We start from the raw sequence: 279,243 nt of genomic DNA on the forward strand, positions 1-279,243 counted from the left end.
TTCTTGGCAGTGTGGAGGAACTGAGGGATCTGGGTATACAAGTTGCCACCCAAGTGGACAGGGTTGTTAAGAAAGCATATGGTGTTTTGGCTTTCATTAACAGGGGGATTGAGTTTAAGAGCAGCGAGGTTTTACTATAGCTCTACAAGTCCCTGGTGAGACCATACTTGGAATATTGTGTCCAGTTCTAGTCGCCCTACAATAGGAAAGATACAAAGGCTTTGGAAAGGGTGCAAAGAAGGTTTACCAGGATGCTGCCTGGACTGGAGGGCTTGCCTTATGAAGAAAGGTTGAAAAAGTTCGGACTTTTCTCTGGAGAGAAGGAGGAAGAGAGGAGACCTGATCAAGGTATACAAGATAATGAGAGGAATAGATAGAGTCAATAGCCAGAGACTTCCCCAGGGCAGGATTGACTGGTACGAGGAGTCATAGTTTGAAGATATTAGGAGGAAGGCATCAAGGAGACATCAGAGGTAGGTTCTTTACGCAGAGAGTTGTGAAAGCATGGAATGCGTTGCTACCTGTGGTGGTGGAAGCAGAGTCATTGGGGACATTTAAGTGACTGCTGGACATTCACATGGATAACAGTGAGTTGAGGGGTGTGTAGGTTATGTTATTATATTTTACATTAGGATGAAACCTCGGCAGAACATCATGGGCCAAAGGGCCTGTTCTGTGCCGTACTTTTCTATGTTCTATATTCTATGTTCTGTGTTCTATGTCTCACCTTGCCATTTAGCACAAGCACAAAGGCAGTAAGTTCTCACAGTTGTTAGCAGGCTTTGCTGAAGTCAAAGGGGAAATCCTTTGCTTAAGAGGTCCTGGTACAGTAAGTCAAGGGCAGCCTCCAATACCAGACCACAGGGCTTGGGCACATTCACTCAGCCACTTAGAGTGGTCAGAGTCAGGATTCTCTCCACATAAGGGTTGAGGAATTGAATGTCAGGTAGACCACTATCCATTTTGACTCTTCCTGCTCTACTGGGGCCTGTTTTTCTCCTGTAATGAGAGAATGGTGGGTATTAAAGGAGATGAAAGTGGATGGACAGCTGTTACTTTTGCTGCAGAAATGTCCTGAGCAAATGAGTAGGCAGCGCAGAGAACATGCAGGGTCAGTGATGTAGAGGGGTTGGGGATAGGTAACAGAGTCAGGGAAAATGTTAATGAGGTGACAGCGAGAATGGTAGAATGGAGAATGGTAGCTTTGATGGGAGTTGGAGAGAGCAGCAGAGATAGAATGAGTATGAGATGTCAGAAAGGAGATGTTGACACTGATGCTGGCAGAGTGGAGATGGTCGTAGACCTTTTTTCAAACTTACTGAGCATTCCTCCAGACATTTTAGACTGCCGTAATCTGATAGGAATCTCAGAGCAGGCCAGCATAACAGTCTTCCCACAGGGCCAATTCTACAACAAGCCAAGGAGTAATAATCTTGAATTCAGCAAATGAAGAAGCAATCACTTGCTCCCAGAATTTGCATTTGCTAAATAAACAGTAAATTATTACTAAATTTAAGTTCAAATAATATTCACTTTGACATTCTATACTGAGCAGTTTCTGTTATTTTCTATGAACAATAATGTGGCTTTTATACCAAGCTGAAGCATCCAGTTAATTTTTTTTATATATCCCTGACTTTTAATTATAATTGTCCATTTTAACTCTGCCTGCCAGACAGGAGAGCATGTTAAAATGAAGGATTTATTTACCCACACAGAATAAAATCCTTTCCTTGAAATTTATTATTTTAACCTGCTGGAAGATGATGTGACCACTTGAAGTATGGGACCCCTATTGATAGGATCATAGAGTCATCGAGATGTATAACTCGGAAACAGACCCTTCGGTCCAACTCGCTCATGCCTACCAGATATCCCAACCCAATCTAATCCCACCTGCCAGCACCCGGCCCGAATCCCTCCAAACCCTTCCTATTCATATACCCATCCAGATGTCTGTTAAATGCTGTAATTGTTCCAGTCTCCACCACTTCCTCTTGTAACTCATTCTATACATGCACCACCCTCTGCGTGAAAAAGTTACCTCTCAGGTCCCATTTATATCTTTCCCCTCTCACCCTGAATCTATGGTCTCTAGTTCTGGACTCTCCCACCCCAGGGAAAATACTTTGTCTATTTATCCTAACCATGCCCCTCATGATTTCATAACACTTTATAAAGTCACCCCTCAGCCTCCAGCGCTCCAGGGAAAACAGCCCCAGCCTGTTCAACCTCTCCCTATTTCGAATCCTCCAACCCTGGCAACATCCTTGTAAATCTTTTCTGAACGCTTTCAGGTTTCATAACATCCTTCCGATAGGAAGGAGATCAGAATTGCACACAATATTCCAAAAGTGGCCTAATCAATGTCCTGTACAGCTGCAACATGACCTCCCAACTCTTGTACTCAATACTCTGACCAATAAAGAAAAACATACCAAACGCCTTCTTTACTATCCTATCTACCTGCGACTCTACTTTCAAGGAACTATGAACCTGCACTCCCTAGGAACTTACCATTAAGTGTATAAATCCTGCTAAGGTTTGCTTTCCCAAAAATGCAGCACCTCGCATTTATCTGAATTAAACTCCATCTGCCATTCCTCAGCCCATTGGTCCATCTAATCAAGATCCTGTTGTAATCTGGTGTAACCTTCTTCGCTGTCCACTACACGTCCAATTTTGGTGTCATCTGCAAACTTACTAACCACATCTCTTGTGTTCACATCTAAATAACTTATATAAATGATGAAAAGTAGTGAACCCAGCACCATTCCCTGTGGCACTCCACTGGTCACAGGCCTCCAGTCTGAAAAATAACCCTCCACCACCACCCTCTGTCTTCTACCTTTGAGCCAGTTCTATATCCAAATGGCTAGTTCTCCCTGTATTCCATGAGATCTAATCCTGCTAACTAATCTCCCATGGGGAACCTTGTTGAACACCTTACTGAAGTGCATACAGATCACATCAATGCTCTGCCCTCATCAATCCTCTTTGTTACTTCTTCAAAAAACTCAATCAAGTTTGTGAGACATGATTTCCAAAGCACAAAGCCATGTTGACCATCCCTAATCAGCCCTTGCCTTTCCAAATACATGTACATCCTGTCCCTCAGGATTCCCTCCAACAACTTGCCCACCACCGACGTCAGGCTCACCAGTCTATAGTTCCCTAACTTGTCTTTACCACCTTTCTTAAATAGTGGCACCATATTAGACAACATCAGTCTTCTGGCACCTCACATGTGACTATCAATGATACAAATATCTCAGCAAGAGGCCCAGCTTCCCACAGAGTTCTCAAGTACACCTGATCAGTTCCTGGGGATTTATCCACTTTTTACAATTTAACCACAGCCTGACTGGTGAACCAAAACCAATATTCTATGAAGTGAAAAGATGGTTAATAGCGAGACTGCAAACTATACGGCTCCAGGGCCTGAATTCCTTCCCTTTCCCTCTTCTGAGATTCTCCTCAAATTTACATTGCTTGTTAGCAAGGCTTCCCTTAATGCAGGGTGGTAACCTCCAGCCAACTGAACTTCCTTGCCTACCAGTCAGTCAGTTTCTCTCCACCTACATTGGGTAAGTAGTTAACAATGCAACATGTAGACCTAGCTTTTGAATTAAAATATCACAAAGTTCGTAAGCATCATGTTTATCTTTAGTTGACTTGTTCAGAGATATTATGACACATTTCTGGAGCAGGTGGGACTTAAACCTGGGCCTCAGGTCAGAGGCAAGGACACTACCACTGCACCACAAGCGCTCCATCATAAGCATGAAAAGCCAATGAGGGCATCTTATCCCTTAAATCCCACATAGGTTTAAAATCAACTCTTTGTAGAGTTCGCTACAGAGCATGAAATACTTTTTAAAATATTGGATTTAAAAAATGAAAAATAGAATTGGTTCATTTAACAACTTGCTTCAAATGGATGTCATCTGTGATGTAGGGTGAGAGGTCCAATATATTTTAGTATAATTTATTTTAGAGGTTGGATTGTGTGGGTTTAGTCTATGCCTATAAATGGATTTAAAGATTAACTTCTGCGTTTTCCTGTAGCTACGGTGATTTTTTTTAAAAACACATTATGAGAGAGATATTTCCTGAATTGTAATTGGGCTGTGTTTTCATGGAGTGATTTTTTTTACAAGTGAACAGAAATAACAGTTGTACATTAGCCTTCAGATAGAAGATTCCAGATGTTTTTTTCCTTCGGTTTGGCTCGGAGGAAACAGCCATAACTGTTGATAAAAGTCCTTTTGATTTCAGTTTTGTAGAAATCTTGGTTGAAAATGGATGTATAAAACAGTTGCCCCTAAAAGGGGAAATAATGTAGAACTGTTAAGAATTACATTACTTTAAGTACAAATAATTCAGTGTTAAAGCTCCAGACCAAATCTTGAAGTATAACTTGTAGCTGAGAAAGTCTATACTCAATTGCATAAAGGCTGAAGGATGAGGTAATCAGATTCCCAAGACTGGGGCTAAGTCAATCTCTGTAATAGAGATATGGTTTCTTTCTGATGTGGTCTAAAGAAAGGTTCTTGGGGTGAATGAAATTGTAGTTTACTGTGTGTTTTGAAATCATTAAAATAATTATGATTGATTAAGCCAAATTTCAGTCTGGGATCTGATTTATCCAGTAAAAGCATCGACAAGGATCATAACTTAAACAAACTTTAATTAAACTTGCATGTTATAAAATAGTACAGCAGATTATTATTTGAATGATGATAGATTGGAAACACAGGAGGTACAATAAAAACTGGATATCCTTGTATGCCAGTCAGTGAAAGTAAGTATGTAGGTGCAGCAGGTGGCATATTGGCTTTCATAGCAAGAGGATTCAAAAACACAAACAGGGATGCTTGCTGCAATTGTACAGGGCCTTGCTGAGACATACCTGGAGTATTAAGAGCTGTTTTGGTCTCCATATCTGAAGAAAGATGGACTACTTCACAGAAATAACTATATTCAATCTGTAATGACTGATGACATTTCAAAGATGCTTGTGATTAGAATTTATACCTGAAATAGTTGAATACTACATACAGTTCACATGCAGGGTACTATATTCCTACTTTGTTGGCAATTTATACCTGCACTATACGTTTTTAGCTCCATTCTGTTTTCTGTCCCTTTCTGTCTCGAAGAAGTTCCATAAATGATTCACTTATAGTCCACTTTGAATTACTTGATCTACGATAATACATAACTTTTTATGTAACCCTGAAAAACAAATGTATGTAAAAAAAAACTATCAACTAAGGATATATCTACAAATATACGATGTTGTGAAAGATTTTTGAAACGTGTCATTAAGAGGTGGTGAAAGCCTTTTAAAATTGTATTGCTCTTCCATTCTTCGATCTCACATGAATCTCTTCCTGCACACATTTTTTTGAGATTTGGAGGAAAAGTACAACCCTGTGGTTAAAAAGGTAATGCTATTTTTGATTTGTCAAGATTTGGGTTTGAAAGCAGGGTGAGGGGAGTTGCTTCAAATATAATGCATTAAGCTTTTAAAGCCAGGCATTATAACTAAAAACAAAACAAATTCCTGTCAGTCGTTGCAAGGTGAACAGGTGAACAGGTAAAAGAGGGAACAAACCCAGATAGTGATTTTTTTTTAATTCCATTAAATATATTGTAAAGATCTTACCATGTAAGTTTCCTGAATTTTTGATTGTGAACTGAAATAGAAAAATGATTATTTTAAAACTTAAGTATTGTGGAAGGAATTACTGCACTTCTAAAAAAGTTACTGGAAGTCATTTCGATGTGATGCTTACACTTTGTTAAAGAAGTGGAATAGCTGTTTGTAAACAGCACAACATCCGGGGGTGAATACAGAGTAAGATTTGGCCAGCGACAATATGACCAGTCACAAATGCCAAAGGTTATCAGCCTGATGACAGCTCTTTGATTGGATTCTTGGGTAGCTGAAGAGCTTATGACTGTAAATCAGACAGTGAGAAGTCCCTCTCTGCTGTGAGATACCTGAAGCCTGAAGAAACCCAATTATTTTCTCCTACAAGTTGCTGTGAACTGTTGTCCTTGACTGGTAACTAAGAAATTGTACCAATCAACTTAGGCCTCCTATCAAGAAGTGAAGGAACATTGACAAATGAGATTTAAGAACAAAACATTGTGGAAAGCCAAAAGGATCATCTCAATGAACCCTGTGGGATGGGTGCTATTGAATTAAGATTCCCCATTTTCTCCCTTCCACCCATTAAACCAGTGTTTTTTTTCTATTGGTTTGTATTTGTTTGTGTGTGGGGGGGAGGCAGGGTACCTAAAAGGAGATTAAAGTTTTATCCACTATAGCCATATGTTGATATTCATAGCTGTAATTAAATTGACTTATTTATAATAAACAGTAGTTATTGATAAATACATTGGCCTGGTTGGTGCTTTCTGTTAACTTGATTCCAACAGACGTGTAAATTGGAGATTTTTCAGGCTTGGATTAAATCATTAAAGTTTGATCTCAGGAGTGTAAAACTTAACATACTTTCCCAAGCAGTTAGTAAAATATGACTAGCAAATACTTTTGAAGGTGAGTGTATCGAGTTAGTTGGTAAAAGATGGAAAGATTTCGGATTCTCACAGGGAGAAATAAGATTGGTTATTTTCATCTGATGGTCACTAAAGATTACAAGAAAACAGACAATGGCCACTTCCTCCTTTCTTTCCAGTGTTTTTCTCTTCTGCTGAAGTTATGGCAGTCAAGTAGAGGAGCAAACTCAATCCCTTTAAAGATCCAATTAGCCGATAAAAGAATTGCTTACTGTTAGGCTGCTATTTATTTCTTTTTTTCTGAAGAATTTATCAATAGACTTCAAGTGTAAGCGTATACTTATATCAGTCACAACGTATTCAATGTTCAATAATTTCACTTAATATTTCAGATTTAAAGTGAGTTGTGGTGTGATGCTCTGCTATTTCTCAGCATTGGAGAGAGAAATCCTATGGAGGCAAAGGATTTATCACTTAGAAATAATTAAGAGTCTTCCGTTTCATTTTTTGAGAAATGCTGTACATTTCCCCAGATCACAAGGTTGGGATATTCATGAACTGAGACTCGTTCATCACAATGTTCTGAAATACAAAAGCTAAAACGGATTCGAGTAGGAAGAATTTTTAAAATAACCTGAATATGCAAAACTTGACACAAATTGCAGCACTAGAAAATTGCAGCATTGCGCTTCCACAAGCAGTGTACTGTTGAGAGCAAAATCTGACCCATTTCTTAACTGCCACTTTTAGAATAAGCATAGCCAGTTCCTCTTTACTAAATGAATCAAAGCCTACCTTATTACACCAATCCACAAGGATTAAAGCACAAACAAAATCAATTAGTAGCAGCAAGACATTAGTATATTAAATCAAAAAACTATTTTCCACATTCTCTGTATGAACAATACGTCAGATTTGAAATAAGACTTAATGTACTCTACATGGATCAACTTGTTATAAATCTGCCCTACGTTTACTGTTAAATAAGAGGCTGGTTTGATTTACGCAACTACAGAGAGTCAATGTAGCTCACTGTGATAAAGACCACTGTATCATAGTGATTGACATTGGAAACAATCTAATTGGTTCACTGTGCTCAACTCATATTACATGTTTTGAAGCATGATTTTGCTTGCCAAACAAAATAAGGCAAAGTCATAGCTTTCTTTCCAGCATCTCTCTGACCTTGAGGTATTGTTTCCTATGGTCAAGGATGTCTACAGATGCGGCTGCAATCTCATTTAGTTGACTGAGGCTTGTGAATGCTACCTGACCAATCAAGACAAGGAATGCTCGACCAAAAAGATCCAGCAAGCCTTGAAACGAGGCCTGATGCTAGAAGCAAGAAGCCAAACATTAGTATTGTTTATGTCTGCAAATGAAAGTGCTGTAAAGCAACATTATGTCTGCTTTCTAATACATTGTCAGAATTTGTGCACACCACTGCTGAAACAAATGCACAGAAGAAAGTGAGCATTATTTTGAAGTAATGAATGATGCACATTTGACTGACAAGCTCACCTTGCTCAAAAGGAACATTTTAGTATTCCTCACACTGAAGATGTAAAATTAGGAGCAGGAGAAAGATTTGCTTTACGTCTGTGGAGGAGAGGAAAGACCAAACAATACATGGTCCAGTTCAGATGCTTCACCAGTTAAAGATAATTTGCGCATTTGGTTTAGTGGGAGCATTTCTTCACCAGATACCCCTGATCAGGGTCTCTAGCTCTGAAATTTGCAGCACAGACAGAGGCTATTCAGCTCCTTGCGCATTATTACCAAGTTTGAGGTTTGTATGTCATAGAGTCATAGAGATGTACAGCATGGAAACAGATCTTCTGTCCAACTCATCCATGCCGGCCAGATATCCTAACCTGTTCTAGTCTCATTTGCAAACACTTGGCCCATATCCCTATAAACGCTTCCTATTCATATACCCATCCAGATGCCTTTTAAATGTTGTAATTGTACCAGCCTCCACCACTTCCTCTGGCAGTTCCTTCCACACACACACCACCCTCTGCATGAAAATGTTGCGCTTTAGTTCCCTTTTAAATTTTCCCCTCTCACTCTGTGCCCTCTAGTTCTGGACTCCCCCACCTCAGAGAGAAGACCTTGTCCATTTACACTCTCCATGCCCCTCATGATTTTATAAACCTCTGTAAGGTCACCCTTCAGCCTCCAATGCTCCAGAGAAAACAGCCCCAGCCTGTTCAGCTTCTCCCTGTTGCTCAAATCCTCCAACCCTGGCAACAGCCTTGTAAATCTTTTCTGAACTCTTTCAAGTTTCACAACATCCTTCTAATGGGAGGGAGACCAGAATTGACTGTCTTTGATGGAGAGCCAGAAAACATACTGTTATAAACAAATCAACATTTTTTGACTATTAGTACTAGATACAAGGTAAATTGTTGAAGGGCTTTATCTTTCTCAAGTTCCTATGATGTGCCATGTGTCAAAATCGACCATTAGTGATGATGAAACAATTAACTCAATAGCTATTAACCCTTTTTTGCTTCACCTCAGGGCACCGGTTTTTTGAAAGAGCAATTGTGTTTAGTCCTAAATTCTCATAGTTTGTCTACAACAGTCTCCTCATTCTCAATTGCTAATCCAACGATCTTTTAAAATTAATTATGGAATCCTGATTTCACCGCATTTTCAAGAAGAGTGCTCCAGATCTTAATAACCTGCAGAATCAAATATTCCTCCTCACCTCCCCCAGATCTTTTGCATTTGAATCTACAACACTCGTCATCAATCTATTCAACAGAGAGAGTATTGTTTTCCATATTTACATTGCCAGACTCAGTAAGCGGTCGTTTCTAATATTCTCTGTACAGAGGTAAACATTTCTAAAGTTTGCAGCTTCTCCTGTTTACAGGATCTTGATCAACTGGAGGAATGGCAGATGGACTTTAATGTAGATAAATGTGAGGTGTTGCATTTTAGTAAGACAAACCAGGGCAGGACTTACACAGTTAATGGTGGGACCCTGGGAAGTGTTGAATGGAGAGGTTCAGGGGTGCAGGTATATAGTTTTTGAAAGTGGCATCACAGGTAGACAGGTTGGTGAAGACTGAGTTTGGCACGCTTGCCTTCATCAGTCAGAGTAGTGTGGCCAGGAGTTGGGGTGTCATTTTACAGCTGTACAAGACTTTGGGAAGGCCACATTTGGAGTACTGAATGCAATTCTGGTCACCCTTCTATAGGAAGGAAGTTATTAAACTGGAAAGGGTGCAGAAAATTTATGAGGATGTTACCAAGATTGGAGGGTTTGAGTTATAAGGAAAGGCTGGATAAACCAGTCCTTTTTTCACTGGAGTGCAGGCGGCTGAGGGGTAACCTTAGAGAGATTTATAAAATCATGGGGGGTTTGAATAAGGTGAATAGCCAAGATCTTTTTTCCCCAGAGTACAGGAGTCCAAAACTAGAGAGCATGTTTTTAATCTGAGAGGAGAAAGATTTATAAGGGACCTGAGGGCCAACTTTTCACACAGAGGGTGGTGTGAATACAAAACAAGTTGCCAGAGTAAGTGATAGAGGCAGGAACAATTACAACATTTGAAAGACATTTAGATTGGTACATTGACAGGAAAACTTTAGAGGGATGTAGGCCAAAAGCAGATAACTGGGACTAGTCCAGTTTAGGAAACCTGGTCGGCATGGACAAGTTGGGCCGAAGGGTCTGTTCCTGTGCTGTATGACTTTATGACTCTAAAACATAAAAAGTCATCAAACAACACTGATTTGCTGTTTACTAAAGTCACACTTTTTTTAAAGAAAATTCCATGGAAAGTCTGTTCCTTCCCCCATTCTGATTTTTCAGTATCACCACTATCACTTTCAGGTCTCATTGTCTCTCAATCTCTCACTCAGACTGCTCCTTGAAAAGAACAAATCAACACATCTTTCCACATTTTGATGAATTCCCCCTCTCACCAGGTTCTGCAGGTTTTGTACTCTCTTTAATCTGCACTTTGACCTACTTACTTGCTAGCTTTTTTTATTCTTTTCTTCTATTTAAAAACCTAAGTAACACATTTGTGGTTTGATTATTAATTCATCCTGCCACCCTTAGGAATTTGTACATTTGAACAAGGTCTCTGTGCTTATCTATGCTTTCAAAATAGTTCCATTGTAAAATAATGGCCAATGCCCTCAGCAAATCATTGATCACCATCAGGTTGCCATTCTGCTCTTACTCCATTGGATGCTGATATTCCTAAGCATTTCTGGCTAGGTCTTTCATGCCTGGCTTCTTCAGAATTGTGAAGCACGAGAGAGGTGATGTGTAGTGGAATTGTCACAGAATTAGGTAGTCCCAAGATCCATATAATGTTCTGGGGAAGTAGATGGTCGAAATTGTAAAAGTCTAGTGAGGATCATCACACCAAGGTCAAAAGTAATAAAAAGCCATCTGGTTCCCTCAACTGCTTTTGGGAAGGAAATGTATTGTCCTTACTTTGTCTGAACTACCTGTGCTACCAAATCAAATGCATTGTGGTTGACTCCTAACTTCCCTCTGAAATGGTACAGCAAGTTACTCAATTATGACAATCACTCGGAAGCCTTAAAAAAGGAACTAAACCTATAATGAAACCAATTCAATCTGCAACCATGCGCATGGCATATCTCCTACTCAATCATTAAGCTGGGGCCTAGCCTGGTTCAATGAAAATGCTAGAAGCCAGGAACAAGACAAAACATACCTAAAAATGACCCATCAACCTCATGAAGCTACAAAACAGTCGAGTAAAAAATGAGGTCTGCAGATGCTGGAGATCACAGCTGCAAATGTGTTGCTGGTCAAAGCACAGCAGGCCAGGCAGCATTCCTGAGATGCTGCCTGGCCTGCTGTGCTTTGACCAGCAACACATTTGAAGCTACAAAACAGAACTACTTACATGCCAAACTGCAAACGCAGCAAGTGACAGACAGAACTATGTGATTCCAACCGATAGATCTTCAGCAGTCCTGCTACTTCTAGTCCTGAATGATGGTGGACAATTAAACAACCCTTTGGAAAAGGAGTCTCCATGAACATCAGGAGGTTGATGTCACGTCAAGGAGAAGTCAATGTTTGGGGATGGGGGAATCAATATCACAGACTAACATTCATATTTCACCAACATTTGTATGAATATCACTGGTGAAACGTGGCATAACCTGCTGAGATGTTTGTCCTCATAATGCAAACTCATGAATGGAAATGATCTGGAGATTGCTGTTGGAAATTTCAAATAATGGGTCTATGACTATTTCCTTTTGCAGCTTATTCCATTGTGGGATTTCCCTTAAGAAGAATAAATATTGCTAATCTTCTTGGAAACATATGATTTTTGAGGTTTGTGTGGTTGGCTGCCTCATAGTTAGTCATTGCTAGAGGACACTAGGTAATAGTTTCTGTCAAGTCCTACCAGTCTATTCCATATTTTACAGAACATGGTCAGTCTATTTTTCTTACTCTTTTGCTGTGGTTAATTCCCATAATCATTTCTTTTCTTATCATTAGTACTCTATATTAGTGAACGTTTTGTGACCTTTTCAATGTAGTGGAATCATCTGCACAAATACATACATAGGATTTATGAAATATATATTAAATTGCATGTTATTTGTAAATATTTTTTATTTTCCAATAGTTCTATATAGGATAGTGCTCTACATCTTTCATTTTAAAACATTATTCGCCACGAATAAAAGGAGCCTATAAATGCTATAAGGCTAAATGAATGAGCTTGCTGGAAGTTGTGTCCTGTTTCACTGGAGTGCCTCTTTTAGTACAATACTCCAGTTTTAAAATCGAAGTAATCCAGACACCGACACTCCTCTTTGTTCCCAATTTATAAATAGTGCTATATTCCAGGAAATCTAGATAGCCAAGTTATTTCTAGCATTTTCTTGTGAACCTTCCACGCTGTCGTTTACAGTGAAATACTTAAAGGAAAATTGAGACAATGAAAATTGATTGTGTTGGCCTGAAAAAAAAAATGTTGTTTCTTATGTCTTGATTTCTTTTTTGCATCTTTAAAGAATTATTTTGTTCATTTCCTACTGTGTTAACCCTTATTGCCAGTTTGTTTTGCTACTTTAATCTTCCCTGTTTTCAGGTCATATTTCTTCTTCTTCGGCACAGTTAATTTTATTTGAACCAGTTATCTTGTCTGATTGGCTTCCTGTTGAAAACCAGCTTCAGTGGGTGAGGGTGGGGCAAAGCACAATAGGAGTTGTTACAAAGCAAGGGAGAGCAGAACATGCTGGTACTGAGCAAAGGGCAGTGGTGGTAGTTGGTATCCAGCCAGTAAGAAAAATAGGACTTAGTACTTAGCAGGTTAGAATTGATAATTAGGAAATAAATAAATAATTGGGAAGGAATGTGTATGAACATGGGGAATCAAATAAATAGGAATGAATGTTAGAAAGCATAAAAAGGAAGATTAACACTAAAGATCCAAATTTGAACAAAACAGGTCAGCTAAAACAATGCATATATAAAAATGTGCAGAGAGGCTATAGACTTAGTTTTAAAATGTCTTGGGAAGTCAAATGCAATCATATGTTTATGGACAACTATTTGGCCTTTCAGGGTTTGCCTTGTCTATAAATATACTTCTAATGAAACATTTCAGCATTGATGGGGTAGCTATTCCAAAACTTATTTTATTCATTCTTACGACATGAGCATTGCAGACAGATTATATATTGTCTAGCCCTAATTTCCCTTGAAAGATGATAATGACGTTTTTTCTTCAACCAATTTTTACCCCAGTTTGATGAAAAGCTTAAACACAATGTCAATATGAAGACTTGAAATGGGACTTTTCATGCAAAGATGAAGCATGGCGATGATCAGGAGTAGCACATTCATCAGGTCCATCTAGTATTGGTTGATTTGGACAGCTGAAACCACACTGCAAAATCATTATGTATTTGAACATTTGCTGTACTCATGTTCTAACTGCAGACTAACCCATGTGGAAGCTAATGCAATGCCTTGTTTATAAGCATTTGAACAAGTAAATAATCTGAGTTATAACCTTGCCATTGCCTGGCCCAAAACCAGATCACTTTCAAATCTATTTCACAGCTGAGTGAAGCTTGACAATAATCCAGAAAAATCCAGTTGCCACTAATGTCAGAGGCCAAATCTATGAAAATGACCTCTCATCAGTTTTTTTTGCAAGGGTTACACATAGATCGATCAAAAGTCCCAAAGAAATATAGAGTGCCATAAGTGATCATCACTCACTTGCTCCATAATTTCCCACACTGTCCAAAATGACATATCTTCAGCATGAAAAAGTTGCATGTCTCCTGAAACATTTGGACCAATATTCATTTTTTGATCCATACATAATGTCAACTAAACGATTCTATAAATTGTCAGAAACGATTCAGCCCATATTAATCAGCACCATATTATAATAAAAGCAGAAAATATTGGAGACATTGGTCAGGTCTGGCAGCACATAAGGAGAGAGAAAATCAAGAGTTAATGTTTGAGTCCAAAGACATTTCCTTCTTGCTTAAAAAAAGCAGAAAAAATGTTTTGTGTTTTACTCAAATCTAGAAATCCTGGCTCCTGCAGTATATGATGGATGTTGCACATGGATGGAAGCTATTAATAATTGCTTTTTACCCTTCAACAAAGAGATGCTCTCTTCTATTGTGAATTCAAACTGTAGAATCACTCAACTGAACCCAAGTCACTGACAAATGCTCCAAATTCTGCTGCTAGTTTAAAGTTCTTATTTTGTAATTGAGGCTGCACAAGGTAACCACAAGCACTATCAATATGTAGCTTATCCATGCAAGTGATGACATCCAGGGAATGGAGCAGATTCCCTGTTAATGTTAGCACAATCATGGATTGCCTTAATGTGAATTAAATAAAACAAAATAAAAGGACATTCAGCGAGGAAAGGACAATTTGCTTACCAAACTCATTTCTCCCTTTGATCTCCATTATCTCCCATTTACTGAAGAACAGATTTAATCTACCAAAACAGGTATTTTCAGACTCTAAAAACCTATTGCAAAAAATATTCCAGAATATCGAATCTATATTGTAAGGATATAAGAAACCAGGAGAGAAGAAAGCATTATCTCAGAGAGGTAATTAATTTAGATTATCCATTCATCCCTAAATTTCATTACATAACTTTGGTCAGTTATATTCCCAATTTCATAAGCACAATTCTTATTGCAGAGGACTGATCAAGTATAATGGAGTATTTCATTTCCATTATTCCTAAGTCCTTCAACCCCATTTTCAAAGGGATTACTGAACATGGTTAACAGTATTGTCTAGCATACAGCACCAGGAAAATGCTCACTACAATACCAGTGTGACATTTTCATTTCCCACATCAGTTCTCCTTATGTAATGTCTAGCAAGATTGCCAATTTAATGTAATTAGTGTAGAATTATGTGTAATTAATCCTGTGAACAAGAACACGGAACATGCTTCAATTTAATCAGGAGAGACTTATTGTGCATGCTGTTCATTACAGTTATTTTAATCAACTTGCAGACATGTTTTGACTCACCTTTGGGGCAGGTGGGTCTTTAATGTGGACAGTCTCCTCTCAAAAAAGCAGTCAATGGAAGGGAATGTAGCAACTGACAAGGGGAACAGTAAATGGTGAAAAGGAGGAACTTAAAGTGGAAAAAGGGGATATTAGCTGTTATCCCAATGAGGGCCATGATGCGGCTAACGTCCCACATAGACACCACAATCTAGAGGAAGAATGGCAAGAAAGCTGTCACCAACAAGAAAGGCAGCTAAGTACCAAGGATGTAAAGGAGCCAAAAAGCCTTCATTTGAGAAACATTTGGGGTGGCAAACAGTTCAGTGAATACCTGCTTGGAACAGCAAGGCTATCCACGCATGGCTGGAGCAGTGACACATCCAACACACAGGGGTTTCTGGAAAACAGGAGCAACAATACTCTTGAGGAGAAATAATACCGATTGAGCCCACCTACAGAGCCAATGTTTCACGCAATCTACCCTATTGTTTGAATAAGTCAATATTATAAATACAATTCACAATGAGTTTTTTTTTAGATTAGATTAGACTTACAGTGTGGCCCAACAAGTCCACACCGACCCGCCGAAGCGAAACCCACCCATACCCCTACATTTACCCCTTACCTAACACTACGGGCAATTTAGCATGGCCAATTCACCTGACCCGCACATCTTTGGACTGTGGGAGGAAACCGGAGCACCCGGAGGAAACCCACGCAGACACGGAGAGAACGTGCAAACTCCACACAGTCAGTCACCTGAGTCGGGAATTAAACCCGGGTCTCAGGCGCTGTGAGGCAGCAGTGCTAACCACTGTGCCACCGTGCCGCCCATGAATAGTTCCAGTAATACAATTTTTAAAACTGCGACATCTTCCTCCACAGTGCTTTTGTTTAAGGCAGCATCTTTTCCCATTTTTTTTTAGTCCATTATACAAGAAGACTTTATATCATATTGATATTAATGCTTCAAATGATTGGGTTGTGCCACATCACATGCCACTTGTGGACTATCTTCTACAGAAAAACACCGTTGACCACATCCCTTCAAATAGTGGTTCATAAGTAATGCCATGGAAGTAAAGGAGATGGTGGATCCTGTTTTCTGATTCCCTGAACAGATTGTCAAATTCAATTGGCAGGCCGCATCACCAGTAATGATAAACAAGCACCAAAATTTAGCTTCTCTGGTGGTGAGATGGGCACTGCCTGTCAGATGACTTATGCCTGAAGTCTCTGTGCCACAACTACCTGTGTTGAAAAGATTATCTACAGAGTGGAATCAGGCCTTTTGGCCCAACAAGTGCACACTGACCCTCTGAAGAGTAACCCACCCTGACCCATTCCCCTAGTAAAAAGTGAGGTCTGCAGATGCTGGAGATCAGAGCTGAAAATGTGTTGCTGGTTAAAGCACAGCAGGTTAGGCAGCATCCAAGGAACAAGAAATTCGACGTTTTGGGATGAAGGGCTCTGGCCTGAAACGTCGAATTTCCTGTTCCTTGGATGCTGCCTAACCTGCTGTGCTTTAACCAGCAACATATTTTCAGCTCTGACCCATTCCCCTACCCTATATTTACCCTATATATGACTAATGCACCTAACACTATGGGCAATTTAGCATGGCCAAGTCACCTGACCTGCACATTTTTGGATTGTGGGAGGAACCTACACAGTTTCGGAGAGAATGTACAAACTCCACACAGACAGTTGCCCAAGGCTGAATCGAATCCAGGTCCCTAGCACAGTGAAGCAATTGTGTTGACCACTGAGCCACCATGCCACCCATAAAGTGGCAATGGCAGAAATCAGATAGTTGCTCACTCAAACATGCCTTTTACAATGAAAGTGTGGACAAGGGTGCCGTATTTATTTTGTAAAAATTGGTCCACAAGCAGTTCTTGGACAAAAGACCAAATAGCCTAACCTCAGTCATGGGTAACATCCTGGATTCCATTATGAAGGATGAGATTTCTGAATACTTGGAAGTATATGGTAAAATAGGGCAAAGTCAGCATGGCTTCATCAAGGGACAAATCAGCTAGACTTCTTTGAGGAAATAACAAGCAGGTTAGACCAAGGAGAGCCAATGGATGTTTTCTACCTGGAATCCAAGAATGCTTTTGATAAAGTATCGCACAGGAGGCTGCTGAGTAAAATAAGGACCCAGGGTGTTAGAGGCAAGGTGCTAGCATGGATAGAAGCCTGGCTGTCTGGCAGAGAGCCAACAATGTGTATAAAAGAATCCTTATTAGGATGACAGCTGGTAACAAGTGGTTTTCTGCAGGACTCAGTGTTGGGACCACAACTTTTCACCTAATACATTAGCAATCTAAATGAAAGAACTGAGGGCATTCTAGCTACATTTGCAGATGATACAAAGATAAGTAGAGAGACAGGTAAAATTGAGGAGGCAGGGACTTTGCAGAAAGAGTTAAACAGGTTAGGAGAGTGGACAAAGAAATGGCTGATGGAGTACAACGTGGCAAAGTGAGATCATGCACTTTGGTAGGAAGAACAGAGGCATGGATTATTTTCTAAATGGGGAGAAAATTCAGAAGTCTGAAGTGCAAATAGACTTGGGGGTTATGGTCGAGGATTCTTTCAAGGTAAACTTGCAGGTTGAACGCAAATGCAATGATGGCATTTATTTCGAGAGGACTTGAATATAAAAGCAGGGATGTATTTCTGAGGTTTTATAAGGTTCTGGTCAGACCACATTTGGAGTTTTGTGTGCAGATTTGGGCGTCATATCTCAGGAAGGATGTATTGGCCCTGGAGCATGTTCAAAGGAGGTTCACTAGAATGGTCCCAGGAATGAAAAGCTTAATATATGAGGAACGTTTAAGGACTCTGGGTCTATACTCGATGGAGTTTAGAAGGACACGGGGGAATATAATTGAAACTTACAGAATACTGAATGGCTTGAACAGAGTGGATGTTGGGAAGATGTTTCCATTGGTAGGAGAGACTAGGACCTGAGGGCACAGCCTTAGAATAAAGGGAAGACCTTTTAGAATACAGATAAGGAGGAACTTCTTCATCCAGAGAGTGGTGAATCTATAGACTTAATTGCCACAGAAGCATGTGGAGGCTAGTTCATTGAGTATGTTTGAGATAGGTTCTTGATTATCAAGAGGATTAAGATCACAGGAAGAAAGTGGGAGAATAAAGTTGGGAATCTTATCAGCCATGATTGAATAGCAAAGCAGACTCTATGGGCTGAATAGCCTAATTTCTACTTCTTTATTTTATGGTCTAATGTACAGACTGGTCCCAAGAACACACTCGGTAATAAACAACAACTGCTGCTGGACGATGAATAACTCAGTGGAAAATCTTCTTTGGTCAGCCTGAAATTTGTCGGTATTCCCATGCAAAGTTTGACCTCAACTGAGTGTTATAGACTGGAACATACCAAGGTCCTGAACCACACACTCAAGGACACACCAAAGCTTGGGACAACCACCACAAATACAATACAAAAAGGCAGTTGTCAGAGGCACAAGGGGCTGGTAACTTAGAATAAGTGTTATGAGACACTATAGTGCAGCACACTCTCTGACAAAGTAAGATTAACCCATTTCTGCAATGTCTACTTTAAAATGTTTTCAAATGCACTTTTAGATATTGTCTGAATAAAATGCATTATTGGGGAAAAGATGTGGAACCTTTGTTGTGAATTCAACACATCCCAGACCATTTGATACTGGATGTAGAAAATGACAAAAGTACTTACTCTTTAACACTCCCAGCCTTTACTGTAATTGGGATCAGAAGAAAATGACAAATACTTATACAATAAAAATGCACAGTCAAGTTTTAGTATTACTTAATCAAGACATTGTCTGAATTAGGCCTAAATTAATAATCATTTTTTCACTAGAATATGTGCTAGAAATTTGATAATGTTTAAGCCACGCAACAGAGTAGAAATAATCAATAATTTCCAATTATCGACATTAGATCAGACATCAAATTGAGTGATCTTGGTCAAGCTCATTCTGATAAAAATTTAAATTAATTAACAAGAGCAAATCTAATCAGCAAATCAGATGTGCTTGAAACCTTCATGTAATCAAGGCCATTGACATGGTACACTTTAGAGACAATTGTCGGTATTACAAATGAACATAGTGAATATGCAGCTACAGTCACGGTAGATAAGTAGTGAGTTTAGTCAAAGTGGCTTGTTTGAATAAATTAGACAATCATGTTACAATACTGCCACCTATTGGCAAATAGCTGTATCTATTTAAGCCCCATGCACGACTGGATTTAATGTAGCCAGTCCTAGCAGGAGACATGTCAGCCCAACTCTTTTAATCATGGCAGAGACCTCACTCCAGTCTCCAGGTGCAGGGCAAAATGTCTGCTGTTTAAGTGGGAGAGCAGAAAGGACTGACACATGACTTCCAACTGCATTGGCAAGATGTCAATTTGGCTCATTAATGAGACCTTCCTAACTTGCCCATGTCCTCAAAAGCTGAAAATATGTGCTGGAAAAGCGCAGCAGGTCAGGCAGCATCCAAGGAACAGGAAATTTGACGTTTCGGGCATAAGCCCTTCTTCAGGAATGAGGAAAGTGTGTTCCAAAAGCTTCTTCAAGGAAGGCATCCTTGCAAGAGGATTCGCAGTAGGTTAAAATCTTCGAGGAGAAAGTGAGGTCTGCAGATGCTGGAGATCAGAGCTGAAAATGTGTTGCTGGAAAAACGCAGCAGGTCAGGCAGCATCCAAGGAACAGGAAATTCGAGAAGAAGGGCTTATGCCCGAAACGTCGAATTTCCCGTTCCTTGGATGCTGCCTGACCTGATGCGCTTTTCCAGCAACACATTTTCAGCTCTGATCTCCAGCATCTGCAGTCCTCACTTTCTCCTCGAAAATTTTAACCATGTCCTCAAAAGGCCACCCAAAGCTGGTCCAGTTTTCCATGTTCCTTGTGAAGATTGGGGGAATGGGGACTTCTCACTATTCAACACTCTGTGTTCACTCGAGGAACCCAGCAGTCAGGCATGGGAAGTGATCACTGAAAACCATTTCTTCCCTTGTCCTTGTCTCCAAACCATGCTATTCCCCTCCTTTGACAAGCCAACTTCAGTTACCTGTGGTCTTGGATCCCACTATCATCCTGGACTCTGATAGGTGTATTACCAACTGCTGCCACCATTCCTACTGGCACTAACAACATGAGGCATGATTGACCTATGGCTGGTTGACAGTCCTGTGCAGGCAGGGGTCCACTGCTGAGTCTGCTGAGGTGGAAAAGAGGCCAACAAGAACCATTTAAGTATCTGAAGATCTTTTGATTGCGTTAGCAACCCCTCATCTGAACAGAACTTATTTGGATTTGCCGTTGGTTCCCTGCCCAGTGAGTGAAAGCCACAGTCTGCCTGACAGAATCCAACAAGAGAATGAATGCTTATTATGACTGTTTTGGAGGCAAGGTTAGAGGAGCTCATTAGCAATGCTGTCACCTTCATATTCTAAGTAGTTGTTGCTTTAAAACTCAATTCAATCAAGGAATCTTCAGAGAAAACATTTTTCCATTCAACATAGGTCCAGCATCTTATTCAAATGTGGACACTAGCTGCCAGTCAGTTGCACATTGTCTGTGCAACAAAGTAGCTGCAGCCTCTACTTATCAGCCAGATGTTCCAAGGAGCGATGAGCTCAGCAATTTGCCTCTTTTATTTTCACAAAGGGAGAGAGCTCCACATTTCTGACAGGAGATTCCAATCAAAATTTGGAGTGGGGGAAACAGGGGTTTGGATTCAAAGTGGGTGATGGGGGGTGTCAGATTTATTGCAGAGTGAGGAGGAATGGGTCCAGAGCAGGGTCGGGGTATCAGGTCTGGAGCAGGCTGGAGCTCTTGTATCTTAGAGGGAGAGCAACGTTGTCCGGTCAGTATCTGGAGGCAGGGGTTAATTGGTCTAAGAAAGTGTATTTGGTGGGGTGTGACAAGTAAGTATGGGGTCAGTTGAATAGTTACTCCGAAGTTAGACTATAAACACCATAGCAAATCTTTTCCTGTATAAATATTGACTTAATCTAATTGGAACTCTCTGAATTTTCCAGTTTGGATGGAGACTTTCAAATGGCTCCAGGTGCACTAGAATTGATCAGCAGAGCCTTTTATTTTCTGGGCATTTCATTTGGAATCTACTACAATGGAAATTACCCAGGGTCCCTGTACACAACTCCCATCTATGTGCGAAGAACAACTCTCTTGCCATCAGAAAATCCAATCCTATAACTCTTCCAACTTCCATAATTCTTTCTTCCTCTCCCCCAGATCTGAGAGATGCAACTCCTTGTTGGGCATTGGTTCTTGTCCTAAGCTCTCATTTTTCTTGTGGAAACCTGGATAAGTAAGAAAATAGAAGTTACTGAACTGTGGAGCAACACAAAAGTTGCATAAGAGATGCAGAATCTCAACCTGACTTAGAATTTGATGCCTTAGTCAACTCCCACTTCCCTCACAATCCTGAGACCAATAGGAGTGCAGTTGCCACATCCCTAGCTGAAATTGGCTACAGATTGGACATCAGACCTTACTGCTGTCAATGGCTCAAATTTTTATCTTGAAGCCATCAGGACAACCATTCTATGCATGAGTTTGATATATAATATTGTATCATAATGATGTATCTTATTCATAATATTCTTGTCAATAATATTCGTCATAATTTTCAAATATTTCCACTAAATGTTCTTTTGTTTCCAGTGTTACCAGTCAGTCCCAGAAGCGCACCTTAGCATACCAAGATTCTAAACATACCTTTTATTGCTCAGTACAAAAATAATCAATCACATGACTCAAAGGTCAGAAATGAGCATCATAAAAGCTAAAGTATCAAGCACATCTCTCAATAGTAGCACTCTCGTAAGTTAGTCTGACAGTTCAGTCAAGGCACGCTGCACTTTTCAAAAGTGTCATCTTTCTCACGACACATTAAAGAAATCCTTAGCTGCCTTTGATGCTCATATAAAGGTCCCATGACATTATCAAAGGAGAGACATAGAGATCTCCTGAAGTCCTGGCCAATATGGATCCCTCAGTCAACACTGATAGAATGAATTATCTGGCCGTTATTATATTGCAGCTTGCATGAGCCTACAATGAGTAGATTGTCTGCAAGCTTGCCTGCATTGCAATGGTAAGGTAAAAACAAAGACTGCAGATGCTGGAAACCAGATTCTGGATCAGTGGTGCTAGAAGAGCACAGCAGTTCAGGCAGCATCCAACGAGCAGCGAAATCAACATTTCGGGCAAAAGCCCTTCATCAGGAATAAAGGCAATGAGCCTGAAGCGTGGAGAGATAAGCTAGGGGAGGGTGGGGGTGGGGAGAGAGTAGCAGACCTGGGAGTTGCAGTGGGAGAGGGACTCCCTGAGATTCTTGTAGAGAGAGGAGGAAAACTTCTTCAAGGCAGGCATCCTTGCAAGAGGATTCGCAGTAGGGTTAAAATCAACAAGGTAAAAATAATGACTGCAGATGCTGGAAACCAGATTCTGGATCGGTGGTGCTGGAAGAGCACAGCAGTTCAGACAGCATCCAACAAGCAGCGAAATCGATGTTTCGGGCAAAAGCCCTTCATCAGGAATAAAGGCAGTGAGCCTGAAGCGTGGAGAGATAAGCTAGGGGACAAGAGGATGTCTGCCTTGAAGAAGTTTTCCTCCTCTCTCTACAAGAATCTCAGGGAGTCCCTCTCCCACTGCAACTCCCAGGTCTGCTACTCTCTCCCCACCCCCATCCTCCCCTAGCTTATCTCTCCATGCTTCAGAATTACTGCCTTTATTCCTGATGAAGGGCTTTTGCCCAAACTGTCGATTTCGCTGCTCGTTGGATGCTGCCTGAACTGCTGTGCTCTTCCAGCACCACTGATCCAGAATGCATTGCAATAGTGACAACACTGCTGAAGCATTTCACTGGCATCAATTCATGTCTTGAGGTCATGGAAGGCACTCTCTGAATCTAAGTTTTTATTTCATTTTCTTTTCATGGAAGGTGACTGAAAGATGTCCTCTCAACTTCATAAAGTACATAAACAAGTATTAAAGAGATTTCACAGTGAAAACAGTAAATATCTAATGATCTTTTAGAAAAATAAGAAAGTAATAACATAGTAACTTGGTCATTCTAGGGTCACATTTTTAGCGAAGCTATTCAAAGCTAGTTGAAATTGTAACTTTTAAGATATCGGATGCAACAGCACAAATCATTTATTGGTTCTAACAGAGAATCTTAGTCTCACAAGACTTTGAGATAAAAGATTCAGTCCCCCAACTGCCATTTAAAACCATCTGTAAGGAGGATGACTTAATGAAACCTGGTGATTTTACTTAATGCAATATAAATGCCTTCTGCCTCCATTCAGTTGCTAATGTGTTTTAACAATGCTGCTAGTGTTGCTACAGGGGCCTATATATATACAGATTAGTCATATCAAATTTTTATTTCTAAATAAAAGCCTGGACTGATACAGCTCAAAAAAATTCCATTTCTATATCAGCTGTATGAATTGACTCAATCCCAAATGCCAGCCACAAAATAAATTTCCAGCAAGAAAAGGAAATCATTTTATTTTCACAGTGAACCTGTCTGCAAAGGTTTGTAAATGATGTGTTAAAATAAAATTATCCTCAAAATCTGCTGGAGTGTATTTCATAACAGCTGAACCAAAATAATCCAGTGCTCTACTGTTGGGAAAGGAAGAAAGACACTTGTTAATAAATAAAAAGAGCACTGCCTAGAACAAAAGATGAAGGCTTGCATTTTAATGACGATTTGTAAAGAAGCAGTGTGTTAACTCTGAGAGTACAGGTTAAAAAAGATCAAGTAATTTTTAGATGCATAATGTGATATAAACTTTCTGTTTATTAATCTGACACACAGAATTGAGCAAGAATTATGGTATAATTTTGAAAATACAAGTTCATGATCCAACAATGCTGCTTATCTTGTAGTAATCAGCTATTACCAGTTAAGTCCTATGTTTGGTCACGGAAACTATTTGCTGAAATTTTGCAACAGTAATTTAACCCAAGAGGTATTTCATATTTTATTGTCATTCTGCATATTTTGCTTAGATTTTTCTGTGGTTGGTGAATATTCATTCTTTGTTTTTAGCAAATTGCTGTACTGTAACAGCCCTGCATTTTTCATAGAGGTTATGAACTGGAACCAGAATACCAACTTTACAATCTGGTAAGGGACCAATGCTTAATTGTTTAAATCAATGAAAGGTGAGATCCAGGGCACTACCAATAGAATAAGGTCACAAGATTCTATGGTTGTTATCATACAACAATAAGACTGTAGCTGAAAAATGTGTTGCTGGAAAAGCACAACAGGTCAGGCAGCATCCAAGGAGCAGAAGAGTCGACGTTTCGGGCATAAGCCCTTCTTCAGGCTTATGCCTGAAACGTTGATTCTCCTGCTCCTTGGATGCTGTGTTTTTCAAGCAACACATTTTTCAGCTCTGATCTCCAGCATCTGCAGACCTCACTTTCTCCTAACAATAAGACTGTATAACAGTAAGACTTATAACAATTTACAATACAGGTACAATTGATTTTTAACACCCAGAATAATGTAGTGAATCTGAATAATATGCACACAGTGCATATCAAATAGAAAAAGTGATCAGGAACCAGTTTTGTCAATAATTACACTCCAGCCTGGGCATTAATGACACAATGGATCAACAAATCTTGTCAAACTTAACAAGGGATTACAATGCTTCACTTTTTATGATCTAGCCTTGAAACTCCTTCTAAAAGAGTCATTCTGTTATGGATGATCTCAACACCTATTCCTATTCCTGTTGATCACCATCTTTTCCCAGATTTATGTTCCCCTGCAATCCAAAACAGCATTCCAATACTTGTTTACAAGCATGAGTCCATCTCTTCACTGACAGCTGGCTTTACTGAGCCAGGTATGTGTTTTCAGAGCTCTAGTCTTTTTAACTGTATGCAGCAAGTACAGCTTGTAAGCTTCTCAAACTACATTCTCTCAGATGCTCTGAATACAAATGCCTGTAGGCTTCTTCTTAGCCCTTCATGGCTTCCTCCAACATAAAGATAACAACCTTCCCATTTTCTCAAAAGTCTAGCTCTTGTTTTTTTTTCTGAATGCAGACTCCAATTCTGAGTTGCTTTATCATTTTTTGAACTTTTCCTGAGCTTGTACAAAGCCATCCGAGTGCTCTTGTTGCAGGATAGCCAAACATTAGCTCTCACAAATTAAAAAAAGCACCTCTGTCTCTTTCCCTGTCCCCTGAATTGTCTCCCTGGAACTTCTTGTCTAACAAACTTGATTGAGTTTTCTGAAGAAATAACAAAGAGGATTGATGACGGCAGAGCACTGAACATAATCTATGTGAGCTTCAATAAGGCGTTCGACAAGATTCCCCATGGGAGACTAGTTATCAAGATTTGATTTCATGGAATACGGGGGAAACTAGCTATTTAGATACAGAAATGGCTCAAAGATAGAAGACAGAGTGTGGTGGTGGAGGGTTGTTTATCAGACTGGACGCCTGTGAGCAGTGGAGTGCCACAAGGATTGGTGCTGGGTCCACTACTTTTTGTGATTTATATAAATGATTTGGATGTGGGCATAAGAGGTGGAGTTAGTAAGTTTTTAGATGACACCAAAATTGGAAGTGTAGTAGACAGCGAAGAAGGTTACCTCAGATTACAACTGGATCTTGATCAAATAGGCTAATGGGCTGAGGAGAGGCAGATGCAGTTAAATTTAGATAAATGTGAGGTGCTGCATTTTTGGAAAGCAAATCTGAGCAGGACTTATACACTTAGGTCCTAGGGAGTGTTGATGAACAAAGAAACCTTGGAGTGTAGGTTCATAGTTCCTTGAAAGTAGGGTCACAGGTAGATAGGATAGTGAGAAGGCATTTGGTATGCTTTCTTTTATTGATCAGAGTATTAAGTACAGGAGTTGGGAGGTCATGTTGCAGCTGTAAAGGACATTAGTTGGGCCACTTTTGGAATATTGTACGCAATTCTGGTCTCCTTCCAATCGGAAAGATGTAATAAATGTGAAAGGGTACAGAAAAGATTTACAAGGATGTTGCTAGGGTTGGAGGATTTGAACTATAGGGAGAGGTTGAATAGGCTGGGGCTGTTTTCCCTGGAGCGTTGGAAGCTGATGGATGACCTTATAGATGGTGATCAACTAGAACAGAAATAGATGTTTGAGGCCTTCCATAACAGAATAACTTTTTAGAAGGAGTTTCAAGGCTAGATCAGAAAAAGTGAAGAATCTCCAAAGAGATTCTACAAATACAAGTAAGAGAGCAACTAGAGAGAGAGAGTAGAGCCCTTTCAAGATCAATGAGGTCATCTTTGTGTTGAACCTCAGGAAATGGGAGAGAATTAAATAAATATTTTGCATAGGTTTTTATTGTGGAGAAAGAAATGGGGGTGAGAGAAATTGAGGAAATAAATAGATGTTTTGAAAGCAGTTCATATTACAGAAAACAAAGTGCTGGAAGTTGTAGAAAATATAAAGGTGGATAAATCTCCAGGACCTGAACTAATATTTCCCAGGAATTTGTGGGATGTTTATAAAATCATGAGGGGCATGGATAGGATAAATAGATAAAGTTTCTTCCCTGGGGTCGGGGAGTCCAGAAATAGAGGGCATAGATTAGGGTGAGAAGGGAAAGATATAAAAGAGACCTGAGGAGCAACCTTTTCATGCAGAGAGTGGTACGTGTATGGAATGAGTTGCCAGAGAAAATAGTGGAGGCTGGTACAATTGCAACATTTAAAAGGCATCAGGATGGGTATATGAATAGGAAGGATTTGGAGGGATATGGGCTGGGTGCTGGCAGGTGGGGCTAGATTGGGTTGGGATATCCGGTTGGCATGGATGAGTTGGACCAGAAGATCTGTTTAAGTGCTGTACATTTCTATGATTCTATGACACCTGTACTGTTCTGAGTGACCTATTTAAAGCCTTATGATCAGCCTCTCCTTAAGCATAGAGCAGAATTGAATGAAACCTTCTAACTATTTTGTACCCCTGAATGTTATAGTGTTGCCTTTTCACATAATGCTAGCATTCAGGTCAAAAACCTCTGATAAGAAAAATGGAACATTAGATACAGGATTTCCATATAGATTGGGCCATAATATTTGTTTTCTAGTAAGGTCACGTCACAAACCATTTTCCATTAAGTGGGCCATTGTTTAATGGTATATAAGATTTGATAAGGTCTGAATTCCAATCAGGTTATGGTTCACCTCCCACCGGGACGTTTGATTCTCATCAACTTCAGATCCGTTGCAGTCCCAAGCAGACTTGGGATCATTCCAGGTCCAATCTAGATTGGATCTGAGGTAAATTCCCATCAAAATCAAAACTCTGCTTTGTTCCTGCAGTGTGTTGCTAAGGAAACAGACAGGTTTGTTTTTGGTTTAATTTGGAACCCGTGCTGTGAAACAATTCAAATGATTCCTCAATGTGTGTATGTGTAAAAACATGTAACTTTAACTCGAAGATTCTGTAAAACACTCCAGTCTGCGTCTACAGAACAGACTGCTGAGGCTGACTGTACAATTAGCTCCAAGTGAAATAGATTTCAAAAACAAGACCCTGCAATGATATAATATATTTTCATTTACATGCTATATAATATGATAAATCAAGGATTTGAAATATTTGCATTATATTGAAAGAGTTGTAAGAGTTTTTTATATGTAAGACGTGAATGTTTTGGAGCTTATAGGACATCAGTTACATATTAATCTCCACCATTGAGGTTCTAATCAAAGACAAAAACAGAATCATGTATTAGATATAAAGAACTAGGTTCAAATGAATCTAGAGTATAAAGAGTGTAGCGGCATTAAGAGAGACCTCAGGAAGGCAAAAAGAGGACACCAGATAGCCTTGGCAAATAAGGTTAAGGATAACCCAAAGAGATTCTACAAATACAAGTCAGAGAGCAACTAGAGAGAGAGAGTAGAGCCCTTTCAAGAACAATGAGGCCGTCTTTGTATTGAACCTCAGGAGATGGGAGAGAATTAAATAAATATTTTGCATTGGCTTTTATTGTGGAGAAAGAAATAGGGGTGAAAGCAATCAGGGAAATAAATATTGATGTTTTGAAAACAGTTCACATTACAGAAGAGGAAAGGCTGGAGGTCTTAGAAAATATAATGATGGATAAATCTCCAGGACCTGAACTAGTATGTCCCAGGAGTTTGTAGGACATTAAGGGGGGAATTGTAGGGTGCCATGCAGAAATAGTTATATCACCTATAAATAAGGGTGAGGTGCTGACTGACTGTAGAAGTAAAACTTGCCTTTATCTTTGAAAGGTATTAAGAGAAACCCAGGGACAATCAACATGTGGGTCTGACTTCAATGGTGGGTAATTTATAGAGTCATAGAGATGTACAGCATGGAAACAGACCCTTCGGTCCAACTCCTCCATTCTGACCAGATGTCCCAGCCCAATCTAGTCCCACCTGCCAGCATCCGGCCCATATCCCTCCAAACCCTTCCTATTCATATACCCATCCAAATGCCTTTTAAATGTTGCAATTGTACCAGCCTCCACCACTTCCTCTGTCAGCTCTTTCCACACACGTACCACTCTCTGTTTGAAAAAGTTGCCCCTTAGGTTTCTTTTATATCTTTCCCCTCTCACCTTAATTCTATGCCCTCTAGTTCTGAGCTGAAAGACAGGATTTGCATGCATTTGGAGAGACAATGACTGAGTAGGGATAGTCAGCATGGTTTTGTGTATGAAAAATCATGTCTCACAAACTTGTTTTTGAGAACGTAACCTATGATGAGGGCAGAGAGGTAGCCTTTGTTTACTCGGACTTTAGTAAAGCATTTGACAGGGTTCCCAGCAAGGATGGGAGGTGCTGGATCTTGGTAGACAATCAGTAAAGTTAGACCACTTGCCATTTGGATAAAAAAAATGGCTTAACAGCAGGAGATGGAGAGTGATTGTGAGGGGTTTGTTTTTCAGACTGAAGGCCTGTGACCAACGGCATTCCGCAAGGACCAGAGCTACATCCACTTTCGTTTGTCTTTTATATGAATGATTTAGATGAGAATATAGAAAGCATGGTTAGTAAGTTTACAGATGACACTAAGATCGGTGCTATAATGGGCTGTGAAAAGGGTTATCTAAGATTACAAAGAGATCTTGATCAATTGGGTCAATGGGCTGAAGAGTGGATAATGGAGTTTAATTTGGATAAATGTGAAGATAAGACTTGTACTATTAAAAGCAGAGCCTTGGAGAGTGTTGTAGAACAGGGAGATGTAGAGGTTCAGATACATAATTCATTGAAGTTTGCATCACACAATATATAGGGTGATTAAGAAGGCGTTTAGCATGCTTAATTTCATTGCTCAGACCTTTGAGGTGGGTTGTTATGTTGAGGTTGTACAGGACATTGGTGAGCCTCTTCTGGAGCACTGTGTGCAGTTCTGGCCTCCCTATTAAAGGAAGGATTTTTTTAAGTTGGAAAGATTTCAGAAGAGATTTACCAGGATGTTGCTGGGAATGGAGGTTTTGAGTTATAAGGAGAGGCTAGATAGGCTTGGGTTTTTATTCACTGCAGTGTAGGAGGTTGATAGGTGACCTTATAGAGATTTATAAACTCATGAGGAGTATAGGTAAGGTGAATGACCAGTGTCTTTTCCCTAGGGTGGGGGCTTTCAAGATTAGGGAGCATATTTTTAAGGTGAGAGGAGAAACATTTGAAACAGACATGAGAGACAATTTTTTAACACAGAGAGTGATTCTTGTGTGGAGTGAACTTCCAGAGGAAGTGGTGGATGCAAGTACAGTTACAACATTTAAAAAACATTGAGATCAGTACAGGATTAAGAAATGTTTGGAGAGATATAGGCCAAACGCAGGCAGGTGAGACTAGTTTAGTTTGGGATTATGGTCAGCATGAACTGCTTGGACCAAAGGGTCTGTTTCCATGCTGTGCGACTCTCAGCCTCTCTGAATTTGTGACTCCACCAAGACATGGTCCCAACTTGATTTCTATGCAAACCAAGTTAAAGTATTTCAGGAGGAGCTCTTTATGCTTTTTCTAGCACTGGCAAATGAAAACCCATAGATACCTTACAAAATGTAAGTGAAAATCTTTACTTAATTCTATTGCAGGTTTGCCTATTTCATATCTGGTTCACTGATGTGCTTTGGGGAGGGAAATTGGACACCCTTACCTGGCCTGACCCAGGCGAGAATGTGACTCCAGACTCACATAAATGGCATTGACTCTCCACTGGCCACTGAAATGCACTAGCAGTCACTCATTTAGGCAAATAGTTAGGAGTGGATAACAAATGCTGATCTTGCCAGAGGTCCCCACATCCCATGAAATAGTTTTTTTTAAATCACATTATCTGACCCAAATATCTGGGCTAAAATTATTAAATGACATGGGTAGCACTTATTGGAAGTGGGTCTTGCCTATGAGCCAGGACAGCCAGTGAAAGCCCCACATTGCCTATTTTAGAGAAGGTCTGCCAGATTATGTGATACTCAGACATCCAGCAGTGAACCTTCCACAAGATCAAAGATCTCAGGATGAAAGTCTGCCAGCTGAAGCTAGCAGCTCCATCGATCTGCAGTGTTATTGGGGAGGTGGAAACTACTGCAAAATGACAGCCATCTGGGAAGAGTAATGGCAGGAATGGGATTGTAGGCATCAGTAGCAAGGATGGGAAGTGCGGGCAATCACTGGATCCCCCATTCTGATGCCAGGTATTTTCAGAAAGCATTGAGTGCCCTCTTAAATGAAGGACGCAGCTCCGTTTCACCACCTCCCCCCCAACCCTTCCCTGACAATCCGAAGTCCAAAAACCCACTGCACAAGTTTACTTATCATACTCCTTGCAAGGTAAGGCCCCTGTCTGCCATTGGGTTAATCCCAGCAGCAGCACAATAATGATTAAGTGATCATTAATTGGTGGCAAGTATGTTGGTAATGGAGAGCCTCAGTCACCCACTAATTCCCCTTCCCCTCAAACACACCCACAAGGAGGCCACTAAATTCTGTCCCATATCTAATGATTGCTGTTATTCTGGAGTCTATTGTAAATCAATTTAAACATTTCCAGAAACTATATATTGCTGTTTAACTGATTAAAATGTTCACACATTTTGATCCTAAAATACATAAAGAATAACTCATCATCTTTGTGGATTACACAAGCCACTTTCACACATGGCCAATTCCATAACAACTTTAACACTTTTGCATAAATAAGAGAGATTTGATGAATCCTTGGAAAGAGAAATGGCAACATGAATGAGAAATGTCTTTGTGATACTTTGGCAGACTTAACATAGAGATCTAAAGATAGGTTAAACTAACGCCTGATTCAAAGTGTCACTGAAATTGGATTCGCAGTATGAAATGGTTCACACAGGTTAGTACTGCAAGCTTGGCTTCTACAATCCACATGATTTAAATACTGAAGTTTACAAATCCTTTACAGAGGTCAGATCAGTTTTCCCTCTTGTGAATCCAAGGAAAGCGATGGGACCAGACGGAGTACCAGGCCGTGCACTCAGAGCATGCGCAGATCAACTGGCAGAGGTCTCCTTGGACATCTTCAAACTCTGCCTGCAGCAGGCCACTGTCCCTGCCTGTTTCAAGAGGGCCAACATCATCCTTGTGCCTAAGAAGGCTCACGCAGCATGTCTCAATGACTACCACCCAATGGCCTTAACTTCGGTGGTCATGAAGTGCTTTGAAAGGCTGGTCATGGCGTTAATCAACTCCAGCCTCCCCATGTTCTTGACCCACTCCAATTTGTCTAGCAGACCAACAGATCCACGTCAGATGCCATATTACTTGCCCGTCACTCCTCGCTAGAACATCTTGACACCAAGAACTGCTACATAAGAATCCTACTCATTGACTACAGTTCATCCTTCAACACTATTATTGGGCATAGAGTAAAAATTGGCAAGTCATGCTGCAGCTGTATAAACCTGTATTTTGGCCACATTTGGAATACTGCGTATAGTTCTTGCCACCACACTACCAGAAGAACGTGGAGGCTTTGGGGAGGGCACAGAAACGGTTTAGTAGAAGGTTGCCTGGTTTGGAGTGTATAATATATGAGGACAGATTGAACAAACTTGGTTTGTTTTCACTTTATTATCGAATGGTGACCAGTGACCTGATAGAAATTTATGAAATTATGAGAAGCATGGATGGAATAGATTGTCAGAGTGTTTTTTTCCCATGGTAGAAATGTCAATTATTAGAGGACATGGGTTTAAGGCAAAAAGGGGAAAGTTTAAAGGAGATGCGAGAAATAAGTTTTTACACAGAAGATAGTAAGCACCCGGAATGCATTGGAGTTGGTGGTGGCAATATAACAGTAACTTTTAAGAGGCAGGGAGTTGAAGATTACAGACTACATCGAGGCAAAAGGTTTTAATTTAGAAGGGCATCATGAGTCAGCACAGTCTTGATGGGCCGAAGGATCTATTTCTGTGCCGTACTTGCTTTGTTCTTTGGACATAATCAGGATTTTGTCAAACATTTGACTTCAGTACCTGAAGTGTTGAGTGTAAAAATGATATCTCAAAACAAGACCACAATAATTGTTAAGGGTTAACTGGACATGACTGGATAAAGTAGAAGAATCCGTGAAACAGCAGGCCGAGTGCAAAAGCAGCACATTCTGGCAGGGAGGTAACTGCATGGCCTCGGCTGGGTGCGATATGGAATGTTGTGTAGTTAACACTAGGCTACTTGGAAATGTTTTTCAACCTGTTTTCTGTCCTGTAGAATACCTGGAAAAGTACTGCGCCATGTAGCCATTAGATTCAGAATCATATTAACATTGAGCACTTTGCCCACTTATTGAACTTTCACCATCAGACTGCGGACCTTGGAATCTGAAATAGAACTCTGAGTGCCACCATCATCAATGTTCGCAAGGAGCTGAAAGGTAGCATGAGATCCATTTGTTTAAATATATCTCAGTAGTTTAACCTAACCATTTAGCTTTAATATATATCAATAATATAAACTAGCAATTGTTAATTATTAATTTATATCGTATTAAGTATTTCAAATGAGTTAGTTAGGTAAATGTTGAAGTGCTGAAAATGAGTTGCTGGAAAAGCGCAGCAGGTCAGGCAGCATCCAAGGAGCAGGAGAGTCGACGTTTCGGGCTCATGCCCGAAACGTCGACTCTCCTGCTCCTTGGATGCAGCCTGACCTGCTGCGCTTTTCCAGCAACACATTTTCAGCTCTGATCTCCAGCATCTGCAGTCATCACTTTCTCCTATATGTTGAAGTGCACATGCCTTCTTTAATCGTTTTGATCAGACCTTCAAGAACCTGTTAGGTATTTTCAGCTTAACAATACAAGACCTCATGCAAGAAAAGCTACTGTGCAGATGTTATGCTCATCCACATATAAATCATGTTAGTTTACACAGTTTCATCAGTTATACAATTGAACTGCTTAACCATCAGTGATAAACTGCATGGGGAGAAAGAAACTGACATACTAAGTAGCACTGAGTGTAAGGGCCCTGCATTTAGAGCTCAAATTGCCTTGACAGCTCCAAGCATGATGATTCAGCCCACAGTTCTCATGACATTAAAAGAAAGACAAATCAATGGTGTTTAAACTCTAGCTATGCTTTTCAGAGTTAAGAGGAGTGAAATAATACGATTCAACACATGTTGCATTTATATAAAGTTAAAAATCACACAACATCAGGTTATAGTCCAACAGATTTAATTGGTAGCACTAGCTTTCGGAGCGCCACTCCTTCATCAGATGGTTGTGGAGGACACAATTGTAAGACACAGAATTTATAGCAAACATTTACAGTGTGATGTAACTGAAATTATTCATTGAAAAATACCTTGATGGTTTGTTGAGTCTTTCATCTGTCCGAATACCCTGATACTTTCACTTCTTTCATGTGCAAATCACAAAACTTTTTTTAAAAAGTTAAATTCTCAGGTTAACTATAACAATTGATGTTAGCCAAACAGTATGTTGAAGGTGTTAGCTCCCTGTGTTCTCTTCTGTGCCATAATGTTTAGACTGATTCTAATCTAAAAAGTTGGATAACAGAGTTTTACATGAAGTCATGCAGTTTTTGAGCAAAGTACAATGTAACTCTGCAATTCATGTAAAACTCTGTTATCTAACTTTTTAGATTAGAATCAGTCTAAACATTATTGGCACAGATAAAGAACACAGGGCGCTAACACCTTCAACATATTGTCTGGGGCTTGTCCGGGATTTGAAGTGTTTTAGACAGATTTGAATAGATGTGGGAGTAGAAAAAGTTCCTAGCAGATTTAAACACTTGCAGGTTAATGTCCTAAATCTTTAATTACAATGTAGGTGAGGCAATTTGTTTGCTTCTGGTTACTTGAAGTTGAGTAAATTAGAAGTGAGAGAAAGGGCTCTTAAAATTGCTAAAGACATTCTGGAAGTTGAAGATGATTCTCAAATTTGCCAACAAAGTATAGAAGGAAAGAAAAAGGCCATACTTTTAGAATTAGCAAATAAGTTAGATTTGAGTTTAATTAAGGGCAAAAGTAAAGCTGACATTATCAGGGAGTTACTCAAACACTTAGGTGTGTCAGAGAAACAGACAAGTGCACTGGAGGTAGAAAAACTTAAATTACTATTGAGGAAAATGGAGTTCGAAAATAATTGAAGGGAGAGAGAAGGAGAAAGAGAAAAGGGAGAGAGAGGAAAAATCAAGACAGAGAGAAGGTTCTTAGCTAAGCAAAGAGACAGAGAAGAAAGGTAGAGAGAAAGAGCGAGAGAAGAGAGAGAAAGAGAGAGGAAAAGGAGAGATAGAGACGCTTCTTAGCTGAGCAAAAAGAAAGAGAATTTGAACTTGAGAAGTTGTGCCTCAGTCAGCAAAGTCAAGTTAACAGGATGGAGATTAAAATGTTGAAGCCTTCTTTATTTAATTTGAAAAATTGGCTAGGCAGATGGAGTGGTCCAAGGATTTATAGGTAATTTTAGTGAGGTATTTGCTGCACTGCTAGATGAGAATTCAAGACATTATATAGAGGTTAAACAGGCTATTTTAAGTGTTTATGAATTGGTACCAGAAGCATATAGACAGCAGTTCAGAAACACAAAGAAGGAACCAGGTTCGACTTATGTTGAGTTCAAATGATTTAAACATAGTCATTTTGATTGATGGGTATGTGCTTTGAAAATAGATAAAACCTTTGAGGCTCTAAGAGGGATTAATCTGCTGGAGGAGTTTAAAAAATCACTTCCAGAGATGATAAGAATTCATGTGGAGGAACAGAAAATTCAGGCAGTGAAAAAGGCAGCAAAATTAGCAGATGAGTACATGTTGATACATAAGACAAGCTTCCAGCCAGAATTTCATCCTGTGAGGGATAGAAGTTGGGAAAAGCAGAGATCTTACACTACTAAACCAATTTTGGTAAGAATTTACAATAAGATAAAAAAGAAGCGCAAGACGGTGGAAAGGAGGTGAAAGACCTTAGGTGTTTCCACTGTGGTAAAGTGGGACACAAAGTCACAGTGCTGGTGGTTAATGAAAGACACTGTGGGAAAAGATGTGGTAAAAGAAGCTAAGCCAATGGCATTCATGAAGGTGGTAGAGGACACCCCAAGAAGAGCCGAGGAGCTGCAGGAGAGTGCACAGCCTAAGCAGAGGCTGGGTATGGCGTTAGTACGTGATCTCTACAAAATATTCACCTCTGTGGTTAAAGTTTACTCAGAAAGAACAGGGGGAGAAGGACAAGAAGTTATAATTTTGAGAGATACAGGATCCAGCCAGTCACCGGTAGTGAGAGATGAGCGATTATGCACTCTTTCTGATCTGTTACCCAAGAATGTGGTAATTTGTGGGATGAATGGACAGAAATTTAATGTTCCCACATGTAAAATCAAGTTGGAGTACTAATTCAAGACTGGGAAGTTACAGTGGGAGTGATTGACAGAGTGTCAGTTCCAGGAATTCAGTTTGTTCTTGGGAATGATTTAGCAGGATCCAATGTGAAAGTGACACCTCTTGTTGTGGAGAAGCCCAAGGAAGACCAAGAAACTGAGGAGTAATATCCTGTTATTTTCCTAGACTGTGTGGCGACTAGATCCCACTATCATAGATCACAACACAAAGCAAAAAAGAGAAAGTTGAAGTTTAGTTAGCAGATACCCTGTTTGACGTAATGGTGCAGGAAAATCCTGAACAGGCAGAGGGTCAATTAGACGTGTTTAGCTCCGAAAGGCAAAGGGACTTGCAAAAGAAGGACAAGACAATAAAAGATATATGTGTGGATGCGTACTCTGAAAAGGAGGCAGAGAATATTCCAGAGAATTATTATCTGAAAGATAGAATCCTCAGGCGGAAATGGAAACCATGGCAGGTTAGTGCAGTGGAGAAATGGGTCAAAGTGCACCAAAACGTATTGCTGGGGCCATGCAGACAGCAAGTGTTACGGGTAGTACATGAACTACCTGTAGGAGGTCACCTAGGGGTGCGAAAGTCTCAGGCTAAGGTATAAAACCATTTTTATTGGCCTGGAATGCATAAGATGTGGTTAGCTTCTGCCGTACATGTCATACATGCCAAATGGTAGGAAGCCACAGGCAGTAATAAAACCAGCATCTTTGTTGCCAATTCCCAGATTTGAAGAACCTTTCACGTGGGCTATAAATGATCGTGTCAGTCCCCTCCTGAGAACTAAAAGAGGGAATCAGTACTTGTTAACCATAATAGATGTGTCTAGCAGATTTCGGGATGCAATGCCTTTCCAGAGTATCGAGATGAAAAAGGTGGTAGAGGAGTTAATAGCTTTCTTCACATGGTATGGGCTACCCAGAGAGCTTCAGTCGGACCAAAGGGTCAAATGTTACTGCTAGGCTGTTCAAGGAGGTTATGGATAGCTTAGGTATACAGCATTTTAAATCCAGTGCGTATCACCATGAATCCCAGGGAGCTTTAGAAAGGTGGCATCAGACCTTGAAGACCATGTTGAGAGCATACTGTCGGGATTACCCAGCTGTTTGGGATAAAGGTATCCCATTTATATTGTTTGCTATTAGACATACCCCAAATGAATCTAATCAGCTCACTCCCTTTGAGCTAATATTCGGTCTTGAAGTGAGAGGCCCTTTGAAATTATTTGAAGAAAAATTGACAGGACCATTGCCCGAGATCTTACAGTTAGATTATGCATCGGGGGTGAGGAAGAGGTTAAATCGAGCAGGTGAGTTAGCTAAACAGCATCTAAAGAGGGCACAGTATAGAATGAAGAAATAACAGATGAAAGCTCCGAGACTCGAAAGTTTCCCCAAGAAAATGACATGTTAGGACTGTTACCAGTGATAGGAGATCCCTTCAAAGCCAGGTTTAGTGGTCCCTATTAAATTTAGAAAAAGTTGATCCAGGTGAACTACCCAGTAAATATGCCAGATAGAAAAAAAAGGGTATTGAGTATGTCTTGTGAACATGGTGAAATCATATTGTACTCGAGAGAAAGAACTGGAGAAACAGGTGTTAGTTACTACTCTGCAGAGTGAGGAACCAAATCCAAATGATGTGGATTTTAATGTGCTTCAAAATAGATTTAAAAATGAAGAAGTCCTTGAGGAGTGGGATGGGTTAGTAAGCTATCTGTCTCAGGAGCATAAAATGCAGTTGAAAGATTTGGTACCGCAGTATAATGACTTATGTAAAAATCAGATGGGGAGGACTAATGCTATTGTACATGAAGTAGACGTAGGAAATACTGTTCAAGTAAAACAACACCCCTATCAGCTTCATCCTTTCAAAGCCAGACAAATCCAGAAGGAGGTCAAGGCCATGCTCAATGAGGACATCATTGAACTGAGCCAGAGTGAGTGGTGTTCGCCGATTGTCTTAGTTCCCAAACCAGGAGGGACTCAATGATTCTGCGTTGATTATCCCTACATCAACATTGTTTCAAAATCGGACTCATATCCAATTCCTAGATTGGAGGACTATATCGAGGAAGTCGGACAAGCCAGTTACATCACCAAGTTGGACGTGATGCGTGGTTTCTGGCAGGTATCTTTATCAAGTGCATTTGTAACCCCAAATGTGCTACATCATTTTAAAGTGATGCCCTTTAAAATGAAGAATACACCCACCACATTTCAAAGACTCATGAACTGACTGGTGGCTGGGTTAACAAACTGTACAGTCTATTTGGACGTTGTAGTGATCTTTAGTAAGTTCTGGAAAGATTACATGGTACAGTTGGTAGAGCTGTTTGAACCACTATAAGAAGCAAAACTGGTTATAAACTTAAATAAAACTGAATTCACAAAAGCACAGGTGACGTTCTTGGGACATAACATTGGCCATCTAAGGTTGACCCACAGAATGCAAAGCTGAAGGCCATCAAGGAATTTCCAACTTCGAAGAAAGAGGAGCTTTGATTCTTAGGACTCAGCGGATTCTATTGAAAATTTGTTTCCAACTTCAGCAATGTAGTGGCACCGTTAACCAATTTACTGAAGAAGAATACAAAGTTTCGATGGACAGAACAATGCCAGGAGGCATCCAACCATTTGAAAGCCATATTAACCACTAAACCAGTTTTAGCTACACCAAACTTTTCAAAAACTTTTAAAGTCACTATTGATGCTAGTGACATAGGAGTTGGGCTGAAAAATGTGTTGCTGGAAAAGCGCAGCAGGTCAGGCAGCATCAAAGGAACAGGAGCATCGACCTTTCGGGCATAAGCCCTTCTTCAGGAATGAGGAAGGTGTGCCAAGCAGGCTAAGATAAAAGATGGGAAGAGGGACTTGGGGGACAGGCGTTGGGAATGCTATAGGTGGAAGGAGGTTAACGTGTGGGTGATAGGCCGGAGAAAGGGTGGGGGCGGAGAGGTTGGGAAGAAGATTGCAGGTCAAGAAGGCGGTGCTGAGTCTGAGGGTTGGGACTGAGATAAGGTGGGGGATGGGGAAATGAGGAAGCTGGAGAAATCTGCATTCATCCCTTGTGGTTGGAGGGTTCTTAGGCGAAAGATGAGGTGCTCTTCCTGCAGGCGTCTTGTTGCCATGGTCTGGCGATGGAGGAGGCTATGGACCTGCATGTCCTTGGTGGAGTGGGAGGGGGAGTTAGTGTTCAGCCATGGAGCGGTTGGGTTGGTTGGTGCGGGTGTCCCAGAGGTGTTCTCTGAAACATTCTGCAAGTAGGCTGCCTGTCTCCCCAATGTAGAGGAGGCTACATCGGGTGCAGTGGATGCAGTAAATGGTGTGTGTGGAGGTGCAGGTGAATTTGTGATGGATATGGAAGGATCCCTTGTGGCCTTGGAGGGAAATGAGGGGGGAGGTGTGGGTGCAAGTTTTGCATTTCTTGCGGTTGCAGGGGAAGGTGCCGGGAGTGGAGGTTGGGTTGGTGGGGGGTGTGGACCTGACAAGAGAGTTGCGGAGGGAATGGTCTTTCTGGAACACTGATAGGGGAGGGGAGGGAAATATATCCTTGGTGGTGGGGTCTGTTTGGAGGTGGCAGAAATGATGAAGGATGATATGATGTATCTGGAGATTGGTGGGGTGGTAGGTGAGGACCAGTGGGGTTCTGTCCTGGTGGCAATTGGAGGGACGGGGTTCGAGGGCAGAGGAGCGGGAAGTGGAGGAGATGTGGTGGAGAGCATCGTCAACCACGTCTGAGGGGCAATTGCGGTCTTTGAAATTTCCCCTCAGATGTGGTTGACGTCATTCCTGAAGAAGGACTTATGCCCGAAACGTCGATTCTCCTGTTTCTTTGATGCTGCCTGACCTGCTGCACTTTTCCAGCCACACATTTTTTCAGCTCTGATCTCCAGCATCTGCAGTCCTCACTTTCTCCTTTTTACATAGGAGTTGGAGCTGTACGCCTACAGAAAAATGAGGATGGGATTGAACTGCCAGTTAGTTACTTTTCGAAGATCAACATCCACCAAAGGAACTACTCCACAATCAAAAAGAAATTCTTGAGTTTGGTACTGGCCTTACAACATTTTAATGTGTACGTCACGAACAATGTGTCGGAGACAGTTGTGTACAGGGATCACAATCCCCTTACATTCTTAGAATGCTTTAAGTACAAGAATATGAGACTATTTCCTTGGATTCTTATGTTATAGATTTTTAATTAATAAATCATACATGTTGTGGGTCACAAGAATGTAATCACAGAAGCATTATCGTAGATTTAACTGATAGAGTTTAAATGAGATTTGTATTTATTTAATGCTTGGGAAGAAGTTAAGGTGAACTTATATTCAAATTATCTGTATGTTAGGGTAATGTGTTTAAAGAAAGAAAAAGCTATTCTTTCATTATAATGGTTAATTTTTCACTTAAGTGGAGAGTTGTTATGAAGATGTGGGTGTTCTGTACCTTTAGGTAGCAGTGACAGCAAAAGTGTGCTCAGTAAGCTGCAATGTAGCATGTGCTCCAACTACTAGGGTAGCTCGGGTAGCTGGTTGCCTGGAAATGACAACACAGATTTGAATTAGGCCAATCAGTTTAAATTATAACCCAAAAATACTAAACTCCAATCCAATTTGAACTTAGTAAATTGACAACCTTAAAACCAATGACACAATCCAATGTTTTGGGGGTATAAGACTGGGGAAAGTTGAACCACTGGGAGGAGAACAGCCAAGCTACCAGCATGTAAAGACTGTCTGAAATATAGCTCTCTTAAAGGTACCTTAATCAATCTGCTTCACAGGTTGCTGAATCACCAAGAAGAAGAAAAGAGGACAGGAATGCAGAGAAAGCTGAAAGCTATGTAAGTATTTTTGTTTTGTATATCTTAATTGGAAGTTTAATCAGACTAGTACTATGGAAGGGGAAGGCAAAACGTAAATTAGAGGAAGGAGGTGTGAATAGTTGTTAGTTAATTATTCTCTGTTATACTTTAAGAAATAAAGTTGTTAATTTTTACTTTAAATGGTTCCTGACCTCTCGAATTTTCAGATTACTGCATGGGATAAATCTTTTCTGTGTTGCTGGTTTTAAACAGGCAGGAGATTTTACCCCATGTCATAACACTGTCAGCACGGATGCCACCATTACACGTGGCGACACCACCCACCATGTATGCGGCAAATACTCATCTGACTCTGTCAACATTGTCTATCTCATATGCTGCAGGCAAGGATGGCCTGAGTCATGGTGCATTGGTGAGACCGAGCAGAGGCTACAACAACAGATGAATGGACTTCGGTACAGGCAACAATGATAGTCAAGATCGGTAGTCATGGGGATGGCCTCAACCAGGACCTTGGGTTCATGTCCCACTACACACACACACACACACATCCAGACCCACATGCTCACACAGACCCACTCTCATATGCTTATACACACATCTCCCATACTCACATCCACACATGCACCCTTTCACAGGCATGTACCCCATTGCACCCATCTACAGACATACACTCTCTCACAGACACTCCCAGCCTCCCATATACCCACATCCAACATGCACATACTCATTTGGTCTTCCCTATGCACACATGCATATAAGTTGGTGGGCTGAATTTGTATTTGCAGAATTACATAAATCCATGCAAGATTCCCACTTTAGAAATAGAATCAGTCTGATCTGACATTGAGACACAGACAGATTTTAACCTCATACCTTCAATGCATTATCTGAGCTGAGAAGACAACTATTGTTAAAAGCTATCTTGAGAATATAATTTTAAAAAAGTTTTAGGATTTACAAATGAAGGAACCAAAATTAATGTGGTCATTCTAAAAGATGAAAGACTTAAGTTAAATTTGTTTAATATTACATTCCATGACATTGCAATCCTGTTGCTATAAAGTCTGTGTCTTATGATTCTGCTCCACAACCACCTGATGAAGAAGCAGCACTTCGAAAGCTAGTGATTCCAAATAAATCTGTTGGACTATAACCTGGCGTTGTGTGATTTTTAACTTTGTCCATCCCAGTCCAACACCAGCATCTCCAAACCCTAATTTTAAAACAGTGTTCCTCAGTTCTTGACTCAAGCCAAGGATAAACGTTTTTTTCATGTCCATCTTGTCAACTGCATTCAGGATTTTATATACTTCATCCCCGCACTCTCTTATACTCTTTCATCATAAGACAACCAGTTCATTCCATGGATCAATCTAGTAAACTTCCTTTAAACCACCTCTAATGAATTTTTATTCTTCCTTAAATAAGGAAACCAAATTTCCCAATGTTCTCCATAACTGAAATATAACATCCTTGTTTTTATATTTTTACCAGTGATAACAAAGCATAGCATTCCATTGTCCTTCTTCCTTATTCCCTGTATCTGCATGCGAACCTTTTGTAACTCATGCACTAGAACACCCAAATTCCTCTGCACCTCAAAATTCTCTGTTCTCTATGTAAATAATAATCTGCTTCTTGTTTATTCTTCTTGCCAAACCAAATATTTTCCCACTTTATACTCCATCTGTCATATTTTATCAACTTACCTAGCCTATCTAAAACAATCTGCATCCTTATTATGTCACTTCAAAACATATTTTTTTATCTATCTTTGCGTCATCTGCAAACTTAGCCACCATGCCTTGATCCCCTCATCTAAATCATTGATAAAAATTGTGAATATTTGTGGGCCAGGCACAGGGTTCTGTGGAATTGCACACATCACAACCAGACAATCTGAAAAAAAATCTACTTATATAGATTGCCTGTTTTTTGCCAACCACTTTATTTTCTATTCATACTAATACATTACCTCCACACTATGATCTCCTGTATTTGGTAATAATCTTTTCTATGGAGCCTTATCCAACATCTTCTGGAAATCCAAGTAGAATATATCAACTGCGCCCTATTTGGGGCAGCACGGTGGCTCAGTGGTTAGCATTGCTGCCTCACAGCATCAGCGTCCCAGGTTTGAGATTAGATTACTTAGATTACTTACAGTGTGGAAACAGGCCCTTTGGCCCAAGAAGTCCACACCGACCCGCCGAAGCGCAACCCACCCATACCCCTACATTTACTCCTTACCTAACACTACGGGCAATTTAGCATGGCCAATTCATCTGACCCGCACATCTTTGGACTGTAGGAGGAAACCGGAGCACACGGAGGAAACCCATGCAGACACAGGGAGAACGTGCAAACTCCACACAGTTAGTCGCCTGAATCGGGAATTGAACCCGGGTCTCGGGCGTTTGATTCCAGCCTTGGGCAACTGTCTGTGTGGAGTTTGCACATTCTCCCCCGTGTCTGCGTGGGTTTGCTCTGGTTTCCTCCCACAGTCCAAAGATGTGCAGGTGAGGTGAATTGGCCGTGATAAATTGCCCATAGTGTTAGGTGCATTAGTCTGAGGGGAAATGGGTCTTGGTGGGTTACTCTTCGGAAGGTCGATGTGGACTGGTTGGGCCAAAGGGCCTGTTACTACACTGCAGGGATTCTAAGCTAATCTATTTTCTGCCATTATTTCTCCAAAGAAATGCAATAATTGGTTAAATAAAATTTTTTAGCCACAAAGCCATGCTGAATTTTCTGGATTACATTGCATTTTTCCAGGTTCCCCTGTGATAACCTCATTAATGATTGATTCAAACATCTTCCCCACAACAGACATCAAACTGACTAGCCTGTGGTTTAATCCAACGAAGAACTGTGGATGTTAAAAACCTGAAACAAAAACAGAAAGTGCTGCAGAAACACAACATCATCTGTGGAGTGAAAGCAGAGTTAACATTTCGAGTCCAGTGACCCACTTCAGGGAGGACTGTGAAGACAAAGAAGAAGAATATAGGGATTATATTTGCTAGTTTTCAGTCCTATACATTCATAAATGTTGACCTCATAGAAGAAGGCCATTCAGACCAATATGATCATGCCATTCAACAAAGATCTGACTAAATTAAACCCATTTGCCAGCTCTTGGCCCATATCCCTGGAGACTTCGGCAATGCAACTGAATATCTAAATACTGCTTAAATGTTACAAGATCTTTTGGCCCAACCACTCTTTCAGGATGTGAGTTTCAGATTCTCACATCCTCTGCGTTAAAACATTCTCCACAACTCTATTCTTAGCTTTCTAGATATTCCTTAAATGTACATGCCCCGTATCTGTTAGTGGAAAAGATGCTTCCTATCCACCCTATCCAAGCTCATTGTAATCTTATGCACCTCTATTAGATCGCCTTCTACTGATTATTGCTATCCTCCTTGTTATTTACCATTTTGCCAATGTTTGTGTCATCCACAAACATCTTGATCATACCTTTTAAATTTAAGTCTGAATCATTAATTTACACCACAAACAGCAAGGTCCCCAGCACCAAGCCCTCCAGAACCCTACCAGAAACAGACTTCCAGTCACAAAAACCCTCTGCTGCCTACCTCTCAGTAAATTTCAGATCCAGTGTGTCACTTTGTCTTCAATCCAATGGACTGTTACTTCCTTGACCAGTCTGCCATGAGGGACTGTATCAAAAGTTTTCCCAAAGTCCATGTAGATCATATCAAAATGCATTACCCTTGTTAACACATCTGCTTACCTCCTCAAAATATTTGCTCAAATTTGTCAAACACGACCTTGTCTTATAGCTGTGCTGATTATACTGTGTCTCTCCATGTCCAGATATATTATATATAGAATCCCTACAGTGTAGAAACTGGCCATTCTGCCCATTGAATCCACATCAATCCTTCTAAGCGCATCCTACTTAGACCCATTCCCCTGTCCTATCCCTGTAACCCTGCATTTCCCCTGGCTAATGCACCTAACCTTTAAGCAATGGGTCATTTAGAATGGCCAATCCATTTAACCTGCACATTTTTGGACTGTGGAAGGAAACTGCAGCACCCTGAGGAAACACACACAGACATGGGGAGAATGTGCAAACTCCATACAGACAGTCACCTAAGGCTGGAATTAAACCTGGGTCCCTGTGAGGCAGCAGTACTCACCACTGAGCCACTGTGTCATCAGAATTCTTTCTAATACCTTTCCCACCAAGGAGGTTAGACTGAGTGGTCTGTAATTTCCTGGTCCATCCATTCCTCCATTTGTTCCTATTGTTCTAATTGGTAATGTTTGCCATCCACTCTCTTTGCTTTCTTAACTTTTTAAGACTTTACCTGCATTTTTTATACTCCTCTAACAGCTCATTTCTAGTTTGGAGTTTTTATTCCAAGTCAACCTTTTTCTTTTCCATAACTATCCTAAATCTAATCCTGAATCACTATCTCCAAAGTTCTCTCCTACTGATACACTTTTGACATGTCTGAGCTCATTTCTGAATGTTAGGTCCAGAACTGCCTCCTCCTTTGTTGGGCTTTCTACATACTGGCTAAAAAACGTTCTTCTGATCACAATTTGTTCCTTCTCTACCTTGCACACTAAAACTATCCCAATAAACCTTTGAGTAGATAAAATCCCATATCATTACCACATTATTATTCTGACATTTCTCTATAATTTGATTACATTTTGATCCTTTATCTCTCCCTGACATTTGGGAGTTTATTGTACACACTTAACAATGTGGTTGCCTACTTTGCTTCTTCTACTTCAGCTCATATGAGTGCATGAGCACATTTTATGAACCTTCCTGGATATTACCCATCTTCACTACTATAATTGATGCCTCAGTCAATATTACAGCTATCTTTTATCTCCCTCTCAGTCTTGACTGAATAATCTATAACCAGGAATACTGAGCTAATCCTGTCCATCTTTTAACTGAGTTTGGTCATGGCTGTGAAATCATACTCCCACATGTCTATCTGTGCTCTCAGCTCATTTATCTTATTGCTCAGGCTCCTTGTACTAAAATATTCCAGTTAGCTTTGCTACATTCACTTCTTTCTTATTTAGCCTACGCTTCCTTTACCTTATAGACTCACTTACATGCATTTGAACTTTAAATTCCATCTCAGCTTCTCTCTTCTCTGAAGTGGTAATCAATCACCCATCCTCTGCCAACCTAGTTTAAATCCTTCCAACAGCATGAGCAAACCTCCCCATGAGGATCTTGATCCTGTTGTTGTTCAGATATGACATGTCCAATTTGTAGAGTTCCTGCCTTCCCCACAAACAGTCCCATGCCTCAGGAATTTAAAGTTCTCCCTCCTCGACCATCTCCCCAGCCTTGAATTCATCTGCTCTATCTTTCTTTTCCTATTCTCACTACTGCATGGTACTGGGAGAAATCTAAACATTACGAATTTTGTAGGCTTCCTTTTCAATTTCCTACCTACTTCCTTAAGCTCTGCTTCTCTTCCTCTATTTCTTTCTCTTCTCTTCCTTTCTCATTCTTCTGACGTCATTGATCCCAACATGGACAAAGTTTTCCGGTTGTTCACCACACCACCACCACTAGCACCACCACCACCAGTCCCCCCGCTACCAGTCCCCAACAAACACAATGCCCTGCAGCCATTCTATGTCACTCTTGACCCTGGCACGTAGGAGGCTACCATCTTGGAGTGTTGTCTATGCCACTGAGACACTTTCCTATTTCCCTCATAAACAAGTTCCTCAGCAGTATTAGTTTTTCAGTTTATTATCCCCCACAAACAGCTGGACCAGCCATTGTGTCATGGCCTTGACTCTGGCTAGCCTTCACACATGTATCATCCAAGGCTGAAAAACAGTTTGCAAGTGAAATGCACTCAAAGGAGATTCCTTCACTTACCAGCCTGGTCCCTATATCTGTCTGATGGTCACCAATTCCCTTTCTGCCTGCACTTCTGTAAGCTGTGGGTTGACACCATCCTAACATGTGTTTTTTCACAAACCTCTCAGCTTCCTGAAAATAATTTAGTGGCCCCAGCTGCTACATTATCTCCAAACCCTGAAAATCAAAATACTTCACCTGAGGCACCTCTAATAGACATGGTCATCAGACTGCCAGGAGTATCTGAGATTTTCCACATAGTGTAAGGTGTGAAAGTTAGAGACCTGATGTTCCCAGATATACCTAAATTCAATAGAATGTGGATTTTCTTTTTTTTTTCTTAATCGTAGAAAATCATTCTTGTTTCTGTCCCGAGTCCCACTCAGGTCCTCCACCAGTCTGTCTGCTTCTCTGTAAAGAACATCAGTTTTCTAACTCTACTGCATTTATCTGTTTCTGTGGTAAAACGGTAAAACTCAAACTCAATTGGATTTTGGTCTCTGGGACCTAATTTAAACTGATTGGCTGAATTTGAATTTGTTTTTGTTCCTGGGCAACACCACTCCAGCTATTTGTTTTGACAAAGTGTTACATTTTTACCTTGGTCCGGACACTATCTGTCTTTGCTAGCTTCCTCTCTCTCTTAAAAGGTACAGTACACACCTACATATTCATCACAAAGGTTTAGTTGCCCTACAACAACAGACAAATTGCACAGGGGCTGCTAATCTTGCTTTGGCTTTCAGACTTGCTAGCTTCCTTTGTGTCTTAAAAGCACAGTACACACCTACACCTTCATAACACCTTCCCACTTCAGAAAAAAATGAAAAGATGGCTTCATTTTTTCCTCTTTTCCTTAACCACATTATCATGACATAAATATAACTTTAGTCTAAGTTCATATAAACTTCTTCCCATAGGTATAACATTGAATAGATAGCAATCTCACCTATACTTTATCAGTTAAATCCACGATAATGCATCTGCAATAACATTCTTACGGCCCGCAATATGTACAATTTGTAAATTAAAAGTTTTTAACATAAGAGTCTAACAAAATGGTTTCATATTCTTGTCTTTAAAGCATTCTAAGAATGTAAGAGGATTGTGACCCGTGTACACAACTGTATCTGACACATTATTTGTGCCATACATATTAAAATGTTGTACGGCAAGTACTAAACTCAATAGCTCTTTTTTGATTGTGGAGTATTTCCTCTGGCGGATGTTTATTTTTCTTCGAAAAGTAACCAATTGACAGTTCAATCCCATCATCATCTTCCTGTAGCAGAACAGCTGCAACTTCTATGTGACTACATCGATGGCAACTTCAAAGGGTTTTGAAAACTTTGGTGTAACTAAAATTGGTTTGGTGGTTAACATTGATTTCAAATGGTCGAATGCCTCCTGGCATTGTTCTGTCCACCGAAACTTTGTGTCCTTCTTCAGCAAATTAATTAACAATTCCACTGCACTGCCAAAGTTTGGCACAAACTTCCAAAAGAAACCGCTTAGTCCCAAAAATCAAAGCACCTCTTTCTTCGAAGTTGTTTGTGGAAATTCCTCGATGGCCTTCGTCTTTCCATTCTGTGGGGTCAACATTTCATGACAGATGTTACGTCCCAAGAACATCACCTCTGCTTTCGTGAATTCAGTTTTGTTTAAGTTTACTACCAGTTTTACTTCTTGTAGTCCTTCAAAGAGCTCTGCCAACTGTACCATGTGATCTTTCCAGGACTTACTAAAGATAACAACATTGTCCAAATAGACTGCACAGTTTGTGAACCCAGCCACAACTCTGTTCATGAGCCTTTGGAATATGGCGGGTGCATTCTTCATTCCAAAGGGCATCACTTTAAACTCATATAGCCCATTTTGGGTCACAAACACAGAAATTTCTTTCACCATCTCTGATAAAGGTACTTGCTAGTAACCACGCAGTAAGTCAAACTTGGTAATGTAACTTGCTTGTCCAACTTTCTCGATACAGTCCTCCAATCTCAGTATTGGATATGAGTCCAATTTTGTAACTGTGCTGACCTTCCAATAATCCATGCAGAATTGTTGAGTCCCTTCTGTTTGGGAACTAAGACGATCAGCGAACTTCACTCACTCTGGCTCGGTTCAATGATATCCTCATTGAGCATGGCTTCCACCTCCTTTTGGACCTGTCTGGCTTTGAAAAGATTAAGCAGATGGGGGATAGGGGTGTTGTTTTATAGGAACAGCATTCCCTCCGTCTACTTCTTGTACAATACCATTAGTCCTCCCCAGCTGATTCCTACATATGTCCACATACTGCAGTAACCAATCTTTCAACTACGTTCTATACTCCTGAGACAAATTGTTTACTAACCTATCCCACTCCTCAAGGACTTCTTAACTTTTTAACATTTTTTGAGGTACATCAAAATTCACATCATCTGGATTTGATTCCTCACTGTGGGGCAGTAACTAACACCTGTTTCTCCAGTTCTCTCTCTTGTATAATGCAGTTTCAATATGTTCACGTGACATACCCGATACCATTTTTCTATCTGACATCTTTACCAGATAGTTCACCTGATTCAATTTTTTTCTCAATTTGATAGGGACAACTAAACCTGGCTTTGAAGGGATCTCCTATCACTGGTGACAGTACTAACACATCATCCCCTCAGAAAAACATCCAAGTCTCAGAGTTTTTATCTGCCACCTGCTTCATTCTATGCTGTGCCCTCTTTAGGTGTTGTTTATCACTTCTGATACACAATCTAAGTGTGACATCTCTGACTTTGGTCCTGTCAATTTCTCTTTAATTAATTTATAAGAACCTCTCAATTCATGGCTGAATATTAACCCGAAGGAAGTAAACTGAGTAGATTCTTATGGGGCATCTCTAATGGCAAACAATGTGAATGGGATACCTTTATCCCAATCATTCGGGTAATCCTGACAGTACGCTCTCAACATGGTCTTCGAGGTCTGATGCCACCTTTCTAAATCTCCCTGGGATTCAGGATGATATGCACTTGATTTAATATTCTCTATATCTAAGCTATCCATAACCTTCTTAAACAGCCTAGCAGTAAAATTAGACCCTTGGTCTGACTGAATCTCTCTGGGTTGCCCATACCACATGAAGAAAGCTACTAACTCCTCGACCACCCTTTTTGCCTTGATATTCCAGAATGGAATTGCCTCTGGAAATCTGGTGGACATATCCATTGTGGATAACACTTACTGGTTCCCACTTTTATTTCTCAGGAAGGGACCTACACAATCAATTATAATTTACGTAAAAGGTTCGGGAATTGGCAACAAAGATGTATGTTTTATTATTGCCTGTGGCTTACTTACCATTTGGTATATCTGACATGTATGGCAAAAGTTAACCACATCCTTGTGCATTCCAGGCCAACAAAAATGTTTTTGTACTTTAGCTTGAATCTTCCGTACCCCCTAGGTGACTTCTTACATGTAGTTCATGTGCTACCCGTAACACCTCCTGTCTGTATGCTACCGGCAACACAATCTGGTGCACTTCGGCCCATTTCTCCTCTGCACCTACCCGCTGTGGTCTCTATTTCTGTCTTGGAATTCTATCTTTCAGATAATAACCCTCTGGAATATTCTCTGCCTCCTTTTCGGAGTACACATCCACATATATATATTTTTAATCACCTTGAAGTTCTGTTGCAATTCCCTTTGCCTTTCAGGACTAAGCACCTCTGCCTGTTCAGCGCCATTACATCAAACAGGGTGTCCGCTAATTGAACCTTAAACTCTTCATCTTTCTCTTTAGTTTTTGCTTCGTGTTGTATCTTATGATAGTGGGATCTTGTGACTACATAGTCTGGAAAAATACCAGAATATGTCTGTTATAACTCCTCAGTTTCTTGGGCTTCCTTGGGCTTCTCCACAATAAGGGGTGTCACTCCCACATTGGACTCTGCTGAACCATTGCCAAGAACAAACTGAATTCTGGGAACTGACTCTCTGTCAATCACTGTCAAGATTTGAGTTGGCACTCCAACCTGATCTTATATAAGGGAACACTAAATATCTGTCCATCTATCCCACATATTACCATCCTCTCAGGTACCAAATCAAAAAACTCCATATTCACTCATCTCTTAATATCAGTGACTGGTTAGATCTTGGATTACTCAAAATTATAACTTCTTGCCCTTCTCCTCCTGTTCTCTGAGTAAACTATATCTACAGAGTGAATTCTTTACAGAGATAAGGTACTAACTCCATACCCATCCCTGCCTAGGCTGTGCACTGTCCTGCAGCTCCTCGGCTCTTCTTGGGGTTTCCTTTACTACTTTCACTAATGCCACTGGCTTAGCTTCTTTTATCACATCTTTTCCCACAGTGTCTTTCTTTAATGACCAGCACTGTGACTTTATGTGTCCCACTTTACCACAGTGGAAACACCTGAGGCCTTTCACCTCTTGTCTACCCTCTTGGGCTTCTTTTTTAACCTGTGGTAAACACTTACCAGTGTTCTCTACTCTTTCTTTTGTAGTGTAGGATCTCCCCTTCTCCCAGTTTCTATCCATCACAGGATGAAATTCTGGCTGGAAGCTTGTCTTGTACACAACATGTACTCATCTGCTATTTCTGCTGCCATTCTCACTTCCTGAACTTTCAGTTCATCCACGTGAATTCTCTGGAAGTGAGTTTTTAAACCCCACCAGCAGAATAATCTGTCTTAGAGCCTCATAGGTCCTCTGTATCTTTAAAGCCCACACCCATCCATCAAAATGACTATGTTTATTTCTTTCGAACTCAACATAAGTCTGATCTGGTTCCTTCTTTATGTTTCTGAACCGGTGTCTATACTTTTCTGGTACCAATTCATAAGCACTTAAAATAGCCTTTTTGACCTCTTCATAATCTCTTGACCCCTCATTTGACAATACAGCAAATACCTCACTAGCTCTACCTCCTAGTTTGGTCTGAACTAACATTACCCATAAATCCTCAGACCACTCCACCTGCCTAGCCAATTTTTCAAATGAAATGAAGAAGTCTTTGATATCTTTTTCATCAAAATGTGACAGAGTTTTGACATTATTCTGTCTCACTACCTTCTCTTTAAATCTCCATCCTGTTAAGTTGACTTTGCTGACCAAGTCGCAACTTCTCAAATTCAAATTCTCTCTGTTTTTGCTCAGCTAAGAACCTTCGCTCTCTTTCTCTCTCCGTTTCCCTTTCTTCTCTCTCTCTTTGTTCAGCTGAGAACCTTCTCTCTCTTTTTCCTCTCTCTCTCTCTTTCCTTCTCCCTTTGTTTATCTTCTAACTCCATTTTCCACAATTGTAATTTAAGTTTTTCTGACTTAGGTTTCTGTGACACAACTAAGTATTTGAGTAATTCCATTACAATTTCAGCTTTACTGTTGTCCTTGGTTAAACCCAATCCTCAAAGTGATGTTGTCCTAATCTCACAGGGTCCTCATTTCTCCCGCTCCTCTGTGGTGTTGTCCTAATCTCACAGAGTCCTGATTTCACCTGCTCCTCTCAGTGATGTTGTCCTAATCTTACAGGGTCCTCATTTCTCCTGCTCCCCTCAATGATGCTGCCTCCCTCTCACAGGGTCCTCATTTCTCCCATTCCTCTCGGTAATGTTATTGGCCTCTCATAGTGTCCTCATGTTGCCCACTCCTCTCAGTGATGTTGTCTGCCTCTCACAGGGTCCCCATGTTGCCTGCTCCTCTGAGTGATGCTGCCCTCCTCTCACAGGGTCCTCACTTCTCCCACTCCTCTCGGAGATTTTGTCTGCCCCCACAGCAATGTTACCTTGCCCACTTTTCCTGGTAATACTGTTTGTCTCTCACAGGGTCCTCACCTTACCTGCTCCTCTCAGTGATGCTGTCTGCCTCTCACAGGGTCCTTACTTCTCCTGCACCTCTCAATGATGTTGTCGGCCCCCCACAGCAACCTCACCTTGCCCACTTTGCCAGGTAATGGTGTTTGTCTCTCACAGAGTCATCACATCTCCTGTAATTGGTTTTGAATGGTCCCAGGAAGAAGCAAATAAATAAATGATCATGATTGCATGTGGTTTGTTGCAGCAACCCAGAGATATAAAACTCGTTAACACACAAGTTGTAATATTTTCATCCCTTTAAGAAATCTCAAAACACACATACCCACCAAACAAAGGAAAACAAATAAATGGATTTTTCTCAGCAGGGATTCATATTTACAAAAACACACTATCAGCCTACAAGTCATAGATCTTCGAGAGGAAAAGAGATAAGGATTGATGACTGTTGGTCTGATGATCTGGTGCAGTAAGTCAGATGTCAATGAACTGATGAAGTTGTAGCTGAGGACCTTTGTAGTTGCAGTCATTCAGGAATTTTTTTTTTTAAAGTTTCATATAGATGTTTTCCATGCCAGAATAGCTAGAGCAGGACTTCAGCTAGAACAGCCAGCCCTCACAAGATCCTTTCTCATTTATCAGGAAAAAGGAGAGCTGAGCTGAGAATCTTCTTCCTTCTAGCAGGCTTCTCCCTAGCTGAAATAGGACTAACTCTCATCCAATATAAAAATTGTTAGAAATTTCTCTGAAGTGAGTTCAAGAAAACAAGACCAACAATTATCTGGAACCCACATGGCTTTTAAGAAGTGCCTTATTAATTAAACGTTGTCATGTTTCTTTCATTGATCTTTTAAAAAGATACAACCCTTCAAGCACAAGTCCACAATAATTATTAAATATGATGACTTCATAACTATAGTTCCAAGAATTTTTGATCCATATTTTTACAATGGCTGTTTAACTTTCAATTTTAATTTCCTTTCCTGCATCACACTCTTCCTCAGGGAAAGAAACATTAATTCTTCTCTCAAATTTAGCCTGTGCCTCACTTTCATCTCTGTAATGGCAAAGACAGCAGGCAAAATAAATTGTTCACTTTACAGATCAGATGCTGTAGAAATGCAATTCCTTACAGTCTGTACTTCACTCCTGGCTATCTATTATTGAAAATAACAAGATATAACTGATCAATAATTTAAGCTAACCAACATCTATTAATTCAAAGATTGCCAATTAGCTGTTGATTCACAAGTCTCTTTGTAATTTAATTAAATATTAATAAATATTTTAATATCATGGGTTCATGAATTTGACAAAACACTAGAAAGGAATATTTTCGTCAAATACTTTCCATTCATTCACTTTCTTGCTGCTCATAATGTAACATTTTCTTTTCCAACTGAGCCATTGTGAACCTTGCTTTACACAGACAATATTCCTCCACAGTTGGACTCCAGCAGTTCAGTCTTGATCAACCTCTTAATACAAACGATTCATGCCTTGTAGCAAAAACACAACCAATACCAACAATAAACAGTCATTGTCACAAAATATCTATTAATTTGACCAGAAAATTATGCAAATAGACCCAAATTTGTGTTTTTAATCAAGTCTCTATAATGAATATTTCATTTATCTTCTGAAGTCTGACCTTTCTCAAAGCTCGTGCACAACTGTCAGAAGATTGATTTGCAGTAAACACATAATTCTCACCACTACAAATGTAAATCCATTAGTGATTCATCTACCTAAGCCAGATGGTTTACGTAATGTGATATCATCAAACAATCTTAAACTGTTCTGTTGTTGCAACAGGACGTTTTTGAAATCATTTGTTACTATACCATAGCATGCATTATATGAGGTCTTTTTATTTTAAAAAATCATGTCTTTACATTTTCTTATAATGCAACTTTATTATTGACCCCTGAATTACAAAAGGCAGTCAGTTAGCCAGTTGGCTGAATAGCTGGTGAGTGATGCCAACACGTGTTCAATTCCTGCATTGGCTGAGGTTACCATGAATGTCCCACCATCTCAACCTTACCCCTTGTTGGAGGCGAGGTAAAAGTGAGGATCTAAAATCTGGAATTAAATTGTTGTCAGGAGTAACCATTTTATGCATGCTTTTATTAGCCACAAAATGGTTTCCCAATGCAAAGTAATATAACAAAATGGCTTCAGGCTGCAAAGTAATATTTTGTTTAAAATGGCTTCTCCCCCTGCTAAAAGCTGCATTTCTGACTTGCTGAGCTAACTGAACCAAAAGATAAAGCAGACAATGGAGCCTTCAGAGTATGGAATTAACTAAGCAAGACAGGACATTGCTAACCATCCCAGTTAACCTTGAAATGCAGGTGCAGAGATATCATGTGTAGAAAAGCAATTTTGTATCCCAGGGAATATCATTGGGTTAACCTGCTGCCCGTTATGTCATTTTATTATACTTTATTGGTTATATTCTACTATTAAGGCTGTACTATTTCTTAAGAAACATATAAAAATTACCTTGCTCTAAATGAATTGCACAGTTTTTCCAAGGAACACAGAAGCTTTTAACCTGTGCCCGGCTGTTACTAATTAAAGTGTGAAATCTTGCTGAAGTAGACCATACTCCTGTTGTTTATTTGGCCAATCACGGAATCGAGAGATCCCGGCCAGGGGATGAGATCTTCAAAACCACCACCAGTTGTTTCTTTCTAATGAGAGATGGTCCACTAGGACACTGGCAATTTTACCTCTATGACAGTGTCCACACTGCAAAAGTATCTCATTGGATGTAAAGCACTTTCTCTTGAGATCATGAAAGCCTCTTTATGAATGTAAATCCTTTCTTTCGTGCGTGCAATTAAACCAAATTTATGGTGTCATGGTGTTTTTGGGTTTATGACTTCATTTGTCTACTGACTGATCTAGCACTCACTGCCTCAAAGTGAAACATTCCCAGCTTTAGAGCATCACAGCTCTTTGATATTTGCCTTCACAACCTGTTTCTGAGGGCTTGGTTTGGAGAAGAATAGGAGGAGAGAAGTAAAATCAAGAATGTTACTCTCACAAACATATGTATAAAATATGTATGTAATTACGGTAACCACCTCCCTTATTCCTGTCACTGGGTCAGCTGTACCAGCACACATCAGAATGAATCTATTGACTGGAATTCTATTCCAAATGGACCCCAGGGATCTCGTATCAGTCTCTGGTATTGTTGAATATGTGTAGATAGGAATGTGGAACTGAAGGGTTACTTAGCAACATGTATTTAAGGATATAATTGCAAAACAAGATACCCATGATCTGAAGCAATACTTTGCGATTGAGGATGTCTTGCTTCCATTCTGTTGGATGAGTCTTGAAATGGCTGTCAAGTCCAATGTGTGACCTGACACTTGTGGACAGATGGAGCTTGAAGGTTTGGATACATGATTTGTTGAAGGTTAGTGCCCACCCTCTGACACCTCAACTTCACCTCTGCACATTCCTGATGAAGCCTCATGATGTGTTAAGTGCTTTCCTGAATGGCCTACAATTTGGTCAGTCACAAGTTAGGAGCTCCTATAGGTCAGCAGGTATGACTGACCTTGACAAGGATACTTTAATGGCACCTCTATAACCTTCTCCTGGCCTCTGTGGAGTCTCCTGAGTTCTGAGTTAAGCAGATTCTTCAGCAATCTGGTATCAAGCATATGAACCATTTATCCAGTCTGGTTGAGCTGACTTTGAGTCATTAGTGCCTTGATACTGTGCAAGCTGATTTGGGAGAAGACATTGCAGTTGGTCTACCCTTCTGGTCATTAGAATTGGAGGACATTGTGAAGGCACAACTGTTGGTAGTTCTCTGGTGTTAAAAGGTACACACTGTAGGCAGTCCAAACTTCTGAAGGATACAGTGGCATGGGATTAATTACTACTGAGTAAATCATGACCTGAGTTTCCAATTTGAGATCCTTGTCCTCAAATACTCATTCCTTCAGTTGGCTGAAGTTTAAGCTACCACATTAGGGATAATGATGTATTTGATCATGTATGCTACTTGAATTACAACAGGTTGTAAGTGAAGTGCATTTGGGAAGCCTCTTGGTCTTACATACCTTTTGTTTCATATATTTGTAGAGGAAATAGTAACTGAACCATATAGTATAAGTGAGATTTTGACTTAAATCACATTTTTCTGTCCCCACCATCCAAACTGCACTGTCACTATCCAATCCAAGAACTGTCACAATTATGCATCCTTAGCTGTTTGCATGCTTGGGTGCCCTCCCGTTATATCCTCAACCCATTGAATGGACAAATAAATTAAACACAACCATGGACCAGATATTCTGCAAAGTGGAAATCACCAACACATTGTCACTATGTTCAAATGTTTCCCAATCCAATGTTGCTGGTCCATCAAAGGATGTCATTGTAACACATCAACATCAAGTGGAATATAAGACATGCCCTCTTTTCTGCATCACTAACTGCTGTATGCTAAGTTTAAATGTCAGTGTCAATGTTAATGAACAGACGAGTAGATAAATATTATTGAATTGCCATGTGGATAAATGTTGAAAGAGTAGGGTGGATGAGGCAGGTGGTATGTGGCAGTTGGTGAGATAGCAGCTGGACAATGTGGGAAGGAGGTAGTCAGACCAAGAGAGGTAGCCAGGTTGGCATGAGCAGACAGATCAGGAAGAAGGGAGACAAGTCATGTTGAAGGATAGTTAAGTTGGCTCAGGAGGGGTAGTCAGGTCAAACTGGGTAGAGTGTCTGGTGGAGGAATTGGTGACGAGGGTGGGAGAATCAGGGAAGAGTCGGTGTGATAATTAAGGAGGCAGTAGTGTAGTTATCCAGGAGTTAGACTAAGTGTTAATCTGGTGCATCCTGAGTAGCTATGCAGCAAAGTGCTGCAGAACAGTCCAAACTCTCCACTCTCAATCATTCAGAGGATCCGAGGGAGCAGGTGAATTAACCATCAGAACTTCAAAATTCCCAGGCAGGTTCCATGCAAGTCCGTATATCAAAAGTTCCATGGGCTTTCCCAATGCACATTTCAGAATGGTATATCTGGTCTTCAGCAAGTCAGATACCAGAAAATCTGGGTTGAAAGGTCTGCATTTGCATGGCCGGTCTTAGAAGGCCAGAAGTCAGTGTGCTTAAGGAAGATCTCAAGTAGATTTCAGCATCCCGTGGGGAATGTTTTCAATAGAATTACCTTAAACTAGCTCCTTTAGTATATTTCTCTAGACTATGTTGATCAGATACTAAAATCAGCACAGGCTGCTTCAGAATCATTTTGCTGTGATCCTCTGAATGAACTTACAGAGATGTGTGTCCCATCAGACTTGACTGGATTGATTACAGAGGAAGAAAGGAGATACTGTGATCACACGTGGCTTTTAGATCTCTCTTAATGAAGCACTTCATAATAAAATTAATTCAACAGCATTTTGTATTTTGGTGGATATTCAATGTTTTAGTGGGGTCACAGATTACAGTAACAAAGCAGCATAACATAATCAGTATGGCTTTTTGATCACAGCAGACAGAAATGTGTTTGAGACATTAATTTTACATAAGACTCCCCAAAACGTAGACATTTAATGGCTCCCTGTAAAAGAAATATGCTTTTGAACAAGAAAATGACAATTAAAGTCAGGCCTGTGACGAAAACTCGATTGAAAGATTTAAAAATATTTACATTGGTTATGATTTTATTTGTAGTCATTAAGATTATTTAAATGTTAAGTCTACAATAATTACACACAGTTACCACACAACCATTAAAATGTCATTTTCCACTTTTGCTTATGTTAATTTACTGCTGATGATAAACTAAGCTATCAAATAAAAGCACATTTTCAATTAATTATTCTAAGCAGCTTAAATACTGAGGAAAGAAAGGCCCTTGGCCCTTGTGTACTCCATGTTTCAGGAATGCAGAAGAAGGAGGAAAGAGATTAGCCAATGTGTTTACAGACTCAAAGTGCCCCTGTGAAGCACCTCAGACATTTTATCTCATTAAAACTGCTATATAAATATAATTTGTTGTTGTTGCTGAGACTTTAAAGCAATAACCAAACCTCCAAACTGGACAGCAAAATCATGAATATGCATAAGCACTTGACATACCTAAACCAATTGCAGGGACAGAAATCACAGAGATAAGTGTTTGTTTCTACTCCAGGCACCCATCCCCATCACTGTAACTGAGCACAGTGGCCATCCTAGACCACAACAACCTGATGAAGGAGCAGCGCTTAGAAAGCTAGTGCTTTTTATTAAACCTGTTGGACTATAACCCGGTGTTGTGTGATTTTTAACTTTGTACACCCCAGTCCAACACCAGCATCTCCAAATCATCCTAGATCACTGAGTCTCCATAATTGGACCCTCCTACGGACATGCATCCTCAAAGGACAAGAAGGCTGACTAAAACAAAATTGAAGGAAAAGCAATGAAAAAAACTAATTCATAAAAGCTAGCAAACTGTGCAGAAGCTGGGAACCATTAGCCATTTATTCAGCTAAAGATCTAAAAAAAAGGAGGAACTACAAGTTTGATGGATGTTAAGCCACACTCTGCAAGCAAAAGAATCAGGAAAAGCTCAGTATGTGCAATCAGCTTCTTTTCTGCATAAGATTATATCCTTCAAAACTCTCTTCATAAAATACTGCTTCAGTGGGCCATGATTGCAGAATCGATCATTTAAAGGTATTGAAGAGATACTGCCTCCTTGAATGAACTGTTTCAGAAACGTCTTCCTCACTTTGGGCATTTCACATTCAAATCCAACAGTGAAAACAGTTTCTAACTGAGCTTAATTTCCTTGGGTTAGGTAGAGTTGTCTACTTTTGTTTATCTTTTAACATTTCTGTTTGAATTATTTTATGTGCTTGTTTAAACAAACCCACTGGTTGATAACGAATAGATACTGCTACTTTGATTCAATTGCCAACATTCCCACCTCGCTACCAATAACAGATTAATTGGTTAGATAGTCACTTTGTACAATTTTGTGATTGTCATTCATAAGATAGCTGTTCATTTGCCTACTAATATTCACTACATTTAAAGCTACATTTTCTTTTGTTTCCTAATATATAATTCTGGTGCTTCAAACTTAGCCTCTTCCATTTTGCACAACTTTATACCTGAGGTAGCCTTTCATTGAGTGCTTGGGTAAAACAACTACCTTCCACTAATGTATAGCCATATGTATTTGACAGTGGTTCACTAAAACTCTTTCTAAAGATTGGTGAGCATCTGTCAACACGTAACTGTTCAGCTTTCCTCCACATCATCTCCTGACACTTTAAAACTTCTGAATAACTCCACGTATAATGAAAACTCCAGTTTTGTCATATTTTTGGAAATGATGCAAACCACTGGCATAGTCATCGAAAGATATGGTGTAAATGCATGAGGACGCCTGGGCAATATCATAATCTTCTTACAGCATAGAGAGTAATTTGAAACTTGATGCTGACTCAGAGCTGTATTATTTAAAGAGGAACTGTCAATTTTCAGGTTGTTCCCTATGTTATAAAAGGAACACATTTCTAAGCTTGAAGCAGCAGTCTTAGTGATTATCCCCTTCCATGTTCTTCCCTGCAGATCCCTCACCACCATTTCTATGTAAAGAAAGGCTGGAATTGTATTTGAATGTAGTGTGATTGCAGCATAGTTAAAGTTCATTCCAATTATACAATGAAAGAGAGAGCACTTCAGGCTTTCAACTACTGACCAGGGATGACATTACTGGGTCACAACTTTATTATCTATGCAGACCTCATTTTCAATTATTCAACATTTATTTAATTGAGCAGAACACAATTCTCCTTTAATTGATTACCACAATTGCTAAAGAGTCAAAAATAGGAATTTCATGATTGCAATTGCTAAATCTTGATTTGCATGTGTAGGTGTTTCAGTTTTCTGCTTTGCAAATTTGCAATTTATCATTAAAATGGTTAGACACTTGTCACAAGTGTTGAAAATCTAAGCATCTTTGATTGACATTTTGTTTTGCACAAAATAAAGTTAAAAGAAGCACATACTGACAAACATTCAATGTCAATTAAGAAGGCATTTGAAGAACATAGGTTTTGGGGAAAATGCTAGAGTCCATTATAAAACATTTAGTAACAAAGCACTTGGAAAACAGTGGCAGGATCTATCAGAGTCAGCATGGATTTACAAAAGGGAAATTATGCTTGACAAATCTATAAGACCAATGAGCCTGACCTCAGTGGTGGGCAATTGTTGGAGGGCATCCTGAGAGAACAGGGTGTACATGTATTTGGAAAGGCAAGGACTGATTAAGGACAGTCAACATGGCTTTGTGTGTGGGAAATCATGTCACACAAACTTGATTGAGAGTTTTGAGGAAGTAACAAAGAGAATTGATGAGGGCAGAGCAGTAGATGTGATCTATATGGACTTCAGTAAGGCGTTCAACAGGTTCCCCATGGGAGACTGGTGAGCAAGGTTAGATCTGACAGAATAGAGGGAGAACTAGCCATTTGGATACAGAACTGGCTCAAAGGTAGAAGACAGAGGGTGGTGGTGGAGGGTTGTTTTTCAGACTGGACGCCTGTGACCAGTGGAGTACCACAAGGATCGGTGCTGGGCCCTCTACTTTTTGTCATTTACATAAATGATTTTAATGCGAGCATAAGAGGTACAATTAGAAAGTTTGCAGATGACACCAAAATTGGAGGTGTAGTGGACAGCGAAGCGGGTTACCTCAGATTACAACAGGATCTGGACCAGATGGGCCAATGGGCTGAGAAGTGGCAGATGGAGTTTAATTCAGATAAATGTGAAGTGCTGCATTTTGGAAAAGCAAATCTTAGCAGGACTTATACACTTAATGGTAAGATCCTCGGGAGTGTTGCTGAACAAAGAGATCTTGGAGTGCAGGTTCATAGCCCCTTGAAAGTGGAGTTGCAGGTAGATAAGATAGTGAAGAAGGCATTTGGTATGCTTTACTTTATTGGTCAGAGTATTGAATACAAGAGTTGGGAGGTCATGTTGCAGCTGTACAGGACATTGGTTAGGCCACTGTTGGAATATTGTGTGCAATTCTGGTCTCCTTCCTATTGGAAAGATGTTGTGAAACGTTCAGAAAAGATTTACAAGGACGGTGCCAGGGTTGGAGGATTTGAGCTATAGGGAGAAGTTGAGCAGGCTGGGGCTGTTTTCCCTGGAAATTTGGAGGCTGAGGGGTGACCTTATAGAAGTTTGCAAAATTATGAGGGGCATGGATAGGGTAAATAGGCAAAGTCTTTTCCCTAGAGTCGGGGAGTCTAGAACTAGAGGGCATAGGTTTAGGATGAGATGGGAAAAATATAAAAGAGACTTAATGAGCAACCTTTTCACACAGAGGGTGGTACATGTATGGAATGAGCTGCCAGAGGAAGTAGTGAAGACTGGTACAATTGGGGTGGGTATATGAATGGGAAGGGTTTGGAGGGGTATGGGCCAGGTGCTGGTAGGTGGGACTAGATTGGGGTGGGATATCTGGTCAGCATGGACGGGTTGGACCGAAGGGTCTGTTTCCATGCTGTACATCTCTATGACTCTATGACTCTAAGAACTATTTGAGGATATAACTAGAAAAGTTGATGATGGGGACCCAGTGGATGTGGTTTATTTGGACTTTCAGAAGGCTTTCAACAAAGTCTCACCTAAGAAATTAACATGTAAAATGTAAAGCACATGGAATCAGGATTAGTGTTTTGATTGCCAGACGGGAAACAAAGAGTAGAAATAAATTTATTTTCTTCTGAATAAATGAACCTTTGTCTGAACTAGTGAGACTCTGCAGAGATCAATGCTAGGATTCACAATTCACAATATATATCAATGATTTAGCTGAGGGAATGAAATGTAATTTTTCCATACTTGCAAATGACACAAAGTTGCGTGTGAGAACGAATTGTGAGGAGGATGCAGAAGTGCTTCAGTGTGACTTGTGATTTGGACAGGCTGACTCTATGACTCTAAATCTACGACAGATATTGTTTAATGAGGATAAATGTAAGGTTTTACACTTGGTTCGCAAAAATAGAAAGGCAGATTATTAGCTGAACAGATATAAACTGAGAAAGGGGAAAGTGCAATGAGACCTGTTTAATTCTACACAAGTTGCTGAAGGTAAGAATACAGGTGTGGCAGGCACTAAGGAAAGCAAGCGATATGTTAATCTTCATATAGAAGTGATTCGAGAGCAGGAGCAGGGATGTCTTGCTGCAATTATATAGGACTTGGTGAGACCACAGCTGGAACATGGTGTGCAGATCAGGTCTCCTTATCTGAGAAAGGATGTTCTTGCAATAGAAAGAGTGCAGCAAAGGTTTACCAGGCTAATTCCTGGGATGGCAGGACTGACGTCTGAGGAGATGTTGAATTGGTTAGGGTTATATGCACTGGAGTTCAGAAGAATGATGGGGGATCTCATAGAAAGTTATAAAAGTCTAGACTGGTTAGATGCTGGAAGGATATTCCTGTTGACAGTGGACGCCCAAAACCAGGGGTCACAGGCTAAGGGTATAGGGTAAACACCTTTTAAGACTGAGATGAGAAGAAATTTCTTAACCCAGAGAGTGGTGAGCCTGTGTAATTTGCAATGACAGAAAGCAGTCAAGGTGAAAACACTGTATGATTTCAAGAACGTGTTGGATATAACACTTGAAGCTGAAGGAATCAAAGATATGGGGTAAAGCAGGAATAGGCAATTGAGTTGGATGAGCAGCCATGATCATGATGAATTGCAAATTAGGCTAGAAGGGCTGAATGATTTGCCCCGCTTCTATTTTCTTTGTTTCTATGTTATAACTCTGTAATTCAGGATTTTATGCAATTGATCCAGCCTTTTAATAAACTGTATCTTGAAAATTTAGATTTTTCTTGAAACTACTTGGTTTTGATTTGAATTCTCTTGACCAAGAGAGAACGTATACACCATGTTTTACAGCCAACCATCAAATATTTTCAAACATAATTGCATTGAATATATTGAAAGAGTTACATACGAGTATATGGTAGGGAGTTTCAGGAAATACTGGAGCAAATGTAGACACATACCTTAATGATGGCAGAACTCAACACTTAAATGCAGAAGAAAGGCAAAACCCTTTCAGCCAGAAATAGCTAGAGATCCCAAGTGGATGTAAGACATAACAAGGTGAAGAAGGCTCTGGTGAGAATAGTCTATAAGCCTCCTGGCTAACTATACTGTAGAAGATAGTAAATCAGAAGATATTGGGAGTATGTGAAAAAAGCAATACATTAATCATGGTTAATGTCAATCTTCATGTAGACTGGGAAAATCAAATTGGTAGATATAGCCACAAGAAAGCAGTCATAGGGCAGAATCTTATAGGGATCTGAACAAAAGCTATGGAAGGATTTGTAACAGAATCAAATGAGAAGTCTGGAGAGGCCTATTTGCCTCATATTAGGACAGACAATGATAAAAGAAGAGACAGCAATATCCAGGGTAAGACTGATTGTTTTGTACCCGTGCTGGGTGATGGAGACCTTAACACATTAAACTATAACATAGAGGGACATTGGCTTTATTTGCTCTGTCTGAAAAGAGATTGGAATGCGGATTAGATGATACTAATAGTATAAAGCCAATCAACTCTTTGTATGTTTTCGAGTCTTACTTCAGTTACTCCAGCTCTATCTCTGTTACTCCAGTAAATGAGATAGATCTCTCTCTACATTACTCAAACAAAACAATTATAAAAACTAAACTCGGTGTCCAGCAGTTAATCATGTAAAAATCAAGGCAGCAGCCTTATGGTGCAAATCCTTCCAAAAAACTAAACCAAAACTTTGGTAATCATCCAAAGAAATGTAAGATTCATTCCATAAAGTGTATCCAGGACACTTTCCCAGAACAATATGTTGTGGATGCAACCAGACTACTTTAGATCTGATAATGTGAAATGAGTGAGGTTTAATAAATGATCTCAGAGTAAAACACCCCCAAGGACAAAGTGACAATAATATGGTAGAATTTAGTGTTCAGTTGAGGGTAAGAAACATGGATTGATAACAACTGTGCTAAATTTAAATCAAGGTACTTGCAAAGGAATGAGAACAGAGTTACACAGAGTGGACTGAGTAAAGAGCACAGCAGAAAAAACGGTTAATGAATAATGGCAGATGTTTAAGCAAATAGTTCACGAATCACAGCAAATAATTGAACCAGTGAGAAAGGATTCAATGAAAGGGGTCACCCAATCATGGTTAGTGAGGGAAGGTTAAGGATAATATCAAATTGAAAAAAAAGGAGACAAAGAGGCAAAGGAAAGTAAACCCAAGGATTAGGAAGGTTTTAAAAAGCTGGCCAAAATTAAAAATAAAGAGGGAGTCAACTCGCAAGTAATATAAAAAAAGGATAATAAGGACTTCCTTAAATGTACAGAAAGGAAGAGAGAGGCCAAAGTGAACATAGGCCTCTGGGAGAATGAGGTTGGAGAAAAGGTAACGAGAAACCAGAAAATGATAGAGGAATTGAATAAATAATTTTCATCAGACTTCACTAATAGCATTCCCAAAATATTAAATAATCAAAAGACAAAAATGCAGGGGTGGAATAATTGCAATAACTATCATACAATAAAAACCACTAGGAAAGGCCCATTAGTCACCTTGACCTGATTATTAAATATCCTAGAATATTAAATGAAATAGCTACAGAGATTAGATGCACTGGTAGTCATCTTTCAAGAATCTTTGATGTTGGAAAGGTCAGAGTGCACGGAAAACTGCCAGTGTAACATCCTTGTTCAAAAAGGAACACAAAAAAAAGCCTAACAATATAACAACAAAAAACATAGCTTAACATCGGTCACTGGGAAAATGTTAGAGTTTACCATAAAAGATATAATGGCAGAGCATTTAGAAGCAGAGTTAGCATGGTTTAATGAAGGAAAAATCATGCCTGACAAATTTATTAGAATTTCTGGAGGACGTAATTAAGCACTATAAATGTAGGGGAAACAGTAGATGCAGTAAACATATAAAACAAAGAACTGGGATGCTGGGAATCTGAAATTGTTGGCAAACTTTAACACATCTGGCTGCATCTGTGGGGAGAAAGCAGAGTTAACACTTTGAGTACAGAGACGCTTCATCGGAACTCGAAATGTTAACTCTGCTTTCTTCCCACAGATGCCACAAGACCAGCTAGGGAGATGTAATACACTTGAATTTCCACAAGGTTCCCAGTCCACTTGAGCTAAATTATATTTTATTTTAGTGAGATTAGCCTTTCCTTAGTTTTAAACATTTATTCCTGGTCCATCCTTATCTTCTGCCATAATAATCCTAAATCTAACTGAGTTATGGTCACTATCTCTGAAACATTCCCGTATTAATGTGCCTTCCACCTGCCTGGGCTCATATCTAAGTTTAAGTCCAGAGCTGCCCCCTCCCTTGTTGACCTTCCAACACACTGGCTAAAAATGTTGTCCTGGTTACATTTTAAGAGATTTGTGCCTTCCCTGCCTTGTATACTAAAATGATGGATGGAAGAGGATCCTACGGAAAATATTCTGCCTGGAAGTCTGTGGTGAGTGGTGTTCCACAGGGCTCTGTTCTTGGGCCTCTACTGTTTGTAATTTTTATTAATGACTTGGATGAGGGGATTGAAGGATGGGTCAGCAAGTTTGCAGATGACACAAAGGTTGGAGGTGTCATTGACAGTATAGAGGGTTATTGTAGGCTGCAGCGGGACATTGACAGGATGTAGAGATGGGCTGAGAGGTGGCAGATGGAGTTCAACCTGGATAAATGCGATGTGATGCATTTTGGAAGGTCGAATTTGAAAGCTGAGTACAGGATTAAGGATAGGATTCTTGGCAGTGTGGAGGAACAGCGGGATTTTGGTGTGCAGGTACATAGATCCCTTAAAATGGCCACCCAAGTGGACAGGGCTGTTAAGAAAGCATATGGTGTTTTGGCTTTCATTAACAGGGGGATTGAGTTTAAGAGTCGTGAGATCTTGTTGCAGCTCTATAAAACTTTGGTTAGACCGCACTTGGAATACTGTGTCCAGTTCTGGTCACCCTATTGTAAGAAAGATGTGGATGCTTTGGAGAGGGTTCAGAGGAGGTTTACCAGGATGCTGCCTGGACTGGAGAGCTTATCTTATGAGGAGAGGTTGACTGAGCTCGGACTTTTTTCATTGGAGAAAAGGAGGAGGAGAGGGGACCTAATCGAGATATACAAGATAATGAGAGGCATAGATAGAGTCGATAGCCAGAGACTATTTCCTAGGGCAGAAATGACTAACGAGGGGTCATAGTTTTAAGCTGGTTGGAGGAAAGTATAGAGGAGATGTCAGAGGCGGGTTCTTTACACAGAGAGTTGTGAGAACATGGAATGCATTGCCAGCAGCAGTTGTGGAGGCAGGGTCATTGGGGATATTTAACAGACTCCTGGACATGCATATGGTCACAGAAATTTGAGGGTGTATACATGAGGATCAGTGGTCGGCACAACATTGTGGGGCTGAAGGGCCTGTTCTGTGCTGTATTGTTCTATGTCTCTTTCCTGTTCTATGTTTATACTGTTCTATGTCTATGTCTGACTGTAAGTACTGCTGCTTCTGTGAGGTTTACTCAGTGCTCGAACTGATTTCCTCACTCTTTTGGAGAGTAATTACTGTTCTATAAGTTTTGCATTGTTTTGGAACTTAAAAAAAATAAAAAACAACAATACTTTTAATGGGAGGAAAGAGAGAGCAGGAGATGAAGTTTCAGGAGAATGACCATGTGGAAAGGTCAGAGAACATCTCTAGAGATCAACAGCAATGCATTAAAAGAATTAAGCAGGGAGATTCAAGATGCCGGCGACCTAGGAGGATCACGTTTGCTGGGCTCCGTGCCACAACATCAGCAGGACAGAGCTAGAACCCATCCCATTCATGTTACAGTGAATAAAAAAAACAGTAAAAGAGCTACAGAACCTGATAATTTTACTTACCTTTGTTTTTGCTGTGGGAGAATGCCAAAGAGAAGAGGAAGTTCGCCTGTGACTGGCCACAGCTCAACCCACTAAGGCAGCAGGCTTGCTCACTCACTAGGCCTTGGTTGAGGAGCTCACCAAATCTCGCGAGGTCCTGGGGAGGCAGATTGAAGAAAACATCAAGGAAAAGCTGGCCCCAGTCTCTGCCATGCTGTAAGACTTGGGGAAAAGGACTGATGAGCTCGAGTGCCAGGCCACAGGGTGGATGCAAAGGCTGATTCATCCAAGAGTCCGATTGAATGCCTGGAAACAAAGGCTCGCGGTTTGCTGGATCTGGTGGATGATTTTGAGAATGGGGCAGAAGAAAGAGCCTTTATGTTGTTGGCATACCAAAGGGGACAGAAAGTGAATAGCCAGTGGAACTCATTGAGAAGTGGTTCTTGGAATTCCTTAGTTTGGAGGCTGAAAGGGAGGGATAAAGATCAAGAGAACTCCCCAGGATGAGGCACAAAGGCCAGGAATGGACCGGCGTCCTTGCCCTGTCCTGGTATGATTCCATTATTATAAAGACAAACAGAGACTCATGGAAACTTCCAGAGCCAAAAGGAAGGATCCGAGGGCATTGGTGTGGAAGGGATCCAGGTCATGGTTTTTCCAAGACGTTTCAGTGGTGGTGACCTGGAAAAGGAAATCCTATAACGGTATCAAGAAGAGGTTGAGAGAGCTTGGGATCCAGGACTCTCTAAAATATCCAGTGGTGCTTAGGATTAATCATAATGGATCTGAACATTTAATTGATTTGCCAGAGAAAGCGAGGAACTTTCTGGATACACTGACTTAAGCATAGGCACAGATTGAATAGGCAGAGATAACAGAGCTGTTTGGATTTGTCCTTCTTTCGAGAGGACATGGTAGAGTCTCCTTTTGTTTGTAATAAGTTGCATTAAATTACACTCAAGATGGATAGAGGATTTACCTTTAATTTCTAAGTTGCACCAAGCGATGGATGATGTATTTACTTTGAACTTACTTGTTTATATTACTAATCTTGTTTTGCCTGAGTTTGTGGTGCAACCCTAGCTGGTAGGAGTTAAGAGAGTGGTTGGGATGGTCAGTAGGGTTTTGGGATGTGTAGGTACCCCCCTTTGAATGGGGTGTAGTTCCTCTAATCAGCGCCTTTGGCACTTTTTCACTTTTCTGTTTTTGGTGTACATAGTTTTTGCAAGTTTTGTAGGTTTGTTGTTGTAGCTGTTTTAGTTTATGTAGTTTTTGTGTTTGTGGACTTGCTTGTTGCGAAACTCAGCAAGTCGTAGTTTGAGTTCTCCCTCTCTGAACTCTAAATGATGCTATAGAAGGTTATGGCTGAGGATGTGTTCAAGTGGTGTACCTGGAACATTAAGGGGAATCACTTGCTGGTTAAGAGGAAGAAGGTACGTTCCCAGTCTTAAAAGAGAGAGGGTGGATTTTGCCTAATTACAAGAAATACATCTGGATGATGCAGAGTATTTGAAGCTGCAACAGAATGGGTATGACCAGGTTTATTTCTTATCTTTCAATACTAAGAGTAGAGGGTTATGGCCATTCTTGTTATAAAGAATCTCCCATTTAAGTTGTTAGAGTGCATTAAAGACATATACGGGAGATTTGTAATCTTTAAAGTTTTGATAAATGGGGAAGAATACAGGATCTTGGATGTTTATTGTCCCAGGCCCACCCCACAAATTCTTGATACACACTTTCTAGACTGGTTAACCTCACATCTCAGCATATTATCGTTGGGGGGGTGGATTTTAATTGTCCAATAGATCCTACAGTGGACAGATTACCGAAAGGGCCCCCAAAATCTTCTTCACGATCCAAGCAATTAAGGGATTTGTGTGTTGAACTTGGATTGGTAGATGTCTGGAGGTACCTTCACCCTACTGGCTGGGATGTTATGTTTTCTCAAATCCGCACAAAAACCATACCAGGATTGATCTCTTTTTGACTCCCGTAGTGCAAATGGGCTCGGTGGTGTCATGGTAGATCAGCAATATCACTATTTCTGATCACACTCCAGTGTATTTAATGGTCAACAGTAAGGATACTATGGTAGGTTTGAGACATTGATGACTGGATCCCTTCGTTGTTAAGTTTACAGAATTCTTTTAGACTGAATTGAGGGCTTTTTTTGACATTAATTCAGGCTCGGCCAGTAATTCATCCATTCTCTGGGAAACTGCAAAAGGGGTTTGGTTATTTTCTATTTGCCAATAAGAAACAGCAGAAGGGTGAGCAGCAACGCTTGCTTGAGACATGTCTGAAGGCAGTTGAAGGCATATTTTGATAGCCCCTCTTTGGCTAAACTGCAGAGGATCACAGCATTTTGGTCTACACTGAACTCCATGCTCACAGGAATAGCCAAGAGGGAGCTTACATTTGCAAGGCAAAGGCTATTTGAGCATGGGGATAAGCCAGGCAAGTACCCACTGTGCTTTGCCAGGAAAAGGATTGCTCCCCAAAACCATTACCTCAATCAGGGAAGAAACTGGAAATTTAACCTGCAATTCTAAAAGGATTAACGCATTTCAGATATTTCACTCTGAACCATACCAGTCCGAAAGTTGTGAGGATGGGACGGTTAGGATAGAGTCTTTTTTTTTAAGAATTTTGACCTTCTGGGAGTGACCCCTGAGCAAGAATCTCTCCTTAATGCCCCATTGTCAGTGCAAGAGGTTCAGAAGGCTGTGAGGCAGTTTCAGAATGGGAAGGTGCCTGGACCTGCCGGACTTCCCAGTGAGTTTTATAAGGAATTTATAAGTATACTAGAAAAATGCAAAAGTTGCAGGGTTGTCATTATGGGTGATTTCCACTTTCCCAATATCAACTGGAACCTCTTAAGTGTAGATAGTTTGGATGGAGCCAATTTTGTCAGGTGTGTTCAGGAGGGTTTCCTTACTCAGTATGTCGACAGACCGATGAGGGGAGAGGCCATTTTGGATTTGGTGCTCCGCAACGAGCCAGGACAGGTGTCAGATCTCACGGTGGGAGAGCACTTTGGTGACAGTGAACATAACTGCCTCACTTTTAGCATAGCCTTGGAAAATGAAAGGAGTAATTACTGAGGGAAGATATTCAATTGGGGAAAAGGAAATTATGATGCTATCAGCCTGGAATTGGAAGTATAGACTGGAAGCAATTGTTCCACAGAAAGGACACAGCAGACATGTGGAGACTATTTAAGGAGCAGTTGTTGCGAGTGATGCACAAATTTGTTCCTCTGAGACAGGTAAGAAGAGGTAAGATTAAGGAACCTTGGATGACGAGAACAGAGGAACTTCTCATCAAAAGGAAGAAGGCAGCTTATGTAAGGTGGAGGAAGCAAGGATCTAGCACAGCTTTAGAGGATTACAGGCTTGCTAGAAAGGAGCTCAAAAATGGACTGAGGAGAGCCAGAAGGGGCACGAAAAAGGCTTGGCAAGATGGATTAGGGAGAACCCAAAGGCATTTTACTCATAAGTGAGGAATAAGAGAATGATCAGGGAGAAGGTATGGCCGGTCAGGGTAAGCATAGAGAACTTGTGCGTGGAGTCTGAGCAGATAGGGGAAGTCCTAAATGAGTTTTTTGTTTCGGTTTTCACCAAGGAAAGGGAACTTGTTATAAATGAAAACTTAGAGGAGTTTGGATACAGTCTTGACTAGATCAAGATTGATGAAGTTGATGTGCTAGAAATTTTGGAAAACATTAAGGTTGATAAGTCCTCAGGGCCAGACCAGATTTATCCTAGGCTGCTCCGGGAAGTGAGAAAGGAGGATGCTAAGCCGCTGGCGAGGATATTTGCCTCCTCACTCTCCACGGGAGAGTACCGGAGGATTGGAAGGAGGTGAATGTTGTTCCTCTTTTCAAGAAAGGTAATAGGGAAATCGCTGGCAATTACAGACCAGTCAGTCTCTCGTCTGCGGTCAGCAAAGTTTTGGAAAGAAATCTGAGGGATAGGATTTATGAGTATTTGGCACAGCATAGTGTGAATAAAGGCAGTCAGCATGGCTTTGTGAGGGGCAGGTCATGCCTCACAAATCTTATTGAGTTCTTTGAGGAGGTGTCAAGACAGGTTGACAATGGCCGAGCAGTGGATGTGGTGTATATGGATTTCAGCAAGGCATTTGATAGGGTTCCCCATGGTAGGCTCATTATAAAGTCAGGAAGTATGGAGATTTGGCTATCTGGATTCAGAATTGGCTGGCTGACAGAAGGCAAAGAGTGGTTGTAGATGGAGAGTATTCTGCCTGCAGGTCGGTGTTGAGTGGTCCCGCAGGGCTCTGTACTTGGGCCTCTGCTCTTTGTAGTTTTAATAAATGACTTGGATGAGGAGGTTGAGGGGTGGGTTAGTAAATTTGCAGATGACACAAAGGTTGGAGGTGCTGTTGATAGTATAGAGGGCTACTGCAGGCTGCAGCATGACATAGAACAGGATGCAGAACTAGGCTGAGAAATGGCAGATGGAGTTCAACCTGGATAAATGCTAAGTGATGCATTTTGGAACGTTGAAATTGAATGCTGAAAATAGGATTAAAGACAGGATTCTTGGCAGTGTGGAGCAACAGAGGAATCTGGGTGTGCAAGTACATAGATCCCTCGAAGTTGCCACCCAAGTGGATAGGGTTGTTAAGAAAGCATATGGTGCTTTGGCTTTCATCAGCGTTTAAGAGCCATGAGGTTTTGATGCAGCTCTACAAGTCCCTGGTGAGGCAACATTTGGAATATTGTGTCCAGTTCTGGTCGATCTACTATAGGAAAGATACAGAGGCTTTGGAGAAGATGCAAAGAAGATTTACCAGGATGCTGCCTGGACTGGAGGGCTTGCCTGATGAAGAAAGGTTGAATAGGCTCTGACCTTTCTCTCTGGAGAGGAGGAAAAGAGGAGACCTGATAGAGGTGTACAAAATAATGAGAGGAATAGATAGAGTCAATAGCCAGAAACTTTTCACCAGGGCAGGATTGACTGGTACGAGAAGTCTTAGTTTGAAGATATTAGGAGAAAGGTACAAAGGAGACGTCAGAGGTAGATTTTTTACACAGAGAGTTGTGAATGCATGGAATGCATTGCCAACGGTGGTGGTGAAAGCAGAATCATTAGGGACATTTAAGCGATTGCTGGACATGCACATGGATAGCAGTAAGTTGAGGGGTGCGTAGGTTGTTACTATATTTTACATTAGGATTAAATCTCAGCAAAACATCGTGGGCCAAAGGGCCTGTTCTATGCTGTACTTTTCTATGTTCTATGTTCTATGTTCCATACTGTCAGGACCAATGCTGAATATGTTTAATGATTCACATAGTCGTGGCCTCCTCCTGCCATCTTTCAGAGAGGCAAACACCTCTCTTATCCTTAAGAAAAGGGGAGGCCCCGGAAGACTGTGCTTCCTATCGGCCCATTCACTCTTGAATGTCGATTTAAAAATTCTATCAAAGACTCTTGCACTAAGTCTAGAAACGGTGCTGCCCTCCATCATTAAGGAGGATCAGATGAGTTTTATAAAAGTCACAGATCATCAAATAATGTCAGGAAGTTACTTAATATTATCCAAGAATGTCAACAATGATTGGTACAGAGATTGGTGATCTCTTTAGATGTGAAGATCGGGTCGAGTGGCCATATCTCTTTTATAATTTAAAGTGGTTTGGCTTGGGTAAGGTCTTTATCAGATGGGTCAAGGTTTCGTAAAGTGTCCCGCTTGCTGCAGTCCTCACCAATGGTGCACAGTCAAGCAATTTTAATATCCATCGGAGCAGTCAACAGGCCAGTCCGTTATCACCATTGCTTTTCACACTGGTGATTGAACCGCTGGTGGAGGCAATACGGAGGGATCTCAATAAAGTTACATAAGATTGCATCGTCTGCAGATGATGTTCTTGTCTTTTTATCAAACTCAACAGTTTTGGTGCCTCATCTGATACAATGCCTTAATTCGTTTGGTGGCTTTTTGGGTTACAAGATCAATTTTGTGAACTCAGAGGCAATGCATATGGGTAGTTTCCCCCGGAAATGCCTCGTACTGAAGGCGAACTTCAATTTCCCTTTAGCTGGTCACAGGACGGTTTTCTCTACTTCGGTATATTCATTACTCCCGTCTTTGATCGGCTATTTAAAATCAATTTTGCCCATTTATTCAACAGAATCAAACAAAACCTTTGCAGATGGAAGGCGCTTCCGATCTTTTGGTTAGGTTGGATAACCCTCATTAAAATGAACGTTCGCCTCAATCTGCTGTATCCTATGCAAGTGCTTCCTCTACTTTTTACTAAGCAAATATTTAGAAGACTTGAACGGTTGGTTCAGTTCCTTTAGTAGGTATCACACATGACCCCTTATTAAACTGACTAAATCGTAGATATCCTACAGACTGGGAGGAGCGGACCTCCCAGATATCAAAAACTATCATTAAGCTCATTACTACTTTATGTGAATGACTGGGCCCGGGGGGACCCTCACTCATTTTGGTTGGAAATCAAAGCACCTCAGGCCCCCTTACTAGCTTGAGACAGTTAAGGAATATTGCCATAGCTCAATAGTAATTAATAATGTTAAGATGTGGAGGATAATGTGTGAGAGTGAGGGCAATATTGCCAAAACATGATTTTTTTAATACCCATAATTGGTATGCCTGGTTTTCAGCCAGGGTTAGATTAGATTAGATTAGACTTACAGTGTGGAAACAGGCCCTTCGGCCCAACAAGTCCACACCGACCCGCCGAAGCGAAACCCACCCATACCCCTACATTACCCCTTACCTAACACTACGGGCAATTTAGCATGGCCAATTCACCTGACCCGCACATCTTTGGACTGTGGGAGGAAACCGGAGCACCCGGAGGAAACCCACGCAGACACTGGGAGAACGTGCAAACTCCACACAGTCAGTCGCCTGAGTCGGGAATTGAACCCGGGTCTTCAGGCGCTGTGAGGCAGCAGTGCTAACCACCGTGCCACCGTGCCACCCACCAATTGATGGACTCAGGGTTTAAACATTAGGCAGCTAGGGATGTATCTTGCCAAGGTGATTTATTTGAAGGGGACATATTGATGTCCTTTGACCAGCTGGCTCTGAAATATGAATTGCCCAGTAGGGTCCTCTTCCATCTTTTCCTAAATTACAAATTTCATACAAAAAGAGACCACACTTCTCAATGATTCTTATAGGTCCGACACGGAGGAGAGGGTGCTAAGTGCTGAGAATACACTTTCTGTCAGCAATGCCTATCACCTGTTGGGAGAGGGTCCCTCAGACAAGACCGAACCGTTCTGTAAGGTATAGGAGAGGGAGCTGAAGTATGGGAGTTTATCTGGGAAAATGAAAGGAGAATCTTGATTTGCAACAAGACCCATGCCTTGCAATTGAAAATTCTCCACATGGTCCACTTGGCTCCTGACTGCTTCTCAAAATTTAAAGTGGGTCCTAAATGCAAAACGAGCATGGGTATGCTCACTCATTGTCTCTAGCCCTGCTACAGGCTGTGGGGCATACTGGAGCAATGTGGTAGGCGAAATACAGAGGGTCTTGGGGATAGAGGTGAAGATGGACCTGGTATCTCTTGGTCTTGGCTTTGTTCATTTCCATTAGATGTGCACAAAAAAAAGCTTTTCAGTGTCCTCATTTTTCGTGCAAGAAAGAACATTGTTAGGGTAGGTGTCGGAAAATCCCCTGGGGCTGTCAGGCTAGCATAAGCTAGACATGGAACACATCGCTTTGGACTTTCTCACAAGTATGGTGCACCATAAAACTGAAAACTTTTAGATGTGGCCGCCCTGTTTGGACTACTTGGGTGCAGATTTATCTGCCATACTAATAAGGGCCCTTATATAGTCATGGGGTAAAAATGAGGTCTGCAGATGCTGGAGATCACAGTTGAAAATGTGTTGCTGGTTAAAGCACAGCAGGTCAGGCAGCATCCAAGGAACAGGAAATTCGACGTTTCGGGCATAAGCCCTTCATCAGGAATGAGGAGAGGGTGCCAGGCAGGCTAAGATAAAAGGTAGGGAGGAGGGACTTGGGGGAGGGGCGATGGAGATGTGATAGGTGGAAGGAGGTCAAGGTGAGGATGATAGGCCGGAGTGGGGTGGGGGCGGAGAGGTTAGGAAGAAGATTGCAGGTTAGGTGGGCGGTGCTGAGTTGAGGGAACCGACTGAGACAAGGTAGGGGGAGGGGAAATGAGGAAACTGGAGAAATCTGAGTTCATCCCTTGTGGTTGGAGGGTTCCCAGGTGGAAGATGAGGCGCTCTTCCTCCAACCGTTGTGTTGTTATGTTTTGCCGGTGGAGGAGTCCAAGGACCTGCATGTCCTTGGTGGAGTGGGAGGGAGAGTTAAAGTGTTGAGCCACGGGGTGGTTAGGTTGGTTGGTCCGGGCGTCCCTGAGGTGTTCTCTGAAGCGTTCCGCAAGTAAGCGGCCCGTCTCCCCAATGTAGAGGAGGCCACATCGGGTGCAGCGGATGCAATAGATGATGTGTGTGGAGGTACAGGTGAACTTGTGGCGGATATGGAAGGATCCCTTGGGGCCTTGGAGGGAAGTGAGGGAGGAGGTGTGGGCGCAAGTTTTACATTTCCTGCGGTTGCAGGGGAAGGTGCCGGGAATGGAGGTTGGGTTGGTGGGGGGTGTGGACCTGACGAGGGAGTCACGAAGGGAGTGGTCTTTGCGGAACGCTGATAGGGGAGGGGAGGGAAATATATCCCTGGTGGTGGGGTCCGTTTGGAGGTGGCGGAAATGACGGCGGATGATACGTTGTATACGGAGGTTGGTGGGGTGGTAGGTGAGAACCAGTGGGGTTCTGTCTTGGTGGCGGTTGGAGGAGCGGGGCTCAAGGGCGGAGGAGCGGGAAGTGGAGGAGATGCGGTGGAGGGCATCGTCGATCACGTTTGGGGGGGAATCTGCGGTCCTTGAAGAAGGAGGCCATCTGGGCTGTGCGGTGTTGGAACTGGTCCTCCTGGGAGCAGATGCGGCGGAGACGAAGGAATTGGGAATATGGGTGGAGTTTTTACAGGGGGCAGGGTGGGAGGAGGTGTAGTCCAGATAGCTGTGGGAGTCAGTCGGTTTATAGTAGATATCTGTGTTGAATCAGTCGCCCGAGATAGAAATGGAAAGGTCTAGGAAGGGGAGGGAGGAGTCTGAGACAGTCCAGGTGAATTTCAGGTCGGGATGGAAGGTGTTAGTAAAGTTGATGAACTGTTCAACCTCTTCGTGGGAGCACGAGGCAGCGCCGATACAGTCATTGATGTAGCGGAGGAAAAGGTGGGGGGTGGTGCCAGTGTAGTTGCGGAAGATGGACTGTTCCACATATCCTACGAAGAGACAGGCATAGCTGGGGCCCATGCGGGTGCCCATGGCAACTCCTTTAGTTTGGAGGAAGTGGGAGGATTGAAAAGAGAAGTTATTCAGGGTGAGGACCAGTTCAGTCAGTTGAAGGAGGGTGTCAGTGGAAGGGTACTGGTTGGTGCGGCGGGAAAGGAAGAAGCGGAGGGCTTTGAGTCCTTCGTGATGGGGGATGGAGGTGTACAGGGACTGGATGTCCATCGTGAAGATAAGGCGTTGGGGACCGGGGAAGTGAAAATCCTGGAGGAGGTGGAGGGCGTGGGTGGTGTCCCGAACGTAGGTGGGGAATTCTTGGACTAAAGGGGACAGAACTGTGTCAAGGTATGCGGAGATGAGTTCGGTGGGGCAGGAGCAGGCTGAGACAATGGGTCGGCCGGGGCATTCAGGTTTGTGGATTTTGGGCAGGAGGTAGAAACGAGCGGTGCGGGGTTGTGGGACTATGAGGTTGGAGGCGGTGGATGGGAGATCCCCTGAGGTGATGAGGTTATGGATGGTCTGGGAGATGATGGTTTGGTGGTGGGAGGTGGGGTCATGGTCGAGGGGGCGATAAGAGGAAGTGTCCGCGAGTTGGTGTTTGGCCTCAGCGGTATAAAGGTCGGTGCGCCAAACTACTACCGCGCCTCCCTTGTCTGCCGGTTTGATGGTGAGGTTGGGATTGGAGCGGAGGGAGTGGAGGGCTGCACGTTCTGAGGGTGAGAGGTTGGAGTGGGTAAGAGGGGTGGACAAGTTGAGTCGGTAAATGTCGCGGCGGCAGTTGGCTATAAATAGATCGAGAGCGGGTAGGAGGCCAGCACGGGGTGTCCAGGTGGATGGGGTGTGTTGGAGGCGAGAGAAGGGGTCGTCAGAGGGTGGGCGGGAGTCTTGGTTGTGAAAGTAGGCACGGAGGCGAAGGCGGCGGAAGAATTGTTCAATATCTCGCCGCGTGTTGAACTCATTGACTCGAGGGCATAGGGGAATGAAGGTGAGGCCTCTGCTGAGGACTGATCTTTCATCCTCAGAGAGGGGGAGGTCTGGAGGGATGGTGAAGATCTGGCAAGGCTGGGAGCTAGGACCTGGTGTGGGACTGGAGCTGTGGGTGGGGGCGGGATTAGGGGCGGGGACAGAGATCGATGTAGGGGCGGAGTTAGACATGGTGACGTTGCTCGGTGTGGGGGCGGGGTCAAGCGTGGGGGCGGGGTCATGCGTCGTGACGGATATAAGCGTAGGGCGGGGTTATGTGTGGCGGCGAAAGTCGGCATGGGGGCGGGATTATGCATGGTGACGGAGGTTTGCGTGAGGGCGGGGTTACGTGTAGTGACGTAAGACGGCGTGGGGGCGGAGAAACCTGAGGCGTTGTGGTCCTGCAGGTTAGTGATGTCAGTGGGGGCGGAAGTGGCTGCGGCGACGGCAACCGAAGGGTCGGAAATGGTTGTGGCGACAGAAGAACTGTAGTCATTCCTGGTAGCCGCGGGGGTCGCGAGTCCGTCGGCGATCGTGGAAGCGGTTGTCTGTGCTGTGATCGCCGGGGCGGTTGTTTGGGCGGCGATCGCGGAGGCTCCGAGGTCGGTGGGGGCGGAAGTGACGTCACGGTCAGCAGTGGCCGTTGGTGCCGCGGGCCCTGTAGCGGACACAAGTGTAATGGCGTCCGACAGGCCGATAGAAGATTCTGGAACAGTTGAGGAACCTTATATAGTCATAACAATTCTATTTAATGAATCTGGTATCCAGAGAGGAGGAACTACAAATACATGAATATGTATGAATTTATGCTCTCAATGGTCAAGGACCATCATTTTGTTTCATTGAGCTGTATTATAATAATTCTTATTACTGTATTAGTATTACTGTCATGATTTTTCAGTTAGTTATTAGTTATTCATTTATGTTATTAGTGGGTTTCTTTGTATTGTTTTGTTTTGTATTTGTTGCAATATCCCAAAAAAGTTTTTTTTTATATAAAAAAGAATCAAGCAGTGGACTTTCAGAGCTGGCTGACTGTGAAATTAGAACCACCTGGAGAGTGGTCATAGAAAAACAAACCGTGCAGTGCAGTTTCACAACTGACTTTGAGACACCTCAGTAAGAGACTTTTACCTGGAACTGGGAGCGATCAGTGATTTCAGAGGCTGATCAGCTCAGTGTTTGATTTTAGGACGTAAAGTTTATAAACATTTTTTAGAAATCTATAATAGGGAGTAGGGTGAGATTTATTTAAAACATTATGCTAAGATCTGTCTCTTGATTAAACTTTTAATATAACAGATCAGTTATAAATTATGTTAGAACAGTATGACAGCTCTAACACTGGATTTTTGAGGAAGTGTGTTATGATTGTTTTTTAAATATATTCTGGGTCTATAGATTGTTTCAAGATGGCTCCTAGTAGAGTGATGTGGTCTTCCTGATGAATGTGTGGAACTAGAGAAAATTTGAATGCTCCTGGAGATTATGTCTGCAGAAAGTGTGGATTCATATCCTGCTGATCACATGGATCAGTTGGAGCAGCAGTTAGAGGCATTGAGGAATTTACAGGAGCCGAGGATGTGATGGATGGCAGTTTCAGGAAGGAAGAAAAACTTCAGAAATGGTCAGGTAGATGGGCTACCACTAGGAAAAGTAGGAGAGGTAGGCAGGTAGTGCAGGAGGTAAAAACAATGACTGCAGATGCTGGAAACCAGATTCTGGATTAGTGGTGCTGGAAGAGCACAACAGTTCAGGCAGCATCCAACGAGCAGTGAAATCGATGTTTCGGGCAAAAGCCCTTCATCAGGAGTAAAGGCAGTGAGCTGGAAGCATGGAGAGATAAACTAGAGGAAGGTGGGGGTGGGGAGAGAGTAGCATAGAGTACAATGGGTGAGTGGGGGAGGGGATGAAGGTGATAGGTCAGGGAGGAGAGGATGGAGTGGATAGGTGGAAAAGGAGCTAGGCAGGTCGGACAAGTCCGGACAAGTCATGGGGACAGTGCTGAACTGGAAGTTTGAAGCTAGGATGAGGTGGGGGAAGGGGAAATGAGGAAGCTGTTGAAGTCCACATTGATGCCCTGGGGTTGAAGTGTTCCGAGGCAGAAGATGAGACGTTCTTCCTCCAGGCGTCTGGTGGTGAGGGAGCGGCGGTGAAGGAGGCCCAGGACCTCCATGTCCTCGGCAGAGTGGGAGGGGGAGTTGAAATGTTGGGCCACGGGGTGGTGTGGTTGATTGGTGTGGGTGTCTCGGAGATGTTCCCTAAAGCGCTCTGCTAGGAGGTGCCCAGTCTCCCCAATGTAGAGGAGACCACATCGGGAGCAACGGATACAATACCATTTGTGGCTATCCCCATCTCAAACAAGCATGCTATTTTTGGATAATGTTGGGGTGATGGCATTTCAGGGAAATATAGTTTTGATGGCCAGGTTTCTGGTATTGCAACTGGTTCTACTGTAACGGGATTATGTCAGGTTCCAAGCAATCGATTGTGATCGGGTCTCTCTAATCAGTGGCACTGACAGACTTTTCTGCAGCCAACAGCAAGACATCAGAATGGTGTATTGCCTTCCTCAGGGACGCTGCAGAATATTCTGAAAAAGGAGAGTGACCAACAGAAGGCCATTGTACATATTGGCACCAATGACATAAACAAAGAAGGGGGCAAAGTTGTGCAGAGTGAATATAGGAAATTAGGCAGGATGTTAAAAAGTAGATCCTCGAGGGTCATAATATCTGGATTACTCCTAGTGCCTTTAGTTCCTAAGAGTAGAAATAGGAGGATAGGGCAGATAAATGCATGGCTGGTGCAGGGGGCAGGGACTCACATTTTTGAATCATTGGGATCTCTTCTAGGGTAGAAGTGATCTAGAAAGGAAGGATGGGTTGCATCTGAATTTGAAGGGGGCCAATAACCTGAGATTTGCTAATGCTACTTGAGAGGCTTTAAACTAGTTGGGGCAGAAGGGGGGGGGGGGGAATCTCTAAGAAGTGAGGGAACACTTTGGGGCCAGTGATCATATTAGTTTTAAAATAGTTATGGAAAAGGAAAGACCTGATGGAAAAGTTAAGGTTCTAAACTGGAGTAACACCAATTTTAATGGTATTAGGCAAGAACTTTCAAAAAATTATTGGGACAGACTATTTACAGGTAAAGGAACAGTTGGAAAATGTGAGGCCTTTAAAAATGAGAATACGGGAGTTCAGAGAAGGTATGTTTCTGGTAAGTGCAGGTACTGTTGGATGACTAGAAAAATTGAGGATCTGGTTGAGAAAAGGAGGCAGATGTCAGGTATAGACAGCTGGAATCAAGTGAATCCTTAAGAGTAGTGTAAGGGCAGTAGGAATACACTTGACCTTATAGAGGTTCATAAGATTGTGAAAGACATGGATTGAGTGAACAGCCAAGGCCTTTTTCTCAGGATAGATGAGACCAAAGCTAGAGGTTTAAGGTGAGAGGAGAAAGATATAAGAGGGACCCAAAGGCCAACTTTTACAAGCAGAGGGTGATGCATATTTGGCATGAGTTGCCAGGTGAAGTGGTGGAGCCAGGTACAATTACTATCTCTAAAAGGCATCTGAATGGGTACATGAATAGGGAGGGCTGAGAAGAATATGGACCAATGCTGGCAAATAGGAGTAGATTAATTTAGGATATCTGGTTGTATGGATGAGTTGTACCAAAGGGTCTGTTTCCATGCTGTACATCTCTATGAATATGAAAAGAGGACATGAGATATCTTTGGCAAACCGAATTAAGGAGAATACAAAGAGACTCTATAAGTACAATAACGGAAACAGAGTAACTAAGGAGGGATTAGAGCCCCTTAAAAATAATTAGGCTATTTATGTGTGGAATCATAGGAGATGGTTGAGATATTAAATGAGTATTTTGCATCAGTATTTACTGTGGAGAAGAATATAGAAGCTTGAACACCTGGGGAAATAAATAGTGATATCTTTAAAAGTGTTCATATTACAGAAGAGGTGCTAGATGTCTTAAAATGCAAAAAAGTGAATAAATCCACAGGACCTGATCGGTAGTATCCCAGAACACTGTGGGAAGATACGGAAGAGATTGCTGGACTCCTTGCTGAGATACTTGTATCATTGATAGCCACAGGTGGGGTGCTGGAATACTGGAGTTTGGCTATTGTGGTGTCATTATTTGAGAAAGATGGTAAAGAAAAGCCAGTGAACTATAAACCAGACAGGCTGATGTCAGTAATGGGCACAAAAACAGAAGTTGCTGGGAAAGATCTGTGAAGAGAAATTAGAGTTAACGTTTTGGGTCCGGTGACCCTTCCTCAGACCAGCATCCATTAGTCTTTTGGTTTTTAATCAATGGTGGGTATGTTGTTGGAGGGGATGTTGTTGGAGGGGATTCTGGGAGACAGAATTTACATGTTTCGAATGCCAGGGCTGATTATGGAATGTCAACGTGGCTTTGTGTGTGGGAAATCATGTCTCGCTAACTTGATTGAATTATTTGAAGGTTGATAAAGACAGAACGGTAGCCATTGTCTGTATGGACTTCAGCTAGGCGTTCGGCAAGGTTCCACACAGTGAACTAACAAGGTTAGATCAAATGGGATCCCGTGGGGAGCTAGCCAATTGGATACAAAATTTGCTTTTCTGGACTGGAAGGGTCCATTGCTTTCCACCATTTATATACATGATTCGGATGTGAATACAGGAGTTGCGGTAAGTCTGTAGATGACACCAAAATTGTTGGTGTAGTGGACAGTGATACAACAGGACCTTGACCAAACTGCCCTATGAGTCAAGGAGTGGCAGCTGGAGTTTAATTTAGATAAGTGTGAGGTGTTGCATTTTGATAGCTTTCTGATATTTATAAATGGATAAATGGATTGTCGGTTGTTTGAGCAGCATTAGAAAGGTTATTATGCAGCTGTGTTGCAATTGGCAAAAGGTAAGCACTGACATGAAGCTGGGGTGTTAAGCTGAATTTTTGCTGTAATCTTGTTCACAGTTCATCAGCAACCGCAAAAGAAAGACAGATTCTGCCAGATTTTAAGAAATATTATTTTCTATAAAGGAAAAGTCTTGCTCGAATTGTTGCTGAGGTATATCTCATTTTGGATCTTAAATCTCATATAAGTTCCAATTTAATGTAATTGATGTCCATTGCAATCAATTGACAAAGAGGGTTCCGTCCCATCAGTCGGAGTTGATTTAAACAAACCCTGGTAGATGCTTTTCATTGTCAAGCTTTAAGGCATTTAAATAAATGTACAGAGTGTTGCGCAGTTTTAATTTTCCCAACCACATATTGTGACTCATTTTAATGTACTTTTCTCACATAAATCTGTGGGGGATGGGCCGTGATTTTCAAACAAAGACTGCCATCTAGTGTTCCAGGCTAACATTTCAGCAAATAGCATTTCTGTGTCCATATGAATTAAAGTAATTCCTATTTGGGTTTCAAACATTATTTTGCCAATAAGGATGTAGTGTAGTTGAACTATCAAATGGGGACTCCAGAAATTTACATGGCTATTTGTAAGGGGTGTATATCCTAATATTCAGTATTGCAAGTTAGTCTGCTGACTGGAGATAGCCCACTTATCTTCTGATATCTTTCTGGGAGAAAATATTTTTGGTATACTTTAAGTTAAATTCCAGCATCTGTGATCCAGTATTTATTTATGCTTCTATATGCAGTCTCTGTAGACTTTGGCCGATATGATAATTTGGTCTCAGAACAAAATCCTTGTTAACATAGTCCTAAATTCTAACATTTCACATGTTGAAGAAATCCCCATATTTTCTTTAATATTTATTTCTTAAATAATTCTTGTAATTTTTTATGCTAAAACTGAGTTCCACAAGTGTTTTGTTGGAATGCAGTTCACCATTTTTCATTGGATTCTTCTTCAATATGGGAGGCCTGGGAGAAAAAAAATAACTCAGCTAATTCCTTTCTCTAATTGCACAAATGTACTGGATCAGGAATAAAGGGTAAATTGCCCCAGACTAAATATAGCTGTTTACTCAATTATTCCTGCTCTTTTAGTGAAGCCAGTAGAATCGCAGGAAAGACCTACTAAACACTACGAGAACAAGGACCTAAATTTGCCTCCGCTGTACCATTCTTGTCTTGAAGTCAAAAGCTCATGAGTTCAAATCTCTACCAGAGACCTCCATGTATAAACTAGTTCATGCTGTAGAGGAGTGCTGCATTGTCAGAGGTCTTGCCTTGTGCTGAAATGTAAAATGGTTGGCCTGTCTTGTTCACTCCAATGTAAAAGATCCCGTGGCTCAATTTGGAAGAAAAGTGACAGTTGCTTCCCCATCTGCCTTGGCTAATGATAATTCTCTCAACCAGCCAATCACACTCTCATTGTTATCTGAGAGACTTTGCTGTGTGCAAATTAGTTTCCACTTCTCATATTGAAAGTTACCACTTTAAACATGCTTAGTTGGCTTTTAAACATTTGAGACACCATGAGCTTGTGAAATATGCTATTTGATGCAAATCTTTTATTTATCCACTCTTAAAACCAATGCAAAAATAGCATACTCAGGAATCAAATTTATGTTCATCAGTTCACCATGGCTTGAATTTATTTCATGCATCAATTCAACCAAACGCAAAAATAAATCTTCAGAACACAAGCCAATAACTGTACATAGTTTTGGAAGGAAATCATTCTCCAAAGTTGAAAGGGCATTAAATAGCTGGAAGCATTTCTTAAAACATAAGGTATGCTGTCTTTGTTCAGCTGCAATTACATATACAAGTAACTTAGACAAAGACCATAAGCAACCATCGTTTCCTAAAGCAGGTCAGCAAGAGTAATACAAGGTTTCTTCTGTACTGACTGAGGGTCTACACATGAAATGTTAACTTGGTTGTTCCACTACAGGTGTTGACTGACCTGAGAAGTGTTATTGCATGTTTACCTGTCTAATTCTGTGACAGATGATCCAAGTTCACTCTGAACTTGGCCTTATGGATGAATTTTGCTTGAACATATATTGGAATGGCACATAATTTCCAGTATGTAAATCTAATGGTAAAATGAGTCTCCATAAAATTTCATGTGTAGCCAGCCCTACTTAATCTAGAACACTTTCATTTAGATTTGGTGATTATCCAACTGCTCCTCTGGGAATAGTTAAGAACAGTACATTTCATACTAGTTAATTGAGTAAACACAAGGCTGACCTGTGAATGAATTTGTTTCATTAAGTGTTTATTACCCTAATAATCTAGCTGTGCTTGGTTTGTCAAGGTAATAAGTGCTAGATACCACGGATAAAAATTGTGGTGTGATGATAGAGGTGTTGAAATGGAAGACAGGTAAACAGAGCTTACTTGCTATCACTCAATGACTTGCCACAAGTGTTGATCACCAATCATACCACTGCTGCAAAATATCAGATGTGTGCACCAAGACCAGTGAACCATGAATTATGCTGACCAGAGATCAGAATCCAATGTATTCACTTAGAGCACAGTTGAGAGACCAGGTGCTACTTATCTGGATTGAGGGTAAGATTAAAATTTCCAGTCAAACTCATTCGCTTTCCACCAACATGTGGAATTACATGTGAACCAGCATAACAGAGGATGCTGAGTACCGGGAACAGCGGAAGTGCCTATTAAAAAGTTGGTGTGAAAATTTTACAATTAGTTTGGTATTTAAGATGTAAAGGTAGGGGAGTAAGCCTCTTATGCCTCTCAAATCTCAAGGTGGTTTGAGTTGCCCAATTGATTTAACTCCATGATCGGCAGCACTGAACAAGTTAAATCTGAATATTGTTCAAATTGATTTGGGAAACTGCAATGATCTAATGAACTTTCACTTTGAGTCAAGTATTAAGCTAAAAAGGCAATGATGATCATTTTAAATCAACAAAACTGATTTAAAAATGGAATTCATCCAACTGATTGCTTTAAAGCATACATTGTTGAAATGAATATTTAAGGGCAATGATGACTGTTTTCAGTCAGAAGAACTTTTCTCTCCCTGAAGATGTTTGATTCAAAAATGTTGAAGGATGTCTGCAAGCTAGCCTTCCAAACCCACCTGTGGACTTTCCAGGCCTCTGTGATGGGTTGGGGCAGAATGAAGAAACCTGCGAGAGCGTTTGGGTTCCAATCCTCATGGGCAGTGAGTTAGTCTGCCTGCAGGGAGGTGGGAGAGGCACTGAATTGGTCCATATTGATCACCAGGATAGCACACTGATCCCATCAATCACTCAGACTGACCCCACTGCAGACGCCCAACTATCCTTCAACCAACTATCCCTTACCCCCTGAAACAAGCAATTCTCTGACACCTGTGCCACACTAACCCTTATCCACTTTCCTGCCACCCTAAACCATTACCTGACTAACACCCTACATCCTTTCCAACTTAGCTACAATCCTGTTCAAACACTCACCTTTCTTTTTTGTCCTGGTCAAAAAGGCTTTTAGACATTTAAATTAGGGAATAGGACAGTAAATGCAGTTAAAAAAAAGGTGTGCTTCGGCCTGCAGTGCTGATTATGTGCTATGCTAGAAAACTCCCACCGCTGGAAGGCTCTGCAAGTGGTCTGAATTGAGCACCCAGGCTAAAAAGGTGGATCTTCAGGTCAGGCTAAGTCAAATGAAGCAGAATGGCAATCTGAATGCGATTGTTGTGACAATACTATACCTTAAGAGGTGTATGTTGTCTTTTTTTTAAAACGACGAAAAGTTGTAAACTTTGGAACAATTGAAGCAGCCTGAATGGGTGCGGTGAAGCTCCCGAAGAAGCAGGATTTTCAGTTTAGCTTTCAATAGCTGTATTTTGGAGATTAGATTAGATTACTTAGTGTGCAAACAGGCCCTTCGGCCCAGCAAGCCCACACCGACCTGCTGAAGCGCAACCCACCCAGACCCATTCCCCTACATTTACCCCGCACCTAACACTACGGGCAATTTCACGTGGCCAATTCACCTAACCTGCACGTTTTTGGACTGTGGGAGGAAACCAGAGCACCCGGAGGAAACCCACGCAGATACGGGGAGAATGTGCAAACTCCACACAGTCGCCTGAGGCGAGAAGCCAGTGTTGGACTGGGACGTACAAAGTTAAAAATCACAACACCAGGTTATAGTCCAACAGGTTTAATTGGAAGCACGCTAGCTTTCGGAGCGTTGCTCCTTCATCAGGTGATAGTGGAGGGCTCAATCCTAAAACACAATTTATAGCAAAAATTTAGTGTGATGTAACTGAAATTATACATTGAAAAATACCTTGTTTGTCTGTTGAGTCTTTCATCCGTTTGAATACCATGTGCTAGTTTCACTTCTTTCATGTGAAAATCACAAAACTTTGTTTTGTAAAAGTTGCATTCTTCAGTTAGCTGTAACAATGGGTGATAGCTAGACAATATGTTGAAGATGTTAGCCCCCTGTGTTCTCTGTCTATGCCATGATGTTTAGATTGATTCTAACCTAAAAAGTGAGATAATAGAGTTTTATATGAATTCATGCAGTTTTGCAGCAAAGTACAATGTAACTCTGCAAGTACAAATTCACCCCCACGAAATATGTGTGCACATGTCTGTCTGTATGTCTGTCTGGGTTTGGGATTGGGAGTGTGAGTGAGAGTGTATGTGTGTGTGTTTGTAGTGAGTGTAGAGTGTCTTAAGTCCGTGAGGGGGTGCATGTGTAAGTATGAGAGTGTATCTAGGGTGGGGGTTGAGAGTGTCTGTGAGAGAGAGTGTGTATATGTGTGTGCATGAGTATGGAGTGGTCTAAGTCTTTGAGAGGATGCCTGTGTGGATGTGGGAGTGTGTGTGTCTGTAAGGGTGTGTGGGTGTCTGTGTATGTGTGTGTCCGTGTATATGTGTGTATAGGAGTGTGTGTGTGTGTGTGTGTGTGTGTGTGTGTGTGTGTGTGTGTGTGTGTGTGTGTGTATATATAGTGCAATGGTGGTCACCCATAATGTGACAATAACCCAAGGTCCCGGTTGAGGCCCTCCCTATGGGAACCGAACTTAGCTATCAGCCTCTGCTCAGCCTCTTTTTGCTGTTGCCTATCCCAAAGTCCGCCTTGGAAGATGGTCACCCAAAGGTCAGAGGTCGAATGTCCTAGACCATTGAAGTGTTCCCCAACTGGGAGGGAACATTGCCGTCTGTTCATTGTTGTGCGGTGCCCATTCATCCGTTGTCGTAGCCTTTGCTCGGTTTCCCCAATGTATCATGCTTCAGGGCATCCTTGCCTGCAACGTATAAGATAGACAACGTTGGCTGAGTCACATGGGTACCTGGCATGTACAAGGTGGGAGGTATCCCCACGTGTAATGGTGGTATCTACGTCCACATTCTGACACATCTTGCAACGCCTACCGTGACAGGGTTGTGTGGAGTCGTCCTGAGAGCCAGGCAGCTTGCTACGAATAATGATCTGTTTGAGATTTGGCGGTTGTTTAAAGCAAGTAGCGTGGGTGTGGGGAAGGTCTTGGTGAGGTGCTCATCCTCATTGATAATGAGTTGCAGGTCACGAAGAACATGGCATAGTTTTTCAGCTCCTGGGAAATTCTGAATAACGAAGGGTAGCCTGTTGGTTGCAGCACGTCTCTGTCTCCTGAGGAGGTCATTACGGTCCTTGCTGTGGCACGTCGGAACTGGCGGTTGATGAGTTGGGCATCGTACCCCGTTCTTGTGAGGGCATCCTTGAGTACATCCAGGTGTCCGTCACGTTCCTCCTCATCTGAGCAGATCCGGTGTATGCGTAGGGCTTGTCCATAGGGAATGGCTGTTTTAATATTTTTTGGGTGGAAGCTGGACAAGTGTAGCATTGTGAGGCTGTCTGTGGGTTTGCGGTAGAGCGTGGTGCTGAGGTGTCCATCCTTGATGGAGATGCATGTGTCCAAGAATGAGACTTTCAGTTGAGAGTAGTCCATAATGAATTTGATGGTGGGATGAAACTTGTTGATGTCACTGTGTAGTTTTATCAGTGACTCCTCAGCATGGGTCCAGAGGAAGAAATGTCGTCAATGTACCTGGTGTATAATGTTGGTTGGAGACCCTGCATAGAGAGGAAGTCTTGTTCGAACTTGTGCATAAAAATGTTGGCATATTGGGGTGCACATTTGGTCCCCACGGCTGTTCCGTGTGTCTGGATGAAGAACTGGTTGTCAAAGGTGTGTGGTTGTGAATGCTGCTACATCTCTCTCCGTCACAGCTAAAACCTGGCATTCTGTTCCTGCTGCTAGAATTGCATGAGACAATCTATTTTACTGACTTTGCTTTTGCCAAGGGTGTGCTTATGAGCTGTTATGATATTGGAACAGTAAATGAGAAGCTTTTTTTCCTCAGTATTTCAGTAGAGTTACATTTCAGCCAATTCTTTTATTTGTATTTTTGTCTGCATTTTAACTATAGTGTATGAATAAAATGTGTTTTGCTTCAAGACTGTTAGCTGATCAACTGAACAGCATCCAGAAAAAGATTTAGGGTCTTGGCTGTCTCCTTGACATGTTTTGACAGGGTTTGGTCTGGTCCATAACATTGCCACTTCTTGGAGGGATCAGGTCAAAATGGACAAATGACAATGCAAAGTAATAGATCTATTTTCAATTGAAAGGGAAACATTTTTATTATTCTTCAAAAGGTAAATTGACAAAATGAATTCAGCAACTGGCTTTGAATGGATACCTTAAATCAGTGTGACTTACAGATTTGTTTGCAAATTCGTCAACTTTCCAGATTTGTTCACAACAAAAAACTGACAAACCTAACTCTGCAACAAGAATGCCCGACTATTAGTCTGCTCAAAATACTTAAATGATATAACATAATCCCTTCAATGTATGTCAAACCCTAGGAACAAAAATTAAATGCCTGCAAAATAGCAGAGTGAACGAGAAAAGGTTCTCCATTTCATTTCATGTGGATACTTTTTGTTTAAGTATTAGGATGAGCAGACACAGGAAACACTCTGCAAGTAAGCACCAAAATAAATTCAGAAGAGGGAAGTCCTAAAAGGCAATTTAAATGCCATTATTTCACATTAAAAACTTGTGAATATCCCTGTATATGGAACAATATCCGGAGAAGAAGAAGAAATATAGTATCTTCAATGCTATAAGATGGATATGTGTCAGAAACAGCAACCAAAAATGACAAAAGTAGCATATTAGGGTTTTCAAACATCCAGAGTAGCCAGATGGACTACAGTGGTATTTTACAGTCCTATACATTAAGCTCACCATTTACAACTCATCAGAAGATATTTTAAAAGCTTGGGTAAACTCAGGTGCATGCAATAACTTTGAATAGAAAGGGGAAAGCTACTGCAATAATATGCAGAGGAAGGTTACAAATACAGTAAATTGAATATTCTATAATGAAATAGAAAAAGTCTAATCAGGTCAACATAAGATTGTATTTAGCACAACAAAATGACTTCTGTTCAAACTTTGAAATTAAAACAAACCATTGCCACAGTTTTATCCTTGTTAAGTGGTTTCTCAAATATAAATCAGTATTTTTTCCAAACTTCCAATTACCCTTTTTCTTAAAAGCAATATTTCAACCTATACTGAATGGATAGCAGCCAGATCTGAACTGGAAGTTACATGTTTTCACAATGTAAAAAACATTTCAGAAGTATAAATTTTTTTTGAGTAATCCAGGAATAATATTTTCACTCTCACTGTCTTTGATGACATCCTTACGCCCAAAGCAGCAGGGTATAGATGAACTGGGCTCATTTCTCAGTTCACTAGATGACATAAAATTATCTCCCTTTCTGCCCACTCCACAAAGACAACAAAATGATTCATTTGGTAATACAAGTATAAGGGGAGGAAAACATTCATAACTGGTTGGGCTAGGTTTCCTTCAGATACTCTTGCAGAAGAAAAGGTTCATGTGGGAAATCCTGTTGCTCAAATGGTCCTCATTCAATTCAATGGGTACTTGTCAACTTCCCTCCACCGGTTTATTTCATACTGTACAATGGATCTACAAGTTTATTGTGAATGTGCAACAAACCTGGGAGAGGAATAAAAGTAAAACAAGAGAGATATATATAGGAGCAATTTTTTAAAAAAAATCAGACAATGCTGTGTTTATACTATATATATATATATAGCACTTTAGTCTTAAGAGAAAATTCCAAGGCATTTCACAGAAGCATTTGCAATGAAATTAGTGAACCTCAATGCTAGGAGAACCATTAGGCATACTAAAAATTGGGTGTCAAACTCATGGACCTACACCACACAATGACTTGTGTGTCAACCAGCATATACAGCATGCGACAGACCGAGCTAAACAATATCCCAGTCAATGGATCAATCTGAGCGCTGCAATTCTGTGACATCCAGTTGTGAATGGTGATGAACAATTAAACTACTTACTGGAGGAGCAGACTCTCCAGTTATTGCCATCCTCAATGAAGGTGGAGGGAGCCCAACACATCAGTGCAAAAGACAAGGCTAAAGCAGTTTAAAACATCTTCAACTATTAAGTACCATGTGGATGATCCTTCTTGGCTTCCTCCTCAGGACTGTCTTCACCAGACTTCAGCCAATTGGATTCACTCTACATGATATGAAGAAATAGTTGAAGACATTACATACTCTAAAGAATATCAGTCCCAACTACATTCCAGCAATAGTCCTGAAGACATGCTCCAGAACGAGCTGTATTCCTAGCCAAGCTGTTCCAGCATTGTTACAACACTGCCACCTACCTGGCAATATTGAATATTGCCCAGGAATCTCCTTTCCACACACCAAAATAAATCCAACCCAGGCAAGTTTTGCTGCAATACTTCACTGTCAAACATCAGCAACTTGATGGAAGGTGTCTGCTTATGGCTACATACCTAATATCACATCAGTACTGAAACAAGATGTCCCAAAGACTGATGGATTTTGTGAAAGTCAGAAGTAAACTAGTGACCTCTGTCTATTTTATCTGTCATCAGCAATATAAACATTCCATCAATTAACTGAATCACATGCTTTCTTAGAAACGTGTTTATGATGCTTCTAACTGACCTTGACCTTTTTTTAAACAAGTCATCTTCACAATACTGAAACCAAAATCCATCATCATCTACATTAAAATTCAAATACTAAACATTATCACATTTTAAACATTTTTACCACACCCCATATAACTTATATGCTCATTCCCTTTACCACATACATACAATGACACCACAATTTATTATCTGAAAGATGTACTACGAAAGCTCACCAAGGGTCCTTAGACTGCACATTTCACTTAAAACGACAGGATGCATATACATGAGAACAGAATCATCTGCAAGTTCTTCTCAAAGCTACACACTAGCCTGAGATGGAACTTTACTGCCACTAATTCACTGCTATTGGGTCAAAAAAATCCTGGAACTCCCTCTCTAACAGCACTGTGAGTGTATGTATACCACATAGGCTGCATGGTTCAAGATGGCAGCTCAGTACCAAACTTTTAAGAGCAATTAGAGATAGGCAATAAATACTGGCTTAGCCAGTGAAAATATTTTGTTTTAAAAATGAGGATAGGTGAATGAAAGCTTGGTCACCCTAAATGGAAGCAGAAGTAGCAAAGGTGAAAACTTTGAGGTACAGAATTTGAGAGTTTTTTTTTTAGAATTGTACAGCCAGCAAAAGAGGCTTTACCTGGCAGAGTGTCCATATCTCAGTGGAATACAGAACTGGTGATGATTGTTATGGGGTGGATACAGAAGGGGTTGAAGCCTCTTAATAAGAGGTTAAGTAGTAGAGGTTAGTTGCTTCATAAGTTATTATAGTTTAACATCTTCCCCCGAATTTTATCAATGGCTGGAAATTCTCTCAAGAACCAATTACCTTTAAAATACTGCACTGTTTTTACACGAAGTTCCGTGGTGGCATCTTCATCACACACAAACAGTGTTTTGGGGTGCTGCTGGAAAGCTGATACAGTCCACATATGGTTTACACCATCTTCTATAGCTTTACACAGAGCCAAAGCTTTATGCGCTCCTGTGATAAGAATCATCACCTATAGAAAAGTAATAAAATAAAAGTCACTAAGCACCTTCCATAAGGAACAATGAACATTTTGTTAATTATAGACAACAGAATGAGGACATGCCACAACCCAAAGGACTAGCTACGTTACCATACATTAAGAACATTTCTGAACTGACAGCCAGACTACTACGACCACCAGGACTCAACAGCACACAAACCAACAGCCACTCTCAGACAACAACTCACCAGGACAAAGGACCCGATACCCAGCATGAGCAAAACTAATGTAGTGTACAAAATCCCATGCAAGGACTGCACAAAATACTACATAGAACAAACAGGAAGACAGCTAACAATCTGTATCCATGAACACCAACTAGCCACGAAACGACACGACCAGCTATCCTTAGTAGCCACACACGCAGATGACAAGCAACATGAGTTCGACTGGGACAACACTACTATTATAGGACAAGCCAAACAGAGAACAGCCAGGGAATTCCTAGAGGCATGGCACTCATCCACAGATTCTATCAACAAACACATCGACCTGGACCCAATATACCGGCCACTGCAGCAGACAGCGACCGGAAGTGGCAGAGACAAACCACTATAAATGCCGGAGGAAACATCACAGAAGCACTTCACAGGAGGCTTCCAAGCACTGAGGATTTCATCTAGACAGGGGACGAAATGTCTGCAACACAAATTCCCAGCTCAGCGAAGAGAACCACAACAACGAGCATCCGAGCTACAAATTTTCTCACAAACTTTAATTATAGAAAGCTAGCAATGAACTTTCAAAAATTGTTAGTGATTTGAACAGGAGCAAACAAAGAAGGGGGTCTGTGGTTGGAGGAAAGCCATAGAAATTGAGCAGGACAATTCTGCACCAATATTCAATACAATGCAGATTAACAGGACTTTTTTTTCTACCACTTGCACACATGTCACTGTGCGATCTTCTAGACCAATGGCTATCAAGTTTTTAAAAAGTCATATGTTAACCTCAAATAAACATTTCTTTTGTGTAAAATCTATGCAGGCAGCAAACAAATCAGAGGTAAGATGAAGACTTTTTAAAATAATAAATGCAGCAAGTTGCTATGCATCAAATGGTGATGAAGGCAGAGTCAATAACATTTCCAAATGGAAATAAAATATATGCTTAAATTATTAAAAATGATTCAACAAATCATATGCAGTTCTGCATTTACAGATCTTCAAAACTGCAACACTAGTTGATTAATGTTATTCAGAAGGGAAACAAGGCTAGAAAATGAGAAACAGGAAATTCTCAAAAAAGTACAAATCCTACAGGCAATTTTGCATACATCAATACATTATTCCAATAGGCTGCTTTCAGGACCTAAATCAGGAACCATGCAGTTGCCTGCCATTTCTTTACCTCTCTAGCATCCATTACTGTCCCCACCCCAACAGTCAGAGCCATCGTCGGAACTTTAGACAGATCTCCATCAAAGAATCGAGCATTGGCCAATATTGTGTCCATAGCCAACGTCTTCACTCTTGTTCGTGACACCAAGCTAGAGCCCGGTTCATTGAAAGCAATGTGACCATCTGGACCAATGCCTATTCAAAGCCAAAGAAAAAAAAGTGTGAACGAAAATGTAATAACTAAGTTTTGACAGAGCTCACTGGAAACGTCACCCAAGGTCACTCTGGAAACCAGGGCTTTAGGATAACATTAAATTAGTTAAAACCGCTTCTCTGCAAAGAGTAGTCACAAGATGAAAGGTGTAGCAATATCACACAGCTCCAGTCAAAACAGTTCTATGCTGGCATTAAAACATATTACAGATCGTTCTGCTATAATGCAACAGTTGTGTTCCTCTGCAAACTTTCACTGTAGAAAATCACACCATGGAAAACCACGATAGAAAATCGTGCTATAGAAGAACGCTACTGGAAAACTGCTGTAAACCTTTCCTGAAAGGGTATATTACCCAAATAATGTTCACAATTCGTCGATTGTGCTGTAGCCAACTTGTGCTGACAAAACACACGTTATAGCAGAACAACCTGTATTGAACCAACATGAAGATGCAATTCAGTGCATCCAACTAATGCTGATGGAACCCCTAAGGGGAAAAAAAAACACTTTATTTCCTAAATTAGGCACAGTCTCTTTGACAATGATAAGAACACCTCCACAGCAACTATAAAACATAATATAACAACAGATTACAGTTACAGCTATTATTAATGAAGCACCAGCTTCAGGAAGAGGATATTATTTGTCCAAATCACTGAACAGTAGTACCACCAACAAAAAGCTCAATTCCTCCTGCTGCTTTAATTTTCTCCTCAAAAGCATCGCATTCTGCTTCCAAGTCGGGAGCATTCCCATCTAGAATGTGCGTATTTTCAGCCAAGATGTCAACATGCTTAAAGAAATTGTTCCACATGAACGAATGATAGCTCTGAGGATGGTCCCGTGCAAGACCTGCAAAGGAAATGCAATAAACTGTATTAAGTATAAGCAACTTAAGTAAGTAAGTATAAGCAATAATCAAATGCACTAGCATCAAATTCTAACACTTATGACCTGTCACCTATATTTCAAAAGAAAGTAAGTAAACATTACAGTAAGTCTTGGAGCTTCATAACATCTCAAAACTAACTTCAGGACCAAGGCCAACCAAATTCTTGACCAAGAGAATGTATCTGTCCAACAATGAAGTCGTTTGAAGCTATTCGTTACAGTGATGCTGCTAGTCAGCCTTAATAAGTTGTTTAAACGTAATTTGGGGACACATTTTAATGTTCATTGTATGGCCCCTGCTTAGTATTTTGTTAAAGTGAAGCATGTAGCAAAGATAGGACTGAGCCATACTCCAGTACAGTTAGTTCTTCTATAACAGGATGGTTGTGTTCCTGTGCACCCCTGTGGTATAGAAAAATCGCACTTTAGAAACAGCACTTAAAAGTGTTGGCACTGTAGTTGTGTTACAGCAACACATGTTTTAAAAGCTTGTACTTTAGAAGCAGCGTTTCCAATTCATCAATCCTGTTACAGTGAATGCGGGTTAACAAAACGTACATTATACCAGCACAAGCTATATTCTGTGCACTACGTATGGACAACTCAGCTCATATCTGGCATCACACAAAAAAAAACTTCACACTCTCCATCCATCTCATGTCAGTCTCGAATGAGGTTTGGCGCATAGTTTAGATTTGGATGATAACATTATTTCATGTTTGAAATACATCCAGGGGTAAGTATGCACAAATGCAGGCAGGCAAATTGGAATCAGAAAATTGTTACAGCACAGATGAAAGTCATTCAGCCCATTGTATCTATGCTGGCTCTCCAAGGGAGCATTTTACTTGAAACCAATTTTCCATGTAAATATCTCCACCTCACATTAAGGCAGTATATTCCAGATCCTAACAACTCATTGCATGGAAGAAAGTTTCTCCTCATGTCTCCGTTTTTCTTTAGATAATTGCCTTAGATCAGAGCCCTTTCATTCTGGATTCTTCTAGCAGTAGGATTAGTTTTTTCTCTATTCACTCTGTCCAGACCCCTCAATTTTGAATAGCTTTATCAAATCTCCTATTAACATTCTCCAAGGAAAACAGTGTCAATTTCTCCAAATCTATCCAGGTAACTGAAGATCCCCCATGCATGCAACTATTCTAGTCTATTTTTTCTCCACACTCTCTAATACCTTGACATCATTCATAAAGTGCAGCATAGAACTGCTTGCAATATTCCTATTAAAACTGAACCAGTTTAAGTTTAACATACTTCCTAACTCTTGTACAATATGCCCCTATTGGTAAAACTAATGACACTTTATAAGCAACACTCTTGACGTCTCAATGACCTCCATAATTATACAACCAGATTCCTGTACACTCTTCAAAGTTGTGCTCTTTATGTTATATCTCCATGTTGTTCCTATAAAAATGAAACACTTCATACTTCTCTATCACATCCAATTTCATCTGCTACTTGCCCACCCATTCCACCAACTCATCTACATTATTTTGAAGCCTTATACTATACTCCTTACAGTTCAGAATGCTTCCAAGTTTTGTATAATCTATAAATATTGAAATTGTGCCCTGTACACCAATGTTTAGGTCAATGATTAACATGCATTTCTTCAACACAAATTGGATTGTAATGTGATTGAAGAATTTAGACCATTTTTGTAGAACATGAACTTTGCTTACCTGTATTGGGTATAACACAATTTCGGCCACATTAATTTAAATGGCGCTGCTATTACACTATTTTCTTATAACGTGGGGTCACATGGGAACGGAACTATCACGTCATATCAGAACTGACTGCATAATAGAAACAGTAAGGGTTCCAACTCCATGGAGAACACAAAAATAAACCTGCCTTCGGTACAAAACATAGCCAAAAAACAAAACACAACTGGCTTCTGTCACACAGCTACTTTTACATCAACCTTGCTACTGTCTCTTTTATTCCATGAACTATATTTTGGTCAGGTGTGTGTTGAGTAAAATGTATCAAAGGTCTCTTAGTAGTTGAACACACTACATCAACAGCATTACCCTCACTATCCTACTCTGTTAATACTTCAAAAAACAACTCAACAAGCTGGTTAAACACAATCTTTTCTCAACAAATCCCCATGTTGTCTTGCTTTAATTAACCCATATTTTCCTCAGTAACTATTAATTTTGTCCTGAGTTACTATTTCCTTGAGCTTCCCCACAGTTAAATTAAAACTGACTGATCTGTAGTTGCTGGGCTTCTATTTACATTCTTTATTTGATCAAAATTTTGAAATTCTCCAGTCCTATGGTACCACCCATGTCCACAAAGGCTGGAAAATTATGGCCAGCACTCTCCAATTTCCATCTCATTTCCTTCAGTATTCTTTAAAGTATCTCATCCAGCCCCAGTGCCTTACCAACATATGACAGAAACTCTTCCTTGAGATCTCTACCCAGAGATAGATGCACCACACATTACCATGAACTTCTCTGAAGGTATGGCAAGTCACCATTAATGAAAACTCCACTGCAGCCAGAATGGGGATTGAACTCTAATCTGATCCACATGCCTCACCCAACAACTGAGCAGCAGGCAACTAAGGAGGAGTCAGAACTGCTGTGGCAATATGCACTTTTACATTCATGTTTAAGCCTGCACTATGTATGCAATGGATCCAATTCCTTTCACCACAAGGTGGAACAGAATCTCTCCTGCTATTATTCTTTGGCATTGGTGTATGTTGGAAAGATTTACAAGATGATTGGCAACATTATGAGTATATCTCTCTTGGCCATCAAATTTTGGAGTAAAACTTGAACTCAGAGCCGCTGGCTCAAAAACAGCATGTGGTCCCCCGCATTACAGAAAATAACAGGGAATAACTTTTAGATTCACGACTCAAGTCACTTGGTCAGGATTTTCTTTGAACATATAAAAGTTGTACTACACCACACTCACCCACATATTCATCCATGTTAAATGTCTTCACATATCTGAATGATAGATCCCCATTCTTATAATATTCTATTAGTTTTCTATAGCTTCCCAAAGGTGTGTCTCCTGCAGAAAGATATTTTTCAAAAAATTACTGCACAAAAATTCTGCAAGCAGTTAACTGACCAAATTCAATGACCCATGTTTACAGTCTCTCCAACCCTTAGATTACTAACACAGATCAGCCATTTAATCAGTTTTGTTTTGAAAGAAAATCTCTGTGATAGCAATGAATATTGATGCAAACTGTACATTTGACTACATATACAATCGTCTTTATCATTAAGTTTATTTACAGAACACCAGTTCACCAACTTGGGAGTTTAGTTAAAGGTAAGTGACAGATGAGGTGGAAAGTCAACATGGAGTCAGGAACCCAACAACGGAATAAATTCAATGTCCTAAACCCGCACCCAAGCTGCATTGCTCTTGAAGTGCAATTTTTAGATGTAAATTACCTAGTTAGTCAGGAGGTAACGTCAGTGCCTCTGACGTCTCCAAGACAAGGGGTTCCCCATGTTGCAGTGGCTGCTGCTACCTCGCCAATCAGTGCTGGCTATTGGAAAAGCCATGGAGGTGAGGTGACAATGTAACGACCAGTGCTAATTGCTCCATGGTTCAGTCTCAAAGAAATGTTTTTGGGCCCAATGAGGAAACTGAGAGTTGTATTATGATGTGCACAAGACTGTTCTGGTTTTCAGAAAAAAATGTGAAAATTACCTTCAGGAACATGAGCTACAGGGACCATTAATTGGTGGCAAATGTATTCCCAACCTCAGTCTTAGTTTTTAATCATCTTAATCTGCAGCACTAACTCTCTTACATAAATGACTACCAACATTATTCAGTTGCTCCACATGTCAACATCTGAAAAATGAATCACCAGTCCAAATAAATGTGTTGTCTGAATGGGTATTTGGTCCTGACGGGCAGTATCCTACTCCCAGCTTTGTGTAAACAAGTCACCTACACTTGTATTAGAATCCCACTAACCATTTCCAGGAGATACAGCAGTTTCAGTTGTTGGAGTGATAGGGAAGAGTAGAAAAAACTGAAAAATGCAATAATCAAATAGTAGGGCTATTACATTCATTAAGATGACCATGCAGTGGACCATTTATCATCTTCAGCCGAAATACTATTTGTGATTTTATTTTCATAGAGGGGGAGAAGATTACTGCACATGTCTGAATTTTCTGGAGTGACTGGCTGTTACAGAACATCAGAATGCAGATATTTGAAGTCCGAAATCAATCAAAGCCAAACAAGATTGATGAGACCTGTATAATTTGTGTTTCATACAATCAGTACAATGTGGAAGCAAGCCATTAAGTCCACATTGACTCATGGAAGAGCATCCCTGTAACCCCATGTTTCGCATGGCCAATCCACCTAATCTGCACATCTTTTGATCATGAGAGGAAATTAGAGCACCCAGATGAAACCCGGGTAGACATGGGGAAAATGTGCAAATTCCACATAAACAGTCGCCGAAGGGTGGAATCGAACCCTGGTCCCTTGATGCTAAGAGGCAAAGGAGCTGACCACTCAGCTACCATGTCATTTCTGTTTTAAGAAACATTTACCACATAAAACCACCCATAATGCAATAGTAAACTGGCAGTACTGCAAATAAAAGACATTTCTGACCTGCAAATAGGTTAATGCGTATTGCTGAACTTCTACTTGGATGGTAAATTCTACCCGAAATATTCAACCAGTCTAAAAAACCAACAGTACAAACTCAGTTCATATCAAACATCTTTTACTAGTGTTGTTGTTACGTACCAGTTGGTAAACCCAGGGTGAAGTATCTGTCAGGACCAGGGTTGAACTTAACAATCCGATTCCTGATGTATTTTGCAGCCCACTCACTGACTTGCATGCGATCTTCCAATATAATCAACTTCATGGTTGTTTCTTATATACTCAAGGAAACTGTACAAAAAAAAAACAAAGCACTTTGTACTAAATCATTAAAAATGCAATACAGCCTCAATGAGGTCACAGGGCGAGGCTAGGTCCAAATGTCCCATTGACTTATTGATTAGTGCAAACTTCCTTTGAAATATATAAATAACAGAAATATCATTTGTCACGAATTTGTTACAGAAAATATCTCCTTTAAAAAATGGACATCATAAACTAGAAGTTATTCTCCACTGGATGGTTCTTTCCTGTGAGAGCACTGAAAGTAAAAATTAAACACAAAGATACAAGTAGTTTTAATGCTGATAGGAAAAGAACATTAATTTTGGGTTGAAAAAAAGTGATTAAAAATTGTTTAGAGCTGCTGTTAAACAAGCAAAAAAACAACCGCCGATAAATAAACAAAGCTGTTCCCGCTATCGAAGTAAGCGAAAAGTTATCGGTAATAATACATTTGAAATGGCATTCAAGAGAACAGGATTCACCATGCCAGAGGCATGTGTAATGGGTGTGAGGTAAATCCAGAGGAGCAGTAAACAACAAAAACAAAATGAAGGGAAATTGCCCCATTAAAGTTCTTCTCTGTAGATCAGATGTTGTATTTTCCTTTTTTTTGTCTCTGCGATAGGATCATCTGTACCTGTGCATTCACAAGGCCACATCCTCTAAAAATAGTCTTACTTGTGCTTGGGAACATTTCCCCAGTTCCAGCTAATCGCTGAAATGGGGAGTCTTAGCAGGTGGCTACACAGCTACCCCCCTCCTCTGCTTCCCGCCTTTCGTGCAGTAAAGATACAATGTAAGATGCAGGCTACAAACACCAGCTCTTCTCTTGATGCTATGGATGAAATGACCTGCTCCTGCACATTTGCCCAGGCTTTGTAACTCCACTAGAGTAGCCTCATCACATTGCGGTTTTAGTCAAGGGTGTGAATGCAGGAGGTAGTTTGAACATCACGAAAAGAAAAAAAGCCAGTTTGGCTGAAGTCTCTCAACAAGTTGCCCGCAGCATAACAAGTAGGTTATTTTGCAGAGTCGACAGTTTCGGTGTCCAATTAAAGGAAGCCTGAGATAACAATTCTGTTTTGCATGTAGAATGCAAGAAATGCCTCATTTGGAAAAGTAGAAGTTGCATAATTTGTCGGAGTTCAAAACATGGTCAACTACCCTGAAGGCAAAGGAAATAAAGTGGGGAACAGAAAAGTTAATCCTTTTTACATCTCACCCCATATAACATTTTCAACTTATTGTTAAAATCAAATTACAGCCGGTTGGTAACACAAATTTGCATTTCTGACTATTTAAATGACAGGCGCAAGGAAATATTAAAGCAGTCGCCACAGAGAAATCCCATTTTACAATACAAACTGTACGTAATTTATTACTTCTTCCAAAAAATGAACGCTGCTCTATGATAAATAAGCTTGTTGCCACAACGAGCCGAAGTAACGCAAGACAAATCAATCTAGCAATGAAGGCTGGTCTAATCGTGGGTCTTAAGGGGGTTGTAACAATTTTCTGCATTACAGGAGACACTGTGACAGATTAAAGGACACGGACCAGGCACCCGCTATTTCCTTACGCCTTCCAGTAACTGTTATTCAGCCAGACACTACCTCCTAGCCTAGACTCACATTTACATTGATTGCATTTTATAATAACATCGCCAGCATCTTACCCTTTTGTTTCATTAAGCAGGAATCCCGTTTCCCGTGTTTGCTTTTCTTTATCCCAGCGCAAGGAGAACACTGTCATATGATTTTGTTGCCGGTCAGATGATCGGAAGAGAAAAAAAAGAGGGAAATCAAATCTTTTGTTGGTACTTTTTGAAGTTTGACACAAGCCTCCACGCACTGAATTAACTAAGAATATTGCAATTGAACGCTTATCAACGTTTGTATCTTGCGTAAACATCTAATAGTTATAAGCTTTAATTATCTCATTGTGGAATACATTGAACTTTGAATTTGCAATACGTCTTATTGACTCCCAAATATGCCTGGAATTTACACTATAATCCAAAGTACTTCAACTAGTAGTACAGATTCAAAAACCGAAATTGCTGGAAAGGTTTGGCAACATCTGTGGAGTGTAATCAGTGTTAACGACCAATTTTGTCCTTCCTTCATCTTTGGAAGCCTGTAGCATCCCAGTCAGAAGCAGATGAGGGAAGGCGATAACCTACTGTTAATCCAGAGACCCAGATAATGTTCTGAGATTCCAGGTTCAAATCACACCACAGCAGATGTTGGAATTCAAATTCAATGAAGGGAAAATCTGGGATTAAGAATCTAATGAGGACCACAAATCCATTGTTGATCGTAGGGAAAAACCCATCTGGTTCAATGCCCTTTCGAGAAGGAAACAGTGATCATTACCTGGTCTCGCCTACATGTGACTCCATACTCACAGCAAAGTGGTTGACTTTTCACTGCCCTTTAGATAATTAGGGATGGGCAATAGATGCTGGCATAGCCAGTAATGCCATCAACCCATTAATGAATTAAACAAAAGATAACTCAGCACTTGAGTCGAGTTTGAACCCAGGACATTAAAAAAAATGAAAGCTTAGTAAAGATGCATTAAAACATTGACCTAATTTACTTTTCTTGAAAATGAAACATGTTGAACAAGGAGCTGGCAATATTGGATGCATAGCCCTTTTTAGAAATAAGGTTATTTTCTCTTTAAAGAAGTGCAAAATTTTAATCCAACTTCCAGATCTACCAGCACTTCATCTGTGGCAATCAATGATACAAATATCTCAGCAAGGGGCCCAGTAAGGAGTTCCCTAGCTTCCCACAGAGCTCTTGGGTACACTTAATCAGGTCCCAGGGATCTATCACCTTCATGCATTTTAGGAAGTCCAGTTCCCCCTCCTCTGTAATATGGACATTTTTCAAGATGTTGCTATTTATTTCACCATATTCTCTATCTTCCATAACCTCCTCCACAGTGAATACTGATGCAAAATAGTATCTCCCCATCTCCTGCAGTTCCACACATAGGCAGCCTTGCTGATCTTTAAGGGGCCCTATCCTCTCACTAGCTACTCTTTTGTCCTTGATGTATTTGTAGAATCCTTTTGGATTTTCCTTAACCCTAATTGTCAAAGCTACCTCATGTCCCCTTTATGCCCTCCAGATTTCTCCGTTAAGTATACTCCTACTGCCTTTATATTCTTCGCAGGATTCACTCAATCTCTGCTGTCTATACCTGATCTATGCTTCCTTCTTATTCTTGACCAAAACCTAGTCTGTCTAGTCATCCAGCATTCCTTACATCTATCTGCCTAGCCCTTCAACCTGTAAGTAAAAAATGAGGTCTGCAGATGCTGGAGATCACAGCTGCAAATGTGTTGCTGGTCAAAGCACAGCAGGTTAGGCAGCATCTCAGGAATAGAGAATTCGACGTTTCGAGCATAAGCCCTTCATCAGGAATAAGAGCCCTTCAACCTTACAGGAACACATTGTCTCTAGACTCTTGTTATTTCATTTCCAGTCATCCCTTTACCTGCGAACATCTGCCCCTAATCGACTTTTGAAAGTTCTTACCTAATAATGTAAAAATTGGCCTTTTTCCAATTTAGAACTTTTAGATCTAGTCTTTCCTTTTCTATGACTATTTTAAAACTGATAGAATTATAGGCCAACAGGCCGAGGACTAGCAGATGGAGAAAGTGAGGATTACAGATGCTGAAAAAGCACAGCCGGTTAGGCAGCATCCGAGGAGCAGAATCGACATTTCGAGCATAAGCTTCTAACGAAGAGTTTATGCTTGAATCGTTGATTCTACTGCTCCTCGATGCCGCCTGACTGGCTGTGCTTTTCCAACACCATACTCTTTGACTAGCAGATGGAGTTTAATTTAGACAAATGTAAGGTGCTGCATTTTGGAAAGGCAAATCAGGGCAGGACTTACACACTTAACAGTAATGTTCTGGGGAGTGTTGCTGAACAAAGAGTGCTTGGAGTGTAGGTTTGCAGTTCTTTGAAAGTGAAGTCACAGGGAAGCAGGATAGTGAAGGTGGCATCTGGTGTCCTTGCCTTTATTGGTCAGTGCATTGAGTATAGGAGGTGTGCAAGGACATGTTGCAGCTGCACAGGTCATTGCTTAGGCTACTTTTGGAATACTGCATGCAATTCCAATTGCCTTGCTACAGAAAGGATGTTGTCAAACTTGAAAAGGTTCAGAAAAGATTTACAAGGCTGTTGCCAGGGTTGGAAGATTTGAGCTACAGGAAGAGACTGAATAGTTTGGGACTATTTCCATGGAGCGTTGGAGGTTGAAGAGTGACCTGATAGAGGTTTATAAAATCAATAGGGGCATGGATAAGGTGAATAGCCAATGTCTTTTCTCCGGGTTGGGGGGGAAAGAGTCCAAAACTAAGGGGCAAAGGTTTGGGTGAGAGGGAAAAGATTTAAAAGGTCCCTCAGGGGCAACTTTTTTCACACAGAGGGTGGTGTGTGTATGGAATGAGCTGCCAGAGGAAGTGGTGGAGACAGGTACAATTACAATGTTAAAAAGTCATCTGGATGAGTATATGAGCAGGAAGGGTTTAGACGGATATGGGCCACATACTGGCAAATGGGACTACACTAATTTAGGATCTGGTCACCATTCTCAAGTTAGACTGGAGAGTCTGTTTCTGTGTTGTACAACTCTGCGACTCTATAACCCGTATGTGTCTCATTACACATTGTAGATGAACAAATCCATTCTGTAGAGTATCAGTGTGATGTTCCAGTTAACTGACAGAAAGGATTAAATTCAAGACTTGGCTGATATGGTGGCAAGGGATTGAGTTGGGAATGCCACACTATATACTTCAAATGCTAAGCTGGAGACTGCATTGTTGCAAAGCCGAGACAAGTGGACAGATGATCCCAAGACGAACACAGAGGCAGCCCTCCAAAGCCATTTTAACCAATAACACCACATTGGTGGGGAGCACAATACCATTTGGAACCCTCCATTATCTCCATCGTTGCTGCTAATAGTATTCTACTGCTCAATTATATTGACCTTTCATATTATATTTCCCTTTAAAAAGGAGAGCATAACCCACAATTTACTGATACTGTAGTAGATTAGATGGCCTAGTGGTTCATAGCAATAATGGCACATCAAGGTACATTTAATCATAGAATTGTAAAGTAACAGCTTAATCCTACATATCCTCACATGGTCAGCAGCCAATACCAGCACTTGCTTAAGAGGGAGAAAGCACAGGCAAGGAAAGCAAGGTCACATCACACCAAGCAATTTTTCTGCATGTTCTAGAAGACAAAATTCACAATGGATAAAAGAGCAACTGGCTTTATTGTCATTTAAAAATTTATGGTAGCTTGAAGAATAAGGAGCAAAATGTCATGTTATATTTAAGAGTTTTATATCTATTGCTGTTCTTTGAATATATACATCACAGATTAATGAATATAATACTCAAATATTTGTAAAATAACAGATCTGACAGACTACCAAAACTAAGAAGGAGCAAATAACCCAAATAAAACTCAACCCAATAACTACATTTACTTTTAAGCTAAGGTAGATGACTTAACAAAAGAAAAAAAAAATCCAAAAAACAAAAAACTTGGCACATATCCTGGGAACTGGGAGAAATTCATAGAGCAACAAAACCCTGACAGAACAGACAGTAATTGTTTGGTAAAGAGTGAAATGAAAAAAAAACTTGAAGGCAAATCAAAATCAACAAAGTAATTTTATACAATTATATTAAGGGAAGAAAAGGTGGTTAGCAGCAACATAGGCCTTTTGAAAAGAAGTAACTTCCTTATTTTCATTTATAATACGACTGAATGCACATGTAGAATAATTATTTTGTAGCCATAAAACTAACATTGAACCCAGGTGTGGACCCACCAAAATTAATGCAAACCACAAAAGTAATGGGCAGAGATGAGGCAATGGGTTTGCGACCAGAGGGTGGCATGACTTTGGAAGTCCATGCCTCAGAAGTCAGTAGAGGCAGAGTCATTTAATATTTTTAAGGCAGGTAGATAAATTCTTGTTAGGCAGGAGAATTGAAGGATCAGGGTAGATGGGTCTTTGGAATTCAAAATAGATAGCACACACCACAGGCCAGGCTGCAAAAATAAAGTTATTGGCTAGAGTAAGTGGAAATGTGTTGATTTTCTGGACAAAGTTTCTTTTAATCCATAATCTGCCCTTTTGCAAGCTGGGTGATACAGAATTTTAATTTTTTTTAGATTAAAATTCACTATCTCTTCTGTATTCCAAAATGTAACAGAGATTGGGTTCGAAATTGAGAACTGCGGAGTGATAAGAAAGGTAATATTCTATTCTTCAGGGAAAGCTGACATCTCTGATCCATTCTGCAGACTCCTGTTGATGTTAGGGACAGACAAGGTGATAGTTTTAGTCTTTCCCAGGTGGTATTTTGATCATGTGACTGAGTATTGGAACACAACATAGACAACCCACAGTGGTGACGCAGCTTCAATCTCCATTGTATGAACTATAAGGATACCATCAAAATAGAAAGGGCTCCACCATAAGAAATAGAAGCAGAATTTGGCCATTCAGCCCATCAAGTCTGTTCCTCCATTCAATCATGGTTGGTATATTCCTCAACCCCATTCTCCTGCCTTCTCCCCATAATTGATCTCCTTACCAATCAAAACCCTATCTAGCTCTGCTTTAAAAACACTCAATGACCTGTCCTCCACAGCTTCCCGTAGCAATGGGTTCCACAGATTTACCACCCTCTGCTGAAAATTTCCTCTTTATCTTAGTACCACATCTCAGTCCACAGAACCTTCTTTGCACCCTGAATTTCGGCAGATGTCCTTTGTTCTCAATAATTTCTGCAGCTGAAGTATCTAGTTCCTAGAGTTTTAAGCAACTTTAAACAGTAGTAGGTGTAAAGTTCTGCTGAAAACCTGCCCAGAGAAGCACCTTGGTAATTAGATTTCAGACACTTCAAGAAACTTGTGCAATTTGTGGATTAATTGTTTTCTGTGACCTTTTAAAAACAGTGTCTTTGCAGCTCAATATTTTTGCTCTGTCTTTTTATAAACAAGACATTACACAAGACAAGTAAAATATAGATTAATATTCCATAGCACACATCATGCTGTCAATGTCCTGCAAGATTCTTTGTGGGGTCTCAATTCTTCCACCATATTGTTTAAAATCAATTCAGAAAACTGATTAAAGAGCTATATATCCAAATTTGCCATTGATGCAAAGACAAGCTGCACTTTAAAGTGTACATTGAAGTCTAAAATTGCAAAAAGATATCAACGGACTAAGTGCATAGACAAAATTGTGGCAAATGGATTTTAGTGATGGTAATTATGAGATCATTCATGTGAATCCAAAAAAGGATAGAGCAAAGTAATTTCTAAATGATAAAGAGCTAGAAATAGTGCTGGTCAAAAGTGATTAAGGGATTCATGGACAGAGATTAAAATGTTGTGAACAAGTACAGAAATTAATCAAAGTGGCTGCGAATTATTTCTAGAGGACCAGAATACAAGGGGCTAGAATTATACTTGAGTAATACCATGTTCTGGTTAGACCATAACTGGAGTATTATGAGCAGCAACACATCTTTAAAAAATGTTATAGTGGCTTTGAAAGCGATTCCACATGATTTCCCTGGAGTCCAAGATTGAAATTACAAGATAAAATTGAAAAAAACTAAGATTGCTCTCTGGAATTTAGTAGTTTCGGTGTAATTTGATCAAAGTTTCAAGATATTAAGAGAAACAGATAAACTAGATTGAAATAAACTATTTCTTGGGTTGAGGAACTCTAGTTTTGATGCATTTTTTTAGACCAAAGCCTTTCAGAAGTGATATTAGGAATGACCTTTAGACATAAAAATGGGGGTAAGACTCCTCTTCTGCATATTACTACGATTGTTCCAAAACGATACAACTTTGACTCATGTTAAGAAACCACAGGAGATTCATTAGCTCAGTAATAATAAAAATGCTATCATCAGATAGCCTCATGAAAACTGGATACCTCCAAAACCTAAATGCTTAATATGTGGAATAACATTTAGCTCTGCATTGTAGCTAACCTTGATACAAATATCCACATATAATCATAAAATATCTTATGCTTACTTTAATTAAATATTTTATGAAATCAGAAAGAAACAATGACTTCGTATTGTCTGTAACATTAACATTTAAAAGAAATTTGCAGTTCATATTATCACTCCCTCTTTCAACTAATGAATTAATTATAATGCCCCCTCTTTAGATAACAAACTAATTAAGGTAAACCACATTAGAAACATCCTAGGCCTGAATTCTCTATAGCATAAATATTATATTCAATGTTTGGTTTATATTTCTGTGTTTTAAGATGGTGCCAGAGAATGGCAACATTATACCCCTGTATACACTTGTGGCAAGACACACATGACAATAAAATAAATCAATATCGTTTCTTTAACATTTACAAGGAGCTGCACCTAAAAGAGAAAATACAGTTTTTTTTCCAGAAAAGTATTTAGTATAATTGAGCTATAAAATATAAATTGTACCTACATCCCACAAGATGCAGCCAAACAAAAACACACCTCACCACCGTCTTCTCATAATCAGTTAGAAATGAATACTGCGCCTAGCAAGTAATGACCACAGCTTGTGAAAGAATTTAAAAATAAGAGGGTTCAAAAGATAGCTTTCAACTTTTCAGAAGATTAAAAAGTAAACAAGTTCCAAAGGTTCCTAGAAATGCTGCAAAAGGAGGTGAAGGCAGACTATTCTCACATTATTCAGGTACTTAAATGACATGGTGTAAAGAGTTTAAAACAAAATCTCAGCAGGTATTTCAAGTCTGCAATCCTCCACGAAGTAAGTTCAGTGTTTCAGCTGTTTCATTAAAGATAGATACACAAAAAGTGACTTTATAAGAATATAGGCTTGCAGCACAGATTATGCCAAAAAAAGGTGCGTTTTAAATATTTGGACTTCTGACCTTTGGCTTGGCACTGTTTCTATAATTAACAGGAAGTCAAGATAAGGAAGCAAAGGTTAATGTGGTAAGTGCTTAGCAGCAGATTAAACAATTAATCTTTTTTGCCAGGTTGATTTTGATTTTCTTTTCCTGCAAAGACAATTGGAAATAATTAATTTGTTTGAATTTTTAGATTTATTTTCCTCTTCACCTATATGACGTTGTGGTTCATCTCTGGTCTTAGTGTTTTCTGTAAGAACAAATATGCTTTTAGCAAAGACTTTAAAAATCTGCAGAAAACTCTTCAGGAAAATTTAGTTTCTGGCCCTTTTCTCGTGACCTGTTTGGCCGCTGATAATTAATTATATGTTCTTTTCCTCCAGTTGATGGCAACCATACCAAGTCTGACAAAGTGTGGATGTGGGTGTAGAAAGACACTCTACACCCACATACACATACATATACACTCTCTCTCACACTCACAATCCCCCAACCTAGACACACACACACACACACACACACACACACAAACATATACGTTTGTGGGGTGAATTTGTACTTGCAGAGTTACATTGTACTTTGCTCAAAAACTGCATGAATTCATGTAAAACTCTCTCATCTCACTTTTTAGATTAGAATCAATCTAAACATCATGGCACAGACAGAGGGGGCTAACACCAATTGTTACAGTTAACCTGAGAATACAACTTAAAAAAAAAGTTTTGTGATTTACACATGAAAGAAGTGAAACTAACACGGTATTTGAGCAGATGAAAGACTCAACAATCAAGGTATTTTTCAATGTATAATTTCAGTTACATCACACTGTAAACTTTTGCTATAAATTCTGTGCCTTACAATTGTGTCCTCCACAACCACCTGATGAAGGAGCGGTGCTCTGAAAGCGAGTGAGCTTCCAATTAAACCTGTTGGACTATAACCTGGTGTTGTGTGATTTTTAACTTTGTACACCCCAGTCCAACATTGGAATCTCCAAATCAAGTCTGACAAAAGTTAGCAGCCATTACAAATTGAAAGCGTATTTGGCATGGACTGCTTCTTTTGTTCAAAGACTGCAAATATTGTACTGATAATGTTAATGTTTACTTATAAATTACACTGAAGCTTTCTTATTGGCATCTCTTATTTATTAATCAAAAATGCAGTTAGCCTCATCTGGATTCCCTATTAGCCAAAATGTGGCTAGTGCCTAACAATGCTGGCCTAAACAAGTTCACATTGTGCTTCTTTCTTTATCTTTTGCAAGATTTTGTCCAATCAAATACTAAGCTTAAATTAATCACACATGGGGAACAAAGTAATTAAGAGGATCTGGCATTTTGAAGAATGTATATCTGAACCATTTGAGCATTCTCAAAAGAAATCCCTCAAGCTATTTAAAGTCCGACAGAACAGGATTGGAGGTTGACTTGATGAAGTGATGAGGGTGAGCAGGTAATCAAATTGCAGCAGTGGTGATAGACATAATCAGCAACTGTTCCTGCTGTTGTTCATAGAAACAAGTAGAAATAGGTTTGTTCTGAAAATGTACTTTATAAATATTTCTAAATTTATATTCCATAACTGTTCAAATTTGATTAATAAAATTGCAAATCAGTTCACATTCTTTAAATGCAGCATGTGACACCAGTGCCTCAATTTAATTACAAAAGATATTTACAATATACATTGAGACAAAAAAAATATTGGCTGCGCAATTTTATCCAATTTCCAGCCCCTTGGTATTGTGACGGTTCTGCCCCTTTAACAAGGTTATGTTGCCCTTGGTTTTTTTTTCAAGAATAGTTGTAAAGGCTGTGGCAGTGAAATGGCTAACAGACACTGCCGAGTCAACAATCTGAAGAGTTTTTAAGGTTTTTTTTTTAAAGCAATTGTACAGCGAAGGGCAAGTGGCCAGTTCTCCCAATTCAGGACTTTTTTCCTACTTTGGTCTGTTTTTAGCAAGCAGTTAAAAACTGCCACAGTAAACAGAGGTTCCATGTTTCAACAGAGGTCTTGCCGAAACTTTCTCTCTGTAACCTCTCCTCCCTGTAAAAGGATCAGTGTTTGATTTTACCATTTGCTAAGGGGTGTGTTCATGGAATGTTGCAGGGATTGGAATAGCTCCTTCGTTAAGTTGTAATAGAGTCGGTTAGGTTATCAAATAAGTTATTCTAAATTCTGTTTTCTTTTGTTTGCGCTTCATCCATAGTATTTAAATAAATTGTTTCGTTTAAAGCTGAGTGGTTTGACCAGCTGCATCACTCCTGGAATATCCTCTTCACATCTGCCTAAAACAAAATTAGGATCTGGGCTACTTTAAAAATATTTTAAAGGGGATGGTCCATAACAGTATACTCGTCTCATGTCCTTCTACCTTTGAGTCTTTTTAGTGTTTCCACAAGCTTTAGTACACTTCAGTGTGTTCACTTGGATTTTTCTGGTCTGCATTGTTGGTTATAGACAACTTCTACTGGAAGAGCAGCAGATTTCAGGCAGACCAAGGGGCATCTTTCACCAAGTAATCTAATCGTTTTTTTTGCTCTCCTAGAATACACCATTTTGCAGTATGGAGCTTCTCAGGATGACCCTCAAGAAAATCCACTGCATTTCTTTCCAAACCTTTACATAGGCATAATCCTGAAGGAAGTGGACAACGACCTCTTCCTCATTGCAAATATCTTGAAGGTAGTGTGTTAATCCATCTAACCTACACATCCATGGACAGTACAGGGCAACCTAGCATGGCCAGTCCACCTAACCTGCACATCTTTGGGCAGCACAAGGAAATTGAGGCATCCAGCCAAAACCTAAGCAGACATGAGAAGAACATGCAAACTCCACACAGTCGTCCAAGGCTGGAATCAAAGCTAGGTGTCTGGCAATGTGAGACAGTCATACTAACCACTGTGCCACCCTTAATCTTGGATCTATGCTCCTCTCTAACATAAGAAATAGGAGTAGGAGTAGGCCATCCGGCCAATTGAGCCTGTTCTTCCATTCAATAAAATCATGGCTGATCTTTTTGCAGACTCAGCTCCACTTACCCACCTGCTCACCATAAGCCTTACTTCCTCTATTGTACAAAAATCTATCTTTGCCTTGAAAACATTCAACGAGATAGCCTCAAGTGCTTCACTAGGCAGTGAATTCTTTTCACCTTTTGGGTGAAGTAATTTCTCAACTCAGTCCTAAATCTGCTCCCCTTTATTTTGAGGCTATGCCCTCTAGTTCTCGTTTCATCCACCCATGGAAGCAACCTCCCTGCTTCTTATTTATTCCCTTCATAATTTTACGTTTCTATAAGAATCCCCCACATTCTTGTACGTTCCAATGAGTATTGTCCCAGCCTACTCAATCTCTCCTCCTAAGCCAACCCTCAATTCCAGAATCATCCTAGTGAACCTCCTCTGCACCCCTCTAGTGCCAGTATATCCTTTCTCAAGGAGACCAAAACTGTACATAGGACTGCAGGTGTGGACTCACCAGCACCCTATACAACTCCAGCATAATCTCCCTATTTTTAAACTCCATCCCTCTAGCAATGAAGGACAATATTTCAGTTCCCTTCTTAATTACCTGTTGCAGCTGCAAACCAACATCTTATGATTCACACACAAGGACTCAGTGTCTCTGCTTTGCAATCCAGCAATTCCTCAGAGGCACAATTCCACCTCCTCATGGATAGCTAGCTGTACCAAGCCAGCAATTCCCTCGTCACGTAGCTCATCTTGCCATTTACCATGATATCTTGGAAATACTGTTTTGACCTAATGCTATTTTAAAAATGCATTTAAGACATTTTAACACAAATCTCCTTGCACAGAACTAAAAATCATGGATCCATTTACCTCTCCTTGTGAAGCTAAGTTTATAAATAATATTATAAACCTTCATCACAAATTTCCAACAAAACATCAGTATTGGATTTTAATTATGAATGGAGTCACTGTTTTTACAGATCAACTCATTCTCCTGTTGAAAACATGTTTCACAATAGTTAATACATGGAATTCCAACAGTATGGAAGTAGACCATTTGACCTATTGAGTGCACACTGAACTTCCAAAGAGCATCCTACCCAGACGTACCCTAACCCAATAACACTGCATTTCCAATGGCTAATCCATCTAGTCTGCACATCCCTGGATACTATGGACAATTTAGCATGGCCAATCCACCTAACCTGCACATTTTTGAACTGTGGGAGGAAACTAGAGCACCAAGAGGAAACCCCATGCAGACACTGGGAGAATGTGCAAACTCCCGACAGTTGCTCAAGGGTGAAATCGAACTCCAGTCCCTGGCACTGAAAGGCTGTATTGCTAACCACTGAGCCATCATGTCACCCTTGAAGTTCATTAGGTTTTAATTGAATCTCTATCCTGGTTGAAGTTACTTCCGCTAACCTACCATTTAGATGTTTCAAGTCCTATTCAAATGTTTTACTTCTATGAATGATGCTCAAATGTTGTCACCAGTGTGACATTATGTCATCAAAACCTCTGGGAGCTGTGACAGTGTAGATGAAGGCTATGAGCAATTGATAGTTTCAAAATATTAAGAGTGGACATTGAATTACTTGCTTGGTGCAGCTGAGCAAGATTAGAGCTCAGGACAACCTAGGGACAGTACAGAATTGGTGAGGCCAAGAATTTGGGTAAAGCTGGCATTGTGCCTGGATGTAAGTGCACAAAGATCCTTTTCATGCAAAAAAGTTAATTCTCCTCACTGATCAGTCTTTTTTGTTTTTCCAGGTGAGTTTAGTTACTGAAAACAAAAAAATGCTGGAGATTACAGTGGGTCATGCAGCATCATGGAAAGAGCAAGCTAGTGTCTTGAGTCCAGATGACTGTTCAGAGCTCTGAAGAAAGGTCATCTAGACTCAAAATGTTAGCTTGTTCTCTCCATGGATGCTGCCTGACCCCACTGTGATCTCTAGCATTTTTTATTTTCAGTACTGATTCCAGCATCTGCAGTAATTTACTCCTACAGAGTCTAGTTCCTGAAAATCTTGTGTTTCGGTAGAACTTCCCTTTGTACTGGACAATTCCCACCCCCCACCTTACCCAGTCTAGCCTCATGTCATTGGACTCTACTAAAAGTATACTTAGGGAAAGTCCAGGATACCCCTCCTACAAAATCTTTTTTCATCTTAACAAGCTATCTTGGACCTTGCAGAGATGCTGAAGAATTTCAACTTCACCATAATCATTTTCTTATATGTACTGTCTTTTCTGAGGAGACAGTAAGCATTCTGATTATTCTCACCCATTTACTGTTCCAATGGTTGGCTTCCAAAGATTGCCTCTCTCTTACGGCAATGAAAACACAATGGGTTTTGAACTACACTTATTTTATTCTTCATTTGTATTGACTGTAATAACTTCCCTTAAACAAGTTAACTGTAGCTCCTTTTTAGTTAGTTTATATTTTACCTTTACATTTCTCCTTCCTGCACCTTTACTCTCGTCCCAACTTCTCATTCACAGAGTTCAAGTTCAAGCATTTATATTTCTCTTTCAAGTACAAGTTTTTTTTTATTTCTTTGCAAACTACTTCAGCAGCAACTGAATTCTAGCCAACTCAAACTGTATTCCACCAGAGTTAGATTCTCCATCTTCCAATCCCTGGTGCAGCTCTGTTATCTCAATAATCTTCATTTTCCTAGAGGAAGTGTGGAGGCTGGTACAAGTGCAACATTTAAAAAGCATTTGGGTGGATATATGAATAGGAAGGTTTTGGATGGATATGGGCTGGGTGCTGGCAGGTGGGACTAGATTGGGTTGGGATATCTGGTTGGCATGGACGGGTTGGACCGAAGGGTCTGTTTACATGCTGTGCATCTCTATGACTCTAGAGGGTAAATAGACAAGGTATTTTCTATGGTATGGGGGAGTCCAGAACTAGAGGGCACAGGTTTAAGGTGAAATAGGAAAATTTAAAAGGGACCTAAGGGGCAACTTTTTTTACGCAGAGGGTGGTGCGTGTATGGAATGAGCTGCCAGAAGTGGTTGAAGCTGGTACAATTACAGCATTTAAAAGGCATCTGAACATGTGTATGAATAGGAAAGGCTTAGAGGGATATGCGCCAAGTGCTGGCAAATAAGACTAGAATCGGTTGAGATACCTGGTCGGCACGGATCGACAGGTCTGTTTTCATGCAGGACAGCTATGACTCGATGAATTCTCTTGACTCATGACGGGTCATGCACCACCCTCTTCGTGAAAAAGTTGCCCCTTAGGTCCCTTTTAAATTTTTCCCCTCTCACCCTAAACCTGTGCCCTCTATTTCTGGACTCCCCCACCCCATGGAAAAGCAGTACCTTTTCAGGTTCTTCTCCTAGTTCCGAAATACATTACTGACTAAGGCAGCAACTTCTCTGACTGCCTAAAACTGATGATTTAAGAACCCTTGAATTATTCTGAATGACCTACTGAAAGCCTTGCACAAACCCTCTCTCATTCCTAGGCAGGACTGGATATAGCAACTATTAGAAGACTCTGTTCCCAGAATGTAATAATATTCAGATTCCTGCCTTACATGAAGCAATAGATAAAAGGAAAAAAAGGATGGTGTGGATAGCATGTCCAATTAATACAAACATGGATATAATTATTTATAATGCACAAAGTTGACAGGAAATGCATTTAAATGCAATCCTTAAAATTATGTCATGAATCTGGATTGGAAACACAAATGTTGCATTTTGGCATTTAGTGTAGAGTCTCAATCCACATCATTTCACAATAAAATACAAAGGAATCCATGATATTTAACAAAGAACAAAGGCCATTGTATAAATCAATCATTTATTTGACAGCTGTCAACTTTCAATCCTTTCAGATAAGTTAAACATCTGATATATAGATTTTTAGTTGCACCTGAATACACTTCACAGTAGCCTCTCGACATTAAACAACATTTTAAAACAATCTTTCCTTGAAGGTCGTATTTGAAAAAGCTAATCCTGAAAGCATGCCCATCTGAATGAACATAAAAGCTAATTAAACTGTAAGAAAGCAAAATTTCTCACTAGCAATTTTCTGATGAGCTGATCCAAATGTGACCTCAGTCTTGTACTGTTTAAAAGAATGAGCCATGACAATTTCAGCAACAAAATGCAAAACCAGCTGTTTTAAAATGGAAGATCTGAGTATATTCAGAGTACAATAGACAAGTTCGTAGTTAATGGTTAGGTTAGAAGTTTTAAAACACAGGGAGTCATAATATATATTTAATAGCACAGCAATCTTTTGGATTAAATGATATCCTAAATTGGGCATGCTTCCACATTTCAATTTTGTAACTTCCCCCAACAACAATACATATGGCATATATTGTTCTTCCTCCTTCCAGTGATTTAATACAACTCCACAATTGTAGAGGTTTATATTTTAGAAAGTTATACCTCCATTGATTAACACTAAGATTTTTATAATTTTAGCATGACAAGTACCTGTGCAAATATCTAATTACTGGGGTAACTGAATTGAGGGATGGGAACTGTGGAAGAAAAAAGTTGAAAGTGCTCAAAGAGTCAAACTCTATTCTATTACTTATCATTAAATCAAAACTGTTTAATGCATAAGGAGACAAACTCAGTCTCTATGTAGTCAGAGAGCAGGCAGATCCTGAAAAATGCATATGAGGACACCTTGGAAGTCACAGCAATTACCTGGGAAGTTCAAAGTTATGATTACGTGGTGCCTACAACTCTCTGATAAAGTTCCTAGCTTTAAGAATTGGAGATTTCGAAGGGTTTCCACTTATTTATCTATAGTAATTAGCCAAGAAATACTAAGAGTGGTTAAAACGGCATTTTAACATACAAGCATAAACCAGCTGCCTCAATCAGTCAAATCACCACCACATTCAGGCTCGAGAGTTCAGATGTATTATTATGAACTCCTATAGCAATCAGATACAGAAAAGAAAACAGTTTCTATTGGCAGGTTTTACTATCTTCAGGAATCCGGAGGGGCCATTAAATGAAAATAAAGGTGCCACAAGGAAAGTGAGTCTCAAAGAGAGACTGTACCATTAATCATAGTTCATAATAATTTGAATGTTGTATATTTTATGATTAGATTAGATTACTTACAGTATGGAAACAGGCCCTTCGGCCCAACAAGTCCACACAGAGCCATTCCCCTACATTTACCCCTTACCTAACATTATGGGCAATTTAGCATGGCCAACTCACCTGACCCGCACATCTTTGGATTGTGGGAGGAAACCGGAGCACCCAGAGGAAATCCACGCACACACGGGGAGAACGTGCAAACTCCACACAGTCTGTCGCCTGAGTCGGGAATTGAACCCGGGTCTCAAAGCGCTGTGAGGCAGCAGTGCTAACCACTGTGCCACCGTGCCGCCCACAGAAGCATAGCAATTTTCAGAATATCTTCCAGAAGCATAGCAATTTACCAAATGGTGGGGAGATATATTTTTCATTGGCAACTTCTATTAAAGAAATTCCAAACAAAAAGCTACAAAAATAATTCATTAACTGAAAAAAGCAACTTTAAGCTCTGTGGGTATTTACTTCATAATAGAAAAACTCAAATGAGATCTTACACTTCATTGCTGAATGGTAGTTTCTGAAATTCTCAGCTTCTACAGTATAATTTCCATTCTTTGCCACCATCTTTTGCATGTTACATCGCTTATGGGACAGTCTGTCGCACACATGACATCATATTAAGAATAATAAAGTTAATAGATTTAAACCACTTAATGAATATGAAGTGGAAGAAAACCATTTCAAAAATTATGTTCAGTATGTGGTTAACTATACAGATAACTGCAAACATTGTAATGTTATTCAGAACATAGATTACTAGAAATCATTTAAATCATCTTTTTATTAAATTCTCTTGAATTCCAATTCATGATAGTTTGTTTCCTTAGTGAATGCACTATGATTTTTCTACAGATTAATTAAAAGAAGAAATACCCTTTTTGGAAGAACAGTTTACAGATTAGCTTTATGCAAAAATACCAAGGAATTATAACAAAAATGCAGCCCCAGCAGTCATCTGTGCACCAAAATGCAGTCCAAAAAAGTTTTCATAATATAATTAGCTGGTTCATAATTCAAAACATGTACTTTATTTCTGTAATAAAATTTTTACTTTAATAATAAAGTACTCTTTCTCCCCCTATGACCCAATTTTCCAGGAGAGAACCAGCAGACCTGTTCCTAGACCCGTCATTATGTTCCTTGAGCCAGCAAGATCAACAGATTTATAATGAATATTTTTTAGGCTGATAGAACCTGACAGACATCTTCTCTCCCTTCACAGGCAAAAACTCCAGCCTGCTCAGTATCTATTGCTGGAGTTTCATCTTGGATCAAATTTCTTGAATTAGCACAGTATTGCTTCTGTGTTATCAGAAAACAAAGAAAACCAAAGAACTGGCTTATATGCTCAGTATTTGCATCATTTACTGATTTCATGCAAAATCCCTGCAGTTCCAGTGTCAAAACTGAAAACATGTCTATAAAAGTGCCAGAGTTCAAATTGTTGCATCAAGGAGGAAACTCCATTCAGAAATAGTGCGTAGCTTGGTTTGCAAAGCTCCATGATTAAGTGGCCTATCAAGATAAAAAGTTTGAATATCAAATTCTTGACACCAAGTCAGGAGGGCACAACAACAGGATTACAAGCAATTGTCACTGACTATTAACCAAAAGCTCAAAATTTTTGGAAGGTGAAAAAGAAACTAAACTCGTGAAACAAAGACAGAGAACCATGGAGAAATGGCACTGCTATCATTTTTGAAAACGTTTGTCAAATGTTACTTGAATACACAAAATACCTTCCACTGAATGTTGTCCAGATTAAATGAAAAACATGATCGTCCCCTCAAATGTATCAGCTAAATTTCTTCAAATATATTGTGCATGTATAAATGTTTGAAGGCTGAAAACAGAAGTTTCTAGAATATTACACATCCTGAGCTCCAAGTTTCATAATCGACAACAGTAAGTGCCAAATTCAATAACCATTGCTCAAGATTGGTTTAAATGCGATTGATGGCACTGAAGTAACAGTTGTTTGTCTGTTTAAATGGTTAATGCATAATCTTTACTTAATAATAGTCCAAATAGCTTTATAAATGAGGTTAAACAATTCCATCATCATCTTCATCCCTCAAGATATCATCTTGTGCTTCAAAGTCAATACCTTGGAAAAGCCTACAAAACAAAAAAAAAAGAATTACTACAAAAAAACTTGAATCTCTCGTGAAGATTGATGTACCTGTAACATTGCTTTCAAACTAATTTTTTTGAACCAGCCATAACAGCAGAACATATCATAGCAACTTTCAGGATAGGATTTCAATCCAGGCCCAAGACAGATTGTTGAAAAAAACCATTATGAAATTAGTTCTGACAGATTGAACTTGCGGACAATAACTTGTAAAAAGTTTTTCAAGGAATAAGATCAACTAACAAACCAAATACATTTAACATCTGGAGTCCTTTGTCCAGAGGGAAAATAAATATTCAGACTTGTCTATTGGGAAACAAGCAACGACTGCTTACTAGGAAATCATCTCTAATAAAATCATACAAATGCCATCTTCAAACATGCTTTCAGAAAATGTTTTCAAAATTCTTTTCAGCAATTGTTGGTTCATCATCCACCCAATTATACAAGTATGAAACAATTTCTGACCAATGCATTCCAGGGATAAAAGTAAATGAAAAGAAAATAACTCACCCATTTTATCTTTCAGCATAAAATATATTATCCCCTCTTGCATAGCTTAGCTCTGTCAACTACTTATTTTTAAATCTAGCAAAGACTCCTGACATTTCTTGGGCCTCCATGTCAACATGAAAGTACAAGACATGGATTCATGAGCAATCTCCTCATTTTCATTCACACAGATGCAATCTGATAATCCCTCCTCTCCATTACTCCAAATCCAACACTCCACACATGCGGTAAAATTCAATATCGCTATTTTCAATGGTCACACCACAGGATACTGATACACAAACACTTTCATTTATGGTAACATCATCACTGCTTTCACAAATATTAGATGTTGAATATTTAGGGACCTTGAGACGGCCTTCATTGTTTTATTCCCATTTAAGAAATTAGAGTTTCGCTCCTCCATTCAGCCACTTTTCCTATCTCTCTCCCAAAGTGTCATTGACACACTCTTCTCCTATATAAAATGCCATTCTTTTACATCTACAGGTTATGGATAAACGTAGCTTTACCTGATAGCTTACCCATTTTCCTGATTACTCAACTTTCATCTGATCAGCCACTACTAAATCTCTCTCCTCCTGTTTGGCTGCACTCTGTATAAGTAAATTCTAATCCACCAATGCTATGAGAGACAGCTCCAACCATTGTTCTCAAATTGCAGGCTCCAAGTAATTCTAAACCAAACCATTATCCACACTTGGACATCTAAGCACCTGAAATCCTCCTTTCTTCAAGCCACACCACCTTAAAATAAGTATACTTGTCACCCAAGTTCTTCTAAACATTTTTGTTTTCTACCGAATCCCTGAATTTACTATAAACAATGCCACAGGAATTCCACAAATCAATATATTGTATGCCACATGACTAAATGGACATCATGTAATCAATAAGATTTATAATTTTCTTTTCAAAAAGCTTGTTGCAATTTAAGTTGAATTTACATTAAACTATCATCCACCTACATCAATGTTTATTACAGAAGTAATTGTGACAAATATAACAATTAAATAGTATGTTAATGTAGGTTCAAACAACTTTACAGTTGAATATTAATTCAAAGTCACATCAGTATATCTTCTGTAGATTTAAAAGACTTGCTGCAGTTTGTATGTGGTCAAGAAAAATGTGCATTGGCTGAACAGTTTTTCACCCCCGCACTTTCCCCTGTCATCGCAAGCGGTGTAAAACCTGCACTGACACTTCACCCCCCCTCCCCCCCTCCCCCCAACCTCTGTCCAAGGCCCCAAAGGATCTTTCCACATTCGACAGAGATTTTCCTGCACATCCATTCACCTCATCTATTGCATCTGTTGCTCTCCATGTGGTCTGGTCTATAACGAGACGACAGAATGCCGAGTTGCAGCATGTTTCAAGGAACATCTCTAGGACACACTAACCCAACAATTCCACCACCCTGTGGCCCACTTCAACTTACCCAAGTCCTGGGCTTCCTCCACCACCAAATCCAAGCCACCCGATGACTGGAGGAAGAACGTCTCATCTTCCACCTTGGGACCCTTCAACCACATGGCATCAACGTTGACTTCACTAGTTTCCAAATACCTTCCCAGCTACAACCCCCCAGCCCCGCCTACCCTTCTACTTATCTCTCAACCCACTTAAGCCCACCCGCCCCCCCAATCCAGATGAAGGGCTTATGCCCAAAAGGTCAATTCTCTTCAGATGCTGCCTGACCTGCTGTGCTTTTCCAACACCATGCTGACAATAAACAAGCTGTAAGTCACCAGGTGACAAACATGAAAACAACACGAACAATCTAGTATCACTAAGAATCTATCACATATAACAAAAACTTACTCATTAAAGCAAGGTGATGAAGAATCACTGAAGTGACTATATGGATTTACTTTTGAGAGCGGGCATATGCAAAGCCAACAGAAGTGCTGCTTACATCCAGTGCATGTCATTTTATTGCATCCATCCACCTTCTGGAAAGGAAAAGAAATGACATGTAGCAGATCAATGACAAGCCTTTTCTTATAAAGGTATTACATTCTATATTCTTAACAATAATACCTCAAGTGAGGTTTCAATTTCAGGCAAACATTTTGTAGCTTGTAGGGACAGCAGGAGCAGAACTGATTGTTGCAATCTCCAAGAATGCTGCAGTTTATGGAAATAGGAATGCTATAAAACATTCCATGACATCCTTAAAGTAAAGTACTTAAAATACTTTAAGGGTTCACTGTTGCAAAGAGGTTTCATCATCCACTGGTTTCCTTATCTCAACTTTTTCACTTCACAACAATCATGGGGAGAGTTCAGCCATTTCCTTATAGAACTGAAAGGATTAAAAAAAATACACTAGTCTATTCTCACATGATTTCATAGCTGTTTAAACGCTGTTTTCATAACCAAATTGTATATGCATTCTGACAAGTAGCTTTATCTGAGCCTTGAAATTCCTAAAAATGGATTCCTAACAATCATCAAATTTGTTTAGTTTAAATAGTAAAAGCAGAAAAATAATTTTTGCCAATTTTTTTTAATGTATTAGTTCATCTCAAGGAATGTCAAAGGAAAACATATAACTGTATTGTAAATAAAAAAAACTAGATCAGGCTATGCAAACCACAACTACAGAAATTCATTTGTGTTGAGGCAAATTAAAGTTAAAACAGTGAATTCCTATGAACTAGAGACATAGAAATAAAAAAAAACAAAATTGGACACGAAAAAACATTCCAAACCAATGCAAAAATTACCAATAGCAAAAATAACAAAGTTTCCAATCAGTTTAAATTTCTGATAAAAGGTTTATCCTAAGTTTAAAATAAAACAGCTTTTCATAAAGATATAAAGTCCAGTGAAATTATCTTGGTACTTTATGAACTGAACATTATTGTATGTCTTCAACCTGTATGTTTGTACCACAACGGGGACATGGCTTTGAGTTCTTATCAAGCCATTCCTGGCTGCATAACTCCTCCACTGCTCTCTGAAGCACTTTGCGCCCATAAGATTTTTCCAAACGCAACTTTTCAGATTCATCTGCATTCAAATACTCATCACGCAGTGCAGAAAGTTTCTCTGCAAAAAAAACCCAAAAAAGACTGAAAAACAAAATAACCAGCTAATTAAAAATTTCTTATCCTCTTGCCAGTCTAATAAATGTTTAGGTGCGAATGACAATGGGATTCAAATTGCAGACTACACAAATCAATATCTGTTGCATACAATTTCAGGTACTAAAAGGATTATGTAGAAATCCAGAAATATGACCATTTGAAATGACACAAATCATGCAGTTATCACCACCAAACCAAATAAAACAAGCTAATAATTTGTGCCATTTCCCTCCAATGTGTGCAGGTCAGGTGAATTGGCCATGCTAAATTGCCTATAGTGTTAGGTACATTAGTCAGAGGTAAAAGTAGGGGAATGGGCCTGGGTGAGTTACTCTTTGGAGGGTCAGTGTGGAGTTGTTGAGCTGAAGGGTCTGTTTCCACATTATAGGGAATCGAATAGAATTGAATCTCTTCATGATGCTTTTTGACTAGATTCACCCACTGTACTGCTGATCAGAGAATCAGCTTAATGTTCCATGGCCTAAACATATTTTACTTTTGTATGCGAATCATATAGTAAAACCAAGGCTTTTTAAACTATTTAAATAAAATTTCAATCAACGTGGCTAAAAATCAATTTCAGTTGGAATACTGAACAGTTTAAGTAATAGATAACAAACAACATTTTGTACCTATTTCCACAATACTACAGTTCTACAAGTGAAGATAATGATGACTGAAGTTGATATAAGTTTCTACTTTCCATTTAATCCTAACAGCCACTGGGAACAGTATTTCATCCTTTCACCCCTAACAATGGCAGAATTTGTACTGTTTTTTTAAAAAAAGTGTGCTGGAAACCAGGTTACTTCTTAAATATATAATGCAACAAAATAAATTATTTTTAAAAGCATTGGCTGAGTACACTGTGTCATGGAAAATTTCACATTTGTGAGCAACCCAGTTAGTTTAAGCAGTAACTTGAACGGTAATTCCAGATCAAAACCTGTCGTAGCATGCATATGGATTGTGAACATGCCTGAAGCAGAACATCTCACTCTGTCTATATTGTGTTAAGAATCATGAACATTCCTTCATAGTGTGTTGCATAAGATGATGGTTCTGGAAGAATTAATGTTGAAGCTACATTAACTCCACTCAATCTGATGATGCCACACAGTCGTTGGTAGAAACAGGGAGTTCTACATTAACCTTCAAATAAAGGCAAAACACGAAGAATGCTAGAAATCTGAAACAAACATTGAAATTATTGGAGAAATGCAGCAGGTTTGACAATATCTGAGGATAACCAGAGTTAACATGGAGTCCAGTTGGACTCTTTGGAACTTCCAGCATTTTCTGTGCTTGCTACATTAGCCTGTTCAGAGAACGGATGTTCTGCAATAGCTCTCAATCATCCTATTAATGCAAGCTGATCCCTTTGATGCAACAAAACATCTTGTTCAAAAAGACAAGTGTTTCTTCTGTTAAACTCACCATTCAGAATTAGACAGGGTCTAGGTACTGTATAGACAAAGGAGGATTGATGTCAGCGAACATGGCAAATCTTCCTTACCCTGTACCACATATTGGCCAAGGTGCCTGCAGTGACTAGCAGGGCAATGCTGCATTGTGATCCAGTTAGAACACAATTTCAGATTAGATTACAAATGCTAGTTTTTGCGCAGTGTGGCAGCATGACCAGCTGTGCACATTCTAATCATTTTTTAAACAGTGAAACAATTCCACCATTTATAAAATAAATAACCTTTGCAAAATTGGTCTCCTTTTTGTGCCAAAAGTAAAGACATGGCACGAAGGGGAAGTCAACTAGATCCCATAGATGGCCAGAAACAACTGAATCATAAAGGTTGCTACCTTCAGAATACTGGTCAGACAAGTGCTTGGAAGGAAGAGCCTCCAGGCAGCAGAGATGCTGTTATTACCAGTATCCAGGTTGTCAGGACTTGAGAAGTTCTGAGTAGCTCAGGCTAGAATGGAAGGTCGCTGGCTCTGTTTAGGGAAAATGCTCTTTATAATAGAAACAGTATAGACATTGGTTGTGGAGCTAGGGTTCACTGAAGTTCCAGAGGCTATTTTGTGGCTGAGAATTGGAGCGAAGGAGGCCCACAAGCAATATATGCCTAGTGCACCAGAGACAAATTGAGGTTCACAAAAATCGAGGAGCCAGCTAAGTGAAGATAGCTGATTACAAAATAGCTGCATTCATGCAGTGAGTAGGTGCACTGCTTCAGGAAAAGGATCAGTGGGAGGTAAGCAGTTGTTCAGATAGTCTGTGACAGCAGCATTAAGGAAGTATTAAGGTTAGGTCTTCAAAAATGAAGAATTAAAACTTCTTATCTCTTTTATAAGGAATTCTAATGAGATTTGTTAGCCTGTCGTGTCACTGACATGTGGGGTGGGATGCTTAGAACCTGCTATTTGACCTGGTCTGGGATATCTGAACACAGCTTATCTGTTACTCTTATTTATCTCAGTAATTCGGGATAGTGGAGTTCAAGTTGAATGGTACAGAAATCCATACTAACTTTCTAAAATCAACTCACCTTTCACTATGTAACTCCTAATTTTGTTCCATTTCTTCCCCCCTCCATCAATCTCCTAATCAAAATTCTGGGATACATCTTAATTATAATCACTATCATGATGACTTTAAAAATAATCATTAACTTATTTAGTTGACAAGTTCATTTTGTCATGTAATAAGTTTAAATCATGTGGATTTTGTAGACACTAATTTTTAGTGAATGCATTCAGTACATTTTTGTATGTGAAAGGAGAGTTGTACAATTTAGAGTCAGAACTGTACAGCACATAAACAGACCATTTGATCCAACTCATCCACGCTGACCAGATACTGCGCATTAATCTAATCCCACTTGCTAACATTTGACCCATATTCCTCTAAACCACCTTCCTATTCATGCATCTGTTAAATGTTCCAATTGTACCCACCCCCACCACTTCCTCTGAGGCTCATTCCATACATGTACCACCTTTTTAAATCTTTCCCCTCTCACCTTACAAATATACCCTCTAATTTTGGACACCCCCACTCTGGAAAAATGACTGAATATTCACCCTATCTATACCCCTCATGATTTTATAAACCTCTTAGGAGGTTACCCCCTCAGCCTGACTGTTCAGCCTCTCCCCATCTCTCAAACCCTGCGACACTGGCAATATTCTTGTAAATCTTTTCTGAACCCTTTCAAGTTTCACAACATCCTTCTGAGAAGTTAAAGGGCTAATTTGTTCTGCTGACATTTAAGAAATTTGATGTCCCAGGGGGTGTGTTTTTCTATCTTGCAGACAGGATGTGACAATCTAATCATACTTGAAATGCTACAGTTTAAGGAATAACCTAATCACGCACTGTTTCTGGAAATAATCTAATCACTTTATTTGTTTTTAGGTGACATGTGACTGTAGCAGAGTGGCAGGGGGTTGTATTTTGCATGCATAGCTGACTGATGTAAAACCCTGTATAAATGGAGGGCAGTTCCCTTGTTCAGAGAGCCTTGCTTGACATGCTCATAAATATCGCCAAGTGTTAAGTGATCCTCCAAAAGTTTGTACTTTGCTTGAACAAATTGTGGCTGGTCACAGAAGTTGCTGTATTGCAGTTGCATCAAGCGTGCAAGAATCTCAATAAGGGAACCTAACATTTGGCAATGAGAGTCAGATTCCAACATATATGAAGCTTCTATGCAGACTGAGTAAGTGATTGCCTGTGTGACAGCAACGTGAGATGGATGAGCCAACTAGGTAGGATTTACATTGATCTCTCTCACTAACCTATCTCACTCAGTTGACCCCTCGTTCTCTAGGGTTCTGTAGTGACAGCACCTCTGAGATAATGTATGTACTTGTATGCCAATGAGTTTCTTCCAGGGAGGTTAAAGTCCCCCTGGAATTTGGAGGTTAGAGTCTTGTAATAGTGGGGTTTGAGGCCTCGGAACATAATACATAATATAAAGGATAACTACTGTGTCTGTCTCAATCACCCTGCCTTCGACCAGTTTTTAAAGAGGGGAAATCCCCTACCCTGAAGTGCATGTGGAGACTGAGGACACTGAACTAGTACATAGAGAGAAGTTTGGAAGTTGAGACTAAAAAATATGGGACAGACATTGGATAAGTCAGGTGTCAGAGCCCCTTTGCAACAGATATGCCAGGATGACTCCCAAAATGAGGAACAGTTCAGGTGTCTGTCAGGATGTTTAAATAAAAAAAATTGGGAAATGAAATTTGGCTGATAGGAGGAACTTGAGACATAGATAAATGTTTAAAAGCAGAGGAGGCAATTTGGAAACGTAATACAGGGACTAAATGGAAAACTTTAGCAAGACTGCTGAGGAAATAACAAATAAATCTAAACAGACCAGCTGGGAGAATAATACTCGTTAAAGAGGGATTGGAGTGTATGATCATGAGGGAAACCCTGTGTCCTGGGGGGAGGTGCTGAAGAGTCAGTGTAAGGATTATGATATAAGTAGAGAAAAACAGGAAAAACTGAACAAGGAAAAGCAAAATAAGGAATCAGGGTTGAAATGTCAAACTGGACTATCAGGTGGGAATAAAGTGGAGGTACCTCTTGACATGTCTGGTCTGCCAACAACGTTTCAAAATAACACCTCCAATGATCGGCTACGGTTACAATGTGGATTTCTGATCTCCTCTGAGGCACCTAGTCAGAACTCACTGTGTCTAAAATATCCTCAAAGTCTCCTCCTCCCCGAGCAATTGGCCAGAATCAAATGTGCTGCCTATGTAATGGACAATACAGAATCAGCAATGGCAATGCCAGAGCCGATCGAGTTTCCTAAGACGCAGCAACAGCTTGCAATTCTATTGTGTCCTCTGTGAACTAGCAGACACTAAATAGATCACCTGCCTTGCAAACAACTGGCACACCATACACTGTCACTGTGCAGCGTTTACAGGGGATGCCCTGATCCAGAAATACAAATATGGAAGACACATGGGTGGTCGCACTCTATCAAAAGGACTCTGGATCACTCCAGTTTGCCTCTGAATGTACTTGATGCTTTGTTACTAATGCTTATTGACTGCCTTCATCCTGATACCAACTTTGGCAAGGAGGGAAAGAGAGAGGAAATGCAAAGGTACTTTCAGCAGCTAACATGATCTCAGATTTCTGTATTCACAGGTAAAGCACATTTTTGGACCACCATCCGCCCCTCCACACCTGATCCAAGTCCCACTCCACTCACCCAGACCCCTGGAAATGTTACCTATTGTGCACTCAGCACCAAGTCACATTCTGGGAACCTTGCTCAGTGCTTCTGATAGACAATTGATCCTGGAACATATCGCACCCATTCTAGCAACCCTTCCTGCTCTCCCAGCACCAGCACAGCTTGTCCAGAGCAGGGGGACACAATGGATTCAATCAGCTCCCCAGTCACGAGCATGAAAAGTGACGAAGCTATCAGCAATGAAGAGGAAGTCTGCATGCTTTTTGTCAGTGGCATTCCTGTGAATATTAAACCACGTGAGCTTTACCTTTTCTTTCGACTATTTAAGGGATATGATGATTCACTGATCAAGCTAACATCCAAACAGGCAGTTGGTTTTGTTACATTTGACAGCAGAGTGAAAGCAGAAGCAGCAAAGAATGCATTAAAATGGCATTCGATTTGATCCCAAAAATTCTCAAGACTCTCTGGTTGGAATTTGCAAAGGTAAACACGAAGATGGCCAAATGAAAACTGATGGCTATATGTAGCCCCATAAATATGCACTCTATCTTGGGAGCACATTTCATTGCACTGGACCCCTACGACCTTGCAGCAATCAGTGCTGTTCCTGCATCTCCTGAGGCTTGGGCTCCCTCTCCACTGTAGACAACAGAACTGACCCCTGCCAGACTGGATTTTGTTTTCAGGTTGGACTTCACTGAAGGAGATTTTGGATAATTGGCACATTCTCACTCAACTTGGAGGGGTTGGATGGTCACTATGGACTACCGGCTTAAGAACTTTACTGGTAAACACTTCTTTTTTCCACGTGGGAGGATCCTAGGGATTATATCTACAAGGATTAGTAATTCTTGTATTATGTACCAATAACTTGCTTAAATGCTGGTTGTCAGATTCTTATGAATAACCTGGCAACACCTTTTTCAGCCCCTTTTAGTCAGTTATCATGGAATTAAAAAAAGCAGGGAACGAGATGTTAAAGGGTTAATTTGTTCTGCTGACATGTAAGAATTGGATGTCTGGAGGCATGGGTTTCTGTCTTGCAGGCAGGATATGACAATTTAATCATGTTTTGTAAATGCTGCAGTTTTAAAGGAATACAACCAAATCGCACACACTGTCTCAAGGAATAATTTAATCACACACTGTTTCTGGAAATAATCTAATCACGTTACATTGGTGGCATGTGACTATGGGGGAAGTGGCAGGGGGTTGTCTTGCATGCATGAGTGACTGTGATGTAAAACCCTGTATAAAGGGAGGACAGTTCCCTTGTTTGGAGAGCCTCACTTGACATGCTCCGCAAGCATCACGAAGAATGTTAAGAGATCCTCCAAAAATTTGTACTTGCTTAAATAAATGGTGGCTGTTCACAGTGGTTGACGTATTGCAGTTGCATCAAGTGTGTCAGACCGTCAAGAGAATCTAATACTTCCTATAGCAGGGAGACCAGAACTGAACGCAATATTCCAAAAGTGGCCTAACAATGTCCTGCACAGCCACAACATGACATCCCGACTCCTACACCTCAATGCACTACCAATAAAGGCAAGCATACCAAATTTAGATGGTGATACTCATAAAATCAAAGCTCATCTGCTCTTTCACACTTACTGTTTGTATCACTGATCTCATCATTGGAACAGGAATAGGCCATTCGGTAAATCAGGACATTAACACCAATCGATACAATTACAGCTGATCAAACACTTGCCTTTTACACAACCCATCCCCACAACCCATAGAACCATTCCAGAGATCAGTTCAGAGTCAACAATATCACTGTCAGTCTGGACACACATGTAGGACAGATTTCTTTCCTGAATGCATATTAGTTAATCAGATGGATTTTTACAACAATTGTTAAATGATCACCATTAGGCTAGCTTCAATGGCCACAGTTTCATTGAAATTTCATCATTCACCATGCTGGCATTCAAATCCATATTCCAGGAGCATTAGTCTGGATCTCTGGATTACTAGATTAGTGACAAAATACACCTCAACTGTCCTTTGAGCACATAAATCACCATCCATCACTTAAAACATTTTCAAATCAGTGAGTGTTCACATTTTAATCCAAATGAATTGGGATTCCAAAAGTGTAACATAACAATTACTTAAAAGATAAAATCAAGTGAAAATACTGCTTACCTGCTTTTAATCTACATGGAGAAATTCCATGATAAGCCATTTCACATAAAGCACAAAAAGCATAACGACATCCTGGACAAACGCCCATGGTGTTTCCAGGCTCAAGCATCACCACTGACTTGCAAACAGTACGAGGGCAATATACTACATCTGTCATTAGATCCAATGTAGACTGAAGGAGAAGGCGGTCATACCGTGCAAATATCTCCTCACTGACGAGATCTTTTACCTGTAATGATGCAGTACTTTCAAATGCTAAAATTTAAACTCCAGAAATTCAACTAAATCTAAATGGACAAATTTCATATTTTATTTTCTCAATTTAGAGAACTTCTGAAGTAGCTGTTAATTTCCCATCATTTTCTAGACCAGATTATTTGTCTAGTTATTTAAAAATTCTGCTAAAATGAAATTTTGAATGTGTTAATCAGTAATTCAAAATACACGCATTGTCGATCTACTGCTAATATTCCAATACAAGTGTAACAATCAGGCAGATTTGTGGCAGAGTGGCAGTGTTTCATCGTGGTAGAATAAAACACATTCTTCTTTGTAGCCTGATGTACTGAATGAAAGAGTACTTGACAAATGGTGATAAATGCAGAAAATTGGATAACTAAGAGCTGCACGGTGGCTCAGTGGTTAGCACTGCTGCCTCACAGCACCAGGGCCCCAGGTTTGATTCCAACCTCAGGCAACTGTCTGTGTGGAGTTTGCACATTCTCCCCGTGTCTGCATGGGTTTCGTCCAGGTGCTCTGGTTTCCTCCCACAGTCCAAAGATGTGGAGGGATATGGGCTGGGTACTGGCAGATGGGACTAGATGGGTTGGGATATCTGGTCAGCATGGACGGGTTTGACCGAAGGGTCTGTTTCCATGCTGCATATCTCTATGATTATGTGCAGGTCAAATGAATTGGCCATGCTAAGTTGCCCATACTGCTAGATGCATGAGTCAGAGGGAAATGGGTCGAGATGGATTACTCTTTGGAGGGTCGGTGTGGACTGGTTGGGCCGAAGGGCTTGTTTCCACACTGTAGGTAATCTAATCTGGACAAATATATTCACATTAATATAATGAAGTTAAAATTTTGTCAGTAAGCAGAGCCAACGATCAGGTGATTGTGCGCTCAGTCTAAGTATTGCCCAGCCTATTTGCTTGCTAACTTGCCCAAAGGTCTTGTTACCTGCCCAGAATACACAATAATCTGTCTGGTTGATCAAACTCTGTTAGAAATCATATTTAATTGAAATTTCCTAAGATTTGTCAGTCAGTACAACTATGCTTGCAGGTTCACAAATACCGTTCAGAAATAGAGCTGGGAGTCAGATAAGGAAGTTGATCCAATAGCAAAGAATAAAATACTTAGGGCAGCATAAGAATTAAGCAAGGAGTTGAAGAGAAGGGAACCAAAGATTGTATAAGGACCTGCAACATGAAGTCATATAAGAGTAGTGGTACAAAGCTGGACAAAAAGAAAAAAAAGCTTGGAAAATTGGACTTCAGCACAGGATTAGGCCATGCTGCTCCACCATTCGATGAGATCATGGCTGTGGTTTCAACACCAACTTCTTGTTTATTTCCCATAACACAGAGGATGTGGTGACTGTGTCAAATTCCGTGAAGAGAAAGTGCCAATATGACACCCCTATTCAAAAAAGGAGGCAGCAAAATGTGGGAACTACAGGCCAATTTGCCCAACATCTTTGTTGGAAAAATGTTAGAATCCATTAGATAGTAGCAGCACATTTGGAAAGTTATAATCTAATCGAATTGGCATGGCTTCATGAAAGGAAAATTGTACCTAACTTATTACTGTTTTTCAAGGAAGTCTCAATCAGAGTGGACAGAAGGGAACCAGTGGATGTGTTGCATTTGCTCTTCCAGAATATGTTTGACAATGTACCTCACAAAAAAGGTTAAACAGCCCATGGTGTTGAAGCTAGCATGGAGAGAGAAAATTGGCTAATAGAAGGGACAACTGGGTGGTGATGAGAGATTATTTTTCAAGTTGGCAACCTGCAACTAATACGGTTCCACAGGGATCAGTGTTGAGACCACAATAGTTTTTAATAGATATGTAAGACTTGGAAAAAGGAAGCAAATGTACTGTAGACAAATTTGTAGACAACAAATTGGGGAATAGAAATAATTTATAGAGAGATATTAATAGGTTAAGTGAGCAAAACGTTGGCAAATGGCATATAAATGTAGGAAAGTGTGAAGTTGCTTGTTTTGGAAGGGGGAACAAAAGAACAGGGTATTATCTAAATGAAGTAAAACTGCAGAAAGTTGCAACATAAAGGAAGTTGGAATAAAAAAACTAACACATAAGTACCTCAGATAATCAGGAAGGAAGACGGAATGTTGACCCTTATTTCAAGGCAATTGGAGTATCAAAATAAACAAGTCCTACTGCAACTGTATAAGGGCCTGGTAAGACCACATTTGGAGTAATGTGAACAGTTTTGGCCCCCTGATTCAATAAAGATCCTGCTTTATTGGAGGCAGTTCAGAACAGATTCATGAGGATGATTCCCAGTATGGAGGGTATGTCTAATGAGGTAAAGCTAAACAGGTTTGAACTCAATTCACTGGAGTTCAGAAGAATGAGGAGATCCTGTTGAAATACACAGGATTCTTAGGATGCATTCCCTAATGGGAGATCTTACGACCAGAGGGCATAGTTACAGAATAAAGGTGCACCAATAAAAGACATAGATAAGGTGGAATTTCTTTTCTCAGAGATTGAGTGTCTTCAGAGCTTTTGACAGAGAACTATATATTGAAGGCTGAGAAGGATTCTTGATCAGTAGGGAAAGAAGGGTTACTGAGAGAAGGGCACAAAATTGTCCAAAGTAGCATTGGATCAGCCACGATCCTATTAAATGATGGAACAGGCTCATGGTGCCAAATGCACCACTCCTATTGCTACTTCTTATTGTCTCAGGTCAAGAAGACAATACTGAGAATGTATGGCAAGAGTCACAATGGATGTGATAAAATGATTTCTAACTTTTGCCCAAGTTGATTTTGGTGCTAGGAACAGGTAAAAGTTGAACTGAAGACATGTAAACAAGGTTAAGAAATGTGTTGGGAAGTAAAAATATGCTTAAGTAACTTGGAAAGTATAGTGAAGATTCAGGTGAAGATGATATATAGGAATCTAAGTGAAACCATTTTCTAAACAACATCATATTCATAATTCACTTTACTTGCATATTTCTATATTAGTAAAAACAAATTACAAGCAATTTCAGTACTCTGAAAAATGCTGTCTCTGTTGTGTCTATGTATCTTTAACACATCGGGCTTGCAGGAAAGTGAGATAAATGTGGTATCATATAATCTCTAAACTGCCATTCTTACATTAATATGTTTAATTCGAGAAAACCTATTGGGAACTTACAGCTTGCTGACTTGTTTACTTGTTAATTGATAATACCTTTGGAAGCCCATTAACTCATTTTAAACACCAGAAGTGCTGCTTATGTAAATGCTTTTGGTTTTAAATGTTTTTGGATTTTTAAATCCCCTGACTTTAGTACAAAACAGCATCTCTATTTCTACCCGATCAAGCTTCATAATCTTGAATGCAATGCAGTTTATACTTTAGTGAAAACAGTCAACACAATTTGCCTTCTCCATCACTTTGTTTCTGACTAACTTGGAGTGCTGGACCTGACTGATTAAAGAGAGATAGGTTGTGGATGTTCAATCTATTCACGGTAAGAGAGAGGCACTCATGTGAGCTCTGGAGTAGATCACAATGCCAGAGCAGCAATTGGTCATATTTCACATCAGAGAGGAATAGGGGTTTCTGGATTATACTCTCCAGAATGTGTTGGCCAAGTTGAGCATTAAACATTCAGAATATAGCTCAATGACATCCAAAAAAATAACAGGAAAGAGACAGGACTCAAAAATAAGGGAACTCCCAACTTTAGAAAGTACATAGCACTGGACAAGTATGAGGTGGATAGCAACAGTAATCAAGAGAACAGCAACCAATAATAGTCAGATAAATTTTGATATCTATGTTCAGAGTGTCACATCTTATGTTTGGTTCCTTAGTGCGATAGCGCAACATGTTATGGAACAGGTTGAAAACTCTGGAAAGGGTTACAGCAACCAAAACTAATGAAGTAAATTTACGATAGTGCACAGATGGTTAAGAACTTGAGCCAGGACTTGAGTAAAAAGAACTCAAGCACAATTGAAATGTGGAGCTTATTTAACGAACAGCTACTGTGCGTCCTTGATAAGAATGTACCTGTCAGGCAAGGAGGAAGTGGTCGAGTGAGGGAGCCGTGGTTTATGAAGGAAGTTTAATCTCTTGTCAAGAGGAGGATGATGACTTATGTTAGGATGAGGTGTGAAGGCTCAGTTAGGACGCTTGAGAGCTACAAGCTAGCCAGGAAAGACCTAAAGACAGAACTAAGAAGAGCCGGGGGGGGGGGAATGAAAAGTTGCTGGCAGATAGAATCAAGGAAAGCTCTGAAGCTTTCAATAGGTATATCAGGAATAGAAGAATGACTAGAATAAGATTAGGGATAATCAAGGACAGTAGTGGGAAGTTGTGCGTGGAATCCAAGGAGATACGAGAAGCACTGAATGAGTATTTTTCGTCAGTAATCACACTGGAAAAAAATTAATGTTGTTGAGGAGAATACTGAGATACAGGCTAGTAGACAAAATGAGATTGAGGTTCACAAGGAAGTGGTGTAAGCAATTCTGGAAAGTGTGAAAATAGATAAGCCCCCTGGGCTGGATGGGATTTATCCTAGAATTCTCTGGGAAGCCAGAGAGGAGACTGCAGAGACTTTGGCTATGATCTTTATGTCATCATTGTTTACAGGAATTGTACCAGAAGACTGGAGGACAGCAAATGTTGTCCCCTTGTTCAAGAAAGGGAGCAGAAACAACCTTAGTAATCATAGACTAATCAGCCTTACATCAGTTGTGGGTAAAGTGTTGGAAAAGGTTAGAAAAGAGATAGGATTTACAACTTATTCCTTTCTGGATAATTAATTAGGGATAGTCAATACAGTTTTGTGAAGGGTAGATCGTGCCTCACCTTTGAGAAGTTGACCAATCAGACGGATGAGTAAAGCAGTTGGTGTGGTGTACACAGATTTCAGTAAGGCGTTTGGCAAGGTTCCCCATGGGAAGCTTTTGCACAAAATATGGACTCATAGGATTGAGGGTGATTTGGAACAGAAATAGAGGGCAGTTTGGAACAGGAATTGGGTAGTGACAGAGGGTGGCGGTTGAGGGGAAATGTTCAGCTTGGAGTTCAGTTATTAGTGGTGTTCCATAAGGTCTACTTTGGGACCACTGCTGTTTGTCATTTTTATAATTGACCGGGATGAGGGTGTAGAAGGGTGGGTTAGTAAATGTGCTGATGACATTAAGGTCAATGGAATTGTGGACAGCAATGAAGGATGTTGCATGTTTCAGAGGGACATAGATAAGCTGCAGAGCTGGACTGCGAGGTGGCAAATGGAGTTCAATGTGGAAAAGTGAGAGGTAATTCACTTTGGAAGGAGCAATGGGAATAAGGAGTATTGGGCTAATTCTAAAATTCTTGGTCGTGTAGATGAGCAGAGAGATCTTGGTGTTCATGTACATAGATTCTTGAAAGTCGTCACCCAGATTGACAGGGTTGTTACAAGGCATATGGTGTGTTAGCTTTTATTGGTAGAGGGATTGAATTTCAGAGCCACGAGGTCATGTCACAGCTGTACAAAACTCTGGCATGGCTACACTTGGGAGTGTTGCGTACAGTTCTGGTCACCACATTATAGGGAGAATGTGGAAGCTTTGGAAAGGGTTCAGTGATTGTTTACTAGGATGTTGCCTGGTGTGGAGGGAAGGTCTTAAGAGGAAAGGCTGAAGGACGTGAGGCTGTTTTCATTAGAGAGAAGGTGGAGAAGTGACTTAATTGAGACACAAGATAATCAGAGGGTTAGATGACAGCCTGTTTCCTCGGACAATGACAGCTAGCATAAGGGGACATAGCTTTTAATTGAGGGGTGAAAGATGTCAGAGCTGGTTTCTTTATTCATAGTAGTAGCATGTGGAACATTATGGCTGCAATCGTAGTATAATCACCAAATTTAAGGACATTTAAATGATGACTGGATAAACCTATGGATGAAAATGGAGTAGTGAAGGATAGATAGACTTAAGATTGGTTTCACAGGTCGGCGTAATATTGAGGGCCGAAGGGACTGTACTGTGCTGAAATGTTCTATCACTCAACGGTGATAATCTCTTGACTGTTCCTTAGGCCATGGACAAGTTAAGGAAAAGAAGTTTAGAAAAGTCAACACTGGCTCCAGAGCTGGTCAAACATAGGAAAGATTGATGTTCACACAGACATTTTTTGACACACAGTATGCCCATTCAAGAAAAGATGATTGTCACCTGAAATTAAATGACACCTTTCTATTATCCTTACAGAGAAGGTAAATAGGTGTGAAGGGGTAAATTTAAACTAATAATTGCAGAAAAATGAAGAATTAAGCTTGAAAATGAGGGAGAAAAAAAAAGTGTAGTTAATGGGAAGTGGTATCAAAAAAAGTTAAAGCAGCAAACCAGGAAGAACTGAATCTGGACTGAGCTATGAATGGACAGGACTACTACTAGAATCTTGTTCACAAACCAAGAAAAGAACTTCAATAGAATCTGGAAAATGCAATGCTCAGGAAACTCCCCAAGCCACCCACTCAATGCTGGAGATTCCAGAACTCTCCATACACTGTACATTTTCAAATTTTTCCACCATTACTTTCTGTATGGCATGAAACCATTTGTCCTATCACCTAGTAACTAAGGATTATTTTCATAATCTCTTTGTAGTTCTGTACTGGATTACTTAATAGCACAAAATTCTCATACCAACAAATCTGTAGCCAACTTCTTATTCCATCAAGTGCAAATTCATGACATAGTTTAAAAGATGTTGTGTGCAATAATGGACGTTGTAGATAAAGCATAATGGCTGGAATACAATAGTTAGAAACGTGTGTAAGAAGTATAAACACACAATGAGTTTTAGAGCAGCTGTGGATTAGTCCGGTTTGGTCAATTTTTAGGGTAACTTATTAACATCCTGACAAACAGTAGTTTCATGCTGGTATGATAGTGTGTTTATCCTGTAGAAATAAATTAAACAGCAAGTAATTATAAAGCTTAAAATTCAAAAAATCTTACTTGAGCAGGTGTGGCAACGGAAGTACACTTTGGCTCAGGACAGTTAAGGCACTGAACATTCCCATCACGGATTTGAATCTCAAAGTATTCTTTCAAACAGGCCTTGCAATATACATGGCTACACTCCTTAAAGTGCATGCAGTGAATACCCAGCTTTTCACAAAAGCATACGCTGCAGGTGAAAATCTTGCCATCAAAGACTTTTTGTTTCTGACTCTGATCAAAGTCCAAAATTTCACGTAAAACACAAGCACATGACTCCACATCCTGAACAGCTCTCGGGTCTAGCGGAAAGTCTTGCAAGTTCTTCAGTTTGTCCTCTGATCCAAATTCGTTATGCTTATTGTTAGAAAAAGTATTTTCAGAATTCTCTTCAATGTTCCTTTTGATTTCTAATGGAGACTCAATTTGCAAAAAGGAGAGCGTCTCTTCTTTTAAGAACTGCATCCATGAAAATAATACTACACAATTATCATTTTCTTTCCAAATTCTATCCAGGCAAGAACAAAGTGCAGAGAGCTGTTGGGAGACAATTAAGCAGGTTAAGCAACACAGGGAAAAAAAACAAGGACCAAAATTTGAGGTAGCAGAGAAGGAAGGCACTCACTGCTTGCCTCAAACATGAACTGCTAACAAAGTCTATGCCTTTCCTGAGGGCAATTTAAATCTGGCACCATGACAAAAGGAAATCTCTTGGCGTGTAGTAAAAGTAACGCCTACAAGTAGGTAGGCAAGCAATCACTGAAGCATTCACAAACAGCAATCCAGGCAGTTAAAAGCATTTTAAGTCCTTGACACTTAATTTACATTTCTAGATAAATAGAAAAAAGTCAAGGTGACAATTAGATTTTGAAACTAAAATAAGAACGCAAGAAATTGGAGTTCAAACAAACTAATGGTCCTTACAGGCTGCTCCAACTTTCAAGATTAGAATCTGGAATTGAGCTGGCTAAAACCATTCATATTTCCTTACCCCCTTAGCAGCCAAAAATCTATGCACTTCTATTTTGAATAGTTCCATAGCTTTCTAAGCAAGGAGAAAATTTTCTTCATCTCAGCTTTAAAGTATTAACTCCTTGTCCTAACATGTTCTAATACGGTACAGGTTACCACTCAAGAGGGGGCAGTAAGGAGGAATGTATCTGTTGGCTGATTTACATTGACATTCACAATTCTCCCTTTCACAGTCAGTTTATCATATCCCACATTAATCGTTATGGCCTGAACTCTGCTCTTTGGTCCACTATATCTCCAAAAATTTGATCTCTTTGATTAGATTAGATTACTTACAGTGTGGAAACAGGCCCTTCGGCCCAACAAGTCCACACCGACCCGCCGAAGCGCAACCCACCCATACATTTACCCCTTACCTAACACTACGGGCAATTTAGCATGGTCAATTCACCTGATCCGCACATCTTTGGACTGTGGGAGGAAACCGGAGCGCCCGGAGGAAACCCACGCAGACACGGGGAGAACGTGCAAACTCCACACCATCAGTCGCCCGAGTCAGTTTAAAATCCACAAGTCAGTTTAAAATCTCTCCAATACGTATCCTGGCCGGTTAGCTCAGTTGGTTAGAGCATGATGCCAATAATGCCAAGGTCGCGGGTTCGGTCCCCGTACAGGCCATTCCACTGTGGGCGGCACAGTGGTTAGCACTGCTGCCTCACAGCGCCAGAGACCTGGGTTCAATTTCCGCCTTGGGCAACTGTCTATGTGGAGTTTGCACATTCTCCCAGTGTCTGCGTGGGTTTCCACCGGGTGTTCTGGTTTCCTCCCACAGTCCAAAGATGTGCATGTTAGGTGAATTGGCCATGCTAAATTGCCCCATAGTGTTAGATGAAGAGGTAAATGTAGGGGAATGGCTCTGTGTGGGTTGCTCTTCGGAGGGTCGGTGTGGACTTGTCAGGCCGCAGGGCCTGTTTCCTCACTGTAAATTATGTAAACTAATCCTAGTTGTGCAATTTGCAAGAACATTGGCCCTTGCATGTTCAGGTACAGACCCATTTACAAAGGTCCCACTTTCCCCAGGCCTAGTGCCAGTGCACCACAAACCAGAATCTATTTCTTCCATGTCAATTCTTAAACCACTTATTAAATTTTTTAATCTCTTATCCCAGATCCAATTTGCACATGGCTCACGTAATAATCCAGAGATTATGATCTTTGAAGTTCTGCTTAAGGGCTTTTGCCCGAAAAGTCGATCTTCCTGCTCCTAGGATGCTGCCTGACCTGCTGCGCTTTTCCAGGACCACACTAATCTTGACTACCCCTTCTTAAATATAATGTTTAGCTGTTCATTCTGATGATGCATAGCCATCTGGATCTCACCTGCATCATTGATAACTAGATGGATCACAATGACTTGATCTTTCCCCTCCCATTGCAAGTTCTTCTCGATTCCTGAGCAAATGCCCTAAATCCTGGCACTTGGAAGGCAGCACAGCCATTTGGGCTCATGCTCTTTGCAGAGAATGGTATCAATCCCCTTCACTACAATGGACAATTACCACGACAGTCTTTCTTACTGCCCCTCTTCATTGGCTTCCTGTACCACTGAGCCACGGTTAGTTAGCTCATCCATCCTGCAGTCCTCAGACTCATCCAAACAAGGTGAAAGAACCTCAAATTCACTGGCCAATTGTGAAGGCTAGGCTCCTCTGATCTGCTTAGTTGCAGTCACATGCTTTAGTCCCTGAACATTGACCAAAGCAAACAATCCAACCCTAAAAGGTGTGACTGTATCATGGTACAAAGAATTCAGGTAATTTCCTGCCTCCATGATATGTCGCAGTGATGGTGATTGAGCCTACAGTTATATCAAGTGGAGTTTGTCAAAATTCAAAACAGTAATTCTTGTAGGAGCACAGACAGGAGATTCTGCAGCTGTGAGCAAGAATTTAGGATGGTACGATGCCTACCAGATGCCAGAATCATCGATGTTTCAAAACGGTTGCAGCATGAAAAGCCACAAGTTGTTGTGCACATTGATAATTAGGGAAAAGGTTGAGGCTTTGCAGAGTGAATATAGGAAGTTAGATAGAAAGTTAAAAAACAGAACCTCAACAGTATTATCTCTGGATTATTCCAGGTGCCATGGTGAGAGTAGGATTAAGAAGATAGGGCAAATAAATCAATGGCTGAAGAGACAGGGCAGTGGGCAAGGATTTAGATTTTTGGATCATTGGGATCTCTTCTCGGACATAAAAGACCTGTTCAAAAGGGATGGGTTTCACCTGAACTGGAAGGGGACAAATATCCTGGGGATAAGATTTGGTAGTGATGTTCCGGAGCATTTAAACTAGTCTGGGGAAGGGGAGAGATCCTAAGCAGTAGTGAGGGTACAAAAACAGGCAAGGATGGCTCTGAATTTAAAAAAAAGAGCAAGTTAATTAGAAAATAGCAAGGCAGATGAACTCAGGATATGTATGGCAACATGGGATTGGGACATCATAGCTATTACAGAAACAGGCTGAAAAAGAGGGACAGAACTGGCAGCCCAGTGTCCCAGGGTTTAGATGCTATGGGAAGGATAGAAAGGGGAGGAGGAGGAGTGTTGTTTTTGACTAAAGAAAACCATTACTTCTGTACTGAGAATGGATTTTTCTGAGGGATTGTCCAGTTAAGCTGTAAGAGTGCAAATCAGAATGAAGAAGGGGATGATCACATTGACAGGATTGTACTATGGGCACCCCACAATATTCAGAGAAAATTTGAGGAACAAATATGTAAGAATAATAGGTAGGGGATTTTAACTTTCCAAACAGACTGGGTCTGCAGTGTTAAGGGCTTGGTTGGTGAGGAATGTTAACAGTGTTCAAAAAAATTTCTTTATCAATATGTAGATGTAGCTACCAGGGCAGCAGCAAAATTTGACCTTGTTAGGAAATATGAAAGGGCAAATGTTTTGCAGGTGAGCACTTTGGGACCAGTGATCATAATTCTACTCATTTTAAAATCATTATGGAAAAGGATAGACCTTCCATGAAAGTTAAAGTTCCTAATTGGAGTAAAGCAAATTTTGATATTATGAGACAGAAACTTTCAAGAGGAGACAGTGAGGACTCCAGATGCTAGAGATCAGTGTCGAAAGTGTGGTATTAGAAAAACACAGCAAGTCAGACAGCATCTAAGGAACAGGAAAATCAGCCCGAAACATCAATTCTCCTGTTCCTCAGATGGTGCCTTACCCACTGTGGTTTTCCAGCAGAAACTTTCAAGAGTTGATTGGAGTAGACTGTTTGCAGGTAAAGGAATGACAGACAAGTGGGAGACTTTCAAAAAAGTGAGATAACAAGAGTTCAGAGGCGTTATGCTCTTGTTAAGAGTGAAGAATTAGGCTGGTAAGAGTAGGAAAATGTGGATGAATAAAGGTATTTAGGCTGTGGTCAAGAGTATAACAGGTTTAGAGGCATTCTTAAGAGGGAAATCAGAAGGTCAAAAAAGGGAAATGAGATAGCCTTGGCAGATTAAGGATAATCCAAAGAGATTCTATAAGTATATTAAGAACAACTATGGAAAGAATAGGGGCCTTTACAGATCAACGAGGATATCTATGTATGGAACCACAGAAGATAGGAGAGATACTAAACAACTATTTTGCATCTTTTTTACTGTGGAGAAAGAAATGGAGGCTAGGGAACTTGGGGAAATAAATACTGATGGCTTGAAAACAGTCCACATCACAGAAGAGGAAGAGCTGGAGGTCTTAAAAAAAGAAAGATGGATATAACTCCAGGACCTGATCAAGTGTATCCCAGGATATTTAGGAATTTGGAGAAGAAATGTCAGGGCCCCGAACAGAGATATTTGTATCATCTACAGCCACAGGTGTACTGGAGGATGGCTAATATTCTGCCTTGATTTAAGAAAGACTGTAAGGAGAAGCCTGGGAACCAAAGACCTGTGGTGGGTAGGTTGTTGGGGGGGCTTCCGAGAGATAGGATTTATATGGATTAGAACATAGAACAATACAGCACAGAACAGGCCCTTCGGCCCGCGATGTCGTGCCGAACATTTGTCCTAGATTAAGCACCTTTCCACGTACCTATCCAATTGCCGCTTAAAGGCCACTGATGATTCTGACTCTGCCACTCCCACAGGCAACGCATTCCATGCCCCCACCACTCTCTGGGTAAAGAGCGTACCCCTGACATCCCTCCTATACCTTCCAACCTTCACCTTAAATTTATGTCCCCTTGTAACATTCTGTTGTACCCAGGGAAAAAGTCTCTGACTGTCTACTCTATCTATTCCCCTGATCATCTTATAAACCTCTATTAAGTCACCCCTCATCCTTCGCCGTTCCAATGAGAAAAGGCCTAGCACTCTCAACCTATCCTCGTACGACCTATTCTCCATTCCAGGCAACAGCCTGGTAAATCTCTTCTGCACCCTCTCCAAAGCTTCCACATCTTTCCTAAAGTGAGGTGACCAGAACTGCACACAGTACTCCAAATGTGGCCTTACCAAGGTCCTGTACAGCTACAACATCACCTCACGATTCTTGAATTCAATCCCTCTGCTAATGAACGTTAATACACCATAGGCCTTCTTACAAGCTCTATCCACCTGAGTGGCAACTTTCAAAGAGCTATGAACATAGACCCCAAGATCCCTCTGCTCCTCCACCTTATTAAGAATCCTACCGTTAACCCTGTATTCCGCATTCTTGTTTGTCCTTCCAAAATGGACAACCTCACACTTGACAGAGTTGAACTCCATCTGCCATTCCTCAGCCCAGCTCTGCATCATATCGAAGTCCCTTTGCAGCCGACAACAGCCCTGCTCACTATCCACAACACCACCAATCTTGGTATCATCTGCAAATTTACTGACCCACCCTTCGACTCCCTCTTCCAAGTCATTAATAAACATTACAAACAGCAGAGGACCCAGAACTGATCCCTGCGGAACTCCACTTGTAACTGAGCTCCAGGCTGAATATTTACTATCTACCACCACTCTCTGACTTCGACCGGTTAGCCAGTTCTCTATCCAACTGGCCAAATTTCCCACTATCCCATGCCTCCTGACTTTCCGCATAAGCCTACCATGGGGGACCTTATCAAATGCTAAAATCTATGTACACTACATCCACTGCTCCAACCTCATCCACATGCTTGGTCACCTCCTCAAAGAATTCAACAAGACTTGTAAGGCAAGACCTACTCCTCACAAATCCGTGCTGGCTGTCCCTAATCAAGCCGTGTCTTTCCAGATACTCAAATCCTATCCCTCAGTACCCTTTCCATTACTTTGCCTATCACCGAAGTAAGACTAACTGGCCTGTAATTCCTGGGGTTATCCCTGTTCCTTTTTTGAACGGGGGCACAACATTCGCCACTCTCCAGTCCCCTGGTACCACCCCCATTGATAGTGAAGACGAAAAGATCATTGCCAACGGTTCTGCAATTTCCTCTCTTGCTTCCCACATAATCCTAGGATATATCCCGTCAGGCCCAGGGGAATTGTCTATCCTCAGGCAAGGAATGATTAGGGATAGTCAGCATGGCTTTGTGCTGGGAAATCATATCTCACAAACTTGATTAAGTTTTTTTGAGGATTGATGATAGTACAGCGGTAGGTGTTGCCTACAAGGACTTTAGCAAAGCTTTTGACATGGTTCCTCATGTAGACAAATCAGTCAAGTTAGATCACAATGGATTCAGGGACAGCTTACCAATTGGACACAAAATTGGCTTGACAGTAGGAGACAGAGGGTGGTGGTAGTGGGTTGTTTTTTGGACCAGAGGCCTGTGACCAGTGGGGTTCCACAGGGATTTGTACTGGGTTTTGTTTTGTTCGCCGTTTATATAAATGAATTGGATGAGAATTTAGGAGGCATGGCCAGTAAGTTTGCAGAAAATTTACCAAAATTGATAGTATAGTGCAAAGTAAAGAATGTCATCCAAGATTACACAGAAATCTTGACCAAAAAGGTCAATGGGCTGAGAAGTGGCAGATGGGAGTTTAATTTGGATAAGTACAAGGTATCGCATTTTGTTAAACCAACAAGGACAGGACTTAAAGAGTTAATTGTACAGCCCAGAGTAGTGTTGTTAAATGGAAACACCTAGGGGTTCAGGTACATAGCTCTTTGAAGGTTGCATCACAGGTAGCTAGGGTGGTTAAGATGACATTTAGCAAACTTCCCTTCATTGCTCAGAGTTTAGAGTTGGGACATCATGTTGAGGCTGTTCAGGATATTGGCGATGCCTCTTCTGGAGTACTGTGCACAGTTCTAGTCACCCTGTTTTAGGAAGGATATAATTAAATTGGAGAGGGTTCAGACAAGATTTACTCGAGGATGTTGCTGGTACTGAAGGATTTGAGCTATAAGGCAAGACTGGATAGGTTGGGATTTTTTTCACTTGAGTGTAGGAGGTTGAGGGGTGACCTTATAGAGGTGACCTTATAGAGGTTTATAAAATCACGAGGGGCATAGACAAGGTGAATAGTAAATGTCTTTTTCGGAGGGTCGGTGAGTTCAAAACTAAGCGGCATATTTTTAAGGTGAGAGGAGAAAGTTTAAAAAAGGTATCTGATGGGCAAATTTTTCACACAGAGGGTGGTTCGTGTGTAGAATAAGCTGCCTAAGGAAGTGGTAGATGCTGGTAGATTTACAACATCTAAAAGATATTTTGACAACTACATGAACAGAAATGGTTTAGAGGGATATGGGCTAAATGGAGACAAATGGGACTAGTTTAGTTTGGGAAGCTTGGTCAGCATCTGAATTGGACTGAAGGGTCTGCTTCCTTTATGACTCAATGACTCTATAATTGAGCCAAACTTGCTGGAAATTCAAACATCTGCCAGAGACAGCTTTGCTCTGGACCAAACTAGTATCCAAGAACTTCCAAATGCTGCGGATGTGATACATCATCTATCTCACTATGATATGTTTTGTTTTTCTTTTAAAAAAAGACCATTCATGCAGTGGGTGTCTTTGCCCACAAGGCAGCTAAGAATCGACCACATTGTCTTGAGACTGGAGTTATTTATAGGCCAGACTAGGTAAGGATTGCAATTTTCTTCCCTAATGGATATTAGTGAACCAGAAGGGTTTTTCAAAAATTGGTTTTGTGGTCATCATTGGACTCTTAATTCTAAATTTTTACCGAATTCAAATTTCATCATTTGCCATGGTAGAATTTGAACGTGGATCCCCAAAACATTAGCCTGGGTCTCTGGATTAATAGATTAGCAGTAATACCACTTGACCATCTGTTTGGTGCTAAGGAACAATATATTTACTTTATTCAGCACAATTATATACACCCTTTTTTATTCATTCATTTACCTTACTGTTCTAATATATGAAGCCTGAGAGATAAAATATACTTTAATCATTGACCAACCACTCACCAATTAACCAGCTTCTCCAGTAAGAGTCAACCAGCAAGAGTCAATTCCTCAAGGTTAATAAATTTTAGCTAAAACAAACAGACACCTCTTTCCCTTACTCCATTTAATTCTTGAAGTGCTTAACTCCTGCACTCTACTATTAAGTTACACTCAAGTATAGATTTTGGTGAATTCACAAGAGCTTACTTTCAGGGAGAAATTACTGCAGAAGCTAGAATCATACTGAATAAAAAAAAATGCCTAAAATCACAAATGGGTTAGGCAGCATCCGTGAAGAGGGGGCAAATTAACGTTTCAAGAGTAATCTAAATTCGAAACATTAGCTTGCTCACTCTCCACAGATGCTGCCTGACCTGCTGTGATTTCCAACAATTTTTATTCAGAATGCTTTCACTCATCATTAGATCTGTTTGGGGATTACACAAACTTCAACATGGAAATGGGCTGTTTATCTTTCAATGGGTAGCACTTCAGGTCTCAAAAGACATCCCACTATCATACAAGTTACAAACCCTCAAACTGCATTCACTAACTTTAAAAATACTGTGGGTGAAAGTCTCTCCTGCTTGGTCATAAATCATGTTTAAAAAGGTGAAGTTGATCCTGCTGATCATACCTGTAAGGGTGGAGAGTCGGATTCAAGAGGAACCAACAAAAGACAATCAGACATTACCTGTGGAAAGCTGATCAGAAGCTTTGTGGGACTGCTATTCTGGACAACTTTTTCAAATATTGAGAACATGCTAGATGTGGTCAATAACTTCCTTCTGTACTGGAACATTCTATTCTATGACTCTCATTCTAACCTCCTGGAAATACTTTTCCTCATCTGCTCTGTTCTATTCAGGCATAACTTTAAACATTACGATCAAATCATCCCTCTTCAACTGAAAACATGCTAAGTGGTATTCTGACAGAAATACTGCCTTCTACTCTTCCTCAGAACTTTAAAAATGCATATTTTAGAATTTAAGAATCTCTACATTTCACCTTCGTGCAAGAAATTTATGATTTACAGCACTAGCTATTATTTTAAAACCTCTGATATAAAGGTTTTGCTTGCCTTCTGTTTCTGAAATTTTCTCCTTTCACCCCCTCCCAAAGCTAATGACTCCTATTTAGCCACAATTCCATTGTTTATGACTCTCTCATGTCCAATCTTAACATAGAAGGCTAAAACTAGTTTTTCTGCAGTCTACTTCGTACTCACAGAGGTAGGAGAGTAAAAATAATTACTCGTGTCTTTTTCTACTCAAACTAATGTTCAAAGATTAAAGAAAAATAGGAGCAGAGAATGATGCAGCTGTACGGACATTAGTTAGGCCACTTTTGGGAATATGGTGTGCAATTCTGGTCTCCTTCCTATCGGAAGAATGTTATGGAACTTGAAAGGGTTCAGAAAAGATTTTTTTTTAGATTAGACTACTTACAGTGTGGAAACAGGCCCTTCAGGCCAAGTCCACACCGACCCGCTGAAGTGCAACCCACCCAGACCCATTCCCCTACATTTACCCCTTCACCTAACACTATGGGCAATTTAGCATGGCCAATCCACCTAACCTGCACATTTTTGAATTGTGGGAGGAAACCCACGCAGTCATGGAGAGAATGTGCAAACTCCACACAGGTCGCTTGAGACAGGAATTGAACCCAGGTCTCTGGCACTGTGAGGCAACAGTGCTAATCACTGTGCCACCCATACAAGGATGTTGCCAGGGTTGGAGGAATTGAGCTATAGGGAGAGGGTGAACAGGCTATGACTGTTTTCCCTGGAGTATCAGAGGCTGAGGGGTGACCTTATAGAGAGGTTTATAAAATCATGAGGGGCATGGATAGGATAAATAGACAAACTCTTTTCCCTGAGGTCAGGGAATCCAGAACTAGAGGGCATTGGTTTAGGGTCAGAAGAGAAAAATATAAGAGAGACCTAAGGGGCAACATTTTTCACGAAGAGGGTGGTGCGTGTGTGGAATGAGCTGCCAGAGGAAGTGGTGGAGGCTGGTACAATTGCAACCCTTAAAAGGCATCTGGATAGGTATATGAATAGCAAGGGTTGGGAAGAGATATGGGCCAGGTGCTGGCAAGTGGGACTAGACTGGGTTAGGATATCTGGTTGGCATGGACCAAAGGGTCTGTTTCCGTGCTGTACATCTCTATGACTATTTCTCTCTATATAAACCAGAGAAGATTTAGTCAATTTTAGAAAGCTACCACCACCCTAACGCTGACCATTAATTCAATAGGAATTTGGAATTGCTCCAGTGGCTATCTTGGTTTACATGGCAAAGCAAACTGGGGGATCTGGGGAGCAAGGATGGAAGTAAACACTTTCTTCTGCCAGCAAAAAAGAGCAGAGCCTCAGAACAAAAAAATGAAAATACTAAAGAGGGTTAAATGTAAACTGTTAAACTTATTAACTTTAAGAGATTTATTTGCAGATCTTTACAAGCTGTGCTTCAGACAATTCTTTACTCAGTTCTAAATGGAATGTTTCAATGAGTCAATGATCAATTCTCAGGCACACAGATGACATCATCTATTGATTTTACAATCCCACGTGGTCCAAACATTCATACCAAAGCAGCACGATCATCATAATGGTGGCAATATATTCAGAAAGGAAACACCAATATTTCTCCAGAACATAAAAAAGTTCACAGAATTTTATAACAAAAATATTGGGGGAATCTTTTGACAATTAAAATGAACATTTCTCAGCATGCTTAACAAATTAATGCGCACACAAACAGAAATTTGGAATAGGAGTAGGCCGTTCGGCCTCTGGAGTTTACTGTGCCATTTGACAGGATCTGATTATGTTCTTTACTTTCTCTTTACCTCCATATCCTTCAAAACCCTTGAAAGTCAAGATTTATTTCACTCAGCCTCCACTACACTCTGGGAAGAAATGTCAGAGATTAACAACCCTCAAACGAAAAATCTCCCTATCTGCCTTAAATGGGAGGCACCTTACTCAAGTTGTTTTCCCTGGTTTTAGTGTCTCTCATAAGGACAAAAATCCTATCAGCACCCGCTCAGTCAATCCTCTCAGAATTGTACAAGTTTCAATAACATCACCTCTCATTCTTCTAAATATTCAAGTACACAGGCCCAACTGCCTAACCTTTCCTCATAAGGCAACCTCTTCATTGAAGGAATCAACCTAGTCAGCCAGTGTTACAATCAGATTAGGGATTAGTAATTTTTTAATCTAAAATATAAATATCTGGGATTTCAAAATTTAAGAGAAAAAAGCCACAAGAACCCATCAGTTTAAAACAAACTTTCTATGCAAGACAAGTAAAATAAGAAACCATATATGTACATAAAACTTTCATATAACATCCAGAATAAACACAGGCTAACAAACTATGCTCACTTACCCTAAGAGTATGTCAAATAATACATGTGGTCAAATCAGATCCCTTGGATTTTCAACAACCCTCCCAGACAGTAATAATGTGGTCACTGAATCTCATTAAAATTTTGTCTCTTTTACAAACGTACCCAACACTTCCTCAAAGCTGCTTCAATGATTATTCATATCCTGGTGGTTAACTTGCTTCTCCCAAGACTGCATTCCCACGATTCCACTGCTCACAAGTGCCTAATTATCAGCCCAATTTTAGCCTTTTCACCTAATCAAACTGGCACCGGCACTGAGTTTTCAAGCTCAGATGTCCTAACTTACTGGGTCTCTACTCCAGTTGAATCAACCTGCTCCCAAAATTGCAAGTGCCTAGTCCTCACAAAGCTGCACTCCAGCATCTGAATAATGGCACAATTCTAGCACTTTCGTTGCTCTGGTCAGAGCTCTACTGTCAACAGCCCACCCTTTGCTTTGACTGTATGGAAGCAACCCATGGCAGCATTGTGGAAAACTGATTCACCTTCTTGGACTTGTTCTTACTGACAAACTAAGCAAAATGCACAGCAATGACCATTAAACTCTTTAATGACCGATTGAAATACTTCAGCAGTCACTTCAAAAGGGTGGAACATTTGTTCTTATATCACAACTTTAACCATGCTGGCTTGCACAACAAATTGAAAAAACGAAATGGATTCCGTAGATCTCACCAGTACATTATAAAACCATAGCAAAACCTCCCTACTTTTAGATTTCAATATGTGGCTCGTCATAGGTTGGTTAGTTATCAAGTAACTATACTCAGAAAATGGAGGGAGAAACTGAAAAATAAGAAATTTCTACTTAAAAAGCACTGCTGTTTTATATCACACATTCCAAACAGTAAAGAGAGCACTTGAGCATTGGTAAAGGGATCTACTAACATGGGCGACTATCAAGCTGAATTGTGCCACAATAGAAAATTAGTGATTTGACTACTAGCCATACACTTTTTTTGTAACATTCATGGTTCTGTTCGCCGAGCTGGGAATGTGTGTTGCAAACGTTTCATCCCCTGTCTAGGTGACATCCTCAGTGCTAGTAACATTCATATTAAACATCAGTGATACTTTGTAATTACACTATGGTATTCTAGAAAATCAAAGTTCATTGTAAATAAAATGACAAAACAAGAGTGAAATCAAATTTCTTTGCACTTTTATCATCCCATTGCACTGTTGGAATTTACTCTGAGTTGCTATTTTAACTGTACCCTTCCAAAAACCCTTGCCCTTTATGTTTTGTTCAATAAAATGAAAAATCAACTGCAAACCTGAGTTCTGAAAAGCCACCTGCAGCTCAAGGTATATTTAGGAGCTGAAAACGATGGATAATCTGGGGGCAGCTCGAACTTCAGCACAAGAGATGGCAGAAAAGAAACTGCATATTCAGTCAGGTCCTTTTTATTCTGCGTTTCATCACCTGAATCAAAAAAAGTAATTCTCATTATAAGAAAGAACTTGTGTTAAAATTTGCTAACCAGCATGCATTTCAAACCTTACAATTACAACATAAGTCATCAGGTCTAGTTACCTTGGACATGTATTTTGAAGTTTGGTGGCAACTCCAAACATATGCTTATTTCTCCACCTGGCGTAGATTCTGCCCTTTTAAATTCATCTTCCTCATAAATACTAGCAAGAGCTAGCAGTTCGTCCTCTTGCTCTTCTCTATCTCTGGCAGACATTTAGATTCCTGAGAATTGAGCAAGTTTTTTTGTTTAAAAACAAAGTGAGAGTTGGTGCCAAATAAATTCTTAAAAGTTGCAAGTAGCTACCTTAGAATCAGATTTTCAACACATCTTCACTTTTAGTTCATGTGGAATTGTTAACTGAAAGGATAGAAACATTTTTGGTAGAAGAGTTGAGAGAAAACTTTCCAGAAAACAAGTCAAGCAATTTAAGTGTGGGAAAACAGTCTGAGTGAAAACCCCTTGTAGTGGAATGACATCACAATCAAGTATGTTGCCCCTCCCCCCAAAAAGGTTTTTAATAGACAAGCTAAATGAGTGGTAAGAAGGTGATAAATGGAATATAAAGTGGATAAATGGGAGGTCATTCCAGAAAACTAGAAAGCCTGGATTTTCTTTGAAAACTGGCAAAAAGCTACCAAATACTAATATTCAGAAGATTTGTCTTGCCATGTGTTACAAGGGAAATGAAATACAGAGTACAGAAGCCTTTTTGAAATTCTACTGAGTTGGAATCTCCATATCGAAAGAATGATATAATATCTTGTAGGTGCTGCAAAGATACTTTAGATGATTCCTACGATGAGGAAATTATCCTGTGAGGAGAGGCTTGAGAAAAATAAATGTTAAATTTTCTAGAGAAGTATTGAAAAAAATTGAAAATGATCTTATTGAAGTAGATTAAATTGAGAGGGTTTGACAGTCTGGATACTGAGCGATTGGACAACCTGGCTAGAGCATCAAGAATTACAGATACATAACCTTAAAAGAAGGGATCAACCATTTAGGATTAGGATGAGGAATAATTTCTTAATCTAGAGATTGTGAATCTTTGGAAGTCTCTATCCCTATTATCAAGAATGTTTATGGCTGAGAATGATAGACTTTTACATTCCACAGGAATTGAGGGACGTAAAAATTAGTAGAGTTGAATTTTAACATAAAAGGTGACCTTATGAGATGGTGAGAGAAACAGAGTTAACATTTTAATCTGGCAACTCCTTTTCAGAACTGTTCTCAGATCTCCATCATTCATAATTCTTTGTTTCATGATGAATAGTGAAGTAGATTCCAAATGTTGCATGACTTACACCTATTTCTTGGTTTCTTCCACCTTACACAAAAACAAAAACGACAATTTCCAAACATTTCTAGCATAACATTCATGCAGCAAAGGTAAAAGTTGACACATTCGTTGACTTTGCCCATTATCGATTGAATTGATTTGTAATCCCATCTGACCAAAGTGATTAGAATGAGTTTCATCTATTGACAATTTGTACGATGGGAAGGGAAATGCACATTGCTATGCAGCAGTTTCAACATAAATACTTATTACCATAGCATAAGTTTGAATCTAGTTTCTTTGTAGGGTTGAAGGATGCTATTAGGAAATAAATTGAACAATCTTAAATTTGGCTCGAGCAGATGTGTGTAGACAGCAAAATAACAATCTGCACTCAGCTTCAATCACTTACTTTACCTAGAAAGTCTGACAGGTTAGAAGCTCAGCAAAATAAAATCTCATTGGCTTGATGGGTGATGCTTTATGTTGTTTTCTGATATGAATTATCTGTAACAGCTATTTGATAGATTGATTGAACTATGCAAATCTCACAAACACACAGTACTTTAACTGCAGTGGCCATTCTGTGAGCTAGTATCAATCATGATTAGCGAAGAGTAGTACATTTCCTTGAGAATCATGCAATAGCAAGTGAATGGAAAAAAACTACCTGGATTTTAACTTTTGATCTTTATCACCAGCAAAGCCAACAGAATGAGTGTGGACTGTCAACAATTTTGATGTCTCATCCCTGCACCCCTTCCCTTGTGTTTGCAGTCAAGCCTCAAGTTAATAAATAACAGCAATTTGGATAACAGTCTGTGGATAGTTTGGGACACTCAGATTACTGATTAGGCATTGATGCCTAATTCTGACACTGATGACAGAAAATGTTCCATTCTTTAGTAATGTTACCCTTTTCCCTTAAATATTGTGTGTGTGTGTGTGTGTGTGTGTGTGTGTGTGTGTGTGTAGTTAAAGCCAATTCATTGGGGAGGGGTGGGGGGGGTCTAATTTAGTTGTGTAATTAGAAATAAGTTTAACCTGTGTCATTTTATGTAGCAACCAAATGTACATTTATTTAGGAATATGGCCTGTACAAACCATAAAAGCATTAAATGGACAGAAGAGTATCAGAAAAATTTCAGATAACATATTTTTCTGGTTGCTGGGCAACAATGTAGTTTCATTCAGAATGGCAACATGTTGCTCATTGATTGAGTGTTGAGTGATGAAACGGTAATTGCCCTGTTTTGCGGATATTTCTAGTCACCTGTTCATATTGGTTTGTTATGTCCAGGGCAGGTAGGTTACACCTGAACTTTTTGACTGGCATACTACCAGTTAACATCAATTATACAGAGAAAGGTTACATTTGATTTTTACTGAGGAAAATGGTTGGTATATCAAATTTGGAACTGATGTAGGTTTGATGCTCTTCAACCATGTCGTGAAACAAACTCGATCACCTTCATCTCCTCCCCCACTCACCCATTGTACTCTATGCTACTCTCTCCCCACCCCACCTTCCTCTAGCTTATCTCTCCATGCTTCCAGCTCACTGCCTTTATTCCTGATGAAGGGCTTTTGCCCGAAACGTCGATTTCGCTGCTCGTTGGATGCTGCCTGAACTGCTGTGCTCTTCCAGCACCACTGATCCAGAATCTGGTTTCCAACATCAGCAGTCATTGTTTTTACCTATTTCCAGAACCATTAAGAATTAGATCAACCTGATTGGAAAACTTAAAAATGTATGAAAAGTAAGTAAACATTGATGTGCGATGTATTGTTTTTGAGTAACGGTCACTTCCAATGAAAACCTTGACATACGTAGCAGCAGAATTGGAAAGTAACAAAAAACATAAGATAATTTTGCTGTATTTTATACACATAGCCCAAATAAACAAGTTCTTGTTTTAATTTGTTCGGGCCATCTGGGCGTCACAGACTGGGCCAGTATTTATTACCAATCTCCGATTGCCCTCGAGACAGTGATGTTGAACTGCCTTCTTGAATTGCTGCAGTCCATTCGCTGTAGAGATACCCATGATTCTATTGGGGAAAGAGTTCCAGCAAGAGAAAAGGAATGGTGCTATATTTGCAAATCAAGAAGTTGTGGGGTTTGGAGTGAACTTGTATGTCACGTTTCTATATGTGCCTAACAGCCTTATCATTCTAGATGGTGTCGAGTATAGATTTGGAAGACGCGATCCAGGGAGCAATTTCTGCAGTGCATCCTGTAGATCAAATGTCAGTGATTGTGGACGTGGTGCCAATCCAACAAGCTGTTTTGGCCTTGATTGTATCAAGCTTCACAAGTGTGGTTGGAGCAGCATTTATCAAAGCAAGTGGAGTTGAGTATTCCACCACACATCTGACTTGCACCTTGTTGGAGTTTAGAGGGGATGGGCCAAATATTGGTAAATGGGATGAGGTCATATTGGGATATCTGGTTGACATGGATAAGTTGGACCAAAGGGTCTCTTTCCATGCTACATGACTGTATGATGGACAGGCTTTGGGGAGTCTAGACATTAGTTCAGTTCATGTTTAAACCAATGCTGTAAAGGTCAGGCACGATGTATCCCTAACGGATTCCAACTGAGTGTTCGTGAATAGTTTATTGATAAAGAAGTACAGCCTGAGAGTATCGTTGATGATTCCTTCCAAACTTTGCTGATGAGTGCAGAATAATGGAGCGCTAAACGGCAGGTTTCATTTGCTCTAGTTTGTAGGTATTTCTAATCAACTGTTCATACATGTTTTGACATTCTGGAAACAAATAGAATAGTAATTTTTTGTCTTTTTTTAAAGTCGCCACACATCTGTGCCTATATTAATAGCAGAAATCATACATAAAAAGAATTAAGATATCATATCATCGCCCTACTTATGGGCCTCAATCAGCAGATCAAAAAGGTCAACCATGGGCTGGGCTGTTATCACAACTCCTTCCACCCAAGGATCAATCTCAAGAATCTTCTCTGCAGCAGTTTTCTGGACTGCTTCCAATGTAAATACATCCTTTCTCAAATCTCGAGGATGAAATAATATACCTTACTCTGGACACTGTTCATCAAATCCTTGGACTACCTGTCTCAAGGCTCCCCCACTTTTAAATTTCATTTACCTTCCAGTGAACACCAATTTACCATTTGCCTTCCTGATTACTTGCTGCACCTGCATACTTTTGTTCAGTGTACAGACACTCAGTTCCCACTGTACTGCAGTATTTTGTTGCAGCTCTCCATTCCCCTTTTGTGTTATTTCCAAAGTGAATGAGCATACATTTTCTCTATTATTTTCCATCTGCAAAATTTTGCCAACTCACTTACCTGTCCATTTATCTTTTCACACCACATCCTCTTTACAACTTGCTTTCCTATCTATCTTCATCAAACTACAATACATTTGGCTCCTGCATCTAAGTCATTATAGATTTGGAGACCAACTCAATGGTGACTGACAATTTCTAATCAGGAATTCAAACTTATTGGAAACAATGATGAGTCATTCTTTCCAAATTTAAAAAAAACTTTAACTGTATCAAATGACTGAAAGCTATGACTAAAAATATTACCTTGAGTAAACAACTTATACAAAACTATAGAAACAAACAATTTTTTCTTCCTTCTCGGTCTCCCTGGGATCAAAAGTCTCAAACAGCTCCCAGCTGCTCTCAGTTTCTAATGGGTTGCTTATCTGTTACATTCCTAGCTGGTTAATTTAGAATCAAGAATTGTCTCAAATTGAAGGTACACAATATATAGTAGTGGTTCCTTCATCTAGCCTCAAGCTCAGCAAATCTTCCATCCTCTCTCAATGCATGAACTCAGGTCTGCATGATGAATGATATAAAAATGTTGGTTCTCTCTTTATTGTGCAGTCTAGGCTAATTCCAACAGGGAAAGGAGGCAATAGCCTAACGGTATTGTTCGACTGATAAGCACTCAAAATGCCAGGGCTTAACAGGCTATGGACCAAGTGCAGGTAAATGGGATTAATGTGGTTGTTTGGCATAGACATGCTGGGCGGAAGGCCTGTTGCGTATTGTGAGTCTCTAATGCTATCAATCCAGAGGCCTAGGTAACGCTCTGAGGATCCAGGTTGTATCAGATAATGGAATTTGAAGAAAATTCTGGAATTAATAGTCCAAAGAAAACCTCGTAGTTGATTGTTGAGAAGACCCACCTTGGTGAACTAATGTCCTTAAAAAGAACTAAAACGGCCATGCTTGCCTGGTTTGGCCAAGATTTAAATCCAAGCTCAAAGCAACATGACTGACTCTTAATTGCCCTGGGGCAATTAGGACTGGGCAAGAAATACTGGCCACTGGATCAGTGGTGCTGGAAGAGCACAGCAGTTCAGGCAGCATCCAACGAGCAGCGAAATCAACGTTTTGGGCAAAAGTCCTTCATCAGGAACAAAGGCAGTGAGCCTGAAGCGTAGAAAGATAAGCTAGGGGAGAGATGCCCATATCCTGTGAATGAATGTTAAAAAAAATCAACTTGGCTTCCTCTCCATCCCTTAGTAACCTGTAGACCACAAGGAGACCAGATGACAAACACATCTGATCATATTTCTGGATTTATAGTGAAATCTGTATATCAATTGGCTTCCTCACTCTCTCTCCCATATCAAATTGGGAAGACATTACCTTTTAAAGCAAGTAGAGATATCAATTGCTCAGATCCTAACGTGGTAAATAGTTGGATGTCCCAGAAGCAATTATTATGAAGTCTCATTAGTTACAATCTGACCAGCTGAAAATTATCCATTTATCCCAATGCCAATTTTCATTAACTAACTTATTCTCTATCCTTATGAATCTAGAACAACACTATGGACTCCACTCTAGTGTCGTAACCAGTTGTGTCACTTTATTTAGGTAAAAAATGAGGTCTGCAGATGCTGGAGATCACAGTTGAAAACGTGTTGCTGGTTAAAGCAATTCAGGAATTCCACATTCATTCCTGATGAAGAGCTTATGCCCGAAACGTCGAATTTCCTATTCCTTGGATGCTGCCTGACCTGCTGTGCTTTAACCAGCAACACATTTTCAACTGTGTCACTTTATTGACTGCTTTTTGGAATCTGAAAATTTGAACATTCTCAAGTAAGAGAAAACAATTGCCTTATGTTATAATAGCTAGATTATTAATCTAGAGATCCAAGTAATGTTCTAGGATCCTGGGTTAAAATACTGCCATGGCAGATGATGCAGATTGAATTCAATAAAAATCTGGAATTGCTCAAGGTCAGCAATCACTACCAAGTATGATTGTCCACCCAGAAATTCCAACAACACAACAGATGTAATTTTTATAAATGTATAAAAATTTACACTGACAGATGTAAGATTAGCTGACCTGTAATTTTTTGCTTTCTGTCTTCCTCCTTTCTGCAAGAAAGTTAGAGTTTTGAAGAGTAAGAGATGATTTAAGAGACATACAAGAGGCTTTTTAAAGGGTGTAAATGGAAAAGATGTTTCCTTTTTTGGTAAGAGTCCAGATATACAAGTCACAACTGAAAACTAAAGGCTCACTTATTAAATATTTGAGATTTTCTTATCCCCCTCAAGAGATTCCAAACTGTTTGGAATTCTCTCCCTTAAAAGGCAGTGAAAGTAGAGTCCCTGAATTTTTTTTTTAAGTAGAGGTCTTGATGAATAAGGGAGCAAAAAGATTATCAACGTTGGTAGGAATCGGTAGTAATTATATCAGCCATCACCCTTGTGTAACAAAGATAGGCTCCAAGTACTGGCCTACTGTTGTACCTAATTCATTGGTTCTTGTGGAATTCCATTCTGACGGGACTATTCCAAAATCAAGGGATTTTTAAAAGAATAAAATCATTGTCTCTACTATCTCTACAACCACTTATGTTGGTCTCCATTATATGGTCCTATCAAGTCCAAGAGACTTGACAGACTTGAAAATTGCTGAAAAACAAAGTCTTTGCAAAGTTTTTCATCTTGCACTCATCAGGACAATTCATAAGAATACCATTCAAGGTGAAATTAACACTTATGCTACATAAGGGACAGTGTTGTTTGTTTGGCAAGTTGTTTGTTAAGAGATAGAGGTGTTGCTGTGGAGAATACACACATTAATGCTGAATGACAGTTGACTGTTACATTTTATTGAAATTAGGCTGATTGAACACAGCGTGTTTGTTTAACACAACAAGATAGGTGAAACCTACTTGCTGATTCACTTTTAGGGCAGAGCCAAACTACCCAGTTTAACATTTAAACAAGCTTGGCAGTTAACTGTCAATCAGCAATAGGTGCATTCTCAATGGAACACATCTACCATAGGCTACTTACCAACCTCGCACATCCCTCTTGTACACTATTAATGTTGGCTTTCCCTCAAATTGTTATTCTTGAAAGTTGTCTGTGAATACAAGATGAAAAGGTTCAACAAAACGTGCCTTCTTCAACAACACTAAATTTAATTTGAAAATACATTGAAAGTTGCTTCTGAACATTATGACAAACATTTTGATGAATATTAAAGTAAAACCAAGAACTGTGGACGCTGGAAATCTGAAACTATTTCTGACGAATGCTCCCTGGACTCAAACCCTGGCACTGCTTTCTCTCCACTGGTACTGCAAGACTTCAGTGCCTCAGCAATTTCTGTTTTGTGGTTGACAAATATTAAGGATCAGCAGTTGAACAACTTACTAATTCACATACACCTTGACTCAGCCCAACATTGCCACTCCATCACTGTCACAGGGTCAACTTCTGGAATCTCCTTCCTCACAACACCGTACAGATATACCTACACCACATGCACAACAACAGGCCAATTCAGGATGGGGAATAGATGATGGCCTGGCCAGTGATGCTTACATCCCAGGATGAATAAAAAGTGTTTCCTCTTCCTGACCTCTCCGCCCCCACCCCACTCCAGCCTATCACCCTCACCTTGACCTCCTTCCACCTATCCCACCTCCATCGTATTGGGGGGGGGGGGGGGAAGAGAGAGAGAATCCAGGTTCCTTAAACTTAATTCGGCAACGCCAGAGCGGTAACCGTATTGCCGCGCATATGTGATTGATAAGTCGGCGACCTCACACTCGCCGGTGCCTCCACAGCAGCACCCCCACCATGATCAATAAACAGAACACCCCGGGACTCACCATAGCAACTTCCGTGCGCCATGACCCAATACTTACCGGTCCACCTGGGGTACTTATTTCCTTAAAAAGGTGTACACGAGGGCGGGCAGAGCCCAGCCTTGCCCTCCCGTCACGTCAGACCGGCAGGGGGAAACTCACCAGAGACCAGCGACTGACCCAAAACTCGCACCACCAGCATCCCCCGGCGGCCCTCTCAGACACACCACAGCCCCTTCGGTGCTCGACCACTTAGCTTTACATACAACTAATTTAATACACCCTGGAGCGGGGAGGAGGTGGTCGCGCCTAATATCAGAACGGTTGCCGGTGTCAATATGGAAGAGCGAAGGCTTCCTCCCCAGATCTCCACTTGACGTAGACCACACAACCCCTAACCCATGACGTCCAAGAGAACGCCCAACTACGTCAGCACGCCACAATGACCGACGTCACTGCCATCAGCGTGTGACGCCGGGTGGGAGGGAGGGGGAAGGTAGGGCCAATTCTCGCGATATCGGAGCCGGCCGGTGCTGCACGAGAATCCATCGCAGTGAGTTGAGGAGTAGGTAGCGGCGGCTGTTCATTCACCAGAACGGTTGCAGTAATACGGACGGTGAAAAGAAGCATCCTTGTCGGCTCCCCTTTCACAGTTTAGGACAGAAGAGAAAGTAACCGGAGGTGGGGTGGGGGCCGAGTGTATCTGAAGCGTTCGGAGTGTTGATCGAGTTTATCCGCAGTCTGCGCTTTGGCCTGGAGATGTCTGTGGTCGGCTTCGACGTGGGTTACCAGAGCTGTTATGTGGCCGTGGCGAGGGGCGGCGGCATCGAAACGGTCGCCAACGAATATAGCGACAGGAGCACCCCGTAAGTAACGGCCGAGCGAGGCGGGCGGCCCAGGGGCGAGTGAATGCGCCGGTTGGTTTGAGGCCTATTTTCTCTCTGCCCAACCCCCTCCCGCCCAGCTCAGACAAGCGCGTGGCCGGCCGGGGAGGAGGTGCTGACTGACATCTTACTCACTGCCCCATGCACTTCGTCTTCTAGAATTTTCTTTCCAATTTCTCTTGCTGGGCACTGGCACCAATATTTTTCCTTTTCCCCCCTCCTCAAAACATTTTGAGGTATTCGGGCTTCTTTTGCCACACATGTGCGGGTTGTATTTTAATTCAGCAGACATTGATCTCCGAAGAGCTCTTGTTGGACTGGGCAATGAGTTAACTTGTTTTCCTTTCCACAGATGCTTCTATACCTGCTGAGTTTCTCTAATAATTTTTGGGTTTTTTATTTCAACGGGTATTTTGTTGCTTTAGAACCATTGCAAATTTGTGTCTACTGTTTTTGGATTGTCAGTGCCTATCACCTGCATTGAAAATATGCGAAATATTTTTTAAGGGGGAAAAGAGAAGTATTTGCTCCAAATCTATTTTAGTTTTCCCGTGTTTACAGAAATAGCTACTTCTCAAACATCTTTACTTTAATAAGTAATATTTACACTATATTTGCTGTCAATTCCCTATTGACAGTAGATTGTCACATATAACTACAAAGTGTGTGTCTGCTGAGAAGGTAATGTAACATTACATTGATCACTACTTACAATAGCGAGCAAATCCTACATTGGAATAATTTATTTCAGTCATTGATGTGATCCCTCTTCGGAACTAAATGTGAATTTGTCCGTCAATACTATGGAGGTACTGGTGTTGGACAACCTGACAAAGGAGCAGCGCTTTGAAAACTTGTGATTTCAAATAAACCTGTTAGATTAAACCTGATTGCATGTGACTTCTGACCTTATCCATAAATATTGATTGATTTTTAATTTTTGGAATTTAAAAAAAATCAAACTTCCAGCATCCACAGTATTTAGCTTCCAAAGTGTCATCTTTCTCTCCCTAGTTTGTTTTCCTTTTTCTTTGCTGCCGGCTAAACAGCCCACAATTATCTAAGTAAGTTGTGACGTGCATTTCTTTTAAAAATTAAAACTGTGTTATTTCCAGTATACCGTTTAATATTTTTCAAGCTGCTTCAGAGAAAATTGAACTGACCAGCTTCTGACCAGCAAACTGGATGGCAGTAAGCTGCAGTTTGTTAATTGGCATTTGAAATCAATATTCAACTTTATTTGATCTTTGTCGCTGAAATGGTTTTATTGTATGAATATTGCTCAGTCAATTTTAAATTACATAATTTACTTGCATTTACCTGAAACACATTGCTTATGTTTAAAGATCTAGATTTTCTTCAGTCAAATTAATTTTTAATTTAATTTGCTTCTTTGGTCATTTCAAGAACTTGAATTTTCTTGAATTGCACTAACTGCTAATTGCTGGTTTTTCTCTGTTCTAAGACAGCATCTTGTCAACTATTTCAGAGCCAATTCAGTTGACATCTCCCTTTCACCATAACCTATAAATTAGTCCTTTCAAAGAATCTGAAGTATTTAGAGAAATCTGATTTTACTTTTATGTGCGTTTCAGCTCTTAATTTTGTGTGGGGAAGAACAGGACAGTTAGTAGAAGGCAAGAAGGGTGTCTTTATAATTCTGAGACCTCTGGTAACTGACACAATTGCTGCTGAAAATATATATTTTTCTCCCAACGTATTCTTTTGAAAACTGCATTAGTATTCTATCCAATAGTGTTAATAACATGCATTTATAAATGCTTTCACTTCAAACAAATGATCATGTATCATAGCAAGTTAAGTGGATGGAGATCAATGACACAAAATCGTGAATCAGTTTACTCCATGCAACTGGAAAACCATCCAAAATCAGCTTATCAATATTTTTGGGGAAAAAGGATGCTTGGTGGATGGCCATGAAACCTTGATCTATAGTTATTTTGAAATGGATTTGGTTTGCAGTCAAAATGAGTGCAGATTTGTTTGGATTTCCCATTCCTCTTTTGAAGAGGATAATAGAACAGATTCTATTGAGTTAAATTGCATCAGTTGATGACGGATTGCACCTGCTGTTAACCCATATGGTTATGTCAACAAATCGAGGAAGTTCCAGCTAGTTGACTGCTTCATCTGTAAAATATTGATGGATTGTCATCTGGAACTTTGATTCACAGTTAACCATCTCCATAATAGGTAAAGCAATGAAGGACAGCATAATGCTACAAATCCACATCTCCAACTTTACCAATGTTATCACAGGGGACATAATTGTTTCCAGTTTAGATATACAAGTGGGTTTATCTGACAGCATCAAAGAAAATTGACAAGAGGGCTTGAATCTCCTGACTTCCCAAAGACCCAAGCCATTATTGGTGATACTACAGTTGCTTTCCAGACACTTAATGGTTTTTGTGAACAGCACCAACTATATTCCATCAGGTAATGTAGATATTGTGTGTGCAGAAACATTGGGTCATGCAGGTGATTGTCTAGTTCCCATAATTTTCTTTTCAGGGAATCACCTGTGCGCTGTTTGAAAGAGAAATCGTGGAGATTTTGATTCCTAAAAGAATAAGGCTTTTAAATTGCAATTTGTGACAGTTGCAGAAGTCACAAATGTGTGTGTGGATGACAGGAGAACTGAACTGTTTTTCATAAAGCAGCTCATCAGAAGCTGTATAATATGGATTCATATTAAAATGCAACTCTGAAGGATTTCTGTTACTATCTACTGCGTTCTACATAAACTGATCAACAGTGAGTTTGAGAATATCCATCAGCAGTGAAAGGAAGATTGATTAGGGTGGTCAATTGATAATATACATGAATTTTATAAGGCATTTTAAAGTTCTCTTGGGGCAGACTGGCTAATAAAGTAAAAGCCATTGGCATATGGGGGAGTTTAGTGAGTTGAATCCAAAATTAGCAATGATCGACGCATTTTTTTTTGCACGTAGAAAGTAGTTTCTTATGATGTTCCACAGGGGTTAGTGTTGCACACCTGTTTTAAGTTAGTGATTTGAACTTAACTGTGCAAAGCGTGATTGGGAAATTTGGTGACACAAAATGAGATCTTCGGACTGATGACCAAGAGAATTTCTGTCGATCCCAGAATAATATGTGGTCTGCTTGAGTGGTCAGAAAAGTGACAAAGAATTCAATCAGGAAAAAAAGGAGGTAATGCATTGAGATGCATATCAGAAGGTCATTTGAAGATCGCAGGATAGGAAGATTAGATGGTAAAGAAGGCCTACAGAATGCTTTCTTTTGTTGGATGAGGCATTGAATTCAAAGGAAGGGGTGAAATATTGGAACCCAAGAAATTGGTTAGGCTACCGCTAGAATCTACAGTTCTGCAATTGAGGAAAGACTGAATTGCCCTGGAGAGAGTTCAGTGGAGATCTAAAAGCATCTTGCCAGAGCTCGAAAGTTACAACAATGAAGAAAGATTAGATAGTTATCCTCCTTTTTAAAATGGAGGGTGAGGGTGCCTTTATTGAAGGGTCTGAATTGAGAAGTCAGGAAAGACCTTTTCCTGATGGAGAGCTCAGTTGTCGTGGACCAGGTATTTCAGGTGGAAGGAACAAAAGGATCTAAAAACTTTATCACTGTTAGACTGGAGGATATCTGGAATTCCCTTTTTTTGGTAGGGGCAGGAACTCTGACATCGCTGAAAGAAGCTACATCTGTACCTGGAGTACTTTAACCTGCGAGATTGTGGAACAGATGTTGGAAGATGGAATTAAAACGAGTGGCTTGCTTTTTAACTTTCAACCCATGGTGACGCAACAATTTGGCTTCTTTCTGTGCCATGAATTTCCCATGGAGATTAGATTAGATTCTCTGCAGTGTGGAAACAGGCCCTACGGCCCAACACGTCCACACCGACCCTCCGAAGAGCAACCCACCCAGACCCATCTCCCTCCGACCAGTGCACCTTTGGTTTGTGGGAGGAAACCTGAGCACCCAGAAGAAACCCATGCAGACACTGGGGGAATGTACAAACTCCACACAGACAGTCATCTGAGGCTAGAATCGAACCTGGGACTCTAGTACTGTGAGGTAGCAGTGCTAACCACTGACCCACCTGCTGCCTTATAGACAGTCTAGGTCAAAATAGGACCTTGACAGAGTGTATCTGCCAAAACAATTTTACAGTTGCCCACGTTATTTGACAACTTGTGTGACATTCATTACTGATTTGCTCCTCCTTGTCATGAATTGATCATGTGAAATTTTGAAGAGTTTTCTGGGTGACAGTCAAGTGGCGTTTTTGTGACCAGGTCTGTCAAGCGAATACCATCGGGTTTGATTCTTGATCTCTTGTTTGTGTACGTTAATGATCAAGAGGGAAAGTGTTAAGCTAGTTGGTGGAAAAAGGAATTTCATGCTGAAAAGTGAGATGATGCAGTTTGGTGGGGACTAACAAGGCAAATGAGTATGAATAGGATCCGAAGAAGTATAGAACGTCAAGGGTCTTGATGTGCATGTCTTAATGGCAACAGAACAGATAGAAAAGGTGGTTAAGAAGGTTTATGGGATACTTATTAGTTAAGATATTGAAGATAAGAGCTGTTATAATGAAAAACTGTGTGCAATTCCGATTGCCACACAATAGGAAGGATGTGATTGCACTGAAGGGTGCAGCAAGAAGGCATAAGTTTAAAATGAGAGGGAAAAGTTTAAAAGGGACTTAAGTGGCAATTTTTCACGCAGAGGCTGGTGCATGTATGGAATGAGCTGCCAGACAAAGTGGTGGAGGCCGCTATGATTGCAACATGGGAGTATGAGTAAGAAGGGTTTAGTGGGATTTGAGTGAAATGATGTCAGGTGAGACTAGATTCATTTATTATATTGGGTCGGCGTGGACGAGTTGAACCGAAGGGGTCTGTTTCCATGTTCTAAGGCTCTGACTGTAAAACTGATTCGCCAGGATATTGCCTGGACTGAAGTGAATCAGCTGTGGAGACACACCACGGGCAAGGATTGTTTTCCATCAAGCAAAAAAAGTTGAGCAGATGTTCTAACTGAGGTGTAAAAATCGTTTTGAAGATAGATAGGGAGAAATATTTCCCCTTGCTAAAGGGCTCAGTAATCACGTGACGCAGTTTTAAGGAGGTGAACTGGAGGTTTTGAGGGGATTGAGGGCAAATGTTTTCACCCAGATGGTTTTGGGTGGTAAAGAGGGGAACTGTGAAGACATTTTAGGAACTATTTAGATGAATGCTTAATGCCATGATGCACAGTCCCAAGGGCCAAGTGCTGGGAAATCATGATTAGAGCGTGTGGACCTTCGACTGGTGTGGGCAGTATGGGCCCTAAAGCCTTTTCTGTACTTCAAAAACTACTGATTTCCAGGTAGCTGAGTAAATGAGTACGCATCACTTTGTTATTTTTATTGGAACTTTTCTTTGTGCTTGCTTTTAGAGATTGAAAACAATAATTTGTTTATTTTCATGTCAAAACAAGGCAAATTTCTTTAAATCACAGCAAAGATGTCCAGTTAAATGTGCCATTTGGATGATCCTAAAAGATGTGGTTTCACCTGTTCCAGTCTGCCATTGCAACGCTTGTAACAAAATACTGCACTCAAATGTCACAAGGGCATCTACAACAGTTTTCCAAGGGTATCCTTATTAGTGGTTTGTGTGTGACTCATCTTTGTGATAGCTCCTAGTTCTTTTTTAATCTTGTGACTAATGGTGTTAATGACAAAATTCAGTCAACAAACTAATTGCACGATTGTTCCAAACTTTCACAGTATTAATTGAATTTATTAGGCAAACATTATTTCCTTCAAAGCATTATGAATTGTATTTATTCGTGGCAAAAATCTAATTGATAAAGTTTGTTTTTGTTATGTTACTGGACATACTGTCCTGTGATACCAACTTGAGCTTGTACATTTCCAATGTGTTTTATTTTTCTTATTTCAGAATCTTTAACATTCTGCTGTACCAATTAAGTTGAGGTGAATGTACCATGTGAACACATTTGGATTTGTGCTTTATAGCTTCACCTGATGAAGAAAATTCTGAGAAAAGACCATTTTAAGTTGGGTTATGGTATAAAGAAATTTGAGTGAGAATTTTCAATGTTTTCTGATGGTTGGGATTGTCCAAGTTTGGTCAAAAGCTGCAGTACAATTATATCTGCTTTATATATATTTACAGAAAATAGTATATAAATAAATGCTTAGTAGTGAAGAATTTAAACATTGCTAAAAGGAGACCAAAAGTTGAAGCTTTTCATCTTGAGCTCATTAGAGATGCACCATTTTATGTAGCCCAAGAAGAGGGTGCTGATTGGCTGGATCATCTTTCATAGAGATGCAAAAAGAAGGGCTCCTATGATTAATGGTAGGCCCTTGGGTAGTCCTGGAGAACAGAGGGACCCAGGGATTCTGGTACATAATTCTTTGCAGTTTGTGTCACACGTAGACAGGGTGGTACAAAAGGAGTTTGGCACACTTGCCTTCATTGCTCAGCCCGTTGAGTATAGGAGTTGGGAAGTCATGTTGAGGTTGTATAGGACATTAATGAGACCTCTTTAGGAAAACTATTCAGTTCTAGTTGCCCAGTTATAGGAAGAATATTATTGGAGAGGGTTCAGTAGTGGGTGTCACTCTGTTTATGTGATGTACCCATACCATCCTTTTCCTTAGCCTGTAAATTGCTTCACATCATAAGCTCAACAATTTCCCTTTGAAACTATAATTGAATCTGCCTCCACAACACACTCTCATGCAATGTTTTACAGAACTTCATCACTTGATGATACATATTTGCTCTCTTGCCATTCACCTTAGATCAGAATCTTTTGTTTTCAACCACAAATGGGGGTAGCAGATGACGAGAAATAGTATCTGGGGCACCTCATGATTTTGCATGTCTCGGACGTATCTTTCATGAACTTTTTCTTTCCAAGCAGAAGAACAGTCTGATCTAAAATAAAACTAAGAAATGGAGGTGCTGGACCTCCTGAAACAAAAACAGAAATTGTTGGAAAAACTCAGCAGGTTTGGCAGCATCTATGGAGACAGAACCAAGTTAATGTTTCTAGTCCTGTGACCTTTCAGTTCATCCCTCTTCAGATGCTTTCAGACCTGCTGAATTTGTCCTGTTTCTGTTTTCTCTAAATTGTCCACATAATTGAAATCCCTCATTCGTGTACTCATCTAAATCTTCACATTTTTCCTAAAGTGTAGTTCCCAGAATTGAGCGCAATACTCCATTTGAGACCAGTTTTTTCAACACAGGTTCATTGCTATGACTTTGCTTTTATTATTGTATGCCTCTATTTATAAAGCTTAAGACCGCATATGACTGTTTAATCATTTTTAACAATTTGCTCTGCAACCTTCAACAATTTGTGAACATTTGTGAACCTAAGTATCTCTGCTGTGGCATTTCTTTCAAATAATATCCCTTGTTACCTTCCCCTCACTCCTAAAGTTTATCATGTATTAGATTGATATTTTACCTGGCTTAGTGGTTAGCATTGCTGCCTCATAGCACCAGGGACCCAGGTTCAATTCCAGCCTCTGTGCAAACTCCACACAGTTGCCATTCTCCCTGTCTGTCTGGGTTTCCTCTGGGTGCTCCGGTTTCCTCCCATAGTCCAAAAATGTGCAGGTCAGGTGAATTGGCCATGCTAAATTGCCCGTGGTATTAGGTGCATTAGTCAGAGGAAAATGGGTTTGCGTGGGTTACTCTTCGGAGGGTCGGTGTGGATTTGTTGGGCAGAATGGCCTGTTTCCACACTGTAGGGAATCTAATCTAATCTTTAAAAAATCTAGCTATTCCCTCTATCTACTTAAGTTTCTATTATATAATTTGCAGTGTTGAATAGATATTCAACTTTTCATGTGCGAGATTCCACCCTTGAAAAATATTGTAACTTGCCTCTTTTGTGCGCTCAATCTGTTTTCGGACAGTGCCTGAAATTTCAGCATGATCTGAGCACAAATGGAGTACCCTGTTGAAAACACCTGCTTGCAACTAAACATTCCACCACGTGTCCATGCCTCGTTGCTGTCACTCTACCTGCTGGGTGGATGTGCTGTGCTGTTGGCTGTTTGGGACTGCAGGATTCCACTGAATGCTTTGCTTTGATTTTGCCACTTAATTAAAATAGAACCAAATTTAAGAATGGTTTGTGAAACAGAGTCCTTTGCTTTGTTTCACAAGTGCATGGTCCATCAAGGTCACTTTCTATTGGTCATATCATAAAGATGTACAGCATGGAAACCCTTTGGTGTAGAACTCGCACTCTATTCTATGCGCTTGCTGCATTGAGTGTTGAGGTCACTTTTGGTGGTTTTGATCATGACGTACGGTAAACAGAGGGAAAATTGATATAAAGAACCTCGGTTACCCAGCAAGATCGCAAGGTCCCGATGCTTGGCTAAACTATTATCCGGCATTCGATTAACCAAACTAAATACTCCCCACCCATGTCCTTCGGATAATCGAGGTTCCCATTTTTCTACTCGAAGCTGATTAATTCCTATCTTAGCTTGCTTGGCACAACTTCCTTATTCCTGAAGAAGGGCTCATGCCCAAAATGTCGATTCTCCTACTCCTTGGTTGCTGCCTGACCTGCTGTGCTTTTCCAGCAACACATTTTTCAGCTCTGATCTCCAGCATCTGCAGTCTTCACTTTCTCCTAGCAGGTTAATTCCAACCATTTAAGTTGCCTAGAAGCCTTCATTTCATCTCCGATCAGAGAAAGTGCTATAATTACATCATTGTCACAGGTTTCACTTTTTTTTTGTTCAGCCATTTTTATCTTGCAAATCCATTCTCACCTCATTAAAATTGGCTACTAACCTGTTTTACTCTGGGTTTATCCTGTCTTCGTAGCTAAACCTGTGCTTGCTGTTTCCTAAATGTTTGCTAACTGACATGATCTGATGGACCCATGTCATTCCCTAAAACAGATCCAGCAATGCCTCTTTCCTTGAAGAGCTAAAATAACAATATGAAGTCTCTGAGCGCACTTCAAAAAATAACCTTGTTTCCACTGCCATTTATGCCATTTGTATCCCAGTTTATATCAGAAAATTTGCTTCTCCTATTAAGAGCTGCACCTTCACTTAGTGTATGGTGCTGCCATGTATCTAAATTCTGTAAGACTTGAAGGTGCAGACCAGGTTTGTTTGAAGTTGATTGAAAAAAAACTGAATCTGAGATGAGGGAAGGCCTTTGGTTGTAGTATGGCTTGTTAATCAAACTACTTTGGCAGTGGTAAGGAGCAGATCTTTTCAATGGAATTGTGCGTAATCTTTGAAGGGTGTATGTCTAATTTTAGCCCTTATTACGCTGTGTTGATTAGGCCCTATTGAACTCTTAAGTTGATATATTTTAATTGTGAATTTCTGTTCCCTTGAGGAGAAATGCTTGTAATGCTACAGTTTTATTGGGGGATCTCAATTTTAAAAAAATCTGAAATGGTATAATAGACAATGGCATCAATAGTACAAAAGGAACATATTGTGGATGATGGAAATCTGAAACAAAGAGAAAATTATGGAAATAGTCAACAGGGAAGGCAATGAATAGCCTTCTGGTATTACCTTAAAACTATTAATCGTGAAACCCTGTTAATGTTCTGGGGAACCTGGGTGCAAATGGTAGAATTTGAGTCAGTCAAACCCGTCTGTCCAACAAGTCCATGCTAACCATGTTCCCAAACTAAACTAGACCCACCTGCCTGTATTTTGCCCATATCCCTCCCAACCTTCTCTCTTCATATAATTATCCAAATGTCTCTTATGTTGCAATTATGCCTGCATCCACTACTTCCCCTCATGTCATTCCACAGACCAACCATTCACTGCTTTTTGAAATAAATTGTCCCTAATTTTTTTTTTTAATCTTTCTCCTTTCGCATTAAAAATACGCCCCATGGTTTTGAGCGCTCTCACCCAAGGCAAAAGACCTTGTTCTCAACTTATCTATGACCTCGGATTTTATAAACCTCTACAAAGTCATCTCTGAACCTGCTACGCTAAGTCCCAGCCCATTTCTGTAACCTGAGCCCTCTATTCCTGGCAATATCTGGTAAATCTTTTCTGAATCCTCTCCAGCTTAATATCCTTTTGTGATAGGGCAACCTGAACTGCATGCATTAATCCAGAAGAGGACTCACCAATTTGACTACCTCAACATGACATCCCAACTCCTATACTAGAAGGTTTGAACAATAACGGCAAGAGTGGTAAACAGCTTCTTAACCATTCTGTCTACCTGTGACACAAATATAAAAGAACTATTTACCCGAACCTCTGTTCTACAACAATACCAGGGCCCTGTTATTCTATAATTCCTGTCCTTTTTCTTGTATTACCAAAATGCAATACCTCTCATTAATCCAAATTTAAACTCCAACCAATTGATCAAGGTCTCTCTTTATAATCTTAGATAACCTTCTTCACTGTCCATGATACCACTAATTTTGGTGTTATCTGCAAATTTACTAATCTTGCTTCTGACATTCTCGTCCAAATCATTTATGTAAATGACAGACAAACGTGGATCCAGTACTGACCCCTGGGGAACACCGCTGGTCACAGGCCTCCAGTCTGAAAAACAACTCTCCTCCTCCACCCTCAGTTTCTTGCCATCAAGCCAATTTTCTATTCGTTTGGCAAGCTCACCCTGAATCCTATATGATATAATGTGACTAATTAGTCTGCTATGCGGAACCTTGCCAAAGGCTTTTAATAAAGTCAGTAAACAATGTCTACCGCTTTGCCTTCCTCTATCGTTTTGGTTAATTCCTCAACAAACTCAAATCAGGTTTGAGATACAACATTTTTCTCTCGCAAAACAATGCTGACTATACCTAATCATTCCTTGCTCCTCTAAAAGCCTGTAAATCGTATCTTTCGGAATCGCTTCCAACAATCTACCCACCAATGATTTCAGATTCGTCGGTTTATTGTTCCCAGGCTTACCGCCTATCTAAATAAAGGTACAACATTAGTCACCCTCAGGTCATCTGGCATCTTCACCTGTGGCTATCTGTGGTACAGATATTTGTGCTAGGGGCTTTGCAATTTCTTCCATTAATCTCCTGGGATACACTAGATCAGGTCCTAGAGACTACTTATGGTTTTACAAATCAAGCATACAGTTTTTACTTTGAATCATTTGTTTGGAACTTCTATAGTGCACATGTTTGTCGAGTTTTGATCTGGAGAAGGTTTTTATGTTTGAAATTTTATATTTCTGAAAAAGTCTACATGAAAAAACATGTCGGCAAAGAAGGAGAGATTGTGGAGGGCTGTAAAGGAATCTTTTTAATCCAGCGATTGAAAGCTAACGATTGGAGGATTTGGAGGCTTTTTTCAGCTAAGTGATTTTTTAAAACATGTTTAATTTTTAATCTTTTGCATGATTGAGATTAAAATCTCTGGGCAAGGAAGTTGTTTATTTTTATATGTAAAGTGCTATTGAGAGCTTTTTTTAGGCTTAGTGTCACAGAGCATACAAGAGACACTCACTAGTAAATTTTAGAGAAGTGATTACACAACAGGATCAGACATGACTGTCAGAAAAGGTAAGATGGTTCAGAAGTCTCCTGTGGTTATTGTCTCAAACAGATATTCCATTTGAGTCCTGTTAAAGGAGAGAGTTTCCTCTGAAAAACTAGAAGTGGCAGTCAGATCTTGAGCACTAAGAATGAATTTTGTGTTAAGCAGGGTTTGTCAAGATTTAAAAGAATCATGATAGAGGATTGTCCTGTTAGAGGCATAGTCAGGAGAATTCTGTGGCTGTGAGCGTGAACCTAGGATAGTGTGTTGCTTTCCTGGTGCCAGAGTACATATCAAAATGATTGTGGCATGTTGTGAAAGGGGAGAGCGAGAAGCTGGAGGCTGTTTGGCAAAGGTTTGAGGCTTTGTGGAGTGAATATAAGAGGTTAGGTTAAAAACAGAACCTGAAAAGTAGTAATCAGTTTACTCCTGGTGCTAAGTTCTAATGAGGAAAGCAATAATAGATAGCACAGATAATTCGGTAGAGAAGTGGTAGTACAATGCAGGTTCATTGAGTCACCAAGATACAGCATGGAAACAGACCCTTCGGGTTCTTGGATAATTGGGATTTCATCTATGGCAGAAAAGACTTGCAAAAAAGGGATGAGTTTCACTTGAACTGGAAGGGGACCAGTATCCTGAGAGATTTGCTAGTTGTGTTCTGAAACTTAGGTATGTGGTATGGTGTTGCTAAGTAGCCATAAAGATAGACAGAGATGGATGGTTTGGAATCAGAAAAGAGCGAGTTAATTTGAAAAGACCAACGAGCAAGCCAGAGAACAAGTAACCGAAGAATTTAACTGCATTTATTTCAATACAAGAGGTCTTACAGATAAGGCTGATAAACTCAAGACATGTATGGGAGCATGCGACTTATTAGATTAGATTAGAATCCCTACAGTATAGAAACATGCCCTTTGGCCCAACAAGTCCACACCGACTCTCTGAAGAGTAACCCACCCAGACCTATTCCCCTATCCTGTATTTACCCCTGACTAATGCACCTGAACACTATGGGCAATTTAGCCTGGCCAACTCAATGAACCTGCACATCTTTGACTGTGGGAGGAAACCGGAGCACCCGGAGGAAACCTGCGCAAATGCCACAGTCTCCCAAAGGTGGAATTGAACCCAGGTGCCTGGCGCTGAGGCAGCAGTGCTAACCACTGAGCCACCATGCCACTCCATATCATAACCATTATAGAAACTTGGCTGAAGGAAGGGAAGGACAGTACTGGCAGCTGAATGTTCTGAATTTTAGATGCTATAGGAAGGATAGAAAGGGGGAAAGGTGTACTTAATTTAAGGAAAATATACTATAATTAGAGAGAGAGTATTTCTAATGGATTATCCAATGGGTTGAAATTAGAAATAAAGGGATAATCACCCTGATGGGATTATACTATAGGCCCCCCAATTGTCAGAAATTGAGAACCAATATGTACAGAGGTAGGATTGTAATAGGACATTTTAATTTTCCAAACATTGACTGGGGCTGCCACACTGTTTTAAAGTTTGGATGATGAGGGATTTATTAAATGCATTCAAAAAGTTATCTTTATCAATATGTAAATCTTCCTAATAGAGAAGGAGCAAAAATTGACTTTGAATTCAACATCTGAAATTAAAAATCTAAAGATGACCAAGGAATCATTATTGATTGTCAAAAATAAATGGCTCCCCAATGCCCTTGAGGGAAACAAATCTGTCCGCTTAATCTGTTCTGTTCTTCATGTAATTCTAGACCCACAGCAATGTGATTTATTGTCACCTGCTCTCTCAAATGGCTTAGCAAGCCACTCGGTTGTACGCATCATTATGAAATCTCAACAAAGTAATGAAACTGGAAGGACAACCTGGTATCAACCTAGGCACCAGAAAAGACAACGGCAGAAGCAGCCCTGTCAACTCTGCAGAATTCTCTTCACTAATATCTGGGGGCTTGTGTCAAAATAAGAGAACTGTCTCTGTAACAGCCTGACATATTGGCACTCATGGTATCATACCTTACTGACAATGCCCCAGCCTCCACCATCACCATCCCCACAAATGTCCTCTTTCTCCAGAAGGACATAAGTGGAGGCATAGTGTTATACTGTCAAGTGAGAGTTGCCATGGGGATCCTCAATATTGACTCCATATCCCATGCAGTCTCATGACTCCTGGTAAAGCATGGGGGCATGGAAACCACTTGCTGAGTTGCATATACCATCCTCCCATGGCTGATGAATCGTACTCCTGTGTTGAACAAAACTTGGAGAAAGCACTGAGGGTGGCAAGGGTACAAAATGAACTCTGGAGGATTTCAACATTCACCACGAGTGGCTCAGCAGCAGCACTACTGATCAAGCTGGTCATATCCTGAAGGACACAACTACTAGACTGGATCTCTGGCACGTGATGAGGGCAAAACATACCTTGACCACCACCTTGCCAATTTGGTGGTTGCAGATGCATCCCTCTGTGACAGTATCTGTAAGAGTGACCACCACACTGTTCTTTTGGAGTTGAAGTCCTTTCTTCACATTAAGAATAGCCTCCATGTTGTGTGGCACTGTCAACATGCTAAATGGGACAGACTTTAAACAGATCTGGGCACTCAGAACTGGACAACTGAGGTGTTGTGGGCCATCAACAGTAGCAAGATTAGAGTAAAAAATGAGGTCTGCAGATGCTGGAGATCACAGCTGCAAATGTGTTGCTGGTCAAAGCACAGCAGGCCAGGCAGCATCTCAGGAATAGAGAATTCGACGTTTCGAGCATAAGCCCTTCATCAGAAATAAGAGAGAGCGAGCCAAGCAGGCTAAGATAAAAGGTAGGGAGGAGGGACTAGGGGGAGGGGCGATGGAGGTGGGATAGGTGGAAGGAGGTCAAGGTGAGGGTGATAGGCTGGAGTGGGGTGGGGGCGGAGAGGTCAGGAAGAGGATTCCTCTTCCTGACCTCTACGCCCCCACCCCACTCCAGCCTATCACCCTCACCTTGACCTCCTTCCACCTATCCCACCTCCATCGCCCCTCCCCCTAGTCCCTCCTCCCTACCTTTTATCTTAGCCTGCTTGGCTCGCTCTCTCTTATTCCTGATGAAGGGCTTATGCTCGAAACGTCGAATTCTCTATTCCTGAGATGCTGCCTGGCCTGCTGTGCTTTGACCAGCAACACATTTGCAGTAGCAAGATTAGTACAAGCTGCAACCTCCTGGCCCAATGTGTTGTCATCCTGTTTCTCTATCCCTGTATCAGTCAAAGCAAACAATCAGCCACAGTATGGCTTTACCACCACCATCTTCATTACGTGCCCTGTAGGGAGAGAGAGTGATCAGCCATGTGTACAGAGGCCTGAGTTCTCGGTCTTCTCTCAAACAGCAGATTCTTAAGTAATTATGTAATCATTTAAAGGGGAGCAGCATCCAAAAAAGGAACATCTATTGATTGGGTGACCATTACAATCAGTGAGCTCAATAGTAAAGATTAAGTCATCTGGCATTATACAATGAATGTTCTTCACATAATGAATGCTTTTTCATCTTGTTGAATGGCTTTACATAAGTTATGCTTTTTCACCTCGTCAATCCACTCCTTGTCTCCAGCACCTCATTGTTTACTGCAAGTTTTTGTCTGGTCAAAGTCATGCTAGCTGAGCCTTTTGTAAAGCAACCCTAAATTTAACTCCTGCCCTACCTGCTCATACCTTATACACTTCCTCACCATCACCCACTCAACTATTGCTGTTGAGCCTGGGGATCAACACTGCTTCAGTAGAGAGTGCAGGAGTGCAAGGCAGGAGCAGCACCAGGCATATCTAAAAATAAGGTATCAACCTGATAAAAATATTAAACAGGACTACTTGCATGTCAAACCACATAAGCAGCAAGCAAAATGACTGAGCTAAGTGATCTAGGTAAAACCAATGACTGCAGATGCTGGAAACCAGATTCTGGATTAGAGGTGCTGGAAAAGCACAGCAAATCAGGCAGTATCTGAAGAGCAGTAAAGTCGACGTTTCGGGCAAAAGCCCTTCATCTGTATTCCTGATGAAGGGCTTTTGCCTGAAACGTCGATTTTACTGCTCCTCGGATGCTGCCTGAACTGCTGAGCTTTTCCAGCACCTCTAATCCAGAATGAGCTGTGATCTCACAACTAGAAAATCAGATATAAGCTCTGTCGTCCTGCCACAGCAAGTCACATATGGTGGTGCCAATTAAACAATTTGCTGAAGAAAGAGGGTCTGAAAAGATGTAGTAGGATGTTGCCTGGTATAGAAGGTTTGAGTTACAAATTGTTTTCCTTTAACTACATAGTTGCGATCTCTTGTGATGCTGTGCAATAGAGAATCGTGCATTAGAAATAATGCGGCCTATTGGAGAAACCACAAAAAATCGAAATAATAAAAATCATAATTAGCCTAACAAACAATAGCACAGTTTAAATTTTGACTTGTTGTAACTGACCTGTATAGTACTGTATAGTGTAATTCATCAGGATATTCAACTGATTACTCACGATTGGCATTTATACCTGTTGGCTGCACAACATTCCACCTAGTCTTCTAATCCCATCCAATGGTAACTCTGCATAAGTCCAATCCCAAAATGAAACCTGCCTTGTGTGAAATTAAGGCCAATATTGCAATTGGCTACCTATCTATTTGCTGACTGTAACTCATTAGCGTGGACCTCAAGGATTGACAGTAGCTTGCTAACCATCATTTAGAACAGCAACAACTGTCCATGAATCTATTTTGTACAGCATTCAATGTCAAAATAAAAAGTCAATGTGGTAGGAAGGATGTGATTGCTCTTTGAGTGCAGTGGAGATTTACTAGAAAGTTTCCAATGCTGCAGAATTGCAGCTATGAGAAGAGATTGGAGAGTTTAGTGTTGCTTAACTTGAACAGAGAAGGCTGAGGGGCAGCATGATTGAGGTATACAAAATTGTGAGCAGTAGAGTGATTAAACTGGATCAGCCAGTTTCTGTTGGCACTGTTCAAAAACCAGAGATCTTCGATTCAATCTAAGTGGCAGAAGAATTAGAAGGAATGTGAGGAAAAACCTTTTTGTGCAGAGGATGGTGAGTGTTTCAAACTCACTGCCTGAGTTGGTGCTGGAAGAAGAGACCCTAAACTCTTTCAAAAGTACCTGGATCTGCACCTTAAATGCTATAAGATGCAGGTTAATGGGCTGTATGCAGGGAGATGGGAATAGAAAGAGCATCTTGGGTGTTTTTGGATTGGTGTGGACAGAATGGGCCAAATGGCCCCCTTTTGTGCTGTAGTGCTATATCTATAGTTCCAAGAATGAAAGAGAGTGCAAGAGCCAATTGGCCTATTTCTTATATTCTTGCTACTGATGGGATGCAGCCAGGATTCATTGCCTTTTATCAGTGCCTTCCTTTTATTTGATATCTAATGGGGTGAATTGAATTAATTGAAGCCTGACATTGCCCCCCCCCCCCAGACATCTTGAAAGAAGGCTGAGATAAGTTGAGGCTGAAAATTGTTGCAAGCATTTAAGGCATGTTTTTTTGCACTAACTCCTCCCATTATTGAGAATGTGAATTATTGTGGTTCCTGCTCCTCTAGCTAGTTGTACTTCTGTACAAATAAGGTGCAAATTGGCATCCAAGTATAGTTACATTATGCACTTTTTTTTTTAAAAAACTACAGGTCTTGTGTTTCCTTGGGACCTAGAAATCGTTCATTTGGAGCTGCTGCCAAAACTCAGGTAGGAAAAGCTCAGTGCATCCTTTACGAAGAGCTGGAAAATTCCAGATGGCACAATAATCCTATTATTGTAATTTAATTGTCATCAAGCTGCGATCATTGATATTCTCAACTAGAATGAGAATTGTATTCAAGGGTAACAAAGTTTTTTTTTGAATCCATTTTATTTCACAAATAGTCTTTCATGAGTCATGTAAGAGCCACATCTAGTGACGTAAGAGGTAATGTGGTCTTGCGTTCAGGTAGAATGTGTTGTTTGCATGAGCCACACAGTTTTGTTTTTGAACTTGCTGGTTCTGATTTATGCGTGTTCACAATGAGCGGGTTGGTTACTTAGTGCCAGATCAAACAAACAGACTGGCCCCATCTGAATCTGCTGCATCTGGTAAGTATGAGCAGAAAAGTACTGTAAAATGTTACATCGTATATTTGAATTTCATTTTCCCAGTTTACCAATAAGCTAAACAGCTACAGCAATAACTACATCGCCATTCTATGTTCCTACCTTCTGTGAATGGTTGAAAGAAACTGACGCTCAAATTCAAAATTTGACAATATTTAAGATTATTAACCCCTTACCCGGCAAAGCCAAGTTAACTTGTCCTCACCCAATGTGTCTTTTTCAGAGTGCGACGAGTAAACTCGTCCAAAACACACAATTTCAAAAACAGCCACAGACGAGTTTATACGTCAATTCTTGGCATTTCTGGGCCCTTCTCAGCTAGAAACGAGTATACTCGGTGACTCATACGTCTGGTAGCTGTATCTCTTCTGCCTCAGGCGTTGCAAGAAGCGTCAACGCACCGCTTTTGGGCACACACTGTCATTCGGCTTTTTTCTTTTTTTTTACAAATTACACCCAGATGTCGAGCTCAGAAGATGACAATGAGTATGAGCCTTCTATTAGAAGCTTGGATAGATGAGATGAGTGTGCAAGCATTAAAAATACTATAAAATAAAGCAATCCAAAAATTCGTCTGAAAATGAAACATTTTCTCCAAAAATAGTTGCCAGGGAAGACGTTAAAAAATAAGAACAGGCATAGGCCATTGGGTCTATTGAACCAGATCTCCCTCAATAATATCACAATTGATCTAATCATGGCCTCCATTCCCTTATGGATAGAATGCCTATCTTGTTCAGCCTTAAATATATTCAATGACTAGACCTCCAACTAGGACTGCAATGAAACAAAATTCCTAAAAATAATAACCCTATTGAAAGAAGGATTTGTTCTTCTTTTCAAACTTAACTGGGAGGTCAATTTTTTTTTAAATCTATGCCCTCGTTTTAGAACCTCCCCTGAAAGGAAATGTCCCCTTGAAAATATCCCCTTTGCACCTGCTCTGTCATGCACCCTTAAAATCTTTTCATTTTTGAGTAAGATCACCTATCCTTAATGTGCTCTATACTTGTGGAAAGACCTCCCTCTTTTTATATTCCATTCTCCTTACATTAGGTGGTAACATTCCATTGGCCTTCCACTTGATTGATGTACCTGTGTGCTAACTTTGATTCATGGACGAGGGCAGCCAGCTCTCTCTCGGCTGCACAAATGGTGTTAACTTTTTCAGGCTTCCGATCTGAAATTTTGGAAAATAATTTGTTCCGTCTATACATATGACACGCACTTTCTTTGATACCCTGTGAGGTAGACCATTAAATCTAGAGGACTTGGTTAGCCCTTGTTTCTTTAGTTTTCTCCAGTGCTTTTTCTCTGATCTTGATTATTTTCACGTTCTTCCTTTTGCTTGCTGATTTCCTACTATTACTTGGGATGCTTTGCATCTTCTGAAGACAAATATAAAATACCTATTAGTTTGTCATTTGTTTTCCATTAATTCTTCAGTCTCTCTCTAATAAATCTAATCTTTGTTACTCTCTCCATTTTTTATTAAAGTTATAGAATCTATATTTACTGTTAGTATTTAGTTGTTTTTTGCTAGCACATAAACTCCTAACTTATAATTTAGACATACTTCGGTCTTCTGGACCGCCGCAAATTTCTTGCAGTTTTTTCCCTTTTCAATTCGATCCCATCTTCTACTTTTATTAGTTAAGTGGATGGTGTGTTTCTTGTTCTCACACTGAATGTGGAATTCTGTCATATGTCGAATTTTGCCTTCAGGATCTTTTACTATAAGGCTGTCAATTAATTGCCTCAGTATACATTACCAGATCTTAAATACTTTGTGGCTGGTTCCAGAAGGTATTGTTCCAAGAAACTGTCCTGAATGAGTTCCTTGTACTCAGCCTCTAGTGTACCTTTGCCAATTTGATTCATTCAATCTTTTATGAAGATTCAAATCTCATATTACCAATGCAGCACCTTTCATGCAAGCCATCGAGATCTGCAAAATATCCCGGTTGCTCTCAATGGAGTAGAAGACTTTGGCCTTGCCTAAATTCAGAAGAGTCAATATGCAAAGATCATCTACATCTAACTTCAAATTTTCTCTTTGCGAATTCTAACGTAACTAATCAAGTCCCAAACTATTAGTCAATAAATATCCATCTTTGTGTGTTCCAAATTGATAATTAATTGTCAAACATTTTAAATGCAGATTCTTTTTAAAATAAGACTTTTATTAAATTGCATTTTGTTAATTGAATTAGTTTTATTGTTGTTACTTTTGACTTTTGAAAGGGAGGAAGTCAAAGCTCATTCACAAAATTGCTCTAACTAGTGATAAATTAGGCAAACTTTGAGCCTGATTCCACCATTTTTATCAAAACCTGCTTAAAATACAGAATTACTATTTGTGCAAGATTCCATGATAACCATGTATTTATGAAAATGCATTTAACTTAAAGCTATAAGTGTATTCTTTATGCTGGTGAGTCGTATGGAGGAAGAAATTTGTGGTATGCTGCATCGGGGATTGGAATTTATAATTGGAGATAAATTAGTCAAAGAATCCCACTTTTGTAGCTATCTACCTCCATGTCTTTGTGTTGATAGACACTGGCTTTTAGCACTGTTGGTGCCTTGAAGTTGAATCTACAGTTATTTCTTCTGGATATTTTATCCTTTAAGTATATTACATTTTTATCTTGCAATGTCCACATTCCATTTTATTCTATTGTCCATTCCCAATTGCTCTGGAGAATATGGCGTGAGCTGCCTCCTTGAACTGGTGAAGGGACACCTCCAGTGCTGTTAGGAGGTTCAAGATTTTGATCCTGGTGAAGAAATAACATTATAGTTCAAAATCAGGGTGGTGTGTACCTTGCAGTAGACATTTCAGGTGTTGCCTGAAATTCTGTACCTGCTACCCTTGTCCTATGTGGTAGAGGTTGAGAGTTTGGAAGATACTGCTGCTGCTGTGTATCAGTATTGAAAGTGGTGGAATTCATGCTATTCAAGTAGACTGTTTTGTCCTGGATAATGCTAAACTTTGTATCTTTGCTGCATGGATCCAGATAGGTAGAATATTCCATTGCAGTCTTGACATGTGCCTTGTAGGTGGAGTACAGACACTGGGGAGAAACAAAGCTGCAGAATTTCTAGTCTCTATTCTGCTATTAGAACCAAAGAGAAGTTACAGCACAAAAGTCATTTAGTCCATCGTGTCTTTGTCTCCCAAATGAACTGCCACCGGCTCTAATCCCACTTATTGGACCTGGTCTGTAGCTTCACTGGTTACAGTAGAGGTGCACAACCTTCAAACTGCTGAGTGAATTTCAAATACTTGCAACCACCTAGGTTTTCTTTTTTTGAAAAAAAGCTTTCCTCATGTTCCTCTAATCCCTCTCCCTTAAATTTTTGGCCCCTGGTAATTGACCCGCCCACTAGGGAAAACAGGTCATCCCTGTCCAAACTATCCATACCCCTCGTTATTTTGTACACGTGAATCACCCCTCAGCCTCTCCTCACTAATCTGTCTTCAGCTGCAATTTTCAAGTCCCAATAACACAGCTAAATCTCCACAATACCGTGGAATTCCTTGTCATAGAGCGCAGTGGATGGAATTCATTGCCACGGAGAGCAGTGGAGGCTGGGACGTTAAATGTCTTCAGGGCAGAGATTGATTAATTCCGTGCGAGATTAAGAATTTAGGGCTACGGGGAGAGTGGCGGTAAGTGGAGTTGAAATGCCCATCAGCCGTGATTGAATGGCAGAGTGGACTCGATGGGCCGAATGGCCTTATTTTCACTCCTCTATCTTATGGACTTATCTCTAGAGCAATTATATTCGTACAATGTGACCAAAAGTGTGTACACAAATTCAGCTATGGCTTAAATAATGTATTATATATTTCCAGCAGTACACCCCTGTATTTGTACTCAGTACCTTACCAAATGAGAAAAGCATCACATATGCCTCCTTTGCGACATTACCTAACCATTTTGTTACTGCCAAGGGCCTGTGGCCATCCACTCAAACGTGTCTCGTTCTTTCGAGATTTCAAGATCTTGTTTATTGTGTTTCCTTGCTTTGTTTGCCTTTCCCAAATGCATTATCTCCTATATGAATTGAATTCCATTTACTGTTTTTTCCAGCCATCCTATTCAACCGAGCTATTGATATCATCTGTGGTCAGTAGCCACTTTTGTCACTCGCAACTGTCTGGCAAATCTCTGCACATTTCTCAATCATGCCTCTGGCATTTAAGTCCGAATTATTGTTATGCAGCAAACCACATATACAACACGCAACACAGTGGATTTGCAAAAATATGTATTGACCATTACTGTTTATCTTCTATCACTGAGCCAATTTTAGATCCAAATTATCATATTCTGTGCCTTCTAAGAGCTTTACTTTACTGACCAGTCTTCCAGTTAGGATCTTGTCAAATGCTTTACTACAATCCTTGTTAACAACATCCGTTACACTATCCTCAATTCTCCCTGCTACTTCCTCAAAAAAACTAAACTATTAAGACTGACTTTCCCTAAACAAAACAGTTCTGATAAGGTATCCATAATTCATTTGTGACTTTCTAAGTAACAGGTAATCCTTTTTCTGGATGCAAGGTTCAATACCTACAGTATTTATATGGCTGGTCCATTTGTGTTTTGGACAGTTTCAGGATGTTGATGGCACTGAAGAGGTGTATGTTTCTTGTCATTTATAAGCACAAACGTGGATGGTGTCCGAGTATTGCATCTGGAAACTGCTTCAGGATTGAACTGCACTCAAATAGGACTGATCATCAATGAACATCTCCACTTCTGACCTTTGTTTGAGGGATGATCATTAATGAAGCAGCTGAAGATAATTTAGGACATTCCCCTTCGGAACCCCTGCAGAGACATCCTGGAGCTGAGATAGCTGAAATCTTGTTTTTAAAAACAACAACCTGCTTCTTTTGAGATATGACGTCAACTAGTGGAGAATTTTCCCTCCTGATTCCCATTAATTTGAGTTCTGGGAAGTCTCCTTGGTGCTTTAGTTGGTTGAGTGCTTTCTTCATATCAAGGAAAGACTCTTGCTCTCATTTTGCTTTTGGAATCCTGTTCTTTGGTCCATGTTTGAACCAAGGCTGCAGTGAGGTCAGGAGCTGCATGATCCTGGTAGAACCCAAACTGAGCCTCATTGAGCGAATTATTGCTGATGCACATGCATTGATTGCATTGCTGATGAAGTGTATGTTGATTGGACAGTAATCAGAAAGCCATTTCAACACACCTTGTTCAACATCTCTATCTCGGGCCATGGTAATGCTCCAGAAAAGTTTCGTGCAATCTGGAAAAATAGCACCTAATTTTCCACTTTGGAACTATACAGCCTTTTGGACTCCATACAGAGTTCAACAATTGAAGGACTTGAGACATTTTCTCTGATGTCTTACCCCAACTCTGAGCACCAGACCTTGTTATCACATGATGTGCTATTACAAGCAACCCATCATTAACCATTAGAAGTCCTAATAGCAGTTATTCCTTCTAGGCAGACAGTTATCCCCTCCTTTATGTCCAACGGTTCCTTTCTCTTTAGGCTCCATCTCCATTTAATGTTCACTTTTTCTCATTTTCAGCCAACCACCCTAAAAAAAATCTAATGTGTTTTTAAAAAAGCATTTTCCTAGCTACCATCTAGTCTGAAGGGTCACTGGACCTGAAACGTTAACTCTGCATAGCTGCTGCAAGACATGCTGAATTTTTCTAGTAAATTCTGTTTTTGTTGGTGTTAACCTACTTTGTGTGTGCGTAGGCATGCCTGCTGAATCTTGCACTTTGTTGGATAAATGTTGGTGTTTTAACTGTGCGATAAGTCAACTAGGATCAGAAAGGTGATGTTTTACTCAATATTTAATATAATTTATGGTTTAATTAGACTGTATGTAAATAAAGTTGCATCTTGGTTTTTGAATTATAAAGTTACTGCAAATTAATTTGAGAACTTTTAAAAATAGAAATGAACTGCAAATTAAATTTAAATTTCTCTCTCTGTAGATAGTGTCCAATGTGAAAAATACTTTACAAGGATTTAAAAGGCTCCACGGCAGAGCTTTCTCAGATCCATTTGTAAGAGCTGAGCAATCCAAGCTTGGATATGAACTCGTCCAGATGCCGAGTGGTACCACAGGTGTTAAGGTTTGTACTATAAAGTTCAGTTAGATTTGCCATTAGGATGGAAATAAAGTTGGTGTCCAGATTCTTTCGAGTCTGTCAATTTTGACCAATATGGGATAGGCATGACCATGCCCAAAATAGAATATTAGCAAGCTCTTTTAAATTACTTGGTTACCTAGTCTATTTAGGTCGGATCTTTTCTATTCTTCAAAAAAGAAGTTAAATACCTGCAATAAGATTAGCTAAGAGACATCTGTCCATGGTTTAATACAATATCATTGTTTTTCCAGTGAAAGTGAAGCACAAATGCTTAAGAACAGTTTGTAAAAGATTATTCAAAATGTCTCCTACATATGAACGCAGTGCGTTGAACACATTAGAAAGCATTCACTCGGCCATTGCTAAATGCCTCAATTTAATTGTGCACTTTTATCCAGTAATATCTCTCATGCAATGAGGTGTGAAATTATTTTAATTTGCTGCCCATCCCTACATAACCTGAACGAAGTGGCTTGTTAGGCCATTTCAAACAGTAATTGAGAGTCAGCCACGTTGTTTTAAGTCTGGAGTCACATGTAGATCAGACCAGGTAAGATCAGATTTCTTTTTGTTATTTTGCAATGGCACTTCATAGCCACTAATGTATAAAACAACATTTAGGTGCTAGCATTCTCCTGTCAACTACAAACAACAAACTTTCTGTCAGGATATTGTTAGTCAAGGACAGTATTGCGGTGGCAGACATGACATTTGATGAGGACTTGTCCACAGAGGTAGTATGGGCTGAGGTTAGAAACCGGAAAGGAACGGTCACCCTATTGGGAGTTCTCTTTCGACCTCCAAACAGTCCCAGAGATAGAGGAAAGGTAGCAAAGATTATTCTGGATAGGAGCAAGAGTGACAGGGTAATTGTTATGGGTGACATTAACTTTCCAAATGTTGACTGGACATACTGTATTCAAGTACTTTAAATGGGTCAGTTTTTGTCCAATGTGTACAGGATGGTTTCCTGACATTGTATATAGACAAGCCACATTGCATTTGGTACTGGGTAATGAAGCTGACCAGGTGTTAGATTTGGAGATAGGTGAGCACTTTGGTATAGTGACCACAATTTGGATATGTTTACTTTAGTGATGGAAAGGGGTAGGTATAAACTGCAGGGCAAAAGTTATTGCTGGAGGAAAGGCAATTATGATGTGATTAGGCAAGATTTCGGATGCATTGGATGGGGAAGGAAACTGCAGGGGTTGAACGCAATTGAATGTGAAGTTTATTTAAGGAACAGCTACTGCGTGTCCTTGTTAAGTATATATCTATCAGGCAGGGAGGAAGAGGTCAAATCAGGGAGCCGTGGTTTAGGAAGGAAGTTGAATCTGTTGTCAAGAGGAAGAAGGCTTATGTTAGGATGAGACATGAAGGCTCAGTTAGGACACTTGAGAGTTACAAGCTAGCCAGGTAAGACCTAAGTGAACTAAGAGGAGCCAGAAAGGGGCATGAGAAGTTGTTGGCAGATAGAATAAAGGAAAACCCTAAATAAAAGTATGACTGGCGTAAGGTTAGGGACAATCAAGCAAAGTAGTGGGAAGTTGTGCGTGGAGTTCAAGGAGGTAGAAGAAGCGCTAAATGAATATTTTTCATCTGTAGTCACACTGGAAAATGACTTGCTGAGGAGAATACTGAGACACAGGGTACTAGACTAGATGGAATTGAGGTTCACAAGGAGGAGGTGTTAGCAATCCTGGAATGTGGAAAAATAAGTTCAGCGGGCTGGATGGATCCTAGGATTCTCTGGGAAGCTGAGGAGGAGATTGCAGGCTTTGATCTTTGTTGTCATTGTCTATTGGAATAGTGACTAGAGGAAAGCAAATGTCTCCTTGTTCAAGAAGGGGAGTAAAGGCAACCCTGGTAATTAAAGACCAATGAGCCTTCCTTCAGTTGTAAAATGTTGGAAAAGATTACAAGAAATAGGATTCACAATTATCTAGAGAGGAGTAAGTTGATTAGTGATAGTCAGCATGTTTTTGTGAAGGATAGTCTCTCTCAAACGTTATTGAGTTCTTTGAGAAGGTGACCAAACAGGTGGATGAGGATAGAGCGGTTGATGTGGTGTGTACAGATTTTAAGGTGATTGCACAAAATAGGGAGGCATGGGATAGAGTAATTTAGCAGTTTGGATCAGAAATTGGCTAGCTGAAAGAAGAGAGGATGGTGGTTGGGAAATGTTCATCCTGGAGTTCAGTTATTAGTGGTGTTCCACAAGGATCTGTTTTGGGGCCACTGCTGTTTCAGTTTTATAAATAACCTGGATGAGGGCACAGTAGGATAGTTTAGTAAATTTGCGGATGACACTAAGGTAGGTACAGTTGTGAATGTTGCAAGTTACAGAAAGACGTAAGCTGCAGAACTGGGCTGAGAAGTGGCAAATTAAGTTTAATGTGGGAAAGTGTGAAGTGATTCACTTTAAAAGGAGCAACAGGAATGCAGAATACTGGGCTGATGGTAAGATTCTTAATAGTGTAAATGAGCAGAGAGATTTCTGTGTCTACGTACATAGACCCCTGAAAGTCGCTACCCAGGTTGATAGGGTTGTTAAGAAGGCATACTCTGTTAGCTTTTATTGGTAGAGGGATTAAGGTTTGGAGCCATGAGGTCATGCTGCAGCTATACAAAACTCTGTGGTTGCACTTGGGGTATTGCTTACAGTTCCGGTCACCACGTGACAGGAAGGATGTGGAAGCTTTAGAAAGGTGCAGAGGAGATTTACCAGGATGTTGTCTGGTATGGAGGGAAGGTCTTTGACGGAAAGGGTGAGCGAGCTTGAGGCTGTTCTCGTTAGAGAAGGTTGAGAGGTGACTGTATTCAGACACATCAGCTGATCAAAGTTAGATAGGTTGGACAGTGAGTTTTTTTCCTCAGATGATGGCTAGCATGTGGGGAGTTGGCTTTAACTTGAGGGGTGATAGGTATAGGACAGATGTCAGAGGTAGTTTCTTTGCTCTGTAGTATGGGCATGGAATGCACTGTCTGCAGCAGTAGTAGACTTGCTAATTTTAAGGGCATTTAAGTGGTCATTGGATAAACACAAAGATGAAAATGGAATAGTATAGGATAGATAGACTTCAGATTGGTTCCACAGGTTGGTGCAACATAGAGGGCTGGAGGGCCTGTACTGTTCTATGTTCTATATTGTTAAAACAACTCAAATTAGCAAAATTATTTTTTTTTCTCAAATCTGGCTTGTGTTTTTATTTTAAAAGGTTTCATACATGGATGAGGAAAGATGTTTCAGTGTGGAGCAAGTGACAGGAATGTTACTGACAAAACTGAAGGAAACAGCTGAAACTGCACTGAAGAAACCAGTCTTGGATTGTGTGATATCAGTAAGTCATAAAGTTATTAATTGTACAATATCGAATGTTTTGTTTTGGAAGTTGTCTGCAGAAAGATACTTTTTTCATCTTCTGTATCCCGTTTATAGGTTCCATGTTTCTACACAGATGCTGAGAGAAGGTCTGTAATGGATTCTGCACAGATTGCAGGGCTCAACTGTTTACGGCTAATTAATGAAACCACTTCAGGTAATAGTTAAATGGTTTTTTTTTAATGACCAGTATTCTTCTTGGAGAGTGAATTAGATTAATCACATTGTAGCTGCTGATTTTCACAAAAACTAATATTGATGCAGTTTGAAGACATGTATAAATCAGATTGTTTTATTGGTGAGGATGGGATTTGAACCATTGGCCTGCACCATGTATTGAATGACTACCCTATTGCGATCTGTGCTAGTAATAACATGCTAGTGATTCACACAGTATTAATCTAGTGTGAGATATTGTTATAGGCTATCTTCATTAATCTTAGCTATATTCATTAGTACTGGGTTCCCATTCATTCATTCATAACCCTTTACTGACCATTATTTACTATAAGTTGGTTTCTTTCATTCATTCATAAAATTGCGATTCTGCAGTTCCCAAATTTTAAAAACAACCCTTTCAAACCTATTACTGCATTTCCACAACTTATCAACCCTTGGTACAAGCAGTGTTTACCTCTGAATAAGTGCAGCATACAGAACAATACTGTCTCCAAATCTCCACGAATCAGCCCTTGCCAACCATCTCCTGGACCTGCATAGATTAAGTACCTGTTAAATACCTTTTAACTGGGCCACTACTCCTTTTTAAGAAACCAACTGCCATGAAATTGCATGCCTGAAAGAAACTCATTTCAGCAAATAGTAAATAAATCTCAACCCAGTTGCAGTAATCAGTTTAGTATCCTTTTAACCTTTTTATTACAATTTCTAACTTAGAGCAAATAGTCCTCATTTTTACTAACATTGTCTTATTTAAAAGACAAAAGAACAAACACTTCTTGATTATGCAAGCAAACTGAACAGACATTCTTAATCCCATTGGAAGTAACAGCCAACACTTAGCACTTGTTTTAATCCATTTCCATCTCCATCTCCCAGGACAGAAGCCCTTCAAACCTTTGTGTACTATAGATGAAAAATGTAACACCATATATTAATAGTAATTTTAATGTGTAAGGATTCTATTGCTGCCTCAAACTTGTGCTGTGGTTGCTGAATAAAATAAGCTATTTTCATCACTGTGATTTCAGTTGTTAGTTGAACACTATTCTGCAGTCTAATTTTCGTGAATATTGCTTATGTCATTTTGAATAAATTTTATTAAGCAATTTAGCATGCTTCATGTAGAATTAATAGCTACTTTAAATGTTGCCATGAAGGTTAAGAATAATTTCAACGTAATAGCATTGAAACAAGCACAATCTTCGAGAAACTGGGGATGTCTGGCAGCACCTTTTGGGGAGAGAAACAGTTAATGTTTTAAATCTGGTATGATTCTTCATTCTGAAGTCATACCATTCAGTGTTAATTTTGTTTCTCCTGCCACATATTGCCAACCTGCTGAGTTTCTCCAGCATTCGGTTTGTTTTCTAGCATGCATACTATCTTGCTTGTGGTGGATTATTTAATGTTATTTTCTTTATAAAAAGGTGGTTGGTCAGGATACTAGAAGGCTGTCTGTTTCAGCAGTTGTGTTGAGTCTTTAATGTTTCATGTTTGAGTGATAAAACTGTTTAGTAAAGTTCTTTTCACTCAGCATAGCATTAGAAGGTTGGTTAAAATTGTGCGACCGAGATTGGAACTTGCATCCATGGCGCTACATAATGTCAGAAATAATGTATAATATTTATTATAGTTGAATCCAAATTATCAGTACTTTTGAATTAATTTTAAGTTCTTGCTTTGTTTTAGTAACAGTGAAGTGAATTGACACAGATGTCAGTGGGTTTTAAATGTGCCAATTTTCCATGAGTAATTCAACTTTTAAATAGTGAAAATAGTTTTTTTTAAAAACCCAACCTGCTTATTAATTACTTTAGTGTCCCAGGTTTGTTTCACTTAATTTTTGGAGCATGCCCACTCCAGAAAATAATGTATTCACCTTGGTGGGAATGATCAATTATGTTTCACCATGATCTTCAAACCAATGGAAGATCTAGTTGTGCTGAATACACTTTGCACTTTAAAATTGCTATGAATCAGTTGCCACAGCGGAAGGAATGTGGTTCGGCTGAAGTTCTAGGCTATGCTACCTTTTCTCTCAAGACTAAATTTGTCCTTAGTTGCAATCTGTGTCCATCAGTCTTTTGGTAGTGTACTGAACACTTATGAATATGATAGGAAACGGCAGTATATTTGTCAGCCATGAGGAAACCAGGTCCTTATACAGTTTCCATTCACAGCTGTTTTGTAATTTCATGATTGGGGTAGAAGTTTTTCCTTACAAGAGATATTCTGTCCAATGGTAATGTTGATCTGAATTGTCTTTACCAGCATTTTTCAATTCCATTAAGGAGAAATACGATCATTTCAAAAACAATGTTCTTTATTCAACTTCACTACATTCTGATTTTTTCTGTATATCTTCCATGTTCAAATTAAAATTACTTCTCTTTGGAATGTTGTGTAGTTACAGTTTTTGTTTTATATACAGTTGCACTCGCTTATGGGATATATAAACAAGATCTGCCGGCCCCAGAGGAGAAGCCGAGGAATGTTGTCTTTATTGATTTGGGACACTCCGCATATCAGGTTTCAGCCTGTGCATTCAATAAGGGAAAACTAAAGGTAAAACCTAGAAAATGTTTAATGCACGTCTGTCTTGTTTGATGTTTTGCCGAATCAGTATTGCATAATCTAATGCTTATCCTTGCTAATAAAGAAACTGCTTCACTTTGATTTTAATTCTGCTGCATACACTTTCCTTTATTTCTTAGCATAAGGTATGAAGTAAGTCTCTCTAAATCGACAGGTTGTGACTTTTAAATTATTGCTCTTTGTTAGAACAAATAAAGATACACATAAAATGTAACTTGATTTCTTGGTGCCATCTTTCTCTTTACCATTTCACAGTAAGTTTGTTGTTCTAGGTCCTCGCTACTGCTTTTGATCCCTATTTGGGTGGAAAGAACTTCGATGAGATTCTAGTCAACCATTTCTGTGAAGAATTCAGTAAAAAGTACAAACTAGATGTTAAGTCAAAGATTCGAGCCGTAATGCGGCTATTCCAGGAATGTGAAAAGCTGAAGAAACTTATGAGTGCAAATGCATCTGACATACCAATGAACATTGAGTGTTTCATGAATGACATTGATGTTTCTGGATCATTGAACAGGTACAAAATAAAACCATTTCAGAATCCTAGCCCCTTAGAAGTTATTTTTCTAAAAATACAGTATTGTACTTAGGATTGCTTGCAAGAGAAAAAACATAATAAGATACATCTAGACTTCACAAGTCATAGGTATACACCACAGAAACAACTCTTTGGTCCAACTTATCCATGCCTTCCGTGTATCCCAAATTGAATGATTCCCAGTTTCCTGTGTTTGGTCCATATACTTCTAAACCTTTCCCATTCATGTACCTGTTGAAATGTTGTAAATGACCCATTACTACTAACTCTGCTAGCTCAATCACTAAGCACACCACCCTCTGTGAAAGTTGCGCAATGATTTAATATTTTTCATTACCTCTAAGTACATTATCTCACTATATTTTTCTAAAAATTCTAGTTTGATAACACCCAAATGGAAAAATTAAAAATATTAATTGTCTTCAGCTATTTGCTTGATATGTACAGTATAGCCATTTTAAAGCTAGGAGTGATTGATGTTGAGCTTAAGGTACACATATGAAATAGACCAAAGGGCAGCATGGATTTTCTTTTGATTATATTTTAAGTATGTATGTAAAGTATGTTGTTTCCCTCAGTTTAATTTTGTTTTGGACATTTTCCATGTATTTTGTTTATCAGAGCCTAGGGAGAATATCTTTTCTCGCCTAGCCTAGGTCCATACCAAAGGCAAAACGCAACTATTTGGCCTAATGCTACCCTGCCTTGCACGTAATCCAAAGTGTTTTATCACTTTGAGAGCAGCAATATTCCTGGTATCTGTGACAGGGTGGTTATTATCGAATTAAAAACACTCTCTTCTTTTGAGATGTGAATTTAAAAAAAAGACTAAATAGTTTAAAGTTTGATTACTGCATACTGATTTTATCTTTGTCTCCTGACTTGCTTTCTCAATACTGTAGAAGTACATACAACTGATTCAAAAGTCATTTCAACGGTCACTTGTCACTGCTGTTGAGACTATTTGCCAGGTTTTAGAATAAAAGTGCTTCGGGGGCGGGGGGGGGGGGGAATAGATTTGACCAGATGCTAGAGATGGAATCAACCTGTCAAGCTTGAACTTTAGGATGTCCGTAAGTTTGTGAACAGGGGCTGTATGCACTGTGTTCGTGCATTCAGGAGATCCTGGCACACGAGTTTCAACATTGTCAGCTGTGCAAAGCTCAAAATAACAAGTGATTCAAAGCTTTGAACATCTGCCCCATTTTCCTTGCTGCCTAAAAGGTATCACTTCAAAATGTCATGTTTTCGACACAGTCTAATTGACGTCCTCATGTGAGTCTCTCTGGAGTACCAGAAGTCTTGGCTTGAAGTCTGAACCTTGTCTGCTGGAGACAAAACCTCCATTGAGTTTTAAGTGGAACCAGTGACCTATCATCATAAATTTAATGAAACAATGCCAGTGGAGTTATGATGCCATATAATGTATGGACTGACTATGTCTTCAGGGTTTTAGTAAGTGTTAAAAAGCTTAATGTGCAAAACAAATTTAAATTTGTGAAGTCAGATATATTTAAGGACGGTCCAAGCTTTCTACTAGTAAGTTGCTTATTTCATTTTGACAAAACAATGCTGTATTAATGTTTTATGGTATTCTTCAAGATGTTGGCATTATTAGAAATGTCAGCATGTGTTGCCCATCCTACATATTTTTGTGTGACGGTGAGCCTTTTTCAATTATAGTAGTCTACGTAATGAAACATTTGTAAAGGAAATTAAAATTTTAAGCATATTTTGCATTGAAGATAGGAACACCAATTTCTAAGAGAAAGTGAGGACTGCAGATGACAATTTCTGACCTGACCAAAGATTGTACAACCTTGAATCACTGCTTAGTGAGATTTTGATCATGCATACTAGTTTAATATTGGTGGTTTAGTAATGAGCATAATTACAAATAGTTTGAGAATGTTTTCAAGATGTTTAGGAGATAAATAATTTTTAGGTAATTGTATTTTGTGTTCTTGTTTTTTTTTTCCCCCAGACCTGGTCAAACTTTCTCAATCTTTTTCTCTGTTGTGCTGTTAAAGGGCCCAGTTTGAAGAAATGTGCAGCTCGCTTTTGTCCAAAGTGGAGGGTCCTCTTCGCAGTATTATGGAACAAACCAGTGAGTAAACAAATTAAGATTTGTTAGCCTTTGGATTTTCTATACTTGTTTCACACCTGTGATTTTGTTTTTGAAAAAAATTCAGTAATTGCAGTTTAAAAAATAGACAATTCAGTTTGTGCAAAAGCTAAATCTGCAAATGCAGGAAATCTGAAATGCAAACAGAACATTGTGGAAATGCTTAGGAAGCAGATAATCTAGTACGTTAGGGCAAAAGTAAGGCTGGACCATTTGCAAGAAGTTTCAGCTATCAGTGCCAAGTAGATGATCTGTCTTTGCCCCCCTCCAGAAATCCCCAATCATGGATGCTATTCTTCAACAATTTGATTCATTCCACGTGACATCTAGAAGGAAGTGACAGCAAGCGAGTATTTGACTGACTGTCACAGTGGAGTCCTGTGAAGGCTCAAGTTAATGGAAGTCTGGTGAAAATTCTCCACTGGTTGGAGTCACACTGAGCATGAAGGACGATGATTATGGTTATTGGAGGCTATTCATGTCAACTGGAGAATTTGTTTCTGCAGGAGCTCCTCAGGTTGGCCCAACCATCTTTAGCTGCTTAGCCATGATCTTACCACATACATAAAGTAAAAAGTGGGAATGTTTGCACAATGTTCATCACTTCGTGAAGCTCAGAAATTTGAAGCAGTCTGTGTCCAAATGTGGGAAGACCTGGACAATATCCACAGTTGGGCTGACAAAAGGAAAAAATGTTGGTACCACAGAAGTGAACATCTCAAACGAAGAATCTAATTGTTGGCATATTACTTGTCCCATTACCAGGATTGAATCTCCTGCAAACAACATCCTGGGACTTACCATAGTCAAGAAGCTAAACAGGACTAGCCTTATAAACACTGGGTTGTAACAGCAGGTTAGAAGCTTGGAATCTTTCAGTGCCTAACTCTCCTTCAGAATCCTCAGGGCCTATCTGCCATCTAGAAGGCTTATGTCCGAGTTGTAATAGAACACTCCCCACTAGCTTGAGTGAATGCAGCTTCGACACTGAAGAAGCTTGACACTGTCCAGAGCAAAGCAGTTTACAGAAACGAGACCACATCCAAAAAACGTTACTCACTCTATCACTGATACTCAAGGAGTCTGTGCCATCTACATGATGCACGATAGTGATTAACTAAGGCTTCTTGGACAGTATCTTCAAAGTCATGACTAAGACCATCTAAAAGCACTAGAGCAGTATACACATGGAAACACTACTATCTGTAAGTTCCCCTTCAATCATTCATAATTCTGACTTGCAAATATATCAATGCTGTCAGTGGTGTTGCATCAAACATCTGGAAAATTCTCTTCCTGTTAGCACTTTGGCTGTACCTATGCCAAACGGACTGCAGCTGTTCAAGATGGCAGCTTACCACCACCACTTCAAGTGCAGATGCATTTATATGATAAATGCTACCCTAACCAGTGATGATGCTCACATCCCATGAATACATTTTGAAGCTATTTTTAAAACAAAAAGGACATAGCCTAATTTAAAGCTGATGACTATTAGGGGGCAAAAACATGGAGAGATTTTCCTTTCTGTAATAGAAGTCTGAACCAGTTTCCCTAAAGGCAGTGGTCCGAAGGCAATTTGGAATTATTAGGACTGCAGTAACTTCAGGTGGGCAGGGATAGTGAGGGATATGAAGCCAAGCAGTGCTTATATGCACAGAAGAATCAATCACGATCAACTAATTGGAGAAAGCTTGACCTGCATGGAAACCAAGATGAGCTGCTCCTTCAATCGTGGGTTTTATGCCTCCTACTCATCCAATCAGGGTGACCTCCTAGAGGCATGTGCAGGAGAGACCTGTGCTGTTTGAGTGATTATTTTCATCCTTGAAGCAAAAGTAAACAAATACAGTTGGGGTGCAGATCAACTAGGATCTACTTGAACTGGAGAGCCAACTTGGAGTTGTGGCCTCACTGCGCCCAACATTCCCAATTTCGTTATACCTTATCTGTCTCAACTATCTGTATTTGAATATTCCATTTTCTGAAAAAAAAAGTGAACGTTTCTTTTAATTTAACTTTATTTATAACAATCTCGTATAGCTATTGATATGACTTCTCACAGGCTCATTTTTATTATAGTAAAATCCTGGATTTGATCCACATGAATGAGTATTTTAAAGTAAAAAAAATCTTGTGTTAAAGAACGTTATTTTTCCCCATTTCTGTCATTGCCATTATAGTCTATATGTTGTAAATGTCTTATCCTTTTTTAGAACTGAAGCGAGAAGATATACATGCTGTTGAGATTGTGGGTGGAGCAACTCGTATCCCTTCTGTAAAAGAAAGAATTGCCAAGTTCTTTGGTAAAACACTGAGTACAACTTTAAATGCAGATGAGGCTGTCACTCGTGGATGTGCTTTGCAGGTGAAAAGTTTGTCATTTTATGATCCAAAGCACAGTGATCAACTCTTGATCAATCTGTCACTGAAAATTAATTGTATCACAAAAGTTACTGAGTTATCATTAATGTAGACTGAGGTACAAAAAATATCATCCCTGATTGATATATAAATTTCTTTGAGTAGGAAGTAAGATGGCAGGAGGTTCATATGTCAAGCAAAGCACTTGTATAGACCTGTGTCTGGCTTGTTTTTGCTGTAATATTTACTCAGTTTTATGTACAAAAAACTTTAATGCTGATGCTGAATTCTTCAGTAAGTCATTGAACAGTGGTGTGTTTGAGATTGAATATTGCCAATTTTTTTTACTCATTAAAATGATAGTTGTCGTCATGAGTGATATTGATGGATTGAGTATACCACGAATTACTTTGAGATCTAAGTGCGTAAATATAAAGCCGCTATAATTTTCAAGACGGAAACAATACGCTGTCCTCATATAATGGCAAGATACAACCTCATGTCTGTGATTCCTCCCATAACGTGTGGCTGTTCTCAACCTGATGGAATTAGGTACTTTTTTCACCAGCAGAAAAGGAAAGTCCCCTATGTTTTTGATTAATGCAAACATATGAGACATGACAAAAGCTTAAGTTGGGCCTCCATTCCATTGCCTTTTAAGGATAGAGGACAAGGTGTCTAAAAGCAGTCTTTTAAAGTATATCTTGCCTTAAATGAAGTTTTATCATTTTGTTTCTAGCTTTATGTTCTGGATGAGATTGGCCATTTAACAAATAAATTGATTTTGATCCAGATTTTAATGGTGAATTGCAGTCCTTTGAGCTTAGAGGTGATCAAGTATTTTAAAATTGAATTTGGTCTTTAGGAAAACCCAACAAGCTGAAAAGATTTTTCCATGAGTATTGCAGAAGGGGGATTTCATAAATTGAGGCTTTGCGCCTTCTGAAGTAAAAAAGGTTCCTGCAAAAATTGCCTTTTTCTGAAAGAAACTTTTTTTCTCTCAAGTACGTTTTTATTGAAAGTTTATTTACATATTTTTGGCAGTGCTCAGAACTGTTGGAATTTACCCAAACTAACTACTTGTTGTAGTTTGGGCCAAATTTGAAGCCACCTGATATATTCTGCATCCACAGTCACCAATTTGGAGTATTGGAGCGTTCATGTTCTCAAATCATATTGATTCAAATCCAGATACAATTCTTTATTTTCTGCGATCTGAATTTATACCAATTGCTGCATTCATCAGAATACTTCTGGCTATGGACTGTTGTTTCCCAAAGCACCATCCTTCTTGTCATGTCTTTTTTTTTCTATCCTGCAAATTATGTTGAAATTTGAACTTGAATATGTTCAGCCTTTCTTTGCTTATTGAATATTCATCAAAATTGCTCAGTAATAGATATTGAGAACTGAATTCATTTGAGCTCTTAAATCAAGACTTTAAGATAATTTGACTCATGAATTTAGTTTAAAACATATTCATTAAATACTCTGACTTAGTAAATGTGAGGTTATCCACTTTAGAAGTAAATAGGTCAAAATACTATTTAAATGGTAAAAGATTGCAACACATTCTTGTGCAGAAGGACTGAGGAGTACTCGCATATTAATTGATAAAACTTGATTTGCTGGTGCAACAGGTAACCAGGAAGCTGAACTGAATATTGGCTTTCATTGGTAGAGGGATTGAATTTAAGAGCAGGAGGGTTCTGCTGCAGTTGTACAAGGTGTTGGTGAAGCTGCACCTGGAGTATTGTACCCAGTTATGGCTGCACTTGAGGAAGGAATATACTGGCTTTGGAGACAGTGCAGAGGAAGTTCACCAGATTGATTCTGGAGATAATGGGGATTACCTTATTAGGAGAGGTTGAGTTGCTTGGGATTGTATTTGCTAGAATTTAGAAGAATGAGAAGGGATCTTATAGAAACATAAAATTATGAAAGGGCTAGATAAGATAGCGACAGGCAAACTTGTTTCTGCTGGTGGGTGAGACTAGGACTAGGGGACATGGCCTCAAGGATAGGGGGTGTAGATTTAGGACAAATGAGGAACTGCTTTTCCCACCGTGGTGGGAATTCTCTGTCCAAGAAAGCAGTTATGGGCAGCTTTGAATAGGTTCAAGGCACAGTTGAATGGGTTTTGCGAGGTAGCAGAATTGAGGTTTATGGGGATAATGCAGGTAGGAGGAGCTGAGATGCTGGATAGATCAGCCATGATCTTAAATAATGGTGGAGCAGTTTCGATGGGCCAAATGGCCTTTTCCCATTTCTATAACTATGAAACAAAATCCAAGTTTGAACGTAAATCTTAAATTTACTTTAGGGGAAAAAAAAATCCAGGTGTCATAGATGGTCTATTTCTAAGAGCATTGTCTGCACAGCATTTCCTAATTTTTGTTTAAAATAATCTGTAACTTGGCTAGTTCTGAAGCTAACCTGTCGTAAGATGTTTTTGTGATGGAAAGAAAATGTTTGCTCCGCCATTTACCTCTTTATTTTAGTAGTTCATTTTCAGATGTATTAATCAACTTGTATCATGTTACTATTAAGTATTTTGAAGACTGTTTTAAAAGCATTTTTTAAAATAGATTGTGAAGTGCTCCCTGGCTGTCCTAGTTCATGGTAGATTTTGCAGCCTGTGATATGTCACAGTTTGTACAGAAACAGGAGAAGAAAAAGCACTTGTCAAAACCAGTGCTTCTTGCACAAACAATACTCCTCTATTGAATCCTATAATCCCAGATGAATGCCATAGTCTTTCATAGACTGTATCTAGTTCCTCCAGTCATTTCTGACCTCCCATAAAGTAAATTCAGATGGCTCAAAGCTGGCCTCTGACAGTGCAACTTGTCTTTGGCATTTCAGATCTCCTGTGTTGATATTATCTTTATTTTCTTTTTAAGAGGCTTCAATATGTGAATAAGATGGTAATCAATGTTGAAAATTAAACAATCCACTATTGAAAAACATCACAAAATATATCAATACTGTGTGTCAGCAGAGTGATGGAGTTTAAAAAGTACTGCTGCCTTAATACCAGCATTAACATTTAAGTTTGTTTTCAGTTTGAGAAAATAGCTGGTCCTACCTGTACAGTATCTAAGTTCCTGGGAACATTTAGGAACCAGTTGCAATTTGATGGGTTGTCACTAATGTCTTGTCAATGTAGTTTTGTTTGATTAGAAATTGTGCATGCATGTAGTTTTAATCTCCAAAAGTGAAAGTTGTTTTTGAGCTTTTGTGAACTCTAAAATTCTGTTCAGAAGCTTAAGCTGACTGAAAGTGGTGGATAGGAAATTTGACATTTTTGTGCTGCAAATGTGGGTTATTTTTCAGTTGCCTTTTTTTTGTACAGTGAAGAGATCCATGTAGATTACTTCAGCAGTGTTAGTATTTATGCTGCAATTTTCCCAAGTTTCTTTTATAATTCATAATATTGGCATTGCTGGAGAAGCCAACATTTGCATATTTCTAATTGCCCTTGAGAAAGTAATGAGTCCATGCATGGTTACAGCCACAGTTCTGTTCAAAAGGCAGCTTTGAGATTTTTATCTAGCAATGGCGAAGGAATAGCATTATACATCCAAGAGAAGATGGTATGCAGCTTGGAGGAGAACTTAGAGGTAGTGGTTTTCCTGTGTATGTTGCCCTTATCTCTCCAAAGTGGTAGAGGTTATGTGCTTGGAGGATACTGTTAAAGGGTTCTTATTGAAGGAGTGCGGCTTGTAGATCAGAGTTTCATCAACATATGTTGATGAAAGAGGGAATTGTTGTGCAAGATGTGTGGGGTGCTAGTCAGAGAGTGCATTAAAAATTAATGCAAAACTGTGCTACTTTTTTTTCTAGTGTGCTATTCTTTCTCCTGCATTCAAAGTAAGGGAATTTTCTATCACAGACTTAGTTCCATTCCCAATTTCCATGAGGTGGAATTCCCCTGCAGATGAAGGACTTGGGTGAGCATTCTTTTTCCATCTTATCTTATCTTTTGCATTTCAGAAGTTGGGAGTCTGTTCAAATTCCCATTTGCAATTTTCACATGTTTGTTAACCTTTTGAGAAAAAAAGTACAGTAATAATCATGAATACATCACCATTTACATTATTTAACTGCTTGGTATACACTCGTCGTGACAGCATGGCAAAGTACTATTATGGCCTTGGTTCTCCATCTATTAATGACTTGTAGGATTCTTCCAGCTATGGCAGAATTGGCTTGTCTCTGGTGCCTGAGATGGAGTATCTAATTCTTGCTTTCGTAATTTGATGTTACCAGACAGTTATCATCAATCCTAGAACCATATCTTAGTACTCAAATACCAGGGGACAACAGTGAAGAAAATTGGCAGACAAACTTGACTTATTATCTGTAGTATACACTAAAACCTGAATTACCCAAATGAGATGGGCTGCGAGTATTTTATTTGGATAATTGATCGTTCAGATAATTGATCTGATCGTAAACAAGCAGTAGTTTTGAGTGTTGGTTATCTGGCAAAGCATGCCATAATGTTGCTTATCCAATAACTGATCTATCATAATTGAGCGGTAATTTGAGAGCAAGTTATCGAACATTTCTCGGTTATCCGGCAATACATGATGCCGTTTAACTGATAACTGAATGCTAAGTTTCCTAATGCCGTTTTTACGGGACCTTGAGATCATGTTTGGATAATCCGAATTTCCAATATTGATGTTCGGATAATCAAAGTTGTGCTGTGTAAGACATAAGCTTATGGTTAATTGATTTTAAATTAAAAATTGTTTGATTTTTGAAGTCCTGAATTTCTGTGCAAGTGCAATTTCCTCCTGCTCTTCTGCAAAATCATGAGCTCTTTGAAAATTTCTGGGAAAAATGATTCTCCTGTCTCTGCTGTCAACACAGTTTTAGATGTTCTATATTGATCCTTTTTAGCCACAGGAACCAAGTACAGGGCGTTAATAGTGCCAAAATTGTGATTGCTATCTATTTGCCTGTCTCTGCCATGCTCCTGCTCCTTTTTCCCTTCCCTCTGTAATGCTAAATTTGCCAAAACAAACTGCTGGAAATAGTCAGCTCTTGCAGAATCTGTGAAAAGTGAAATAAATTTCATTAACTATTATTTCACTCTCTTCGCCCTCCCCTGGATACTGCCAAATCTTCTGAGTTTTTCCAGAATTATTATTCAAATTTCTGACATCTTGGGGAATTTTATTTTGACAATCTCAAAAAAGTTAGCTTTTTCCAGTCCAAAATCTAAATCTGTACCTTGTTTCTGTCCAGCTATTCCTCATTCTGTTTAACTTGTCAATAATAGATTTGATTCCAATAAATCAGTTAATCCAAACCCTTTCTAGGTCTTATTTTCTTCCAAGCTGAGTTCTGCATTCTTTCCGTTGCAAATTTCATCTACATCTGTCATTGTACTGTTATCTCTGCTGCAGCCTGTCTGCCAGTGACGGAGGCATGGATTATGTCACAAGGTTATTCCGGTGCTCAACGGCTGTTCCCTTCATTTCATGCAAATCACTGCAGCTTATGTCCTGTTGTACACACCCATCATCCTTGTAATTTTTAACTGATATTAATTCATTGCTTCCCTTCAAGTTTATCATCTAAAAATTACCAGTTTTCTGTTTTCCCTTCATGACCTTTTTGTCCATCCACCTACCCCTTCTCTGTATTCTTCTCCAGACCTTCTCAACTCTGTGCCTCCATGTTTGGCCTCTTCTTCACACTTGTGCCCTTCATCCTGTCGTTGGTTTTGTCTTCAATTATGTTAAGCTGTAGGCTTTGAAATTCTGTCTATCTCCTACCACTCCTCATATCTTACTACTCTTATTAAGATTTAATTTTTAGTTGAATGTTAATTTTGCTTTTGTCTGAACATACCTCGTTGCTTTTCAACGTTAAAGACTCTAGTAAAAATGGGCTATCATTTGACAGAATTTTCATGGCATTTCCTTTCATAAGTTTAATCCAGTGAGTGAAAATATATTTTCTCAATCAAGAGTACATTAATGTGGACATAATTTGCTGTTAGACTTTGTAATGAAATATTTATAGCATCATGTATGTAAATTCAGACTAATGGTTTATGTGTATAGTTAGTGTATTTAACTCAAGTATTCTATAATTTTATTTGTAGTGATTGTGAGGTGTTTCCCAAGAACCATGCAGCACCGTTTTCCAAAGTTCTCACTTTCTACAGAAAAGAACCCTTTAACCTTGAAGCAATCTACAGTTGTCTCAAGGAATTGCCTTATCCTGACCCCAAAATTGGTGAGATAAAGTAAATGCTTATGTTCTTTCTAATTGCTGTTTTTAGTGAAGAAGAAGTAAACATTGCTAAAAAGAGACTCTGAGAACATTTTTTTTTTGTCTTGCACTCATTCCTATAAAATCAACCTTATTGAAAAGTCATGAATAGAGCCTCAGCAATGTTTATCATGTAAATGTTGATGCTGAGATTGGACTATCCTACATGATCCAGTTTTCGCTCCTGTGTCATGCAGACTCCTGAAAGGGCCTATGGCCAGCATGCTTGTCACTGAAAAGTATCAGTCTATTTCAGCTTAATCCTAAAAGTGAAGTTGTCTCTTAAATGTTTACAGGTTACATTAGATGTGTTATGCTGCTCCTTCAGTGAACACACGATTGCTATACTCTGTGCAAAATTCTGCTGTCAAACCAAAAAAAAAGTTTTATCTGCAACATGAATTTGTGATCTGGTCTATATTCTTTTCAATACTGATGTGATGCCAGGTGTTTGGAATGTGCATCTTAATGACAATGTGTTCACAGCAAGCTGAATTGATCTTTGCTTGTAAAACTTCCAATATAGCATCTATCATGAGATGTAATTCTGCTATTCGACATCTTTTTATTAAATAATCCAAAATGCACTAAGAATTATCCTGATACGGAAAGGATTTTGTCCACATGTTGCACTTCTACCATTGAGAGTATTTTGGAGACTGTGTATTTTCCTATGACTCCCATAACCCGTTTGAGTTGTTGTGCCTCATCCGAAATAAATTTGATAACTAAGGCAGTTAACAGATTTAGCTGTATCTCCATTCCAGCTATCATTCTGCTTACAAAGCTATTGGATGTACATTATTTTTAGGGTTCACTTATTGCCTAAACTTTATTTTATGAACATTAGTCCATTTCTGGAATGTACTTATGAGGAAACTTTTATTCATTTATGGGATATAGGTGTTGCTGGCAAGCCCACCATTTATTATCCTAATTGCCCAGAGGGCAATTAAGGGTCAACCACATTGATATGGCTCTGGAGTCATGAGGCCAGACCAAATAAGGACAGTAGTTTTCTTCTTTATAGGACATTGTGAACCAGGAGTGTTTTTCTGATAATTCAGTGGTTTCATGGTCGTCATTAGACCCTAAATTCCAGATTCACTGCTGCAGCCTTCATTTGCTGTCAGTCATTGGTATTTTCTGCATAGATCACTGTTTGATGACTGGCATTCTTGACCTGACCAACACTTTTGACTCAGTCAATTGGGAAGATCCTGCCGAAGGTCAGCTGTCCAGTGAAATTCCTCAACATCCCCCGTCTCCTTCAAGACAAGATATCGGTGACAGTAATGTAACAGAACACTTTGAAGACAGGGTTCAAGCAGGGGTATGTCATCACCCCACCCTTTTCTCCATCTTCATTGCCATCATTTTTCTTATCGAGAACAAGCTTCCAGTGCTTTGGGAGTTGTCTACAAAGTGCGTGAGAAACTTCTACCTCAAATGGTTGAAATCCAAGGAAATGATACCGGCCTTGCTTGCGGAACTTCAGTATGTGGATAACAGTATCATCTCTGCTTTTGTGTCTTTACAGAAGCAATTGGTCTCAACCTTGACTTCCTAGAAGATTTGAATCCTTTACTAATTTGTCCCAGATCAAGCTCTGGGGTTATCGTTCATTAAGTTCAATGGAGAAATCGTCCAAACACAAAACATTTCCCCTAACTGAGAAGCGACTTCTCATCTAAGACTGATATTGATGTGGAGATTCAATACTGCATCCGATTTAAGAGTACCACCTTTGGACACCTAAAGATGAGCTGCTTTGACAGTGACATTCATGCTAATGCCAAAATTCTTGTGTATAAGGTGGTCCTCTTCTAATTTGCTCCAAAACTACCTCTGTGCATAGAAGCCACCTCAAGACCCTTGAAATACTGTCACATTTGAGATGGCGTCTCCATATCAACTGAGAGGGCAGGCATACTAACATCAGCATTCATGAAGTAGCTAACAGCACTAAATCAAGGCAGTGATCATCTGAAATCATCTCCGCTGGACCAGCCCCATGCTTAAATGGCTGAGTTCAGACTACCATAGCAAATCATGTTCGCCTAACTCAAGGAAGGCATCCTAACAAGAGGACAAAGGAACCATGTCAAAGACTTCTGCAGGATATGCAACATGCTTGTCAACATATCGGCAACCCTTGTTCAAAAGAAATCAACTGGGAGGAAACTCCCATAAGGAACACTATTCTTTGAACACCTGGCAGAAAGGGCAAGTGTGGAAGTGGAACTGGAGAAAGGAATACCAACAATCTCGAAGGCAAGGACTAATTCCACTCTCTGAAAGCACCTGCCAAATGTGTGGTCAGCAGTGCAGCTTTAGTATTAGACATATCAGCCATGCAAGGACCCACAGAACCCTAATCAGTAACGTGGAAGTTTCCAGATGGACAGTCATACTCATTAGTGAGTGATTGCCATTGACAAATTCCAGATTCTTATTCCATTTATGTTCCATCAGCCATGGCAGGGTTTGAACCCAGGTCTCCAGATCTTTAACTGGTTTATTAGTCTCGCAATAACACCATGAGACAATTGCCTCTCCCTACCTGAGAATCATTATATCCAGTTAGTATACACAAAGAAATTTTTGAAATTGTGTTTTCTCCAATGTCTGTGTCTTTTTGGTAGTGTGGCTACCAGAACTGAGCACACTATTCCAAATGTGGTTTATCGAAATCAGCTGCAGCATGATCTGCCAGTTTTCATACTCTTCCCAGCAGATGAAGATAAACATATCATGTTTTCTTCATCACTTTATTGATTTATATTGCCACTTTCAGGGAAGTAAAGACCTATTTGCCTAGATCCCTGAATGTTGATGCTATTAAGGATTCTGCCATTTTCTGTATACTTCCCTCCTGCACTAGATTTTCCAAAATGCATCAACTCCCGTTTATCTGGATTAAATGCCATCTGCCTTTTTTCTGCCCAAGTATCCAGTCTATTTATATCCTGCTGTATCCTCTGGCAGTTCGCCTCACTATCCATAACTCCCCCAATCTGTGGTGTCTGCAAAGTTACTAATCAGGCCTCCGATATTGTCCTCCAGATCACTTCTATACAAACAAAAGGAGTCCTCGCATTTAATCCCTGCGGAACATAACATACAGATCTCCAATCAGAAAAACACCCTTCCACTCTTTTTTTCTTTTGTGAGTCAATCCTGTCCCTAAAATTCTTCTCCAGTACTTTCCCAACCACGACTTTAGACTCACCAGTCTGTAATTTCCCAGGCTAACCATGTTGCCCTTTAAACAAAGGAGCACTGGCTATTCGCCAGTCTTTGGAATCTCTCCAGTCACTAAAACAGATACAAAGAATTCATCCAAGGCCCTGGGACATTCTTCACCAGCATCCTTCAGCATTCTGGGATAGATTGCATCAGGCATTGGTGACTTGTCTACCTCCAATGTTTTTCAGAACACCAAAACACCACCATCACCTTTACATTTTCCTAGAATATCAACATAGTCCTCCCAAGATAATCATCCACCATGTACTACCGTTTTATGAATATCAATGTAAAGTATTTTTTTAAGGACCTCACCAACTTACTCCTAGTTCCATGTATAAATTCCTCCTTTTGAATGTACACAATGTTGAATTTGGCATATGGAGAAATTTTCTTGAGAGAAATTCACTAGATTAAGCTTGTGCTGGTAAGATTTTAGAAGAATGAGAGGCAACCTTATTGAAACCTCACTGTTACCTCATCCCTGGTTATGCCTGTGCACATCTAGACATTGAATAGCAAAAGTGAGTACCTGATTAAGAGATTTGAGTGCTTTAGGTAGAGACAAATGATTCTAACCAGATAAACTTCATGTCTGCATTGATTAGTCTATTTCCTTAAGACCAGAAACACTCAAGTGATTTGCATTTAGCATTTGTTTTTCAAAAGGAGCATTTTGATGCATTAGTTCTTAGTATTTTACTACTTTTTTTTGGTTTAGGTTACTTTACAATTCAGAAGGTGGTCCCTCAAACTGATGGGTCCAGTTCTAAAGTGAAAGTGAAAGTGCGGGTTAATATTCATGGTGTCTTCAGCGTATCCAGTGCCTCATTGGTGGAAGTGCAGAAATGTGAAGAGACTGATGATATTCCTATGGAAACCGATCAATCCCAGACTAATCTGAAAGAAGAGGAGGTATGTTTGTATTTCTTTGCTCTTAATGAATGGTTTGATAAACAATGTTTATTGGTGCCCTTGAATTATGGACTGACTGTGCAATTTGATAGTTGAAAGTATTCATCATAAGTGTCTCAATGGTACCATTGCTGCTGAATTGGTATTTTGAACATTAAAGCACAAGGTTGCTTGCTTAAATTAAATCCTAACTTATTTATCACACCTTCTATTGCATCCCCACAATTTCTGTCCCACATTGCAACTGTGGATCTTCCCTACTGCAAAGAGTACACTAATCAACTTCCTGGCTTGTATCCATTGGTCCAGAACGGTTTGATTTTCCTTCCTCCCAGAGAGCAAAACTATTTTTGCTTAATTCTATGTGAATTGATATGGATACACTGCACTAAAACAAGGATTAGGTTTTACCTAGTGATGTGCTAATTATTGAGGCTTCATTATTACTGATCCTTTTATGCAGTGAAGTTAATAGACATAAAAGATTCTGGATTGCTACACCTTGTGAATATTTGATGTCTACTTTCACAGAAGAGCTGAGAGTTGATGATAACAAGAGAAGAAAAATCAAAATGACAACTAAGTTGGGTCATTTAGCTGAAAACAATTCATAACTAAAGTATTATAGTATGTTATGAACAAGGATTGGTGTTTTGATCACAATGCTCCTTAGTTCCCTATCTTTCTTAAAAAGAATAATTTATTGTCTATGTATTTGTGTTTGAATTGATGGGTTGTGGAGCTGCAAATGTTTGTTCTTTTCAGAGCAAGATGCAAATTGACCAGCAGGAGGAACCAGCTCATGGTGATGGTAATCTCCCTCCAGGGTCAGCAGAGGGTCAGAAAAATGAAATTGATGAAATGGAGGTAATTTTTTTTTATTTAGCTTTTTGCTGTGATTTTTTTTCCATTTACTGTCCTTTAAGGATTATCACTAATTATTGAAGGATCATTAGGCTCTTCACACCTTACATTATGATGAGAAATCTCCAGTACTTGAATTTTCTTAAATTGCAATGTAAGCAATTACTTATAACAAGTGAATGGCCACTTTTATCACATTGAACATGATGGTAAGCCTTCTTGAGCCACTATAGTCTGATATAAATAAGTCCACAACACTTGGGTAGGGAGAAGGCATATATTTTCTAAATCGAGAAGTGTCAGTTAGGGATTTAATCTGCAAGTTCCCTATGCACCTCCTGCCAAAGCTACCCTGTATTATCTCAGTGCATCTTGTTCTAGATGTTGCACAGTGCAGCCGTGGGATGCTAATACTGGTGGAATGGAGACAAAGAAATGCTAATATAGTGGGCTGCTTTGTCCGGAATGGTGTTGAACAATTGCTACAGGGTAGTTGCAAGGTGAGACTGTTTCAGCATTTCCCTAAATTGTGATTTGAAAAAGGTAGATCATACAGATACTTATGGAGCCTCCTTAACTTGTTTGTGGATGGTGGTAGACTGTTAATAATTGATAGTGTGTTATGTCTACTGTTTTGGTGTGGCTTTGATGTGTACTTTAATTGCACTCAATTGGCTTCTCACTCTTAGAAATACCTGGTGTTGCTCCCAGTATGCCAAAGTTGATCCAATGACTTGATGGTAATAATGTAATATCCCTGGCCATGAAATTGCAAACTGAAATGTAATGCTGCCGTCTATAGCCACAGACCTTTCTGGATGTCCAGTTACGCGCTGTTGAATCTTTTGAATTGATCCTATTTTGCATGATGGTGGTGCTATGCAACTTGGTTCTCAATGTGAAGTCAGGCTTTCTCATTACAATAACTATGCTGTAGTTACTCCCACAAGTGGTATCTGGGATTAAGAAGTGGCCTTACATGTGCAGGTTGGTGATTGGTGGATTGGTGAAGGTGAGATTGAATAGTGTTTTTCCTCTTTGGTTCTTTGACAATCTGCTGTACAGACACTGTTAACAGTATCCTTCAGGATTTTGCTAACTTGGTCGCAACAGTGCTACTGAGCCACTCTTGGTGATGGAATGTTGAAGAACTCCATCCAGGATGCACGCTCTGTTCTTAACATTTTTTCCATGCTGCTCAACATGGAGTACTGATTCACTTACTGAAGGAAGTTGATAGCAGAATGTTACCTTGCTCACTTTTTATCAAAATTTCACGCCATGTCACAATATTTAGGAACAGGTAAACAAAATCTGGCGAAATAAGTTGTTGCTAAGGAGACATGGTAAAGCATTAGGATAGTCGAAAGAGACAATTTCTAGAAAATAGGGTTGAGGCAGCAGAATGCATGAATGCCAGCAGTACGGCAAAGAAAATTCGGAATGTGCATAACGACAAATGAGAAAAAAACAGTAAAATTTTCCTTGGGCTGTAGGCATTGTTTCTTCTAAACTGTTTGTTGTCATGCAGCAAATGAAAGGCAGTGCACCAGTTATTCTCTCATATTTCTGTAAGATGCTAGTCAATATAGTGCATTGCAATGAACAAGTCATGCATAGCAAAGGAAATTGAGGCTTTAAACTAAAGGAGACGAGCGATAGGTGGGATAACATTAAAGACAAAATTACTTTAAAATTTTGTGGTGATATTGGTGCATAATTTGTCCCTGTACATTACCAACTTCTCTCAACGTTCTTTTCCTTCCATATTTCCCATCTATAAATCCATATTTTTCTTTGTCCACACCTTTCTTTGACAGCTTGAATGAAGAAGTGGTAGACCAAGGTGTCCAATGACATCCTCCGATTTTCCTGTTTGCTGATCATTTCACTAGCTGCAATGCATCGTTCGTTCAACAATGCATGCAACAAATCTGGCCTTACCATCAGCACTAACAAAACTGAAGTATTGTACCAACCTGTACTTGGAAGGCCACTTCTTGATTGCAATGTTTCAGGCCATGATCAGAATCTGTCAGCAATAGATAAGTTCATTTATCAAACAATTTCTCTTATGTTGACAATCAGATCCATGCAAGAATTCAGTGCAATTCTTGAACAGACTTTGAACATCAAAAGTCTTTTACATAATTAGTTCTGCCCAATCGGCTCTACTCCCACAATACTTGGACTGTGTAGCAAGATCACCACTTTCACTTGAGCTGCCTTCTGAAGTTTCTGAAGATACTGAAGAAGATAGTAGAAAAAAATAACAGACATTCAAATGCTCACCTAAACTGGCATGCTAAGCACCCATACATATTGAGACACTCGTGCCTGAGTTGGAATTTTATGTTGCCAAAATGCCTGACATTTGCTAAGCAAAAAAAAACTCCGTACTATGCTTGAGTCTGGGGTTCATGTTCATGTTGTTCAGATGTGCTACAAAAACACTTCTAAGGTTTCACTTAGGTTTGATAGACACAATCAAATAAAATATGCAACTTCCTTCAAAATCAAGTGCTTATCCAAGGCAGAGAAAAATAAGGTATGAAAATTATAAGCTAGCAACTCACTCAGAACTTGCCTGCACTGCTCGATCCTATTTGAGGAGGAACCCATTAAGAATGCATTGCCTTTAGCAGTCATTTGCATACCCACCAGAAACCTACCACGGTGAGCATCTTCACCATGAACGATGAACAAGACCACCAAGTCCATTTTGCCCTGGTCACTACCTTTTCCTCCTGCATCAATCACTTTTTTCCTCTTCCCTATCCACTGTGCTCTCATCATTGAGGGTGTAATTACAGTAGAAAATGTTAGAAATGTAGAAGTAAGAATTTAAAGTGGACAGAAAAAGTTGACTCTTTATATGGATTCTGGATGATCATATCAAAACATGATCAGAAATGGGGAATGGATTATGCTCACAAAGCTAAGTTTACTAAATACTTCCTCCAGAGGCACATTTAAGAACTAAGAGCATATGAAATAGGAGTAAGGAGTAGACTATACAGTTCCTCAGGTCTTTACCATTTGATCCTCCATTCACAATTCACTTTTCTGTTCCCTTCTCATATTTTTGGACAATCTGAATTAAGAGATATGTGTCCATTTCAACCTTGAGCATCAACACCCTCTGAGAATTCTAAAGACTCTCAACCCTTTGAGTGAAGAAATTCCACTGGATCCTAAATGATCAACCCTATCTCAACTCTTCCTATTTCCCTCCCTCCCTCCTCCTATCTTCCTCCTCTTCGTTGTTTGTCAAGCTCTTTAAATATAATGTTATGAAAGATTGCTTCATCCAGTCAACATAAAATTGATTTCTTGTTCTTTTTCTTTTAGACTGGCGAAACTGCTTCCAAGGAAGATAAAAATAGAGACCAGCCTCCTCAGGCAAAAAAAGCGAAGGTCAAAACGAAGACTGTGGACCTACCCATAGAGAGTAATCTGCAATGGCAGTTGGATCAGCAGCTGCTGAACCTATTCATTGAAACTGAGGTAGGAAACACTCTTGAGCAAAGGTTGTTATAATATAGCTGCTAAGAGCTAAACATATAACTTGTCGAACAGTTGCTTAATAGTGCAAGATTTGATTATTGCTAACAGACATGCTGCCGAAGTTCTTAGCTGGGACAAGTATGGGGCCTATTAGAGACACAAGAGTGTGTGTGTGTGTGGGTGTAGGTGTAGGCAAAGGCAGTGGGTGAGATCTTAACTGAATATTTCCCATCTGTATTCACAAAGGAGAAAGACATTGTAGCTGAAGATTCCAGTTGGGATGGTGAGTTTCCAGAGCATGTTAAAATTTAAGAGGATGAAGTATTAGATGTTTTCACAGCATAATGGTACATAAATCCCCAGGGCCTGATGAGATACATCATAGGTTGCTATGGGAGGCAAAGGAAGACGTGGCTGCATCCCTGGTAGGGATGTTTAATAATTCACTGGCTACAGATGAAGTGCCAAAGAACTGGAGGATAGCTAACGTTTCCTTGTTCAAGAAAACAGCAAGGGTAGGTCAGATAATTGCCAGTTAGTCTTAAATCAGCAGTAAGAAAATTATTGGAAAAATCGAAGGACTGAACCAATCGACGCTTGGAAAGGCAGGAATTGATCTGGGGTTGTCACAATGGATTGTCGGATGGAGAGGCTGAGAGATTTTTAACTGAGTCTTTTGAAAAGGTGATTGCTGTTGAAAATCTGTCATGAGAGAGTGGATAGGTCAGGTTTGTTTTCCTTGGAGCAGAGGCGGCTAAGGAGAGATCTGACTGAAGTACTCAAAATTGAGACACATCGATAGGATAGATCGTGAGAGTCTTTTTCCCCATGGCAGACATGCCTAAGACCGGAGGGTGCAAGTTTAAGTTGAGAAGTAAGTAATTTGCAGGGGAACTAATGAAAACATCTTTCATCCAGAGGCTGGTGGTAAGATGGAATGTACTGCCTGTGAGGTTGGAGGCGGGGTACTCTTGCAACATTCAAACATATGGACAAGCATTTCAAATGCCAGGACATGGCATGTTATTGGGGTTGTGAGCACTTCGAATGCTCCATTTAATGGCCTTGGAATCAGCACAATTTCAAAATTTTCAGACTGCACCAAGTTGGAAGGTGTAGTTAATACAAAAGAAAGTGGCATAATACAAGAGATTAATTAAGTTACAGACCTAGTATGTAAGTAGCCAATGCAAGTGGTATTGATAATGAAAATGTGGGAGCTGCGAACTAAAATTTCAGTGCACAGAAAGCTAAGGGAAAAGATCCAAATTATGAATAGTAATGGGCTGTAATAGCAATTTGTTGAATGCAAATAACTCTTTTCTCAACCGAGTTTGAGAGATGCACAAAAGTAGTAGGAAGTTGATTCTCGTCTGTCTTTGGTAAGCATATGTGGAAATGTTTAAAGGTAGGTGGTTCTTTTTTGTAGAAAAGAGAAGACTGAGGTATGACTTCACAGATCTTTTAATGAAAGGGCTGTGATAGAGTAGTGACAATAAATGTACATGGAAAAGCAAAATTTGGCTGATGGAAAACAGAAATCACTAGAAATGCTCAGCAGATCTGGCAGCATGTGGTAGGACAAAGAGTTCACATTTAGACTCCTTGAGCCGCCTTCAAAGACAAAGTACAAGTTCCATTTGCAGTATTGTACCTCTGTAAATATAAAAACAAGCTTAAAAAAATCAGCAACTATTACAGTGTAATCGCCAAGCACTCAGTTAAGAATATTTTGTTCGCATTGTTTGGGCTCTAAAGCTTTACCTAATTAGATTGGAAGCTAAAAGGCAGGACAAGCAAAGTAGTACTCAGGATTGCTACCGGTGCCACGGGCAAGTGAGGTTTGGAACAAAGAGTAAGTGTAGCTGAGCACGTGGCTGCAGTGCTGGTGTAGGAGGGAGGGCTTCAGATAGAAGACCATAACACATAGAAGTGGAAGTAAGGCCATTCAGCCCATCGAGTCCACTCCGCCATTCATTCATGGCTGATGGGCATTTCAACTCCACTTACCCGCATTCTCCCTGTAGCCCTTAATTCCTCATGACATCAAGAATCTAAAACTCCAAATATATGGATCATTGGGACACCTTCTGTGGAAGATGGGACCTGTACAAGGAAGATGGGTTGCACTCGAACTGGAGGGATACCAGTATCCTCTGTGGGAGGTTTGCTAGAGTTTTTCGGGCAGGTTTAAACTAATTAGGATGGGGATGGGAACCGGAGCTATGGATCAGAGGATGGGGTAGCTGGTGAATAGGTAAATACAGCATGCAAAACATCTGTGAGGAAGGATGGACAGTTGATAAGGCAAACTTGCAGTCAGTGAGATGGGTTGAAGTGTGAGCATGGATCAGTACTTGGAGCTACAATGTTGTGGCCATTATGGAGACTTGGATATCACGGGTGGGAATGGTTGTTGGATGTTCTGTGGTTTAGGTGTTTCAAAAGCAATAGCAGGGTAGGTAAATGAGGTGGGGGAGTGGCATTGCTAATCAGGGATAGTATCACAGCTACAGAAAGGGAGGTCGTTGAGGAGGGCTTGTCTACTGGGTCATTATGGGTCGAGGTGAGAAACTGGAAAGGAGTAGTTACTTGGGTTTTTTAATAGAGCCCCCAATAGCAACAGAGACATGCTGGGACAGATTTTGGAAAGGTGCAGAAGTAATAAGATTGTTGTCATGGGTGACTTCAACTTTCCTAATATTGATTGGAACCTCCTCAGTGCAAATAGTTTGGATGGAGCAGACCATTGTCAGCTGTGTCCATGAAGGATTCCTGACTCAGTATGTGGATAGGCTGAGTAGAGGAGAGGCCATATTAGATTTGGTGCTTAGCAATGAACCAGGTTGATGTCAGATCTCTGTGGGAGAACATTTTGGTGATAGTGACCTTTACTGAAGTCATAGAGGGGGATAGGAGCAGATGGTATGGGAAAGTATTTAAATGGGAGAGGGGGGATTACAATGCTATTAGGCAGGAACTGTGGACTATAAATTGAGAACAGATATTCTCAGGAAAATGCGCAACAGAAATGTGGAGGTTATTTAGGGAGCACTTGCTTAGAGTACTGAATAAGTTTGTTCCACTGAGGCAAGGAATGAAAGGAACCTTAAATGATGTGGTGTGGAACATCTAGTCAAGAGGAAGAAAAAAGCTTAAGTTTGAGGCAACAAGGATAAGACCAGGTTCTAGAGGGTTACAAGGTAGCCAGGAAGGGACTGAAGAATGGATTTAGCTAGAAGAGGGCATGAAAAAGCCTTAGCAGATAGGATTAAGGAAAACCCCAAGGTGTTCTACACTTGCGTGAGGCACAAGAGGATGGCCAGAGTGAGGGTAGGGCCAATCTGTGATAGTGGAGGGAACTTGTGCCTAGAATCGGAGGTGGTAGGAGAGGTCCTTAATGAATACTTTGCTTCAGTATACACTAGTGAGAGGGACCTTGTCATTTTGTGACGAGTGCATGAAACAGGCTGATATACTCAAATGGGTTGATGTTAAGGAGGGTGTGCTGGAAAACTTTGAAAAATATGAGGATAGACCAGTCTCCTGGAGCAGGTAGGATATACCCAAGGTTACTATGGGAAGCAAGGGAAAAATATTATGCCTTTGGCAATGATCTTTGCGTCGTCACTGTCCAGTAGAGTTGTACCAGTTGATTGGAGGGTGGCAACTGTTATTTCCGTCAAGAAAGGGAATAGTGATAACCCTGGGAATTACAGGGCTGTCAGTCTTATGTTGGCAAATTATTGGAGGGAATTCTGAGAGGCAGGATTTACAATTAATTGGAAAAGTGTAGCTTGATTAGAGATGGTCAGCATGCATTTGAGAGGGGCAGGTCCTGCCTCACAGGCTTTATTGAATCCTTTGAGATGTGGCAAAACACATTGACAAAGGTAGAGTAGTGGATGTGGTGTATATGGATTTAAGCAAGGCATTTGATAAAATTCTTCATGGTAGGCTCATTCAGACAATAAGGAGACATGCCATGCATGGGAAATTGGCTGTCTGGATACAGAATTGGCTGGTCAATAGAAACCAGGGTGGTAGTTGATGGAACTACCTGGAGCTTGGTGACCAGTGGTGTTCCACAGGGATCTATTCTGGAATGTCCGCTCTGTGATTTTTTTTTTTTATTTAGGTTGGTTTGACAATGACACAAAGGATAGTGGAGTTGTGGATAATTGTAGGTTGTTGTAGGTTAATAGGGGACATTGACAGAATGCAGAGCTGGTCTGAGAAGTGTCAAATGGAGTTCAACCTGGAAAAGTGTGAAGTGATTCATTTTGGAAGTCTAGTTTGAATGCAGATTACAGGGTTAAAGACAGGATTCTTGGCAGTGTGAAGAAGCAGTGGGATCTTGGGATCCATGCCCATAGATCCCTCAAAACTGCTCCCCCTCCCCCCAGGCGAAAAGTAAAATCTGATTTTATCTAGATTGTTTTCTTCTTTACAATTTAAGTTGCATTTTTTCTATCTTTGGTTTGAATTGTTCACTTAAGAATAACTTCTCCGAGAATTCAACGTTTTATAAATAGAGATTTAAGTGTAGCAGTTAGGAAAGGTAATTTAGCCCATTTTTCACAATCAGCCTTTCATCTTTGTTACAAGAGTAAACTTGGTGTTCTATTCATAGAATGGGACAGAAGTAGGTAGAACAGTTGCTGTGGAATTCCACCAGTTGAACCATAAATAACTTTTCTGATTCTTGGAGAATGGTCATTTATACTGACAAGTAAAATATGTCTCTTGCTGCATTACTTGTAAGCTTAAAGTTTTATTTAGTAACTTTACAGATCATCTCATCAGAATGAATGTTAAATATTAAAGCAAACTTTTTTTTTCTCTTGACCCACATCAAGTGTATGGATTTGATGTTTCTACCAATTTCCCATAAATATATTTTTAAACTCAGACCATACAGAGGACTCAATACTTTGCCACTGTAAATGCACACATTTCTAGCCTTCAGTATTGATTCGCACCTTTGCAGTTTGGCACGAACTCAAATCCCAAAGTTAACCTTTTTGGAATTCAGCATAATTTCCATTTGGTTGTTTTAATCCTTCATCAATGGATAAGAAATTAGCTGAACAGAGTTTGCCATCTTTCCTCTGTCCCTTCTCTCACTCCCCCTTTTTCTATGTCTCCTTCCTCCTGAAGTGTCTTAGGAATGTAATTTTTGTCTTTAACTTTGTAAACGTGTCATGCAATTATGAAATGTTGAAGTATTTTAATCAGTAATGCTTCCTTTTAGGGTAAAATGATTATGCAAGATAAGCTTGAAAAAGAAAGAAATGATGCAAAGAATGCCTTGGAGGAATATGTGTATGAAAGTAGAGACAAACTCTGTGGAATCTATGAAAAGTTTGTCAGTGAAGAGGTAAGTATTTGATTCTGTGCCAGTTTTATTTGCATAATGAGGAATACAATTGCAGGGTTCTGAAACAATGTTGATACAATTAGCTATCCTTGGGTTCCAGGAAGGAGCTGAGACAAAGCTGATTGAAGGCATTAATGAGAATAATTTATAATAAGCAACATAATAGAAATGATTAGCAAGTATTTTTAGAGGTTTTTTCATTTGTTTTGCTACGTGCCGTATAGGCCTTCAATGCTGTAAACTTTTTCAGCAAAAATCATTTGTACTGTTTTACATTACAATCTTGTTTTCCTATTTTGGAAGCAATTAACGTTAAGGGGAAAGATTTCCTAATAACCTGGAGAAAATATCCATAATTTGTCTGCATTATTTGGGTATCTTACAAGTTTGTCTCACTGTTGCTTAACTTGATTGTGCTGTGTTTTGCCCTTTGGTTAAGAAATTTGCTATGTTTAAAGATTTAATTACATAGCCATTTGGGTGTGAGCAGTAAGGGATTCACTGCACTGGCAGAATCCTGCTAACACGTTATATGGTTCCATTATAATAAATCCTACTCAACAGGGAGCTGTTTTTCCTTTTTTAAAAAAGTAAGAATTTAGGCAGCACTGTTTTACACTTAATTACAAATCTTCTCTTGACTAGAGATTCATGAAGTTTGATACAATGTGAAGTGGACTAGATTGGGTTGGGATATTTGGTCGGCATGGACAGGTTAGACTGGAGGGTCTGTTTCCATGCTGTACATCTCTGACTCTGATTCTATCTATAAGCTTGCCAAACATAGAAAAGCATGGAGAGAGGAATCATGTTCTAAATCACTTAAAGACTCACCTAATGGGTCATTTTGATGGGTGACATCAGCTGAATGCAGAAGGTATATGAAACATGTTAAGGACATCAGATAGGGCATGATCAACATCACAGGAAGTTATGTATGGTTGGGCTCACGTGCAAGAGTCTTTGGTTTATTTGCATGCTTTTCTGGATTGTAGGTAAATGTTTTCAATTGAAAAGGCACCTTTTTTAAAAAAAAATTATGATTTCTAAATATGTGGCAACAAACATACCCTTAATTTGTATTTCTTAATTTGGTTACTTGAACCTGCTCTACTGTTCAGTAAAATCGTGGCTGATTTGATTCTGGCCATAACTTCACAGTCTGATTTACCCACAATAGCCTTCAACTCTCGTCATTCAAGAATCTAACTACGTTTTGTCTTGAAAATATATGGTGACTTTGGCTTAACTGCTCTGGCAAAGAGTTCCAAAGTTCTATAATCCTCAGAACAGAATTTCTGTGTCCACCTTTTAAATAGAGTCAGTCATTGAGTCATAGAGATGTACAGCATGGAAACAGACCATTCGGTCCAACCCAATCTAGTCCCACCTGCCAGCACCCGGCCCATATCCCTCCAAACGCTTTCTATTCATATACCCATCCAGTTGCCTCTTAAATGTTGCACTTGCACAAGCCTCCACCACTTCCTCTGGCAGCTCATTCCATACATGTACCACCCTCTGCACGAAAAAGTTGCTAATGGGGTCTCTTTTATATCTTTCCCCTCTCACCCTAAACCTATGCCCTCTAGTTCTGGACTCCCCGACCTCAGGGAAAAGACTTTGCCTATTTACCCTATCCGTGCCCCTCATAATTTTGTAAACCTCTATAAGGTCACCCTCATCCTCCAACACTCCAGGGAAAACAGCCCTGGCCTATTCAGCCTCTCCTTGTCGCTCAAATCCTCCTGGCAACATCCTTTGTAAATCTTTTCTGAATCCTTTAAAGCTTCACAACACCTTTCCGATAGGAAGGAGACCAGAATTGTATGCAGTATTCCAACAGCGGCCTAACCAGTGTCCTGTACAGCCGCAACATGACCTCCCAACTCCTGTACTCAATACTCTGACCAATAAAGGAAAGCATACCAAACGCTGCCTTCACTATCCTATCTACCTGCAACTCCACTTTCAAGGAGCTATAAACCTGCACTCCAAGGTCTCTTTGTTCAGCAACACTCCATAGGACCTTGCCATTAAGTGTATAAGTCCTGCTAAGATTTGCTTTCCCAAAATGCAGCACCTCACATTTATCTGAATTAAACTCCATCTGCCACTTCTCAGCCCATTGGTCCATCTGGTCCAGATCCTGTTGTAATCTGAGGCAACCCTCTTCGCTGTCCACTGCACCTCCAATTTTGGTGTCTTCTGCAAACTCACTAACTGTACCTCTTATGCTCGCATCCAAATTATTTATGTAAATGACAAAAGGTAGAGGACCCAGGACTGATCCTTGTGGCACTCCACTGGTCACAGGCCTCCAGTCTGAAAAACAACCCTCCACCACCACCCTCTGTCTTCTACCTTTTGAGCCAGTTCTGTATCCAAATGGCTAGTTTTCCCTGTATTCCGTAAGATCTAACCTTGCTAATCAGTCTCTCATGGAGAACCTTGGTGAACGCTTTACTCAAGTCCATATAGATCACATCTACCGCTCTGCCCTCATTAGTCCTCTTTGTTACTTCTTCAAAAAACTCAATCAAGTTTGTGAGACGTGATTTCCCATGCACAAAGCCATGTTGACTATCCCTAATCGGTCCTTGCCTTTCCAAATACATGTACATCATGTCCCTCAGGATTTCCTCCAACAACTTGCCCACCACCGAGGTCGGGCTCACTAGTCTATAGTTCCCTGGCTTGTCCTTCCTGCCCTTCTTAAACAGTGGCACCACGTTTGCCAACCTCCAGTCTTCCGGCATCTCACCTGTGACTATTGATGATACAAATATCTAAGCAATAGGCCCAGCAATCACTTTCTCTAGCTTCCCACAGAGTTCTCGGGTACACCTGATCAGGTCCTTCATATGTTGAAATACTGTCCCAGCTCTAATTGCTTCAATGAGAGGAAACATCCTTTCAGATCCTCAACATCTCAGACTGAAGAGTCTTTGAACTCAATGTTAATTTTTTTCTCTCTACAGATGCTGCCAGTCATAGTTTCACCAGCCTTTTCTGTTTCTGTTTTTTTGAGGTCAAGTCTGGTTCAGTTAGATGGCTTTTATTCTTAAGCCATATACTGCTCAACCTATCCAACCACTTCCTCTAAGATAACCTTCCCATTCCAGAAAGTTTCTCTGAGCTGCTAGTACAATCATGTATTTTCTTAAATAAATGGGTCATAATGGACACTACCCCACATGTGATCTCACCAATGGTAGCAAAAGATCACTACTTCCATTTTCCATCTCCCTTGCAATAAATGACTGCTTTCCTTTTGTTAATAATTGCTGTACCTCAGTACTAATTTGTGACTTCATGTTTGAGAACTCATTGGTGGCCCAGTGGTTAGCACTGCTGCCTCACAACACCAGGGTCCCCGGTTCAAGTCCAGCCTCGGGGCGGCTGGCTGTGTGGAGTTTGCACATTCTCCCCATGTGTGCATGGGTTTCCTCCCACAATCCAAAGATGTGCAGGTTTGGTGAATTGGCCATGCTAAACTGCCCATAATGTTAGGTGCATTAGTTAGAGGGAGATGGGTCTGGGTGGGCTACTCTTCAGAGGGTCGGTGTGGACTACTTGGGCCGAAGGGCCTGTTTTTCCACACTGTTGGGAATCTAATCTTAGAGTGCCAAGGTGGCTCAGTGGTAAGCACTGCTGCCTCACAGTGCCGGGGACCTGGGTTCAATTCCAGCGACTGTCTGTGTGGTGTTTGCATATTTTTCCCTGTGTCTGTGTCTGTGTGGGTTTCCTCCATCAATCACAAAAGATGTGCAGGTTAGGTGAATTGGCCATACTAAATTGTTCAGAGTGTTCTGCGATGTGTAGGTTGGTAGGGGAATGGGTCTGGTTGGGGTTATTCTTCAGAGGGTCGGTGGAGAGTTGTTGGGCCAAATGGCCTGTTTCCACACTGTAGGGATTCTATGATGATTTAGGGCGGCATGGTGGCACAGTGGTTAGCACTGCTGCCTCACAGCGCCTGAGACCTGGGTTCAATTCCCGACTCAGGCGACTGTTTGTGTGGAGTTTGCACGTTCTCCCCGTGCCTGCATGGGTTTCCTCCGGGTGCTCCAGTTTCCTCCCACAGTCCAAAGATGTGCGGGTCAGGTGAAAATTGGCCATGCTAAATTGCCCGTAGTGTTAGGAAAGGGGTAAATGTAAGGGTATGGGTGGGTTGCGCTTTGGCAGGTCGGTGTGGACTTGTTGGGCCGAAGGGCCTGTTTCCACACTGTAAGTAATCTAATCTAATCTAAACTCTCGTTTCTCTCTGCTTCCAAGATCTACAATCCTGCTCTATTTAAATAATATGGTGTTTTTCTATTCATCCTGTCAAGATGGACAAGTTCAGATTTTCCCAAGTTACGCTGTATCTCTCAAGTCCTTGCATGCTCACATAATCTATTTATATTCGTTTGCATCTTGTATCCTGTTCACAACTTTAGTATGCAATCTTTGCATCATGATCACATGTCGCAACTGCATTTTGTGTTCCTTCATTCTAGTCATTGGGATAAATTATAAATATTTGAGGACCCTGCATTGATTCCTGTGGTACTGTGAAAATGAAGTTTTTTTTATTTTAATCTTAATGCTTTTTATCTCTTAAATTTGAATGGAGAAATGACAATGACAGTGTTATACTGGATCATTTATAAATTTATATAAACCTTAGGTTTAATAAAAATTAATTGTTTTTGGAGCTGCAACTTTTTTCTGAAAAATGACCTTCTGTGGCAATTTCGTTTTTGCTTCCATGAATTTGCTTCCGCACTCTGATCATGATTAAATGCAATTACTTCTGCAGGCATAGTTTCTTCATAGCTGTGCTGTGTGTTTTGACAATGCCTTAGTCTGTGAACAGGGGCATCACTCTTAATTGGGAGAAAGTGAGGACTGCAGATGCTGGAGATGAGTCAAAAAGTGTGGTATTGGAAAAGCACGGCCAGTCGAGCAGCATCTGAGGAGCAGGAGAGTCGATGTTTCAATTGTAAGCTTTTCATCAGGAATGAAGAGCCAAACACTTTATTCATCCACTAGAGTTAAAATACAACAAAAGGAGGAGTTGGAATAACTTTATTGGAAAACTTAACAGAATAATAGATACAGTAACCATTACTAACTAACTCTTTAAATATGGTAGCATCTCATAAATATACCCTTGGCAAAAGACAAATTCAGAAAACAGACTGTGTCTCTCATGCAGCTCCCGTAGCAGGCAGAGAATCCCCAGCTTTAACTAGCTGTAACTGAGAAAGGTGGGAAAGAATACCTTCCACTTCTTCAAAACCCCAACAGCAACTGCTGAAAGCTGAAGTAAAGATCCTGGTTCTGTGGGCGTTTAACAACACTCATTCATGCTGCTTCTATTCCTCAACATTTTTTCAAAAAAACCCTAAAGCCTCTCGAGCTGTTTATTCTAGTGTTTGGCATCTCTTCCTTGAGACCTTTCTTCAAAAACAGAAGACAAAATAGCTTCTTAAAGCCATAGTTTAAAACAAATATTGACTTAACCAAACTGGCAATACACTTTGACTCCTATCCATTAAAAATTCGTCATATCATATGACAGCTCAATTTTGGCACATTGCTACATTTCCCAAAGTACAGTTGTTACTGGCAGGCATTTGATCCTGCTCCTAGCCACTGTGGCCAATGAACTGCATCTTTGCGGGTGTTTATCAATGCTGTTGCTTCTTCAGATCAATGAGAGAAATGGAGATCAAATGAGTTGGTAATTCAAAGTGGCCTTTAAAAGAATCGTAACTCCAAAAGGTACCTTTTAAAACTAATCTTGCACTGCAGCATTGCATATTTTATATTCATTCATGGTATTTAGGCAAGTCATGGTGTCAGGATGAATAAACTTAAAATGGACAATAGTAAAATTCTAAACCACGTGGATCTGCTACCACATGCAGGCCATGTGAACTTAATGTTTGTAACTGCTTATTTCCAAAATTAAAACTTGAAATAAAAAAGTTGTTTCAACTGCAGGTTACCAAAATTCATTTGTTTTATGCGTAAAATATGCGAGCATTAAATGAAATACGCACAATTGGTATCCGACATGTCGATCTTTGAATTAAGAGGTCCACTCAGCTGAATATAAAGCTTTCTTTTTGCTCTTAGGAACAAAGTAAATTAAGCATCCTGCTAGAAGACACTGAAAACTGGTTGTACGAAGATGGTGAAGATCAAGGGAAACAAGTATATATAGATAAATTGACTGAGTTAAAGGTAAATGTACACAGCTTAGTCAATCATTTCCGGTTATATGCAATGCATATACATTTATTGAACATGGAGGGAAATGGTTTAGTATTCCTGAAGCTAAAGCTATTACTCCATGCTGTACATTTTTAGAGTAGGATTTCTGTGCTGCTGGTAAAGCATTGTTTTTCATTGTTGTCACTAATCACTGTTTATGCCATGCATTAATTTCTGATTAACTTAGTGTACCATCACATGCAAGGGTGTAAGGTATTACAAAACAATGACAACAGTAACCAGACAGTTGCAAAAGGTAGTGAGTAGAAAAAGGGCTTCAAGAATTCAGTTTCTCCATTCATCTCAAATAATGAGGTATTTAACTGCAAGGTGCAGGAACCTGTGAACATTAATTTTAGATTATCAGTGTTACATCCCTCACTATTTTATGAAGTGTCACAGGTGCCATGTGTGTATTTTTGAGATTGACTGTTGGAAATCCAACTGCCCAAAATCTATAATTTTGCAGGCAGTGAGTTGCTATAGCTATATTGCTTTCTTCAGAGATACTTGTCGCTAATCTTGTGAACATGAGCAGGATGGTACTCTTGATTCAAGTTCCCATTGCACTTGTCTTTGCCGAGTATTGTTTTTGGTTAGAGAAAAAAAATGACAAAGGCTGGATGAACACAGCAAGCCAGGCAGCATCAGGAGGTGGAGAAGTCAACATTTCAGGTGTAATCCTTCAGGACTAGGGAATTGGTGTATGGGGAGGTGCAGATAAAGTAAGTTGGAGTGCAGGGTGATGAAGTGGGGATAGGTGAACACAGGTGGAGGGTACGATCTGGTTGGTTGGTGGGAGGAATGAATCTGGTTGGTGGCTGAAAGGAAGGGTCAATAAGAGGAGTGGAAAGGAGGGAGAAGGGCTGGGAAGGGAGTCAGAAGTTGGGAATGGAAGTAATTTGAAATTGGAGAATTAAACGTTGAGTCCTCTAGGCTGTGGGCTGCCCAGGTGGCAAATGAAATGTTCCTCCAACTTGTGGTCTTGATTCGTTGTGGCAATGGAGGCCAAGGATGGTCATCTTGGAAAGGGAGTGGGAAGGGGAATTAAAATTGGTGGTGACTAGGTGGTTAGGTCAACCCCTTCGGGCCTGGATGAGATGCTCAGCGAAATGTTCCCTTAGTTTACGTTTGGTCTCCTTGATATAGAGGAGACCACACTGGGAGCACTGGATACAGTAAACTAGGTTGGAGGAGAGGCAGGTGAACTTCTGTCTTATCTGGAAGGACGGTTTGGGGCCCTGGATGGAGGTGGTGTGGTGCGCCAGCAAGTTTTGCACCTTTTCCAGTTGCAGGGGAAGGTACCTGGGGGAGTAGAGGGGTTGGTTTAGAAAGTGGCACCAACCAAGGATTGGCAAAGGGAAAGGTCCTTGCAGAAGGTGGGGTCCAGTTGGACTTGATAAAAGTATTTAAGGACGATGCATTGGACACATACTGGTGGGGTGGTAGGTACGGATAAGCATTGTATACAATGGCTGATGTTAGGCTATTCAAAGGAACGAGAAGTCAACATATGCAGGATCTATTTTAACATAGGCAATAGATATGTTAAAATAGATTCTGCATGCATTGACCTCTTGTTCCTTTGAATAGCCTCATATTGTGATATTACTGTTCAAATTTGTCACATTATTGTATTTCCCAAAATACAGGTATCTGCTAACAGGCATGTGGCTAAGTAGACATGAGGCTTGTGCTGCCTACCTACCTCTGACTGTAGCTAACTAACCACGTATCTCGGGTGTCAGTGGGAGAAAGTGAGGACTGCAGATGCTGAAGGTCAGAGTCGAGAGTGTGGTGCTGGAAAAAGCACAGCTGGTCAGGCAACATCCGAGGAGCAGGCGAATCAATGTTTTGTGCATAAAACCTTCATCAGGAATGAGGTGCTCATGCCCGAAACATTGATTCTCCTGCTTCTCGGATGCTTCCTGATCGGCTGTGCTCTTCCAGCACCATTCTCTCAACCTGCATCCCTCCGCTGTGTTGATCTAATCTGATGCTTCTCATGATGAACGTGCGAGATGGGGATTACTTTGAGCTGCCAACTGATCTGGCCATTAATAGAATGGTAGCTCTAAAAATAACAAAGCAGATCTTACATTGCAGGATGATATATTTTACATGCATTCCCAGGATGTGCATGTCATTTGTCAACCATTCCTTACTGCCCTTGAGCGGGTGAGATGGTGCGCATGGTTTGGGGATGGGTGACATTGAATAATACTCATCTGGAATTTGGAGAGGTTTGCAATTTTCCCCTTTTTTAATTGAACTCATGCTCTTGCATCCTCAAGGTAAGTCTAGGTTTGTCATTTCTTAACTCTCTTGTTGGAATGTGTTATGAGATGTCCTGTCCTGTAAGCAAAGAAACAACCTCAATGCACTTTAAAGAAACATGCTCTGCATGCGCCTTCTTTCTCTCTGAACTAGTTCTGTTTGGGAGACTTGTTCCCTGGACATTCAACCTTATTTCTTACACTGGTAACTACACGACCTATGGACATAGTGGATGATTTCCCCCTCAAACTTTTAGTTGTCTTGTTTGTGAAAGTATTATAATCAGCTGGCTGTTTTTAAAAACACATTTTCTGCAGCCTGATCACCCTTTTATATAGCGTTGTGAAACATGTGAATGCCTTTCAATGTCCAGCTTCCTTTCCAACAGGTCCAGGTTTAAATCTTCAGTCAGCTTTCTATTCCTGTCAGAGCACTGAAATTGACCTAATTAGTGTCTCGGACTAACACATTATCTATCTTTGTCTTTCCCTGTCCCTCTGTAGTGCTGCAGTGGTTGATTTCTACCTCCTAATTCATCTATGATGGTCAGCTGAGTGGATCCGCTTTGGGCTTGATGTTACTTTTGACTATCCAATTGTGATTGCTTCTGTGCAATGGCTTCTCTTGCCTTTGCTTGTACCTCCTTGATATTATCAGTCTATTGTGCTATAAGCTGACGCCACACAGCCTCTAGCTCTCTAGCACTGTTCTCAACTCCTTCCCTTCCTCTTATTGCAACAGTACTGAAGGATCTACACCTTCCTCGGTTATTGGATTGGGAAGACCAGAGCCATTGCCTAACAGCTGCAGTAATGTTGAAATTTCTAGTTCTACACTTCATTGTGAGCAACCAGTATAGGTACAGAGTACTTTTAGGTGGTGGCTGTGCCAGATTTAGGAATCGTGACACATTAGTTGCAGCACAATGCTATGTGACTTGAGCAAGAGTTTTCCATCAGAAAAGTTGAGTTTGCAAATGTTTGAGTCGTCCAGATTAGCCCAAATTTTTGTTAAAATGCATATCTTCTAGCCCATCAGGCCATCAAAGCCACAGGGCAAATTTGCCAGTTTCTGCGACCCTGACCCCATCTATTTGTTCGCACAGGCTAATGTTTTAAGGTAGCATAAACTGTAATATGCAAACAAGTAATTACGTCAATTATCTCTCTTCAGAAATTTGGTCAACCAATTCGGGATCGTTATCAAGAGTTTGAGGATCGTCCACGAGCCTTTGATGAGCTGGGGAGACAGATGCAACAGTACATGAAGATATTAAATTCCTATAGAAATAAAGTATGTAGGCAAGAACATTTAATCAAGTGTAATATGTAATGGAATGTAATGTAAGATGGATGCGTAAAATATACTTTCCAGTGTGTTCAAAGTATTTATAATAATGTTTAATCTGTTGAATTCTGCTTTATTGTTAATACATGTCATTTTAAAATCTTTTCAAGGATACCAAAGTGGGGTAGAATGTCATACTTGGAATGCATAATTTATAATTTACTTAATGACAAGTCATTAAAGCTGGCAGGACAGGTAGAGAGAGCTATTAATGGAGCACACTATTCTAGGCTTCATAAATGTGAGTACCAGAACCAAGGTTGTGTTGAACTAGTATAAAAGAATGGTTAGACCTTAGCTAAACTATTGTATACAGTTTCAGACAGCACATTATGGGAGGATGAGCGTACATTGGAGAGAGTGCCAAAAAAAAAGATTCCTGAGGTGAGAAGCTTCAAATCCCGAGGAAGGTATGAAGACGTTGAGACTGTCCTCCTTGGAAAGGAGGCGACAAAGAGGAGATTTGGTCGAAGTTCTCAAAATCATGAGGTTTTGAACAGGGTAGATCGGGTGAAACTGTTACCATTCGTAAATGGATCCAAAAGCAGACGGCACAGTTTTAAAATGTTGTGTAAAATAAGTAATTGCAAGATGCAAAAAAAGTCTTCACACACTAATTAATATATGGAATCTACTGCTCTAGAAATGAGAGGAAAGGTTCAATTGAGACATTCAAGAGGATCTGGAATGTTTGTTTCTGTTTAATTAATGCACAGGTTCATTGTGAAAAACAGGAGGCGAGCACAATGTTAAAATGCTCAGCAAATCGGTGTAGATACAATAGACTAAATGGCCTGCTTCTGTAATGTAATAATTATTTGTAAGTCCAATTGCAACTTTGTATTTGCACTAATAGTAATGCATCTTCCCTGTTGTGGAAATGTAGTTAATCTTATTTTCTGTAAATTCTTTTTGCACTATTGTTGGTGGTGATTACACAGAAATTAACAACGTGATAAATTCACAGAATAAGTTAGATTTTGTCCTGTATAGATTGTCACAATAACTGAAAATGTTTGCAGTATCAAACTTTTTTGAGTTAGACAAATATTTAGCACATGGAGCTATAATGAAAAAGGCTTCAAATCTACCTCTGTGATCAACTATTCTGAAGAATCATAATTCTTTGAGGTTATGCTCTCTGGTCTGAGACTCTCCCACAGGGGGAAACAATCTTTCAGCATCTTTGGGCTCCCTCCAATACCTTTATCTTTCTACGGATAAAGAAACGAGAACTGTTAATACCATGAGAGGTGTGGCCTGGATACTGCATTATGTAATTGTAAAAGTACCTCCCCACTTTTAAAACCCATCCCTATAGAAATAAAGACCAACTGTCCATTTGTCTTCACTGTTCCCTGCTGAACTTGGATGCCAACCTTTTGTGATTCATACACTAAGTCCTCTATATCCCTTTGTGTTGCAACTTTCTGCAGTTTTTCCCCATTTTAAAAAAAAAAGCAGCTCTTTATTCTTCCTGCCAAAGTGTATAACATCACATTTTCCCACATTGTTCCATCCGCAAATTTTGCCATTAGCTTAACCTGCCTTTATCTCTCTGTAGATTGTCATTCTCGCTACTTGCCTTCTCACTTAGTTTTATATCATTTGCAAACTTAGTGACAATATCTTCACTTCTGCTATCCCAGTCTTTCAAATCTGTTGTAAATAATTGTGGCCTGAACTCCAATCCCAGTTACAGGCAGTCTTGCTGGAAATCCCCCTTCACCCAAGTCTGTCTCCTACTAGTGAGCCAATCCTGTGTCCATGCTAAGGTACCAGCCCCCCAGCACCATTCACTCATCTTATTAAGTAACCTTATGGGTGTGGTTCTTTTATTAAATGCCTTTTGAAAATCCCAAACGCATTGTATCAGTTGGTTCCCCTGTACCTATTCTGCTTAGTCTGTTACATTAGAAGTTTTCCAATTCTCTAAAACTTTTACAGAATGTAAGGATACTTGGAAAATTATTACTAGTACATCCACTATCACTGTAGCTACTTCGTTTAAAATCCTGAGGTTACAATTGTCAGATTTAGGACAATTATGGGCCTTTAGTCTATTAGTTTCTCCACTACTTTTTATCCTATAGTGATAGTTGTTTGTTTACCCCTCCCCAGCCCAGCTGACTGCTAATATTTTTGGAATGCTATTAGTCTTTATTGAGCTTTGCCATTTCTTGGTTCCCCATTGTTTTTCCCTAGCCTCTGTCCAAAAAGATTGTGTTCACTTTGGCCCCTCTCTTCCTTTCTATATTTTTAAAGAAGTTCTTACTGTTTGTTTTGTCTTTTATATGGTAGTCTGCCTTCTGAGTTTTTCTTCTCCTTTATTCTTCAGATTTTTTTAGTTCTTAAAATTTTCCTAATCTTCTGGTTTACCACTTCATTTTGTTTGTTTCTTTCAGTTTGATACTATGTTTAACTCTGGTTTATCTCCTTCTTACAATTCTTCCTCGTTGGGATATTTCTTTGAGTCATGAACTGTTTTATTCATCCTCAGCCTACCTTCCTGCATTATTTCTCTCCCACTTCTGCAGCCTTGAATTGCAACAACAACAGGCGTGTTTAACTAACTTTTGAGTATTACTTTTTTGTTCATTCCAATATTTTTGCCAATGTAGATTTAACTGCTAAATTAATGAACAAAACTGATCTTGTTAATTGCTTGTGTTTCCAGTTCAGCATCTACGACTTAAAGTTGCTGACCTGCAGTAATCATGCTGACACCAGCTGCATGTATTGTTTTGCTTTCTCTCACCGTGGCAGTTCAGGAGGAGTTCTTGACAGGAACACAAATGCATTTTTTTTAATTCTCCAAAAATAAATGGGAATGGATTATTTGATGAAAATTGTATTTCTTATTGTTCTTTGTATGCAACTTGTAATGGCTCCAGTTGCAATGTTACAAAACGTGTTTCAAAGCCTATGATTTTTCCTCAAAATTCCCAATAAAACTTCTGGGGCAATCTTGAACTTTCAGCAGCTACGACATTAACCTTTTTAGGTTTTCATCGAGTGAAGCTGCGTATAATCATCTTGATTCCAAATGATATATCTGATTATGGAAGGTTTAGAATTCTAATCTCCTCACTAACTGTAGTAATGCAATGCCTGCTTTATGCATGTGTACAGTACTCATTGTGCTGTTGACAATTAACTAATCTGCCAACCCAGTGCTTCATGGCAATCTGGAAGTATAAACTTGATCATAGTTGACTCTGTTTCGATTAACATTACAGGCAGGTGATCAAATTTTAGGAAGAATACCATGGGAAAAGGAACATGGGGCAGCAAGCTCAGATCTGGAAAATTTTATATTCACTTTCATGAGAGAAAAGATGTTGGGGAGAGAGTAGGTGAAGCTGAAATAAACCAAAGAAAGGCTGGACTGTAACATCTGACATTCCAGTCAGTCAGAACAAACTAATTGGCAATGCAAGAGTTAAGAATGACTAAGAAATAGATGTGTTTAAATTACTAGGAGAAAAAAAAATGAATGGTGTAGCTAACAAAAAGCAGCAATGGATCTTCAGTGTGATGACCGTTTTTAAGGATAGCTGTTTCAACAAAATTTGTTCATATCAGTCAACTTTTTTGTTTTCCATTTCCACTCATAGGAAGAACAATATGATCATCTGGACCCAGTTGACATGGAGAAAGTGGGCAAGCATGTGCAAGAAGCGATGGAATGGATGAACAGTAAGATGAACTTGCAGAGCAAACAATCTCTGACACAAGCCCCACTAATAAAATGTGCAGAAATTCGAGCCAAAGTTAAGGTAAGAAAATCCTTCCAAGCTCACTCAATAAAATAATTATGGATTTGAGTTTTACCTGTGTAATTTAAGCCTCCACACCTGCTTGTTGACCTGTCTGTATTGTTTGGGTCATTCTGAATCCTTTGAGGCTACTAGAAATATGTGGAGTTTGGTTAATTGGGAGAGAAATGCCAAGAGAAAAGACATGATTATTATAGAACATTAGTTTATTCCAGTAAGTTTTCAATTATTTTCATTCCCAGGAATCTTATTACTTTTTTCATCTTTGGAAACTGTATAAATAATTCAGGATACTGTTTTGTGATTTTTACTTTTGCAGTTATTCATCAAATTCTCTTTAAATTTATGTATTATGTGCAAGGGTTTTTCAGGAAATCATTGAAAGTCTGTGGTGTTAAATATTTGAAGGGAGGGTGGATAATTTTCTCATTTAAGATTTGAGCTATGAAGTAGTAAACAGCAATTTAGCAAAGCATCTCCCAGGTATTTCATAGCATTATAAAGCAATGATATTGAGCTCTAGGAGGAGACTATTGGTGCAGAAGATGAAAAGCTTAGAGGGTTTAAGTGTAAGTTTTTAAAGTTTGAATGCTCTCCTAGCAGAATTGGATGGGGCTCCAATTTAGTGTTTCAAAGGCACTTAGGAAAATCATATGGGAAAGCTATTTAAATGTGTTTAGTCATATACATTTGAGTAAACATAGCTTCCAGATTTTTGATAATCTTATGGAATTCAGCTAAAAATCTCAAGTTATTCCTGACTGTTTTTGTTTTTGTTTTTGTTTTTGCATTTAGCCCTTCCCAGGAGCTGGTGTTACATTTCTTTATTCATCTTGCATTTTGGATTTATGCAAATAATCGTTTTCATTTTCTCTCTCAGGAATTGGTGAACCTTTGTAACCCCATTGTTAGCAAGCCAAAGCCTAAAGCAGAACCTCCAAAAGAAGAGAAAGAAGCAGAAAAGAATGGACCAGTGAATGGGCAAGCAAGTGCTGACACTGATATCTCCACACCTAACACTGAGGGTGCCCAGAAAAATGTAGAACAGCACCAACAACCTCTACCAGAGATGGACATTGAGTAATGGTACAACGGTGATGTAAAATTTAAAGTCATAGACTTCGCAGGGCAGCTTTTTTTCACCTTTTCTGTGGTGAATGGAGTAACCTGAACCTGGTATTCTTGAATCTGTGTGGCAAATTTGGTAGTTTTTTTAAACCCCTCCTCTAACTTTGCAATGGGACAGAAATTAACTAATACAGCTGGGGCTTGAATTAAATGTTTTGTTACAAAATGTTTTGATTTTTGTTTGTGACTGTTTCACCATTAAAGCTGATTCTTTTGTTTGGTTAGCCCCACCTCCTGTCTCTCCACCCCAAAAGGTGGTGATTGCTGATTCTGCTGGAGTCGTTTGTGTACTTTTCTGGCAAGCTTTCTGCTGATACTTAAAATGCTGGATAGCAACATGCCTACCAACAATTCACTAACTCACGTTCAGCTCGAGTGTTGTTTAGTTTTTTTTTTGTCTTGTTGGCTTGCTTTGATTGTTGTTGACAACTGTTGGAATCAAAGCTACATTTCCTATCTTCAAGAATCCCAATCTTCAAAGACGCACGTACCAATTTTTCCCTTTAGAATGCTACAATCAGTTTCTACCCATGCACATATTACTTATCATACAGCAGTTGTGTTGAAGTCAGAATTATAGTTTAGATCATCTGTTGAAGGAAGACTGTTTTTGGTTCAGTATTCTTAAAAAGAATTGAATAAAATGCTACATTTGGATGACAAAAGTGCTGTCTGTCCAAATATTTGATAAATATTGGTTTAGTTCTCAGGCAGTGTGTATATACTATACTCTGTAGTGTGTATATATACAATGTTACTGTACAACTTTTCTGTTTTCATTTACACTTCTCTGATCCATGACACTGGTTACTTCTCTAATTCCTATATTAAATTTAAATTGTTTGAATTTACTTGTCTAAGGCAATTTTTTATTTTGTATAAATAAAGGTTTAGGAGGGGTGGAGAGAGAAACCAATAAAATGCTCAGTTGCATTCAGTATTGCAATGCAATGTTGACTTCTCAAAGAACAGCAACTTCAGAACTGACAGCATGGTCAGGCTTATTGCAATGAGTTATTCACAAATAACCACAACTGACTTTAAAATTCATTCAAGAGGCATGTCAATGAGATATCTATTAACTACCAAGTATTCTAGATTGTGATTCAAGAAAATCAGATTGTAATCTAATTTGTGTTTTTTTTGCATAGATAGTAATGAGCCTGTTTTGACCCAAGTGGACCAGAAACTATGTTGAAAAGAACATGCACAGCACATTGGCAAGAGTAGTGATGTTGTAAAGTGGGAAATACTACTGATTATTGCAGTTAATTTTGGAAAGAATAGTTTGGTGACCAATTTGGTGGTTGGGATCCATTTTGAGATCCATTTACTTATATAAGAAAAGTTTAAATCAAGGAATAGAGTACACAAATTGAGCTAAGATTCCTCAGTGCACTGCATGGTGAAGAAATGCTTCCTCCTGCCTGCACCCAAAGCAGTGTATAATTACAACTCGGGAAGTTGCAAATAACTGAAACATCACCAAAATCACTAAGCCAATTATTTCTTTCTCCCTCCCCCATGATTCTACTGTATTGTTGTTCTGCTTGGAATGAAGGTTGGCATTTGTTTTAGTGTCATTATGCTTTCAGTTTTTATAATGAAAACTGATTTGATCAGTTTTTCATAGAAAAGGATAAGTCCTCATGATAGAGGAAGGAATGTAAGAAGAGTCGTGCTGTGCATTGTGAACTAATGTACGGAAATGCTAGTCATGTTAAAAGTGCTCCTTCATATGCACTTACATTTCAACTCTCAACATCCTTGTATACCGTACACAAGTTATCTTACTCATTGAATTCTTAGAAACAAAGTACCATTATGATACAAGACCCAGTTCAGATATCCCTTTTTATTTTTGCTCAGAAATTAGTAAGTCTGTCCAGTTTCCAGTTCTTGTTGCTTAAGTATTGCATACTGATTTATGAAGCTGCACCTCAATATAGCAGGTGGTGGTAATTTGTTATAGTATGAAACTGTATAATTTTAAGAACTCTGGTCTTGCAAACACTGTCCATTGACATACCATGTCAAGGCTTATGGGTTGCTATTTCCATTGTATATTTGTACTCTTGCTATTTCACTAAACTGTGTGAAATATAATAAAAGAAATTGAATGAAATGTGTGCTTTATTTTGAGGTGGCTCAGTTATGTAAGATCTCTGCTTTCAAGTAGGCTGGGAGGGAGAATTGGCTCAACTAATACTACAGCTGAAAATGTGTTGATGAAGGGCTTATGCCCGAAACGTCGAATTTCCTGTTCCTTGGATGCTGCCTGACCTGCGCTTTTCCAGCAACACATTTTCAACTCTGATCTCCAGCATCTGCAGACCTCACTTTTTCCTCAACTAATACTACATACAGTTAACTATCCAGTTCTCCAAGTGGCCTAGTATCCTCAGGAAAGAGGAAATATTGCAACAAATTAAAATATCCCATTTTGGCTCTTTGTATTTTGCTTTCATCATTGCTATAAATTGCATGTCAGTGACAAACAGGATTTGGGTTCTTTCTTTTCTCCCCATATTTAGTCATTATTCTCCTCGGATTTTCTTTCCCTTTGAGTGGTTTTCATCAATAATATTAAGGGAAGACCTGCACCTGCTTTGAAGATGCTGTGGTGGTCCTGGCCAATATCTTAATCGTCCTTTATTTAATCTCAGTTGTGTAAGTTGTCTAGTATGTCATGAAATCTAATCTCATAAAACTTGGTAAATTTGTAACAGACAGTGATAGCATTGGACAAATAGAGTAAGACCTTGGATTTGTGAAAATAACTTTGCATGCCAAATTGCAATTTCTACAGTACCTCCATGATGGATATGGCCTTGGCAACAGAGACCAGTTTTAATCCAGAGGGTATTTTAAGGATGAACTGAAAGTGAAAGTGCAATGCTTTAGTCAGCTTGGGATGATTATTTTTAATATAGAAAGAGAAGTTTAAAAGGAAATATTCTCCATTTGGTGTTTCCTACATTATAACATGACTACAAGTGCATTAAATGGCTGTCTAGAGACACCCACTGGATTTGAAAAAAATATATAAATGCAAAGTTTGTCGTCATCTTGATGGGATGAGACACATGGTTCTTGTGAATCTAGATTCCGGCTTCAGCTTTGAAATTTGGTTGATGTGAGAGCTTCAGGCTGAGACAGTCTGTGGCCCAATTCAGGCTCTTACATGGAACAATTTTAAGGGTGTCAGCCTGTTACATTTCAAGTTAATAGGCAACAATAGAGGTCCAAACCTAGTATGTAACCTGATCTAATCCTGCAAACTGTTAGTGAGAGTGTGTCTCCATCTTTGGCCCTCTCTCCAAAATGAAGTTTCTGCTTTCTCAGGTTAACCTACAGTCCAACATTCTTGCTAGAACCTGACAACCTAATTCTGGAGAGACCCTGAACTATTTGGGTATCCACTGATTCTTTTCCTCCTGGCCCGCCTGCAATACGGACTACATCCAGCAAGTCTGCTGGCCATAAATTTTCTAGCAGTGCTAAGGTGACGCTTCCTGCAAGAGACCTGCCCAAGTTTAGATTCTCAATACCCATTTGTCTCATCTCAAGACGAAAACAAACTTTGTACTTTTTCATATCCAGCGGGTGTCTCCGGACCCAACACAGCGAATTATGCACTTGTCATGTTGTAATGTAGGAAACACCAATTGGAGAATATTTCCTTTTAAACTTCTATCCTCTAATATTAAAAATAAATAGTCATCCCCGGCTTACCAAAGTGTAGTGCATTTTTACTTTGTCTTGCCTCACAGTATCCCAGATATTGTTGGAACTTGTTAGTTTGAGGACTCTGTTTAAACAAAGTTACCCTCTAGAAAATCAATTTAGAATGCCTAAAATAGTGGTATATATTCAAATCCCTTCACAAAATATAGAATTTAAACACTGCCTGAATAAAAGACCAAGGATCTGGTAGGAGATCAGAAATAAAGAAATACTCAAATACAAACTATTGGGTTTTTTTTAAAGCTATTAACTCAGTTTTTAAAAAAAAGTTAACTAAATTTGAGGCTTGTTGGCTCAGCAGTTAGCACTGCTGTCTCTCAGCACCAAGGTTCAACTGCACCCTCAGGTGACTGGATAGTGTTTGCACATGCTCCCTATGTCTGTGTGGATTTCCTCCTTCAGTCCAAAGATGTGTAGGCGATGTGGATTAAATTTTTGGGGCAACACAGTGACTAGCATTACTGCATCACAGCACCATGGACCTGGGTTTGATGCCATCCTTGGGTGACTGGAGTTTGTGTTTTCCATGTCAGTGTGGGGTTCTTCAGTGCTCCAGTTTCCTCCCACAGTCCAAAAGATGTGCGGGTTAGGTGAATTGACTATGAGAAATGCAAGCTTACAGGGTAGGGGGATGGGTTGGTGTGGACTTGATGGGCTGAATTGCCTGCCTCTGCTCTACAGACCCTATGATTGGAATGCTGTTCATGATTTCAATACTTGTTTTCCTTAAATAAAAAGGAACACTTGATTTTAGACCAGTTGCAGTACACTTGTTTTGACAAGTTTAACTGTTAACCTTTCATGTCAAGAGTGTGGTGCTGGAAAAGCACGAGGTCAGGCAGCATCCAAGGAGCAGGAAAATAGACCTTTCAGACAAAAGCTCTCCATAGGAAATTGTGCTTATTGTGAAGTTCTAAAGCATTTGTCCAACAGCCAGTGGTTAGAAGTACTTTTGCCTCAAAGATTTAGGTACTGGTTTTCAAAACAATCTTCTGAAATTTATTGAAAAAAAAGTTCATATTTAAGTAATCTAAACAAAACACCTCTGTCAGTACTATAACCAAATATTTACATGATTTTACTTCAAAGTATTGAAACATTAAGTTGAAGTTGATTGGAAATTGCTAACCCTCCACCACAAGCCTTTAAACCTGTTGTATATTGCATTGCACTGTTGAAAAATGCAACAAAGTAGCAGTAACAAATAATTTAATTATTTTAAAGTAAACACATGTCTGTCTGGAATATTACACAATGTAGAATGTTGACATGTCTGAATTTGCATTTCAATATTTATTCATTTATTAGTCATGCATGTGCATTGTTGCCACAATTGATTTTGGAACCACTCAAACAAAAATGGAAAAATTCACACAAGTGTTTCCTGTACTAAATGCATTTGACAATAGCATTTAACCTCAAAATTGAACCATGCTGAATCTCAAACTTGTAAATAAATTTAAGCATGTTTATTATGTACACATGTTTGATTAAATATTTCCCCCTCCAGACTCTAATCAGGGTAAAGAAAGTTTTCTTGGTTGCTTGGAATGTGTTGGTCAATAAGCTTAAACCCTCGATGCACAATATGCTCAATTTATCCTTTTTTTTTTAAAACTGATTTATTGTGTAAGTGGAAAGGCAAACACTTAGACTGGGTTTGCCCAACAAACCAAAACGTTTGTAGAGTTTCAGAAATATTAATTTGAGAACCCTTCATGATTTGGTGTGTTTTACTTAGGCTTTTTAAAAAATTTCTCAAATATACTGACTTAATTGCTTCCCAACATGTACCAACAATTGGGAATCAGCATTTCAAGCTGTGAATGTACTAGATCAACCCTGCATTTGTCTCCTTGCATTATTAAAAGTACTAACAATCTTTCTGCTGCAAAGTATACACTAAACATTCATTTCATTAAAAATGAATTTAAACTCACCTTCTCTTCCACATGTAGACATCCTTTATAGTTATAGACTCCATATTTATTTCTACTAAAATCTATGTTCAGAAGCTTCTGCTTCACCATAAAATTCAATTCACTTCCTCAAACCTGTTCCTCTACGTAAATGTTAGCTTGTCCTAACTGGTAAAATACCCTTTAACAATTTCAGGAGCTGGGAACTTTCGTTAAGCAGTCTCTAAACCTAGAAACTGTCCTGAAAGGAAAATAAGCTTTTACATCTTATTCCTTCAGTGGAAGAAAATAGTTGAAGTAAAGCCTAAATAAAATCTTTGTACTGTATTTTGCTTTTAAATTTAAAGCAATCGTATCCCTTGCACCTGAGAATGAATGGCTCCCCCAAAGATCACATGGCTGATCTACCCATAGCAACAACACTCCTGCCACATCTTCACATACTACGAAACCTACAACATATCAATATCAATTCCCTTACACCACTCTCTCAAAACAATTACAATTAGGAGTACTGGTGTGATTCAACATTTTAGGGGACAAAAATTAAATTAAATTCCCTAAACATGTAACAATTGCAGATGAAGCACAGCCAATCAGAACATCTAACTATAGTCTCTCAGCTTCCTCCACACATGGAACAATGAAATTTACATTCACCTGGGACTAAAGCCTTGAATTAGAAACATTACTTCAGCATATTGAATTTCAGCATATGAAAAATTTAAATACTCAAAATAAAACCCCATTCCTCTACTCAATCACAAAACTAGAGCTTCTATTCCCAACTGTGTGCAAATGCAAAATTGTACAGTTTAGGAAAATCAAAGAGTAACAAGATTCCTATGTCAACTTCCTTCCCTGATTTAACGGGGGACAGCTTTCCCAACACCAGGAATTGGATGGGTTTATTCCCCTACCTGATATTCCCATTACCTCTCTCACCATCGTGCATGCTCAATTAAATTCTCCCCACAGTTTGTCAGGGCTGCAAAGAATAGAGGGGGTGTTATGAAATCATAGGTTCATCTCAGTCATTGAAATGACAAATAAAAACAGATGTTACATCTGCCAAATAAATATGCAAAAGTAAACCAAAAGAATGACTGCAAATAATCAGTTTTTAGTCCACTTCTAGGAGCTGGCTGCATCTAACTGCAATTCAATTCTTCAGGTTCGAGGTGGGAGGAAAAAAGGTCATGATTAATAAGTGACCTGTATGATAATGGAAGTTGCCAGGGGGGTTATCAATAGATTTCCATTTTCCAAAAGATGGTGTTATGTGCAATTATTTCTTAATTAAAAGCTTCACTTAAGATTAAATTAATGTTAAGTTAAACTGATTATACACAATCATTTATTTGATTAAGTTCAAACTTTGCCTGAACTCTGCATTCAACTGTCATGTAAGTTAAAAATTGTTTAGAAATGCAACAGTGAAACCGCTGCTAGCGATTTTCAGAACTACATCCCATGCACTACTTCACTGCAAAGCTGCAGCTCTTCAGGAAGACGGCTGGTGAAGATGATCAAAATTGGCTATTGAGGCACTTAATCTGACAAGCATCGTTCCTTTTGGTTCATGATGTGTTACAATTCTGTAAGAGGGAAAGAAGTGAAAAACATGTATTTGGGATTGTCTTTCAAAATCCATGGTTCATAAACCAGAATAAGGTCAGGTGTCAGAATATTTTACAATAGAGTATTCGTATTTTGTTGCCTGTGTGCAGGAATATGAAGCATGAAGTGATGCAAGTTTACTATTAAGTTTCCATTACAGGCTTTAAGTCTTGCTTTAGATATGAGCAACTAGGGGTGAGCAACAAATGTTGTTCTATACCCACATCCTATGAAAGAACAAAAATAAAACTCTCAGTACAGCAATCAAAACACCTCAGGTTAACTTCAAAAAACAAATAACCCAAAATTCATATCAATCTCCAACTGAGATGTTAAGAGGTTAATTTGCTCTGCTGATCTGCAAGAAATTGTATACCCCAGGGGTAGGGTGGTATGTTTCTGTTTTGCAGTACAAATGTAAAAGATTTACATTATCACCTCCTATTAGTCAGAGTTAAAAAAAACATTGTCCTCCTGAGAATCAATAAGAACATTGCAGTTAAAATTCTGACCACATCCTGAAGTTTTAAAAATGGCTTACAACAGATCTTGCCATTAAGGGATGATTTACATTACATTGGGGATGATCAGGTCACTGTATTGTCTTGGGAGGCATGTGACTGTGGGGTTGGGGTTGTCTTGTGGGCATTACTGACTGCGATGTGAGATTTTGTATAAAGGAAGAACTGTTCCTTTGTTCAAAGGGATCTCTTGACACAGCTTTGCAAGGATTGGAAAGCAGTGTTAAGGATTCCTCCAAAGCTCGTACTTTCTATTAAATTTTGACTGTTCACAAAAGTTGCCGTATTGTAGTTGCATCAAGTGTGTAAAAATCTCAAGAAAAGGAACTGAACACAACAGGTAATCATCTCTCTCAGTTAGATCCCCAAACTATTTAAGAGGGCCAAAAGAGAACTGATAGAAGATCAAATATACAGTGTTAAAACATCTTTATTTCAGAGCAAGTGAAGATGCCAGAACAATATTTATGGCCAGACATTATTAATTCAAACAGTAGAGCTTATCCTCATATAATAATATAAAATAATTAAGGTGCTCTACTTTCCTACATCAATGAGTTATCTTACCTGACTTGAATAAAGTAACTCTCAGGATATCTCCTATAATGTTAAAATGAAGTCTCATCATTGCAAAACCAAAACAAAATCTGTCTTCTTATCCAAGCATTCTTGGTTAACAATTTTAATTCCTGCCCGACAATCCTATTGTGATGTGTTCATCGAATATCAAGACAAACTACTTAATTGCTTAGTTGGTTTACAATTTGTGGGGACAATTAATTTCAACAACTATTTTAATTTTTTTTAAAACTACAATGAAAAGCTGATAAATGCGCCTTGCTTTCAGAACCGATTTAAAAGTAAATTCCTGCCTCACCAATGCTATTTATGGAAAATAGTCCCAAAGTGAGATCATCCTTCCAGCTTCAGTTTCGAGATGAATCATTCGATTTAGGAAAGCTTCACAGCAAATACTAAAGTTAAATAGGTATACAGTTTGTTCACTACAATTAAGAGCAATTCTAATTCAGTTATTTCTGTGTACCTATAATTGTACGACTCACTAATGCTTTTCTGTTGTATAGACTGGCACCGAATCAGGCTACAAGTACATGAACTTTTCATAAGCAAAGGTGGGGGGTGAGGAAGAAATGGGAGTTGGGGGGAATAAATTCAGGGGGGAAAAAATGTTTTCAGTTTGTTCAAAGAAAGTGTCCATTGCAATTTCAGTTGATTATTTCACAAAGACCAAAACACATCCATACCTCATTCGGTATAAGTAGCAGTTTCAGGAATTGTCGGAAGAGGAGTTATACGATGGTAACTGTGAAGTTGCCCGGATGTGCGTCTTGATACAATCCACATGAGCTTTTTGCTACTAGGTCTGGAGCACCTAGATGATGAATACTCTGCCAAACATTCTGCAACACGATCTCGCCAATGGAACAAATCATGGTCACTGATCTATGGGAAACAGAAAATACTTGAGTTAGATGTACAGCTATACGATGAAATCTCTGTACCAAAGTCTTTTAATCAATTGACATTGAAAATAACTTAGTCAAATTAATTTGAAGATAATGGAATCAGTAGGGTAATCCTAAAAGTAATTATAAAAATGAGTGCTAGGGAGGCTGTTGGAGCACACTTGTGGAGTCCTGAACTCTGGGACAGGAGACCCAGCGATAAGTCCAATCTGCTCCAGACCTATACAACATTATCTCTGAGCAGGTTAATTAAAAATATCCAAAAGTAAGTGCTGACCAGGCAACGTGGAAATTCAAAGGGGCAAATACAGAAGGACTTCTGGGTGGGCAAGAAAGGCTAACAGGACTTGCAAGATATCAGCTTTAATGGTTAAAATTTGTACTAGACAACCCATTTCAAAGCCAAGATACAAAAAAAGTGGGATGAAATTTGTAAACTGTAATTCATAACAGAGATGGCTACAGATTGTATGCTTTATACCTAACAATAAATTGCAATTACATAGCACCTTTCATATATTAAAGTAAGTATCCCAAAGCTCTTCACAGGAAGATAAGCAAAGCTTGTCACAGAGTCATGAAAAGGGATATCAGAATAGATGCCCAAACGTTTGGCCAAAATAAAAGTACATCTCAAAGTGAATCTTAGAGGGGAGAAAGAGGGAGAGCACGAGACAAAAATCATTGGATGAAGGAATTCCAGAGCCTAGAGCATAGGCAGCCAAAGACATTGTTAATGGTGGAATGATGAAAATTGGATACCGTTAAGACTAGAATTGGAAGAGTGCTTTAATTTCAGTGGATTGGTTGGCGGAAGGAGATTACAGTGGTAGGGAAGGAACAGAACATGAAGGAACTTCAAAACCAGGTTCAGAATTTTAAAATTGAGGCACTGAAAGCTAGAAGATATTGTTAAATTTTCTAAAATCAGAAACAGTACAAAACAGGATATTTATTTCCCCATTTCATACTTTGGCCTGAGTTGAATTTCAAGACCATCATCTGAACCCATGTTGATTTCCCACATTATTGTTCAATGAAAAGTATTGTTTTCCAAAACTCTCCTTAAAGAGGAAACATATCCTGTTTAACTCTGTTACAGAATGCAGATAAAATGTTTTGGAAATGATTTTGTCAAATCACAAGTTCTTTGACATCACCTTAAAACAAGCACAAGGCTCACAATGGACTTCTATGTAAATCCTTAACTCATTAGAAAGAGCTGTGTCAGCTATTATATTTTTAGCTACAAGGTAAACCTAGAGCCAGGTTTAGCTGTTTGATAGCACAGCATCACTTACTTTGGAATGTTGCTGTAGACTCTCTATGGTCTCTGTTAATTCATGCAATTTCTGTGTTTGGATCTCGAGTGCAATGATTGACAGCGCCAATATGGATCCCTGAAAAATATATTTTTAGTTTTGAAAAATCAAACATATCATTTTAAAGAAAATCAAAAACTTCTGTCTAGACTTACTTTTGTTTTCGAGAATACAAAGCGACAATTACAAGCTTTAAGCTGGGATTCAAGTCGCTCAAGATTCAGCATCTTTTTCCTAAAAGGAAAGTCAATGTCAGAGAAGATTCTATTCTTTGAATTAGATGGCAGTACCAACATAATTGTACAAATTTTGCTGCAATCAAGTAAATTCATTTTGTCACAACCGAATATAGCATGCAACATTCAAGAGAATTTTGGATCTTATCAACATTTGATTTAAATTACTCTTCATTTCATTTGCAATATACTCAACCCACAAGGAAGTGCATAACAGCTAAGCCTCTGCAAACTAAGTCATCATAAGCAGTTGTTAAAAAACAAAAAAAAGCCACCTTCGGGCTGGTCAGGATACATTACCCCTCTGGGAAAGCCTGACCATTCCACAATGGACATTATAGAAATACATTAATCCTCTCTGCAACAACACTAATAAGGGCAAGACCTGTGTGTCGTGGAAATTGTATTCATGGTTATTGACTAATCCAAGTTGCAGCAATGTTGGGATTTCAATATCCTAAATAACTTCTGCATTAAAGAAATTAATTCTATGCAACACTGTCTACAGCAGCAAGATATTTTCACAGCAAGTTTGTTGCTGGTAATCTATACAGTATAGCACTGACCAGAGGGCCCGAGGAGCTTGCAGAGCTCACCACACTAGGTATAGGATACATATGCTTAAGTACTTGGTACAAAATTAAGAGAATAATAAAAAGTTCAGCATAAGAATAAACCACCTAAAGAGTTGCCAATATCAGGCGTTACTATTTGCTACATAAACCCTGTTCACACTACACGTACGTCATGTGTACCTCAAATTTAATTAGCAATCTAGGCTACTGTCTTATGTGATATTTCACTTAAGTAGCATAGTAATACTTATAACTTGCGCTTCCAGTCCAAGATGGCAGCAGACTAGAACACTCTAGCTGCTGCTCCTCTGCTCCACCCATTCTTTTTCCTTTTCAAACTTCTAACTTTAGACATGTTTGGAGGGGAATGGATGAGGCAACTCCCAGAGCATAGGCCAACACAGGCGAGTCCCAGACCAGGCCAGTGCGGGAGGAGAGTCCCATACCAGAGGCCAGGGCAGAATAGTGAGTCCTGGAGACTGGAGGCCAGTGTGAGGTGGTGACACCCTTGTGGACTGGAAGCCTTGAGTTTAAGTCTGGCATGGACTGGAGGCTAGGTGTTGACACTGATGTGGGTGATGAGCACTATAACTGGAGTACCTTTTTATTCTTATGCTGGTCTTTTATTTATTGTTACTTCAATTTTTGTATTAAATACTAAACTATCTGTAAACAGGTATCCTGTACCTAAGGTAGCGCCATAAGCAGCAACACTGCAAACTTTATACTGCACTCATTCAAGTGCACGTGACAATAAAGCTACTTCTACAATTCGAATTCTTACTGCAGATACCATAACAGACACCAGGTTGACAGATCTAGCATAAAGTAAATAAAATGACAACTAGATCAAAACAACACTGAAATCATTCATACCTTTCAGATGAAGAACAATTCAGAATGAGTTTGTGATATAGTCGCAGAAAGTCCAAGACAGTTGGACCTCTCACCCTGCAGCGCAACTTTTCCAGTATAATATTCTCCATCCTCATCATATCTGAAATGGTGAATCTACACTGACTGATTCGAATCAAGTCACTGGCAAGTGGAACACTGTGCTCTTCTTCAGTTGCTTTCACAGCAAGGTAAAAGCAGCACAGGCCAACACAGCATAAGTGTTTCGGCTGCACCTGCAACCAAAGAATATATGTGACTAATCAAGTGCATTTGTTTTAGCACAAAAATCAAAGCTAACACTCTGGTTAGCAGCATGGGAGTATTATCCTTTCATTAATATGTCATTCAGATGAGACATTAAAGCAAAGCCCAAATTGTCTCCTCAGGTGGCCATAAAAAAATCCCATGACACTATTCTGAAGAAAAACTGGAGAGTGATTCCTGACATCCTGACCAATGTTTATCCTTTTAATCAATGACAACCAAGTTAGCTGGTCATTACTCATCATATTGAATTGATAGTATTATCTCTTTCTCCACACATGCTGCCAGACCGGCTGAGTTACTCCATTTTCTCTTTCTACTTCAAAGCTCCAGCATCCGCAGTATAGTTAAATAAATGCAAGTCTTTTTTCCTTCTTGTTCAAAAAGGAGTGTTTGCATCATGTTTAACTTAAATCTCTACAAATAGCATATTTAACTTTTGAATTTCATTTATAATATGTCCCAAGTTATAAGGACCATCTGTAGTTTACCTAAAATTGTCACTATTTTGCATTAAACTTTTAAATACAGAGCTACGTTGAACACATGAAAAAAGGGAGGCATTTTAATACAGCCCAGAATAACAAATCATACCTCCAATCGTCTGCATATCGTCAAAAGGGCCCATATGTTTTGGTAATCTTTTTAAGATCTAGGAACTTATGTATATTGTTAAATCTGTTGTGTTAAAAATTTTGTGCAATAACAAGTCATTCCTGCCAGTATTGCACGTTCTCTCATCCCAATTTGTTGGTAACATCTTCATTAACACGACCCTCTGGTGAAACATAGGATACAAGAATACAATATTTGCTGCCCAAACAAGCAGAATCATATGCAGTTGGGTCAGGCATTTCCAAAAAACTTGGATGTACCTCCAAAAAGAAATGCATGTTTTGTTACTACATGTATCTATTAGTATGAAGTTGAATTGATAAACACAATCTGCAATTTAGTTTTAACTGCAGGTTGTACTCACGATGTCAATGGAATGTAATTCAATATTCCCAAGATAGAATTGCCAGCAAGCTCAAACTGAACTCTAATTTTGTTTCTGAATTGCATTAAGAGTAGGAATTTAATAGGAAACAATACATTGGACCCACAGAGCGAATGAGATAAGCTTTTTCATCCATTAATCTATGAAGAGGGATTAACAGTGCTCTCGGAACAATCATTGAATGTTTTTTTCATGCATGAGGTGAAGCAATACAACTTAATTGTCTCACCTTCATCAACCCTAGAAATCTATCAAGCAAACTGACAGCCAGGACAAATGCATCAGTACTAAAGCCAAAGAATTGGGACAGACTGAGGAGATCCTTGACTTCAAACTCTCTCAGTCGCATAGTCATCCGAATTCCATTCTCATGTGCTGATTCAATGACTTTCAAACCACTTATCCTTGGCTGATATTTTGGTTCCTGTTCTAGTTGTACATTTAACTGGTTCACAAGTGTCAGGATTTTACTGCTTGCACCTTGAGTTTCAATTCCAATCATCTGAAACAAAAAGGAAATAAAAAGGCATGATATTTTGTCTCTCAATAGCTCTCAACCTCCAAATGAACACAACAATAAGTGACAACCAATAAGTTGAAATTCCAAACCAAAATGAGACTGGATGTACAAGTGACAATTTGGTTCATTTTAAAATTTAAATACATGTTCACCTGTTCTCCAAAAGCAGAATCTCTTAGAAAGAGTCAACTTCTTTCTGTTGCACAAATTGCCATCCATCGGTTCAAAGTTGTCTCCAAAGACTCAGACAGATATGTCATACATTTTGCTATAAATTCTGTATCTTATGATCCTGTTCCACAGATACCTGATGAAGGAGCAGCGCTCCAAAAGTTACTACTTCCAAATAAAACTGTTGGACTATAACGTTGAGTTGTGAGATCTTTAACTTTGTCCACCCCAGTCTGACACTGGCACCTCCAAGTCATTTATTTTATTGACCTATTTGTCCCATTTGGATTTTTCATAGAACATTATAGCGCAGTACAGCCCTTTGGCCTTCAATGTTGCACCGACCTGTCATACTAATCTGAAGTCCATCTAACCTACATTATTCCATGTACGTCCATATGCTTGTCCAATGATGGCTTAAATGTACTTAAAGTTAGCGAATCTACTACCATTGCATGCAAATCATTCCATACCCTTATTACTCTGTAAAGAAACTACCTCTGACATCTGTCCTATATCTATCACCCCTCAATTTAAAGCTTATGCTCACCATCACCATACTTGGAAAAAGGCTCTCCCTGTCCACCCTATCTCACCCTCTGATTATCTTATGTCTCTATTAAGTCACCTTTCAACCTTCTTCTCTCTAATGAAAACAGCCTCAAGTCCCTCAGCATTTCCTCGTAAGACCTTCCCTCCAAACCAGGCAACATCCTAGTAAATCTCCTCTGCACCCCTTCCAAAGCCTTCTTATAATGCGGTGACCAGAACTATACACAATACTCCAAGTGCGGCTGCACCAGAGCTTTGTGCAGCTGCAACATAACCTCATGGTTTTGGAACTCGACCCCTCTATTAATAAAAGCTAAAACACTGTATGCCTTCTTAACAACCCCGTCAACCTGGGTGGCAACTTTCAAGAATCTGTGTGCATGGACACCGAGATCTCTCTGCTCATTTACACTACCAAGAATCTTACCATTAACCCAGTACTTTGCATTCCGATTACTCCGACCACTTGTCCGCATTAAACTCCATTTGCCACCTCTCAGCCCAGCTCTGCAGCTTATCTATGTCTCTCTGTAACCTACAACATCCTTCGTCACTATCCACAACTCCACCGACCTTAATGTCGTCTGCAAATTTATTAACCCACCCTTCTACGCCCTCATCCAGGTCATTTATAAAAATGCCGAACAGCAGTGGACCCAACACTGACCCTTGCGGTACACCACGAGTAACTGGACTCCAGGATGAACATTTCCCATCAACCACCACCCTCTGTCTTCTTTCAGAAAGCCAATTACTGATCCAAACTGCTATATCTCCCACAATCCCATTCCTTCGCATTTTGTACAATAGCCTACTGTGGGGAACCTTATCGAACACCTGCTGAAATCCATATATATCACATCAATTGGCTTACTCTCATCTACCTGTTTGGTCGCCTTCTCAAAGAACTCAATAAGATTTGTGAGGCACGACCTACCCTTCACAAAACCGTGCTGACTATCCCTAATCAAATTATTCTTTTCTAGATGATTATAAATCCTATCTCTTATAACCTTTTCCAACACTTTACCAACAACTGAAGTAACATTCACTGGTCTATAATTACCAGGGTTGTCTCTACTCCCCTTCTTGAACAGGGGAACCACATTTGCTGTCCTCCAGTCTTCTGGCACTATTCCTGTAGACAATGACGATTTAAAGATCAATGCCAAAGGCTCGGTAATCTCCTCCCTGGCTTCCCAGAGGATCCTAGGATAAATCCCATCTGTCCCAGCGGACTTATCTATTTTCAAACACTGCAGGATTTCTAATATCTTTTCCTTGTGAACCTCAATCCCACATAGCCTAGTAGCCTGTATCTCAGTATTCTCCTCAACAACAATGTTGTTTTCTAGAGTGAATACTGTCGAAAAATATTCATTTAGTGCTTCCTCTATCTCCTCTGACTCCACACACAACTTCACACTACTATTCTTGATTGGCCCTAATCTTACTCTAGTCATTCTTTTATTCCTTAAATACCTATAGAAAGCCTTACGGTTTACCCTGATCCTATCCGCCAACAATTTCTCATGTCTCTTCCTGGCTCTTCTGAGCTCTCTTTTTAGATCTTTCCTGGCTACCTTGTAACCCTCAAGCACCCTAACTAAGCCTTCACATCTCATCCTAACACAAGGCGTTCTTCTTCCTCTTGACCAGAGATTCCACTTCCTTCAGAAACCACGGCTCCCGCGTTCTACAGCTTCCTCCCTGCCTGACAGGTACATACTTATCTAGGACATGTCTGAAGGTTTCTCTATTCTAAATATCTTTAGCTCGTAAGTTATTAAATCCTAAAATCAGAACAAACTCTATTTGTATTAGTGACTCCAATCATCATATTTGTTCAGAAGTTCAACCCCAGACCTCATCCTAAAGCTTCATGATGTTGTAAAATTAGATTAGACTATTTACAGTGTGGAAACAGGCCCTTCGGCCCAACAAGTCCACACCGACACGCAACCCACCCATTCCCCTACATTTACCCCTTTACCTAACACTACGGGCAATTTAGCATGGCCAATTCACCTAACCTGCACATCTTTGTGACTGTGGAAGGAAACCGGAGCACCCGGAGGAAACCCACGCAGACACAGGGAGAATGTGCAAACTCCACACAGTCAGTCACCTGAGTCGGGAATTGAACCCGGGTCTCTGGCGCTGTGAGGCAGCAGTGCTAATCACTGTGCCACCGTGCCACCCTCGAGTTAAGAATCACCATCACATGGAAATAAAATAGGAGACATCACAGGAAATGATGTAATGTCATGTGATCTTGCAGTTTCCAGCCACCTCCTGGTAAGACAAATCCACGTAAGATGTTCCTTAAATGCAAAAAAGATGTTTTCCCTACCTCAACGGACTCTAAATGTTCCTTACCAACACAATGAGACCAAGAACATCATACATGGGAGAAATCCAAAGACAAAGTTATATTCCTACTGTAAATCTTTTCCCTGACTCCACAACCTAATTTTATGATCCAAATGATGTAGGGACTTTTTGCAATCCAGGTGACTGCATTTCAGAACAGCAAGGTGCACCTGCAACAAATGTACATCTTAAAAATCAAAAGAGTTTTCAAGCAAGTAAATAAAGTTCCTCTCCTCTTCATATTGCAGATGGTAAAAGAACTATTATCTCAATGCAAGAAAAAGAATTTAGACAATGATGAATGTCTAGACAGTTGCTGAAGGCATGGCCCCATGACAGAAGTCCACTGCTAAGCAGTGACACAAATACATATTCAGACAGTTCTAATGGTAAATTACATTACATATATTCTTAATCACACACACACTTGCACAACAAGCGTATTAAATCAAAACTGAGAATTGCAGATGCTGTAAATCAGAGGAAAAAAAACAAATTGCTGCAAAAGCTCAGCAGGTCTGGCAGCATCTGTGGAGAGAAGTCTGGTTTTGGGTTGAATGACCTTTACTCAGAACAGGCATATTAAGTCTGCCAGGTCAGACCAGATCAGACATTAAAGCAATTCAGATTTCTTTTCCCTTTATAGTTTTGTCATTAATGTATTCTATCTGAACAGCTTTAAAGAACTGATGAAAATAAAGATAGTTAAAATACACTATAGCCACTTGATTACAAAAAGATGAGTTCACATTTTGGTCCTAATCTACATTAGATGTCTTTATTGATAGTTCTGCAAAGTTATATATCCACTCAAAATATTTATCTGACCTTTCCTTCCACAGATATTTTTATACTTGTAGCACAGTATATTCCAGCATTTGCAGCACCCCAAGTTACTTGGCCAACATTCTAGCCAGGTCAATCACAAAACATTCCTTCTCCTCTGATGCTGCTTGACCTGCTGTGCCTTTTTCAGCATCTGCAGTCCTCACTATCTCCCAGTTACAAAACATTGCCTGCTTAGTTATCAAACAGAAACTGCTGGAAAAACTCAGCAGGTCTGGCCCCATCTAAGGCGAGAAATCAGAGTTAATGTTTCAGTTCCAGTGATTCTTCTTCAGAACAGAATCAGAAGGGCCTTCTAGATTCATTACTGTCCTTTAGGGAGGAAAATCTGACATCCTCACATGGTCTAGCCCAGTCACTTGATTTTTTTTTAACTACCCTCTGTAATGGCCAAGCAAGTTATTCATGTCCAGGGCAATTGGGAATGGGACACTGGGACTGACCTTGCCAGTGACGCCTCATCCCATGAAGGCTGAGCGGACTGAATGGAACACAAGCAGAAGAGACTGCTGCACAGACTGAAGTTTCTGGTGAGCGCACTCCTTCCTCAGCTCGGAGGTTCACCCATCGCCCGTTCAGGGTGACCCCACCTCCCCCAGAGAAGGGGCCGATACCCGGCCAGACCTTCAGCGCTCAGCACTCCCGAGTAAAACATGTTCGGACTTGTCCTGTTACCACCTGCAAACCGGAGCATCAACCATTCGCTTACCAGGCCCGATCTGACAGTGTGCCAGTCTCTAGCGGGACCAGCAGACCACGATCGGCTCAGCAGTGGAGCTGGGAGTTTCATTGAGATTAAAATGTAATCAGCAATTACATTGTAACCCAGAGAAACTGCAGCGCTGTGCAAAACACCCAGCAAACTGAATCTCCACAGCACTCACAAGTTACAAATAGTAACGCTCAGACATAATACGATATCAAATATAAAAAGTAACCGAAATAATGTGAGCATGTTATAGCACAATAGTCAACACATCTATTTCTCTTTCACACACGCACAAAACAGGATTTAAGGAGAAATTCAAAAGGTCTGACAGTATTTCTAGAGAGACACTTAAACGTTTGGAAACCCTTCTTCCAAACCCTCCCTCCTCTCTTTTTCTGTAAAGCATTTAACACAGGAGATCAACTTTACTCAGTTTATTCTTTGTTGATATTCACGGTTAAAAGACTAAATTACCTTCATTCCTTCCTTCACTCAGTTCTCCAACTCTCCCAAGTCCCGGTATGATCGTCTTCTTTTAAAGGCACGCTCATATCCTGCCCGCCTGCCAAATAGTTGCTTCTGAATTGCTCAGCTCACGCTTTCTTCATTTCCCATTTGTCAGCAACAAAGTCCATCAAATCGCCCTTCAACTCTTCCTGTCCATTTTCACTGGAGCGAAAAAAAAGGCAGAAACTAAATGGCAGGCTGGGTGAAGCCTTTAAGTTCAGTCTTCCCGATGGGTCTACCATGACAATACAATCTTAGTTTTGATACAGCACAAAAAGCACATTTTCTGCGCAATGATTTAACCGCTTTGCTCCGTTAAAGTTTTGAAAGCAATGAATTACAATAATAAAACCCCCGTGCGCCACAGTTTGCTTTCAACTGGCTCAATCTTGTCTAGAAAATGTTTGTTTTTAAAAATTGTTATATTTTTATACGTGCTCTGTAATAATGTTCATCAAACTCCTTTGTAAAACCGAGCCAAATATTTATAAAGCATTCATATAATTGAAGTTGCTCTTGTATTCAGGAATATTTAGAGCAAGTAAAAATACTGCGAATGTTAGAAATATAAAACAAAAACACGATGCTCGAGAAACTGAGCAGGCCTGGCAGCATCTGTGGAGAGAGAAACAACATTCCGAACAGAGTTCCGAAATAGGATTACCAAACTCAAAACTTTAACTCTGATTTCTCACCACAGATACTACCAGACTTCTGCTGAGTTTCTCCAGCAATTTCTATTTTTGTTTCAGACTGCCAGCATCTGCAGTTCTTTACTTTAGCGAGAAACAAAGTTAATGAATTGAGTCATACATGTACAGCACAGAAACAGAGCCTTCCGTCCAGCTGATCCATACTGACCAGATATCCTAAATTAATCTCGTCCCATTTGCCAGCATTTGGACCATATCTCCCTAAATCCTTCCTATTCATATAACCATCCAGATGCCTTTTAAATGTTGTAATTGTACCAGCCTCCACCACTTGCTCTGACAACGCATTCCTTACACCACCATCCTCTGCATGAAAAAGCTGCTCCTTAAATCCCTTTTAAATCTTTTCTGTCACCTTAAATCTTCCACCTTGGGAAAAGGACCTTAGCTATTCACCCTATCCATGCCTCTCATGATTTTATAAACCACAAGGTCTCCCCTCAGCCTCCAATGCTCCAGGGAAAATTGCCCCTATCTATTCAGCCTCTCCCTATCGCTCAAATCCTCCAACCCAGGCAAAATCCTTGTAAATCTTTTCTGAAACCTTTCAAGTTTAACGACATCTTTCTCATAGCAGGGAGATCAGAATTGAATGCAGTGTTCCAAAACTGGTCTAGCCAGTATCCTGTACAAGTGCAACATGACATCCCAATTCCTATACTCATGACTCTTTATCAGAACTGAAAACTTCAAAGTCTTCCAAAGAGTCATATTAAACTGGAAACACTAGCTCTGTTTCTCTCGACATAGGTGCTACAGATCTGCTAAGTTTTTTGAGCATTTTCTGTTCATATTTTGTTTTTAGAACAATGCTCCCCTTCTTTGAATCAGATCTTAGCTCTTATCATCGCAAGATTATTGCAATCATTCATAAGCATCCACTGTAACCCTAATTTAAACCTTTCCTCTTATGATGAGACCATCTAATCCTTCACTACTCTACTACTCTCCCAATATTCTTAGTAATCCTCTCTCTTATTACTTCCTATTTCACAGATCCTCAGCAAGTTAGTTTAAATTATCCCCCATAGTACAACAACTGAAGGAAATAAATTCTGGCTCTGTTTAGGTGCAAACCATTTGTCTCACAGTTCCACCTCCCCAAGAACTGATCCCAATACTGCAAGAATTCACAATCCTCCCTCCAGCATAAATGTCCAGCCATGCATTCATTGGGTCTATTTCCTAATTCTATACTAACTTGCATGTGATACCAGGAGCAATCTGAAGATTACTACTTTTGCTATGCTGGTTGCTAATTTCCTACCTAATCTTTACAATCTGACTACAGGTATTCTCAAATGGAGGAAGGTAACTGTTTTGAGTACAAGAACCTCACAGCATATGATGTCCCATTACTGCCAAAAACAGAATCTATTTGATTAAAATGAAGGAACACATGGTAGACAATTATATTGCAGTGTGTAGTCTATCGGCCTCAACCCTTAGGAATAAGGCAGAGAGCAAATTTGTAACTAAATTACAGAGGATTACAAGAATTATAGAATTATAATGGAATATCTAATTATCTGAATATAGATTGGGATAATAATAGTGTGAAGTGCAGAGAGAATGTGTACAAGAAATTTTCTACAACAGTTTGTTTCCATTACAATGAGAAAGATGGCACAAACCAGTATGTGAGAATGAGATGGGCCGAGAGGATCAAGTGGGGTGACTTTTCAGGGACGGTGATCCTTGTAGATATTTTTATTAAACCTGTACAGAAGTATTGTCATACATCATTGTTCCACGTGGGTCTAGAAGCTAGGTGTCCTGGCCCAGAGGCAGGACACTGCAGCTGCTCCCTAAGTGTCCTTCAGGCTTAGATTGGCCATGGTAATGGACAAGGATCAATAAAAGTAAGTGCAAGGTAATGGCAGCGTAGTCTCTGAGGACTACTCTCTCAGTTTAACCTGAGGGTCACCGCACCGCAGGCAAAGAGTGAGAAAGTGAGAGCTTCATCGTACCTTCATCTAGTGCAGAAAGCGAACCCTTACTGTTGATAACACTTTGCATCGCAAACCAGCTGTCCAACTAACTGAGATAACAATTGAAAAGAATTGCTGAAAATAGAAAAAATTAAATTATACAGTGTATGACAATAGAAGATAGATGGGTTCACATTTTGGTCCTAATCCCTATCTGGAGTCTTGTTATAGAGAGTCATAGAGTCATAGAGTCATAGAGATAGACCGCATGGAAACAGACCTTTTGGTCCAAGCCATTCATGCTGACCAGATATCCCAACCCAATTTAGCTCCATTTGCCAGCACTTGTCCCATATCCCTCCAAACCTTCCTATTCATATACCCATCCAGATGTCTTTTAAATGATGTAATTGTTCCAGCCTCCACCACTTCCTCTGGCAACTCATTCCATACATGCACCACCCTCTGCATGAAAAAGTTGCCCCTTAGGTCCCTTTTATATCTTTCCCCTCTCACCCTGAACCTATACCCCCTAGTTCTGGACTCTCCTACCCCGGGGAAAAGACTTCGTCTATTTATCCTATCCATGTCCCTCATAATATTGTAAACCTCTATAAGGTCACCCCTCAGCCTCCGAGGTTTCAGGGAAAACAGTCCCAACCTATTCAGCTTCTCCTTACAGCTCAAATCCTCCAACCCTAGCAATATCCTTGTAAATCCTTTCTGAATCCTTTCAAATTTCACAACATCCTTCTGATAGGAAGGAGAGCAGAATTATACACAATATTCCAACAGTGGCCTAACCAACATCCTGTACAGCCGCAACATGACCTCCCAACTCCTCTCCTCAATACTCTGACCAATAAAGGAAAACATACCAAGTGCCTTCTTCACTATCCTATCTACCTGCAACTCTACTTTCAAGGAACTATGAACCTGTTCTCTAAGGTCTCTTTGTTCAGCAACACTTCGGGACCTTACTGTTAATGTGTAAATTCTGCTCTGATTTGCTTTTCCAAAATGCAGCACCTCACATTTATCTGAATTAAAGATTAGATTAGATTCCCTACAGTGCGGAAACAGGCCCTTCGGCCCAGCAAGTCCACACCAACCCTCCAAAGTGTAACCCAACCAGATCCATTTCCCTCTGACTAATGCACCTATCACTATGGGCAATTTAGCATGGCCAATTCACCTGACCTGCACATCTTTGGACTGTGGGAGGAAATCTTCGAGTAAAAAGTGAGGTCTGCAGATGCTGGAGATCAGAGCTGAAAATGTGTTGCTGGTTAAAGCGCAGCAGGTCAGGCAGCATCCAGGGAACAGGAAATTCGACGTTTCGGGCACAAGCCCTTCATCAGGAATGAGGAAAGTGTGTCCAGCAGGCTAAGATAAAAGGTAGGGAGGAGGGACTTGGGGGAGGGGCGATGGAGATGTGATAGGTGGAAGGAGGTCAAGGTGAGGGTGATAGGCCGGAGTGGGGTGGGGGCAGAGAGGTCAGGAAGAGGATTGCAGGTTAGGAGGGCGGTGCTGAGATCGAGGGAATCGACTGAGACAAGGTGGGGGGAGGGGAAATGAGGAAACTGGAGAAATCTGAGTTCATCCTTTGTGGTTGGAGGGTTCCCAGGCGGAAGATGATGCGCTCTTCCTGTGGGAGGAAAACAGAGCACCCAGAGGAAACCCACGCAGACACGGGGAGAATGTGCAAACTCCACACAGACAGTTGCTTGAGGCCGGAATCGAACCTGGGTCCCGGGTGTTATAAGGCAGCAGTGCTACCCACTGAGCCACTGTACCATCCATTTGCCATGCCATAGCCCATTGGCCCATCTAATCATGATCCCATTGTAATCTGAGGGAGCTTCTTCAATGTCCACTACATCTCCAATTTTGGTGTCATCTGCAAACATACTAACCATACCTCCTATGCTCACATCCAAATCATTTATATAAATGATGAAAAACAGTGGATCCAGCACTGATCCTTATGGTATACCACTGGTCAGCAACCCTCCACCACCACCCTGTCTTCCACCTTTGAGCCAGTTATTCATCCAAGTGGCTAGTTCTCCCTGTATTCCATGAGATCTAACCTAGCTTACCAGTCTCCCACGAGGAACCTTGTTGAATGCCTTACTGAAGTCCATATAGATTACACCTACTGCTCTGCCCTCGTCAATCCTCTTTGTTACTTCTTCAAAGAACTCAATCAAGCTCATGAGATATGATCTCCCACGCACAAAGCCACGCTAACTATCCCTAAACAGTCCTTGCCTTTCCAAATACATGTAAACCCTGTCCCTCAGGATTCCCTCCAACAACTTGCCCACCATCAATGTCAGGCTTACCGGTCAATAGTTCCTTGGTATTTCCTTACAACATTTCTTAAATAGTGGCACCACATTAGCCAACCTTCAGTCTTCTGGCATCTCACCTATGACTATTAATGATACAAGTATCTCAGCAGGGAGCCCAGCAATCACTTCCCTAACTTCTCACAGAGCTCTAGCATCCAGCACTTCCTCTTCTGTAATCTGGACATTTTTCAAGGTGTCACCATCTATTTCCCCACATTCTACACCTCCCATTTTCTTCTCCACAGTAAACGCTGATGCAAAATACTCATTTAGTATCTCTCCCATCTCCTGCAGCTCCACACATAGGCTGCCTTGCTGATCTTTGAGGGGCCCTATTCTGTCCCTGGTTACCCTTTTGTCCTTAATGTATTTGTAAAAACCCTTTGGATTCTCCTTAACTCTATTTGCCAAAGCTATCTCATGACCCTTTTTGCCCTCCTGATTTCCCTCTTAAGTATGTTCTTTCTGCTTTATCCTCTTCTCAGGATTCACTCGATCTCTCCTGTCTATACTTGTCAAATGCTTCCTTCTTTTTCTTAACCAAAGCCTCAATTTCTCTAGTCATCCAGCATTCCCTATACCTACCAGCCATTCCTGTCACACTACCAGGAATATACTGTCAATGGACTCTTGCTATCTCATTTTTGAAAGCTTCTCATTTTCCAGTCATCCCTTTACCTGCAAACATCTGCCCCCAATCAGCTTTTGAAAGATTTTGCCTAATACCATCAAAAATAGCCTTCCTCAATTTAGGACTTCAACTTTTAGATCCGGTCTATCCTTTTCCATCACTATTTTAAAGCTAATAGAATTATGGTCGCTGTTCCCAAAATGCTCCCCCACTGTCACCTCAGTGACCTGCCCTGGCTTATTTCCCAAGAGTAGGTCAGGTTTTGCACCTTCTCTAGTAGGTACGTCCACTTACTGAATCAGATAGTTTTCTTGTACACACTTAACAAATTCCTCTCTCATCTAACACTATGGCAGTCTCAGTCTGTGTTTGGAAAGTTAAAATCCCCTACCATAACCACCCTGTTATTCTTACAGATAACGCTGAGAAAAAGATGTATCCACCCAAAATATCTATCTGATCTTTTCTTCCACAGATGCTTGTAAACTTATTTTGTTTTTGTACATTATGATTAATCAGTTGCAGCACTCTGCTAAATTACTTAACCAAGATTCTAGTCAGATCAATAACAAAATGTTGCCTGCCCAATATATCAAAATGATCTACCCGTCCTTTCATTACTGTACTTTAAGCAAGGAAATCTGCCAATTTAGCTGGTGTGATTCCAGATCCACAGTGATGTGATCGACTCTTACATGTCCCATGAAATGACTGAACATGTCATGCCTTTTAAGGAAAGTTAGGAAGGAGCAACAAATGAAGGCCTTACCAGTAATGCTGACATCCAATAAAAGAATTAAGATGAAGATGTATGTGGATGCTAAAACAGGGAGACCTTGGTGTACACATACTTAAATCAGTGAAAATGCAACGCTGGTTAGTGGGACAATTAATAAAACATGGGGCATCACTGACCTTTATCTAAAGGTCACAGAGTACAAATACAAGGAAGTTATTTTCAACCTATACAGAACAATGAATCATCTCCAAATGGAGTGTTGTGTCCAGGCCAGGGCACCACACTTTAGGAAGGATGTGAAAGCATTCGTAAGACTGCAGACAAGAATCACAAAAATGGTTCCAGAGATGAAGAACTTCAGTTTCATGGAAACAGTTTTACCTTGGAGAAAAGGTCAGTTCAGGGAAATTTAATCAGGGCATTTAAAATCATGATGGGTCAGGGCAGAGTTCCCAATTGTAAAAAGATTATGAACCAAAAGACACAGATGTAACATAATTGATAAAGTATTTGGTATTGATATTGATATGGAAATTGATATTTGGAGAAACATTTGCACAAGTGAATGGGTAGGATCTAGAATACCCTGTCAAGAGTTCAATAGAGACAGAGCTCATTGAGTTTTTCAAAAGAGAACTGGATCTTTATCTGAAAAAGCAATGTTTGCCAGGCCGAGAGGAAAAGACAAGGGAGTGACACTGGCTGAATTGCTCCTTCAAAGAGCCAATATGAATTACCTTCCTCTATGCTGTAGCAATTCTATGATTCTACTATGCTTCGATTTTCACACATCCAAGGCCCAGGAGGAAAACACTTTTTATTATGTTTACAGAATCTACAATGGGTCAAATTTAATAAATTTCTGGGAATGTAAATCAAATGGAAAGTAATGCAGTTACAGCAGAGGTGAAAAGCTGAGTAGTAATGAATTAGGGTACTTTAAATGGAATGACTATCATTTCATTAACCAAAATAAAATCAGGTGTTGCTTTGTTTGGCCATCCAATGATGACAATGACCACATGAACAACAGTCATTGATGTCTGCCAGTTGCACAGATGCATCAGAGCAAGCAAACAACAGGAACAAATGTAATTCCACTGCTGGCTGGATTTAAATGTCAGTTGTTTAAGTCCTTTATGGTGCTTGCAATGCCTTTAAATGAGCTATAATTTAACGAATCATTGGATGGACAAAATGCCTCAGTGTTTGCTTAAGCACAAAATTTCCAAAATTCAGGAAGGAATTATTCTCAAGAAGCTTGATGTTGAGCAGACATGAATTAAATTGAGGGATTTAGTCTTTGAAATTACACTCCACCAAATTAACACAACTTATAGAATTTCTGATTGTTATCTAAATAAAGCTTTTAGCTTATTTACCCTACAGGCTAATTTCAAGCTCTTATCTTTCTTACTTCTAGACTTGACCTATTTCAACATACTTCTGTGTGGCCATCAATTTTCTATGCTCTGTAAACTTGAGGCCATCCAAAATTTACTTGTACCACTTCCCATTCACATGTGATCTCTACATTGGTTCCCAGTTGGAGCAAAGCCATGATTTTAATATTCTCCTCCTTGTTTTCAAATTCTCCATGGCCTCGCCTCTCTTTATCTTTATAATTTCCTTCAGTCACACAACTGCCCAAGATAACTTCACTCTTCTAATTGACACTTTTGGAATATCCTCCATTTTAATTTGTCTACCATTGGTGGCTGGCTATGCCTTCAGGGTGCCTTGGCATTAAGACCATAAGACAATAAGATAGGGGAGCAGAATTTGGGCATTCTGAACATTGATACTGCTCCAGTCATGCCTGATGTGTTTCTCAACCCTGTTCTCTGCCTTTCTACCTATAACTTTTGAACCCCTTACTAATCAAGAACTTATCTATCTCTACCTAAAATACACACCATGACTTGTCCTCCTCAGCTTTCCAGAGATTCACCTCTCTCTGGCTAAAGAAATTCCACCATATCTAAGTGCTAAAGGGTTGTCTGATGCTGTGCACTTGAGTCCAAGTCTCTCCAATTAGTGGAAACATCTTCTCCAAGTCCACACTATCCAGGCTTGTCAGTATTCTGTAAATTGCAATGAGATCCCCCCTCATCCCTCTCAACTCCACTGAGTACAAACCCAGTGTACTCAACTGCTCCTCATCTGAGAAGCCCTTTATCCCCAGGATTATTCTTGTGATACCCCTCTGGACCACCTTCAATGCCAACATATCCTTCCTTAGATACCAAGCACAAAACAGTTCACAATATTCCAAATACAGTCTTACCAGAGCATCAAACAGCTTCAGCAGTACATTTCTGCTCTTATATTCTAACCCTCTCAAAATGAATGCTAATGCTGCATTTATCTTCCTAGCTGTCAACTGCATGTTAACCTTAAAAGAATCTTGAACTAGGACTCCAAATCCCTTTGTGCTCCAGATTTCTAAAGCCTTTCCCCATTTAGATAATAGTCTATGCCTCTTCTTCCTACCAGATATAGCTGCGCAAATTTCCAGATTAGTGAGTGCATGCCAGTGTTGTAACTGTGCTGGAATGGCCTGGCTGTTCCATAATATATAAAATTATAAAATAAATGAGTATATGTACAATGATAATGAAAAACAAAACATGGTGGCTCAGTGGTTAGCACTGCTGCCTCACAGCACCAGAGTCTCAGATTCAATTCCAGCATCAGGTGACTGTCTGTGTGGAGTTTGCACATTCTCCCCGTGTCCGCGTGGGTTTCCTCTGGGTGCTCCGTTTTCCTCCCACAATCCAAAGATGTGCAGGTCAGGAGAATTGGCCATGCTAAATTGCCCATAGTGTTAGGTGCATTAGTCAGAGGGAAATGGGTCTGGGTGGGTTACTCTTCGGAGGGTCGGTGTGGACTAGTTGGGCGAAGGGCCTGTTTTCACACTGTAGGGAATCTAATTTTTGTAGGGAATCTAATAGAATGCAAACAATATCATATTATGCAGAATGACACCATATTTGATAAATATTTTATATATCATTATTTTGTTTTTATTTTATTATTTTTTAAGGTACAATGAATTTTCAAATGCCCATATTTTGGGTTCCTAGAGTTTACTCCTTTCTTTGTTTTTTTTTGAAATGTTTCCATTCTCCAGTGTCTGTTTTAAAACTGCAATATCAGTCCTAAAAAATCGCACAACAACCAAGTCATAGTCGAACAGGGTTATTTGGAGGCATTAGCTTTCAAAGCACTTCTTCATCAGATGTTTGTCAAGCAGGATCATAAGATACAAAATTTATAGCAAAATATTACAGTGTTATGCAGCTGAAATGATATATTGAACAAATTTAGATTAGGTCTTTCATCTTTTAGAATGGGTTTGCTAGTTTCGGTTCTTTAATATGTAAATCCCAGAACTTCTTTCAAGTCACATTCTCGAGATAACTTAAGGTTTTATATTTAAAAAGTGACATTTCAGCTCAGACAATGCATTAAAGGTGTGAGGTTAAAATCTGTCTATATCCCAATTTTCAGTCAGACTGGTTCTATGTTTCAAGTGGAATTTACAAAATATTACATGGATTGACTGCCTGTACATTATGCATTTTTCGAGCTAAGTAGAATGTATCTACAAATATAATTCTGCAAATATAAATTCACCCCATAAAATTACTTGCATGTGCATGCAGGAGAGAGGGAGAGTGAGAGAGTGAATGTGTGAATGTGAGTGTGTGTGTGAGTGTGAGTGCATTTGAGAGAGTGTATGCTTGCCTGTGTGCAAGGTTGGTAAAGTATGTGATGGGGTATAAGGCTGTAGAGGGTGTGTGAGTGGGTATGAACATGGGGGATTTATGGATGTGCATATGAGTGGTCAGGGACTTTCGGCCTCAGGCCTTTGGGTCACTCCAAGGCAGACTTCAGGACAGGCAACAATGCAAAGTGGCTGAGCGGAGGCTGATAGCCAAATTTGGTACGGATGAGGATGGCCTCAACCAGGACCGTGGGTCCATGTCACACTACAGGTGACCCAACTGCACTACACACACACACACACACACACACACACACACACACACATTTTACCAAGCTTGTACACAGTCAAGCATACACTGTCTCACATGCACTCACATTCACACACACTCACTCACATTCACACATTCACTCTCTCATTCTCCCTCTCTCCTGCATGCACATGCAAGTAATTTTATGGGGTGAATTTATATTTGCGGAATTATATTTGCAAATACATTCTATTTTGCTCAAAAATGCATAATGTGCAGACATCTTCTGGATTAGTGGTGCTGGAAGAGCACAGCAGTTCAGGCAACATCCAAGGAGCAGCGAAATAGATGTTTTGGGCAAAAGCCCTTCATCAGGAATAAAGGCAGAGAGCCTGAAACGTGGAGAGATAAACTAGAGGAGGGTGGGGGTGGGGAGAAAGTAGCATAGAGTACAATGGGTCTCCTCTACATTGGGGAGACTGGGCACCTCCTAGCAGAGTGCTTTAGGAAACATCTCTGGGACACCCGCACCAATCAACCACACCGCCCCGTGGCCCAACATTTCAACTCCCCCTCCCACTCTGCCGAGGACATTGAGGTCCTGGGCCACCTTCACTGCCGCTCCCTCACCACCAGACGCCTGGAGGAAGAACGCCTCATCTTCTGTCTCAGAACACTTCAACCCCAGGGCATCAATGTGGACTTCAACAGTTTCCTCATTTCCCCTTCCCCCACCTCACCCTAGTTCCAAACTTCCAGCTCAGCACTGTCCCCATGACTTGTCTGGACTTGTCCTACCTGCCTATCTCCTTTTCCACCTATCCACTCCACCCTCTCCTCCCTGACCTATCACCTTCATCCCCTCCCCCACTCACCTATTGTACTCTATTTTACTTTCTCCCCACCCCCACCCTCCTCTAGCTTATCTCTCCATGCTTCAGGCTCTCTGCCTTTATTCCTGATGTAGGGCTTTTGCCTGAAACATTGATTTCGCTGCTCCTTGGATGCTGCCTGAACTGCTGTGCTCTTCCAGCACCACTAATCCAGAATTTGGTTTCCAGCATCTGCAGTCATTGTTTTTACCTCATAACGTGCAGGCAGTCAATCCATGTAATATTTTGTAAATTCCACTTTAAAAATAGAGCCAGTCTGACTCACGATCGGGATACAGACAGACTTTAACTTCACACTGTTATGTTAAAAGATTAAATTGGAATATCTCTCTAGACAATAACGTAATCTTAAAGAGTTGAACTGCACTAACTGAACATTCTGGAAGAGGGTGAGGACGACAGTCAGGCAAGATTGTGAATGACCCCCATTCCAATTAGACAGTTGTTTGCTACTACTCACCCTACTATTATCAAATTAAACTTCATTCAATCTCTTCAATTCAGAAATTCTTTCTAGCCATCCCCTGAAGCTAGGTATATCACACCTACATTGTCTTGGGGAATCACTGAGTTAGGAAATCATCTTCATAATGATTCCCCAGGATTAGGGCACTTACATTTGCATTATCTCTGAGGATGATCTCGTTTTACCATTGTACCAGGAGTAAGATGTGACTGTGAGTGAATGGCTGGGGTTGTCTTTGGGGCCAAAGTATCTGTGGGCATTACCAGTTAACTGATATAAAGGGGATGTGTTTTCTTCATTCAGGACTCTTTGACTCAACTTCCCACACCTGCAAAGAGGGTCAAAGGGGTCACCTAGCTTGTACAGGCTTCAATAAACTTTAGCTGTTTGCAGAAGTTGGTATGTGCAAATTGCATCTTGTGCGTGAAACCTCTGGAAAAGAAATTAACAACACCATTAATGAATTGTCTGAGCTGAGATGGTACCTTTTGTTATAAAACCTTGAGAATGTGACTTACAGAAGTTCTGAGATGTACATATTAAAGAACCAAAACCAGCAAACCCATTCTAAAAGATGAAAGACTTAACCTAGGTTTGTTCAATTTATCATTTCAAATGCATGGCACTGTAATCTTTTGCTGTAAATTCTGTGTCGTATGATCCTGCTTCACAACCACCTGATGAAGGAGCAGCACTTCGAAAGCTACCGTTTACAAATAAACTTATTGGACTATAACTTGAGTTTCTGTGATTTTTAACTTTGTCCAGCCCAAACCAACACCAGTTCCTCCAAATCATGAATATCAATCCTCACTCCTTTCTCATTCAGGCATTTTGCCAAATGTATAATATCTCACAGTAACTTATTAGTGATGGAGCACTCAATCACATTTTAGAATTTCTTCCAATATTTTAGCAAATAAAATGTCATATCTATGAACTCAGTAAGAGAGAGAGTTTCTGATCTTCTGATCTTTAAAGCTTTCCAAGCTAAAGGACAACACTGACCTCATTCTCTCAAATAAATCCTACCACATTTGAGAGCCCATCACATAAGAAGTATTGTCCACTTGTCAGTTTTAGAAGCCCCTGCACCTTTTGTTGAAATTTTACTTTGACTGTCTGCAATGGGGCTAACGATTCCTCCACCCTCCTCCCTGACCTATCACCTTCATCCCCTCCCCCACTCACCTATTGTACTCTATGCTACTTTCTCCCCCCCCCCCCCCACCCTCCTCTCATTTATCTCTCCACCCTTCAGGCACTCTGCCTGTATTCCTGATGAAGGGCTTTTGCCCAAAACGTCGGTTTTACTGCTCCTTGAATGCTGCCTGAACTGCTGTGCTTTTCCAGCACCTCTAATCCAGAATAACGTATTCTAAGTGAGATTGCTGATGCAAAGCAATGCTCAATCCATTCTGCCTGATTACCAATTCAATGTACTTAAAAACCTAAAATCATGACTTCCGCTTTGAATTTTGACTTAAGTGTATTCACTGCTCCCACCTTGCAGAAAGTCACCCATGTGCATCATAAAGATACCTGAAAGGTGCTGTGGGGCTGGAGTGCATTTTCTCACCCTCAAGGACTACAGTATTTTGATTTTGTTCCCTTCCTCTTTTACTACATTTCCTCCATTTTTTGTAATGATTGGTGGGCAGTGTTTGTAATTCATTTGTTTAAATAGTTAAACAGGTGATTCAGTGTTGGGTTTTAGAAAAGTAAAATAAATTAATCTGTCTTTTTTGGAGAGCTGGGCACCATGGGGTTTGGGTGCATTATTTCCCCTCTAATACAGTTTGATTTCTTTTCTTTCATTATTTTCCCCATCTTTTGCTTTTGTTATTGCTAGATTAGGTTAGAATCCCTTCAGTATTGAAACAGGCCCTTCGGCCCAACAAGTCCGCACTGACCCTCTGAAGAGTAACCCACCCCGACTCATTCCCCTACCCTATGTTTACGTCTGACTAATGTACCTAACACTATGAGCGATTCAGCATGGCCAATTCACTTCATCTGCACATCTTCCGATTGTGGGAGGAACCTGAACACCCAGAAGAAACTCACGCAGACACAGGAAGAATGTGCAAACTTACACTGCCCCTGATAGGTAGTGTCTTTTAATCGGGTGAATTAACAACTTGGTGGTGTGTAACTAAGATTAAATATCTGGATGTTTTGCACCTGGTCGGTAGTGTTTGTTGCAATTTATTAACTGAGTATTGTATTAATTTGGCGTCAGTTTGTAAAAAAAGTCAATCTGAGTTTTTCTACAATAAGGTATTGGCTTCTGGATCGGGAGAGAATTCAGAATGAAAGAGCAGAAACTGGAACTTGTGCTGAACCTCTAATTTAACAAAGAGCAGTTTCATGTCCAGGAATGTCTTCAGCTGCCTCATTCAGTATATGAGCACACGTCTGGTAAAAGTTCACCTCACCAATACATTTAATCGGTTGTTACATTTTCCAGTGGCTATCCATATTCTACTTACAATAGTCACATTTCTCAATTGACCCGCATCTTCAAAATAAATATTTGATTTCAGTACTCCATTTGGTTCATCATCTTTGGGATTGATGGCCTCACTGTGATCATCAGAACTGAACTGTCTTTTGTCAGACAAATTGTTAATTGCTGCAGTCTCAATCTCATAGCTGTGCAACATATTGTTGTAATAAATAACCAGGGTTCCTCATTACTTTCTATAAGCCGTTTAGAATCTGCAAAGTTGTAATCCATACCAAACGACTTCACAGAGTAAATCTGAGCAATTTTAGTGTCAGCGCTGTACAGTTATCATTTTTCTATCTTTTCCAATAGTCATTCCCAATCTTCTCCACTCTTTGACTCCTTCACTTTTATAATAACTTTTGTCTCCTGATTGAAACTGGTCTCCAATGACCTTATCTCATTATGCCTTAAATCTTGCTGACTCCTTTCTGAGACTTTGGTTTTAATAGAAGTCTTTTTGCCCGTGTGCAAACAGACAAATGCTGACACAAAAGGTAGAGTTAATTGTAGTCCCTTTCCAACCTGAGGGCTGATCATTTATGGCTTTGAGCTTGAGGATTATTACCGGAAACTGACATCACTATCGAATTTCTAACTGTTATGGATTATATTCACCAAACATTTGTGGTGACTTGTCAGGATGGACATCCCATGTTTGTGTAGATGATGATTTACAGTATGGCTGATATGTCTAAATTTTACATGAACATATGAATTAGTTGCAGGATAAGACCTCTTAGCCCCTTCAGCCTCCTTCACTTTTCAATGAGTTGATTTACCTGTAACCCCAAATTCATGTTCCTTGACAACCCCTGGTAACCTTTCACCACCAACTACACCCTGTTTAGTTGAAATCTATTTATCTTTGTCTTAAAAACATTCACAGACTCTGTTTCCATCACCTTTTCAGGAAGAGAGTTCCAAAGACTCTCAACCCGAACAGTGCACCTAATCATCATTTTCAATGGGTAATCCCTGATTCTTAAACATTGACCCCACATGGTGTATTGCCTGACCAGTGCCAGGGTGCAGGACATCTCTGACTGGCTTGAAAGGGTATTGGAACGGGAGGGGGAGGATCCAGTTGTTGTGGTCCACATTGGATCAAACAACATAGGCAAGATGAGGATGGAGGAGCTGTTGGGAATTATCAAACACTAGGAACAAAATTAAGGAACAGGTCCACAACAGTCATAATTTCCGAATTACTACCTAAGCCATGTGTAAATTGGCTAAGGGATAAGAAAATTAGGGAAGTAAACCCATGGCTAAGGGAATGGTGTGAGAAAGAGAGGTTTCATTTCATGGGGCATTGGTATGAGTTTTGGAACTGGGGCTGGGGATTTGTACCAATGGGACGGTCTCTACCTGAACCAATCTTGAACCAATGTTGTAGCGAAAAGGATAAATAAGGTGGTTACTAGGGCTTTAAACTTATCATTCACGGTGAAGGGAAAGGGAAAATGACAGGAAGTATGATGATAAATAAAAAGGTAAGAAGCGGGTTAGCATGTGCGCAGGAACATTTAAGTTCAAGGCAGACTATGAAAGAGGTAAAAAGTAAGGATAACTCAGGGAATATTATTAGAGATGCTGGAAATCATAAGGGTAAGAAAGCTAGCATAAAGGCACTTTACGCAAATGCTCGTGGCATTCATAACAAGGTTGATGATGTAATAGCGCAAATAATTGGGAATGAATATTATTTAATATCCATTACGGAGTTAAATATCTAGGGGTATCAGACTATTTGGAAGGACAGACAGGAAGGTAAGGGAGGTGGTATAGCTCTGATATTTAAAGACAACATCAGGGCAGTGCTGAGAGATGATACAGGTTTTATGGCAAATAAGGTTGAATCCATTTAGGTGGAAATTAGAAATTCTCAGAAGAAAAAGTCACTGATAGGGGTAGTCTATAGGCCACCAAATAATAACACCACATTGGGGTGGGCAATAAAACAAGCAATAATTAATGCTTATGAAAATGGTACAGCAATTATCATGGTGGATTTTAATCTATATGTCGATTGATCAGACTAGCTTGGTCAGGGAATCCTTGAGGAGGAGTCGTTGAACGTATCCATGGTAGTTTTCTTGAACAATATGTTATGAAACCGATGAGAGAGAAAACTATCGTAGGCCCGATCCTGTGTAATGTGACAGGAATAATTAATAACCTCATACGTAGAGATCCTCTTGGAAGGAGCAATCACAGTATGGTTGAATTTAGAATACAGTTGGAGGGTGTGATGAGAAAATCCAATACCAGGGTCCTGTGCTTAAACAAGGGAGACTACAATAGAATGAGGGAGGATTTGGCTAAAGTAGACTGGCAAAAAAGATTTTATGGTGGGACAATTGGCGAGCAGTGGAGGACTTGAAAAACAATTTCTCAAGGTGCTCAGCAAAAAGGAAGAACTATAAGAAAAGGTATAATCGGCCATGGGTGTCGAAGGAAATAAGGGAGGCTATCAAATTGAAAGAGAGGGCATACAAAGTGGCCAAAACAGCATGAAACTAGAAGATTGGGAAAACTTTAAAGGACAACCAAAAGCCAAAAAAGAGCTATTAAGAAAATTAAGATAGAACATGAGAAAAAAAACATAGAATAGAAAGACAGATAGCAAAAGTTTCTATAAATATATAAAATGTAAAAGAGTGGCTAAAGTAAATGTTGGTCCTTTAAAGGATGAAAAGGGGCACTTAGTTTTGGGGTATGATGAAATGGCTGAGGCATTGAACAGGTATTTTGTATTGGTCTTCACAGTGGAGGACATGATTAACATGCCAGTAATTGACAAAGAGACGAAGGTAGGTGAGGACCTGGAAACAATCATTATCATGGAAGAAGTAGTGTTGGGCAAACTAATGGAGCTAGAATCATAGAGTCATAGAGATGTACAACATGGAAACAGACCCTTCAGTTCAACCCATCCATGCCGACCAGATATCCCAACCCAATCTAGTGCCACCTGCCAGCACCCAGCCCATATCCCTCCAAACCCATCCTATTCATATACCCATCCAAATGCCTCTTAAATGTTGCAATTGTACCAGCCTCCACCACTTCCTCTGGCAGCTCATTCCATACACATACCACCCTCTGCATGAAAAGGTTGCCCCTTAGGTCTCCTTTGTATCTTTCCCCTCTCACCCTAAACCTATGCCCTCTAGTTCTGAACTCCTTGACCACAGGGAGAAGACTTTGCCTATTTATCCTATCCATGCCCCTCATAATTTTGTAAATCTCTATAAGGTCACCCCTCAGCATCCGACGCTCCAGGGAAAACAGACCCAGCCTGTTCAGCCTCTCCCTATAGCTCAAATCCGCTATCCCTGTCAACATCCTTGTAAATCTTTTCTGAACCCTTTCAAGTTTCACAACATCTTTCCGATAGAAAGGAAACCAGAATTGTATGCAATATTCCAACAGTGGCCGAACCAATGTCCTGTACAGCCGCAACATGACCTCCCAACTCCTGTAGTCAAGACTCTAACCAATAAAGGAAAGCATACCAAATGCCTTCTTCACTATCCTCTTTACCTGTGACTCCACTTTCAAGGAGCTATGAACCTGCACTCCAAGGTCTCTTTGTTCAGCAACATTCCCTAGGACCTTACCATTAAGTGTATAAGTCCTGCTAAGATTTGCTTTCCCAAAATGCAGCACTTCATCTTTATCTGAATTAAACTCCATCTGCCACTTCTCAGCCCATTGGCCCATCTGGTCCAGATCCTGTTGTAATCTGAGGTAACCCTCTTCGCTGTCCACTACACCTCCAATTTTGGTATCATCTGCAAAGTTACTAACTGTATCTCTCATGCTTGCATTCAACTCACTTATGTAAATGACAAAAAGTAGAGGACCCAACACCGATCCTTGTGGCACTCCACTGGTCACAGGTCTCCAGTCTGAAAAACTACCCTCCACCACCACCCTCTGTCTTCTACCTTTGAGCCAGTTCTGTGTCCAAGTCTCCTGGCCCCGATGGAATGCATCTCCGCGTCCTAAAAGAGATGGTGTGAGAAATAGCAAGTGCACAGCTGATAATTTTCCAAAATTCACTGGACTCTGAAGCAGTTCCAGCAGATTGGAAACCAGCAAATGTGACATCACTGTTTAAAAAGGGTGATAGACAAATTATAGACTGGTTAGCTTAACTTCTGTAGTGGGAAAGATGCTTGAGTCTATTATCAAGGAAGAAATAGCAAAGCATCTCGATAGAAATTGTCCCATTGGGCAGACATAGCATAGGTTCATGAAGGGCAGGTCATGCTTCACAAATCTTTTGGAATTCTATGAAGACATTATGAGCAAGGTGGACAACAGGGACCCAGTGGATATGGTGTACCTAGATTTCCAAAAGGCCTTTGACAAGGTGCCGCACAAGAGTCTCTACATAAGGTAAGGATGCATGGCATTATGGGTAAAGTATTAACATGGATAGAGGATTGCATGAATAACAGGAAGCAAAGAGTGGGGATAAATGTTTGCTATTCTGGCTGGCAATCAGTGAATAGTACTGTGCTTCAGGGATCAGTGTTGGGACTGCAATTATTCCCAATTTATGTAGATGATTTGGAGCTGGGGACCACGTAAAGTGTGTCAAAGTTTGCAGATGACACAAAGATGAGTGGCAGAGCAAAGTGTGTAGAGGACTGTGAAACTTTGATGAGGAACATAGATACTTTGACTGAGTGGGCAAAGATCTGGCAGATGGAATACGATGTTAATAAATATGAGGTCATTCATTTTTGGTAGAAGTAACAGTAAGAAGGATTATTACTTGAAAGGTAAAAAGTTGCAGCATGCTGCTATGTAGGGGGACCTGGGTGTCCTTATGTATGAGTCGCAAAAGACTGGTCTGTAGGTACAGCAAGTAATTAGGAAGGCAAATGGAATTTTGTTCTTCATTGCTAAAGGGATTGAGTTTAAAAGAAGGGAGGTTATGATGCAGCTGTACAGGGTGCTGGTGAGGTCACACCTGGAGTACTGTGTGCAGTTTTGGTCTCCTGACTTAAGAAAGGATATACTGGCACTATAGGAGGTGCAGAGGAGGTTCACTAGATTGATTCTGGAGTTGAGAGGCTTGTCTTATGAGGACAGACTGAGTAGACTGGGATTATATTAATTGGAATTCAGAAGAATGAGGGGGGATCTTAGTGAAACATAAAATTATGAAGGGAGTAGGGAAGATAGAAATCGAGAGGAAGTTTCCACTGGCAGGTAAAACTGGGATAAGAGGGCATAGCCTCAAGATTAGCGGGAGCAGATTTAGGACTGAATTGAGAAGGAACTTCTTCACCCAGAGGGTTGTGAATCTATGAAATTCCCTGCACAGTGAAGTAGTTGATGCTACTTCAGTAAACATTTTTAGATTAGATTCTCTACAGTATGAAAACAGGCCCTTTGGCCCAACAAGTCCACACCAACCCTCCGAAGAGTAACACACCCAGACCCATTCCCTATCCTATTTTTACCCCTGACTAATGCACCTAATACTATGGGCAATTTAGCGTGGCCAATTCACCTGACTTGCAGATCTTTGGACTGTGGGTGGAAACCAGAGCACCCGGAGGAAACCCACACAGACGTGGGGAGAATGTGCAAACTCCACACAGACAGTTGCCTGAGGTGGGAATCAAACCCTGGTCCCTGGTGCTGTAAGGCAGCAGAGATAACCACTGAGCATTGATAGATTTTTTGTGAACAATAAAGGAATTAAGGAATATGGGAAGAGTCCAGGTAATTGGATCTGAGTCCATGGAAAGATCAGCCATGATCTTATTGAATGGCAGAGCAGGCTCAAGGGACCAGACAGCCAATACCTGCTCCTGGCTCTTACGTTCTTCTGTTCATTCTCAGCTCTCACATAAAATGAAGCATCCTGTCCAGATCAATCCTGTCAAGAACCCTTGGAATCTTGTATATTTCAATCAGGCCAGCTCTTACGCTTCTAAGCTACAGCAAATACTAGGATAAGCTATGCAACATGCCTCATAAAATAATTCTCCCATTCTAGGTGTTTGTTACACCTTGTCTGACCAGCCTCCAAGACATTTACATCTTACACCAATACACTACACAATACTCGAGATGCAGCCCAGCTAGTGCACTGGTATAATTGAAGTATAACCTCACTACTTTCTGTATTCCATTCCCTTGTCAATAATGGCAACATTCCATTAGCTTTCCTAATTAATTATTGCACTTGCAGATTAACCGTTCGTGATAAATGTACAAGGCATTCAGATCTCTCTGCATTTCAGAATGCTGCAAATTTTCATGATTTAGGTAATATTTTCCCACATTGCTCTCCACTTGGCACATTTTCCCACTCATGTAACTGATCCATCTTATCATTGCTTTCTTTATGGTCCCCATGCAACTCACTTTCCTACCTGTATTTATGCTATAAACAAATTTGTAAACATACATTTTCTCCTTTCATCTGAGCCATTGATATAAATTGTAGTTGAGGTTCCAGAATCTTGGAACTCCGCTTGTTACATCTTGTCAATCTGAAAAAGACCCATTGATGCCTACTCCTTGCTTCCTGTTAGCCATACAATATTCTCTCCATGCCAAAATGCTATGCAGAACCCCATGAGATTTTATTTTCCACATTTAAATGTGGCAGCTTATTAAATACCTTCTGGAAACCTAAGTATAGTACATCCAGAAGTTCCCCTTTAACCAAAGCACATGTTAACTCCTCAAAAATACCAATCTGATTACTGGGCAAATATAGCTGACACCCAAATATTTCTCTCTGTGGTACCCCACTGGTCACTGCTTGCCACCTGGAAAAAGATCCGTTTATTCCCAATCCTTGATTATTGTCCATCAACCAAGTCTCGATTCATACACAATATATTATCCCCTATCTTATGTGCTTTAGTTTTGACCACCAGCGTCTTATTAGGGCCTTATTAAAAACCCTCTGAAAATTCAAACTCAAAGAGAACAAAGAAAATTTACAGCCCAGGAACAGGCCCTTTGGCCCTCCAAGCCTGAGCTGATCCAAATGTATTGTCTAAACTGTCGGTCAATTCCTAAGCATTTGTATGCCTCCACTCCCCACCTACTCATGCATCTGTCCAGTTCTTAAATGAATGTACCGTGCCTGCCTCTACTACCTCGGCTGGCAGCGCGTTCCAAATGCCCACCACCCTCTGTGTGAAATACTTGTCGCGTGTATCCCCCTTAAACTTTCCACCTCTCACCTTGAAAGCATGACCTCTCGTTATTGAATCCTTCACTCTGGGAAAAAGCTTGTCTCTATCCACCCTGTCTATACCATTCATGATTTTGTAAACCTCAATCAGGTCCCCCCTCAATCTCCTTTTTTCTAGCGAAAATAAACCTAGCCTACTCAATCTTTCTTCATAGCTAGCACCTTCCATACCAGGCAACATTCTCATAAACCTTCTCTGCACCCTTTCCAAAGCGTCCATATCCTTTTGGTAATGTGGCGACCAGAATTGTACACAGTATTCTAAATGCAGCCGAACCAATGTCTTGTACAATTTTAACATGACTTGTCAGCTCTTATATTCAATACCCTGTCCAATGAAGACAAGCATACTATATGCCTCTTGACCACTCTATCCACCTGTGCAGTAACCTTCAGAGTACAATGGACCTGCACTCCCAGATCTCTCTGCCCATCAACTTTTCTCAAGACTCTTCCCTTCATTGTATAATTCGCTCTAGAATTAGACTTGCCTAAATGCATCACCTCAGCAGACCCATTGATATGACCTTATCTATTCTACCTGTTAAATCCTCAAAAGACACTAGTAGATGTGTTAAGCATGTTTTGTCTTTCATAAAACTTTATGGTCTTTGTTCAATCCCATTTATACTTTCTATGTCATTTGTAATATATTCAAATATTTTTCACACTTCTAGTGAATATGACTTTTAAATACAATACCTTTGCTTTCCATATCTAGATTCATTGACACATTTTTCATGATGACCTAGTTTCTAACAATGGTATTTTAGTAGATATTACATCCATACTAATGAATTGATTGTTTTTGGCTATTTTATAAGGACTCATTCCTCTGCTTAAAATATTTTACTCTGTCATCATCCTCAAACCTGAAATTGGTGGAATTCTCAGATTTATCAACGTTATTCTCTTCCTTTGTACTCAGTCTAAATAGTATTTTAGACAAAAACAGAAATTGCTAGTGAAACTCATCAGATCAGGCAGCATTTGTGGGGAGAAAGAATTATGTTTTGGATCCAGTGACGAAATTGTGGAAAAGCACAGAGGGTCAGGTAGCATCCAAGAAGCAGGAGAATTGACATTTTGGGCATAAGCCCTTCATCAGGACTCTGATGTCCAGCATCTGTAGCCCTCACTTTCTCCTAGTTTGGGTCCAGTGACCCATCTTCAGAAGTGTTTTCATCCTTTCGCAATGAAAGCCATGGCTCTCATTCCTACTTTTCTTGTTGTGACTGGAGCTTAGCTCTTTCTCTTATTGTGGCTTTTATTTTTCTTTCCAGTAAGCCTGTCTTTCTAGTCCCTACTCATAGACTTCAAATTCCAGCTGAACTTACAGTTTTCTCAGAAGTTTTAAGCTAAAGTAACTTCGTCAGACTTCAATTCAGCTTCTGTTACCTATTCTAACTTGGGAGCAAACTGAAAATGCTCATCAAATGTTCTACAGAATTTGTCTCTTTGTCTTAATGGTCATTTAAGTCCTAATTGTTTAGCAATAGTTGTAAATGTTCCATGTCTAAGCATGCTGGCACTTATCAATTTAAACCCTCCTGATTGATAAACTCTGGTTCATCAAAAATTGGCATCTTAAGCTATTATTTACAACCAAAGCTCCTGTGGTTTCAAATATTTTAGCCATTATTTCTCTTCAACTTCCAATTTCCTTGCAGTTCCATATTTGGTTGTTTTTATATTGTTTAGTACATATTTGGATTTGGCTTAATTTGCAATCCAGACATGAGATCTCATTTATCACAATCACAAGTCCTTGCAATGAACCATGAAGTACAAATTTATATACACCTGTTTGAAGTTTGAAATACATAAGCAGTGTGAATTTTGTACATTCTCCCTATGTCTGCTCCCATTTCCTCCCTCAGTCCAAGAATATGCAGGTTAGGTGGATTGGCCATGCTAAATGGCCATGAGACGCATGGATAGAGTCAATAGCCAGAGACTTTTTCCCAGGGCAGGATTGACTGGATGAGGGGTCATAGTTTTAAAATATTAAGATGAAGGTGTAAAGGAGATGTCAGAGGTAGGTTCGTTACACAGAGAGTTGTGAATGCATGGAATGCGTAGCCAGCGGTGGTGGTGGAAGCAGAGTCATTAGGGACATTTAAGCACCTGCTGGATATGCACATGGACATCAACAGCAGCAAATTGTGGGGTATGTAGGTAAGGTTAGTTTATTTTACATTAGAATTAATCCTTGGCGTAACATCGTAGACCGAGGGATCTGTTCTGTGTTGCATTTTCTATGTTCTATGTTGTATGTTCTAACTTGCCTATAGTGTCCAGAGATGTGCAGGTTAGATGGCATAACCATGGGAAAAGCAGGATTACAGGAATAGGGTAGAGGGGTAGGTCTGGGTGAGATAGTCTTTGAAGGGTTGGCATGGACTCAATGGGCCAAATTGCCTGCTTCGACACTGTGGGAATTCTATGATTGTATATTTGCAGACTCTTTAAAGTTTCCAGTGTTTCAATTTACAAATGACCAGCAGCATAGCTCCTTGCTTTAAAAAGATAAAATGTTTAATTATTACACAGCTATTGCTGAAATTAACTAGTGTAAAAAGTGACAAATATTAGCTAACGTATAGATACAAAGATTTAAAGTAAGTGCCAATAAAACTAATGTAATAAAATGAAATCAAACTCTACAGATCTGGTTTGCTTGATGATTCTTTCTAAAGTGATAGGTTCTAAACTGTGATGATGTCATTGTTGAATACTTCAAGGTTACTCCCAGCAATGGTCTGACCAAAACAGGTCTGGGAGTGAATCTTCTTTGTTTGGGTGGACATCTAATTGAGGTATATAAGATGCTAAAAGGGATTGAGACAGTAGACTTAGAAAGGAAATTTCCTTATGTGAGGCATAGAATTAAAAGTTGTAGCTTTTGGATTTGGGTAAAAAATGAGGTCTGCAGATGCTGGAGATCACAGTTGAAAATGTGTTGCTGGTTAAAGCACAGCAGGTCAGGCAGCATCCAAGGAACAGGAAATCCTGTTCCTTGGATGCTGCCTGACCTGCTGTGCTTTAACCAGCAATACATTTTCAACTTTGGAAAAGGGTAGCAGATTTAAAGCAAAGATGAGGAGAAATTGTTCCTCTCAAAGGGGTAGTGAATCTGTGGAATTCACTACCCCAGAGTATGGTGGATGCTGGGACATTAAGTAAATTTAAGAAGGATATAGACAGATTTTTAATTAGGAATGGGTTAAAGGGTTCTGGAGAGCAGGCAGGAAAGTGGAGTTGAGGCTGAGATGAGATTATCCATGATCAGCCATGATTGTATTGAATGGCAGAGCAGGCTCGAAGGGCTGATTGCCTATTCCTGCTCCTAGTTCTTATGTCCTTGTGTTTTGCTTTTAAAGAACTGCAGGTGGCATGGTTCAGCGCAGCATTTCTGGATACATTCCTCTGTCTTGCTGGGCAGCAGTCACAGCTTCAAGGTGTTTCTCTCATGGTCTCTGCATTAAATAGTTTTTACAGCTAGACTTTTATACAGTTCAAAACTTAAAAGAGCTGTTATTGCAGAACAGTCAAAAGATGCTTCCTTCTTGGATACTGGGATAGTGTAGGCTTGGAGCACAAACCCATCATTGTCTTCTATTCAAGCTAATTAACTTCCTAACTGTCTCTGCCATTATATTAGATGGCTTATTGTGTCAGGTTTTTGGTGACATGGGAATTGCAATTCAAACTTCCAGAAAACCGATCATCAAGCCACTCAGTTGTCCATTCCACTGAAATGAAGTAAAGAAATGGAGGCAGATATAAGTAATCAGATGACTTGGAATTGATTTGCTAAACTATTAAGGAAAGCAGAGGAAACAAAATTTACTCTTTGAGAAACAAAAGCCTATGGGGAAGTAACTCAGGTTTTTAAAATCATGAACAGAATCATTAATGTTGATCTATTTAATACAAAACAAGAATAGAGTTGTGGGTACATTTATAAAAAGAAATAACATTGAAATATATCCACATCATTTATTACAATGAGATATTGCAACACATACTTAACTTCAACAGCTTGAGTTGATTGCAACATGATAAACGTGGAAAGCAATCAAAGTGACTAGATTGATTTGTTCCAGTGAGCCAAATTATAACCTGTTCACAAAGAAAATGTTTGGGTTGATAAGAAAATTGGAACATGGAAACACTACCAAAGATTCCCGTCAAATAGTACACAATTTTGATCCAGATAAAAAAAAATCACATTCTGAACACCCATTCAAAATACGACAACTATTTATCAAGCAGCACCATCACTGCATAGACTGTGTGCAGGTCAAGCAGATTACTCATCCCAAACTGTTCAAGGACAATTAGAGAGCTGCAACAAGTGCAGACCTTGCCCACAATCCCTTGAATTAACAAATATAAGATGATGCTTTTCACTATTGCTGGGCTAAGCATCATCTGTTATGGCCTCACTTGGCATAGCAAGAGAAAGAGAGTGGACTGAGAAGGTGCATGATTCAAGAGCCTCTGCTTTCTCTTGGCCCTATTCTTGGCCAGCTGACTTTTTCATTTTTGCTCTTTCAATGGCCTTCTGAACAGTCAGCTTCCAGGGGCTATGGATGTTAGTGACTGTTGCCCAGTTGCCAGATCAACTATCCACAATCTTCATATTTCAGTTGGTGTCCTTGTAGTTTGGACACACAGCATTTCATGTCACAGTGGCTAATTCACCATACAAAAGGGCTTTGAATATGATATACCGCTGTCATCCATACAATGTATGTGGTTCAACCAGCACAAGCATCATTGGTTTAGCAATGAGTGTATGTTAATGGAATTAATGTGCTAAGAGTTGGTGACCTTGTTCAGTCAAGATACATCTGAGACTGTGAATGTGAAAGCTATTCATATTTGTTCATACCAATTTAAATATGCAATTTTGAAATTTGTCATGCATTTTGGAACTGTATCTTTTTGTTAGGATTATTATATATTTGGACTGGATTTTTAAATTAAACATAATTGAAGGTGGTCCTAATCTCCAATATGCTTGGCTGATTTACTTGTTCAAGATCAAATAGATCTCAGATTGTTTTATTGAGAAAAAGGTGTAAAATACTTGTGCTTAGTGTATATGAATAGAACACAAGGCTCCCAAATGAACAGTTGTGCTGTGAAAAACACATTTGCTTCTGAGATGAAAGGAGTTAGGATCAAAAATAACTAATTAGCATTTCTGCCTATAGATACACAGCTAATGTGTGTCCATGAGAAAAAGGTACAAGAAGCCATTTGTGAGATTAGCATAGAGACTTCCTTACAAATCCATAAATATAACAGGCAGTTGACAGCTTTGTTTCATCTGTTCCTTAGTCATCTGGGAGGAAGAGAGTAAGAGGTAGAGGCAGCTAGTCCTGCAATGTAGCAGAGAAAATGCTGACTCTAGATTAAAATTGTGGAATTTATATTTATTGTTATGTCTACACAAGTACAGAGATAATAGTAAAAAGTATATAATGCGACCTCACATGGTGCCATGTTAGGTACAAAAGTAACTAGATACAAAACCCTTAGTTACAAAGGAGTAAAAGAAACAAAGTTAAAAATGTTAAGAATTACTTTCATAAAATAAGTAGAAAAATAATGAAATAAGATAATCTTAACATTAAAGTCCTTCTTAATATAAACTTGAAAAATAAAGGAAGAAAATTAAAAGTTCAACAGTCTTTGATGAGTCCTCCGCTTAACTTGCTCTCCGGAAGATGCTAGTTCCCAGTGCAGCTACATTCATCAGGGGAGCTCCCTCACCACTCGCTCTTCCCCATGTTGGGCGACGTCGCCAATGCTGCTACTGTTACTGAGGCTGCTACCTCCCCAGTCTCCTCCTGCTGCCTCTGCAACATGCCCGGGCAGATCCCACTCACACATCAAGAGACCGGACTGAGACACCACTGTGCCAGGCCGAGAGACTGCTGCAGGCTGCTGTGAGATTGTGCCAAGATACTGGGCCAAGACACACTATACCAGGCTGAGAGACCGAAGGAAAGAGAAAAGAATAAAAGAAATACCAAGAGAGAAACAAAAAGAAAAAAAGAGGAAAGAAGTGGACAGAGCTGACAAGTTTTGGCTGAAGTGTCCTACGCCACTACCATCCTGGAATGCCATAGTCCAACATGCAGAATTTGGATGGAAGTTTGCACTCAAATTGAAGATACTGAGTTCATGAAATCTGGAAGACTCTCCAAAGTTGGATTAAAACATAAGATTCAACTGCATAACTCCCAGAGTCCAAGCTGGGGAGGCAATAGCCCAGTGGTATTACCATTGGGCTATCAACCCAGAGACTCAGGTAATATTCTGGGGACCTGGGTTTGAATCTCTCAACAGCAGATGGTGGAAATTCAATTTAAAAAATCTGGAATTAAGAGTCTAATGATTGCCATGAATCCGTTGTCAGAAAACCCCATCTGGTTCACTAATGTCCTTTTGGGGAAGGAAGCTGCCATCCTTATTTTGACTGGCCTACATGTGAATCCAGACCCACAGCCAATTTGGTTGACTTTTAATTGCCCTCTGTGCAATTAGGGATGGGGTATAAATACTGCCTAGCCAGCAATGCTCACACCCTGTGAACGAATAATGAAATCAGAAGTTACTTGCCATTGGGAACTAAGAATAATTTTAGACTGAGTCCTGGAGGATGAAGTGTCTACTTAAAGACTTATGGTCATGCTATAACTTAAGTGGGGAACCTATTTTCTATAGTTTAAAGTCTAAAGTTGTTGATTGAAAGGAAATAACATTTAGTCAAAGCGTTTTTTTTGTCATTTATCACAGTATGAGGTGTATCTTGATGTGTCATCTTTTCAGATGTTAACTGGAAGTTTCAATTTCTCTTGAAAAGTTAACAGAGTCTACAAAGCTTGCAAGTAAATGAATGTAAGTATTTTATGAAAGTAAATGTTTCAGGAACATTCCTGACGAAGGGCTTCTGCTCAAAGGCTAATGTTGCACCTTTGTTTAAGAAAGGTTGTAAGGAGAAATCAGGGAACTGTAGACCTGTGAGTCTAACTTTGTTTGTGGGTAAATTGTTGGAGGTGATTATAAAAGGTGGGATTTATGGACATTTAGAGAGGCAAAATTTGATTAAGGATAGTCAGCATGGTTTTGTGTGAGGAAAATTGTCTCTCACAAACTTGATACATTTTTTTTGAGGAAACTATCAAAAAGACTGATGATAGCAGAGCAGTAGATGTTATTTATTTGGATTTGAGTAAAACCTTTGACAAGGTTCCGCATGGTAGACTAATTAGGAAAGTTAGGTCACATGGGATTCAGGTGAGATTGCCAATTGCTATAATCAAATTAATGGCAGAAGATAGAGAGCAATATTGGAGGGTTACTTTTCAGACTGGAGGCCTGTGACAAGCAGTGTTCTACAAGGATCAGCTTTGGGTCCTCTTTTATTTGTCATTTGTGTAAATGATTTGTATGAGAATATGGAAGAAATGGTTAGTAAGTTTGCAGACGACACCAAAATTGGTATCTTAATAGACAGTGAAGAAAGTTTTCTAAGATTACAAAGGAATCTTGATCAAATGGGTCAATGGGCTGAAAAAATAGAGTTCAATCTGGATAAATGCAAGGTATTGCATTTTGGTACAACAAACAAGGATAGGGCTGATACAATAAATGGTAGGGCCTTGAGTAGTATTGTAGACAGAGGGACCTAGGGGGTCCGGTATATAATTCTTGGAAGATTGCATCACATTTGGACAGCATTGTTAAAAATGTTCTTGGCGCACTTGCCTTCATTGCTTAGTCCTTTGAATATAGGAGTTGGGAAGTCATGTTGAGATTGTACACGACATTGGTAAGGCCTCTTCTGGAACACTGTGTCCAGTTCTTGTCACCCAGTTGTAGGAAAGATATTATCAAGCTGGAGAGGGTTCAGGAGAGATTTACCAGGACGTTGCCACGTTTGGAAGATTTGAGTTACGAAGAAAGGTTGGAAAGCTTGGGTCTTTTTTCACTGGAGCATAGGAAGTTGAGACGTGACCTGATAGGAGTTTATAAAATAATGAGAGATATAGATAGGTAGTTGTCCTTTCTCTGAGATGGGGGATTTTGAGATTGGGGCACATTTTTAAGGTGAGAGGAGAGAGATATCAAAAAGACATTTGGCAAATTTCTTACACAGAGGGTGGTTTGTGTGTGGAATGAACTTCCTGAGGAAGTGGTGGATGCGGGTACAATTACAACTAAATGTCATTATAAAGAGATAAATGAATAGAAAATGTTTGGAGGGATATGGCCCAGGAGCAGGCAGGGACTAGTTTTGTTTGGGATTATGGTCGGCTTGGACCAAAGGGTCTGTT

The 279,243-nt window shown here is 39.9% G+C and overlaps 4 protein-coding genes across 9 annotated transcripts; 1 reads left to right on the top strand and 3 right to left on the bottom strand.

Annotated features, from left to right (window-relative positions):
- Window positions 1-89,392: 89,392 nt before the first annotated feature.
- Window positions 89,393-101,990, bottom strand: gnpda1 (glucosamine-6-phosphate deaminase 1). 2 transcript variants are annotated; one of them, XM_060836871.1, is made up of 7 exons: window positions 101,905-101,990; window positions 100,086-100,235; window positions 98,262-98,363; window positions 95,079-95,261; window positions 94,203-94,387; window positions 92,648-92,822; window positions 89,393-90,818 (listed from the first exon to the last, which is right to left on the bottom strand). In XM_060836871.1, the coding sequence occupies exons 2-7, from the start codon at window positions 100,207-100,209 to the stop codon at window positions 90,766-90,768; spliced, it is 822 nt and encodes a 273-aa protein (XP_060692854.1). In that variant the 5' UTR covers window positions 100,210-100,235; window positions 101,905-101,990; the 3' UTR covers window positions 89,393-90,765. The 2 variants fall into 2 exon arrangements, with proteins under 2 accessions (XP_060692854.1, XP_060692855.1); XM_060836872.1 differs by lacking the exon at window positions 89,393-90,818 and adding an exon at window positions 91,273-91,370.
- A 13,996-nt stretch (window positions 101,991-115,986) lies between these two features.
- On the bottom strand, window positions 115,987-159,644 carry rnf14 (ring finger protein 14). 5 transcript variants are annotated; one of them, XM_060837314.1, is made up of 10 exons: window positions 159,405-159,644; window positions 158,443-158,512; window positions 151,136-151,189; window positions 150,892-151,053; window positions 150,632-150,780; window positions 137,577-138,095; window positions 130,360-130,588; window positions 122,809-122,981; window positions 121,749-121,879; window positions 115,987-119,395 (listed from the first exon to the last, which is right to left on the bottom strand). In XM_060837314.1, the coding sequence occupies exons 4-10, from the start codon at window positions 151,043-151,045 to the stop codon at window positions 119,323-119,325; spliced, it is 1,428 nt and encodes a 475-aa protein (XP_060693297.1). In that variant the 5' UTR covers window positions 151,046-151,053; window positions 151,136-151,189; window positions 158,443-158,512; window positions 159,405-159,644; the 3' UTR covers window positions 115,987-119,322. The 5 variants fall into 5 exon arrangements, with proteins under 5 accessions (XP_060693297.1, XP_060693298.1, XP_060693296.1 ...); XM_060837315.1 differs by lacking the exon at window positions 151,136-151,189 and having other exon boundaries at window positions 158,447-158,512; XM_060837313.1 differs by lacking the exon at window positions 151,136-151,189.
- Window positions 159,645-159,763: 119 nt separating this feature from the next.
- LOC132823447 (heat shock 70 kDa protein 4-like) lies at window positions 159,764-232,283 on the top strand. The gene is made up of 19 exons (XM_060837318.1): window positions 159,764-160,108; window positions 177,347-177,404; window positions 183,806-183,946; window positions 187,186-187,308; window positions 187,407-187,506; window positions 189,964-190,097; window positions 190,400-190,644; window positions 192,696-192,772; window positions 195,007-195,158; window positions 199,001-199,107; window positions 201,279-201,412; window positions 205,419-205,612; window positions 206,378-206,479; window positions 209,828-209,983; window positions 215,238-215,363; window positions 221,490-221,597; window positions 225,078-225,197; window positions 228,869-229,030; window positions 229,911-232,283. The coding sequence occupies exons 1-19, from the start codon at window positions 160,002-160,004 to the stop codon at window positions 230,112-230,114; spliced, it is 2,550 nt and encodes an 849-aa protein (XP_060693301.1). The 5' UTR covers window positions 159,764-160,001; the 3' UTR covers window positions 230,115-232,283.
- Window positions 232,284-235,139: 2,856 nt separating this feature from the next.
- ccng1 (cyclin G1) lies at window positions 235,140-249,477 on the bottom strand. Its single transcript, XM_060836873.1, has 7 exons — window positions 249,392-249,477; window positions 243,976-244,248; window positions 242,462-242,715; window positions 240,930-241,008; window positions 240,754-240,852; window positions 239,231-239,429; window positions 235,140-237,422 (listed from the first exon to the last, which is right to left on the bottom strand). The coding sequence occupies exons 1-6, from the start codon at window positions 249,395-249,397 to the stop codon at window positions 239,232-239,234; spliced, it is 909 nt and encodes a 302-aa protein (XP_060692856.1). The 5' UTR covers window positions 249,398-249,477; the 3' UTR covers window positions 235,140-237,422; window position 239,231.
- Between the last annotated feature and the right edge of the window lie 29,766 nt (window positions 249,478-279,243).

The sequence above is a fragment of the Hemiscyllium ocellatum genome, chromosome 16 (genome assembly GCF_020745735.1).
Source record: "Hemiscyllium ocellatum isolate sHemOce1 chromosome 16, sHemOce1.pat.X.cur, whole genome shotgun sequence".
Classification (NCBI taxonomy): Eukaryota; Metazoa; Chordata; class Chondrichthyes; order Orectolobiformes; family Hemiscylliidae; genus Hemiscyllium; species Hemiscyllium ocellatum.

Bases quoted from the DNA above. Each gene is read 5' to 3' on its own strand.
- LOC132823447 (XM_060837318.1), top strand. From the start codon at position 160,002: ATGTCTGTGGTCGGCTTCGACGTGGGTTACCAGAGCTGTTATGTGGCC. The intron at 177,405-183,805 runs GTAGGAAAAGCT...CTCTCTCTGTAG, and splicing joins GAGCTGCTGCCAAAACTCAG to ATAGTGTCCAATGTGAAAAA. The intron at 190,098-190,399 runs GTAAAACCTAGA...TTGTTGTTCTAG, and splicing joins TCAATAAGGGAAAACTAAAG to GTCCTCGCTACTGCTTTTGA.
- ccng1 (XM_060836873.1), bottom strand. The intron at 242,716-243,975 runs GTGAGACAATTA...CTTTGGTTGCAG, and splicing joins GATTTCTAGGGTTGATGAAG to GTGCAGCCGAAACACTTATG. The intron at 241,009-242,461 runs GTATGAATGATT...CTTTCCTTTTAG, and splicing joins AATTGTTCTTCATCTGAAAG to GAAAAAGATGCTGAATCTTG.
- rnf14 (XM_060837316.1), bottom strand. From the start codon at position 151,045: ATGTCTGCCAGAGATAGAGAAGAGCAAGAGGACGAACTGCTAGCTCTT. The intron at 138,096-150,631 runs GTTTGCAGTTGA...GTCTCCCAACAG, and splicing joins GGTGGCTTTTCAGAACTCAG to CTCTCTGCACTTTGTTCTTG. The intron at 119,396-121,748 runs GTAAGTTTTTGT...TTTGTTTTGTAG, and splicing joins TCATCACCTTGCTTTAATGA to GCTTTTCCAAGGTATTGACT.
- gnpda1 (XM_060836871.1), bottom strand. From the start codon at position 100,209: ATGAAGTTGATTATATTGGAAGATCGCATGCAAGTCAGTGAGTGGGCT. The intron at 98,364-100,085 runs GTACGTAACAAC...ATCTTTCTGCAG, and splicing joins CACCCTGGGTTTACCAACTG to GAGACACACCTTTGGGAAGC. The intron at 95,262-98,261 runs GTGAGTGTGGTG...TTTCCTTTGCAG, and splicing joins TAACATGGATGAATATGTGG to GTCTTGCACGGGACCATCCT.